Raw genomic sequence first — 278,781 nt, forward strand, 5'->3', positions numbered from 1 at the left:
TCCTCTGCCGTAATAGGCAGTAAGCAGCAACAGCATCAGGGATTCTTGTGATTATAAAGTGCTATTGATGGAGAACTTTGTCCCAAGGCTTCACTTGGGACTTAGTATGAGTTAAGTGGACAACCAAAAGATGAAAGGTGAAACAAGAGTCTCTGAAAGGATGAGGCTGAGTGGAAAAGTGGTGAGGTTATGGAGGTAATTTTAGAGTGTGTTTAATAGTGGCATTCAAAGGTGAAGTCGAGTTTATTGTCATATGCACAAATACATGTATGCACAGGTGCAATGAAAAACTTACTTGAAGGAGCGTCATAGCACACAGCATTGGAGAACAACATTCACAAGGAAAAGAACTTAAACATAAATGATACACATTTCTTACAATAAAGAACACAGTTAAAACAAGAAAAAGGTCCACTTTAGTGCAAAGTGATCAAAGTGACTATACTCAAGTGATTAGGGTTCTGTCAGTTGGTTCAAGAACCAAATGATTGAAGGGGAGTAACTATTCTTGAACTTGGTGGTTTGGGACCCTGGGCATCTATGCCTCTTGTCCACTGGTAGCTGTGAGAAGATGGCATGGCCCAGATGATAGAATTAGTTAAATTCAAAAGGGAACTGGATAAATATCGAAGTGAATATTCTTCAAGGTCACAAAGAAAGAGTAGGTATTTGGCATTAATTGGACAGAACTGAAAAATAGCCTCCTTTGCTTCTATAGCAGAGGTTTCCAAACTTTTTAATACCATTATCAAGGGGTCCATGGACCCCAGGTTGGGAGTCTCTGTTCTATAGGCAGTAGATGGAGATGCCACCAATAGGTGTTTGAGAAGTCACCAAAAGGAACAGTGAGTTGTGAGGTGGGGTGGTCTGGAAGAAATTACTGAAGTCACGAAGAAATGAATATAATGTGCTTTAATATAAGAACCCTAAATTCTCCTCCAGACCTGGACGTGGACTTTTGGACTCTGCAGAACAGTACAGTGTCTAACAACATTATGGTTTCATCAGTCTGTGAAAGTTAACAGAGACACTGTGGAGTTAGTCTCCTTGTCTCTTTTAATATCCACTACCAAGGATCCTGCAGATCACCAGAACTTAGTTGATCATTGATTGCCATCACAATCTGACACAACTGGTGTCTTGTTCCTCGAAATAAAGCTAATTTGATTCTCCCATCAATGGTTACTCAACCCAGGCTGCTTGATAGATCCTGGTGCAGCGAGTTTAGTGCAATTGGGATAAAGGAGGGTCATGTCACTGCGCACAGGAGTTGCACACTCGCGGGTGTATTTTGGGGTGGGCGGGGTGTATATTTGCTCTACAAGAAGTGTAACAAGGCTTCCAGCCAGGTTAACAGTGTCAAAGCTGGAGTAGATTCAAGGAAGTTCTTGGCCTTTATTGTGAATCTGGATGGCATGCAAAATAGGTTTTTCATTACACCTCAGTACATGTGGGAATAATAAACTAACTTATCTATTTAGAATGGCACAGGCCCTTCGACCCATGATGTTGTGCCAACTTTGTAATCTACTCCTACCCTTGCATCCCACATAGCCCTCTATTTTTCTTTCATCCATGTGCCTATCTATCTCTCTAATGTTCCTAATGTATCTGCTCTACTACACCCCGGCAGTTCATTCCACTTTCTATTAAAAAAAACCTACCTCTGATACCTCCCCTAAACTTTCCTTTAGTCACCTTAAAATTGTGTCCTCTCGTTGCCACCCCGAGAAATGAGAAGCACTGACTGTCCACTCTAATCTATCATCTTATACACCTCTATCAAGTCACCTTTCATCCTCTTTTGTTCCAAAGAGAAAAACCCTAACTTCTTCAACCTATTCTCATTAGACATTCTCTCCAATCCAGTCAGAATATCATACACCTTCATAACAACCCAATCAACTTGCACGGCAACTGTTAAAGACCTATGGGTGTGGAGCCTCCAAGATCACTTCTGGTCCTCCACACTGTTAAAAATCCTGCCATTAACACTATTCTGTCTTCAAGTACAACATTCCAAAGTGAATTTATTTAGAACACTTTTCCGATTGAACTCCATCTGCCACTTTCCAGGCCAGCACTGTGTCCTATCAATGGTCCATTGAAACCTTTGACAACTTTCTGTACAATCCACAACACTGTCAACCTTCATGACGTCTACAAGTTTACTAACTCACCCTTCCACTTTGTCATCCAAGTTATTTATAAAAATCACAAAGAGCAGGGGTCCCAGAACAGATCCCTGCAGAACACCAACAGTCAGGGACCTCCAGGCAGAAATAATGTGAACTATTTGTAGTCATAGAGCCTTACAGCAGCAAAACAGGTCCTTTGGCCAACTGATCCACACATTCTCCACTCATACACACAAGCATCCCTCAGATTTTGCCACTCACCTACACACTGAGAGTGACTTAGAGTAGCCAATTAATCTACCAAGTTCTGAGAGTCAGACAGTCTTGTTTGTTTTACTTGTCCTAGTGCATTAGATTTATGTAACAAGAAATGGGCTCTTCAGCCCATTGTATCCATGTTGACCACTAATTTCCCATCTAGTTAATCCCATCTCTCACCAGCTAGTCTACGACCTTCCATGCCTCACCAACTCAGATGCTCGTCCAAATCAGATTCCGATTTAACATCACCGGCATATGTTGTGAAAATTGTTCTCTTTGCAGCAGCAGTTCAATGCAATACATAGTAATAGAAATAAACTGTGAATTACAGTAAATATGTAGATTAAATAGTAAAATAAGAAGCAGTGCAAAAATAGAAATAAGAAAATAGTGAGGTAGTGTTCATAGGTTCAATGTCCATTCAGAAATCAGATAGCAGAGGAGAAGAAGCTGTTCCTCAATCATTGAGTGTGTGCCTTCAGGCTTCTGTACCTCCTTCCTGATGGTAGCAATGAGAAGAGGGCATGACCTAGGTGATGGGCTTTCTTAATGATGGATGCTGCCTTTTTGATTGTCCTGGATACTACAGAGGGTAGTGCCCATGATGGTGCTGACTAAGTTTACAACTCTCTGCAGCTTACTTTGATCCTGTGCAGTAGCAATCCCACAGCCCCCATACCAGACTGTGATCTAGATGTAATTCCCTGGTTAAGATTTCTACCCTTATGCTGTGAAGCTTTTTTATTTCAGCAGTTTTCTGTAAAAGCAGTGTGCCCTGCCAGTAAGAGTGTTTTAGCTTTGCCTAAAGATAAGGAGCCATGTTGTCCAACTTAGGAATGTTGTGTCAGCCAATCAGGATAGTGTGGTGTGAGAGAAGGTTCCAGAGAGCTGTGTGGGAAGAGATTTCTGAAGGACAATAGTCTGGTTTGGGGCTCTTCTGGTGGGAGGTGCGGGGAGAAGAGCACCAGGGAAGACGCCTGGAGGATCCCCTCCGAAGGGGAGACCCGAGTGCAAGGATGTGCTTTGTGAGGTGGAATATTCCAAGAAGGGCAGCACCACCTGTGGTTGGTGATGAGAATTCAGCACTGTGAGTAAAGTGATACACCCAGCTACTACAGAAACGAGCTCCAATGTTTATGTGCACATTTAAACTGGTTTATCTTGAATGGGCCTTTTGATCCTTCTTTTTCTTTCTCTGTTAACTGTTTGATAAAGTTGAAAATTGGTGAACACATTTTCTTTATAATTTTATGCTGGTGTACGATCTGTCATTTCTGGGCTACCAATAACTGCACATGAGCAGTATTTGCACAGCATTCACTCAAATCGAAGTTCCTTTAATTGGTACATTCTGACATTCCTGTTTGGTTGAAGCCCCAAATCATACCAACCCTAGACATATTTTGCTTATGGAAGGCAGCCTTCTCACCACAGGTGTCACGTGGCTGCCAGCAGAGTTGGCTACCCAGCCGTTGGCGTGTGAGCTCCAGCGAGAGGGTTGCATAGATACTTCCTGAATATTGTGAGAGTCTCTGCCCTTACCCCCTCCTCAGGCAGAGTATTCCAGATACCAGCCACTCAAATATTGTCTCAATCCCCTTAGCTCATAACCATGTTCTTTAGTTTTTGACACCTCTGTTACAGGAGAGGTTTCTCTACCTAGCTTATCCAAATTGATGCCAGCCATCAGGTGCACAATTACACTGGTCATATTAGAATCAAATGATTCTTTCTCCCCACGTTCACATCAACTCTCCCCAGTTTCTACTACTCTAATATCTATATAATAATCATTAGGGAAGTTCTCTCTCTCCCTCTTCCCCTCCCCCCTCTCTCCCTCCCTCCCTCCTTCACTGCCCTGTTTCCAATGTGTAATTCTGTGACTACAGTCCCTTTAATTCACACCATGTCCTCCTCTGGATATTTGTGTAGGGGCATAGAGCACAGAAACAGGCCCTTCAGCCTACCAAGTGGATGCTAGCCATCAAGTGCACAGGTACCCCACATTCTACCACTTATCTACATAATAGCAGCAACCACAATTAACTATCCAACCCGTCATCATGGGATGGGAGAAAATTGGTGCACCTGGTGAAAACATGCACAGGGAGAACTTGCAAACTCCACAGAAACAGCACCCAAGTCTGGGATCGAACCTGGGTCAGAGGAGCTGTGAAGCAGCAGCCATACCAGCTGTGCTACTATGCATACCACACAGGAATATTTATGCATGTGCTTGTTCAATCCTTTCTAATGTAGACCAAACACACATTTGACAGGAATCCTAGGGAAAAGTAATGGTAAGATCCGTTCAATTCAATGAATACAGCCCTTTCACAGAATAATCCCCTTCAGAACAAGGGAACTGCCAGACTTCTGATGTTAATGAATCTCATTTCTGGGCATACCTTTTAACTATTCCTCCATTACTTTTAAATCTCCCTTCCTCATCAGAAGCCCTCTTCCCTCTGCAATAAACAAAATCGATTTTGCTGCCATTTGTGACTCAGGGGTCAATTTAATTCTCCTGTACACAGCCAATCAAAGCAGGGAATTTCCAGTCTGTCAGGGAAATGAGGTGCTGTGATTGCTAAAAAGAGACATGGCGGCTTGCTATCAGAGCTTAATTATTTGCAGTTCTTATTTTTGGTTCAGTCAGAAGTGTTTGCTGGATTTTTATTGCCATTTGGCAAGAGATTCACAAACTTTCCATGTCTTTCAATCCCTGTACAGGCAAAGCATTGAGAATTTTCGAACAGCCCTGAGACATGAAATTGCATACTTGTACAATTTCACAGCATTATCACTTCCTTCATTCTTAATGTAAACAGGATACTTGGAGCCACACTACCAAGCACTCTGCCTTTCATCATGGGGAACGGTTGTGTGTGTTTTGTCATTCCTGCAATGCACCGTCGATAACCCTCACAAACCTCTGCCAAATTCTTGCAGTGAAGGTGGAGTTCTCATCAAACAGACCATTTGCTTGCTTCACTTCGGTCCCTCTTTGTACCATTGCCTGAACATCTTTTCATTTTAGTTACGCAGAACTAAAACCTCTCTAACGCAAAAGCTTAGAATGGATCTTTCATCTTACATCTGAAATCCAATTGACAGTAATGAAACAGGTAACAATTCTGCAGATTTTACAGACTAGTTCAGACTTCTGCTCAGACATTAATCTGCTTCATTTGCACACCCAGTAGAGCCACTGCCTCACTGTGCCTGTGACCCATGTCCAATTCTGACTTCGGGTGTGTCTGTGTGGAGCTTGCAGGTTCTCCCTGTGACTCAGTGGGTTCCCCAGACGATACTGTTTCCTCCATCATCCCAAAGATGTAGGTGGATTGGCTGCTGTAAATTGCCCTTGATGTGTAGGTCAGTGGGTCGGTGCCAGATTTTAGGGGGAGTTGATGGGAATGCTAGGAGAATAAAAGGTGGGATAAGTGTAGGATTAATGTAAATGGGTGCCAGATGGTTGACATGGACTCAATAGACGGAAAGATCTATTTCCATGTTGTTTCTCTTTCTGATTGTCAAAAATCCATAAAATTCATATAATCCTGCAGACCTTTGGTTTTTCACCCCATTTCCACAGGCTTTTACTCCTCTAACTTTTCGAAAGCCACCAACTAGTACACACTCAGTTCAAGGGCAAGTAGGGATGGGCAATAAATGCCGATGTTACCAGTGGAGCCAACATCCCCACAAAAGCGTAACAGTAGAGCTTATTCATGATTTGAAACTGAGGTTTCAAAGCGAAGCTTAATACTGACAATATGTGACCACCATACAGACTTTACATTTAAAAGCAAAATGTGAATTCTCTATGGTGGTCACATATTGTCAGTTTCCTTGGTAACAAGGATGTTTTCTCGTTATTTACTATTTAGAATTAAAACAAAATTCAAACCTTTTGGCAATCTATGGGTAACCAAAATCAAAGCCAGATCATGAGCATTTGAAGTAATAATCATCTTTCCAATTATTATTGCAGTTTACAGGAACTGATAATGCAAATAAGTATCAGCTAAAGAAAATTTTCCCAGAGCACTTCATGGGAACATGTGGTCGAGGCGTTTTGGAGGGAGGAAAGATGTGAAAATAGGAGAAAAGGGGAGAGGCAGGAAGAAGAGAGAGTGAGAAGCAGATCGAGAAAGAGAAATGGAATGGTAAGCAGAGGGAGCAATACAGGAAAACACGAGAGCCAGTGGATAGATGGAAGAGAGAATGAGGAGCAGAAAGGCTGGAAGGAAGAAGGGAGAAAAGCAAACAGATAAAATTAACAAAAGAAACAAAACACAGTTTGATGAAAAGGGGCAACATCCCATTGCTAAATGTCAAGGATATAATGACCTCTTTGTTCAAGAGCAAATGGATAACCTGATTCACGCACGAGTGGACAGTAGAGTATTACGCCAGAACAAAAGCAGAATCCTGCAGAAGTGGATAAATTAGAATCAGCTGTGTGAGCTTCAGGTGAGTGATGGACAGCCAACTTCAGAGGCCAGAGCTGTCAGTAACATTACTCTCAAAGGCAGTCTCTTAATGCTCGGACAATTATTCTCGTAGCTATAAACTGGCTCTGACCTGTACAAACAGGGGCCTGGCCCTGGAGCTGGCAAACACAGCCAGTTGCACAGCCTGGTTGAAATTGTGCAGGAGGTGATGTGGGGAAGAAAAATTCAAACCATAACCAATGTTTCTCATAATGGATTAGCTGAATTTCACCTCAGCTCTGTTCAGCATCAAATTATAACACTTTTAACGTTGTACAGCCATCCAATATTCACTGAAGCAATATCAAAGAAAATTTGACTGCCAAACCCAGGAAGGTATCTTCAGACAGGGGACCAGAAGCAGTCAGAATGTTTTTCAGAGGTAGTTCAAATGAGAAGTGATAGCGATGAGAGATTAAGGTGGGGATTACAGAATTTAGGACCACTGCATCGGAACTGAGAGCTCAGGTGCTGGGGGGGTAGTGGTGGGGACACAATGTGGTTGCAAGAATTGTAAATGTTTAAAGAACTTGGGATGGGGGGTGTGGTTATGGGACTGGAAGAGGTAAACCAACAAAAGAACTGTCAGGATTAGGGGAAATATTTCAGTAATACCTGAAATCATCCTTTCAGTAATAACAGCTCCTGACCATAGTGTTTGTGTTGAAAACAATTGCTTCCAAATGTTTCCCTTCATTGTGTTTGCCCTGGTGAAGTGACAATGCAGCTTGGAGATTTGACGCAAGCCCTTGAGCCAGGGGGTAGGACTAATTAGCAGGGATAAATGAGAATAAGGTGAGATGACAAGATAATTGCAGGGAGGGAATGGGTAGAGACAAAGAGTTATGAAGGATAATGTTGGGCAAGCTTTCGTTCTCAAGCTGCTGAAAGGTAATTTAACTCAATGACAAGAGAGGATGTAAACCTGAATTGCATCACTTTAGAATAAGTCTTAAGGAAGCAGAGCTAACAGCTGTCATTCTCACAGGAAGACAAGGGGTAATACACTCTGATTAAGCTGTCATCTATAAGATAATACCTTGTTGAAAAACCACTGTTTATGGAAAGTGCAAAAACCACACCATTTTAAAAGTTTATTTCCCCAAGCAGTTAATCTGATTGACCCTTCTAGTTAGCCACCCTTCCCACTTCCCTGCTCTATCCATTACCCCTGAAACTGCACTAAACTGTAAACATTTCAAACCACTTTTTATAATGCTGCTTACATTGTACATACATGTTGCCATTTATCTATTCGTGCACATTTTATTCCATATCAGTACTTTAACCTCTAACTTTATTTTTATATACTGTCATTCTTTGTTGAATGTTATGTTTGTGCACGTTGCTCCAAAACCCCACAGCGAATTCCCAATACATGTAAATGCACATGGCAAATAAAGTTGTGACGCGAGCAGTACAGAGAGTATAGAACAGTGTAATGGAGGAACAAACCCTTCAGACCACAATGTCTATATCAAACACTCTGCAAAATTAAACTAATTCTCTTCCACATGATCATGATGCACATCCCTCCATCCTTTACATGCTCATGTGCCTATCTAAAAGCCTCTGTCATATCTACTTCTATGACTACCCTTGTTCCAGGCACTACCTGTGTAAAAACCATGCTCTGAACATCTCCATTAAACTCAGTTTAAATGCATGAGGTGTAACACACTCTGATTAAGCTGTGATCTGTAGCCCAGCATTCAGAATCAGATGTAATATCACTGGCATATGTTGTGCAAAAAATAGAAACTAAAACATAGTGAGGTAGTGTTCACAGGTTCAATTGTCTGTTCAGAAATCAGATGGCAGAGGGGAAGAAGCTGTTCCTGAATTACTGAGTGTGTGCCTTCAGGTTCCTGTCCCTCCTTCTTGATGGTAGCAATGAGAAGAGGGCATGTCCTGGGTGCTGGGGGTCCTAAATGATTTGACATTTCTGCCCTGGGAAAAAGATTCTGACTGAAGACATTGTGGGTTGCAGGGTTTGTTGTTGTACTGTGCTGCTCGGTAGCCTACAGCTGTGTTGTTAAAGTAGGGCAGGAGGCAGGGGTCCAAGGTTCAGATTCTTCCTCACGTAATGTCATTGACTTGTAGAAAAGAATCTGGATGAGTGTGGAAAGCACGAAGAATTGGGTTTGCTGTTCAATAGTTCTATTTAATATCAGAGAATGTATACAATATACTACCTGAAATTCTTACTCTTCGCAGACATCTTCAAAACAGAAGAAAAAGCCTCCCAAAGAACGAATGACAGAAAAAAAGACTTAAGGACCCCAAAGCCCCTTGCCCCTCCCACACACAAGCAGCATCAACCCTCCCCCTCCCTCAAATATTCTAGCATAAAGCTTCAGCATTCCCACCACCCACCATACAAACAACAGCAAAGTTTCCAAAGAGAGACCGTGGTCTACAGTCCATCAACAATGATCTGTTCACTCAGCATTTCAACATCTCACAGGCTCGCTCTCTCACTAACAACCAAGAGACAGATATCATTCCTTCTGCACTGAGAGGGGAGACAAAGGTCACTATTTCGATGTGACAGTCCGACTGAAGCATTGTTTTTTTATTTTGAGTTCTCCGACTCGAGAATCAGCAAATCGATTACAGAGTGCAGAGTCCTCCGACAGCCACGCTCGCTGTCTTCGATGTTCCAGCTCCCACTACACTTCAGCTGGTCTAGATAGCTTTCTTCAAAAGCAAAAGCTGGGATTCCTGAGCAACGCACAAAATGCTGGAGAAACTCAGCACCTATGAAGAGGAATGGATAGTTTCATGTCGGGCATTTCCCTCCATTAGATGCTGCATGACCCAATGAGTTCCTCCAGCAGTTTGTGTGTGATGCTTCCACACGTATGGCCAGTTCTGAGGAACAGTAGAACAGAATCTCAGAGCAGACATTACCACAAGGTTTTAAGATGAATATCTTTGTAGAGGACAAATCTTTCAGCAAGATAAAAAAATCGAGCCAATGTTTTTTCTATTTAATAAGACCCTATCTCACTTGAAGCAATGGTATCTGGTTTACATTGCCAGATAGTTGTGGTTCCACTTTATATATATATATATATATATATATATATATACACACACACACACACACACACACACACACACACACACAAACACACACACACACACACACACACACTCACTCACTCACTCACACGCACACACAACACACACACAATTCATAAATAGATCCCAGCTCTGCAACGTCTGGTCAGGGAGCTTGAAATCTCAGCGCAGGTCTGGAATATTCAACAAAGGCCCTGACCTGAATCTTGGTAACATAAACTGAATACAGTAGAAAACAACTTCATTATTTTTAAACTATTAATCTTTAATTACATAAGAAGATTTGATCTCATCTGTCTGCTGATATACTACAACTGTCAATCTGCACCGTCTCGGTCTCATCTTACCCAGTAACTCCAGCTGGTTGTCTCTAAGAAGCTGATTTAAGTATATTGTATAAATAAGTATTGCATAAGTCACCAGTTAGGGCACTGTCTCCTCTATTAAGTGTTTGTCCTCTGTGACTGGTGTATTTCAGTGCCACTTGTCTCCACCAAGTCTCAGCTGATATGATCTCACGTTATAACACGATAAGACATAGGAGCAGAATTAGGCCATTTGCACCATCGAGTCTGCTCCACCATTTCATCATGGCTGTTTTATTATTATCCCTCTCAACCCCCTTCTCCCCGTAACCTTTTACACCCTGACTAAACAAGAACCTATCAACCTCTGCCTTAAATACACCCAATGATTTGACCTCCACAGCCACTGTGGCAATGAATTCCACAAATTTACCACCTTCTGGCTAAAGAAATTTCTCCTCATCTCCATTCTAAATAGACGTTTCTCTATTCTGAGGCTGTGCCCTCTGGTCCAGGACTCTCCCACCATAGGAAACATCTTCTCCATATCCACTCTATCTAGGTCTTCCAACAATTGATAGGTTTGAATGAGGACCCATGCCCCCCCCACTCAGTCTCTTAAATTCCAGCACAGGCCCAGTGCCATCAATTGCTCCTCATACAATAATCTGTAATCATTGTCGTGAACTTCCTCTGAACTCACTCCAATGTCAGCACATGCCTTCTTAAAATATGGGCTCAAAACTACTCGCAATACTCCAAGAGAGGTCTCATCGGTGTCTTATAAACCCTCAGCATTACATCTTTGCTTTTATATTCTAGTCCTCTCAGAATGAATGCTAACACTGTATTTGCCTTCCTCACCACCAACTGAGCTTGCCCAAACTAACATTTATGGAATCATGCACGAGGACTCCCAAATCCCTTTGCACCTTGGATTTATGAATTTTCTCTCCATTTAGAAAATAATCTATGCCTTTATTCTTTCTATCAATGTGCATACCATACACTTCCCAACACTATAATCCATTTGTCATTTCTTTGCCCATTCTCCTAATCTGTCATTAGTCCTTCTGCAGCCTCAGTACTACCTGGTCCTCCACCTATCTTCATATCATCTGCAAACTTGGCCTCAAAGCCATCAATTCCTTCATCCAAATCATTGACATATAATGTCAAAAGTAGCAGTCCCAACACAAACCCCTGTGGGACGCCACTAGTCACCAGCAATCAACCAGAAAAGGCTCCCTTTATTCCCACTCTGCCTCCTGCCAATCAGCCACTGCTCTATCCATGTGGCTGTCTTTCCTGTAATACCATGGCCTCTTATCTCATTAAGCAGCCTCATGGGTAGCACCTTGTTAAAGACCTTCTGAAAATGCAAGTACAAACATCCATCGATTCTTCTTTGTCTATCCTGCTTGTTATTTCTTCAAAGAATTCCAGCAGATTTGTCAGGCAAGATTTTCCCTTGAGGAAACCATGCTGACTTTCACCTATTTTATCACATGACTCCAAGTATCCAGAAACCACATCCTAAACAATCGACTGCAGCATTTTCCCAACCACTGAGGTCAAACTAACTAGCCAATAATTTTCTTTCTTCTGCCTCCCTCCCTTCTTGAAGAGTGGAGTAACATTTGCAATTTTCCAATCATCTAGAACCCTGCCATACTCTACTAATACTTGAAAGTTTGTTACTAATGCCTCCACAATTTCTCCAGCTACCTCTATCAGAACCTTGGGGTGTAGTCCATCTGGTCCAGGTGACTTATCTACCTTCGGACCTATCAGCTTCCCAAGCCCTTTTTTCCCAGTAATAGCAATTGCATTCACTTCTGCCCCCAGCACTCTTGAACTTCTGACATACTGCTAGTGTCTTCCACAGTGAAGACTGAGGTAAAATACTTATTCAGATCGTCCGTCATTTCCCTGTCCCATTACTACCGCTCCAGCATCATTTTCCAGCAGTTCAATATCTACACTCGCCTCTCTTTAACTCTTCATACAGCTGAAAAAAAACTTCTGGTATTCCGTTTGATATTTTTGCCTACCTTACCTTCATATTTAGTCATTTTCCCCCTTATGGCTTTTTAGTTGCCTTCTGTTGGTTTTTAAAAGCTTCCCAATCCTCTAACTTCCCACTAATATTTGCTCTATTATATGCCCTCTCTTTTGCTTTATGTTGACTTTGACTTCCCTTGTCAGCCACGGTGTGTTATCCTTCCTTTAGAATACTTCTTCTTCGGGATGTAACTACCCTGCGCCTTTCAAGTTGCTCCCAGATATTCCAGCCATTGCTGCTCTGCTGTCAACCCTGCTTGTGTCCCCTTCTAATCAATTTGGCCAGTTCCTCTCTCTTGCCTTTGTAATTCCTTTTGTTCCACTGTAATACTGATACATCTGGGCTTTAGCTCCTTCCTCTCAAACTGCAGGGTGAATTCTATCATATTATGATCACTGCCTCCTAAGGGTTCATTTACCCAAGCTCCCAATCAGATCCACTTCATTACACAACACCCAATCCAGAATAGCTAATCCCTACTGGGCTCTACCACAAGCTGTTCTAAAAATCCATCTTGTAGGCATTCTACTAACTCTCTTTTAGGATCCAGCACCAACCTGATTTTCCAGTTCAATGGGGGATCATTGAACACCCCCATGCCTTTTGACATGCTTTTTCTCCCATTGTAATTTGTAGCCCACATCTTGGCTACTGTTCGGATGCCTGTGTCTAACTCCCATCAGGGTCTTTTCACCTTTACAGTTCCTTAACTCTACTCACAAGGATTCTACATCTTCCGATCCTTTGTCACTTCTTTTTAAGGATTTGATTTCATTTTTTTACCAACAGGACCACACCACCCCCTATGCCTACCTGCCTGTCCTTTGATACAATGCATATTCTTGGATGTTAAGCTCCCAACTGTAATCTTCTTTGAGCCCCAACTGAGTGATGCTCCACAACATCATACCTGCCAATCTCTAACTATGCTACAGGATCATGTACCTTATCCCATATATTGCATGTGTTTAGATATAACACCCTCAGCGCTGTATTCATCACCCTTTTCAACTTTGTCCCCCTTTCATACTGCAACTCACCCCATTGCAAATTTTCCCTACCATCTACTTGTCCTTCCTGACAGTCCCACTACACACTGCCTCTGCTGGAAAACCAACAGCCCTTTCACTCCAGTTCCTATACCCCTGCCAGATTAGTTTAAACTCTCTCCAACAGCTCCAGCTAAACTGCCCACAGAGATATTGGCCCCCTTCAGGTTCAGGTGTAACCCAATCCTCCTGTACAGGTCATAACTTCCCCAGAAGAAACCCCAATGATCCAGAAATCCGAACCCCTACCCCCTGCACCAGTTCCTCAGACACACATTCACCTGCCAAATCATCCCCCTCTGACCCTCACTGGCATTCCAGTAACATAATCAGTTATGGTGTCAGTTTAGAACCACCACGGCAGTTTTACCACAGCTTCAGGGGGTTCCAGAGGTATCAAACCCAATTAAAAGGAAGAGGAAATGTTAGCTTCTGAACAAACCTCAGAAAATTAACCAGTCTAACTTAACATAGTTTGGACAACAAATTATTATCAATTATTGTTCTCATGACTGTGCCATATTTCATCAAAAATAATCCAGGGAAATACAGTATCAGCATTGACAATTTAAGGTTCCTGCACTTAAAAGTTGTGAAACTCCCCCCATTGTTGCTCTTCTCCCAGACTCCACTTCATTTCTCCTTGAAACCCAAGTCTTTAACCACATCTCCTGGATTCTCATCTCCATCCCCCTTCTGTCGTTAACCTCTCCCTTAATGCTTAATATATGAGGAGCAGATTATGTCTCTGGACCTGTGCGTAATGGAATTCTGGATACTGAAAGGCCTGGATGGAATAGATGTGGAGATGATATTTCAATTAGCGGGAGAGCCTAGGATCCAAGGGGAAGGCCTCAAAATAAAAGGACACCCCTTTAGGAGTGAGTTGATGAAGAATTTCTTCATCAGAGGGTGAAGAATCTGCGGGACTTGTTGTGACAGAGGGCTATAGAGCCCAAGTCATTGGATCTATTTATGGCAGAGATTGATACGCTTTTTATTGGTTAAGGGGGTGTTAAGGGTTACAGGGAGAAGGCAGAAGGGCAGAGTTGAAAAACGATCTGCCATGTTGGAATGAAGCAGGGTCGATGGGCCGAATTAGCTATTTCTGCTCACATGTCCTTCATGTCAATGGTTCCCATTTTCACCTGCTTTACTTATCAGATTCCAGCACTGGAAACCCTTTACGTTTCTGCTAATCTCATTACATCAGATTCTCAACTTTCACACTCCCCACTCCCCACCACCCCCACATCTCACTCCACCTGCCTTGCATCTTGGTTTTACCTATTTATCTCCCTCCATCTATCATTTACACTTTCAATTCCACATCCTCCTATTCCCTACCTGCCCACTTCCTGCTTAATATTAACCACCTCCGACTCCTGTCTCACCACTCTTATCAGAATCAGATTTACTGTCACCGGCATGTGTTGTGAAATTTATTAACTTAGCAGCAGCAGTTCAATGCAGTGCATAATATAGAAGAAAATAATAATAATAATCAATTACAGTATATGTATATTGAATAGATTTTAAATCGTGCAAAAAGCAGAAATAATATATATTTAAAAAGTGAGGTAGTGTTCATTTAATGTCCATTTAGGAATCGGATGGCCGAGGGGAAGAAGCTGTTCCTGAATCGCTGAGTGTGTGCCTTCAGGCTTCTGTACCTCCTGCCTGATGGTAAAAGTGAAAAAAGGGCATGCCCTGGGTGCTGGGGAACCTTAATAATGGACGCTGCCTTTCTGAGATGCCACTCCTTGAGAATGTCCTGGGTACTTTGTAGGCTAGTGCCCAAGACATAAAAACATAGAAAACCTACAGCAAAATACAGACCCTTCAACCCACAAAGCTGTGCCAAACATGTACTTACTTTAGAAATTACCTAGGGTTACCCATAACCTCTATTTTTCTGAGCTCCATGTACTTGTCCAGGAATCTCTTAAAAGACCCTATCGTATCCCCCTCCACCACCGTCACCAGCAGCCCATTCCACACACTCACTACTCTCTGCGTCAAAAAACTTACCCCTGACATCTCCTCCATACCTACTCCCCAGCACCTTAACATCTTGGCCATTTCCCTCTCAGGGTTTTGTCTCAAAGGTTGACAATTCTTTTCCACCCAGAGATACTGCTCAGCCCACTAGGTTTCTCCAGCAGACTTTGCACTGCTCCGAATTCCAGAATCTCAGTCGCTGTGTCTCTCCTTAGCCATGCCGTCTAAACTGGCTCAGTAATGGGCTTCCTCTGCTAACATTCCTGTTGAATACTTTGGTTACATAAACTCAACAAAATACATTTAAGTGCTGCCTTTAATGATGAAACTCCTTCAACATTGTTCTGAAACTAAAACCTAGAGTCATAATTAGAAAATGTTAGCTAGTTTACCTCAGAGTTTTGCTTAAGCAACAGGTTTTTAAAACACAATTTCGACTTTGATTACTTAGGGTTAATTCGAAACAATCCCTCAAATACTGTATCTCACATCCTCAAAAGGACCGATAAGAGATAAGAAATCACTTTTAGTGTTATCTCACTTTGCAGTAGGAATCCATTGTTAAGAGGACGAATACCCTGGCCAACGAACAAGTTAGTAACTGTTTTCCCACACCCCCTACTGGTTTCAGTGCTTCAAAATTAGGAATTAGAATCCTTGCCATGCGCCCCCCCCCCCAGTCTCCAAAGTTTTGCTGATTAAAATAATGAAAAATAGCTCATGAAGCAGGCTACCCCAGCAGCCATAATCCAATTGAGTGCAGACATTTAGGAAGTGCAGCAAGCTTCCACAAACACCAAAAAGTCCAGGTAGCAAAAAGCAAGCTGCTGGGGGAACTCAGCAGGTTGAGCACCATCTGTAGCAGGAAAAGAATTGTCAACATTGTAGTTTGAAACCCTCTATTTGGACCAACAGATCTGATGCAGGGTTTCAACCAATAATTTGAAAATTCTTTCTCCTAAACTCACTAATGCTGCTCAAGCCACCCTTCCAGCAGATTGTCTGTTGCCCCAAATTCCAACACCTGCATCTCTTGATAATACTACCTCATCAATCTTTTTGTGCATGATTTATTTTGTAACTTATAGTAATTTTATGTCTTTGCACTGTTCCACTCCCATAAAAATTTTACATTTTATACAATTTGGACATATTGGTTGAGAGATAACAAAAGTTTATACACATTGTTGTTCAAGGTAGTAACCTGAGCTTTTATGGTCACCAGAAGGGACAGACATATTTCAGTTTTTTCAGCCAGACAAGAAAGGCAGACTCCATACCATGTTTGGAATGCTTTTTACATTTATCAGTTCAAACAATATTAAACAATATTAGTGCATTTCATTTGAGATACTTATTCTAAAGGGCAGTTAAAATAAAAATAATTCATTTGTGATTCAATGATAGATGACAAACAAAGTTATGAGTCTGGCCCTGTTCCAAAAGACTAGGTACAAACCTTGGCTGGTAGTCTAGTTCATGTGAGTGTTTGTTGATTTTCAGTCAGGGCAGAACGAAAAGCATTATCAAGGATGCATCTCACCCTAACCATTGGCTTTTTACTCTCCTCCCATCCGGTAGTCGCTACAGGAGCCTCTGCTCCCGCACCAGCTGGCACAGGAAGAGCTTCTTCCCTGAGGCTGTGACCCTGCTGAACCTCACACCACAGCGCTAAGTAGTATTACACCCATATTTGACTGTCTCGGTACTTTTATACTTGTGTGCTGTAGCACTTACTTTTTATTCACAATTATTTTGTAAATAATACTATTCTTTTGCACTTCCGGTTAGATGCTAATTGCGTTTCATTGGCTTTGTATCTGTACTCGGCACAATGACAATGAAGTTGAATATAATCTAATCTAATGTTGTATTGCCCAGGATGAAGGTAGCATGACAGATGCACCAGGTCAATTAAGACTTTAGGAAAGGACCAACTGCTCGCAGTGAAATCAGGGTGGCGAGTACCTGCAGGTTTGTCTCCAAATCACAGATCCCAATTTAGAAATACAAAATTGTTTTCTTTTGTTGTGACTGGATCCAAAATCCCAGAACTGCCTTCCCAAAATGACTGCGGGAATACCTCCATCAAAAGGGGATGCAAGCATTTGAGGCACAACTTGTCACTACTAGAGCAACAACTGACAAGGAAGCCCATAGCCTGTAAACAAATAATGTAGTACCATAGAAAATCTGCACTGGGGCCTAGGTATTCATTTCTTATGAAAGTGTTGACTTGGAGGATAAATGCAAATGCTAGTCTAAAGGACCTGAATGTTACGCGGGGTTCGAAGTTTGGCATAGAAGTTAGAAATATGCTTCCCAGTGCATTTAAGGAAACATGGCAGCAACATCCCATGTTACATCAAGTGTATTGGAATTTAAAAATAGTTTTAAGGAAGCTGTTATTCACTCTTTATTTGTTACACAAGGCAGACACAGTTCTGTCTGTTTGGAATGCTAATAACTGGCAGGAAAATTTTAAGCTGTCGATCTCAAATATTGAAAATAAGTCAGGCAGCAACACTTGATAGCATTCGTAAATTGGAACTCATTTCAAAAGTAATTATTTAATATTCCGTACAGGAAAAAGGTAACAGATGAAGCCTTGTAAAAAGTTTCATTTTGCAGTACCATGCTTTGAACGTGAACTACTTTGACCCTAGCAAAATTTACTCCAATGTTTTAATTTACAAAATATTTCAATATGAAATGATTATTAGTAATGAAAATGATTGAAGACCCAGTGGGAAGAATGTGCAGATCATTTCTAAATGGAGGCCTTGTACTTTGCCTCCTCTCCCAAGACAGAATGGCCACAAGGCAGCCAGCACCATTGTGACCTAAAATGATGGAAATAAGGCCAAGAGAATCACTGAAATGGAAACATTCCTATTTCGACTGGCCTCATTAAAACCCTTCCAAATTACCTTTTCCTCAAACCCTCCTAAACAGCGCAGCACTATTTCAAGTCCAAAGATCAACCACCCCCACCCAAACCTCATTATACAAATACATACTGTACTTGTTTTATAGTACTTTGATCTAAATAGATTTGTAAAAACAGCACAATTATATCTAGAGTTTTGAGATGCATTAACTGGTTGCAAGAGCTGGCAACTATTTCAAGGTGCAAACATCATTGAGAAATGTTGGTAGATTGAACATGTTTTTGTTGCTGATGTTTTTCAAATGTTCAGACGGGGCCAAGGACCAAGCTCATCATTTTCCCTTCACATACCTGTGAAACATCCAACACAACACAATTAGATTTATTTACCAATATTTAGTGATAACATGGTCAGCCTGTTCAAACACCTTCAAGCTGTTTCTATACCATTCCATTAGCCAATGAATGCTGTTTGCATACTTCGTTTTCAAAGATGACTACTTTTCCATTTGGCAGTCTGATTGGGAAGTGTGGTAAAGAATTGTGTGACTTGCGTTAACAGAACTACATATTGCTTTATATTGTCAGCATACAGGCTGGAAAATGTTTGGAGGTCCTCGTTGCAGCAATGTTGAGAAATGTTAATGCTTGTTCCAAGTACAAGGGATAATACTCACTTTCTAATGTTCTGTTCAAATCTGCAATGTAGTCTTCCAGTTCCTTTGTATCTCCAAGTTTAGCTGTTACGAAAAAGAGCCAGTTTTAGCTTAATGTTTGGCATCACTCATCTTCCATTTATAAAAACGTGAACACCGATTTATTGTATTATAGAGTAACCATTTTACAGGTCATCTCCACCAACACCTATCCACTTGTCATAATGAAATCATTCAAGTTCCACAATGGACTTGAGTATGGAATTGACTGGCACCTAAGGTAGTTTGAAGTAACTACACAGCATGAATCTATGTACATGAATGCATCAATATCATGTTGATAGCTTCATGTTTTTTGGCTCAGACCAAAGTACATGGCTAGCAGATTTCTGGAGGGCAATTCAGAAAAGCTGTAGAGAAGTACTTGTGTTGCCATGGAGAGAGGGGTGTCACTGGCACTGTATCCCGAGAATTTAGAAATTAAAGTTGACCTCACAATGAGAGCTCATTTTTGTGATTTATTTGCTGTGCACAGTCAATACTGGTGATGTATGTCCCCTAGCAATCCATCAGCCAAGGGTGTTTTAATCTCTTTTGATGAATTTATTAAGTGACTAGTAGATCTTTCTAAGTGTGGGTAAGGATAGTGACCAAAGGAGAGGTACCTGCTCCTTTTGTAGCCTCCCAAAGCAGTTCTGGGACAAGACACCAACTGCAAACAGCTCTGGAGTGTCGGAGAATTACAGTACAGCACTACACTTCATACAAGGGCCTCCTCCCTTGATATCACAGGGCTCCCACCTGTATAGCTTTTCTCCACGTGGCATTTTCTGAGAGAAGATTTGGAGAACCTGCTGCCCTTGGAGACAGCTGGAACCAAGAACAAGTGACCTTCAGTGGTGAAAGCCAGTTCAAACTCCAGCACCAAGCCCCATGATCTGATCCTGCTTGGACTTTGAACGAAGTTAAAAATAACTCTTGCAGGTAAGAAGGTTGTGGGGGTGGGGGTGGAAAATACAACAAGCTCACCGCTCCTAATAGTCACTATTTATATCCACATGGGACACTTCCATTGTGTGAGTCAGTCACTCAGTAAATGTCCAAGAGACAAGATTAATTAAAAAAGTGAAATGACATTTGCAAGGGTAATGACTGTGTACAGCGAATACATTAAATATAGCTGCAATGCTTTTTCCCACTATCTGATAATCCCAAGTTCAGTGATGTACTATGTACAGTGTTAATTTATTATGTGCTGCAGAAGACCAGTGTTATGGCATCTGTACCCTGGTATTATGACAATAAACTTGAACTATTGCATTTTCCTGGCATATACAGGCAACAGGCAAAACTCAAAAGCAGCTAAAACAGAATCAAGCTCTCTGATTAGGGTTAATCAGTCAGGAAACAAGACAAAGCAAAATACCTCTGGAACTGGGAACCGTAGGACTCTTAAGCTTCTCGTCACTGAAGGTGAAACTGTTTCTCTGAAGTGAACCTGGACCTGTCAGTTTAAAAGAAAAACAACTACTGCGCTGGAATCACGGGAGCAATTGATGCAGCGGGTGTGCGGAGGGAAGGCGGGGCCCACTTTGCCACATCAGTGGCTCGAACTTAATCAATAAAAGGGTCATCTTTGCCTTCGAACACGTGCGCCCAGTGTGTAGTGTACCCAGCTGATAGCAAGACAGAAAGGAAGCTGATGATTTTAGCCATGGAGCAAAAGTTAAGGATATTAATACAGCATGGAACCTGGACTCTTTGGCTCCATGTGATTCGACCAACCATCAGTCACCAAAGTTTCTAGGCACTGGTTCGTTGAGGCAGTGTGAAGACTGGCTGTACTGATCTTTGCAGCAAGGCTGGTCTTTGGTAAAGTTAGTGTCCAACCTAGAAAGGCTACCTGGGGAGAATTGTTTTCCCAGGAGGGGTGCAAAGGACAAGGGGCGTATCGGCTCATTTCGGATGTACATCGCAGTATCGGGTAACTATACTTCGGAATATTGCATGAAATGTCCTTCAGAAGCAACGGTGAGGACAAATCCCAAGATAATTGGAGAAACAATGGGTTCTTGCCAGGGAACAGGATGTAACCGTTACAGGGTTTGTTCGGGTCTACCCAATCCAGAATAACTTTGTATTGCCACATTTATCGTCTGAGCTGGGGCGCCACCGAGTTCGAAGTTCAATTCCTGCGCCTTTTGTAAAGAGTTAGTACGTTTACCCGCGACTGCGTGCGTTTGCTCCCGCAAGCCAAAGATGGACCAGTTGGTGGGTTAATTGGTCATTGTAAATTGTCCTGTGATTAGGCTAGTGTTACATCGGTGGGTTGGTGGGCTCATTGGGCTGGAAGGGCCTTGTCCGTGTTATAACTGAAAATAAAATGAAGATAAACCGGACACGTTTAACAGTGTTTGTACTGAATACTCACTGTCCGGATCATTGACACCAGAGTCGCTGACGCTTGTGCTGCTTCGTCTTTTCATGCACCTCAGGTGCTCCTCATACCTAAAGTGTCTCTTGCTGAGCGGGGAAGCGAAGTCTTCGATCACCGCATCAAATTCACACAGCACGGCGCTCAGATCTTCGACCTCGGTCGGCGCTGAAACACATTGGCTATTGGTTTTAATCGCTTCGCCTGCCCCCACCGCGGACACGCGGCTCGGACAACGACAGCTCTTGATTCAGAACGTTAACTGACAACACAGCAAGCCTGAAATAACCGCAAAACTTGATGCAGATGCACAACAGCAAGGAAAAATCGTCGGTAGAACTGATCGACTAGGGGCTGTATGGACTTTCTTCAAGTTTCAGTTTAAAATAAAGTTCAGTCTGAACAGCAACAGTTAGGACGGTATGTAAATAGCAAACTAGAGTCTATAGGTGCCGCATCTGGAGCAACGAACGAACAATCAATCATCTGGGAACTCTGAATCGAGTAGTATCGGGGGGAGTGGGGAAGAGCTGCCATCGTTTCGGGTCAGACCCAAAATGGCAACCCCCCCCCCAAAAAAAACACCCGCTGCCGCTCGACCCACCGAGTTCCTTGGATAATAATTCATACCGGTTCACCCTGCTCCGCCATTAAAATACATCCTTTCCAACAAGCATTCGCCCACCTTTGCATCTATTCGCAGTGCAACTTGACTTGTCTCAGAAGAACAGTACTAGAGAGTCTACACCCCCGTCCTCCCAACTACTCCGCGCTCCGGTAAAGACAGCAACTCCCATCCCGATGCTTACAACTCTCTGCACTTCCACCGTTGTGCGACTTCATTTCGGAGGCTCTCCGGACAGCGGTATGTTATGTGCTGGTTGCAGCTGAAACTCTGCGGCGCGGTCGGCACCTCGGTCCTTTTATAGCGCGGCGTCGGCCTGCTAACCTACGTCAGTCGGGAGATACCCTTGACCTGATAACGCAAGAGGGTATCCTAGCGCTGCGGGTGCTACCGCTCGGCTGCTGAGGCTGGGGGTGGGGGAAACTGGCTTCTGATTACCTCCTGAGTGGGTGCCGCCGCAACATTGCCTACCTGAGAAATAAGGGAATCTGTCATTTCCTATTACAAGTTTAACAACTTGTCGACGCGAGAGACGGCAGAGTTTGGACTCTGAACAACAAACTATCTGCAGGAGGAACTCAGCGGGTCGTGCAGCATCAGTCTGGGATGGGGGGGCGAAGGGAGAAAAAAATTTATTGGGAAATCGACAACCTCCCCCCCCCCCACCACCACAGACGCTAAGTTTATTCAGCAGATTCTATCTTTAAAATAATGGCTGCTGGAACACTGTTACAAACAAAATTAGGAAGGTTTTGAACTACTGTTCAAAATAAATATATTCACTACGGCTGCCAGTTGATTCAATAAGAAATTCATATTAGCTTATTGCTATATACATCAAGGTGCAATAAGATTCCCTGTTGCTAATCAGTGTACCTGGTAATAATAAATTCAACCACGAACGCAAAGTAGCAGCCTGTTGTAGTGTGAACTGGAGTGTTGCAGAAAGACATACAAAGCGACATATATCCTAGAACGGTCGTTAAAATTCTGAGAACACGGCAGCACCATCCGGAAGGGAATATGGAAAGAGGTGACTGGTTCAGAAGTCGGAAAGCAGTGGGGGGAAAACCTGTTCCTTAAGTCTGGGCTTTCAAACTCATCTATCTTCTCTCAGAAGGCAGAATAGAGAAAAGGGAATGGACACTTGGTAGATGTTGTTGACAATTAATCTTCCTGAAATAACGCACTGCGAAGATGACCTGGATGGAAGGAAGCGTTGAGCCCGGGCTGGAACGGGCAGTGTTTACCGCTCTCTGCAGGTTCTGTCAGCCCCGAGCACAGCGGTTGCCTTACCAGCCGCAATACTTTCTAGGGCACATCTGTAAAATCTGTAAAAAGGCATCCAAACTAGACAAAGAGGGCAGAGCCACGGTTTACAAAGCCCAGGTGCGAAGAATCATGGAGTATGCCTGCTTTTCATGGATGAATGCCTCACAGAGTGTCCTCAGCCAGCTTGATTCCATTCAAAGACTCTCAGCATTATAGGTGTAGGTGAAGCCGCAGCTCGTGAGAAGCTAGCCATCAGTAGCTTACACCATAGATGACAGGTTGCTGCAGCTACTGTGCTATACAAAATGCACACCAGCCACAGCCCTGCAGACCATCGCGCCATGCTGCCTTCATCTTATGAGAGATGGCACACCACACGATCAAGTTTATCTATGCCTGCTCATGCTGTTTCTATGCCTGATGCGAGAACCTACACACTGGATAGAAGCTTCCTTCACTGTGCCATCAGAATTTGGAACAGCCTTCCAGATGCTGTGGTTGGAAACATCAGTGACGATGGGGTTCAAGCCTTCCAGGGTCGAGTGCACAAACACCTATCATCTCTGGGAGGGAAGTCACATGCTTCTTCATAAGCTATCATGAAGGGGACCAGGATGGCAATGCTTGGTTGTTGGTAAGTAGGGTTAATACCTGACTTTCAAGAGCACTTGTGAGTTATGTTCCGGCTGGACTTAGTCCTTAAACTGCTGGAGAACAGTGCGGAAAGAGCAGGTACTGTTTTCTCCCGGTAGGGATTAGTTTTTAGTTCCAAGTGCTCCTGCCACGTTATGTCACCCTGCAACCTTGTGAGGCACTCTGTGAGCCACATGGAGAGGATATCAGAGTGCATCACTGATTACATCAACTTCTGTGTGGACAGCAATGTTCCGACAAGAACTGTCCTTTGTTATTCAAATAACAAGCCATGGGTAACAAAGGACATTAAGGACATCCTGAACGCTAAAAAGAGGGCGTTTAGAGATGGAAATAGGGAGGAGCTGAGGGCAATACAGAGGGACCTGAAAGCAAGGATCAGGGAGGCTAAAGACAGGTATAGGAGGAAGCTTGAGTGGAAACTCCAGCAGAACAACATGAGAGAGGTCTGGAGTGGGATGAGGACCATCACTGGGTTCTGGCAAACTAGCAACAGAGGAGCTGAAGGCAGTGTGGACAGGGTCAACGAACTTAACCTGTTCTTAAACAGAATTGACATTGTGGCCCCTGCCCATCCCCCACGAGTCATCTGTGGTCGGCCCCCAACCAATACATATTCCACTCTCCCCTCCTACCCCTCCTCACAGTCCCCCACCCTGCTCTCATGACTATACCCCTTCCCCACATGAAACCACCACGACGGGCTTCACAGCTGAACAGGTGAGAAGACAGCTGAAACGTCTCAACCCAAGCAAGGCTGCAGGACCAGATGGTGTCAGTACCAGGGTGCTCAAAGCCTGTGCCCCTCAGCTATGTGGAGTACTTCGCCATGTCTTCAACCTGAGCCTGAGGCTCCGGAGGGTTCCTGTGCTGTGGAAGACATCCTGCCTCGTCCCTGTGCCGAAGACACCGCGCCCCAGCAGCCTCAATGACTACAGACCGGTGGCATTGACCTCCCACATCATGAAGACCCTAGAAAGACTTGTACTGGAGCTGCTCCGGCCTATGGTTAGGCCACACTTAGATCCCCTCCAGTTCACCTACCAGCCCCGACTAGGAGTTGAGGATGCCATCGTCTACCTGCTGAACCGTGTCTACGCCCACCTGGACAAGCCAGCAAGCACTGTGAGGGTCATGTTTTTTGACTTCTCCAGTGCGTTCAACACCAATCGCCCTACTCTGCTGGGGGAGAAGCTGACAGTGATGCAGGTGGATGCTTTCCTGGTGTCATGGATTCTTGATTACCTGACTGGCAGACCACAGTACATGTGCTTGCAACACTGTGTGTCTGACAGAGTGATCAGCAGCATTGGGGCTCCACAGGGGACTGTCTTGTCTCCCTTTCTCTTCACCATTTACACCTCAGACTTCAACTACTGCAGAGAGTCTTGTCATCTTCAGAAGTTTTCTGATGACTCTGCCATAGTTGGATGCATCAGCAAGGGAGATGAGGCTGAGTACAGGGCTACAGTAGGAAACTTTGTCACATGGTGTGAGCAGAATTATCTGCAGCTTAATGTGAAAGGTACCGGTGACCCCTGTTTCCATCCAGGGGGTCAGTTAGACATGGTGGAGGATTACAAATACCTGGGGATACGAATTGACAATAAACTGGACTGGTCAAAGAACACTGAAGGGTCATAGCCGTATCTATTTCCTGAGGAGACTAAGGTCCTTTAACATCTGCCGGACGGTGCTGAGGATGTTCTATGAGTCTGTGGTGGCCAGTGCTATCATGTCTGCTGTTGTGTGCTGAGGCAGCAGGCTGAGGGTAGCAGACACCAACAGAATCAACAAACTCATTCGTAAGGCCAGTGATGTTGTGGGGATGGAACTGGAATCTCTGATGGTGGTGTCTGAAAAGAGGATGCTGTCCAAGTTGCATGCCTTCTTGGACAATGTCTCCCATCCACTACATAATGAACTGGTTGGGCACAGGAGTACATTCAGCCAGAGACTCATTCCACCGAGATGCAGCACAGAGCGTCATAGGAAGTCATTCCTGCCTGTGGCCATCAAACTTTACAACTCCTCCCTTGGAGGGTCAGACACCCTGAGCCAATAGGCTGGTCCTGGACTTATTTCATAATTTACTGGCATAATTTACATATTACTATTTAATTATGTATGGTTTTATTACTATTTAATTATTTATGGTGCAACTGTAATGAAAATCAATTTCCCTCGGGATTAATAAAGTATGGCTATGACTATGATTTATCCTTCAATCTCTTTGAATTATGGAGGACAGCATGTGTATAAATGTCTCTCTCCAGCAGACTTCATCATGATCATCATGACTCCAGTATTTCTACTATTTTTCAATGTTTATTAATTGTACATATGATTTTTTGTGTTCTATCGCTGAGCAGCAGTGAACCATCTGATTGGCCTATCAGAGTTCTCTTTGGGAACTAGTTGACTTGATCAGCATTTCTGATTTGGCTATTGTTCACGATTGCACTTAATAAAAAAAGACGTCTGAGAAAATCCTTGAATCTTCTCAGATGCCCAAGCAAGCATATATACTATGCTAATGTAATTTCCTGATAATCGCATCAGTATCATAGGACCAGGTGAGGTTGCTGGTGATATGGATGTCTAGTTACTTGAAGCTGTCGACCATCTCTATGGCAACTCCCCACTGATGAGCACAGTGTGGTATTCACACCTACACCCGCACCCCAGGAGTGGCAAACCTTCTTGAGACTGCGTGCCCAAATTGGCAATAGTTTTCTAAAAGAAAACCTCTTGCGTTACGCAGTAATTTTGAGCAGCGATTATCATTGATTAATAAATTAGTAACAATATTTGTGGACATTTTTACGGAAGAAGGATGATTCTGTTTTATTGTTAATAGATATAGAACAAAGACAGATTAAAATAAATGAAGCATTTTAGAAAATCTATTCAAAAATAAAACATTAACAATAATCTTTTTAAAAGACACCTGAAAAATAAAGCAATTTCCAGCGAGTATTATATTGTGACTATTTACTATCCGAATAATGATGTGTACACCAGGTCGACAAGGATTTCAAAGTCACCTGTTCTCACAACCGTCTCGTTGGTGCCACACCTGCGTGATTTATTTCCTGTCAAAACATTTCGCAGCTCTCGGGGTGTAAAAATTAATTCACTGCTTCAGTTGGGCAGTAAAGATAATCATTATAATCTTTTTTATAATGGGTGGGCTTTAAAGAACCGAGGGGCAGAAACCTTTTGAGTCTGCCTTCCTGGCCACGTGCACCATAGGTTCACCGCTCTTGCTAGATCGTCAACTTGTTTTTTTGCGTCAGAAGGTGTATCTCTGCCCATGAATAGCATGAATACTTTTAGATACAGTAACCACATAAAGGAGAAAGTATGAAATACGACGAATGGTACAAATGAAGTACCATGGTAATAGAACAAAAGGAAACGTCATGGATTTATTCAGTCAAGTGATTTGTTTCAGTACTAAAGTTCCGTTTAATCGTACATAAAGCTTTGTTTTTGCTCCAACAGTTACAGCGTTAAAGAAGTTAGGTTACAGGAAAATTCTCAAATGCCATATTTCTGTGGAAGTGTTGGCTAGTGCAAGTACAAACCTAGTGAGTTTAATAAAGCTAAGAAGTAAATAAATAGCCCGGCCAAGATAAATATATCCTACTTTGACTTGCAAGGGAGAAAAAATAGTGCAGGCTCTTACAATGGTCTCCTAATTTTCAAGGACCATAGGCATTAATGGGAAAAGGATAGCCCAAGTATTCACAAAGCTGTCAGGTGCACGGAAATTATTAAAGAAAAAAAAATCTGAGGACAGCTTTGATAGAACAGCAGAGTTCCATATATCAAGAACAGTCAGCGTGGATTTAAGGGAAAGTTCTGTCTGACATACAATCACTCTGTTTAAAGCAGCAGCAATCTCCCATTGGGGTTCGATTCCTACCGCTGTCTGTACGTTCTCCGCATGACCACGGGCTTTCTTCCAGGTGCTCGCACATTCCGAAGATGTACAGGTAAGCACTAGTAAATGGTGGCCCTGTCATATCGGCGCCGGCAGCATGGCCCCCAGCACAATTCGCCGAACTGTGTTGGTCATTGTTGCAAATGACACATTTCACTCTATGTTTCGGTGGGTCGATGTATTTGTGACAAATAAAGCCAATATTTCGTTTTAGGCAGCACAGTGGCATAGGTAACGCCATTTCAGCGCCGGCGACCTGGGTTCAATTCTTGTTGCTGGCGGTGAGGAGTGTCCGCGTCCCTCCCGCAGGGCTGCATGGGTTTACTCTGGCTTCCTCCCATATTCCAGAGGCACACGCGTTAGTGCGTTAATTGATCGCGTGTGTGTGATTGCGTGGTGCAGGCGCGAGCACCAGACAGACCTGTTACCGAGCTGTATCCCTAAATAAAAAAAAATACAATTAATAAAATAAATAATGTCTGCTCTAATTATCTAAACTAATTATCTTTTTTCTGTACGTGATCTACAATCCTCTATTTCCTGCACATTCATGCGTCAATCTAACAGCCTGATAAAGGCCACCGTGGTATCTGCTTCCAGGCACCTATCCAGCAGCCCATTCTAGGCATCTCCCACTCTGTAAAATATTTACCCTGCTTATCTCCTTTAAATTTCCTCCATCTCACCTTAAATACATCTCCGCGAGAATTTGGCATTTCTACCCTGAGAATAAGATTCTAACTACCTTCTTTATCCTTGCCTCTCATTCTAGTTGTCTCCCTTGAACCTCCAAAGCTCCAGAGAAGATAACCTAAGTTTATCCAACCTCTCCCTACAGCTCCTGCTTTCCAGTCTAGTCGGCCTCCTGATAAACCTGGTCTCAAAGTTCAAAGTAAATTTTTAATCAGAGTACATACATGTCACCACATACAACTCTGAGATTCTTTTTCCTGCAGGCATACTTAGCAAATCTATAGAACAGTAACTGTAAACAGGATCAATGAATAATAATCTGTGCAAAAGCAAATATAAATAAATACCAATAAATAAAGAGAGCATGAAATAACAAGATAACGAGTCCTTAAAGTGAGACCATGGGTTGTGGGAACACCAGAAATAGAATGAGTATATTTATGCCCTTTTGTTCAAGAGCCTGAGGGGTAGTAACTGTTCTTGAACATGGTGGTGTGGGTCCTGAGGCTCTTGCACCTTCTACCTGATGGCAGCAGTGAGAAAGGACCATGGTCTGGGTGCTGAGGATCTTTGATGATGGAGGCTGCTTTTCTACAGCAATGTTTCATGTAGATGGACTCAATGGTTGGGAGGGCTTTACCCGTGATGTGCTGAGCTGAATCGACTACCTTTCATAGGATTTTCCACTTAAAGGCATTGGTGTTCCCATACCGGGCCGTAATGCAGCCAGTCAGCACACTTTCCACCACACATCTATAGAAGTTTGCCAAGGTTTTTAAGACATGCTGAACCTCCGCAGACTCCTGAGGAAGTGGAGGCACTGTCATGCTTCCTTGGCAATTATATTGATATGATGGGTCCATGACTGACCCTCTGAGATGGTGACACCCAGGAATTTAAAGTTATTGACCCTCTCCACTTCTGATTCTCCGATGAGTACTGGCTCATGGACCTCTGGTTCCCCTCTCCTGAAGTCTACAACCAGTTCCCTGGCCTTATTGACATTGAGTGAGAGGTTGTTGTTATTACACCACTCAGCCAAATTTTCAGTCTCCCTCCTGTATGCTGATTCATCACTATCTTTGATACGGCCCGCATCTGCAAACTTGTATGTGGCATTGGAGCTGTACTTAGCCACACAGTCATAGCTGTAAAGTGAGTGGAGCGGGGGGCTAAGTACACATCCCTGTAGTGCTCCTGTGCTGATGGAGATTGTGGAGGAGATGCTTTTGCCAATCCAAACTGACTGGGGTCCTGCAAGTGAGGAAATCCAGGATCAATTGCACAAGGGGTTATTGAGACCCAGGACTTGCTGAGGTTACTGATTAGTTTTGAGGGGATGATCGGCATACATCGGTGACTCTCTGCAGGCTGCAGTTCCTCTGCAACCAGCTTTGGACAGCATAGTGCTGATTGTGGATGCCTTCACCAGAGAGTGGAGGTGAGAGCTGGCTTTTAGGGTATATTCAATCAGAGTATATCATTATCAACCTCTTATTTGAAGGTTATATACATTCCATCTAGGGAATCCAATTATATATGTGCCCTATCAAATCTCCTAAGAAGCTATGTATGTTTCAATGAGATCTCATTTTGTATGTTTGTATGTTGCAATAAGAGTACACTGTTTAATTATCATGCTTCAAATCTTTCATATCACAAGGCAATATAGTTAATTTTCATTGCACTCCTTCAATTACAAGCATAACCTTTGTTAGATAGAGGAACTGGACTGGTACAATATTCCAGATGCAGTCCAACAGAATTCTACATAAATGGGTCAAAATGTATCCACTGGCCAATACTTACCATTTATCTTCTTAATTGCTTAGGAAGCTACATTGGCAAAGTGAAGGTAACTGACGGACTGCAGGTGCCCAGGTTGAGGCACAAACTCACATTGTGATATTTCAACTTCCCACCCTTCTTTCAGCCCTGTATCCTCTCTTTTCATGCACCATTTTGAAGAAGATGAGGGGCTTCTCTGTCTGAGTTCCCCTGTTTTCAATGAAGAACTGGCATAAAGTGTTATGTTTTGTTCCTTTAGAAACTAATCGAAAGAAAAACTTAGGAGCCTAGGATATTTGTCTATTTAATTTTTCTTTTAGTGAGGCACTCACATCTGATGTGCTGCCGTAATGACATATGCCATGCACGTACTCTCACTTCTTACATAGAACCCATAGCAAAGTATGTAAGCAAACAATATTAGTCCAATATTATTAGTCAAATGTTACTGAAATATTTAATACTGTACACTACTTAAAGAACATTGCACAAAGCATTTCCTGAAAAGGTTTTTAATTAAATTCATGGCCTTCTAGACAGTAATCCCTGTGACCTAAAGATTTCTGTGTTCATTTCTACATGGATTGAGAACAGCTCCATTTCAATATCCGAAGGGAATGCTCCTCACATTTTGACTACCCTGGTGGAAAGTGACTGGGTAGACGAGTCTGTTCCTGACCCTGGCTGCAATGCACACTTCACAGGACAGGGAGTCCCTGAGGCCCAGAAACTCCCTGTGGTGGGATTATGCTTGAGTGTTTGCACAACCATTGGACACAGCTGAAACAGGAGTGCCCAGATGATCAAGTTTATATTTAAAAGGTGTAATTTATAGTTTATAGGTTACCCAGTTTAAAGAACAGGGTACTTGATACCTTTAAAGCCCTCAGTCAATAACCACTGTACGTATTTAATATTATCTTCTCTTTGGACATTTAATTTCTCATCTTTCATTCTCTCAGAGAACTTCTCTCTAGCTTTTCCCCTTTCCTTCCAATTACCATTTCCTTCCTTCTCTGCCTACTTAAAACTATTACAGCTCTAGCTCTAACTCTTAAAAATTATCAACTTGAAACAATAATTCTGTTTATCTCTCCATAAGCAGATTATCTCATGTTACCAAGACGGTTAATGAAGAATATTCACAATCAAGATCGAGTCAAGGAGGTTAAGTAGAATTGTCACGTGCACACTACAGTGAGGGACTGATACAGTGAAAATCTAGCTTGCAGCAGTATTAGGGGCATGTAGCTTCAGAAAACAAACAAAGCATAAATATCCAAGTCAGTGAAAGGGAAAAGCTGGACTTCAGTGCAAAAAACCCATACAAGCAGTGGTCTGTAGTGCTCCTTTCCTGAGGTAGGCCTAAGGTTGTGCAGTTTGGTTCAGGAACTTGATGGTTGGAGGAAAGTAGTTGTTCCTGACCTGATGGATTTCGTGCTTCAGCACTTTATTCACAAAGTGAACTTATGCAGCAACATGTCTCAGAACAAAAAAAAAAGGATTTGCCATATTAGATTTTGTAACGAATAATGAATCAAATTTAGTTGACAGCCCAATAGTCATCTAATATCGGTTTAGGAAGAGCAGGAAAGTTGAATCAAGACTAAACTTCAGGTAACTCTAACGTTATTGAATGGTGAAGCAAGTCCAAGGTGCTACATAGTTTTCTTCTGGCCCTTTTCCCTTAGCTCTTACGAACTGGCTAGCCTTTCTCTAGCTCTGATCAGCTCTGGAATGTTGAATTCAGAGTTGATCAAAAATAGAAGTGCATCAATCAATCCATTGTTAGCTGCTCAGCTTCGGCTATTAAAGCCCCAAACTTGAGTTCTGTCGCCAACCTCCCTGATATCATTCCTCCTTTAAGATATTCCTTAAAATTGGTCTTTTTTTTGTTCATCTTCTTAATATGTAGGTTTTATTTTACTTAATTGCAATCCTGTGAAGCATTTCTAGTTTTACCACACTCTGTGTTTGAAGTATTGAGGATATTTCGCCTGATGGGTGAGTCTAGAACTAAAAACCACAACCTCAGCATAGGAGGTCAGCTGTTTGATACTGAAATGAGGAGCAACTTCAAGACATGTTGTGAATCTTTGACGTCTCTGAGCATCATTGATGCTGAGCCACACAATATTTTTAAAGGCTGATCCTGACAACATTTTAGGCATGAGCAGAATCATTGGGAGTGGCAGCAAAGAGGACTTAAAGTTAAAGGTATGATCAGCATAATATTACTGAATGGAAGAGAGAGATAAAAGTTCTTATTTTCAAAAAAAAGTCAGGAAACAGTTACCAAGTTCAAATGAATTTGTCTTTCATGAAATGAGATAGAATAACTCAAGGGAAAACCATGTAAATTTGTTCATGAGTAAAATGATAGTTCAAAAAAAATGATACATTAAGAATTTATAATCCTCATGGCAGGAACCATTGATTACTGTTATATAAAGAGCAACACAAAACAGAAGGAAAAGGTGTGTAAAAAGCAGAACTTAGCACAGATGCTGACCTGAAGAAATAAGAATAACAAATAATGAGAAAATATGCTAAAGGCTTCAGCTAAGGGTTACAAATGAAGCTTGCAAAATGTTAAAATCAACATCAAAAATGTTTTTGCAAAAAAAGTCGGTCAAAAGTAATGTGCAACCATTGGAAACTGATAACAAAACTGTAAATGAAGATAAGGAAACCATTGACATGGTGAATGATTACATCTGTACTTACAGTAAAGGGAAAGGACAGCATGGCAGATATCTATGTCAACCAATGGACTGGAGGGTTCAAGAACATCTTCAACCTTTCACTGCTGCAGTCTGAGGTTCCTACTTGCTGCAAAATGGCAGCAATCATACTGCTCAAGAAGTGCAGGGGGAGTTGCCTCAGTGACTATTAACTGTAGCACTCACATCAACTACGATGAAAGGTTTGAAGAAGCTGGTAATGTCTAGAATTAGTTCCTGCCTGATGATGAAGCCTGAGACACTGCAATCTGCCTATTGCCACAACAGGTCTACAACAGACACAGTCTCACTGGATCTTCATTCTGGTTTGGAGAACTTAAACAGCAGCAAAACAAATCTCAGATTTCTGTTTCTCAATTACAGCTCAATACCATTATCTCTTCAGTATTGATCATCGAGCTTCTACACTTCCCACTGCAACGGGATTGTGGAGACCACACCAGTTCCACGTAGACATTCAACACAGGCATACCTCAAGGATGCATGCTTAGCCCACTGCTCTATGCTTCACTGATGACTGTGTGGCCAAGCACAGTTTAATGCCATCCATAAACTTGCAGGTGACACCACTGTTGTTGGCAAAATCTCAGATGGTGACGAGGTGGTGTACAAGGGTGAGATATATTGACCAGTTGAGCAGTGTTGAAACACCAACTTTTCACTCAACTTTAGTAAGACCAAGAAAGTGATTGTGGACTTCAGGAAGGGGAATTTGGAAGAACACGCACCAATCCTCATTGAGTAGTCAGCCGTGGAAAGGGCGAGCAGCTTTTAAGTCTCTGGGTGTCAGCATTTTGGAGGATTTATCCTGGCCAAACGCATTGATGCAATCATGAAGGCATGCCAGTGACACCACTTCATTTGGAGTTTGAGGAGATTTGTTACGTTACCAAAAACTCTTGCAAGTTTCTGTAAGTATACAGTGGAGAGCATACGGATTGGTTGCATCACAGCCTGGTACCGAGATTTCAATGGACAAAAATCATCAGATGACATTGTGGACTCAGACATCTCCATCCCAGGTACAACCCTCTCCACCAAAGATGTCTTCAACAGGTGGCCCCTCAAGAAGGTGGCATCCATTATTAAGGAATGGCTCCACTGGCTCACGCCCTCTTGTTACTATCATCAGGGAGGAGGCACAGGAAGGAGCCTGAAGACCCAGAATCAGAAATTCAGAAACTGCTTCTTCCCCTCTGAGTGGTCCACGAACACTGCCTCATTGCTGTATGTGCACTATATTTAAATACAATTATTTTACATCTTTGCCCTGCACTGCTGGCATAGAACAACAAATTTCATGTCATACAAGATACCAATACCAAACCTGATTGCGATTCTGATATAGGTGCATAGGCAGTTTAAAAAAAAACATCCAGTATGCTTGTCTTCAGTTTGTGGCATTCAATGTAAGAGTTGGGATGTCATGGTGCAGCTATATTGGTTGGACCATACTTGGAGTACTGTGTACAGTTCCAGTCACCACACTACAGAATGTGGTAGCATGAAAGAGTATAGAAGAGATTCACCAGGATGTTGCCAGACATACAGGGCTTTGGTTACAAGAGACTGGACAGGTTAGGTTTTTCTCAGCAGAACATCAGTGGCCAAGGAGTAACCTTACAGAAGATTACAAGATTGAGGGACATACGGTAGATAGGCACACAGTCTCCTTCCAAGAGTAGGGGATTCTAAAAGTGGAGGACGCAAGTTAAGGTGACAGGGATGAAATTTATAGGAGATCTAGGGGGCACTACCACAGCGCCAAAGGTGCCAGACATCAGGAAAAACATGTGGATAAGTGTTCTAGTGTTGGATGATATGGGATCTCGGGTTCGTGTTTAGTGTTATGGGCAATTATTGTAACAATCTTCAGACAGGTGGACACAGGTGCAGCGTAAACTCAGGACCAGATGGCAGAAATTAATGATGAATATTTATTTAGAGAATAACACAAGGAGTAATCGACCTAAGAGCTCGCTTACGCGGGCCTTGAGCACACAGAGCAGTAGTTCACACAGAACTCAGATCCAGTACTCAGCGATGAGAGCCGGTCCAGAATAAACTTAAATAGAACACCAGAATCAAGTTTAATATCGCTGGCATACCTCATGAAATTTGCTGGCTTTGCCGCAGCAGTACAACGCAATACATGAGAGAAAAAGCATGAATTAAAGTATATTAAATTAAATAAGTAGTGCAAAAATAGAAATTACTATGAGGTAGTGTTGACAAGTTCAATGTCCATTCAGAAATCAGATGACAGAGGGAAGAAGCTGTTCTGAATCATTGAGTGTGTGCCTTCATACTTTTGTACTTCCTTCCTGATGGTAGCAATGAGAACAATGGGGTAACGGGGTCCTAAATGATGGACACCTTTGAGGCCTCACTCCTTGAAGATGTCCTGGATGTGACAGAGACTAGTGTTCATGATGGAGCTGACTAAGTTTACTTACTTCAATCGTATGCAGTAGCCACCCCCCACCCAATACCCCAATACCAGAGTGATGCAGCCAGAGAAAATGCTCTCCCTGGTACATCTGTGGAAATTTGAGTGTTTTTGGAGACATACCTAATCTTTTCAAAACCTTTAATGAAATACAACCACTGTCATGCTTTCTTTGTAGCTACATCAATATATTGGCTTCAGGTTAGATCCTCAGACATATTGGCACCCAAGAATTTGAAATTACTCCCCTTTCCACTTCTGATCCCTGTAAGGACTGGTATCTGTTCCCTTGTCTAACCCTTTCTGAAGTCCACAATCAGTTCTTTGGTCTAACTGTGTTGAGTGTAAGGTTGCTGCTACCATACTACTCAACTAGGTGATATATCTCACTCCTACACACCCTCCCATCACTATCTGAAATTCTGCCAACAATTGTGGTATCATCAGCAAATTTATAGATGGCATTTGAGCTATGCCTGGCCACACAATCATCGGTATAGAGAGAGTAGAGCAGGGGCCTAAGCACACATCCTTGAGGTGTGCCAGTGTTGTTTGTCAGCAAGTGGAAGTGGTCTACGCGTTAGGAAGATGAGGACCCAGTTGCAGAGGGAGATACAGAGGCTAAGGTTCTGGAGCTTTTTGACCTGAACTGATGTGTTAAATGTTGAGTATAGTTAATTTAACAGCATTCTGACTTGGGTATTTATTTTGTCCAGGAGATCCAAGGCCGCGTGCAAGGCAATGAGTGTCATAAGGAGGTGGCTGGGAACGGACCCAAGTGCAAGACACAGACACTGAAGTACTAGGGACAGGACTAGGATACAGGGTGAGGGCAAGGACATGGACACGAAAACCGGGAACCTGGAACAGGACTGGACAAGAGAGCTTGGACAAGGACCCGGTACCTGGGTCTTGCCTTTGGCTCGGACCCCAGAACTAGGCAAGGACGAGGCTTGGCTGGCAGGCAGGCTGAGGCTGGAGTCTTGGAGACTAGAGGCGAGGCTTGGCAGGAGGCAAGAGACTTGGCTGGAGACTGGAGGCTCCTCCTGGGCAGGGCGTGGTACCCCTGGGCAGGGCGCGGATCACCACCCGACGGAGGCATGGGACAGGAAGGGACAGAACCAACCGTAGGTAACGGCAATAGGGTCTGGCTTACCCAACAGAGGCAAGGGACAGGAAGGGACAGATCCAACCACAGGGTAATGGCAAGACGGCCTGGCTTACCCAGCGGAGGCAAGGGGCAGGAAGGGAGAAAAGTACAGAGTGGCTCCAGGACAAGACTGCAAGCGAAACGAGGCCAGAGTTACCAGCAAGACAAGGCAAGGCTTCAGGCAATACAAGGCGAAACGAGAATTTCAGGCGAGGTGAGAGTTACCGGCAAGACAAGGCAGGGCTTCAGGCGAGGAAACAGAAGGAAGGGGAAGCAATACAAGGAGTAAGGACAAGAACAATCCAGCAGCCATGCCCTGGTCTCTGAAGGTATTTATGCAGCCAGCCCCAACGAGCATCAGCTGACTCAATTAGAGCTCAACAAGAACAGAAACAAGGTAGACAGGAAAACCTGGAGCAAGGGTCGATGGACTGGACCGTGAACCGGAATACGGACTTTACGGACCAGACCATGACAATGAGATCACCCCTGCTGTGGGCCTATTGTGGCAAATGGTGAATTGCAGTGGGTCTAGGTCCTTGCTGAGACAGGAGTTAATTCTAGCCCTAAGCAACCTTTCAAAGCACTTCATCACCGTAGATGTGAGTGCGACGAGATGATAGTCATTATTGTGTGTTAACACAAAATAAAGGGAACCTGTGTGGGTCGAAATCAAAAACTAATCACTTAAGAATGAGAAGCATGAGGAAACAGTATTCACATAGTGAGCATCAAAAACAAAATGACAGCTTAATGATAGTAGTCATTAAACTCTAAAGCAGCACACAAAATCCAGCCAGGCAGCATCTACAGAAAAGAATAACCAGTTCCTGTTGAGCTGTGACCCTTCTTCGGCATCTGCAGACTTTCCCTGGGTTTATGACCAAGCAACTCGAATGACATTAAGGTGTATCGAGACCTGCTGCTCCTTGGCACGTACCCCGCACCCCCCACCCTGCAGGTCCAAAAGGTTGATAACAGACCCACCCCACGGGCACCCGGCAGCCTAGGACAATCAGGATACCTGATATGAAAGTCCATGGTTAACTGAGGGTCCAGAATATCCTGAGGGGGATCCCAGCATCTTTACTCCAGTAATAGCCCTCTCAGGTTACAAGGTACTATCCTGTAGTCACCTGTGTAAACCTGTTGTCCGTTGACAAAATGAAGAGGGGGAGGAGCCTTGGGAGCAGGGGGCCAAAAGACTGAGAAATATAGGCTTGAGCTGAGAGACAGAAGGTAGGATGGATGCACAAGATGCTGAGTAATTGTAAGCGATATGCCACTCCATTGCTTTTTTGGAGAACCTTTGAAGGGCCAATGTATTTGGGGGGCAATTTTGAGATTCCACCCAGGTGAAAAGCCAAACCTGTTGGTCTGGACAGAACAAAGGACCTGGTTGCCTTTGACTGTTGGTCTTTTGCTGATGTTAAAAGTTGGTCATTAAAGTTGATCTTGCCTTAGATCTTAACCAACTTAAGAGCAGCGGGGACACCCACTCCAGGAATAACAGTAGACTGTAGCTAAACTGACATTAGGAAAAAGGACATCCCAATGGAGTGAAAAATGTTAGTGTGCGAATTTTGCCCAAATAAGATGGTCACTCCATGTAGTCGTATTCCTGAGACCAGTGTCACGTACCCCGTGACGGGTCAAAGAACCAGCAGAGATGGAAAACACCTTGGAGTCTGGTATTGCTGTTAACTAATGGTATTTCTTAGTAACTACTCAATATAGTAATATAAAATCAGATAAATTAAACAGGTTAGCAAAGTTCATGCATATATACAAGAGTGGAAATATAAAAACCAAGCTTCTTCAAGCCTAGGGGTTAAATGGATACAGTCTTACGATAATGGGTAAATGAAATCAGTTCAGTTCGTGGTATTGAGTTGAGTAGTGATGGAGAGAGAGAGTCGTTGTGGTTGTTCGAGTAAGCCGATGCCATCGATTCTTCTCGTTGTCCTCCGAAACTTCCAAGTTTGCCAAACTTGGCCAACTTAAGAGCACCGTCTTCAGGTGATAGTCTAGCAACCCAGGCAAGGGTTGGACGCACTGGTAGACTCCACAGGGTCACTCTTCCACACACTAATAATCACAGATCAATCCCTCAGTATCGATCCTCAGTCCCACACTCGTGGGCACCTGAACAGGATAGTGGTAACTTCACCTCACCTTAGTGCATCTGCATGTCCTGTGAAACAAGCAGTTACGCTGGTTTAAATACTGTCGTGCTGAACACCAGCCATCCATCAAGTAGCTCTTCCCTTCTCTCTCTGTAGGAACTCAGAAGCTGGCAGTGTCTTTGCAGAAATCCCAAACAAACTGTGAGCAGTCTTCTCTCTCTCACACTCTCTCTCTCTCTCTCTCTCTAGCTGTTTGTGCTGTACAGCTGCACACTCACTCTCTTTTTAAAGGTACAGCACAGTCCATAAGGGATAATTCAGGATAATTCCTTGTTGAAGAGGTCAAGGTAGCCAAGGTAAGATCATTCTTGATGCTTCGAGACTCAAAAGACCCTGTCATCAAGAACACCCAGCCGAATGTGAGATCAGGCAGGAAGTGGTCAGCCCATGTAGCAGTTGATGAGGCAGAGTCTAGATTGAAGCACAAGGAGACAGTTGGGACTATCCAGCTAGTCTGCCAGGGACTTGGATGGGCATCCCACAAGTGGTGGTCATCTTCTACAGGTAAGGAGCGCTGTGAGCTTATAACACAGGAAATACGGGAGGTAGAAGAGGAGAAGAGGTTAACTAAAACAGCTGGCCTGGACAAACAAGGGGCTTGGACCCGGTGGGAAAGTGTTGAAGAACGACATCTATCTTGGAATGTTCTGTGGCAGATGGAATCGCTCCGCATTTCTTTTCTATGCAGAGCAGCGTACGATCTGCTCCCAACACCTGCCAACCTAAGCACCTGGTATGAAGATAAGACAGACAGGTGTGCTGCTTGTGGCAAGAAGGGAACACTTCAACATATCTTGAGTGCATGCAGAGTCAATCTTTCCAGCAGCATGTACACTTGGAGACATAACAACGTTCTCAAAGTTGTAACATAAGCAGTTGAGCAGAGAGTACTGCAGCACAACTTATCTCATGCCCCATGCTGCACAGAACATCGCTTATCATTTGTGAAAGAAGGCTCCAAGTCAAGGGTGAACAGCGCAGGCTCACGATCAAGCATACTTTCTTCAGCCAATGATTGGTGTGTGAAGACCAGCCTGGATGGGAAAGGCAGCTTCCCGGAGCAAATAGCTTTCACCACATTGTGTCCAGATATAATCGTACGGTCTGACACCAGCAGAGAAGCGGTTATTGGTGAACTCACAGTCCCCTGGGAAGACAACATCGATGAAGCCCATGAGCGCAAGTTAACCAAGTATACAGAATTAAGATCAGAGTGCAGAGACAGAGGGTGGAGGGTGCTATGCTATCCATTCGAAGTAGGCTGCTATGGCTTTATTGCGTTCACTTTCCAGAAGTGGCTGCGTGACCTTGGCTTCACTAGAAGAGAGATCAAGTCTACCAGCAGGGCTGTAGCTGAGGCAGCAGAGACAGGATCAGCGTGGGTGTGGACCAAGTATGTCCAGAGGGGCAGATAGTCAGACAGTGTATACATATCTTGCAAACCCTTCAGTAGTTGCATAGAACCTGAAGAGTAGATAATCTGTTGGATGGAAGTGACCAACAACTCTGATAGAGGCAGATGCCAAGTTTTTAAGCTCACCAGTGGGAGGTGGTGCTTTAGCACTGCTGGCCCACCACCTCAAGGGAGTTTTGATCATAAGCGGGCCGAAACTCCTGAAGACAGTTGGCAGATCAACTGATGATCCCACTGGTGATAGCACAGGACAGTTAACATCTTAGTCCACGTGTATTTTGTAACTCTAAGGATATCATCACACCAGTCGCCTCGGGATCTCTCCAAATCCTGATTTGTTGTTTGCCTATTAGTTTGCGAGTGGAATCCCGAGTATAAATTAACAGTTGTCTTGATAAAACCGAAGTCCCTCCAGAACTTGGACCACAGCCCGAGACGATATTCCAGGAGAAGCAGTGAACCTGGAAGACATTTTGCAAGATCAGCTTTGCTGTTGCCACCTCTGTGGGTAGTTTGAACAGAGGTACAAGTGACAAACCTTTGAGAATCAACCCACAACCACAGCCTTAACGACAGCATTATCTCAAGACTGAGGAAGGCCAGGATAAATTTCATTGAAATACGTGACCAGGGACAAGTGGGAAGAGGTCGGAGGTATAAAAGCCTTTGGGGGCAGTGTGCAGTTCTTTATTCTGGGCACAAACATTTTGCTGAAACATTGTCTTTGACAACTTTGGTCGTGCCTGGCTATCAGAACCAACTCTTTACAAAGTCCAGAGTACATCAAACTCCCAGGTGACCAACCATGTGGGAAGCCCACCTTCAATTCCACACCTTAGTGCAGACCACCTCAGGGTGGAAGATAAGACCAGGTGGCTTATTGCCAGGATCAGCCTCACATTACTCCTGGGCCCTCTGCATCATGGAATCTATCCCCATCTAATGGGAGTCACCAGCCTTGAATTGGGAGAATGGGCTCCAGGACTCCCTTATCTGGCATTTCAAACTACATAGAAGGAGCATCAGTTTCTGATTCTTGGAACCAGGCCTGTATGTAATGATAAAACTGAATTCATTGAAAAATAATTACCAGCATACCAGCCAAGACTTTGATCTCTTGGCATCCTGAATACAAGCTTGGTTCTTATGACCAGTTCAAAAAAAAGTTTTTCACTCCGCCCAGCCAATGCCTCCATTCTTCAAGTAGCAGCCTGACAGCAAGCAGCTTCCTGTTGTCGGTATCAGTTCAGCTTGGCAGCAGAGAGACATCTGGAGAAGGCATGTGGGTGTAGCTCCTTGTCTGAGATGGTTCACTGAGGCTCCAACTCATGTTTGAGGCTCCAGCCTCCGCTACAAAAGTGAGATCTGGATCAGAGGAAACAAGTACAGGTGCCATGGTAAATATGTTCAAGATGAAATATGCCCAGTAGATCTTTTAGTGATATTGGTAATTGGAGCTGCAATTGCACTGAAATTTCAAATGAAGCACCAGTAGAAACTGGAGAACCCTACGTCAGCTGTTAGACTGATGTAGGTTATGACCAATTTCATACGGCTTGGGTCTTCTTAGCGTCCAACTGCAAATTCCCTTTGGAAATGACAAAACCCACACAAGAAACTTGAGATGTGAAATTTTCTCCAAGTTTAACAAAAAGTTGGTTCTCTCATAGTCATTGAAGAACATTCAGTACATGGTGAACATGTTCCTGAAGAGACTGAGGAAAAAAATATCATCCAAATAAGCAAAGACAAAGGGGTTAAGCATCTCCTGGAGTGCATCATTGATTAAGTTCTGAAAGACTGCTGGAGTATTAACCAAACTGAATGGCATCACCAGGTACTCATATCTGATGGTCATGTTGAAGCAGTCTTCCTTTCATCTTCCTCAGACCCTGATCAAGTTGTAGGAACTCCATTGGTCTTGTTTAAGTGGGGGCTGTGGCTCCTTGTAACAACTCAAATACCATGTTCATTAGAGGAAGTGGGTACCGGTTCATAATTGTAATTCCACTTAGACCTCTGGAATCAACACAGTTTCAGTCCACCATCCTTCTTGGGTACAAAGAACCCTACTCTGGGAGACAAAGTGGATGGTCAGATAAATCCAGATGTCAAAGCTTCCTAAATCTAATTCTCCATAGCTTGCCTCCCAGGAGCAGACAAGACAGCCTTCCCAGGAGAAGACAAGTTCCAGGTAGCAAGTTGATGGGGGCAGTCAAGGGGGAAGCATAGAGACTCTCCTCTTGGTGAACACCTTCAACAAATCCAAATACTCTGAAGGCACTCTAGACACCTCCGCTGCATTAAAGTCCAGTCTTCAGGAGTCAGGAAGCAACTCAACAGATGACATTGTTCACAGCAAGCCTCTCAAAACCTCTGTGAAGGCACTTTACATGGCAAAGGGTCGACCAGCCCTGAATGGTGCCTGAAGACCAGTTAATCCAAGATGTAACCATGGATAACCAAGGATTAGGGGAGTGCCTAAAGAAATAAGATGAAAACCAATCATCTCCATGTGCCTTCCAATAGTCAACTAGAGATCAGTGGAAAGAAAAATTTGTCCAGGTTCCAACAGTCAGGGCCATAGTAGGGATAGGCTGGTTGAGATGTACCTTGGGAATTTAGATTTTCTCTGCCAGTCTGATGTCCAAAATATTTCTGGCAGAACCAGAGTCTACCAAGGCTTTCACAGAACATTGATGTCTCCCAAGATAATAGGCATGATAAAACTATTCTGGGACTTGATGAAACAGGAGAGACTCGAGATTGTTACAGTTCTCCTCTCCTGACAACTCAGGGCAGGTGACTCAGAAGTGGCCAGCCTTACCAATAATATAAGCAATACTTCTACCTCATTCACATGTCCCCCACTCCACTGAGGAGACCCGGTCTTCCAAGTTAGATCACAAGACATAGGAGCAAAATTAAGCCATTTGACCCATCGCGTCTGCTCCGACATTTCATCATGGCTGAGCCAATTTTCCTCTCAGCCTCAATTTTCTGCCTTCTTCCTGTATCCCTTCCAATCAAGAATCTATCAACTTCTGCCTAAAATATTTGTAAAACCTTAGCTTCCACAGCTACAACAAATTCCTCAGATTCACAACTCTCTGGCTAAAAAACAGATCTTCCTCATCTCCATTCTAAAAGGACACTCCTCTATTCCGAGGCCGGGTCCTCTGGTCTTAGACTCTCCCACCATCGGAAGCATTCTTTCGCTGTACATTTCCTTTCCTTTCAGAGTGAAACCTCGACGATATAATGGCACTCTCTATGTCCATTCCAACTATGATTGCTGTACTTGACCCCACCTTCCTTTAATTTCCTCTTACTAATCAATCCCAAAAGCCGATTGGCCGCTGGTCGAAGGTCTGTTACGCTGTCGCGGACTGCTGCTGCCTGTTACCCTCGGGCAGTGGAGCTGTTTGAAGTACCCTCCTCTCCAAACTTCCAATGTCCAGACTGACTGCTGGTCAAACTCGCATGGGTTCTTCCGGAGAAGACTGCGGGGATCTGCTTTGGTTATCGGATTGAGGAACCGGGATAGCTATGCTTTCCTATCCTATGCTTTCTCTAATTCCTCCATGTGGTCCCAAAAACATCTTCAAACTGATCATTCAGTCCCTGGTGAAACAAAATCTCATTGTTTCACCCACTTTCTACCACTAGGACATGGAAACAAAGTCGGCCGCGCTCCCTGGCACACATGGAGGAGTCTACCTCCGAGCCCCAGCGGGATGAAAAAATACCCTCATCATTCTTAGAAATAAATTTATATCATTACACAATGGATAGACAAGGGTGATAGAGTCCGGTGGTTTGAGATGTGTCTATTTTAATGCAATGAATATCATGAATAGAGCAGATGAGCTTAGAGCGTGGATCAGCATTTGGAGTTATGATGTTGTGGCCATTACAGAGACTTGGATGGTTCAGGGGCAGGAATGGCTACTTCAAGTGCCAGGCTTTAGATGTTTCAGAAAGGACAGGGAGGGAGGCAAAAGAGGTGGGGGCATGGCACTGTTGATCAGAGATGGAGTCAAGGCTGCAGAAAAGGAGGAAGTCATGGAGGGGTTGTGTACGGAGTCTCTGTGGGTGGAAGTTAGAAATAGGAAGTGGTCAGTAGCTCTACTGGGTGTTTTTTATAGACCACCCAATAGTAACAGGGACATCGAGGAGCAGATAGAGAAACAGATTCTGGAAAGGAGTAATAATAACAGCATTGTTGTAGTGGGAGATTTTAATTTCCCAAATATTGATTGGCATCTCCTGTCACAGTGGGGATGCTGGTAACAGACCCAAATGCGAGACACAGACACTGAAGTACAAGGAACAGAACTTGACTAGAGTAGGGACGTGACAGGATTCAGACCAGGAGCAGGGACAAGAACGCAGACTAGGGCTAGGGAAAGTGAGACCAGGACTAGGAACCATGGACTAGGAGACAAGGCTTGGACTCCGAGCCCAAGACTGGACAAGGACCCAGAACCTGAGTCTTGCCTCGGGCTCGGACCCAGAACCTGGCAAGGACATGACATGGCTTCAGGACAGGACGTGGCTGGGGTCCAGAGGCCTGAGCTTGAAGACAGGCTGGGGTCTTTGCTCTTGAGGCTTGAGGCTGGGGTCTTGGGTCTTGAGCTCGGCTGCGGGATCCTCGAGGCTGGGGTCTTGGGTCTTGAGCTCGGCTGCGGGATCCTCGAGGCTGGGGTCTTGGGTCTTGAGCTCGGCTGCGGGATCCTCGAGGCTTGGGTTCTTGGGTCTTGAGCTCGGCTGCGGGATCCTCGAGGCTTGGGTTCTTGGAGCTCGGCTGCGGGATCCTCGAGGCTTGGGTTCTTGGAGCTCGGCTGCGGGATCCTCGAGGCTTGGGTTCTTGGAGCTCGGCTGCGGGATCCTCGAGGCTTGGGTTCTTGGAGCTCGGCTGCGGGATCCTCGAGGCTTGGGTTCTTGGAGCTCGGCTGCGGGATCCTCGAGGCTTGGGTTCTTGGAGCTCGGCTGCGGGATCCTCGAGGCTTGGGTTCTTGGAGCTCGGCTGCGGGATCCTCGAGGCTTGGGTTCTTGGAGCTCGGCTGCGGGATCCTCGAGGCTTGGGTTCTTGGAGCTCGGCTGCGGGATCCTCGAGGCTTGGGTTCTTGGAGCTCGGCTGCGGGATCCTCGAGGCTTGGGTTCTTGGAGCTCGGCTGCGGGATCCTCGAGGCTTGGGTTCTTGGAGCTCGGCTGCGGGATCCTCGAGGCTTGGATTCTTGGAGCTTGGCTGCGGGATCTTCATCTTGAAATGCGGAGGCTGATAACCCAGAGGCTGGAGCTCAGAGACCGACAGGGAACTGAACATTAACATAGAGCCAGGACTTGTCCTTCGAAAAGCCAGGAACTCATTGTTAACACGACACCAACATGAGACAGGACAGTACATAGACATAGAGCCAGGACTTATACTTAGACAAGCCAGGACTCAACCTCTCCACACCAAGGTGGGACAGGTCCATCTGTTGGGTAACAGCAGAACAGCCAGCCTTACCCAACAGAGGGAAAGACAAGATAAAGAAATGTCCCCCCGGAGGGCAACAGTAAAACGGCCTGACTTACCCTACTGAGGCAAGGACAAGACAAGACAAGACAGGACCCTCCATAGGGCAACGCCAGAACAGCTTGACTTACCCCACAGAGGCAAGGACAAGACCAGACAGATCTCCCTGCAGGGCAACGGCAAAATGGCCTGGCTTACCCCACGGAGGCAAGGCCAAGAAGAGACAAACACTAAAGAACAACAGACAGTTCCATCTTCGGGGAAGCTCCAAGTCTCAATTCGGCCAGCAACCTCAGCTGGCTATGGAAACAGCCAGATCCCTACATAGCTTGGAGTGGCTGGCAGCCACTCAGCTGGCCCAGGAAACAGCCAAATCCATACCGCAAAGACAGCTCCGACTACTGATAGCAAGGCTCCATGAGGGGATGATTCCCCAATGCAGCCTAAAGATGGCAAGTGGCCACACTAGCCTTCCACCGGCAGGTTGCTCCCAGCGAATCTTGACAAAACAAACCACACTCAACCCCAAGGCTACTTATATTCCAAGCCCCATGATAGGAATCAGGTGCCTATGATTAACTCAATCAAGGGACAGCTGGAAGATCCGGAGTCCTGAGTCCACTGACCGGACCGTGAACTGGAATGCGGACTTCACAGACCGAACCATGACATCTCCCTAGAGTGAGGGGTTTAGATGCAGTGATGTTTGTTAGGTGTGTTCAGGAAGGTTTCTTGACACAATATGTAGATAAGCCTACAAGAGGAGAGGCTGTACTTGATCTGGTATTGGGAAATGAACTTGGTCAGGTGTCAGGTCTACCAGTGGGAGAGCATTTTGGAGATAGTGACGACAATTCTATTTCCTTTACCATAGCATTGGAGAGGGATAGGAACAGACAAGTTTGGGAAATGTTTAATTGGAGTAAGGGGAACTATGAGGCTATCAGGTAGGAACTTGGAAGCATAAATTGGAAACAGATGTTCTCAGGGAAATGTACCGAAGAAATGTGGTAAATATTCAGGGGATATTTGCGTGGGGTTCTGAGTAAGTACGTTCCAATGAGACAGGGAAAGGATGGTAGGGTACAAGGTCCATGGTGCACAAAGGCTGTTGTAAATCTAGTCAAGAAGGAAAAAGGAGCTTACGAAAGGTTCAAAAATCTAGGTAATGATATGAATCTAGAAGATTATAAGGCTAATAGGAAGGAGTTTAAGAATGAAATTAGGAGAGCCAGAAGGGGCCATGAGAAGGCCTTGGCGGACAGGATTAAGGAAAACCCCAAGGCATTCTACAAGTATGTGAAGACCAAGAGAATAGGACCAATCAAGTGTGACAGTGGAAAAGTGTGTATGGAACCGGAGGAGATAGCGGAGGTACTTAATGAATACTTTGCTTCAGTATTCACTATGGAAAAGGATCTTGGTGATTGTAGGGATGACTTGCACTGGACTGAAAAGCTTGAGAATGTAGTTATTAAGAAGGAAGATGTGCTGGAGCTTTTCTGGAGGATTGGAGGGTTGCAGATGTTGTTCCCTTATTCAAGAAAGGGAGTAGGGATAGCCCAGGAAATTGTAGGCCAGTGAGTCTTACTTCAGTGGTTGGTAAGATGATGGAGAAGATGGAGGATTTATGAACATTTGGAGAGGCATAATATGATTATGAATAGTCAGCATGGCTTTGTCAAAGGCAGGTCGTGCCTTGCAAGCCTGATTGAATTTCTTGAGGATGTGACTAGAGTTTTGCAAGATTATTTGTTGAATAAAAATGAAAGAGCATTGTCTGATAACATGTTGTAGACATCTGGCTTAATCCTTTCAAAATAGATCTTCTGCTATGTTGTGTCTAATGTTTTGCAATGTGTCATTGGTGGCATTTGTTCTTTACAAAATACTTGAAGAATTCCAAGTCAGACCGTATCTGTGGAAAATATTAGAAAGTTTTTGACAAGAACTGGTCATTTGGCCCTTCAAGGTTTGCCAAATTCCTATTCACATAGTGCGTTGAAATAACTGAGTTGAGATTTGAAAGTCTCTGAGGTACTACTCTCAACTTCACACCCAAGGTAGTTTGTTCCATTTGTCCACAACTTGCTGTGTAAAGAAATGCTTTCTAATGTTAATCTGAAATCTCCCTTTTAAGCAGTCTCCACCCATGGCCCTATGTTCTTGATGTTGGATTAATTTTTGATTCTCAACCCAAAATGTTGGCCAGATGTGCTGCCTGGCCTGCTGAGTTCCTCCAGCATTTTGTATGTGTTGCTAGAAAGTCATATATAGCTCTGTGATACAGGTAAAGAGAGTGGCAAAGAAGGTACTTGGCACACTTGCCTTCAGTGGCCAGGTTGCTGCGTGTGTGTAGGGTGTTGGTGAAACCAAAACCCCAGTATTGTATTGTGTACTGTTCTGGTCACCCAGTGTAAGGAATGATGTCATTAAGATGAAAAGGGTGCAGAATGTATGCTTCATGATCAACTCCACATGGTGTACTAATGTGTCGGTGATGTCTCAATATTGCTTACAAGACCTGGAATACTTTGCAATTAAGTGCCGGCCATTTTGCTTGCTGTGTGAGATTTTGGTTGTGGTGTACATTCCACCTCAGGTCAGTGTCAAACGGGTTCTAGATTATCTGAGCGATATAATCAACAGGCAGGAAACAGCATATCCTGATGCCTTCCCTGTCATTTTGGGGAATTTTAACCAGGTCAGCTTGAAAGAGTCACCAAATAATTATCATCAACAAACCAACTGTAATACCAGAGGAAACAACACACTGGACCACTGTTACACCACCAACAAGAATGCCCACTGTGCCATTCCACGCTCTCACTTTGGAAAGTCTGATCACCTAGCTGTACTTCCACTCTCTGAGTATAGGCAGAGACTGAAGACTGCAGCACCAGTAGCGAGGACCAAGAAGGTATGGACCAGGGAGGCACAGGAGTTCTTACAGGATTGTTTTGAATCGGTGACCTGGACTGTAGTCAGGGATTCATCTTTGAGTCTGGAAGAGTATGCCTCAGCTGTCACTGACTGCATTAAAACCTGTGTGGATGAGTGTGTGCCTACAAAAACTTGCATTGTACATTCCCAAACCAAAGGCTGTGAATGAACCAGGAGGTCTGTCGTTTGCTGAGGGCTTCAATCAGTGGCATTTAAGTCTGGTGACCCAGGTCCATATAAGAAAACCAGGTCTGACTTGCAGAGGACTATTTCAAGAACTAAGAAACAATTCCGAGTGAGGTCAGAGGTGACATCAGATGCATGTCCATATTACTTCCTACAAAGTGAAACCCAACATTGTGAATGACAATGATGCTTCTCTATCAGATGATCTCAATGCTTTTATGCTTGCTTTGAAAGGGAGAGTAAAGCCACAGCTATGAGGATCCTGTAGCATCCAATAACCCTGTGATCTCTGTCTCGGAGGCCAATGTCAGGCTGCCTTTCAAGATGGTGAACCCTCACATGGTGGCAGAGCCTGGTAGGGCTCTGAAAACCTGTGCCAACAAACTAGTGGGGTTATTCAAAGACATTTTTAATCTTTCATTGCTACAGTCAGAATTTCCCACCTGCTTCAAAAGGGCAACATTACCAGTGCCCAAGAAGAGCAGTCTTAGCTGCCTTAATGACTATCGTCCAGTAACACTTTCATCTACAGTGATGAAATGCTTTGAGTGGTTGGTCATGACTAGGATGAAAACCTGTCTCAGGAAGGACCTGGACCTGCTGCAATTTGCCTTTTCCTTAATAGGTCTACAGGAGATGCAATCTCAGTGGCTCTCTATGCAGCCTTGGAGTACCTGGAGAATGCAGATACCTATGTCAGGATGTTGTTTATTGAATACAGCTCAGCATTTAACACCATCATTCCTACAGTCCTGATTGCAAAGCTGCACAATCTAAGCCTCTGTGCTTCCTTCTGCAACTAGATCTTCAACTTCCTAACCAGAAGACCACAATCTGAGTGGATTGGAAACAACATCTCCACCTCACTGACAAACAACACTGGCTCATCACAGAGAATGACTGTAAAAGCTTTTATAGATATGTAAAAAGGAAAAGACTGGTAAAGACAAATGTAGGTCCCCTACAGACAGAAACAGGTGAATTGATTATGGGGAGCAAGGACATGGCAGACCAATTGAATAATTACTTTGGTTCTGTCTGCACTAAGGAGGACATAAATAATCTTCCAGAAATAGTTGGGGACAGAGGGTCCAGTGAGATGGAGGAACTGGGCGAAATACATGTTAGTAGGGAAGTGGTGTTAGGTAAATTGAAGGGATTGAAGGCAGATAAATCCCCAGGGCCAGATGGTCTGCATCCTGGAGTGCTTAAGGAAGTAGCCCAAGAAATAGTGGATGCATTAGTGATAATTTTTCAAAACTCGTTAGATTCTGGACTAGTTCCTGAGGATTGGAGGGTGGCTAATGTAACCCCACTTTTTAAAAAAAGGAGGGAGAGAGAAACCGGGGAATTATAGACCGGTTAGCCTAACGTCAGTGGTGGGGAAACTGCTGGAGTCAGTTATCAAAGGTGTGATAACAGCACATTTGGAAAGCGGTGAAATCATCGGACAAAGTCAGCATGGATTTGTGAAAGGAAAATCATGTCTGACGAATCTCATAGAATTTTTTGAGGATGTAACTAGTAGAGTGGATAGGGGAGAACCAGTGGATGTGGTATATTTGGATTTTCAAAAGCCTTTTGACAAGGTCCTACACAGGAGATTAGTGTGCAAACTTAAAGCACATGGTATTGGGGGTAAGGTATTGGTGTGGGTGGAGAATTGGTTAGCAGACAGGAAGCAAAGAGTGGGAATAAACGGGACCTTTTCAGAATGGCAGGCGGTGACTAGTGGGGTACCGCTAGGCTCAGTGCTGGGACCCCAGTTGTTTACAATATATATTAATGACTTGGATGAGGGAATTAAATGCAGCATCTCCAAGTTTGCGGATGACACGAAGCTGGGTGGCAGTGTTAGCTGTGAGGAGGATGCTAAGAGGATGCAGAGTGACTTGGATAGGTTGGGTGAGTGGGCAAATTCATGGCAGATGCAATTTAATGTGGATAAATGTGAAGTTATCCACTTTGGTGGCAAAAATAAGAAAACAGATTATTATCTGAATGGTGGCCGATTAGGAAAAGGGGAGGTGCAACGAGACCTGGGTGTCATTATACACCAGTCATTGAAAGTGGGCATGCAGGTACAGCAGGCGGTGAAAAAGGCGAATGGTATGCTGGCATTTATAGCGAGAGGATTCGAGTACAGGAGCAGGGAGGTACTACTGCAGTTGTACAAGGCCTTGGTGAGACCACATCTGGAGTATTGTGTGCAGTTTTGGTCCCCTAATCTGAGGAAAGACATCCTTGCCATAGAGGGAGTACAAAGAAGGTTCACCAAATTGATTCCTGGGTTGGCAGGACTTTCATATGAAGAAAGACTGGATGAACTGGGCTTGTACTCGTTGGAATTTAGAAGATTGAGGGGGGATCTGATTGAAACGTATAAGATCCTAAAGGGATTGGACAGGCTAGATGCAGGAAGATTGTTCCTGATGTTGGGGAAGTCCAGAACAAGGGGTCACAGTTTGAGGATAAAGGGGAAGCCTTTTAGGACCGAGATTAGGAAAAACTTCTTCACACAGAGAGTGGTGAATCTGTGGAATTCTCTGCCACAGGAAACAGTTGAGGCCAGTTCATTGGCTATATTTAAGAGGGAGTTAGATATGGCCCTTGTGGCTACGGGGATCAGGGGGTATGGAGGGAAGGCTGGGGCGAGGTTCTGAGTTGGATGATCAGCCATGATCATAATAAAGGGCGGTGCAGGCTCAAAGGGCCGAATAGCCTACTCCACCTATTTTCTATGTTTCTATGTGTGCTTAGCCCACTGCTCTACTCTCTATACACCCATGACTGTGTGGCTAGGCATAGCTCAAATGCCATCTATAAATTTCTTGAGGATACAACCATTTTAGATGGTGGTGAAAGGGCATACAGGAGCGAGATATACCAGTTAGTTGAGTGGTGTCGCAGCAACAACCTTGCAAAATATTAACAAGATCAAAGTTGATTGTGGACTTTAGAAAGAGTAAGATGAGGGAACACAAACCAATCCTCACAGAGGGATCACAAGTGGAGAGAGTGAACAACTTCAAGTTCCTGGGTGTCAATATCTCTGAGTACCTAACCTGGACACAACATATTGATGAAGGCAATATAGTGGCTATATTTCATTAGGGGTTTGAGGAGATTTGGTTTGTCAGCTAAAACAGTCAAACTTCTACAAATATACCATGGAGAGCATTCTGATTGGCTGCATCACCATCTTGTCTGGTGCTATTGCACAAGATCAAAGTAAGTTGCAGAAACTTGTAAAATTAGTCAGTTCAGTCATTGGTACCAGCCTCTGTAGTGTCCAAGATATCTTCAAGGAGTGTTACCTTTGGAAGGTGGTGTCTATCATTAAGGATCCCCACCACCCAGGACATGCTATCTTCTCATTACCATTGAGAAGGAGGTATAGAACCCTGAAGACACACACTGTGTTTCAGAAACAGCTTCTTTCCAGCTACCAATTGATTTCTAAATGGCCATTGACCCCATTAACAGCACATCACTGCTTTTTATTTCTGCTTTATTTTAACTTAAATATTTAATAGATGTACATATACTTAATGTAACCCAGTTTTTATTCTCTTTGCAAACACGAGGAAATCTGCAGATGCTGGAATTTCAAGCAACACACATCAAAGTTGCTGGTGAACGCAGCAGGCCAGGCAGCATCTCTAGGAAGAGGTACAGTCGACGTTTCAGGCCGAGAGCCTTCGTCAGGATGGTCTCTTTATTTCTCTTTATTTATTTATCATGTTTTTCATTGCACTGATATAAAGTCATGAGTATAGATAAGGTGCAATGTCACATGGTAGGGGAGTTTAAAACTAGAGGCATAAATTTAAGGTGAAAAGGGAAATATTAAAAGGTACATGAAGGAAAACTTTTCATATAGAGGGTGCTCCCCTCTTCCAGTCAGCAGAGGATCCAAATGCCTGAAATCACATACCACCAGGCTGAAGGACACTGTTCACTGTTACAAAACTATAAAATGGTTCTCTAATATAAGATGGACTCTTGATCTCACAACCAAACCTTGTTAAGATCTTGCATCTTATTATTCACTTGCACTGCTCTTTCTCTGCAGCCATTACCTTTCATTCTGCATTCTGTCAGTGCTTTACCTTGTACAACCTCTGTATGTCAAGCTTGTCACTATATCTCAATACATATGACAATAATAAACTAGTTCCAATTCTAACTTGGAATGAACTACTCAATGAAGTCGTAGATGCAGACACTGTAACAATGTTTAAAAGACCTTTAGACAGTTAAATGAATAGAAAAGGCTTTAGGCAAGTATGGGCCAAGCACAGGCAGATGGGAATAGGTTAGACAGAGATCTCAGTTGGCATGAATGAGCTGGGCTGAAGGGCTTGTTTTCTGTGCTGTATAACTATGAATCATCTCACATCTGCTACATGATAATGTGTAAGCTGTGATCTCAGCTCGTTGCCTTTGTCGGAAGCACATAGAATCAAAGAGTCATTATGTCATATCACATAGAATCAGCCCTAGGGACAGAACTCATCTGTGTCGACCAAATTGCCTGACTGAACTAGTGCCATTTGCCCCCCATTTAACCCATATAAGAAGCACTGGTTCCGGCTCAAGATGGCTCCAATCTGTGATGTCCATTGACATAATTGCTCTGAATTAATTGTTTTTGGAGATGGAGGTGGGTGTTATGGGGCTTAAGGGCAAGGATGAAGGGGAGTTAGAGGTCAGGGGCAGTGTGGTTGGAGCACCCTGCAGTTGAAGGTCTGTGACCCCAGGGGTCAGATTGGCAGGCACTGAGGATGAAGACCAGTTCCTGTGGTCAGCAGGCCCTGAAGCTGAAGGCTAGTGACCCCCACCCCCCAACAATCCCCACCAAGTCGGCAAGTCCTGGGATCAAAGGTCAGATAGAGTTGGGAGATTGAGGCCTGAAGTTCAAAGTTCTGTGATTGGTGAGGCTTAGGGTTGATACTGGAGGATGTAGCCAAAGATAGAAGACCAATTTTGGTGAGTCTGTGGAGTGTCCAGAAGTCGGAGTCTTGACCAGGGACTGGAGATTGGAGGCCTGATGTGTATGAGTCTAGGGCCAAAGACTCGAGGCAGCCTGTCCTGGGGGTTGGAGGATTGTCTGCACGAGTGGGTGAGAATGTGAGAAAGGGGTTTGTCCTACAGTTGTTTTGTTTTATTGCTGTTGGTGTTATTGTTGTTTTACCATTGGCGCTGGAATGTGTGGCAATCACTTGCAGGCTGTCCCCAGACACAAATGTTGCATTTTACTGTATGTTTCAATGTATGTACATATGATAAATCTGAATCTTAATATCCCTCTAAGCCTTTCTTATCCATGTTACTGTCCAAATGCCTTTTATATGTCATAATTGTACCCACCTTTACCACTTCTGGCAGTTTGTTCCATATACAGTACTCACCAGCCTCTCTGTGGAAGAAGTTCCCCCTTTTTAAATATTCCCCTCTGACTTTACACCTCTGAGGCATCTGTCAGTTAAAGCTGACCATGGATGTTGTGTCCTGGATGTCTAGATACACAAGCCTGGGCAGTACGATATGGAGAGCCAGCTGTTGCCCACATAGCAAGCTCTCCATTTCCACACATCCAATGAACCTAAAGGAACGGCAGAGACCGACATAGTTTGGTACCAACAGTGTCGCAGGAGTTGCCAGTCAGCATTGAACTCAATGTAGGGCTGTGGCTGGCTCCGGATTTTCCCTCGGGGTTTATTCCCGCAGCCTTCCCTATTAGTGGATACAGCCACAAGGCAGCGGAGGTTTGAGATCAGAGTTTTCCTTCTCCTAGATGAGCTGCCAACCACAGCTGATGAGCCCCATCTGCCCGAAGCGACTGGTTTTAAGGCACCAGTAACGCACCTTTGCTCCTTCTCCTGTCAGTAGAAATGGTTCCACCAAGCTCAGTAGCTAAGCCAGGTGTGAAGGCCAGGAGCTGGACTTGGTTGTCAGAGGCTGTTTGAGGCGCACACCATTGGGAGCATTTAATAGATAGTGGGAACTTTATATCTATACCCTGTAATTTTGGACTTTCCAGCTCTGGGGAAAAGACAATGGCTATTCATCTTGTCTATGCCCCTTATGATATCGTATTGGCTGATAGAAGTTGCGTGGAGGAAGGTTTCTGGGAAACAAAATAAAATTGTTGAATTGAGGATTGCAGTGACTTATCATCCACAGATGAAGGCAGTAGGCAGGATTTAAATACATGAAGGAAGGAAGAGTTTAAGACATTGAGTTTTGAATATGGGCCTGTTTTTGATATCAATGCGATTAGATTAACTAAGGCTTTCAAAAAGCATTAGGAGATATTGTGGGTGCAAGACCTTGAAGAGATGGGACACACTTAGTGTTTTATAAGGATGGTAAGCGATGTGAAAAAGCTTTAAGGTTAAATGCTGTGGGAGGAAGAAAAGTAATACCAGGGAATTATATTAAACGACAGTGGCTTTGGGGCATAACCTCAGGAGTGCCTTTAGATATATTCATGGGCCTAGTTAAAAATAATTTAGTTGGGGAAAAAGTTGTAGACTTCAAACATTTAAAAGGGTTTTGTGGTGGAGTAAGAATAGATAGCTTATTGGTGTTTATTAAATTTGATGGAAAGAAGCTGCCAGACAGGATTAATTAGGTTATAGGAGTTATATGTGCTGCCCTCTCTGAAATGTTTTCAGTGCCCAGAGGTTTGGCTATGTAACAGCTGTGTGTAGGAGTAAAAAGTTTCAATTGTAGAGGGGAACATAGCTCTGCTAATGCAAGGTGCCCTGATGTAAGACAGCTGTGCAAGTGCAGTGTGTTTGGGTAGAAATGAGCAGAGGCTCCTCAGGAAGCAATGAGACCTATTATATCCAGAATACAGATAGATTTAAGTCAGTGTGTAAGGAGCATGATTTTATAACAAAGGATTTGTTGAGTATTGATAAAATAAAATTCGTTACTTTCATATCAGATGTGGTCAGCTGTACAGCGCAAACAAAAAGACAGAAAAAAATAAAATATTAAAAGCTGCAGAAGAAATCTATAGATAAAATAAGTTATTAACGATGCTTTACAAGAATGGGTAAATATTCAGACTTCAAAGAAGTTAATGCCGTTTTCTTTTTACTTTTTTTTACAATTGAATGCTATAAGTTTGTTGGCTAATAGAGAAGGGTTGCTAACATTTCTTTTGACTTTTTAAAACCTTACAATGAAAAGCTAATGGTTAGGGGATCTTTAGCTCGTACTATGTATATGGAGTTTTAGTGACACAACTGTGAAAGTGTCGGTGGGGGAAGACTTTCTGGAAGAAAAGTATTTAGTGTGGGTGAATGATGCTCAGTAGATGGCGGTAATGTACCTTGTGTTGGTCTGCTAACTGCCATTAACAGTACTAGAGCAGGAGAAGAGATTCAGCTGTTGTTCAGACCAAACATCATAATGGAAAGAAATATGATGAGTGTCATTGACCGTGGAATGATTGTTGGTGTCAGACGGGATGAGTATCTCAGAAACTCCTTGAGATCTCCTGAGAGTTTCCAGAGAACGGTGCAAAACAAAACAAAATATAAATCCTGTAGCGGCATTTCTGTGGGCGAAAACACCGTGTTAATGAGCGAGGTCAGATGAGAGTGACCAGGCAGTTTCAAGCTGACAGGAAGGCAACAGTAACTCAAATAACTACTGTACACGTTATAACAGTGGTCTGCAGAAGAACCTCTCTGAATGCACAACACATCTACGCCGTTTGGGCTACAGCAGCAGGAGACAGCGAACATGAGCGGCCACTTTGAGATACTTCGTAAAGTAGCCACTGAGTTTCAGATAGTTAGAGAGGAAACCCATTAGGTGTGCGTAGTTGATGGTGGAGAGACTTTGGTTTGATGTGTAACTATGAAATAGTGAGAGTGGAATGCAGGCAGCGAAATTTTGGACGCGCTGACAATTTGCAGCAAGGGTTTTGACCCCTATTCTCATGCACGGAGCCGAGAGGGTTAAACGGCCTCCTTGTGCCCCGCCTTCCCATGGGGTGAGAGGTTCAGCGCATGCGTGGCACTTGAGTTATGGCGCCTGGGGAGCTTCGGCGTGGTCGCGCCGTCCTTTGTTCGCTTATCGCCGTGGTTCTGGCGCACGGCGTTACTTCGGAAAGCCAGCAGAGCTGCCACCACTACGCCGGGGGCCATGTCTATCCAGGGGAGGCCTTCCGAGTGCCCGGCTCCGACCATTCGCTGCATCTCAGCAAAGCCAAGAGTGAGTGTCGGAGGCGGTGGCGCGCCTCCTGCCGCGGCGGGGCGCGCGCGTGTGCGCGAGGGTTTGAATGTTAACGGTCGGCTGGTGGTCACCCCCACCCTCACCGCTGCTCTGTGGGCTGGTGTGGGATCGCTCCCTGTTGTGGCCGTGCACACGTTAGCTTCATTAGCGGGGACCAGGTATATTTGTTCTTTGGGTAACGGACACGCTGCAGACTTGGCCCGGGGGACGCCCTCTTTCCTTCCATCGTTTCTTTTTCGCAGCGGAGAGTATTTGCCTCTCCAGTTACTGCAATTACATCTTCATTCCCCCCACTACCGGTTACTAGCGCCGACTGCATTCCTTTATTTATTCCTTGTAACACCTCTCTCCACCCCACCCCCCATATCTTCTTTAAAGTTTTGCTACAATCTGCGGTTTATTTTTCAGCAAAATGTGTGCCTCTCGGACCTGCGGTATTCTTGCAAACTGTCCAACTTGATTTTTTTTTCCCGTTCGTTTTCTTGAACAAGTTGTTGGTGCCCACCTTTCCTGTAATTCTCACATTGGAATTAATCCAGTTTCGCTTCCCACCTTATCACAGCTCTGAACTGACTTTTATTAAGTTAAAAGTAAACTTATTATCAAGGCAACACACAAAATGCTGGTGGAACGCAGCAGGCCAGGCAGCATCTGTAGGAAGAAGTACATTCTTGAATTTGCACCATCTGCAGATTTCCCCGTGTTTGCGTTTATTATTGAAGTACCTGTGCGTTGCCACATACTGATAGTCATTTTCTTGCGTGCATGCTCAGTAAATCCAATAACCATAACAGAGGCTATGAAAGACTGCACCAAAAGGGCAGACCACCAAGGTGCAAAAGACAACAAATTGTACAAATACAAAGAAAAATTAAAAGAGTCAATAAGCAATAAATATTGAGAACATGAAATGGAAGAGTCCTTGAAAGTGAGCCCATAGGTGTGGGAACAGTTTAGTGATGGAGCAAGTAAGGTTAGCCTTCTATTTCAAGAGCTTAATAATTGAGGGGTAATAACTTCCTGAGCCTGTTTGGTGTGAGTCCTGAGGCTCCTGTACCACCTTCCTGATGGCAGCGGTGATCAGAGAAGGCCCCTGATGATAGATGCTGCTTTCCAGCGACATGATCTGTGTAGATCTGCTCAGTCGTGAGAGGGTTTTTTATCCATGATGGACTGGGTCTTGTACACTACTTTTTGTAGGATTTTCTGTTCAAAGGCATTTGTGTTTCCATACCATGCTGTGATGCAGCTAGTCAATGTACTCTCCACCATACCTATAGAAATTTATCGAAGTTTTAGATGTGTTGCTGAATCTTCATAAACTTCTAAGGAAGTAGAGGGGCTACCATGCTTTCTTCGTAATTGCACTTACAGGTGACCCAGGGGCAGATCCTTTGAACTGATAACACTGAAGAATTTTAAGTTGCTGATCCTCTCCACCTCTGATTTCCCCAATGAGGACTGGCTCAGGGACCCCTAGTTTCCTCCTGGTTAATAATCAGCTCCTTGGTTTTGCTGTTGTGGCACACTCAGCTAGAATTTCAATCTCCCTCCTATAAGCTGATTGGTCTCCACCTCTAATATGGGGAAAAAGAGGTGATGGGTAGGAGCTACAGGGATGTAGCTACCATAAGTTGTAGGATGCTGGTACCAAGATGACTGTCGGGAGAGGGAAAGGAAATGGGCAGCCAGTGCAGAATATCTCTATTGCTGTTCCCTCAGAATACCACTTTGGATACTGTGAGGGGTGGGGAATGATCTACTGGGGGAAGTTGCAGCAAATGGGTCTCTGGGACTGAGTCAAGCGCTGTGGCTCGGAAGGGAAGGGGGTGGGGAAGAAGAAACTGCTGTGATGGTAACGATTCCATGGTTAGAGGAGCAGACACAGGATTCTGCAGATGCGATAGAGACATCTGGAGTGTATGTTGCCTCACAAGTGCCAGCGTTGGGGACATCTTGGATCAGGTCCATGACATTCTATGGGGGAGAGTGAGCAGTCAGTAGATATTGGTATCAATGACATAGGGAAAAGGAGGAGGTTCTGAAGAGATAATTAAGGGAGCTAGCTAGAAAGCTGAAAAGCAGAACCTTCAGGGTAGTCATCTCTGGATTGCTGCCTGTGCCACGTGCCAATGAGGGTAAGAATAGGATGATTTAGCAGATGAATTTGTGGCTGAGGAACTGGTGCAGGAGGCATAGTTTCAGATTTCTGAATCATTGGGATCTCTTCTGGATAAGGTATGACTTGTACAAAAGGGATGGGTTACACCTGAACCCAAGGGGGACCAATATCCTTGCAGGCAGCTTTGCTAAAACTGTTGGGGAGAGTTTAAGTGCATTTGGCAGGGAGGTGGGAAACTGAGTGATTAGGGCTGAGGATGGGGCAGTAGGTATAAAAGCAGAGGCACTGTGTCGTGAGACTGTCAGTAAGGGACAGGCAGATGATAAGGCAAAATTGCAGTCAGTGGGATGAGTTGCAGTTAATGGTGACAAACTCAAAGGTGTTACATTTGAATGCATGCAGTACACAGAATAAGGTAGATGATCATCACTGAGTTGTGCCCACGTGAAGATTATAGTTCGGAGCTTAACATCCAAGGGTACACATTGTATCATATGGACAGGCAAGTAGGCAGAGGAGGTGATGTGGCTGTATTGGTAAAAAAAATGAAATCAAATCCTTAGAGATGATATAGGATTGGAAGATGTAGGATCCTTGTGGGTAGAGTTAAGGAACTGCAAGGTTAAAAAGACCATGATGTGAGTTATATACAGGCCACTGAAAAGTTAGGATAGTAATGAGTGATTTCAATTCAGTGGGTAGATTGGGAAAATCAGGTTGGTGCTGGTTTTGGATCCCAAGAGAGAATTGGTAGAATGAATATAAGATGGCTTTTTATAGCAGCTTGTGTCTGAGCCCACTAGGGGATCAGCTATTCTAGATTGAGGGTTATGTAATGAACCCAATTTGATTAAGGAGCTTAAGATAAAGAACCCCTTGGGAGGCAGTGATCATAATATGATTAGAATTCACCCTGCAATTTGAGAGGGAGAAGCGAAAGTTAAATGTATCAGTATTACAGTAAATGGAAAGCTTGCCAAAATTGATTGGGAAAAGAGCACTGGCTGGGACAGCAGCAGAATAGCAATGGCTGGAGTTTCTGGGATCAATTTAGAAGGTGCAGGATAGATGCATCCTAAAGAAGTAATAGTATTCTAAAGGGAGGATTATGCAGCTGTGGCTGACAGCAAAAGAGAGGGCACAAATAGAGAAAAAAATAGTGGGAATTAGAAGATTGGGAAGCTTCTTAAAAAGCAACATAAGGCAACTAAAAAAAACATAAGGAGGAAAAAGATGAAATATGAAGATAAGGCAGCTAGTAATATCAAAGGGGATATCAACGGTTTTTTTCCAGATGTATTAAAAGAGAGGCGAGATTATACTACTGCTGGAAAATGACATTGGAAAGGTAGTAATTGGGGAGACAAGGAAATGGTGGATGAACTGAGTAAGTATTTTGTATCCGTCCAAAGTCAGCATGTTTTCCTTGAGTGAAAAGCTTGTCTGACAGATCTGTTGGAATTCTTTGAGGAAATAAGCAGGATAGACAAAGGAGAATCGGTGGATGTTGTGTACTTGGATTTTCAGAAGGTTCTTGATGAGGTGTCACACATGAGACTGCTTAGCAAGACAAGAGCCCATGGTATTACAGGAAAGATACTAGCATGGCTGATTGCAGGAGGCAAAGAGTGGAAACTGAAGGAGCTTTTTCTGATTGGCTGCAAGTGACTAGTGGTATTCCACAAGGATTGGTGTTTGGACTGATTCCTTTTACATGTGGCAATTATTTGGATGACGGAATTGATGGCTTTGTGGCCAAATTTGTGGATGACAGGTAGTGTTGAGGAAGCAGAGAAGCTGCAGAAGGACTTGGACAGATTAGGAGAATGGGCAAAGAAGTAGCAGATAGAATACTGTGTCAGGAAGTGTATGGTCATGCACTTTGGTAGAAGGAACAAAAGCATAGACTAATTTCTAAATTGAGAGAAAGTTCGAACAACCAAGGTGCAAAGGGACTTGGGAGTCCTCGTGCAGGATTCCCTAAAGGTTAATTTGCAGGTTGAGTCAGTGGTGGGGAAGGCAAATGGAATGTTAGCATTCATTTCGAGAGGATCAGAATATAAAAACAAGGATGTAATGCTGAGACTGTATAAGACACTAGTGAGGCCTCACCTGGAGTATTGTGAGCAGTTTTGGGCCCGTTTTTAAGAAAGGATGTGCTAACATTGGAGATTGTTCACAGGAGGTTCAGGGAAATGATTTCAGGAATAAATGGCTTATCATATGAAGAGCATTTGATGATTCTGGGCCTGTACTCACTGAAATTTAGAAAAAAGCGGAGGGGATCACAATGAAACCTATTGAATGTTGAAAGGCCTAGGTAGGGTAGATGTGGAGAGAATATTTCCTATTCTGGGGGATTCTTGGATTAGAGGGCACAACCTCAGAATAGAGGGACGTCCGTTTAGAACAGAGATGAGGAATTTCTTTAGCCAGAGAGTGCTGAATCTGTGGAATTCATTGCCACGGGTGGCTGTGAAGGCCAGGTCATTGGGTGGAGGTTGATGAGATTCTGATTCTTGATAAGTTAGCAAGTGAAAAGTTATGGGCAGAAGGCAGGAGAATGGGGTAGAGAAAGCTGGATCAGCTGTGATCAGATGGCAGGAGCAGACTTGATGGACCAAATGGCTTACTTCTGTCCCTTTTGTCTTAGGCCTTAAGATGTCGTCAGCAAACTTAAATATGGCATTGGGGCCGTGCTTAGCTTCATAGTCATATGTAAAAAGTGAATAGAGCAGGGTACACCTGTGGTGATGGAGATTGTGGAAGAGATGTTGCCAATCCGAACTGACTGGGGTCTGCAGGTGAGGAAATTGAGGATGTTGTTGATTAGTTTTGAGGGGATAATGGTATTTAATGTGGAGCTGTAGTCAATAAAGAGCATCTTGATGCATGCATGTTTGCTGTCCAGATGTTCCAGGTTTGAATGAAGAGCCATTGAGATGGCTTCTGCTGTGGACCTGTGGCACCATTAGGCAAATTGGAGTGGAACCAAGTGTGTGTGTCCCTCTCCCTGTCCTGTCTCATACCGCTCTCAAATTTTCTAAATATATATCCCTCTCAAATTTTTTTTTGTAATTTATTTTTATTGAATTTCATCATCAAACATTTCCCTAAGGTGTATTTCAGATACTGTACGTATATATCATATGATCATATTTGTCACAAATCTCCACATAATGTTTATCTGAGGTATACACTTACAGAAAGGGGAGGAAAGAAAGAACAATCGAAAGAAGAAAACTGTACAGAGTAGGGAGTGATTTTTTTTACAACATATTCATTGACTTGTGAAAATAAGATCAGGCTTTGAGGTGTTATGTAGTTAAACCATTTTTTCTGGTTTGAATAAAATTGTTCCAACTTATGATTAACAGATGCTGTTATCTTCTCCATTTTGTAAATGTCCATTGTAATTTCCATCCATGCATTTAAAGTTGGGCTCTCCTGTGATAACCATTTCCTGGTAAGGGTCTTTTTACCAGTATATTCATTAAATATTTATCTCTTTTCAACCATTCTTGAGGTATATACCCAAAATATATGGTCTTACTCGCTAAGGGTATTTTACATTTAAAGATGTCTTTTTAAGGCATTATGTATCCCACTCCAATAGTCTGATAACGGAGCATTCCCAGAAAATATGAGAATGGTTTGCAGTTTGATTTCCACAACTTCTCCAACAAATGGGGAGTTATTATCATAATGGGATTTCTGAGAGGGTGTAATAAAATATCTTATCAAGTTTTTCCACCCAAACTCCCTCCATTTCTGTGAACTGGTACACTTCCATTGATACCTCCATATTATTGTCTAGTCTTCCTCAGATATTATTATCCCTCCTTCCTTCTCCCATTTTGTTCTAATGTATGAAGTCGAATTTGTTTTAAGATTTGACAAACCCTTATACACGCTTGGAATGATTTTACTACCGTTGTCTGAATTATATGCTTTTCTAAATAGCTCTATCAAACTTTCCTTGGTTACATTTTTAACCCTCCTATTAACATACTGTCGCATCTGTAAATACTGGTAAAAGTCTTGTTTTTCTAATAAGTGTTTCTCTTTGAGCATTTCAAAACTGAACAGTGTTCCTTCTTTCATTATATTGCAAATAGCTGTTATTGTCCAGTCCTTAAATCTAACATCCAGTTTATTTGGCGTAAAATCCGAGTCATATGCACACCATTTAAGAATTGCAATGTCTCGCTCTATATTCTTTTATAATAGCTTTCCATATTTTAAGAGTCCATTTCACCCATGGGTTGTCATATTATTTATGTAACTTTGTAGGTTATTATCAGCCAAATTTGCCTGTATCCTCTCCTCAATGTTTTTCCACTGAGCGTCATATGATGGGTTGCACCAGCTTATCACAGCTCTCAACTGTGCTGCAAAATAATTATCTCTAAGAGAAGGTAGGCCCCATTCTCCCCCCTCCCCCCTTTTCCTTGGCTAATTATTGATTATCGTCTCCTTCCAGCTGGGTGGCATTTGCACCTTTCTTAGGGCCCAGTTCAGTGCGGGGAGTAAAACAGGGATTAACTCACTTCTAAACTCTTTATACCACTTTGCCATATATCCATCTGATCCTGGTGATTTGCTTAATTTAAGCCTACTAATTGCAGTTTTTGGTTCAGCTTCAGTTATATCAGCAATCATCTTTCTATTTTGTTCTTTGCTTAAAGTGGGTAACTCTAGAGAATTCAGGAAGGTGTCAGCTTGGGTTAAGTTTCCCCCTAGAACTTTGGAATATAGAGTTTTGTAAAACATTTCAAAAGCTTCGTGAATTTCACTTAGCTTATTTTTTATTACTTTTGTTCTTGGATCCCTAATTCTATGAATTGGATTTTCTACTTTTTTTTTCAGTTTCCATGCCAGTACTTTCATACATTTAGATCCACTTTCGTAGTGTCTCTGTTTCAGAAACGTTAAGCGTTAAGCGTGTAGGAGAGCTGCGTGCTGCACCTCTCTCTTCCATAGGCTCCGCAGTGGTCCTTTTTTTATCTCCATTCTTTTTCCCCATTCTTGCCTCCCTTATCAATTCAGGTATTTTCAAAAGATCTTATATTTGATGGATTAACTTTAAAAGTGCTGAGAAACTAAACGAGAGGGAGATCAGTGGGGAGGGATGGCGGGAGGGAAAGACGAGGGAGTCGCGTAGGAAGCGATCCCTGTGGAAAGCGGGCGGGGGGGAGGGAAAGATGTGCTGAGTGGTGGGATCCTGTTGGAGGTGGCGGAAGTTACAGAGAATTATATGTTGGACCTGGAGGCTGGTGGGGTGGTAGGTGAGTCGCTCCCTACGCGACTCCCTTGTCCATTCGTTCCCCCCCCCCCCAATCTCCCTCTTGGCACTTATCCTTGTAAGCGGAGCAAGTGCTACACATGCCCTTACACTTCCTCCCTCACTACCATTCAGGGCCCCAGACAGTCCTTCCAGGTGAGGCGACACTTCACCTGTGAGTCGGCTGGGGTGATAAACTGTATATTGGCGAGACCCGACGCAGACTGAGAGACCGTTTTGCTGAACACCTACGCTCTGTCCGCCAGAGAAAGCAGGATCTCCCAGTGTCCACACATTTTAATTCCATATCCCATTCCCATTCTGATATGTCTATCCACGGCCGCCTCTACTGTCAAGATGAAGCCACACTCAGGTTGGAGGAACAACACCTTATATTCCGTCTGGGTAGCCTCCAACCTGATGGCATGAACTTTGACTTCTCAAACTTCTGCTAATGCCCCACCTCCCCCTCGTATCCAATCCGGTATTTATTTATTTATATACACACTTTTTCTCTCTCTCCTTTTTCTCCCTCTGTCCCTCTCACTCTACCCCTTGCCCATCCTCTGAGCTTCCCCCCCCCCTTTTCTTTCTCCCTAGGCCTGCTGTCCCATGATCCTCTCATATCCCTTTTGCCAATCAACTGTCCAGCTCTTGGCTCCATCCCTCCCCCTCCTGTCTTCTCCTATCATTTTGGATCTCCCCCTCCCCCTCCCACTTTCAAATCTCTTACTAGCTCTTCTTTCAGTTAGTCCTGACAAAGGGTCTCGGCCGGAAACGTCGACTGTACCTCTACCTAGAGATGCTGCCTGGCCTGCTGTGTTCACCAGCAACTTTTATGTGTGTTACCTACATTAGTACCTGTTTTCGTTAATGGAAAGAGGATTTTCGCTTTTACGAAACAAGATGCTCACTTTAAACTTGTGTTTACCCTGAGAAAGACTACCATGATCATGAAGCCTTGTGCGGGCAGGTGTTTGTGTATGCGCGACGTGTGATTTCATGTACGTGCGAATGCGTGACATGCACATGCTTGTACATTTTTTTCGACAAATCGATTTTGGCTCAAACTTCCCGATTCTGTTAAGTGAAACTACACTGTATGTACATTATTTCTACTTTATATAGGCTGTGTATTTATCATATCATTCCTGCTTTTACTATATGTTAGTGTTATTTTAGGTTTTATGTGCTATTTGGTAGGTTATTTTTTGGGTCTGGGAACGCTCAAAAATTTTCCCGTATAAATTAATGTTAATTGCTTCTTTGCTTTATGCCATTTCGGTTTACGAACGGTTTCATAGGAATGCTCTACCTTCGGATAGTGGGGGAAACTATACAAAATTATGATGGGTATAGATGGGGTAAATGCTTGAAATGTGCTGTCAGGGGAGGTAATAGAAGCAGATACAATAGTAATGTTTAAGAGGAATATAATGTTCTCAATAGAATATGAATCATGTGCAGGTATATGGGGTTAGGTCAGCAGCATCATGGTTGGTACAGATGTGGGGAGGCTGAGCTCCTGTTTCTGTACTGTACTGTTTGATGTTTTAGGTTATGAACCTTTCAGAGTGTTTACCCATAGAAGTAGTCTGAGTTGCATATACTCAAGGCTGAGGCAGATGTTTTGACTAAGGGGGAGTTAAAGGTTATGAAGAACAAGTGGGGAAAGTGAATCCGAGATCAGATATGATCTTACAGAATGGTGGAGCAGGTTTGATGGGGCACATGACTGACTACTCATAGATTGTACCTTGTTATCTGACTGCAAGATGAGCTTCAAGCTATCTATACATTTTGTCACAATCTCTTAACTTTCATCTCCACTATATCACCCAACATTCCCCTTCCTCAACTTGATTGACGATAGGTCAGCAAGAAATAGTGAATGAATGCGAATGTTGTATTCTTTCAAAGAGCCATGTGTAATAGCTGGTCAGCCCCAGACTTGACAAGTTGTAGAGGTCCAGCCATTGGAACATGATTAACAACTTAACGTTCAAAACTAAATTCTATATGAGCTCATCAGTCAAAGTTAAACTACTCTGGAAAAACTAATTAAATTGCATGTGCTGTAATCTGAAAGAAAAGCAGGAAAGATGGAAGAACCCGACCAATCACTTAGCCAAGCTACTCTGGAATTGGTGGTGAGGTTGGATGGTCACTTAATAACAGCTTTTAAAATCTGCATGATGGGAAGAAACGGAATACTGGAGTTTTTTTTTTAACATTACCACACTTAAATGTATGTTGCTGCAAATATTTAATGTACTTTTCAGCTCTGTAGTTCGTGCTAAAACAAACGTTGAAATGTGATGGCTATATATCCTTTGACTAGAAACTGTGGTAGGTTTCCTCTTAGCTTCATGACAAGCTTATCCATACCAACTAGGAAAATATTAGCTTGGATCAGAACAGAAAATTTACTTTATTTGGGTCAGTGTGAGGGTGTCTGCTTGTTGCTTACAGTGCAACTGTTCTCCCTTCTGATTTGAAGATGGAGAAGACTGATCATTTCTTCTTCTGGTCTGGTTGTGTGTTCAGACAGATTTGAATCCTGTATTACCTATTCAATTCAGGATTTGATTACGTAGCAAAATCTTTTAAACTTTACTGAAACTAGAAGGTAAACAGCGAACCTAAAAAGCCTGGCATATTTGATATTCCTTTAGATTGTTAATAACTAATTGCTGTGAAAGATTTCTTGTTGCTTTGGAGAGAAGACCAAGGTCACAAATAAAACAAACCATGGCAGCAGCAGCAGTTTTCTCAAGGTGTGAGAAAAAGCAAACAGCTCTTTATTTTGCAGTAGCAAAATGTATAGGTGTAGCCATTTTGTTTTGATTCTTAAGAGGCAAAATATAACGTCGTTTAACGAAGGCAGTTGGGGAAAAAAAATCCCTCGGTGTGAGGAAGATAGAATGTACTGTATTGTACAACTACAGAAGTTAGGATGTCATGTTGCATTTGTACAGGACAGTGGTGAGGCCTGGAGTATTGCATAAAGTTTTGGTTACCCATCATGACCCAATGTCAACAGATCTAGCTACTTTGCAGATATGAATACCTGATTGTTCTATGATTCATAGTACCTATGCTCTTAATCAAAAGGACAGGCAGTAAGGCATAGGTGGTGGTGTGGCTCTGTTGGTAAGAGATGGAATTATATGTTTAGAAAGTGATGACTGGGTCAGAGAATGTTGAATCTTTGTAGGTGGAGTTATTAAACTGCAAGGGTAAAAAAAAAAGGGAATCCTATACAGGCCTCCAGATAGTAGCCAATACATGGGGTTGAGATTGCAAAGGGCACATGAGCCTATTCTCTGGTTGGGAAAGTGTTGAAGTCTATTGTTAAGGATGAGGTTTCGGAGTACCTGGAAACTAATGATACAATAAGTCAAAGTCAGCATGGTTTCTGTAAAGGGAAGTCTTGCCTGATAAATCTGTTGGGGTTCTTCAAGAAGTAAACAGCAGGGTGGACAAAGGAGAGGCAGTAGATGTCATTTACTTGGATTTTAGAAGGCAGTTGATTAGGTGCCATAGGTGAGGCTGCTTAACAAGATAAAATCCTATGGTGTTACAGGAAAGATACTGGCATAGATAGAGGAATGGCTGACAGGCGGGTGGCTGACAGGCGGGGGCAGCGAATGGGAATAAAGGGAGCCTTTTAGTGTTGGCTGCCAGTGACTAGTGGTGTTCCTCAGGGGTCAGTATTGGGACCGCTACTTATCACATTGTCAATGATTTGGATAAGGAGTTGATGGCTTTGTGGCAAAGTTTGCAGATGCTACAAAGATAGGTGGAGGGGTAGGTAGTGCTGAGGAAGCAATGCGATTGCAGAAGGTCTTAGACAAATTGGACAAATGGGCAAAAAAGTGGCAGATAGAATACAGTGGTGGGAAATGTATGATAATACATTTTGGTAAAAGGAACAAAAGTGCAGACTATTACCTAAATGGGGAAAAAATTCAAACATCGAGAGGTGCCAAGGGACTTAGGAGTCCTCATGCAAAACTCCCAGAAGGTATATTTACAGACTGAGTCTGAGATGAAGAAGGCAAATGTAATGTTGGCATTCATTTCAAGAAGAATAGAATATAAAAACAAGGAGATGCTGAGGCTTTGTAAGATGCTGGTCAGGTTGCACTTGGAGTCTTGTCAACAGTTTTGGGCCCCATATCTCAGAAAGGATGTGTTGCCATTGAAGAGAGTCCAAATGAGGTTCACAAGGAGGATCCCGGGAAGGAAGGGGTTAACATAGGAGCATTTGGGAGCTTTGGGCCTGTACTCACTTGAATTTAGAAGAATGCAGGGAGATCTTATTGACACCTACCGAATGGTGAAAGGAGTAGATGGGATAGATGTGGAGCAGATGTTTCCTTTGATGAGGGGTGTCCAGAACCAGAGGGCACAGCCTCAAAATTTAGCGGTGACTCTTTAGAACAGGAGTGAGGAGGAATATTTTTAGCCAGAGAGTAGTGAACCTGTGGAATGCTCTACCAGAGTGGAGGCCAAGATGGTGGGTATATTTAAAGTGAAAATTGATAGTTTTCTGATTGGTCAGGGCATCAGATGATATGGCGAGAAGGCAGGTGTATGGGGTTGAGTGAAATTGGGAATCAGCCATGATAGAATGGCAGGGCAGGCTCGATGGGCTGAATGGCCTAACTCTGCTGTTAATGAGAAAGGGCAGAGGAGGATGGCCAGACTGGTTCAAGCTGACAGAAAGGTACCAGTAACTGAAATAACCACATATTACCTCCCATACCAGATAAAGTGGCCACTAAGTACATTTATCACAGCATCCAGATAAAGTTGTTAAGATATTCCGTGTACATTGTATTATAGAACATAGAAATCGACAGCACATTACAGACCCTTTAGCCCACAATGTTGTGCCGACCATGTAACCTACTCTAGAGGCTGCCTAGAATTTCCCTAGCACATAGCCCTCTACTTTTCTAAGCTCCATGTACCTATCTAAGAGGCTCTTAAAAGACCCTATTGTATCCACTTTCACCATTGCTGCTGGCATTGCATTCCACGCACCCACCACTGTGTGTGGAAAAACTTAACCCTAACATCCCCTCGGTACCTATTTCCAAGCCCCTTTAAACTATGCCTCCTCATGTTAGCCATCTCAGCCCTGGGAAAAAGCCTCTAGCTATCCACATGATCAATGCCTCTCATTATCTTGTACACCTCTATCGGGTCACCTCTCATCCTCTGTCGCTGCAAGGAGAAAAGGCCAAGTACTCTCAACCTAGTCTCATACGGTACCCCTTCCAATCCTTGTAAATCTCCTCTGCATTCTCTCTATACTATCCACAAGCTATTGGATATTAGATCCTATAAATTCATGGTTGTGAAACAAAGGGTGCAACATGCTATTTGTTAATTTATTGTGGGGGGTGAGATTTCTACTACAAGACTTAACTAATGTGTGTGTAATTATATGTCTTCAAAATTTTTAGTTTCAAAACCTGCACCAGATTGGGAAGGTACAGCAGTAATAAATGGAGAATTCAAAGAACTTAAACTTGCAGATTTTCGAGGCAAATACCTTGTCTTCTTTTTTTACCCACTTGACTTGTAAGTATCAAACACTTAACATGACTATGACAGCTTTGGTTCTGGGAAATGTACTGTCTGACCACAAGTCATTTTCAGATATGGGCATTGGTTAAGTGCAGCTTAGAATTCGGAGTTCACCCTCTTAACCAAAGGGTATTATCACTTTATCCTTTCCAGTTAGTAATAATCTCCAGTTAGTGTTTGGGTATTTAACTCAAGTTCCCCAGATATACACACAGAAGATTTAAGCCCAGGAACCCTTTGTGCTTGTTGAATTTTTTTTAGAGAGGTTTTCATACCTTAATATCTCAGAACTAGTATGTCTCTAAGGCGGGAGACCTGTTCCTGAATAGGTTTTCTATTTTTTCATAGTTTTAAAATACTAAGGGGGGGGGGGAGCAAAAAATAGCTAGTACTTTATTACAGCGCTTTATGGATTCTTAACTGCCTCTTCACTGGTTTCTATTGGTTTTTTTTTCTGTCATTGCTTCAATAGTCATACTTTATTGATCCCGAGGGAAATTGGGTTTCATTACAGTTGTACCAACCAAGAATAGAGTATAAATATAGCAATTATCACTATAATTCAAAAGTCTTTCTTTGCCCTGGAACCCATCAGTGCTTCGACAAATTACAAGATAGGAAATTAGCTAAGAGTTAAACAACTTTGTTCCTGCACCTGGTTTGCTTTATGCAAGTAGAGGTTTATTTTCCCCTTCTTAAATCTAATTACTTCTCGCTACGTAAATGCTCATGGAAAGGATTGAAGTTTGGCAAACCATGCAGATAGCCTCAGATTTTCTAGTTAACTTTATATTGGAATTAAGTTGTTAATTAAAAGATTTTTGCATGGAACAAATTCTGTTTACTATTGTTAAGTGATAGAGAACATGGTTACCAAAAATTAAGCATGAAAACAGCAATCATTATTGAGTGATCACACAGAACAGTTTTATGTAAACGTTCCATTTTGTTTTTTTTATCCTCCATGATCATATGTGTTAGCCCTGTCTTCATCATTTATCATTTATTTATCATTCACTTCCTTGTATTTGTCCCACAACCTCATACCCATGTATTCTAATTTAAGGAAATATTCCTTTTGCCTCCTGTTCAATATCTTGTATCTGCGTGTGCTTTTTTTTTCTGTAACATTGATATACCCTGTATATAACATCTGTTCTATCCATAATCAGCCTCCATTCTGGAGGTTTTCAGTTTGCTCGTGAATATATTTTTTTCAATGTGGGAAGATTTGTTTGTGAATCTTTACCTAAAGAACCAATCACAGCTAGAGAATATTGCAAGGCCGTTGTCGCTGTTGTACCTGTTGTCAGTAAGAGGTGTAGTTTTGTTTCTACTGAGCTACCAGTGGGGTATCATCTTGTTTGAAACATTTTTTTATTCGCATTCTGTCCCCAAACTAAGAGAAATTCATTTTGCTGGTTTTCAATTTAATCAAAAATAGTGTTTTTCACTTAGCACTTTTCAATGTTTTATTTGTATTTTAAAAAAGATTAGTAGATAGCTGGAAGTATGCTATGAACTGATGTGCTGTTAAGTTCTTACCTGTAACCCTTGACTTTCAGGCATGTTCACTAAATAATATTTTTAACTTATAAATGATCCATTATTTATTATTGTTTTGTTTCCTTAATTTGCAGTACATTTGTTTGTCCCACTGAGATAATAGCCTTCAGTGACAGAATAAATGAGTTCAGATCAATTAATACTGAAGTGGTGGCATGCTCTGTTGATTCTCAATTTACACATTTGGCATGGTAAGTAGGCAAGGTGAGCTTTGTTGGTTTGATATCAACTTCATATTTTTACAATAGTCTTGATTGGTTAACTGTATTGCTATGATAAGCTGTACACTTCATTCAATAATAGATCTCGTTGAGAGTAATTACACTCATTTAATCCAGATAAATATGAGGTAATGCATTTTGGTTTGTCTGACAGGAGATATATATATATAGATCTTAGAAGTGTTGATGTACAGAGGGACCTGAAAACGGTGTCACAGGTGGATAGAGTAGTGAAGGATGTGTTTTGTTTGTTTGTCTTCATATGCAGGGGAATTGAGGTAGTTGCATTTACCTCACAAGACATTAGTCAAGCCACATTTGGAATATTGTGTCACCGTACTACAGAAAGGGCATGGTAATGCTAGAAAGATGCAGAAGAGCCTCAACAGGATGTTGTCTGCAGTGGAGAAATTTAGCTACGAGGAAAGATTTCATAGGTTGGAATTAGACAATAGACATTAGGTGCAGGTGTAGGCCATTTGGCCCTTCGAGCCAGCACTGCCATTCACTGTGATCATGGCTGATCATCCACAATCAGTACCCCATTCCTACCTTCTCCCCATATCCCTTGACTCCGCTATCATTAGGAGCTCTATGTACCTCTTTCTTGAAAGCATCCAGAGAATTGGCCTCCACTGCCTTCTGGGGCAGAGCATTCCACAGATCCACAACTCTCTGGGTGAAGAAGTTTTTCCTTAACTCCGTTCTAAATGGCCTACCCCTTATTCTCAAATTGTGGCGTCTGGTTCTGGACTCCCCCAACATCGGGAACATGTTTCCTGCCTCTAGTGTGTCCAATCCCATAATAATCTTATATGTTTCAATCAGATCCACTCTCATCCTTCTAAATTCCAGTGTATATAAGCCCAGTCGCTCCAATCTTTCAACATATGACAGTCCTGCCATCCCGGGAATTAGCCTCAGGAATCTACACTGCACTCCTTCAAATAGCAAGAATGTTCTTCCTCAAATTTGGAGACCAAAACTATACACAGTACTTCAGGTGTGGTCTCACCAGGGCCCTGTATAACTGCAGAAGGACCTCTTTGTTCCTGTACTCAACTCCCCTTGTTATGAAGGCCAACATGCCATTAGCTTTCTTCACTGCCTGCTGTACCTGCATACTTACTTTCAGTGACTGATGAACAAGGTCACCTAGATCTCGTTGTACTTCCCCTTTTCCTAACTTGACACCATTCAAATAGTAATCTGCCTTCCTGTTCTTGCCAACAAAGTGGATAACCTCACATTTATCCACATTAAACTGCATCTGCCATGCATCTGCCCACTCACCCAACCTGTCCAAGTCATCCTGCATTGTCATGACATCCTCCGCACATTTCACACTGCCACACAGCTTTGTGTTATCTGCAAATTTGTTAATGTTACTTTTAATCCCTTCATCTAAATCATTAATGTATATTGTAAATAGCTGCGGTCCCAGCACTGAACCTTGCGGTACCCCACTAGTCACCACCTGCCATTCTGAAAGGGACCCGTTAATCCCTACTCTTTGTTTCCTGTCTGCCAACCAATTTTCTATCCATGTCAGTACCCTACCCCCAATACCATGTGCTCTAATTTTGCCCAGTAATCTCCTGTGTGGGATCTTATCAAAGGCTTTCTGAAAGTCCAGGTACACTGCATCCACTGACTCTCCCTTGTCCATTTTCATAGTTACATCCTCAAAAAAATTCCAGGAGATTAGTCAAGCATGACTAAATCTATGCTGACTCGGACGGATGCTGTTACTGCTATCCAAATGTGCTGTTATTTCATCCTTTATAATTGACTCCAGCATCTTCCCTACCACTGATGTCAGGCTGACTGATCTATAATTCCCTGTGTTCTCTCTCCCTTTTTTAAAATTTTTTTTTATTTGGATAAGGAATTCACAAGTATCATGAACTTTTTTCACATGTATAACCTTTTTTCCATTTTTTATATATGTATAAAACTATAATTATACAATCCTAAGTACACATTAAGATGATATAAAAAGAAATTAGACACTTAAATAGATAATTATGTGCAGTTGAAATTCTACTCTATTAGGCTAAACAATGATATTAGTTGTTAAGAAAAATAGTAATAATAGTAGATTAATAATAATTTCCATATATCTCTTCTGGACCATTTCTCCTGGTCCAAAATGTATGTAAGCCTATGTAATTACCATTGTAGGTGTTTATATCTTGTTCATGTTTGCTCCTACCCCCAAACATAATTATCCAATCCCTATGTACTTATTTACTTAATTTTATCATTTTTTATCCCTTTCCCAAATCTTTTCCTTTACTTGTGCTAATTCTCCATTTTCCAAAAAAAAGAAAAGAAAACAAAAACAGTAAACATTTAGACCAGGGGTGCTTACGTTAGCAATATTACTGTGTTGATGAGAAGAGCAGTATAAATCATTAGGAGAGTCATCTAAAATCTGCTCGCTTTGTGGTTATATATTCAGTCCATTTATTCCAAATTTGATAAAGTTTTTCTTTTTGAATTCTCAGAGTAAGTCATTTTTTCCATTTTAAATATTTCCAAGATAATTTTGTGCCAATCTTCTAATGTAGGTGGTATTGGATTTAGCCACTTTCTAGTGATTGATTTCTTACTAACCGCTAAAAGGGCCTGCAGCAACTTTATATCTTTCTTCTGTTCAAGAAACAATACATGCCCCAAATAGAGCGTCTCAAAGCTCAGAGGTATCTGGGTCTTAAATACCTTAACTAATGTGCTATGAATACCTTTCCAGTATAAACTTAATTTAGGGCAATCCCAGAAAATATGGAGATGATTTGCCTTCTTGGAGCCGCACCTCCTCCAACACATCACGTTTGTGTCTTTATATTTTTCCTGATATGGGGTCTTGAAGTATCTTATATTTTTCCAACAATGTTCTCTCCTAGTCGAAGACCACTGAAAGCTGCAGATTTTCCCCCAAGCCTCCTCTGAAAGTACCAACCCTGCTTCTTTCTCCCACTTCTCTTTAATATACAATGTATTTATATTTTTAGCATGGGAGAGTGCATTACATAATCAAGAAACTGATTTACTGGGTATTGAACTGTAAGCCGAATTCAGAATCTTGAAAAATTCTAATTCTACTGTTGATAAGTCTGTATATCTACAACTCTGGTTAACATAACGTACTTGAAGGTACCTAAAAAAGCCATTGTGTTCTAGGCCATGTTTGTCCTGCAGGAATTGGAAACTTTGTAATACTCTTTTATGTATAAATGAGAGGTAGGTTGTAAGACCTTTCTTTATCCATAGTTCAAATCTTTTATCTCCTCTGTTGGAAAGGAATTCGGTATCATATGCACACCATCTGAAAAGTTTTAACATGTTATTGATTCTACGTGAATTAACCACCTTCTGCCATACTTTTAATATAAGATTTATCCAGCTGTTTTTAAACTTTTCCAATTGGCCCCATCCATCAATCCTTTGTCTGTTATTGAGGCTTGTAGAGGAAAACTGTCAACCAATCCAAATTCTAGTTCCTTCCATCTAGCCTTATATTCCCTATTACACCAATATAACAGAGGGGTTATCTGTGAAGCATAAAAATAATTTTTCAAGCAAGGAAGTACCATACCTCCTCCTTCCTTCCCTAACTGTAAGGTGTTATATCGAATTCTAGGTTTCTTTCCTTGCCAGATAAAGCGGGAAATCCATTTGTACCATTCCCTGCAACACACATCAAAGTTGCTGGTGAACGCAGCAGGCCAGGCAGCATCTCTAGGAAGAGGTACAGTCGACGTTTCAGGCCGAGACGAAGGGTCTCGGCCTGAAACGTCGACTGTACCTCTTCCTAGAGATGCTGCCTGGCCTGCTGCGTTCACCAGCAACTTTGATGTGTGTTGCCTGTATTTCCAGCATCTGCAGAATTCCTGTTGTCCCATTCCCCGAATTGATTATCATCCACCTCCACAGGTAAAGTCTGGAAAAGATAGAGTAACCGAGGGAGAATATTCCTTTTTATGGTATTTATCCTTGAATTTAAACTTAAAGAGGGGATAAGATTCCATCTATGCATACCTACTTTTATCTCTGAAATTAATGGCCCATAATTTACCTGTGACAGCGTTGAAAGATCCTTCGGCAGGGTTATTCCTAAATATTTTAATGATTTAGCTTCCCACTTAAGATCATATGTATCCTGCAGTTTTTGGATGGTGTATAATTTAGGGACATAACCTCTGTTTTCTTTACATTTATTTTATAACCTGATATTTTCCCAAAGTTATCCAATGGTGTAAACAATCCTCTAAATGATTTTTCTGGTTCACTCAGATAGACTAAAACATCATCTGCGAATAACGCCACTTTCTGTTCAATCCCTGCCACCTTGATACCTTTTACAATTTCGCTCTGTCTTATTAGTTGGGCAAGCGGTTCAATGTATAGCGCAAAAAGTAGAGGAGAAATTGGGCATCCCTGTCTAGGCCTCTCTCTAAAATAGAGTCAGAGAGGTCCCTGTTTATCTTAATTCGAGCTGTAGGGCTGTCATATAAAGTCTGGATTACTTTAATAAACTTTTCTTGAAAGTCAAATATTCCTGACACTCTGTATAGGAATGCCCAACTAACTGAATCAAAAGCTTTCTCAGCATCTAATCCCACTATCATTGTCTCTGTCCAGTTCTTAGTAACCTGTTCTAGTATGTGTAGCGTTCTCCTTATGTTGTCCTGTGTTTGTCTTTGTTGAATAAATCCAGTCTGGTCTAAGTGGATTAGGCCAGGTAAAAGCTTTTCCAATCTGCGCGCTAATATAGATGTAGATAATTTGTAATCGAAATTAAGAACGCTAACTGGCCGATAATTATCACATATACAACAGGATTTCTGCAGATGCTGGAAATTCAAGCAACACACATCAAAGTTGCTGGTGAACGCAGCAGGCCAGGCAGCATCTCTAGGAAGAGGTACAGTCGACGTTTCAGGCCGAGACCCTTTGTTAGGGCTGACGAAGGGTCTCGGCCTGAAACGTCGACTGTACCTCTTCCTAGAGATGCTGCCTGGCCTGCTGCGTTCACCGATAATTACCACATTCTAGTTTATCTTTACCCTCTTTAGGAATAACTGAAATAATCGCTTCTGTCCAGGAAGGTGGAGTTTCTCCTCTCTGCAAGATCCAATTAAAGGTGTTAAGTAGTAATGGGGCTAACTGTGACTTCAGCGATTTGTACCACTCTGAGATAAACCCATCAGAACCTGGAGACTTTCCAGCCTTTAATCTAGAGATGGCCACATTCAGTTCTTTGACAATAGGCATTCATTTTGTAAATCTATAAGCTTGGGTAGATCTAAAGAATTCAATAAAGTGTCTATATAGGGCTCATTGGAAGCCCAGGGTTGGGAGTACAGCTCTCAATAATATGTTTCAAAAGTCTCTTGAATTTTCCCTGTTGTACTCTCCACAAGCTTTGTTTTTGAATTCTTTATTTTATGAATTGTATTGTCTGCTTGTTGTTTTCGTAACTTATATGCTAATAATCTAGCTGATTTACCTCCTCCTTCATAATTCTTTTGTCTCAGGTAAAGAAAATTTCTTTGAGTTTCCAATGTATAAATATCATCGATTTCACTTTGCAATTTCTTAATTTCCTGTTTTAAATTAGAATTACTTTTGTTGCTATCTACAACTTGAAGTTGTTTTAATTTTCCTTGAAGGTCTGCTAATTTTTGTGCGTTGATTTTTTTCATGTGAGTGGTAATGGAAATAATTTTTCCTCTCAGTACAGCTTTCAATGTATCCCATAAGATTAACTGGTGATGTTTCTCCCGTGTCATTAAGGTCTAGGTATTCTTTGATTTCTCCCCTTAATCTCTCCATTACTTTCAGGTTATTGAGTATATGTGAATTTAACCTCCATAGTGTTTTCCTGATTTTCCTTTCCAGGATTAGAGACTGGGCTATGATCCAACAGATCAATTGTTGCAATATTACAGTTTTTTTATCCTGAGTCTATCTGTATTAAAGATAAAGAAATAGTCTATCCTTGAATAGGCTGAATGAGGGAAAGAGTAATGTGTATAATCTTTACTAGTGGGGTGTAATTCCCTCTACACATCTATAATTCCCAACTCCTCCATCAATAAATTCATTTTCTGAGTCAGAGGTTTATTCTGAGTAACTATTCTTGAAGAATCTAATGCAGGATTTAACCTAATATTAAAATTCCCTCCACAGATTACTACCCCTTGAGAACTGACCATTAGGTTAAAAATGTGTTTATAGAATGACCATTCACAACCTGGTGGAGCATAAACATCCAGCAATGTTATTTCTGTACCTTCTATTCTTCCTGTGATTTTTACAAATCGTCCATCTTCGTCTTTAGTCTCTGAAATATGTTCATAATTAAGAGTATTTGATATTAAAGTAGCTACCCCTCTTTTGTGGCTCAGTTTATATGACGAATAAAATACATGCTTAAAGCCCATTCTTTTTAATTTTTCATGTTCGGATTGGCTCATACGTGTTTCTTGGAGGAAAGCTATTTGTGCGCTCTCTTTTTTCAAATTTAGACATAATCTTATTTCTTTTAATTGGATTCAAAACCCCATTAACATTGTAGGAAATTATTTTTACCAGTTCAATTTGCATTTTTCTCTAGTAGAAAAAAAACACTCTCCTTTTCTAACCAAACAGTAAGTAATCCCTTCTCAACAGTAAACCAAAACATATAACCACACCCTAGACATTTTTGAATATATGACATTTGAAAATTTTTCCCGACTTCCAACAGTGAGGCCTGAGTACCAACCCGCCTCAGTTCAGAGGGATAAACTCTATCTTTACCCTGTGTCAGAGGGCCCTCCGCAGTGTGAATAATCATAGAGAATTTTCTTCTATTTATGTTTCGACCATATTGCTATCATTCAAGTTATGCCTTCTAGTTTATTTTCAGTTACCAGCTTTCATTTTACCTTTAAGTCCGATTTACTCTTTTCAGTCATTTCTCTTAATTAATCTGTACTGTCTGTACATTCACGTCTGAATATTTGCAGCTTTTCCTTGTAGTTTGACACTCTGGTTCATGTGGAGCGTCCTCGCTACACTGGCTGCCACGGCTTCTGCCGAATCCTCTCCAGTAGCGACTCTGGTTGGGTGATAACTTTAATAGGTAGTCCCCGGTCTCCAGGTCTGATGTTGCCTCCTCCACCGTAGCGTAAGTTTTTGTCCCTTCGTTGTAAGACTCTTGGCCGAGCTGGATACAGGGTCTGGAATCTGATGTTGTTTTCCTTCAAGACCCTCCGTGTTTCCGCATATTCCTTCCGTCTGGCAAGGATCCCTGGTGCGTATCGTGGTCTAAACTGATTTTACAGTTGCTCCACATGAAACCTTTCTTTTGCCATGCCCGTTTAAGCACCTCTTCCTTCGTTCTGTAACTGAGAAATCTGACTAGAATCGATCTGGGCTGGGCACCTGCCGGAGGCTGTGGTGCCAACACGTGGTGAGTCCTTTCTATCTGTAGGTCCTTTGCGTCCGGTATATCAAGGTTCTCTCTAAGCAGCTTCTCCACGAAGGGAATCATCAATCCGGATTTACCTTCAGTTCCTTTGGGAACTCCGTAGAGCCTCACATTTTCCCTTCTTGAGTGGCCTTCTTGGTCTATTAGCTTCCACTGGAGCTGCTCTTGTAGCTTTAGCATTTCTGCTATCACTTCCTCTGTAGCTTCTCCTCAATTCCTACAATCCTCGCTTTGGCTTCATCTATCCTCGAATTAGTTTTTACTATTTCTCCTTTAATATCTTCCAGCTGTTTGTTGTTATCTTGTCGGAACTCGCGAATCTCTCTGAGAATCAAAGACAGATTCACCGATTCCTCCTCATTATCTCCGTCCTGGCTTGCCGTGGGGGAGCTAGGCCCGTCACTTTGCTGCATCTCTTCGTGTTTATCAGCCTTCTGAGCGGACTTTTTAATCTTGTTCTTAGACATCATCCTTGCCCCTTTTACTAATATAGTTATACAATATTAAGTATTTGTCTAATTTCGATTTTGGGGCAGTTTACCTTTTTTGTCGAAAGACCTTTTCCTTACACCGCCATTCCTTTGATGACCTGGAAGTCCCTCCCTCCTTCCTTAAAAGGTGAGATATCATTAGCTACCCTCCAGTCCTCAGGAACTGATCCTGAATCTATAGAATACTGGAAAATGATTACCAATGCATCCACGATTTCTAGAGCCACCTCCTTAAGAATTGTTCTCATAGTGGTGGGGAGAGACTGATGTTTATAAAATTGGGATATGGAGAAAACACACTTTGGGTGTATGGTCAGAGACTCCTTCCAAGGGCATTGGAGTCTTTCTTTCTTTCTTTTTAAATCTTTTTATTAAATTAGTACACAAAAGGTAAACCATGTAGACACTAATACACTGTTGCAATATAAATTTGCAAGAGATATTAATACACAAAAAAAAGTTAGTACACACAGTGCAGTTTAGATATAAAATAACAAGGTAATATAGTATACTAATTTTCCATACATATCAGTAAAGAGAAGAAAAAACCCACCGTGCAACTAATCTAAAAAGCAAAGCAAAGCAATGGGCTAACTAGGTAACAAGTAGACTTAAACAACTTAAAACAATCATGTCCTCAAACCCGACCTCCATTAAAAACAGTTTTAAAAAAATCAAGAAGGGAATGTAAATATGGGCAAAGAGGAAAAAAAATTACATTAAATGAAAATGTTGAATAAAAGGTCTCCAGGTCTGTTCAAATTTAACTGAAGTATCATAAAGAATACTTCTGATTTTCTTCAAATTTAAACATAGTATCGTCTGAGAAAACCAAAAGAACGTAGTTGGGGCATTAATCTCCTTCCAATGTTGTAAAATACATCTTTTCGCCATTAAAGTAAGAAATGCAATCATTCTACGGGCTGAAGGGGAAAGATTACTGGAAATTTTAGGTAATCCAAAGATAGCAGTAATAGGATGGGGAGAAATATCTATGTTCAATACCTTTGAAATAATATTAAAAATGTCTTTCCAAAAAGTTTCCAAAGTAGGACAGGACCAAAACATATGAGTTAAGGAGGCTATCTCCCCATGACATCAGTCACAAAGAGGGTTAATATGAGAATAAAAACGAGCTAATTTATCTTTAGACATATGTGCTCTGTGAACAACTTTAAATTGAATTAGGGAATGTTTGGAACGAATAGAGGAAGTATTGACTAGTTGTAAAATTTGCACCCAGTCATCCGCCAAAATAATAAAGCCCAATTCCTTTTCCCAATCTGACCTAATCTTATTGAATGGAGCTTTCCTAAGTTTCATGATAGTATTATAAATAATAGCCGTTACACCTTTCTGACATGGTATCTAAAATATATGTAGGAGGTAACGTTGGAAAGGAAGAGAGTATAGTACTTAGATATCTCCAAGTTAGAAATTTCCTAAAAAAAAAATGTATTCTTGGTAAGTTCTGTTTGTTAGATAATTGTTCAAAAGACATAAGGGAGCCATCTAAAAATAAATCCAAAAACCGTGATATACCATTAGTCTTCCAAATTTGAAAGGCACGGTCCGTGGAAGAGGGAGGAAAGAATATGTTGCTTAAAATAGGAATCGCAAGCCCAAATTGATTAAAATCGAAAAATTTTCGGAATTGAAACCAAATACGTAAGGTATATTTAACTATCAGGTTACAAACCTGTTTGTGGCGTTTCAAATCAAAAGGAAGAGAAGAACCTAAAATGGAGCCAAGTGCATAACCTTGAGCAGATTGTAATTCCAATACTACCCATTTAGGAATGGATAGTGTATCTTGGTCAAGTAACCAAAATTTCATGTGTTGAATATTAATTGCCCAATAGTAGAATCTAAAGTTAGGTAATGCCAAACCTCCATCTCTCTTAGCTTTCTGTAGATGTATTCTACCCAATCTCGGGTTTTTATTTTGTCAAATAAATGAAGAAATTTTAGAGTCAACTTTGTCAAAAATGGATTTTGGAACAAAAATCGGTAGTGCCTGAAATACGTATAAAAATTTTGGCAGAATAAACATCTTAACAGCATTAATATGACCAATCAAAGTTAAATAAAGTGGAGACCATTTAAATGAAAGTTGAGTAATGTGATCAATTAAAGGTAGGAAATTAGTCTTAAATAAATCCTTTATGTTTACAGATAATTTTAATCCCAAGATATGAAAAAATGGTTATTAACCAATTTAAACGGGAGGTTCTGATATAAGGGAACTTGCTTATTAATCGGGAAAAGTTCACTCTTACTGAGATTTAACTTATAACCTGAAAAAAGACTAAATTGTGCTAATAAATCTAAAGCAGCAGGAATAGATTTTTGAGGATTAGAAATATATAAAAGTAAGTCATCAGCATAAAGTGATACTTTATGAGACTTTAAACCACCAGTTATGCCAATAATGTTTGGAGATTCTCGAATAGCAATTGCAAGAGGTTCTAATGCAATATCAAATAATAAAGGACTAAGAGGACAACCTTGTCTAGGACCTTGAAAAAGAGGAAAAAAGGTGAGTTTAAAGAGTTAGTATGAACTGAGGCCATAGGAGAATGATATAACAATTTGATCCAGGATATAAATTTCGGGCTGAAATTAAACATCTCAAGCACCTTAAATAAGTAAGGCCATTCGTGGAGTCTTAAAACTTAGGTTTAAGGTGAGAGGGGAAATGATTGTTCCAGTGCTCTTTATGTTGTGGACATCATTGGGTTGTGGCTGAATGTAGGTCATAGTTGGGAGCTTAATATCAAAGGATATACCTTATATTGAAAGGACAGCAGGAAGGTATAGGCAGTGGTGTGGCTCTAGTAAGAGGTAGAATTTCATCTTTAGAAGGAGGTGACATGGGGTCAGAGAATGTTGAATCTTTGTGAGTGGGGTTCAGAAACTGCAAGGGTTAAAAAAAAAAGACATGAGAATCATATATAGGCGTCCAAATAGCTAAGATGTGGGACTGAGATTGCAAGGGGATCTGGAAAGGGCATGTAATAAGGGTAATGACAACTGTAATGGAGAACTTCAGTATGCAAGGGGATTTGGAAAATCAGGTTGGTGTTGGATCGCAAGAGAAGGAATTTGTTGAATGCTTACGAGATGGCTTTTTTGGAGCAGCTTTTACTTGAGCCTACTTGGGGAAAGTCTATCTTAGATTGGGTATTGTGCAATAACCTAGATTTTATTAGGTAGCTTAATGTAAAGGAACCTTTAGAAGGCAGTCATCAGAATATGATTGAATTCATACTGCAATTTGAGAGGGAGAAGCACAAGTCAGATGTATCAATATTACAGTGAAATGAAGGGAATTACAGAGGCACGGGAGAGGAGCTTGCCCAGGTGGATTGGAGGGGGATATTGGCAGAGCAGAGGTGGCTGAAGTTTCTGGGAATACATCAGACGTGCAGGATAGGTGTGGTCCGAAGAAGTTCTCAAATGACAGGTAGGCAAGCTTGGCTGACGAGAAGTTAGGGACTGCATAAAAGCTAAAGATAGGGCGTATAATGTAGCAAAAGTGAGTGGGAAGGTGAATAATTGGTAAGTTTTTAAAATCCAACAAAAGGCAACTAAAATGCCATTAGAAAGGGAAAGATGAAATATGACGGCAAACTAGCCAATATATATAAAATAGGGTACTAAAAGTTTTTCGAATGGTATAAAGAGTGAAAGGGAAGTGAGAGTTAATATCGGACCACTGGAAAATAATGCTGGTAGTAATAGGGGACAGAGAAATGGCGGATGAACTTAATAAGTAATTTGCATCAGTCCCAGAGTCCTGAGAGAGATTGCTGAAGAAACAGTGGATGAATTGATCATGATCTTTCAAGAATCACTTGATTATGGTATAGTCCCGGAGGGCTGGAAGATTGCAAACATCACACCACTCTTTAAGAAGGGAGGAAGGGAAAAGAAAGGAAATCATAAGCTATTTAGCCTAACCTCAGTGATTTGGAAAGTGTTGAAGTCTATTATTAAGGATAAGATTTCGAGGTACTTGGAGACTAATGGTTCCTGTAAAGGAAAATCTTGCCTGACGAATCTGTTGGAGCTCTTCAAGGCAGTAACAAGCTGGGTGGACAAAAGAGAGGTGGTGGATGTCATTTACTTGGATTTTTGGTAGACATTTGATAAGGTGCCACACCTGCAGCTGCTTAAGTTAAATTCCCAAGGCGTTAAAGGAAAGATACTGGCATGGATAGAGGAATGGCTGACATGCAGGGGGCAGTAAATGGAAATAAAGGCAGCCTTTTCTGGTTGGCTGCAAGTGACTAGTGGTATTTTTAATGGTCAGTATTGGGATCGCTACTTTTCACATTGTTTGTCAGTGATTTTGATAATGGAATTGATGGCTTTGTGGAAAAGTTTGCAGATGCTGGTAAGATAGGTGGAGGTGTAGGTAGTTCAAGGACTTGGACAAATTGGATGAATGGGCAAAACAGTGTTGAGAAATGTATGATACATTTTGATAAAAGGAACAAAAGTGCAGACTATTATTTAAATGGGGAGAAAATTCAAACGTCAAAGGTTCCAAGGGACTTGGGAGTCCTTGTGCAAGACTCCCAGAAGTTATATTTACAGGTTGGGTGTGAGGTAAAGAAGGCACAGCCTCAAAATTGAGGGGCGATCCTTTTAGAACAGAGGTAAGGAGGAATTTCTTGAGCTAGAGAGTAGTGAACCTGTGGAATGCTCTGCCACGGACTGCAGTGGAGGCCAAGGCAGTCGGTATATTTAAGGCGAAAATTGTGAGTTTCCTGATTGGTCACTGCATTAAAGGCAGGTGTATGTGGTTGAGTGGGATCAGGGAAAGGCCATGATGGAATGGCAGAGCAGACTCAATGGGCTGAGTGGCCTAATTCCACTCTTATGTTCTTTTAGTCTTCGCAAACATTCTCGGGTGTGTATATATGTATATTATAAAAATATAAATAAACTTTGCTACTTGAAGGAGTGCATACGTGAATCTTTCTTCAGTGGTTGGTAAGTTGATGGAGAAGATCCTGAGATACAGGATTTATGAACATTTTGAGAGGCATGATATGATTAGGAATAGCCAGCATGGCTTTGTCAAAGGTAGGCTGTGCGTTATGAGCCTGATTGAATTTTTTGAGGATGTAGGTAGAGCCGTAAATGTAGTGCATATGGATTTCAGCAAGGCATTTAATAGGTACCCCATGCAAGGCTAATTGAGAAAGTAAGAAGGCATGGGATTCAAGGTGATATTGCTTTGTGGATCCGGAACTGGCTTGCCTACAGAAGGCGAAGAGTAGTTGTAGATGGGTCCCGCATGGAAGGTTAGTTAGGAAAATTCAGTCGCTAGGTATACATGGAGAGGTGGTAAATTGGATTAGATTAGCTCAATGGAAGAAGCCAAAGAGTGGTAGTAGAGAATTGCTTCTCTGAGTGGAGGCCTGTGACTAGTGGTGTGCCACAGGGATCAGTGCTGGGTCCATTGTTATTTGGCATCTATATCAATGATCTGGATGATAATGTGGTAAATTGGCTCAGCAAATTTGCTGATGATACAAAGATTGGAGGTGTAGTAGACAATGAGGAAGGTTTTCAGAGCCTGCAGAGGGACTTGGACCAGCTGGAAAAATGGGCTGAAAAATGGCAGATGAAGTTTAATACAGACAAGTGTGAGGTATTGCACGTTGGAAGGACAAACCAAGGTAGAACATAGAGGGTTAATGGTAAGGCACTGAGGAGTGCAGTGGAACAGAGGGATCTGGGAATACAGATACAAAATTCCCTAAAAGTGGCGTCACAGGTAGATAGGGTCGTAAAGAGAGCTTTTGGTACATTGGCCTTTATTAATCAAAGTATTGAGTATAAGAGCTGGAATGTTATGATGAGGTTGTATAAGGCACTGGTGAGGCCGAATCTGGAGTATTGTGTTCAGTTTTGGTCACCAAATTACAGGAAGGATATAAATAAGGTTGCGAGAAGGTTTACAAGGATGTTGCCAGGACTTGAGAAAGTCAGTTACAGAGAAAGGTTGACTAGGTTAGGACTTTATTCCCTGGAGCATAGAAGAATGAGGGGAGAGTTGATAGAGGTATATAAAATTATGATGGGTATAGATAGAGTAAATGCAAGCAGGCTTTTTCCACTGAGGCAAGGGGAGAAAAAAAAGAGGACATGGGTTAAGGGTGAGGGGGGGAAAAGTTTACAGGGAACATTAGCGGGGGCTTCTTCACACAGAGTGGTGGGAGTGTGGAATGAGCTGCCAGACGAGGTAAATGCGGGTTCTTTTTTAACATTTAAGAATAAATTGGACAGATACATGGATGGGAGGTGTATGGAGGGATATGGTCCGTGTGCAGGTCAGTGAGACTAGGCAGAAAATGGTTTGGCACAGCCAAGAAGGACCAAAAGGCCTGTTTCTGTGCTGTAGTTTTCTATGGGTCATATTCTGCATGGAGGTTGGTGACCAGTGGTGTGCCTCAGGGATCTGTTCTGGGACCCCTACTCTTTGTGATTTTTATAGATGACCTGGATGAGGAAGTGGAGGGATGGGTTAGTAAATGTGCTGATGACACAAAGGTTGGGGGTGTTGTGTATAGTGTGGAGGGCTGTCAGAGGTTACAGCGGGACATTGATAGGATGCAAAACTGGGCTGAGAAGTGGCAGATGGAGTTCAACCCAGAAAAATGTGAGATGGTTCATTTTGCTAGGTCAAATATGATGGCAGAATATAGTATTAATGGTAAGACTCTTGGCAGTGTGGAAGATCAAAGGGATCTTGGGGTCTGGGTCCATAGGTCACTCAAAGCTGCTACACAGGTTGACTCTGTGGTTAAGAAGGCATACGGTGCATTGGCCTTCATCAAATCATGGGATTGAGTTTAGGAGACGAGAGGTAATGTTGCAGCTATATAGGACGCTGGTCAGACCCCACTTGGAGTACTGTGCTCAATTCTGGTCGCCTCACTACAGGAAGGACATGGAAACCATAGAAAGGGTGCAGAGGAGATTTACAAAGATGTTGCCTGGATTGGGGAGCATGGCTTATGAGAATAGGTTGGGTGAACTTGGCCTTTTTTCTTTGGAGCAATGGAAGATGAGGTGTACAATGTAATGAGAGGCATTGATCGTGTGGATAGTCAGAGGCTTTTTCCCAGGGCTGAAATGACTAGCACGAGAGGGCATAGTTTTAAGGTGCTTGGAGGTAGGTACAGAGAAGATGTCAGGGGTTTGTTTTTTTTTTACGCCGAGAGTGGTGAGTGCATGGAATGGCTGCCAGCGGTGGTGGAGGTGGAAATGATAGGATCTTTTAAGAGACTCCTGGATAGGTACATGAAGCTAAAAAAAAAAAAAGGGCTGTGTGCAAGCCTGGGTAGTTCTAGGGTAAGGACATGTTCGGCACGGCTTTGTGGGCCAAAGGGCCTGTATTGTGCTCTAGGTTTTCTATGTTCTCTGTTCTATCCTACAAATAGTGTAAAAATGTCACTTTAGTTCTCCATCCATACTTGAATCTTTCTTTTATTGTCAATACTTATTTAATGAATTGCAAGTAAAAATAGGTTGGGCAGGGTTTTCCAACATGGGGTCCACGGACCCCTCAGTTAATGGTAGGGTCCATGGCATAAAAAAGGTTGGGAACCCCTGTAATAAAGGAACACTTCTTCAGTATGTAACTCGAGGAAATACTTTTGCTGTTTACAGGATAAATACACCAAGAAAACAAGGTGGACTAGGACCAATGAAGATCCCACTCCTCTCCGATCTTACACACCAGATTGCAAAGGATTATGGTGTGTATTTGGAGGACCAAGGGCATACACTTAGGTAATCATTCATAGAGGAATATACTTTTTACCAGTTCATCATAGTGAAATTTGAAAATACAAGTATCTGCAAAGCTTTAAATATTTAATACTTTCATAGTGTAGGTTAATTTGATTGTTTTGCAGTATTTTTTTTATACTTTCAAATCTATAAATTTTAAGTTGGATCAGTATTTTGTGATTTTTTTAAAATTAACATGCCTCAAAAATACCTGTTGGTAATGTGGATAAAATCTTGGTTGGAGAAATTGGTAATGTTATTGAAGGGGTGAAGAAGTTCAAAATTGTTCAGAAAGCGGTTCCAAGAAAGTAGATAATGTATCTAAAAGCTGAACTGGCATCATTGCTGAGATGATTGATTTGGCAGTAATTAGAAGTCAGCATATAGATGACTGGAAGAAGTGGGTTGTGTTAAGATAATGGACTAAAATGGAGAATTTTCGTTAAATGCTTGAGGGTAGGGCACCAGCCTAACTCAGTGTAGGGTGCATTACAGGATATGTGTAGCAGGCTTAAATGAGTTTTTACTTGTGGTAGTAAGTGACAGTTTTGGGCAGTTGAATCTGGTCTTGATCAGGACATGTACAGTATAATTGTGCAATGAGACGAGTGTGACCAGGGAGGGAGGTAGAGAGTCAGTGGTGCGTAAAGTTGTGAAGGAAACCTAACAGTATTAATTTTGAGCTGAGTTCATCTCTAATTTGTCAAACCTCATGTGCTTGACCACCAGGCAGGCAGCTTGATAGCATTCAAAAGGTTAGGAAAGGGAATGAAGAGATGGAAGTCGATATCAGTACTCTTGTGAAACCTAGTCCTTTGCCTGCAAATTATGTCACTGACAGGCAACATTTAGTCAAGAGTTTTGCAAGATTATTTGTTGAATAAAAATGAAAGAGCATTGTCTGATAACTCATGTTGTAGACATCTGGCTTAATCCTTTCAAAATAGATCTTCTGCTATGTTGTGTCTAATGTTTTGCAATGTGTCATTGGTGGCATTTGTTCTTTACAAAATACTTGAAGAATTCCAAGTCAGACCGTATCTGTGGAAAATATTAGAAAGTTTTTGACAAGAACTGGTCATTTGGCCCTTCAAAGTTTGCCAAATTTCTATTCACATAGTGCGTTGAAATAACTGAGTTGAGATTTGAAAGTCTCTAAGGTACTACTCTCAACTTCACACCCAAGGTAGTTTGTTCCATTTGTCCACAACTTGCTGTGTAAAGAAATGCTTCCTAATGTTAATCTGAAATCTCCCTTTTAAGCAGTCTCCACCCATGGCCCGATGTTCTTGATGTTGGATTAATTTTGTAGCAGCTGTATTCCATCTTACTTATACCCTTGATTTTGAATACTGTTTCTCCATTTTACATCTGCTTAAACTAAAAGATTTAATTCTTTCAATCTTTCTTCATAACTCATACCCTGCAGAGCTGAAATGAGTCTAGTCTCCCTTCAGTGGACTCTCTCCAGTGCCTTCACATCCCTCACACAACACGGAGACCACAGTTGTACACGGTATTCAAAGTGTGGCCTTACAAGTGCATTATACAGCTTAAGAAGAACATGCCTTAACTTGAACTGCACTGAGTGTATTACATATTCTGTTAGCCTTCTTGATGCTTCCATGCATGGTTTGGATGTTGATAGTGATGAGTCTACCAGAATGCCCAAATCTTTCTTATACAGTGCATTTTTTAATCCCAAGACCCCCATTGTATATTTAGATCTAATATTTCTACTTCCTCTATGTAATGCTTCACAATTACATCTGCACACATCTAGATTGTTTAGATCTAACTGTATTGATTCTGCTGCCTGAATGTTATCAGCTGCCCCTCCCCCTAATTGTCATCAGCAATCCTTATTTATTTATGTGCTTATCCAAATCATTAATGTAAATAAAAACAGCAGCAGCCCCAAAACCAATCCCTGCAGAGCGCCACTTTTAACATCTTTTATTAGGTGTGAAAATGATCCTCTCACCATAACTTGTTTTCTGTTTTTGAACCAGGGTTGGTGCAGTCACCCTTGTATATTGGGACTACGTTAGCCCATTTCCAGTACCTGAAGAAGGGTCTCAACCCGAAAAGCTGACTATTTATATTCTTTTCCGTAAATGCTGCCTGATGTGCTGAGTTCTTCCAGCATTTGTGTGTGTTGCTTTGAATTTCAGCATCTGCAGATTTTCTTGTGTTTGTACAAAATTATGTTTACATTTCTTACCTTTTCAAGCTTTCAGTTTGAGAAAGGGGTATTTTACTTTGGACTACAAATATATTATGAATTGATATGACAATATCTTCAAGTTCTATTAACTTTTTCCTTCTGTAACTTCAAATATATATTTTAAAATATGCTGTTTTTTGGGGGGGAGGGGGTCACTTCTGTCAAAAAATTCCACAAGTCACAAAATTGTATTTGTTTTCCCTCATACTACTGCAGATTAATTTTCTTCCACACTGACTTTACAAGGATGGATTGTCATAATAATTATAACCTCACACTGCATTATAAGTTGGAGAAAAAGTATAGCTGTTTTCAAACCTAAACATTTGTAGAGGAAAATATTTTGTCGCTTGAATTTTCTGTCTTTCAATGAACTTGTATGAGGATTTGAGATGGGGTGTCTGCAATTGACCTGAGTTGCAATCATTTGGGCAGCAGTAATTTGCCCTTGCAAAATTCATAAATCACAACCCCAAAATTTGCCTTTCTTGAAATGCCAGCATCTGCAGATTTCCTCGTGTTAGCATACAGGGGTTGGTATCTTCAGCATAGGCATTAAAATAGTGACTTGTATGATACCAGAGATGTTTAACCCATATTTGAAATCTTTTGTATCTATTTTTTGGTATTTTGAGAATGCATTCTCCTAAAGCTTGCATATTCTCCACAATGATGTTTTGAGTAATTCTTTTTCTCTGTTTACACATTTTAATGAGTAAACTGAATTTATAGAAGAGGAAGGCAGATAGGTAAATCATTTGTCTTGCTCGACCTCCAACTCATAGGCTGGCATGGTGTTGCCAATAACTACATAGCAGTTTGCCATTGCCTTTTTGCAAATTGATTTTATTATGGAAATTAGCATGAGAATAAAGTTAACCCAATACCTTGTTCCTCTTCCAGAGGCCTTTTTATTATTGATGACAAAGGACTACTGAGGCAAATAACAATGAATGATCTTCCGGTGGGTCGGTCAGTGGATGAAACACTTCGATTAGTTCAAGCATTTCAGTATACTGATACACACGGTGAAGGTATGCAATAATGATTTTGAGCTGAATGCAGGAAATCTATTTAAATGGCATTTCAATTAAATGGTAGAAATAATGTAATAATAAATGTAAATAAGCAAAGAACTGGCTACGGGGCTACCTGAATTAATGCTTTTATGATTGATTTTTTTAGTTTGTCCAGCTGGTTGGAAACCTGGAAGTGATACGGTAAGACTGTCACTTGACCCAATGTTTCTCAACCTTGGTTTTGAAAATAAATATTATGTTAACATTTAGTGCAAACATTGCTACAGGTTAGTATTAACATCCTTTTATTGGTTTTATATCTACAATATAAATGCAGCCACCTTTGAATCATTAAATCCTCAAACTAGATCATGGAAAAATGGTAGCCACAAGAAGAATTGCACAATTATATGTAAATTGCTGCTTACACTGAAATACATTGTGCTGCTCATGTAGCTAATCCTCTTAATCTTTCTATTGTCAGCTCAATTGTTCCTGCACTTTCAGTATTTCTCTCCACACTATAAACTAAGCAGTGCTGCTAATTTAAAATACATTGTTTAGATTGTACATTAAAGCAGGTAGATCCTGCACCATCAGCACTGCAACTGGATCACTGGAACTTCATGTTAAAATTAGGAATGATTTGTATTGGACACATAGAGGCATTAAATTCATAGAAGATGCTTAGAATGCCATGGGAAATCCATTAGAATACTCTTGATATCAGACTTCTGGCAGTTCAGCTAGTGTGACTTATCCAAAGGTCTCTTAAAAGACCATATCATATGTCTCTATGACCACTGCAGGAAGTCCATTCCATGCACTCACCACTCTCTGCGTTTTTTAAAAAAAAACGTACCCCTGACATCTCTGTACCTACTTCCAAGCACCTTAACACTGTGCCCTCTCCTGTTAGCCATTTCAGCCCTGGGGAAAAGCCTCTGACTAGCCACATGATCAATGCCTCTCATTATCTTGTACACCTCGATTAGGTCACCTCTCATCCTCCACCGCTCCAAGGAGAAAAGGCCAAATTCACTCAACCTATTCTCATAAGGCATGCTCTCCAATCCAGGCAACATCCTGTAAATCTTCTCTGCACCCTTTCTATTGGTTTCCACATCCTTCCTGTAGTGAGGTGACCAGAACTGAGCACAGTACTGCAGCTTGGTGAAAAAATTCCTCCTGATCTTTTGTCCTCTTGTTTAGTTCACTTCTGCCATGGAGAAAAGTTTGTTACCCTATATGGTTACTTTCATATTCTTCAATCAAATTCTGCTCATGCCTTCCAAGGAAAATAGACAATTTCATCCATTTTTTTTCTTCTCCCACTCTTTTCCAGTCAACATCTTGGCAGATTTTCTCTGCACCCTCGTGCAGTCACACTTTCCAGTGACCAGAATTACACACACTACTCTAACTGTGCCCAAATCATTATATTATAAAGTTGTTATTGCCTTGCCACACTTGGATTCATTAGTCAGGGCACAGACTAATCAGGAATGCTGTGTCATTGCCACCTTCAGGCATCCATGGATTTCTACAGGAAAAAAATCTCCCTTTTCCAAGATACTTCATGAAACCTTGCCATTCATCATGTCCTGGCCTTACTAGTCTTCATAAAATGTATTTTATTTATCAGAATTAATTCCATCAGTTTTCTCCACCCATTTTACCCACTTATCTTCCTGTCACACTGCCAATTTTTGTACCAGAAAATTTACAAATCATACCTCCTATAATAATGTTGAAATCATTAATTACAGACAAGGTTGTAATTGGGTTGCATTGCATTTTTTTTTGTACCATAAAGCCATGTTATCTGCATGTGTCAGGTAATGTGTTGTTAATTTACTATTTTCCCACCCTCAGATTCAATGAGCATGAAACTCATTCCACATTTCCAAATTTTGGGCAATTATTTATGAATTCTGCAATGGTGAATTGCTGTTATGATTTTTCTTTGGGGGGCGGGGGGAGAGAATCCAATGTGCCATAGGCTTCCAGTCACAAACTAACCCACTGCTGTTATCCATTATGGCTGTGCCCATTTTGGATCCAATTTTCAGCTTTCCCTGGATCACATGGACTCTTAAGCTTTTGAACTAGTCTCATCAATACACTGGTACTACTGTGAATTACACTACCCCCCCCCCCCCCCAAAAGTAAGCAGCTAACCTGAAATAGTCTTAACCAAAAGTAACCACTGAGATTGACCTGCTGTCATGTCCTTTCTCTTTCAGATAATTCCAGATCCAGCCGGAAAACTTAAGTATTTTGAAAGAGAACGTTAAATCTAAACTCGTTTTTAAACAACTGAGCTGAAACAATAAACAAGTCTGTAATCTGCTTGTCTGTAGTTATTATAATGGTTCACAGTAACAGGAAGAAAAAATGTAATATTCCCCATTGCTTTCCACACTGCAGTTGCTTACATTAAACTAGAAGAAACAGACATCTACATTTATTCATTTCTATGGATTCTACCATTGATAATTTCCCAAGTTAAAAGGTAAACATTTGAGTTTAGGAAGTATGCATGTTCTGTTAGTTGACAACTACAAAACACAACAAAGAGGGCTGGGTCCATGGGAAAGGCCAAATCACCCTCACATTTAAATATCCCATTGACCTTCCACAGGTAGAGAAAGGAATCTTCTCTTCTCATTTTGGATAACTTTGGTGTTATGCATTAACCAAGGTTGAATGGGTTCCCAGCTGCATGTAAAAGGAACCAACCAGTGACAATAATTAACTTTACTACAGAGCAATCTTAGGGTACTTAAGCTGTTCAGACTGAATTACTCAATCTAATTAAACTTTGCAACATACAAAATTAAACTAGTGAAAGGTAGATACTATAAGCAATAGTTAACCCTACATACCTTATCAGTATTAAAAATATGCTAATATACCAACCTCAGCCCATGCACATGTGCAAAAAATCTTTTCCCACCACACCAGTACAAAAAACACATGTATATTTGGATATATTGAGATAAAATAATTTCCTATGCATTGTCAGTTTGGCTAAACTTAAACTAAAGTATTTGTTACACACTTTTAATACTTATAAATGGATGGTTAACTTTTCATACATCTTAATGGCAATTAGTGTTATGCTACAGGATTTCTTATACCAAAGAGTAATTCTTGAGTTTTATAGTTACTAGCAGGTCTAGATCATACTATTGCTGAATAACAAATGAATATCTTAAACATTCATACCCACTCCTGGGTTCATGTGTGCATTACATCAGCAAGGGAAAGTCATTAACACAAGGCTGCTTGCTTATGGTGTGTCACAACCTATTAGATACACCTATCAGGAAATGTGCAAAAACATCATATTAAATAAAGGTTGATTGTTAAAGCTAGCAAGTAATTCAGTAATAAATATTTTAGAAAAGTTAAACTACATTACTAAACAAAAGCACAAACCCATATTATATTTAGATAAGGCTTTTCAGAATGACACTTGTCAAATAGTAAATTGATCAATTGCAGTTGTTCAACCTTGCTTTAAAGTGACGTTTTCCATCCAAATATAGCATTGATTCTGTAAGTAAACCCAGAATGAGATTATGAGGTACATTTAAAAAAGCAACTAAACAAAAAAAGTTAGTTACAGGAATCTTTACATTGAGAGCTGAATGCCATTAAAGATAAATACTTTTTCAGATACCCTCTTTGTATTTTTCCATCTGGTGGTAGAGCAGAGTAATTGTGAGTGTGATTGTGTTTGAACACTCTTCTGACATCCATACACAAGCCCAAGATTCTTACTCTGTTCACCTTTATCAACATGGTGAAATTCCCAAGCAACACACGAAATGCTGGAGGAACTCAGCAAGTCGGGCAACATCTACAGAGGGGAATGAATAGTGGCCATTTCGGGCCAAGGACCTTAATCAAGGATAGAAAAGAAGCGGGTAGAAGCTAGAATGGAAAGGGGGACATACACAGACCGGTGAGTGATACATGTCCAGATGTGGGGGAAGGGGTGATAAGTGGAAGAGGTAAAGGGCAGAAGAATGAACCGGATTAAGAGAGAACAGTAGGCTGTGGAATAAAGTGAAGGTAATAGGGAACAGGAGGTGATTGGCAGATCATGAGGGTGCAGGAGGGAAAGAGAAGGGGTGAGAGGACTAAAGAATGTGGGAAGTCAAAAAGGAGTGGTCACCCCATTCCACCACCCCCAGACATAACAGGAATAGGGTTCCTCTTGCCCTCACCTACCACCTCCACAACTTCTGCTAACTCCTACATGATCCTACCACAGTCACATCTTTCCCTCTACTGCACCCCCCCCCCCCATTCACTCGGTTACTCCCTTGTTTACATGACTCCTTCCACAGATATCTCTCCTGGCATTTATCCCTACAACCATGCTATGTGCTTATACCTGCCCTCCACTACCTGCAAGTCTCTTGGGGTCATTCATTGCTCCTGGTGTGGCCTCCTGTACATTAGTGAGACCTGATGCAGATTGGGGGAACCACTTCGTCCAGCATTTTGCTCTATCCATTGCAACAGCCAGGATTTCCCTGGGGTTACCCATTTCACTTCCACACCAACATATCTGGCCAGGCCTCCTCTGCTGCAATGATGAGAATATGTGTAGGAGGATCCACACATATTCTGCTTTGCTCATCTTCAACCTAATGGCATGAACATTGATTTCTCATCTGCAGTAACCACTCAACTCTTTTCCCTCCTAACTTTGTTTTCCCTCATTCTGGTGGCTCTCTCAGTCTGCTTCTTTCTGCCCCCCACCCCCACCCTCATGACCTGCTTGTAGTTCCCCACCTCCTTTATTCCACTGTCTACCGTCTTCGTACATCAGATTCCTCCTTTACCTCTTCCACCTAACATCTCCTGGCTTTTCACATTACTCCCTTTCATTCCCTCTAACATTCCCCTGGTCTCACCTGTCACCTGCTAGTTTGTACTCTTCCCCCACGTCTTTCTTTCCAGTCCTAGTAAAGGGTCTCAGGCTGAAGCATCAACTGTTCATTTCCTTCCAGTGACACTGCCTGATGTGCCAAGTGTCTCTGGCATTTTGTTTGCTTAACATTTCCACAGAACCTCTTCTATCATGGTGAAATTCCTGGTTTGTATACTGCATGGTAATGGCATAATGTCCCCATTTATTCTTCTAAAGCCCTGAGTTATGGAAACACCATACTCTGCCATATAATGGTATGAGCACAATGGTAGATTTTACTCAGCAACCATCAGAAAAATGGTAGAGAATGGCCTCAGTCGAGTCTCAGAACACAAAGGTTGCATCAAACAGCTGCACCACAAGGCTGTGTACTTAGCCCTTGCTCTACGCCTATGACTGTGAGGTTAAGCACAGCTCCAATGCCATATTTAAGTTTGCTGACAACACCTCTATTGTGGGCCAAATCGAAAATGGTGATGAATCAGCATACAGGTGGAAAATTAAAAATATGGCTGAGTGATGTCATAACGACCACCTTTCACTCAATGTCAACTAGTCCAAGGAATTGATGAAAGACTTCAGGAGAGGGAAACCAGAGGTCTATGAGCCAGTCCTTATTGGAGAATCAGAAGTGAAGAGGGTTAGTAATTTTAAATTTTTGGGTGTTACTATTTCAGAGGACATATCCTGGACCCAGCACGTAAGTGCAATTGCAAGAAAGTACAACAGTACCTCTACTTTAAGAATCTGCACAGATTTGGCATGACATCTAAAACTTTGACAAACTTGTACAGATGTGTTGTGGAGAGTATACTGACTGGCTACATCATAGGCTGGTATGGAAAATCCCACAAAAGGTAGTGGATTTGGCCCACCATGGGTATAGAGCTCCCACATGAAACACTGTCATGCATCCATCATCAGAGATCCCCACCACCCAGGTCATGGTCTCTTCTTGCTGTTGCCATCAGGTAGAAAGTACAGGAGCCTCAGGACTTGCACTTCCAGGTTCAAGAACAGTTACTTCCCCTCAACTATCAGTCTCTTGAATAAAAGGGAATAACTACACTCACTTGCCGCATCATTGAAATATTCCTGCAACCAATTATCTCACTTTAAGAACTCTTTAATTTCATTGGCACGAGCGAATAACAATTCTTCAGGCGACATCATCCAGACGGCAAATCTCTCCACTCACTTTTTCTACGCCCTCTGCTTGTTCTTTTTGTCTTGTTTGTGTTACGGAAACTGTTGTGAGCCTGTGACATACAGTTTGGAACTCGATCAAAGGATCCAGTGCTATGCTGGGGTCAGGAGGCTGCCTCCTGGAGATCAGAGACGGGTGGGGGGGGCCCAAAAAGGACTGAGAATATGAGCTGACTCACAGAAAACACCAGAGACGAGGCACAGGGTCATGAATGGCTCCATCTCAAAGCAGCGAGGAAGACTGAAGCATTGAGTTGAATGACTCTTCCAACAAATAGTCAGTAGCTGGATCGGCGGTCGCTCTTCACGGAAGGACTTAATTTATGTGGATGAAAAGATATTTCCAATACTTTGAGATTTATGTGATTATTGGACTGTACTGCATATTGGTTTCCTTCAGTTTTTTGATGTTTTCTGTCTTGTGGCAGATTAGTGGGTGGCTGATCTGTTAATTTTTTTGTGTGGGGGGTTGGGAGTTTGGTGCTACTGCCATTGTTCCTTTCTGTGGGTGAGGGGGTTGGGGATTGTTATTGTTGCTGTTTTTTTCTGTGGGGCAGGGGAGCTTTTGGGGTCTGTGAGTTTTGTTTCTTTCCTTTTTCATGCCGGGGTGGGTGGAGTTGATGTCTTTTCTTTCAACACCTAGGTTCTTTCTGTATTTCATGGCCATCTGGAGAAGGTAAATTTCAGAGCTGTATTGTACATGCATACTTTGACAATAAAATGAACCTTTGATCTCATGTTCTCATTATTTATTAACTCAGACGTGGCATGAACCCCAAGGTCCTGAAGGAGTGTGCTGAGCAGCTGTATGCAGTTCTCCACTGCATTTTCACAGCCTGGAAAGGGTCCCAACTACATCACGTGTGATCTCAGAACCCAAGAAGAGCCAACTGAAAGTCGTGAATGACTATAGTCTAGTGTCCCTGACCTCACACGCCATGAAGACCCTACAGAGGCTGGTCCTGGCTCACCTTCAACCCCTGGACAAAATCAGCCCTCGATCCCCTGCAGTTTACCAACCAGGAGCACATTGGAGTCGATGATACTGTCATTGACCTGCTGAAGAGAGCCTACTCCCATTTGGATAAGCAGGACAGCTCTGTGAGAATCATGTTCTTTGATTTCTCAAGTGCCTTCAATTCCATACAGCCCTCATTGCAGGGGGAGAAGCTCTGTTCAATGCAGGTTGGCACTTCCATTGTATCCTGGACAATGGACTACCTGACTGACAGACCACAGTTGGTGCTGCTTCAGAGCTGTGTGTCAGACATGGCTATAAGCAGCACTGGGGCCCCACAGGGGACTGTACAGGCTCCCTTCCTGTATACCTTTGACTTTAGATACAACACTGAGTCATGTCATCTGCAGAAACTCTCTGATGACTCAGCAATAGCTAGATGTATAAAGGGGGGACGGGAGGATGAATACAGGGCCCTGGTGGAGGACTTTGTCAAATGGTGCAAGCTGAATCATCAGCAGCTCAACATCAGTAAGACAAAGGAGATGGTGATGGACTTTAGAAAGACTAATCCTGTATTGCTCCCTGTTACTATTGATGGTGAGGACGTGAATGTGGTTGGGACCAACAAGTACCTGGGGGTACACCTGGATGACAGACTTGAGTGGAACACCAACACAGAGGCTGTGTACAAGAAGGGCCAGAGTTGCCTCTACTTCCCAAGAAGACTGAGGTCCTTTGGAGTATGCAGGCCTCGTCACATGTTCTACCAGTCTGTTGTCGGCAGCACAATCTTCTATGTGGTAGTGTGTGGGGCAATGGCATCAACACAGGTGATACCAACAGGCTCAATGAACTGATTAGAAAGGCTGGTTCTGTTATAGGAGTCAAACTGGACACACTAGAGGCTGTGGTAAAACAAAGGCCCCTATAGAAAATCCTGGACAATGTTTCTCACCCTCTGCATGGCACCTTGGCTGAACAGAGGAGCCCTTTTAGTAATAGATTAAGACAACTGCACTGCTCCAAAGAGCGCTATAGGAGGTCATTCTTGCCCTTGGCCATGAGTCAAACCTATAGCCGGGGAAGTGATTTCTTTTATTCTTTCTTACTTCTCTTCTAATATTTGTATATCTATGCTCTTGTAATGCTACTAATTTCCTTTGGGAACAGTATCTCTCCATTTGCATTTTGTTGCCTTCTGCACTCCGACTGATCTTTTATTGATCCTGTTAAAGTTACTATTCCATAGATATCCTGAGTATGCCCACAGAAAAATGAATCTCATGGTGACATACATGTACTTTGTAGTAAAATTTAATTTGAACAATATCATTGATGAAATGCTCTCTGAAGTGCCTAAATGCAAAGTTATGAATGGAGAATAAATGAGTTCTTACCAGTTTCATCAATGATCACTGTGTAATTATAATGGTTACACAGTCACTTAGCATCAAATTTGAATAAGATTGCTACAAGTCATTACTCATCCAACTAATTATACTAATCCAACTCATTGAAGGAAAGAAAGCTAACAACATACTCTGCTGCAGATAGCATAATAACATAGTGTACTATTTACTTGTATACAGATCCTACAATTTATAATGTATATCAATCTTAGTAATCTGTTTCTTCAGGTGCTGACTGAAAAATTCAGATAGATAACCAACATTTAATGAATGCAATTCTTACTTAACAGTCTTTGTTATCAACTTAATCACAAAATTAGCAGCAATTTAACTTAAGTGAACAGCTGTGAAACTGCTTCTAGGCCAGATCGAAGCACTCCTCATAAATGTATTACCTCCATAGGTCTTTGGGAAAACCTGCATCACTTCATTCTCTGAGCCAAAGGTGAAGTGGAAGATATTGGTGGTGTGGTGCTCCCGGGAAACTGGATCAACCACTGTGCTGTGGACTCTGACCTGAATGTAGTTGCCTTCAGTGTAACAAACCTGAATAGTGAACAAAGGAAAGCTGTTATGTTAGACAATCTTGCCAGCTCCCCTTGCAGAGATTGAAATTATTTGAACTGCTTATGCAAAAATTACAGTAATAATACATACTCAGTGGCCAGCTAATTAGGTACACATCTAATCAGCTAACCATGTGGCAGTACTCAATAGGGAACAAATGTGATCAAAGTGACTTTTACTATGGAATGATTGTTGGAGCCAAACTGGGGGTGGGGGTTTAAGTATCTCCTGGGATTTTCATGCTTAACAGTCTCTAGAGTTTATAGTGAATGGTGCGGGCAAAAAAAATATCCAATGAGTTGACAGTTCTGTGGACAAAAACACCTTGTTAGTGAGAGAGATCAGAGGAGAATGGGCAATGAACAATCATGATCATGGACGGAGAAAAGAACAAGTACAACAGCGTATAGAGGGTCTTCCCCACAGGCACAGATTGAAAACAGATGGAAGACTATGATCATCTGCCTCACATGACAGAACAAATAATGATGACAATAGATATCATGAATGGCAGTGATGCTTCACTCTTAGGTGAGCTCAATATTTTTTATGCTCGCTTTGAAAAGGAGAATGAAACTACAGCTAGGAGGATCCCCGCGGCATGTGGTGACCCTGCGATCTCTGGCTCAGAGGCCAATATCAGAACATCTTTCAAGAGGGTGAACCCTCCCAAGGCAACAGGCCCCAATGGTGTACCTGGTAGGGCTCCGAAAACCCGTGCCAACCAACTGGCAGGTGTGTTCAAAGACATTTTCAATCTCTCATTGCTACAGTTGGAAGCTCTCACCTGCTTCAAAAGGGAAACAATCATACCCGTGCCCAAGAAGAACAGGGTGAGCAGCCTTAATGACTATTGTCCAGTAGCACTCAGATTTTCGCTGAGGAATACTTTGAGAGGTTGGTTATGGCTAGAATTAACTCCTGCCTTAGTAAGGGCCTGGACCAACTGCAATCGGTCTATTGCCACAATAGTTCTACAGCAGATGCGTCTCATTGGCTCGTCACGTGGCCTTAGGTTACATGGACAATACTAATACTTCTGTCAGGCTGATGTTTATTGACTACAGCATTTAACAATTATTCCTACAGTTCTGATCAAAAAGCCTCAAAACCTGGGTCTCTGTACTGTCCCTCTGCAACTGGATCCTCAACTTCCTAACCGGAAGACCACGATCTGTGTGAATCAGAAATAACATCTCCCCATTGCTGATGATCAACACTGACACACCTTAGGGATGTGGCTTTGCACATTGCTCTACCCTCTCTACACCCATGACTGGCTGGCTAGGCACAGTTAAAATGCCATCTATAAACTTGCTGACGACACCAACTATTGTTGGCAGAATTTCAGATGGTGACGAAAAGGCAATAGGAGTGAAATAAATCTAGTTGAGTGGTGTTGCAGTAACAAACTTGCACCTACTCGATGTCAGTAAGACTAAAAGAATTTGATGATACAAAGGTTGGGGGTGTTGTGGATAGTGTGGAGAGCTGTCAGAGGTTACAGCAGGACATCGATAGGATGTAAAACTGGGCTGAGAAGTGGCAGATGGAGCTCAAGCCAGATAAATGCGAGGTGGTTCATTTTGGTAGGTCAAATATGATGGCAGAATATAATGATGAGACTCTTGGCAGTGTGCAGGATCAGAGGGATCTTGGGATCCGGATCCATAGGGCTTTTAAAGCTGCTGTGCAGGTTGACTCTGTGGTTAAGAAAGCATACGGTGTATTGGCCTTTATCAACCATGGGATTGAGTTCAAGAACCAAGAGGTAATGTTGCAGCTGTATAGGACCCTGGTCAGACCCCACTTGGAGTACTGTGCTCCGTTCTGGTCACCTCACTACAGGAAGGATGTGGAAACTATAGAAAGGGTTCAGAGGAGATTTACAAGGATGTTGTCTGGATTGGGGAGCATGCCTTATGAGAATAGGTTGAGTGAACTCGGCCTTTTCTCCCTGGAGCGACGGAGGATGAGAGGTGACCTGATAAAGGTGTTTAAGGTGATGAGAGGCATTGATGGTGTGGATAGTCAGAGGCTTTTTCCCAGGGCTGAAGTGGCTAACACGAGAGGGCACAGTTTTAAGGTGCTTGGACCTAGGTATAGAGGGGATGTCTTTATTACACAAAAAGTGGTGAGTGCGTGGAATGGGCTGCCGGTGGAGGCAGATACAATAGGGTCTGGTCTTTTAAGAGGCTCCAGGATAGGTAGAAGGAGCTTGGAAAAATAGAGGGCTATGGGTAACCCTAGGTAATTTATTGTCCTAATATAAGCAGCTGCTCCAATTAACCAATGGCCCAATTAACTGGTATTTTTTGTATTATTCTTTTGAAGTCATAAAACATTTGCAATTTAAGTGTATATACTTACAATGTAAGAAATAGTAATCAAACTTTATGTAGTGTGCCACAAATGACAATGAGATAATCAAATAATCGTCAATGCTAAATTATTGCAAAATAGGGTTAAATACTGTTTTACAATAGAAGGAACAACATTCCATTGTTTTGAATGTGAATGATTTAAACTAAATCTAAAGATTTTATTGGAGTAGGGGAAGAGGGAGTGAGTGGTGACAGAATATTTAGTGAGGGACAATTGAGCTCAGAATGCCTAATCTCTGGTTGGACTAACTTAATTTAGCCAAGCTACCATGAATCAAGCAAAGCACAAAAACAAAGTTTCAATTTTGTTAAGCATACATTACCTGTGATGAAAGGTATAGCAGGGAACCAATCTCAACTGGTTTTTGAAACAGAATATCATCTACAGCAACTGGATAAGGTCTTGAACCCCTGAAAACAATGATTTTGGGAAAATTCCATATAAAAATAACAAGAACTTTAACAACAAGATTTTTTTCTTTTTTTTTAACCATGCCCATGGTCTGTTCTTTATCAAATTACGGTATTGCTTTGCACTGTTGTATCTATATGTTATAATTATGTGGTTTTTGTCAGTTTTTTAGTCTTGGTTTGTCTTGTGTTTCTGTGATATCATTCTGGAGGAACATTATATCATTTCTTAATGCATGCATTACTAAATGACAATAAAAGAGGACTGTGCATCCTCATAACCTAATCTAATCTAATATAAAGCATGCTTTGTCACATAACAGCAATCCTCCCATTTTTTTCCTTCTGGTACCTTCAAAACTATATAGAATGGGACAAAACAATTCTCTAAATACACAAACAAAACGCTGGAGGAACTCAGCAGGCCAGGCAGCATCTAGGAAAAGAGTAGTCGGTGGAGACTGCTCCTGTCTGTAAATGGAGTAGCAGGAGCTTTTGTGCTGCTCCCAGTTTTGTTCCTTTCCCCCTAGTTTAAACTTCGAATTTAAAATTTTTATTTGCTGATTCTTGAAGGGGAACAATATGTCTATGTCTATGAGGAGTGGGAAGAACTTGTCTGAACCTAGTGACAAAGGTAATGGGAAAGGAAAGATGCAAAAGGAAAGACCTGATGAAATGCCACCATGGGCTGAAGATATGGTTCGGACACTGAATTCAATTAAAGGTCAGAATGAATCAATTAAAGACCAACTGGAAAAGAATAGTAATGAAATGAAGTCATTTCTGGGAAAACTTAAAGACCTGGAAACTCAAGTTATTACACACGAAGAGGAATTGAAGATAACTAAGCAAAAATTGTTTGAAACTACAACTCATTTGGAAAGATATCAAAATAAGATTATAGACCTGGAAACTAGGTCTCACCGAAGGAATATACGAATTGTTGGGCTGCAAGAAGGAGCCGAAGATGGAGATTTAACTGCTCACTTTGGTAAGCTTTTTCATACCTTATTTCCTATCATATTATCACAGCTGCCTACTATAGAAAGAGCACACAGAGCTGTTGCTTCGAAATTTAAAGATCCAAATAAGCCAAGGTCTGTTTTGGTTTGTTTTCATCACTTTAAAATTAAAGATCAAATAATGCGACAGGCAAGAAAACAGAGTTTTTAGATTTAAGTAATCTGAGCTCCGTTTTCATGGGAATTATCTGAAGGAGGTAATGGAACAAAGATCAAAATTTGCTCTGAAAATGAAACAGGCATATGATAAGAAACTGTTCCCTTCCTTGCGTTACCCAACAAGAATTAAAGTTTTTCCTCCTAATTCTCCTCCTCGTACATTTTTTGATCCTAAAGTTGCACTGGCATTCGTTCAAACTATACCTGCTGCTACTGCCGAGTGAACTGTCTGGAAGGCTGCTTGGTTATCTGTATATTATTGGTATTTCAGAAAGAAGATTACTTGGACATTTCATTGAGAACTATAACAGAAGATAAGGGGATTTTTTCATTATTGCATATCATTGGTTTTTTTGGAAACAATGGCTATGGTTCAGTATGACTGTTTAAATGGTTATTCGGACATTTGACTGAGAAAAAGAAGATAAGGGGACTTGTTCCTTTAACCTAATATATGGTTTGATGTTTTTTTTTGTTTCTTTCTTAATTAATTGGTAGTTTTTCCTACTAATGGGGCTATTTATTTTATATATATATATATGTTCAATTACTTATACAATATTACTAGTTGGTATTTTTGAAAATTTAGTTGGGTTAAATATGCTATCAACTTGTTTTTTGCTTTATTGTAGCGTCTTATAACCGAATTCAAAGCTTTTTTTTAGGGATTTAATGTTAAATTTAAAATGGTGGTGGGTTTTCTTTTTAAGAGATAATATTATTTTGGTTCTTTTTGTTTAAAAAAAAGATTAAATATAAACATGGTAGATGCTGGAATGTAAACACTTTCCTTTGCTGAGACTTTGTTGTTCCTCTTATGAGGTCAGTGGGTTTTGGTTTTTTAACGAGGGGGAGGGAGAGAGAATCTTCTTAATTTTTTTTTTTGTACAAACAGAGCAGTCCCTGGCTTCGTATTCTATCATAGGGTGCCTGTTTTGTTTTTCCAGCTATGGGGGGAGGAGGGTGGGGTTAGAGTTAGGGGTTTTTTCCCATTGGGTGGTTCGTGTTCCCATTGGCATGCGTGTTTTCTATGTGGTTGTATTCTTCATCGCCGCCATTTTTGATCATCCCGTATTGGTATGTGCTCTGCGCATGTGTAAAGTAGAATAAAATTATAGTATGGTATTTAAACGGATTAATGTAATAAGTTGGAATGTACGTGGTTGGAATCATTCTATCAAATGAAAAAAGACTTAAAATCATTAACCGATTCCAACCTGATATAATTTTTGCCCAAGGGACACATATCAGGGCGGGAGATCAAAATAGATTTTTTGGATGGTGGAGGAGTTTGCAATTTCACTCCACTTCTCAGAGTAAAACTAAGGGAGTGTCCATCTTTATTAAATCCAATATATTTACTCAAGAGGATATTAAGTCAGATTCTTATGGTAGATTTTTAATTGTTAAAGGAGTAATCTGTAACAGAAAAGTTGTTTTGGTCAATTTGTACGGTCCCAACTTAGATGATCCCTCTTTTTTTAAAAAAGGTATTTGCCTTACTCCCTGATTTAAATGAATATATGTTGATAATGGGTGGGGATTTTAACTGTTGTTTAAATCCTTTGATTGACAAGAGTACAGTCGACGCTTTGAGCTGAAACCTGCCAAAAGATTTTAACCCAAAATGTTGACTGTACTCTTTTCCTAGATGCTGCCTGGCCTGCTGAGTTCCTTCAGCATTTTGTGTGTGTTGCTCGGATTTCCAGCATCTGCAGATTTTCTCGTTTTCTCTAAATAAACTGGAAAAATACACAAGCTGAGTTCGGGAACATGAATAGCTGAAACATCAGACACCAAGAGGTTCCCCTGACAGCAGCAACAGATCTTCATTTACTACCGAACATTAAATAGGAGCAGAAAGACACTTGGCCCTTGAGATTGCTCCAACATTAAGTATAACCACGGCTGATCTGCCCAAAGCCTCATCTCTTCTGTGGTAGTTCCCTAGAGCCCTCAATTCCCTCATTATTGAAGGCATATACTTGCTTCCTCTTTAATTACCTCCAATGCTCTGGCCTCCATAACCACCCAGGGCGGGGAATTACAATTTATAAACCTTTTGAAACAATTAAGTACATACAGGGGGAAGAATGCTGTCCAGAACATGAAAAACCTGACATGACAGGATCTTGCTTACAGAAGTGGAATCACAGTAAGCACACTGTATCTGTGTTGTGTTAAAACAGCCCATTTAATTACCTGGAGAAAGGAGATCAAATAAAAGTCAAGATACAACACAACGGCAACCTAACTGATGGGATAGGGCATACAATTAAGACTATGAAGTCTAACTGACAGGTACCATTATGTACACACACTATGTGAAATAATTTAAGTTTCTTACCCATAAACACAAGCATTTGCCCATGCCAATTCAAAGGCTTTCCTCATCAGAAATCCACCAAAGATCTTGTTGAAAATATTGCGTTCCTGGTAAAAACAAAAAATAATTTTCCTGGAGTCACGTCATATGGCTTCAGATTATTTTGCATTCAGATTTTGTAGAAGCTGCTGCCACAAAGCTTTGAGGGCTCCTTCACTTTCAATGTAGATTTAGCAGTTCAAGCTTCAGTTACAATATCATCCAATCCCATGGCTTTTCAGCCTAACCAGTTGCATTTGAAGCTTTAATCTGTGGCTTAGGATGTGAGGTTTAAGCATTAGAAAGCTTGAGAGAGAAAGGCAGCAAAAGACAATGTCATCTGAGTGGAGGATCATGACGTGAGTAAATATGATGTCACTGAGGCCCATTAGCGGTGGTGGAGAAAGACATTTCTTAAATGGGGAAGAAGGTGTTATGTTTGTAACTTCAAAAAATCAAACTAATTGAAAGAAAAACACGGCATCAGGGATAACTTGTGTATATTTAGCTTAGAGAAGTACGCACATACGATGTGCTGTGTAATGACGTACGCCATTCACGTAATTTTACATATAACCTTATTGTTTATTTATTTATATATATATATATATATATATATATATATACACACACACACAGAGGATTTGATTCTATTCGATATATACACACACACACACACATATTATTATATATATATATATATATATATACATACACATATACATATACATACACACACACCCAGAGGATTCGATTTGCCTTTTTTTTTGACACTTATCAACAGAAAAAGACTCTTTCATGTCAAAGTGAAAACAAATCTCTACAAAGTGATCTAAATTAATTACAAACATAAAATACAAAATAATTCACTGCACAAGTTTTCATCCCCTTTAATATGACACACCAAATCATCACTGGTGCAACCAACTGGTTTTAGAAGTCACATAACTAGTTAAATGGAAGTCTGTTTTTAGAGACCTGTGTGCAGTCAAGGTGTTTCAATGTTTGTAGTAAAAATACACCTGTATTTGGAAGGTCCAACTGCTGGTGAGTCAGTATCCTGGCAAAAACTATACCAAGAAGACAAAGAAACATGCCAAGTAACTCCACAAAAAGATTATTGAAAAGCACAAGTCAGGAGATGGATACAAGAAAATTACCAAGTCACTGACTATCCCTTGGAGTACAGTTCAGTCAAGCATCAAGAATTGGAAAGAATATGGCACAGCTGTAAATCTGCTTAGAACAGGCTGTCCTCAAAAACTGAGTAACTGTGCAAGAAGGGGACTAGTGAGGGAGGTCACCAAGAGACCTATGATAACTCTGGAGGAGTTACAAGCTTGGGTGGCAGAAACTGCACATATAACAAGCCCGGGTGCTTCACCAATCGCATCTTTATGGGAGAGTGGCAAAGAAAAAGCCACTGTTGAGAAAAAAAACAACTCATGAAATCTTGGCTAGAGTTTGCCAGAAGGCATGTGGGAGACTCTAGCGTCAGCTGGAAGAAGGTTCTAAGGTCTGATGATACCAAAATTGAGCTTTTTGGCCATCAGACTAAATGCTATGTTTGGTGTAAGCCAAACACCACACATTATCAAAAACATACCATTCCTACCGTGAAGTATGACGATGGCTGCATCACGCTGTGGGGATGCTTCACTGCAGCAGGCCCTGGAAGACTTATGAAGGTAGAGGGTAAAATGAATGCAGTAAAATACAGGGAAATCCTGGAGTGAAACCCGATGCAGTCTGCAAGAGAACTGCGACTTGGGAGATTAGTTTTCCAGCAAGACAATGACCCCAAGCATAATGCCAAAGCTACACAGCTTAAAAACCAACTAAGTTCATGTCCTGGAGTGGCGAAGTCAGAGTCCAGACCACAATCCAATTGAGAATTTGTGGCTGGACTTGAAAAGGGCTGTTCATTCACGATCCCAATGCAAACTGTCAACGCTTGATCAGTTCTGTAAAGAAGAATGGGGAAAATTTGCAGTGTCCAGATGTGCAAAGCTGTTAGAGAGCGATCCACAGAGACTCAAGGCTGCCAAAGGTACATCTACTAAATACTGACTTGAAGGGAGTGAATTCTTATGCAATCAATTATTTTGTGTTTAATAACTATAATAGATTTAGACCATTTTGTAGAAATTTTTCACTTTGACACGAGTATTTTCTGTTGATCAGTGTCAAAAAGCCAACTTAAACCCACTATGATTCAATGTTGCAAAACAATAAAACATGAAAACTTCCAAGGGGAGTGAATACTTTTCATAGGCACTGTATATACAGTACATATACTATATATATGTATTATACAACTACTATATAGACATCCACAGCATAGTAAATTGTAAATGGCCCCATTCAGCCCTCAGGATTTAATCGTTTAATATATGTATTATACAACTACTATATAGACATCCACAGCATAGTAAATTGTAAATGGCCCCATTCAGCCCTCAGGATTTAATCGTTTTGGAGGGTTTTTTCTTCTTGTGGGATAATGTTTTTCCTGATCGATGGGAAGGGGGTGGGGTGGTCACTTTGTTTCATACACACAAGTCTCTCCTGCCAAGCAATGTCAAGTTCTGGTGTCTCCTCCGTGGTAGTTGTAAGAGGTGACTCTGGGACCGCAGGAGGTGGTTCTGACAGCTCTGGACAACTTTCTTCTGGATGTGTTGGCATCCCGAACAGTGCATGCCAAGTTGCACGATTCGCTGATCTATCCCAGGCCATCAGACAAAGCTCCTAGCCCACACTTTCATTTTGACCAACCCTATGTGACCGGCATGTCCTCTTTAGCTCTCAGCTTAGATGCTGCAACTCTCAATCCCCACATAAGGCAACCCCCGTCATGGGCAAGTTCATCCAGGTGCCGGTAAAATTGGGGAAACCAGAGTTTCTGCTCAACGTTCCAGCCATTTTGGGTGGCCACGTAGACCTGAGACAGTGTGGGGTCTTTTCTGGTTTCCCTTTGGATCACCTCTGCCGTATAGTAGTCTGCCGTAATAGGAAGACTTTTTATTTGCATTAGAGACAATACATTGAGAAATGTCCTTGTTTATAAATTTTTCAGGTATTTCCTTTGCCAAGGGTAAATGGGACAATCCATCAGCATTTCTATGACTACTTGTCCTCTTGAATTTAACCTTGTAATTGTGTCCTCCAAGGAACAGAGTCCATCTCTGCAATCCTACTGCTGCTGTAGTGGAAGACCCTGTTGTGGACTGAAATTCGACACTAATGGTTGATGATGGTAATGAGGGTAAACTGTCTCCCATACAAGTACTGATTGAAACATATTACACCACAAACTAGTTTCTAGGTCTCATTCTATCAATCTTTGTGTATTTTTTCTCTGCTGCAGTAAAGGCTATGGGCGTTCACTTCCATCACTCATAACATGTGACATGATTACACGTATACCATAAGGCAAGGTGTCACAGGCAAGTTTAACTGGGCAATATGGATCTTAATGTGTGAGTATAAAGTCTGGCATCACCATTTCCTTTGTCTTTTGGAAAGTCACCTCACACTGCTTTGTCCATTGCCATTTCTTCCCGATTTATAGTAATGAGTTCAAGGGGTGTAGCACAGTAGGCAGGTTTAGCAGTAAGCTGTTATAGTAACTGACAAATCCTTAAAAGGACAGCAACTGTGACATATCTTTTGGCCTTGGGGCATTCACCACTGTTTGAATTTTCTCAGCACATTTGTGTAATGATGCTTTGTTTAAAACATTCACATTTGTTGCATCACGCCCTGGGCAACAATTTTTTTTCCCCGAAAGTGTTGCTTCCTCAGAATTTTTTTTTGTTTACAATAGATCATTTGAAGCTGGACACAAATACAATTTCAGACTACTTACATCACGTAGGAATTTGGAGAAACAAGAAATTAACTTTTATTGAATATAATGCATTTAATTGCATAATGGTGCTGATGCTTTGCAATAGTTCAATTAAGCTGAAAATGTTTCGGTGATAATTTTCGTTTGTACTCGGTGTCTGAGGCTTCTTGGTTAAGTGTCCAACAATAGTCAGCCAGCATTGATGGATTCCAGTTGCCCTGATACCATTTCTCCAACACCACAATGCCCTGGTGAAACCTTTCACCATGTTGCACTTCATGGTTATGTATGCTTGAAGCATGTTGTCAGCCAGCTGTATGTAGTTTGGTGCTCTATATTTGCCAAGAAAACTTTCAACATCCTTGAATGCCTTCCATGCAATTTTCTCTAGTCCCACTAGAAGTTCTTTGAATTGCTGGCCATTAATGACCTGTTTGATTTGTGCACCAACAAAAATGCTTTCCTTACTCATGGCATCAGTTATTCTGGGAAACATCTGTCTCAAATATCGAAATCCTTCATAGAAATTTACAGCCTTTCTCGACCCTGTCCTGCCATGCAGCATCCGCCCTGACTAAACATGCCCAGGTATACCTGGACAAGATAGAAAATTTTTCAACTTACATTCTGGGCAACATTTTAATCGACTTGAATTATGAATTTAAATGACAGATAAGGGAATTTTTTTTTTTTAAATGGTGCATTACAGGGACATTTCATGGTGAATTTCATGATCAGCAGCCCAAAATCCATAAAATACACCCAGAAGTATTCAGGAAGCAAAATCTTTGTCCAGTGTAATTTTTTTTTTTAAACAGTCTCTTGAGATTTTGGAGATGTTCCTTGTTATGCTTACTGGTAAAAATGATGTTATTCAGGTAACACTGAATGCCTGGGCAGCTGTGCAGTACTTGGTCCATAGCTTTTTTGCCAGAGTATGGGTGCAAATGCTACTTGAAAAATAAGCCAATTATAGCGATAAGGCCCTTCGTAAGTGTTTATGGTGAGAAACTCTATGGAGTCTTCTTCCTCCCCCACCTGTAGTTAGGTCTCAGCTACAGAGCCTATAGGAAGTATTTACCCCCTTGAAGTTTTCATGTTTTATTGTTTTACAACATTGGATCACAGTGGATTTCATTTGGCTTTTTTAACACTGATCAACAGAAAAGACCTGTGTCAAAGTGAAAACAGATCTCTACAAAATATCTAAATTACAAATATAAAACACAAAATAATTGATTGCAAAAGTATTTACCTCCTTCAAGTCAGTATTTAGTAGATACTCCTTTGGCAGCAATTATAGCCTTGAGTCTGTGTGGATAGGTCTCTATCAGCTTTGCACATCTCGACACTGCAATTTTCCCCCATTCTTCTTTACAAAACTGTTCAAGCTTTGTCAGATTACATGGGGATTGTGAATGAACAGCACTTTTCAAGTCCAGCCACAAATTCTCAATTGGAGTGAGGTCTGGACTCTGACTTGGCCACTCCAGGACATTAACTTTGTTGTTTTTAAGCCATTCCTTTGTAGCACTGGCTTTATGCTTGGGGTCATTGTCTTGCTGGAAAACTAATCTTCTCCCAAATTGCAGTTCTCTTCAACACTGTATCAGGCTTTCCTCTAGGATTTCCCTGTATTCCGCTGCATTCATTTTACCCTCTACCTTCACAAGCCTTCCAGGCTCTGCTGCCGTGCAACTTCCCCAAAGCATGATGCAGCCACCACCATGCGTCATGGTAGGGATTATGGTTTTGGATTATGCGCGGTATTTGGTTTCTGCCAAACACAGTGTTTAGTCTGATGGCCAAAAAGCTCATGGCATGGTCAGGTTGGACCAAAGGGCCCTTTAATTCTACCTTCCTAGAAGCACAATAGTGAATATTCCTTTCTGAAGAAACCTAGAGTTAACACTAGCATTGTGCTTGGAAAGAAACAATTACATTTTCCTATCTGTGGAATGGTATATCCTCCAACCCTTCCTGTCTCTATGTCCCAGCCTTGAGCTGTTATTAAATCGTCAATTTTCAATTATAAATCTTTCTAAGGCCAAGACTCACTGGATTATATCTATACAAAAATTACAAACGTCAACTTGTCTTTTACAGAATCCCACACAGATCTCGAAGACTCCTCAAGCACTTTTTGAGTTTGCTCTAAATGTATCAAGACAGTTCAATATAATAGTAGTGAGAAAAGTACAGGTGAGGAAGGAGGGAAGGTCACTACCTTGGTGTGTTTTATACAGATCCTCATATCACCATCTTGGTCAGTCTTGCTTAAGCAATTTAGCCAAACTGACACTACCAACCTTCCAGTGCACTCCCTTTCACTTGCCACTTCCCAGTCGATTCGGTCTTCAAGCAAGGTGACATCAAAAATCACAGCTCCACACCACAACTTTAGAGCCAGCCCCACTGACTAAGGCTTCGCCTGGTAGCCTTCAGAACCTAATCAACACTAGGGGAGCACTAGACACGTACAGATGACTGCTACAGTACAGGTGCGAAACAGACGGCAGGAGCACTGAACACACCTGCGAGTAGACAACTGTTCTATTCAGCTTCTGTGGCCCAATTTTTAAACCAGTTAACAGCTGCAGGTTTAGGCTTCCCAGAGTTGCATGAACCCAGCTGCTCAAGCTGAACTCTGAGTACAAGATCTTTGTATAATATATGAGGGGTGATAGGCAAGTTTGTGGCCTAAGGTAGGAGGAGTCAATTTTAGAAAACCTAGCACATTTATTTTTCAACATAGTCCCCTCCTACATGTACACACTTAGTCCAGCAGTCGTGGAGCATACGGTTCCCTTCTTTGTAGAAATGGTCCACAGCAGGGGTGATTAATAAGTTCGTGGCCTAAGGTAGAAGGAGATGTGTTATTAACTTCAAACTTTCTGCATTATCACTCAAAGAGTTGAACTGCACGTGCATTTAACGAAGCGTCTTGGACCTCCACGTGGTCCACAGCAGGAGTGATTGATAAGTTTGTGGTCCAAGGTAGAAGGAGATGAGTTATACAGCTCTCGTTACATACACGTGTAGTTCAACTCTTTGAGTGATTATGCAGAAAGTTTAAAGTTTCTCCTCATTGCCTTCTACTTTAGGCCTCGAACTTATCAATCACCTCTGCTGTGGACCACGTTCTGGAGGTTGCTCCATGACCACTGGACTAAGTGTGTGAATGTAGGAAAAATAAATGCTAGGTTTTCTAAAATTAACTCCTTTTACTTTAGGCCATGAATTTATCAATCAGCCCTTGTACCCTGGAGGAGGACAGCTTCCCCATCCTTCTCCTTTACATTAATCCCATTTGCCTGCATTATGATCATTTCCCTTCAAGCAATTTAAGTACCGATCTAATTTCCTCAAGTTTAGTGGCTATATTCTATTCCTCATCACCTCGAGCAACGGATGTATAAAAAGAACCCTGTCCCTCACATCTCCTTTATTCTCTCCTTAAGCCTATGCTTCTTTTCTGTGATATTCCTACCAACAAAGTCAACAGGAATTCAAGGCTACTTGATAAGTTACTTAACATCTAAAATTGTTTACTATAAGGTTGCGTGTAAATTAGTTACACAGAGATGAAGACCATCTCTTATCCCTGGTGGTCAACCTCACACAATCATACAAGCTACGAGCAGCAGCAAAACAAACACCAAATTCTTCCTTTAGAAACATTGCCAAGGTTGAAGCTTTTTTTAAACCAAGGTTGGAGTGTTTTAGCAAAAGAGAATTCAAGACAGAATCCTGGGATAAGCAAAATAGGAAGCTCAGGTAAACTATATTGTTTTAGTTTATTATATAAATTATAAACCCTATAGAATTATAGGATCACACAGCACAGAAAATGGTCCTTCTGGCTGAACTCACCTTCGCCAACTGTGGTGCTTATCTACATTAATTTAACTCGCCTGCTTCCCAAGTAGTTAGTTTCCTAATACTTTTCTGAATGTCTTTCAAACACAGTAATAGTATCTGCCTCCACCACCTCTGACAGCTCATTCCAGAAATTCTGTTTGAAAAACTCACCTCACGGATCTCCTTTAAATTTCTCTCTTCTCATCTTAAATTTGTGCCTCTAGTTTTAGACTCCCTTGCCTTGGGGTAAAAGGTTCTGTCTCCGCCTCTCACACTTTTGTAAACCTCTAAGCTCATCCCTCAGCCTCCTACATTTCAAGCTATCCAATTGCTCCTTGAAACTACAGGCCTTCATTCCAGTCAACATCCTGGTGAACCTCTTCCTTATTCTCTCTATTGCTACCACATCCACCTAGTAGTGTGGTGAAATGCACACAGTAGACTAACTGGTCTAGTCAAAGTTCCTTAAGGTTGTTAAGCCAAGGGTAGTAATGGGGACAAGCTCCCACAGCCTATTAAATGCTCCCAATGGCGTGCGCCTCAAATAGGCTCTGACAACCAAGTCCAGCTCCCGGCTTCACATGTGGCTTAGCTACTGAGCCCGGTGGAACCATTTCTACTGACAGAAGGGGCAACGGCAGGTTACTGGCGTCTTAAAACCAGTCGCTTTGGGCAGGTGGGACTCGTCAGTCATGGCTGGCAGCTCGTCTAGGAGAAGGAAAACTCTGGTCTCAAATCTCTGCTGCCTTGCAGCTATACTCACTCATAGGAAAGGCTTTGGGAGTAAACCCCGAAGGAAAATCCAGAGCAGTCCTACAATGCGTTCAATGCCGAGTGGCAACTCCTGCGGATACTGCTGGTATCAAACTGTATCGGTCTCTGCCGTTCCTTTGGAGAGGGGGAGTTTGCTACATGGACAACAGCTTGCTCTCCATATCGTACTGTCCAGGCTTGCTTATCTAGACAGCTAGGACACAATATCCATGGGTCAACTCTGACCGACGGAGGCCCTCAACTCGATTCAACTAATCGATGCCATGTACAACTACATGAAGTCCTAACTTTTACATTCAATGTCGCGGCCTACTAAACATACTAAATATTTTTCACTACCTTCTCCACCCTATCCACTTCCATGGAGTTATGGATTGTCACCCACAGGTCTTTCTGTACATCACAATACCAAAAACAACCAGAATGGGGGCATTCAACTTATTATTGGGAAAGGTAGATTTACTAAAAGAGCTCTGAAAATTCAGATAATATCCAGGAGGGGCAAAGAAATAAAAGCTATACATTCAAAATCAGATTGGAAATTATCACGGGACAACAGGGATATTGCATTCTCTAGAAAAAAAACACCTAATGGGTAGCCTCCAACCTGATGGCATGAACATTGACTGCTCTAACTTCCGCTAATGCCCCACCTCCCCCTCGTACCCCATCCGTTATTTATTTATATACACATATTTTCTCTCTCTCTCTCTCCTTTTTTTCCCTCTGACTATACCCCTTGCCCATCCTCTGGGTCCCCCTCCCTCCCCCTTTCTTTCTCCCCGGACCTCCTGTCCCATGATCCTCTCATATCCCCTTTGCCAATCACCTGTCTAGCTCTTGGCTCCATCCCTCCCCCTCCTGTCTTCTCCCATCATTTTGGATCTCCCCCTCCCCCCTCCCACTTTCAAATCTCTTACTAACTCTTCCTTCAGTTAGTCCTGACGAAGGGTCTCGGCCTGAAATGTCGACTGACTGTACCTCTTCCTAGAGATGCTGCCTGGCCTGCTGCATTCACCAGCAACTTTGATGTGTGTTGCTTGAATTTCCAGCATCGGCAGAATTCCTGTTGTTTACCTAATGGTTGATACACAGTTTTGCAGAGAGTCAAGTGTCACGTGTATTCCCTCACACCGGACATCAAGTGATATTCTGGACTATTGAAGGATTTAATAGCATTCATTGCATCAGACCACAGATTAACTACTACCCAGTGCTGATTCACCTCAGAACCTACGGCACCAATCACCTTGACATCAACTGAGCAATCACTACTACCATCAAGTAGGAGGTACAGAAGCCTCAAGCCCCACACCACCAGGTCCAGGAACAGCTATGTTCCTCTAATGTTCAGGCTTTGAACCGATTTGCACAATCCTAACCCAACCTCAGGAATGGAGCATGATGGAGGACCTCCTGCATTACCATGGAGATCATATCTCTGATCGTGAGATTTTTATGCAAGATATTAGTGCAGTCTTTTCTTCACTGTTCTGTGTGTTGTCTGAACCTACAAGCCTGTGATGCTACCTGTACCTCATTGTATTTGCACACGACAATAAATTTAACCTGACTTGAGGTCAAAGAATGTTGTTAATTTCGACCAAGATGATGAACTAACTATACTGAGGAATGTTTATATTTCATGGCATTCCAACCTTTAGCCAGGCTCCAGTTACCTTCACCCACTCTGCTTTAACAGACTCTCAATCCAGCCTCTTGGCTTGCCCCAGACTCCTCCCAGTCCTCTCTGCCATGCCCCAACCCACAGCCCCCCCCTTACATTCTCTCAACCTAGAACCTCCACCATTTAATCTGAAACAAGTACTCTCAAGCACTGTACTGCTGCTGCAAAACAAAGATCATACCATTTACGTCATGGTAAAAAGTCTGATTCTGAACATTGCAGTTTAACAAAAATAATTCTCTGTACTGGAGACAGAATGGCATATACAGTAGCTTGTGCATATCCAAGCTGTATTAAGATAATGAGAAGCACCTCCTCTATCATTAGCTCACCTTCAAGTATCTTCCTTAGATACTGAGCCATTGAGACACAGAAGGTACACTGACAATGAAAAGTCAGCTTTGACTGTTGATGCTTATTGGATAAGATTGTTAGGTGGTGTACATCTCCTTATGGTTGATGAAGACTGTATTTAATGATGATGATGGCCCTCTTGTTCATTGCCCACATACATACAAGACAGTAATTAACTGGGTGAAATGAAGGTTTGCTACTCTCCATTAAACTAAAGTGAATAGTTTAGAAGGGGCAGACATACAAGAATATGAGGATATTCACATAGGTTCTATTATAAAAGATCATTTATTTCTCTGCTATGCCTCTTAGGCAGCACTTGATTTAGCATAAGAAATGAGTTTCAACATGTATAAAACAACAGCACCATATGTTCAATTTTCACATACCTGTGGGTGGCATATTTCCAGACTCTTGAGCTTTGAATCCTCCATCCACACTGAATTCTTTGGTAAAACCCGACTGTGGAAACTTACTGTCCTAGAATGAAGAGAAACAACTAAATTTTGCTTATTATAAATTTTGTGATGAATAAGCTCTTCTTGGGCTTCCAACCGGGTATCGGTATTGATCTTAACTGACATTTCGATAACAAACTCTGCCATCTTCATCAGCCATGATGCCTAGGGATGTCTAAACCAGTGGTGTATATATACCCCCATCGTCCATCCCTCCTGGTTGGTTAGTCCTCAGCTAATCAGGTTTCCATTGTCCCACCTTGTTTACAGGCACTCCAACAGTTCCATGACCATCTGAACAGCATACATCCAAACATTCAATCGATGGAGAAGAATGATTGCCTCCTGTTCTTGGCCTTTCTAATATGACTTGGGCATGGTACCTATCAGAAACCTCAACAATAACAGCCACCATCACACCTCCCAATGTACAGCGGTTCTTTCTATTTTGATTAGGTGTGTGAAAACTATTTCAGATCCAGAAAGTTTCCAAGAAGAAGTAAGATGATTACTCACAATGTTCCTACAGAATGCCTACAAGGTGAAGGGAGTCAATTGGGCCCTTAAAAGGGCCTACAGAAAAACCTGGAATTCTAGCAGAAAGAAGCGCATCGCTACCGCCTGTCTGCCCTATATTTCCATGGTTTCTGGAAGGATCGCCAGGATCCTGAAGAAATACTGAATTAATATCATCCACAAACCCATAAGGAAGCTCAAATCGCAGCTTATGCGGGTCGAAAATAACTTGGGACTCAGGAAGGCTGGCGCTTACAGGACTTCCTGTGAAGGTGGAGCAGTGTATATCGGCCAGATGGGATGCATGATGGAAACTCACATCAAGGAGCACAGCAGGTGCCTCTGTTTGGGTTACCTGGAGAAGTCAGTGGTAGCAGAACATTGCATTTGCAATGGCCATAGAATTGACTTTGACAGCACAAAACTACTGTGCCGCGCCGATGGGTTTCAGGACTGCCTGGTGAAAGAAGCCATTGAAATAAAACTAGAGGAAAAGAATTTTAACAAAGATGAAGGTCTTGCTCTAAGTAAGAACTGGAATTCGACTGTAAACAAGGTGGGACAGTGGAAACCTGATTGGATGAGGACTAACCAATCAGGAGGGATGGACAGCAGGAGTATATATACACCACCAGACTACAAATGCCCGGGCATCACCCCTGATGAAGGTGGCAGAGTCTGTCATCGAAACATTGGTTAAAATTGATACCTGTAACCGGCTCGAAGCCTAAGAAGAGCTTCTTCGTCATATACATCGGGAAAGCACTAGATCAGACTTTCTCAACCTTTTTGCCCTGGAGGAACCCTTGAAATGATTTTCAGGTCTCAGGGAACCCTTGTGTAAAAATGTACCTACAGCTCATGGTATGCTAGCGTGATTAGTAAATTGTAGATATAATAATCCAAAAATAATTGTCAATGCTCTTTTTAGTAGAGAATGAATTTTTAGCCAACCTTTTTTGGGGAAAAACAGGCAGTTAAGCTTAGCTTACTTTTCTTGAAATTGAACTCTTTCCCTTTCATAAATTTTAAAAACTCATAAGGCAGACATAATATGCTTCCATTAAATAACTGGCTTAAGCCAAAATGGGATTTAATTTTCCTAAAGGTTGGCTCGGTAGATTTAATTTAAATAATGATTGTATATTGATTTCTGGATAATATGTTCTGTTACTAAATAGACATCAAAGTTGCTGGTGAACGCAGCAGGCCAGGCAGCATCTCTAGGAAGAGGTACAGTCGACGTTTCCGGCCGAGACCCTTCGTCAGGACTAACTGAAGGAAGAGCTAGTAAGAGAATTGCAACTGGGAGGGGGAGGGGGAGATCCAAAATGATGGGAGAAGACAGGAGGGGGAAGGATGGAGGCAAGAGCTGGACAGGTGACTGCTGGGGTGATATACTGTGTCCGGTGCTCCCGATGTGGCCTTCTATATATTGGTGAAACCCGACGCAGACTGGGAGATCATTTTGCTGAACACCTACGCTCTGTACGCCAGAGAAAGCAGGATCTCCCAGTGGCCACACATTTTAATTCCACATTCCATTCCCATTCTGACATGTCTATCCACAGCCTCCTCTACTGTAAAGATGAAGCCACACACAGGCTGGAGGAACAACACCTTATATTCCGTCTGGGTAGCCTCCAACCTGATGGCATGAACATTGACTTCTCTAACTTCCGCTAATGCCCCACCTCCCCCTTATACCCCATCCGTTATTTATTTATATACACATATTCTTTCTCTCTCTCTCTCCTTTTTCTCCCTCTGTCCCTCTGACTATACCCCTTGCCCATCCTCTGGGTTTCCCCCCCTCCTCCTTTTCCTTCTCCCTGGGCCTCCTGTCCCATGATCCTCTCATATCCCTTTTGCCAATCACCTGTCCAGCTCTTGGCTCCATCCCTCCCCCTCCTGTCTTCTCCTATCATTTTGGATCTCCCCCTCCCCCTCCTACTTTCAAATCTCTTACTAGCTCTTCCTTCAGTTAGTTCTGACGAAGGGTCTTGGCCTGAAACATCGACTGCACCTCTTCCTAGAGATGCTGCCTGGCCTGCTGCGTTCACTAGCAACTTTGATGTGTATTGCTTGAATTTCCAGCATCTGCAGAATTCCTCGTGGTTACTGTTACTAAATAACTCACTTCCCGAACCCTTTTACTGACCGTGACTTTATTAACAAAAGCTTTACTCTGTTTGTTTAGAGATTCCAATAGCCATTTAAAATAATCAACACATTTACGTTCCATATGCTAATGACATAGTTAAGCGTCTTCTCAATTTTGCTGGAGCCATTGCTGCATTTGTAAATTGTTTGCCACAAACTAGGCACAATAGAATAGGACAACTTGGATCACCAGTCTATGTAAATTCTATTAATAAGTAGTTTCATTTGAAAGACAGAATTTTTGTGTCTGTTATTGCACTAGTGCACTGAAATAACTCAAAGACTGTACAGTCAGACATGTCTGTAAAACACAGGGATCAATAAAATATAAAAAAGAACGGCATAATAAATAACTAAACAACAAAACCGCAAAAAAATACAAAAACTTCAAAATACAGCTCACTTCTAACCTACACAATCCACTTTTTGCAACATTTACAGCAACCGTTTGGAAGGAAAAATGAAAGAACAGTTTATATTATAAATGGTAAAAAAAGTTGCAGCATACTGCTGTGCAGAGGGACTTGGGAGTGTTTGTGCATGAATCACAAAAGGTTGGTTTGCAGGTGCAGCAGGCTATCAAGAAGGCAAATGGGATGTTGGCCTTCAGTATTAGAGGGATTAAATTTAAGAGCAGGGAGGTTATGCTGCAGCTGTGCAGGGTACTGGTGAGGCCACACCTGGAGTACTGCGAGCAGTTCTGGTCTCCTTACTTGAGGAAGGATATACTGGCTTTGGAGGTGGTGCAGAGGAGGTTCACCAGGTTGATTCTAGAGATGAGGGGTTTAAGACTATGAGAAGAGATTGAGTTGCCTGGGGCTGTACTCACTGGAATTCAGAAGAATGAGGAGATCGTATAGAAACATATAAAATTATGAAAGGGATAGATAAGATAGAGGCAGGTTGTTTCCACGGGTAGGTGAGACTAGAACTTGGAGACATAGCCTCAAAATTCGGGGGAGTAGATTCAGGACGGAGATGAGGAGAAACTGCTTTTTCCAGAGAGTGGTGAATCTGTGGAATTCTCTGCCCAATGAAGCAGTGGAGGTTACCTCAGTAAGTATATTTAAGAAAAGGTTGGATAGATTTTTACATAGAAGGGGAATTAAGGGTTATGGGGAAAAGGCAGATAGGTGGAGATGAGTCTATGGCCAGATCAGCCATGATCTTATTGAATGGTGAAGCAGGTTCGACGGGCCAGATGGCCTACTCCTGCTCCTACTTCTTACGTTCTTAACAGCAAAGCAGCAGGTGAGCAGCTGAGTTGCAGGGCATAAGAATTCCTCCAGAATGAAAATATCCCTCCAATTTTCTAATACACCAGTAGAGTCTGTTCGCTCCCATAAGTCAGTTAGCAGCACATAAAGGGAAGTTAGGGGAGGTAATTTGGGAGGGACAGGCTGACATCACACCCCAAGTTGGGCAAGTCCACTCAAATATCAGAAAACACACTTCACGCTCACCATCAGCCTATTGTCCTCCCCTCCGTGCAATACAGCAGTGGTCCCCAACCACCAAAGCAAAACAAGCAAAGCATGTGCTACTGGGCTGCGAGGAAACGATATGATTTGGCAGTATGAAATGATATGAGTCAGCTGCACCTTTCCTCATTCCCTGTAACACACTGTTGAACTTGAACACAGGGTTGCCAACTGTCCCATATTAGCCAGGACATCCCGTATATTGGGCTAAATTGGTTTGTCCCATACGGGACCACCCTTGTCCTGTATGTCCCCCGTTAAGTTAGAGCGTTCCTATGAAACCTTTCGTGCTGAAATGGCATAAAGCGAAGAAGCAATTACCATTAGTTTATATGGGAAAAATTTGAGCGTTCCCTACCAAATAACACATAAAACCTAAAATAACAGTAACATATAGTAACAGCAGAAATATGATAAATACACAGCCTATATAAAGTAGAAATAATGTATGTACAGTGTAGTTTCACTTAACAGGATCGGGAAGATTAAGCCAAAACCAATTTGTAGAAAAAAAATTGACACGTACACGCATGCGTACGTCACGCATGCGCACACAGGTGCCCGCGCAAGGCTTCATGGTCATGGTAGTCTTTCTTGGGGTAAACACAAGTGTCCTGTATTTGACTGCTGCTTTTGTCCCTTATTTGGGAGTGAGAAAGTTGGCAACCCTACTTGAACACCTGTACCCTCCCCTCCCCCCCCCACGTCGGCCGGTCCGCAAGAATATTGTCAATATTAAACTGGTCCGCGGTGCAAAAAAGGTTGGGGACTCCTGCAATACAGCACTCACCAATTATCAACGGCCACCCCTCTGTGCAATACAGAGCTCACCAATCATCAACGGCTCCCCCAGCTCAAGTCAAAAACAGAATGAACCCAACCAAATAAACACAGTCCTACTGTGCACTGCCATACTTGACTGAGAGGCCTCTAATGAGATTACCAACGGGGCTGCTCAGTCACTACCCACCACTGTGAGCACTAGCGGCATCACACGTTGCACGAAGCTCAAAAAACAATGTTTATTTTTTTAATCACGATCTCTCACAGAACCTCTAGTGAGACCTCTCAAGGAATCTCTGTTGAGAAACCCTGCACGAGATCCTATAAATTCTGTGGCATCCATTATTAAGGACTCTCACCATCTGGGAGGAGGGACAGGAACTTGAAGACTCCACACTCATTGATTTAAGAACAGCTTCTTCCCCTCTGCCATCAGATTTCTGACTGGTCCATGAGAACAGTACCTCACTATCCTATTTCACATTACTTATTTGTAATTTTTATTAAGTTTTATCTTTTGCACTGTATTCCTGTCACAAAATGAATTCTCTGACAAACGTTAGTGATCATAAATCTGACTCTGATTTTGCATCACTTGACCCCTTCAGTCTACTGTGGTGAATTCAGTGGCACTCCAAACTCAGCGGACCATGCTGGGCTATTCTGGCTCGTTTCATTTCAGGAAAGATTTAACTGTCCTAGGAAAGGTACAGGACACTGGAATCTGGAGCAAATACTTCTGGAGGCACTCAGTGGGTCAGGCAGCATCTGTGGAGACAAAGAGCTTGTTTCAGGTCAAGACCCTATATCAGAACTGATAGGAACAGGGGTGTTTAACTGAAAGGTTAGCTGGGTTGATGGATTTTCATTACAGTAAAAGATACATCCGAGCTGAAGTATGTCCTTTCTGGTTTTCATTAAAAACCAATTGTTGTCAATAAGATAATCTGGAAGGGATTTGGCACAATATTTCTTGCCCACTCAGCTGTCAGGATCTAGAAAGCTCTCCTTGAAAGGTGGTGGAACTCAATTCTATAAATAATTTTAAAAGCACTGTGACATGTGTGAAACATGAGAAATTTAACTGGGTTCATTTGTTTGTTATGTGCCATGTCGTATGATGTGGGCGATCATGGTCTTTTCATAATTCCATGACCATGATCAACTGGATTACAAATTTTAAAATTTGAGGATTTGGAACCACTATGGATGTAATGCCTTGTATTACATGGAAATATGACTTAAATCTTGAATGTGTATTGTTGCTAATGGAATACCAAAGGAAGATCATTTATAGAACTGTGGAAAGAGATACACCGAATCAAAAGATCAAAGAATCAAAGTTGTTGGCCAAATCAAAGGTGATGACAAATCACCATATAAGAGGAAGATGAGTGCTGTCACAACAACGAACCCTCTCTCAACATCAGCAAAATTAAAGAGCTGATTATCGTCTACAGGAGATTCGTGAGCCTGTCTTCATTAGAGGAAAGGAGCTGGAGAGGATCTCTGAACTGATTCTAAGATCTACAGTCTCACTTTCAAGGGCTCTTTACAACTCATTCTCAGTTTTATTTTCATTTAAACAGTTTGTCTTCTTTTGCATATTTGTTGCTTGTCAGTCTTTGTCAGTTTATGTACAGTTTTTCATAAAATTCTATTGCATATTTTTTCCTGTAAATGCCTGTAAAAAAATCAATACTAAGGTAGTACAGTGGATTCCGAACAGTTTTGGGTGTGTTGCTCAGAAATGTTTTGCTAATTGTGGTTTCAAGCTTTCAGGCTTGGAGATGCAAGAAACATCCAGGACTAAAAATGAAATGACTTCATTAATACAACATGTTAGGAACTCCAAAGAATTTGAAGGTATCGACAATCATCCTCAATGTTACAATGAAAATGAAGATTTAGAGGATGCAATTGTTGAAAACATCATATGAAGGCAATCCATTATCTACACTAGGTGTTTGTGCTGATTTTGATCATTTATAATCAAAAGAACACGGCAGATGAATTCCTGTCGTTAATTATTAGAAACTTGTATAGTTTTATTGTACTGTAGAAGTATTGATATTGTTCCAATTTGTTCTGTATTCCATTTAAATAGATGATTTGTTATTCAGTTAATAGTAGTTTGTCTTTTTTATACCTTTTTCACTATTTTTCCATGAAACTTCAGATAACTGGGGCAGCCGCTCAATTGGGCCAAAATGTACTGGTCCTAATGTAGTAATCAAAGCATAATCATGTGATGTTCTGTTTCTTCTCTAGTTGAACTGTGTAATTGTTCTTACTCCAAGGCTACAGGCAGAAGTAGCCTTCTAATAGGTAAGGAAATAGTAACCTAATTATACCTTTTTCTGTACTGTGCTAAGACATGATTATTGAGCAAAGGAATTATCTGCTTGCATGCTGTATTTCATAAACATGCTTGGAAGCTTTTGATAACATACACCATGTCTATATAATGAGAAATGTCTGTGTACTCAGGCAGAGTCTTAAGAACTCTGCTTTAAGAGGTTGGGTTCTCCATGATACGTATCATGTTATAATAAAGACTTTCAAAAGGGATCTCCCTTCATGTCCGAGTAATACCTTTTCTGCAACAAAATGATAACATATACGTACTCTGATAATAACTCTGAAATAAGCCACTCAGCCCACTGGGTCCACATCAAGCTTTTCGTCAATGTACAAAGATGCATACAGCCAGATGTTCTTTATTGACTACAGCTCGGTATTCAATAGTATCATCCCTCAACTAATCAATAAGCTTCAAGACCTTAGCCTCAATACCTCCTTGTGCAATTGGATCCTCGATTTCCTCACTTGCAGACCGCGGTCGGTTCAGATTGGCAAAAAACACCTCCTCCACAATCTCCAGCAGCAAAGGTACACCACAAGGCTGTATGCTTAGCCCCCTGCTCTACTCATTTTATACCTAGGACTGTGTGCCTAAGCACAGCTCCAACACCATTTTCAAGTTTGCTGACAACACCACTGTCGTAGGCAAAATTAAAGGAGGTGACAAATCACCAAATGGAAGAGATATTGAAAATCTGGCTGAGTGGTGTCACAACAACAACCTCTTACTCAATGCCAGCAAGACCACGGAGTTGATCCATAAGCCAGTCCGCATGAGAGGATCACAGGTAGAGAGACTCAGCAACTTTAAATTCCTCAGTGTTATCAATTTAGTGGACCTGTCCTAGACCCAGCACATAAGTACAAAGAAAGCACAGCAGCACTTCTACTTCCTTAGGAATTTGCAAAGATTTAAATATGATATTAAAACTTTGACAAACGTCTATAGATGTGTAGCAGAGACTATACTGACTAGCTGCATCACAGCCTGGTACAAAAATATCAATGCCCTTGAGTGGAAAATCCTACAAAGATTAGTGGATATGGCCCAGTCCATCAGAGGTAAAGCTCTCCCCACCATTGAGCACATCTACATGGAGTGTTGTCACAGGAAAGCATCATACATCATCAGGGTCCCACCACCCAGGTTATGCTCTCTACTCACTGCTACCATCAGGACTCACACCACCAGTTTCAGAAACAGTTACTACCCTTCAAACATCACGCTTTTGAACAAAGGGAATAACTTCACTCAACTTCACTTGCCCCATTATTGATATGTCAATAACTCTTCATCTCATGTTCTCAATATTATTTCTCATTTATATTATTGTTTCTTCTTTTTGCATTTGTGCAGTTGCCCGTCTTCTGCACTGCACTCTGGTTGAAAGCCCTAGTTTGGTGGTCGTTCATTAATTCTGTAATAGTTACCATTCTATAGATTTGTTGAGCATCCCACAAAAAAAAAGAGAATCTCAGGATTGTATATGGTGACATATATGTACATTGATAATAAATTTATTCTGAATTTTGACCACTCATTCCATTTGCCTGTACTCAAGTCTGTATATTTTGCCTATCCTTTGCCTGCTTCAGTATCTCCTAAAGTCAGTGCATCTGACCCAAGCATCTCCTCAAGCTGCAAACTCCAGATATCAAAAATACAAAAAGAAATAACCTTGTCTCTCAAGTTCTCTTTGAAACTCCTTAAACTCCTTGATCCATTGTTTTTGATACCCCTACCACGGGAAACAGATGTCCACTCTATCGATGCTCCTTATAATTTTACACACTTCTATCAGGTCACTCTTCCTTCTAGGAAAACAAACCCAGCTCATCCCATCTCTCCTTTCTAACCCATGCAACATCATGATGAATCTTCTCTGCATTCTCTCTAGCAGCACACCCTCCCCCCTACAGTGAGAGCAGAACTAACCAGTATCAGGTTTACCGTCACCGGCATATGTCACAAAATTTGTTGATTTTGCAACAGCAGTACAATGCAATACATCATAACAGAGAAAAAAAATGAATTACAGTAAATATATATATTAAGTAGTTAAATTTAATAAGTACTGCAAAAATGGAAATAAAAAGTACTGAGGTAGAGTTCATGGGTTCAATGTCTATTCAGAAATCGGACTGCAGAGGAGGAAGAAGCTGTTCTTGAATCATTGAGTGTGCCTTCACATTTCCGTACTTCCTTTCTAATGGCAGTAATGATAACAAGGCATGACCTGGGTGATGGTGGTCCTTAATGATGGACGCTGCCTTTTTGAGGCATCACTCCTTGAAGATGTCCTGGATACTACAGAGGCTACTGCTCATGATGGTGTTCACTAAGTCAGAGTTGAACCCCAAGGTCTCACTGTTCACCAGTACTATTAGCACACCATAATTCCCTGTGCATGCCCTACCGCCATTTGACTTCAGATAATGCATCAAATTACACTGCATTTGTGCATTTTCTGAAAGAAAACCCGCGGGTCAAATATTAGGCAAGTAAAACAGAACAAGTCGATAAGCCTTGGTTAGAAGATTTCTTCTCTACCCTCTTCCCCAATGGCAATCACTTCCATTACAAAATCTAAAACACTAACATTCTAAACATAATGACATTGCACAGATGAGAAAGCAAAAAAAAAAAATTGGTATTAAGCCAAAGGAAGAATTACTTCTGAGCCTTTTAACCCTAACTCAAAAAAGCACTTTGATGGCCCTGAGAGGAGAAACAGAAACAACCAATTTTATAAAAAGCCCCAAAGGAAACAGCTGATGATTTTGGTTCTAGTGGTGCAGTGATAAAGTGAGGAAAAATACAAGTTTAAATTCTAATATAGAAGAGGATATGAAAAATATGAGGCTACAGGATGATGGGAAGGTGAAGGGAACATTGTAATGTATCTAACTATAATCTCCACTTACCTGACATCCAGAGTCTCCAGGAACATTTCATGTATAAGTTTCCGCTCATCTTCATTCGGTGCTGTTTTCAGTAAAGAGGCTTCCTTTAGTGCTGTCCTATTCGCTTTGTTCACTAGGATTTTAACAAGAAAGGTTTGTTACAAGTTTATTCCCAATTTCAAAAGGTTTGACCATCAAAACAACCATTTCTATTAAATATCAAGACATCCTCTCAGATGTGGGAGAAAGCTTCCAAATGATAGGAACAGAAGTCAATATAAAAGGAGATATGAGAAAGATCAGAAGCCAGGGTTAATAACAGCTGGAGATGAACAATCCCATTGTTGACAAGTTTGGATCAAGTTCAAAAGCAAAGATGAAATAGATCCATAGAATTATAAAGCAGGGAAACATGCCTTTCAACCCAACTGGTCCACTTTGACCAAAATGCCTATCTAACCTAATCTATTTCCTTGTAACACACATAAAAGTTGCTGGTGAACGCAGCAGGCCAGGCAGCATCTCTAGGAAGAGGTGCAGTCGAGGTTTCAGGCCGAGACCCTTCGTCAGGACTAACTGAAGGAAGAATGAGTAAGGGATTTGAAAGTTGGAGGGGGAGGGGGAGATCCAAAATGATAGGAGAAGACAGGAGGGGGAGGGATGGAGCCAAGAGCTGGACAGGCGATAGACAAAAGGGGATACGAGAGGATCATGGGACAGGAGTTGTTTCTATTTCCTTGTGTTTGGCCCATATACTTTCTTTCCTATCTATGTATCTTTTAGATGTTGTAATATTACCCATCACTACTAGTTGCTCTGACAGTATGTCTCATATACTCTATGTGAAAAAACCTGCCCCTCAGATCTCCTTTAATTAGTTCCCCTCTCACATTAAACCCACTCCGTCTAGTTTTGGACTTCCCTATCCTTGGAAAAATATTGTGACTATCTATATTGATCATAATATTACAAACCTCAGTTCAGTAACCCCTCAGTCACTTCTACTCCTGGGAAAACTATCCTGTCTCTCCTAATAATACAACCTCTCCAGTCCAGGCAATACATTTGTGAATCTTTGCTGCACTCTATCTAGCTTAATCACATCCTTACTATGGTATAGCGACTAGTAATAATCCAGGCATGGTCTAACCAGCATTTTGTACACTTACGACATCCAAACACTTATACCTTTTACTAATGATTATACTGTGTAGTACTGTGCAAAAGTCTCAGGCACACTACATTTTTAATATGGCTTCTGATGGTACGGCCTCCACAGACCCCTGATCTCAACATCATTGAAGCTGTCCTGGAACTAACTGGAGGCAGAAGCAAGTGAGACAGCCAAAGTCTGCAGAAGAACTGTGGCAAGTTCTCCAAGATGCCGGATTTTCTTATAAAACTGCACAGCAGTGTACCAAAGAGGACTGATGCAGTTTTAAAGGCAAAGGATAGCCACATCAGATATTGATTTGATCTTGTTTTATTTAGAAACTTTTTATTATTTTTGAAAGCATCTTCACTTAGCAGATTTTTACATGTACCCAAGTTTTTTGCACAGTACTGTACATCTTGTACTAACTCTTGAACCTTGGCCACAAAAGACAAGCATGTCATCGGCCTTTTTCACTACCCAGATACTGGAGTTGCTACTTTCACGGTACTATGTGTGTTATGTTATGATGAGGTTGTATAAGGCATTGGTGAGGCCGAATCTGGAGTATTGTGTTCAGTTTTGGTCACCAAATTACAGGAAGGATATAAATAAGGTTGAAAGAGTGCAGAGAAGGTTTACAAGGATGTTGCCAGGACTTGAGAAACTCAGTTACAGAGAAAGGTTGAATAGGTTAGGACTTTATTCCCTGGAGCGTAGAAGAATGAGGGGAGATTTGATAGAGGTATACAAAATTATGATGGGTATAGATACAGTGAATGCAAGCAGGCTTTTTCCACTGAGGCAAGGGGAGAAAAAAACCAGAGGACATAGGTTTAGGGTGAGGGGGGAAAAGTTTAAAGGGAACATTAGCGGGGGCTTCTTCACACAGAGAGTGGTGAGAGTGTGGAATGAGCTGGCAGACGAGGTGGTAAATATGGGTTCTTTTTTAACATTTAAGAATAAATTGGACAGATACATGGATGGGAGGTGTATGGAGGAATATGGTCCGTGTGCAGGTCAGTGGGACTAGGCAGAAAATGGTTCGGCACAGCCAAGAAGGGCCAAAAGGCCTGTTTCTGCGCTGTAGTTTTTCTATGGTTTCTATGTACTTTCACTCCAAGGTCTCCATGTTTATCAGCATTTTCCAAGGCTCTGCCATTCACTGTACATATCCTACTCTTGTTCAACTTCCCAAAATACTGTACATCACTTTCTTTGTCTGATTTCCATCTGTCACCTCTTGGCCCAGTTTCCCAGTTGATTAATATCCTGGTGTTATCTCAGATAACCTCTGTCACTGGCCTCTGTAACACTAATTCTGGCATCCTCTGCAAACTTACTAGTCATGCCTCTCACAATCTCATCAAAATCTTTGATATGGGTAGACAGCATATTAAAGTACAATAAAAGGATCAGTTTAAACAAGTTTCATTTGATCTACAAATGATATTTCTTAACATAAGCATGCCAAGTACAAAGGAATACAGAACTGCAGTGCTCAATTCCACAAATTAAACCATCAACTTGACAACCTTGTAAACAATACAAGTAAAATGAAAGGAAATCTAGTTCCATCTGCATCATGCGTTAAATCCCAGGATGTACAACATTCTCCCTCAGGGTTACAAACAACCAAGGGAGCATTTAGACAAATTTTGAGCAAATTCATCCGGTATTGAGTCACGTGTGCTGGAATTTTAATATGTTACAGAAACTATCGCTGCTCCAATTGCTTTCAGCCCATATGCTACTCTAGTGGAGCAGTTGGCATGACACTACTACTCGGGGTGTCGGAGTTTGGAATTCCAATGTCATCTGTAAGGAGTCTGTACATCCACCCCAAGGAATATATAGGTTTCCTCCAGGTCCACTGGTTTCATCCCACAGATTAGGCTAGGGTTAAATCAGGGGCTGCTGGGCGGTGTGACTGGAAGAGCTTTATTCTGCGCTGTATCACAAAGTTCAAAACACATTTATTATCAAAGTATGTATCAATTACACAACCTTGAGATTTGTCTCCTTATCGGCAGCCACAAAAACAAAGAAAGCCAAAAGAACCAACAAACACCCAGCGACCTGGAGCAGGCCCACAGCCTCAGTCTCACTTCAGCGCAGAGCACAGAAAACATCACGGAGCGGTAAGCAGAACCTGCCTGACCCTTGCCTCAGGTCCCGACATCCTGCCTTTTTAATCCACCTAGCACAGCGATTAATTCGTCCAAATATTAGGTCATTCCTTGCTCAAGGACCTTGTTGCATCGATACTCTCTGGGCCTAGATTCCGCCGCCACACTTCAACCCATACTCGACCTTTCCAAATCCGTCCAGTTCAAACCTTTTTCTTTGGCACAGCCTAGAATCTATCCCTCCTCCTGACAGAGCAGACTTTGCTCTGCTCACCTCAACCTCACCTCGAACATGCCTCAACTTCACGTCGCACCCACACATTTCAACCCTCAACTCAACCTTGCCTCTTCATTCTTTGTGGTGATTACTTACCCTAATTTTCACAGAAAAAGTGTTTTGTTAACTGTCAGTAGGTAAGTCACTTGTCTTCAGCAGTGCCATTTTAAACCAGTAGGGGAAGGGGGATATTTATCTCTAAATGAATAAATAAATCTAGTGATTCCAACTTTAAATGGGGATAAATCATGTATAAATTACTAGGCTTGCTATTGTCAACTCCATCTGCTCATTTCATTTTGGTCAATTCATTCTTCCATGAAATACAACTTTGCATTCTACCCTAATGAAAATACTTGCACTAATCAGCTGTCTGCATCCCCCATTTCAAAATTCATAACTACCGACACTAACATTCCTCAGGAAGTATGCAGCACTGGCAAGACCCAAATTTCTTTGCCCATCCCAAATTCTCAGGATAATGGTGAGCTGCTTTCTTGAACTGCTGTTGGGTTGAGATTCAAGGATTTCGACCTAGCAATATACTACTAACCTGGACAGGAATCTGCGGATAGTGGCAGTGTTCCCCTGTGCCTGCTGCCCTTATTTTTCTCACTGGTAGAGGTCAGTCTGGGAGGTGCTGATGTAGTATGGGCAAGAGACTGAAGTGCATTTTGCTGGAGCTGTAGGGAATGACCATTTAGGGAGATTGTTGAGATGCCAATCAAGCAGGTGTTTTGTGTTGATGCAATTAAGCTTCTGAAGCATTGCTACAGTTACACTGATCAGTACAGTACAGGAACTGGCCCCTCGACCCATGATGTTGTGCCAAACTAATTAGGCACTTAACTGAACTTACTACTTCTGCCCACACCAAGTTCATATCTATCCAATCTCTGCACATTCATATGCCTTTTAAATAACTTGATCATACTTGCCATCTGACAGCACAACCTAGGCATCCACCATTGTATGGGGGGGAAAAAAGTGCTCTGCTCATCTCCTCTGAACTTACCCCTTTTGCATGCTGTCGGTTATTCAACACTTCGACCCCAGCAGAAAGATACAGGCTATCTACTCTATGCTTTTTGTAATCATAAGCTTCTCTCAGGTTCCCCCCACCCACCCCAGACTCCGGAACTTCAGAGAAAAAACCCAAGTTTATCCAACCTCTTCTTGAATAACATGCCCCCAATCCAAGTAGCATTCTAGTACACCACTGCACCCTCAAAGCCTCAATTTTCCTATAATGGGATGACCAGAACTAAACGTAAAACTCCAAATGTGGTCTAACCAGAGATTTATAAAGCTGCCACATAATTTCCCAACTGAAAGCATGCCATACGTCTTCTTTACCAATTTACGCAGCCAAGTAGACAGCATCGACCATACTCATGACCTTTACCCTGTAGATGATAGAAAGGTCACGAGCTGGCTCACTCACTTCAGAGAACCCAGCTTCTGATGTGTTGTATTCAGTTCCATTTCTGAACTACAGTGAACCTCAGAATATTGATAATGAGGTACACAGTGACAATAATACTACTGAATTCCAAGGGTAGGCTCTTATGCATTGGAGAAGGTCACTTTTGTGGTGAGAGCAGTAGAGCCAACTCGTCCATGCCAAATGTGTTCCAACTGCCCATGCTTGACCCATAGCCCTCATAACCTCGCTCATCCATGTACTTATCTGGATGGTTTTTAAATGTTTCTAATGTGCTTTCTTCAACCAATATTTCTAGCAGCCCATTCCAAATATGCACCACCCTCTGTGTGAAGTAGTTGCCCCTAATGTTCCTTATAAATCTCTTGGCTCTCATCTTAAAACACATGCCCTTTTGTTGTTAGCATCCTCTCCTTGGGGAAAAAAAAAGTCATACACCATGAACAGGAGTATGCTTTATCCTGTTCATACCCCTCATTCCTCTGTTGGGTTACCCCTCAATCTTCAGGTCAGGTCACTTGTCTGAGTGCTACTGGTACCATGTAACCCAGTACTACCTGTCGCATGGTTGGGTGGTCAGTGACTAAACCAGCTCCTCCACCAGGCTTGCCTGGTGAGGCGAGTGACTAAACACCTTGCAGGACGAAAAACAAGACCTGTCAAAGGGCGGATGAACCCTCTCGTAGGGTCAACGGCCATCTAGCAAACACATGCCATGAAGCACGGAAAAGCCATCCCTTGCATTGAAGCCTGGTCTGGCCATTCACTGCAACAGAACTTTCCCTAGCCGTCTTGGACCCCACCATGCCACTGGATCCGGGAGGGGATGTCGAGAGGGTGGGTCTGGACCTGTGCAAACCCCTACTCACCTAAAATCCATTCACGCACACGCTGTTCCTTTCTGAGTGGGATCATCATCATCCTATGGGATGGACAGCCAGAGAGAGAGAGAGACTCCTCAATCTCCTACATTGTAGGAAATAAAGTCCAAGTCTCCGCAAACTCTCCTTGTAACTTGGGCCTCCAAGTCCAGGCAACATCCTTGTAAATATTTTCTGCACTTTCTAATTTATTAACAGCCTTCCAATAACAGAATGCCCAAAACTGTACACAATACTCCAAGTGTGGCCTCACCAATGACTTGTAAACCTTATACTTTGTTGTCGCCAAACAATTAGTACTGGAACGTACAATCATTACAGCAATATTTGATTCTGCGTTTCCCGCTCCCTGGAGTACAAATCGATAGTAAATATTAAAAAGTTTAAATTATAAATCACAAATAGAAAATGGAAAGTAAGGTAGTGCAAAAAAAACCGAGATGCAGGTCCGGATATTTGGAGGGTACGGCCCAGATCCAGGTCAGGATTCATTCAGCAGTCTTACCACAGTTGGAAAGAAGCTGTTCCCAAATCTGGCCATATGAGTCTTCAAGCTCCTGAGCCTTCTCTCGGAGGGAAGAGGGACGAAAAGTGTGTTGGCTGGGTGGGTCGTGTCCTTGATTATCCTGGCAGCACTGCTCCGACAGCGTGTGGTGTAAAGTGAGTCCATGGACGGAAGGTTGGTTTGTGTGATATGCTGCGCCATGTTCACGATCTTCTGCAGCTTCTTCTGGTCTTAGACAGGACAACTTCCATACCAGGTTGTGATGCACCCTAGAAGAATGCTTTCTACGGTGCATCTATAAAAATTAATGAAGGTTTTAGGGGACAGGCCAAATTTCTTTAGTTTTCTCAGAAAGTAAAGGCGCTGGTGGGCATTCTTGGCAGTGGACTCTGCTTGGTTGGTCCAAGTCAGGTCATTTGTGATATTGCAGACATCTCACCCTGCAAAAACTAATTTCAGGGAGGTAGCACCATCAATTTGCGGGAGACTCCCGGAACTTCTGGGAGAGGTGGGATGTCTGCAATAGAGTAGCTCCTTAGCAGATAGCCAGCTAGCTTAAATAACGTTAGTTATGCTAATGAACGAATGACACCTGTTAAACTCACTTCAGGAAGGCCCTTCTAACGTCCTCCTCGGTAACGATGAATCTCGATGCCACCAGGTCCGGTTCACCCAGAGGGAGTGGGACGCTCCTCTTCTGTTCGAATCTTGCGTAGAATATGTTAAGTTCAGCAGGAAGAGAAGCGCCACAGTTATTGATATTCCCAGCCTTTTCTATGACTGCAACATAGAAGTTACTCCAGCCCCTCCAGCAGGTGGGTGCAAAATAAGAGATGAGTATTGCTTGCCATTCATCAGTCCATGCAAAACTGCAGTCTAGGTCTTGTTGTATTTATGCATAGACTGCTTCATTTACCTCAACAAGTGTCATTCGCAGTACTAACGCTACTTGATTAGCAGCTAGAATTCTACACCACTGATCCAGAGACACAAGTTCAAATCTCACCACACAACCAGAAATTCAACTAATTAAACTTTTTAAATGTTTTTTTGAAACTTTATTTCATTTAAAGACACAGCACGGTAACAGGCCCTTCTAACCCAACAAGCCTGACCCTCCAATTGCATCCAAGTGACCAATTAACCTATTAACTCACACATCTTTGGAATGTTGGAGGAAACGGGAACACTTGGAGGAAACCCACGTGGTCACAGGAAGAACATACAATCTTCTTGCATTGAACCAGGCCTGACGGCACTGTAGTAGTATGACACTAATAGCTATGCTACTGTGCCACCTCCATCTGGAATGGAAAGAGCTGGTCTCAGCAACAATAACCTTAAAACTTCTGGGTTGATCTTAAAACACCACCTATTCAGTAACACTCTTCAGGGAAGGAAATATGCTATCCTTACCAAAGTCTGGCACACATGTATGTTACTCTTGGCTGCCTTCTCAGTTCAGGGGCAAGAAGGGATGGGCATTGCCAGCAGCATTGATTTTTTTCAAGTGTGCATATAAAAGTAGTAATTTCAACGTACTAAGTGTTAAACCAGGAAACACAAGAGACTGCAGATGGTGGAATCTACAACAACAAGCAAGATGCTAGAGGAACTCAGCGAGTCAAGCAAAATCAGTGGAGGGAAATGGACAAAGGGTCTCAACCCAAATATTGACTGTCCATTTCCATCCACAGATGCTGCCTGACCCACTTAGTCCCTGCAGCACAGATTCTTGTTAAAACAGGACAATCTGCTCATCAAATTGATTCAAAAGCTCTCACTGCTTTAATCAAAGTAGGGAACTTTATCAAGCTCCAACAATTAACCGTCAAGCAAAAATAGTCATTTCTATCAAAGTTATCTTTTGAATCTTTGCTGAAGGGCAATTAGGTGTTGTAATTTAAATATAAAACCACTGAAGTATACTTCAGTGCAATGCATATCACCAAATATTTTGCTAAGTCCAGTATGTTGAAAGATGCTGCTTTAAGTGCATTCTCCCCAACTTCTGCCATCTCCAACAGGCTCCCACCACCAAGCACATCCTCCCCCCCCCACACACATTTTTTGCTTTCTGCAGGGATTGCTCCCTATGCGACTCCCTTGTCCATTCGTTCCTCCCCACTGATCTCCCTCCTGGCACTTATCCTTGCAAGCAGAACAAGTGCTACAGCTGCACCTATACCTCCTGCTTCACTACCATTCAGGGCCCCAAACAGTCCTTCCAGGTGAGTCCTTCACCTGTGAGTCTATTGGGGTCATATACTGTGTCCAGTGCTCCCGGTGTGCCCTCCTGTATATTGGTGAGACCCGACATGGATTGAGAGACCACTTTGCTGAGCACCTACACTCCGTCTGCCAGAAAAAGTGGGATTTCCCAGAGGCCATCAATTTTAATTCCACTTTCCAATCCTCCACTATCGTGATGAGGCCACACTTAGGATGGAAGAACAACACCTTATATTCCGGCTGGGTAGCCTCCAACCTGATGGCATGAACAGTGACTTCTCAAACTTCCGGTAATGTCCCCCAACCAACCGCCCCTCCCTTCTCCGTTTCCCCATCACCTTGTCTCCTTGCTTGCCCATTGCCTCCCGCTGGTGTTCCTCCCCCATTTATCAGACCCCCCCCCACCCCTTCTCCAGCCCTGTGTTTCTTCCCAATCAACTTTTCAGCTCTTCATTTCATCCCTCCCCGTTCAGGTTTCTCCCATCAGCTTGTGTTTCTCCCTCCCCACCTTTTAAATCTACTCCTTAGCTTTTTTTCTCCAGTCCCACCGGAGGGTCTCGGCCCAAAATATCGACTGAACTCTTTTCCACAGATGCCGCCTGGCCTGCTGAGTTTCTCCAGCATGTTGTGTGTGTACTGCTTTAAGTGCAGAGTACCTTTTTTCACTGAGATAGGGTGGAGTGGCACATCACAACTTACAGTCTCCTCGTTGAAAGAGTTTCTCCTCTTCTGGACACTCACGCTTCAATGGATTAATTAAAGCTGCACTATGTGAAGAAAGAAAAGGGAAAAAAAAAATCACAATTGTTCCTTCTAGCCAGTTCTTTTAAAGTGCAGAAATGGATTATTTGACATTCAGCCATGTACTACATTGCATTTAAAACATTCCAAGAGTGTATGATAACAAATGGTCATTAATGAATAACATGCCAAGCTCCAGCATTAGATATACCTCTAGTTCAAGCTGCTCCAGTATAGTTAAAACTTTGGTATCTTGCCAGCATCAGGAAACATCAGAAATTCAATTAGACCTTGATTAAACCTGACAAGTCTGGATGCAGCAGTGTCAACAGGACCTGATAATATTTGTTCACTGAAAAAAGCAACAAGGACTTAAGATGGATCAAGAAGTAAATCTTTCACCAGCTGGAGTCATACCTCACATAGTTAAATAGTTGTGGTTGTTGGATGCTCATCACCTCAGCTTGAACTACCTAGTTCCTCCTTTGCACACTCAACTCTTCTCCCCACAGCTCACCCTGTTTCTTTCTCTTCCTCCACCCATTCCATCTATCCATCAGCCAGACACTTCTCCTGCTGGGTTCCCTCTAATGCTCGCATCTGGCCACTCCATCTCCTCAATGTGGTTCCATGCTTCACTTTACTCTCCGAGCAGATTCTACAATCTGTTGCCTCCACTTATCATGTCGCAGACTCTGGTGCTATTTCCACTCACCCCGCCTCTATCTGCCAATCAATCCTCCTCACCTGGATTGACCTATTGCTTGCCACCTCTTGCTCCATCTCTTCCTCTCACTTCTATATACAGGTTTCCCCCGCCATCCGAAGGTAGAGCGTTCCTATGAAATTGTTCATAAGCTGGAAGGTCGTAAATTGAAGAAGCATTACCATTTATTTATACGGGAAAAATTTGTGAGCGTTCGCAGACCCAAAAAAAACCTACCAAATCATGCCAAATAACACATAAAACCTAAAATAACAGTAACATGTAGTAAAAGCAGGAATGATATGATAAATACACAGCCTTTATAGAAATACTTTTCTGCAATCATTGCAGCATTGTCCACCGTAGCAAAAATCTCATGCAGTGCTCTCGGCAGAAACACTCAGCGCAAGTGCTCGCAACAGAAGCACTCTCTCCAGTCGAGGTTCGTCGTCTGCTATGGCTGATGTGGAAGGCTTGAAAAACAACAGTATGTTTGACTGCTTAGCCTTGCACATTTTTCTATTATACAGTTCTTTGTAAGCACTCAAACCATCCTGCAAATATGCCCTAAACCTATGTACCCTTTCAAAATTAAAGTCATACTTTTCTGCAATCATTGCAACGTTGTCAATCGTCGTGAACGAAGTAAGGACAAAGTGAGTTTGACTTGTGGAAGTTGACAAAGATGATGTTGAAGAGGTTTTAGCATCCCATGACCAAGAACTGATAGGTGAAGAGCAGATGCAATTGGAAGAGGAAAGGATAACAATCAAAACCAAATGCAGTAGCGAACGGACCAAAAGTGAAGTTGTCCAGGAACTGAACGTGAAGCAACTGTGTGAGATTTTCACTGCAATGATTGCAGAAAAGTACGACTTTAATTTTGAAAGGGTATGTAGGTTTAGGGCATATTTGCAGGATTGTTTGAGTGCTTACAAAGAACTGTATGACAGAAAAATGTGTGAGGCTAAGCAGTCAAGTATACTGTTGTTTTTCAAGCCTTCCACATCAGCCACAGCAGACGACAAACCTCGACCTTCGACATCGAGGCAAGCAGACATAGAAGATGATCTGCTTCCCCTGATGGAAACAGACGACGATGAGATGACACCCCAGTGTCCCACCACCCCAACCTCCGATGACTCAGCCTAACACACCATCAGTGTTCTCACTGTCCTCCCGATTCCGGTAAGTGATACTACACTGTACATATATTATTTCTACTTTATATAGACTGTGTATTTTTATGTGTTATTTGGTATGATTTGGCAGCTTCATAGTTTAAAGGTTACTGGAGAGAGTGTTTCTGCTGAGAGCACATGCGCCGTGTTTCTGCCGAGAGCACTTGTATGAGATTTTCACTACGGTGGACAGTGCAATGATTGCAGAACAGAATTTCTACTTTGTATAGGCTGTGTATTTATCACATCATTCCTGCTTTTACTATATGTTACTATTATTTTAGGTTTTATGTGTTATTTGGCATGATTTGGTAGGTTATTTTTTGGGTTTGCAAACACTCACAAATTTTTCCCACATAAATAAATGGTAATCGCGCCTTCACTTTACGACGTTCCGGCTTACGAACCGTTTCATAGGAACCTTCCTTCGGATGGCAGGGGAAACCTGTAACCGCCAATGATAAACAAACTTGAAGATTTAGCAAATTGTAAATGATATCAATGAATGACATGATATCCAGGGCTCAATGGGATAACAGTAAAACTCTCTCACTTGAATTACCTACCACTTGCATGTGTCTTCAAAGCTCAAGCCTGATGTTGCTCAGAAAGGGTAGGTGGAAGAATTCTCCACGAGACAGATTAAGGCAAGATGGCGCCAGTGAGCAATGGCAACATCTTGCAGACAGCTTATAAATCTACTGGACACTCTTCTTCTTCGAAATATACTTCTCCTGAACTGGAATTGAACGCAGCCTATAATTTCACTTTTACGAATGTATTTTTGGGCCAAATGAATGATCTGGCACTTCTGCGATCTCCTGGGGGATTCGGTCTGGGATGCAACTATGGTCGCTGCTGGGGGTGACTGTGTCAATTCCTAAAGGCAGAACACAAACCTGTGATCAGCTCCATTACACCATGCCAATTAAGGTGTTGAGCAAGATTAAAATCAACGAAGTGGAACACCCTGGGAAAGGTTTCATTGCTAGTGTAATGGTCTTTCTGTAGAAGCAGAGTTTGGGTTCTGGTTAGAGATAACAAGGGTTTTGGAATAAGAGCTGGGTCCTTTGTTCGGCGGGAGATGAAGAGGGAAAATGCTGGAGAGAACTGGTCATAGGATTCAACCTGGTGGGGGACTGTGATTCGATGGAGCAAGGCGTCGCAGTTGACAAGTTCGGTGAATATGACTTCTGGAAGAATTGAGCTCCAACTTGTACATTTGACTGTTTAATTATAACGGGCCTTTTTTGTTTTTTCTTTCTTTTCTTTACTAACCCTTTAGTTAAGTTAAGATTCATAAATATAATTCCTTTAATCGTATGCAGTGTGCTGTCCGTTATTTCTTGGCACTGAATTGTAAAAAGGTAGCAAATTACACAGAATCCACACACACCCGGGTTTGGGGTGAGAGAGCTATCTCAACCTCACGGGTTTGGCGGGACCGGGGTGCATATTCCCTAGACTTGCACAGCCAAGGAAACCAGTGGGGTTTCAAAAGTTTTTCACTGTACCTCAGTACCACTAAGTGACAATAATAAAACAATTTATCACTGATCAAATAAAAAAACTTGGTGAAATCCACGTCCAACGTTGATTACCTTTTATTTGAAGCATTGCGTGCCACCATCACAAAAGTAGCCTGGAGGACGGAACTGAAGGTGCCATTTTGATACTTCAAAGAAAAAAATCATTAAATTATGTACACATTTAAAATCATACCATTTATTATCTATTTGTGTTGGCACGTGGCCAAGTGCTTAAGGCGTTCATCTAGTGATTTGAAGGTCGCTAGTTTGAGCCTTGGCTGAGGCAGCGTGTTGTGTCCTTGAGCGAGGCACTTAACCACACATTGCTCTGTGATGACACCAGTGCCAAGTTGTATGGGTCCTAATGCCCTTCCCTTGGACAACATCGGTGGCGTGAAGAGGGGAGACTTGCAGCATAGGCAACTGGCTGGTCTTCCATACAACCTTGCCCAAGCCTGTGCCCTGGAAACCTTCCAAGGCGCAAATCTATGGTCTCATGAGACTAACGGATGCCTAAAATAAATATTATCTATTTCATACACAGAAAATGCACAGGTGCTTACAATCCCATTTGAACTTGTCCAAGTCACACAGAAGAGAATAGGCCTGTCAGCCCACCATGTCAATGCTGACAATCAAGTACTTATAGAACAGTACAGCACATTACAGGCCCTTCAGCCCACAATGTTGTGCCGACCCTCAAACTCTGCCTCCCATATAACCCCCACCTTAAATTCCTCCATATACCTGTCTAGTAGTCTTTTAAACTTCACTAGTGTATCTGCCTCCACCACTGACTCAGGCAGTGCATTCCACACACCAACCACTCTCTGAGTAAAAAACCTTCCTCTAATATCCCCCTTGAACTTCCCACCCCTTACCTTAAAACCATGTCCTCTTGTATTGAGCAGTGGTGCCCTGGGGAAGAGGCGCTGGCTGTCCACTCTATCTATTCCTCTTAATATCTTGTACACCTCTATCATGTCTCCTCTCATCCTCCTTCTCTCCAAAGAGTAAAGCCCCAGCTCCCTTAATCTCTGATCATAATATATACTCTCTAAACCAGGCAGCATCCTGGTTAATCTCCTCTCTACCCTTTCCAATGCTTCCACATCCTTCCTATAGTGAGGTGACAAGAACCGGACACAGTACTCCAAGTGTGGCCTAACAAGAGTTTTATAGAGCTGCATCATTACATCGCAACTCTTAAACTCTATCCCTCGACTTATGAAAGCTAACACTCCATAAGCTTTCTGAACTACCCTATCTACCTGTGAGGCAACTTTCAGGGATCTGTGGACACGTAACCCCAGATCCCTCTGCTCCTCCACACTACCAAGTATCCTGCCATTTACTTTGTACCCTGCCTTGGAGTTTGTCCTTCCAAAGTGTACCACCTCACACTTCTCCGGGTTGAACTCCATCTGCCACTTCTCAGCCCACTTCTGCATCCTATCAATGTCTCTGCAATCTTTGACAATCCTCTACCCTATCTACAACACCACCAACCTTTGTGTCGTCTGCAAACTTGCCAACCCACCCTTCTACCCCTACATCCACGTCGTTAATAAAAATCACGAAAAGTAGAGGTCCCACAACAGATCCTTTTGGGACACCACTAGTCACAATCTTCCAATCTGAATGTACTCCCTCCACCACGACACTCTGCCTTCTGCAGGCAAGCTAATTCTGAATCCACCTGGCCAAACTTCCCTGGATCCCATGCCTTCTAACTTTCTGAGTAAGCCTACAATGTGGAACCTTGTCAAATGCCTTACTAAAATCCACATAGATTACACCCACTACACTACCCTCATCTATATGCCTGGTCACCAACTCAAAGAACTCTATCAGGCTTGTGAGACACGATCTGCCCTTCACAAAGCCATGCTAACTGTCCCTGATCAGACCATGATTCTCTAAATGCCCATAGATCCTATCTCCAAGAATCTTTTCCAACAGCTTTCCCACCACAGACGTAAGGCTCACTGGTCTATAATTACCTGGACTAACCCTACTACTTTTTTTGAACAAGGGGACAACATTCGCCTCCCTCCAATCCTCCGGTACCATTCCCGTGGACAACGAAAACATAAAGATCCTAGCCAGAGGCTCAGCAATCTCTTCCCTCGCCTTGTGGAACAGCCTGGGGAATATTCCGTCAGGCCCCGGGGACTTATCTGTCCTAATGTATTTTAGCAACTCCAACACCTCCTCTCCCTTAATATCAACATGCTCCAGAACATCAACCTCACTCATATTGTCCTCACCATCATCAAGTTCCCTCTCATTGGTGAAAACCGAAGAGAAGTATTCATTGAGGACCCCGCTCACTTCCACAGCCTCCAGCCACATCTTCCCACCTTTATCTCTAATCGGTCCTACCTTCACTCCTGTCATCCTTTTTTTTTCTTCACATAATTGAAGAATGCCTTGGGGTTTTCCTTTACCCTACTCGCCAAGGCCTTCTCATGCCCCCTTCTTGCTCTTCTCAGCCCCTTCTTAAGCTCCTTTCTTGCTTCCCTATATTCCTCAATAGACCCATCTGATCCTTGCTTCCAAAACCTCATGTATGCTGCTTTCTTCCACCTGACTAGATTTTCCACCTCACTTGTCACCCATGGTTCCTTCACCCTACCATTCTTTATCTTCCTCACCAGGACAAATTTATCCCTTACATCCTGCAAGAGATCTCTAAACATCGACCACATGTCCGTAGTACATTTCCCTGCAAAAACATCATCACAGTTCACACCCGTAAGTTCTAGCCGTATAGCCTCATAATTTGACCTTCCCTAATTAAAAATTTCCCTGTCCTCTCTGATTCTATCCTTTTCCATGATAATGCTGAAGGCCCGGGAGCGGTGGTCACTGTCCCCCAGATGCTCACCCACTGAGAGATCTGTGACTTGACCCAGTTCATTACCTAGTACTAGACCCAGTATGGCATTCCCCCAGTCGGCCTGTCAACATACTGTGACAGGAATCTGTCCTGGACACACTTAACAAATTCTGCCCCATCTAAACCCTTGGAACTAACCAGGTGCCAATCAATATTAGGGAAGTTAAAGTCACCCATAATAACATCCCTGTTATTTTTGCACCTTTCCAAAATCTGCCTCCCAATCTGCTCCTCTGTATCTCTGCTGCTACTGAGGGGTCTATAGAATACCCCCAATAGAGTAACTGCTCCCTTCCTGTTCCTGACTTCCATCCATACTGACTCAAAAGAGGATCCTGCTACATTACCCACCCTTTCTGTAGCTGTAATAGTATCCCTGACCAGTAATGCCACCCCTCCTCCCCTTTCCACCCCCCTCTCTATCCCTTTTAAAGCACTGAAATCCAGGAATATTGAGAATCCATTCCTGCCCTGGTGCCAGCCAAGTCTCTGTAATGGCCACTACATCATAATTCCATGTATGTATTCAAGCTCTCAGTTCATCACCTTTGTTCCTGATGCTTCTTGCATTAAGGTACACACATTTCAGCCCTTCTACCTTACTACTTTTACACTGTTTATTCTGCTTCTCTTTCCTCAAAGCCTCTCTATGTTAGATCTGGCTTTACTCCATGCACTTCTTTCACTGCTCTATCGCTCTGGGTCCCATTCCCCTTACAAATTAGTTTAAACCCTCCCGAATCATGCTAGCAAACCTACCTGCAATCTAAACTAATCACATTTATCAGCATTTGGTCCTTAGCCTTGTGTGCCTTAGCAATTAAAGTACTATATCCAGATACTATTTAAATATTGTGGAAGTATCAGCCACTACCATTCCATCAGGGAAGCCAATGAATGAGAACCTTCTGGTTGTAGTGTACTGAAAATCCAGTTTTGTTGAGAAGTTTCTCTCATTACCTATCGGTTGATAGAATGTATGAAAATATTAAAATCTGGGTCCACCTTAAGGCCCTGTGGTGAAGTTTTATACGGTTGAACACAACGGAAAATGGAACATGACCATAACACAGTACAACTTAAAATGGATAGGAGACTGACCAGGACACGCTCGAGGTACCTTTTACTTAAAAACAGATGCTCCACAGGATACTTTATCCTTGTATCCAAGCATTAAATGAGATCAACTTTTCCTAATATCCAGTCAAAGTAAGTTATTTTACATTTCAAAACTCAATTGAGGTAGTTGTTGCCCACAATACAGTGGATTCCAGTTAACTGGGACACATCGGGACCTGTACATTTTGGCCCAATTAAGCAGCTGCCCCAATTGGTCGAAGTTTCATGGAAATAATTTTAAAAATAAAAAAAAGACAATCTACTATTTAACTGAGTAACAAATTACGTATTTAAATGAAACACTGAACAAATTAGAGCACTACTACTACAGTACTATAAAACTGTGTATTAGTTTGTAATGGTTACAAACACACACAACTGATGCTATTTTAAAACTGTTCGCTCCAAGCACAGCATAGCGTCTAAAGGCCACACAAGTTCATGCGACTGACACTAGTTAGAAACCATTCAGCAAGTATCCTGTCCCAATTAAAAAGCATAAGAGTCCCAAATAAATGAAGGAAATCCTGGTTATTTTCTTGATTAGTTTTTGTTCTCTAAGGCTACGTCCACACTAGACCGGATAAATCCGTAACCGAAGCTTTTTCCCTTCGTTTGGACCCTCTGTCCACACTGAAACGGTGTTTTCCTCCCCCGAAAATTGAGCTTTTCTAAAACGCTCTCCAGAGTGATTAAAACTGAAAACGTCGGTTGGGCTTTGTAGTGTGTACGGGGTAACTGGATGTTTTAAAAAGAAATCTATCGTCCCTTTCATCGGTGAAGAGACTATGGCTGTAGGAAATGTTTCCAGGGTGACCCCTCTGTGGGAGTGGGGAAGATGTTGGTGGGGCCACCCGGGGGTCTGTGTGTCCGTATGTGTAGCTATTGTATTATATTATATTGTATCATATTCCCCATCACTGCAATCCCTCTGCAACAGAGTTAGTCAGTTTTTCAATGTTCATTGTCAGCTGGGTCATACTGTCCGTGAACTCCCTGTCAGTTGCCTCCATACGCTCCAGTATTTGTTTTTGCAGTTTTAAGTTCTCCTGCGCGAGAGCCAACAGCTGTCCATCGTTTGGCAATTTAAGTTTTTCTGGTCTGTAACTGGACAAACGCGCACCAAGTATACCATTTCCTCTCCACTTGTTTTCAGTAGATGTGTCCTGCGCATGCCCAGTAGGAGGAGATTCGCCCAAATACCCATTTTAATGTGGACGGAGGAATTTTCAAAAAGGCCTGGTGAGGACGCCAATCATTTTTACGCGAAACCGGCGTTTTCAAAATTATCCAGACTAGTGTGGACGCAGCTTAAGAGTTGTCCCACATAAGCAGCTGCCCTGATTAACCAATGTACCAGATAACCAGAATTCACTGTATCGTGATTGTTAAAACATCAGCCCTAACCCAAAAATATTTCAACTTACTTTAACTACATTATTGGTTTGAATATTTACTTTATGGAAAATTTGCATTATATCAAAATAACCGTAACTCTTTGCATTACTAATAAACTAGTCACCAGTCAGTTTCACAAGAGATTCACCAGTAAATGCATCCACTTGTCAGCTGATGTGAAAAATACAACTCATTAATGTGATCAGAAAGCACCTGGGGTCAAGACAACCAGCTGATCCTACACTGAAAGTGGAAGAATCACAGTTGTTGGGTCCAGTCCTCATCCAGTTGTTGGGTTCTAATGTACTTTAATTCCAACAGAGTTGGAGGAAGGGTTTGCCACTTCTGGCACTGTAATGTTTGCCAAATCATGAAGAACATAGAACACAACACTGGAACTTCGGTGTAATACTAAGTTATTAAATATTAATTAACTCTACAAAATTATTTTGTCAACTAAGAAAACTTGACCGACTTGCAAGTGGTAATCTAACCTGAGATACATGCATCTGGACTTCCATAGAACTTCTTCCCACCCAAGTGACGTGACCACTGAACTTTAAGTCACAATCTGGCAGGATAACTTTTTTGACCAGATCTGGAGAGGGAGAGAGAAAAGTATTTTTAGATAGATAGATACTTTATTGATCCCAAAAGAAATTACAGTGTCCCAGTAGCATACAGTGCACAGATATAAATAGTAGAAGAAAAGTAGAAAGAATAAAAAATAAGTTAACATCAAACAGTCTAACGGGGGGGGGGCGGGGGGGGCATCACTTCTCGGCTATCAACTCATTATAGAGCCTAATGGCTGAGGGTAAGAATGACCTCACGTAGCACTCTTTGGAGCAGCAGTTTTTACAAGACTACACAAGATCTTTGACAACTATCAGAGTCCTCCACGTGACCAGCACATTAATATTTTTAACAGTTTATTACCTTAATTTTGAAACAATTCCTTATAGATATGATGCAAACTGTGAGCAAATGGTGAGACTGAGTAAGAAGCCATGTTTTGCATACTTTATTTGAATTGCTTTGAGGTTTATTACATCATATATTGCATAGAGATTTGTAATTATAGCAACACTTCACTGAAAATTTACCCTCAATCAGAACATGAGTGATGGTGTCACAGTGAGAATACATAAATTTTCCTTGAGAAAGTGTGGTTAACCATCTTCTTGATCAATAGCGCTCTTTATGATAAAAAGTACCCTGAAAGCACTGTTGTAAATGGAACTTCGGGATTCAAATTCAGCGACCATGAAGCAGCAATAATGTATTTCCAAGTCAGGATGATGTGTGATGTTGGGGAAATCTGCTCGTTTCCATGCTTCTATCCCAGAGCTGTGGCCTCCATCACACCACTCCCACAGAACAATGACTGAAACTGTGAGCACACACAAGGACTCACATACTTGCACTAACGGCACTTTCTGCATCACTGTGATATTCTGGTGCTGCTGAAACTTATTTCCTGCTACTCATCTATTTAATACTGTTTTTCTATTACTGTCTTGTTTTTATCTACCACTTTATTTAATTGCCTGAGAGGAAGCCAAACAATGTTTCAGTGTACCTATGTATAATGACAATAAAGATCATTCAATGCAATCTATTGCTGGTGCCCTTAGTGGTAGAAATGCTGTTGAAGATTGGTCTGGACAAGTACCTGAAAGGTATTTACAGATGGAGAACACTACAGTCATGGACTACTGACAGTTCAGTACTGAGATGAGTGCAGATCACGTCGGATTTTTGTCTTGAATAACATTACAATTCCACTCGCAAAGGCAAGTGGAGAATGTTTTATCCTCCTCCTCCAGCCTGTGCCTTGTTGATAGTGAAAGGGTTTTGGGGATTCAGGCTATCTATCCCACCTGTGACCCGTACTTGCAGTCAAGGTACTTGCGTGACTTGATAAAGTCTAAGGATGCTGGAGAAGTAAGACATGACTCTTGGACTCTTGTAAATAATGGCTTAACAACTTAAGTGCCACCCGATGTCTGTTAGTGAACAAATTCTGTTGCTTTTGCTGAAGAATATGCCTGCAGTTTGTTTTGGTTAATAGCTTGCTTGATTAATAGCCTGCAGTTGCCTTTTCAAGGTGACATAAGGACTGGAATTACTCAGAGTTCACCAATATAAACTGGATACTTGAGTTACAGAACTTCCTTTTCTGACAAGGTAGACTAGCAGTTGCCTTTAGATTTAAGTGTCACCTCTGGTTCCACTCCAGAGACTTCATTACAATATAATTTATACCTTATCTGCTGGAGGTGCTATTTTTGAAATGGTACATTAAACTGAGACAGTTCTACTCTCAAATGAATGCAACAAACTGAAGAACAATCATCCTTGGCATCTTAGTCACTGTTTATCCTTCAATCAACAACACTAAGGTAGAATATTTGATCACTATCACCAAACTGCTGTCCGTGAAAGCTTGTCTGCATCTTTTCTCACATCACAGAAGTACAACACCTCAAGGTACTTCATTTGCTGCCAGGTACTTAGAGATGTACTGAGGTGGAACCTTAAAATTTTTAACTCCTGTTGGAAATTTATAATACAAGGTCAGAATCCCAGCATAGTTCTTCAATTGGACTAAAACCATTAATCAAACTCTTGCAAAAAATGTAAAACAAGGCAGGATACTATAACACTACAATGATTACTTTTCACATTGCATTTTGATTATTGATTTACAAAGTTGAGAAATGAATGCCATTCACAATACATACTGCAGAAAGTGTTCTGGGATAAAAAGATTATTGTGTACCCCAGATGACTTGCACATTGAGAAAAATGTAAATATACCTATTTCATCAACAAATGCCGTCACAATTGAAAAAGGGCTTCGTGGAGAATCGGTTTTGACATGAGTATAACTAATTAAAACTGCAAAACAAGGAAGAATAAGTTATTTACACCAAACTGATGACTTTTCAATAATTAGTTATATCAAGCTAAACTGATATGATAGCTCATAACAGGACTTAGTTTTTTATCATTTGCAATTGATTTTCTGCAGCTTTCTTTTTTACCTTTCACACTTCCTTCAAAGACCCAGCTCCGCCCCACCTCCAATGTGTTTTCTCATCCCATATCCACACTTCATCTGAATCCATTCTCCCAGGTTTCCCATCTTCCAAACTACAACCCGCAGGAATATATTGTATTTTGCTGAAGCTGCAGGGAGCAGTAGACTCGTTCCAATATGACAGAGGTATGCCCCTGTTCACTATTGGTTGTATCAACAGGAGGCACTGCCTCAAGAAGGCAAGATTTATCTTCAAAGATCCCCACCATCTGGTCTGTGCTAGCTTCTCCCAGCTACCAGGTAGGAAGTGCAGAAGCCTGAAGTCCACACCACCAGGTTCAAGAATAGCTACTTCACTTCATTATTCAGTTCCTCAACCAACCGGCATAACCCTAAATCACTACCTCAGTGTAATAACACTAGGAGCACTTTGAACCCTTTGCACTAAAATTCATGTATTTTTGTTCTAATTGTCCACCTTCTTATAAAAATTGTGTTTAAGTTGTGTTTTGTGAATGCTGTTTATATGAGGTTATGTCTCTGTGATGCTGCTGCACGTTGGTCATTGTACCTGTGCGTTAACGTACTGGTGTTAGAATGTTAGTGAGCCCTGTAGAATTTTCTCTATTTCTGCATATATATGACTTAAAACGTGATCAGATCTTCACGCAAGTCCAAAAACTAGATAAAGAGAACCCAATTAAAACATTATACTTATTCATTTATTTATTGAGAAAAATGATCCAATATTACATGTTTTTGTTGGAAAAAGTATGTGAACTTCTGGACTAATGCCCTCTACAAAAGCTATCTGGAGTCAGATGGTCTAATCAATGAGATGAGATTGGAGGTGTGGGTTGTAGAGGTGTCCTGCACTATAAAAAAGACACACAAAGTCAGGTTACTGACAGAGCCTGCTCCTCTCAAGAAAGATCTGTTTACATGCACCATGCCTTGATCAAAACAATTTCCAGAGAATTTTAGAAGAATTGTAGAGATGCGTGAAGCTGGACAAGGCTACAAAAGCATTTCAAAAATCCCAAGTGTTCATCAGCCCACAGCAAGAGAAACGGCCTACAACTAGAGGAAATTCAGTACTGTTGCAACTCTCCCTAGGAGTGGGTATCCTGCAAAGATCACACCAAGAACACAATGTGCAATGGTGAAGGAGGTGAAAAAGAAACCAAGAGGAACAGCAAAAGACCTGCAAAAATTTCTAGAACTTGCTAAAATCTCTGAAAAAAGACACCGAACAAGACTGGTGCTCATTGAAGGGCAAAGCATTGAAAACTGTTGGTCTCCAAAAAAAAACATTTCTGCATGTCTCAAGTTTGCAAAAGACCACCTGGATGTTCCACAACACTTCTGGCACAATGTTCTGCGCACAGGTGAGACAAAAGTTGAATTTTTTGGCAGGAATGCACACTGTGATGTTTGGAGGAAAAAGGACACTGCACATCAACACTAAAACCTCATTCCAACTGTGAAGCATGGTGGAAGGAGCATCATGGTTTGACGCTGCTTTGCTGCCTCAGGGCCTGGACAGTTGCAATTGTTGAGCAAACAAGGAATTCAAAATTGTATCAAGATATTTTACAGGCAAATGTCAGGATAGCAGTCCATCACCTGAAGCTTAATAGAAGTTGGATAATGCAACAAGACAATGATCCGAAAGACAAGAGTAAATCAGCAACAGAATGGTTTAAAAAGAAGAAAATCAGTGTTTTGAAATTGCCAAGTCAAAGCCCTAACCTTAATCCTATAGAAAAGTTGTGGAAGGACCAGAAGCAAGCAGTTCATGCAAGGAAGCCCACCAGCATCCCAGAATTAAAGTAGTTTTGTAAGGAGAAATGGCCTAAAGTTCCTCCAAGCTGATGCGCAGGTCTATCAATGGCTACTGGAAATGTTTGGTTGAAGTGATTGCTGTACAACAGGGTCACACTACTGAAAGCAAAGGTTCACATACTTTTTCCAACAAATACATGCAATATTCTATAATTTTTCTCAATAAATAAATAAACAAGTATAATGTTTTCAAGCAACACACATCAAAGTTGCTGGTGAACACAGCAGACCAGGCAGCATCTCTAGGAAGAGGTACAGTCGACATTTCAGGCCGAGACCCTTCGTCAGGACCCTTTCAGGCCGACGTTTTTCTGTTATTTATTTAATTGAGTTCTCTTTATTTAGATTTAGGACTGACGTGAAGATCTGATCACATTTTAGGTCATATTTATGCAGAAATCAAGAAAATTCTACAGGGTTCACAAACTTTCTAGCACCACTGTATATTCTATAACAGGATACAATCTGATAGCTCTCCAACAAATAACACATTTACTCGTAGCTCTTCTCCCCCTCTCAAAAATTCAACTATCAGTATTTTTCCCTTCTGTACTACTACTTATGGAATGATCTGTCTGGACAGCGTGCAAACAAAAAGCTTTTTGCTACATCTCATTATCAAAGATCATAAGATATAGGAGCAGAATTAGGCCATTTGGCCCATCGAGTCTGCTCCGCATGTGACGATAATAAACCAATTAACAGGACCAAGTGATCAAGGCTAACCTTCAAAATATTGTTTGCTCTTTTCTACTCAATTCTCCCCTCGGATCACAAAACTTCCTTCATCGTTTCTCTCCTTCCATGACAATCCCAGACTGTCATTACTCAGCCATTGGTTCATCCCAGAATTGGCACCTTTACATGTCTATAATGACCAAATTGTGGTGCTTATTCCAAACTAGCATCCCCTAACACATTGCTCAGTCCACTTCTAAGCTTAAGAATTTTAAAAATGACTACAATGGACAGGAAAGCAAGCTTATAATAGCACTGTGGCATATGAAGACAGAAATTCATGTACAGTTCAGCACAGTTCCCCCCACCCCCCATCGCTTTATATTTATGACCTAGTGGCTAAGTATAGCTCCAATGCCGTTAATTAGCAATCTTGTCGTGAGAGGCCCCTTGGGTAAGAGTGACCATAATATGGTGGAATTCTTCATTAAGATGGAGAGTGACATAGTTAATTCAGAAACAAAGGTTCTGAACTTAAAGAGGGGTAACTTTGAAGGTATGAGACGTGAATTAGCTAAGATAGACTGGCAAATGACACTTAAAGGATTGACGGTGGATATGCAATGGCAAGCATTTAAAGGTTGCATGGATGAACTGCAACAAATGTTCATCCCTGTTTGGCAAAAGAATAAATCAAGGAAGGTAGTGCACCCGTGGCTGACAAGAGAAATTACGGATAGTATCAATTCCAAAGAAGCAGCATACAAATTAGCCAGAGAAAGTGGCTCACCTGAGGACTGGGAGAAATTCAGAGTTCAGCAGAGGAGGACAAAGGGCTTAATTAGGAAGGGGAAAAAAGATTATGAGAGAAAACTGGCAGGGAACATAAAAACGGACTGTAAAAGCTTTTATAGATATGTAAAAAGGAAAAGACTGGTAAAGACAAATGTAGGTCCCCTGCAGGCAGAAACAGGTGAGTTGATTATGGGGAGCAAGGACATGGCAGACCAATTGAATAACTACTTTGGTTCTGTCTTCACTAAGGAGGACATAAATAATCTTCCAGAAATAGTAGGGGACAGAGGGTCCAGTGAGATGGAGGAACTGAGCGAAATACATGTTAGTAGGGAAGTGGTGTTAGGTAAATTGAAGGGATTGAAGGCAGATAAATCCCCAGGGCCAGATGGTCTGCATCCCAGGGTGCTTAAGGAAGTAGCCCAAGAAATAGTGGATGCATTAGTGATAATTTTTCAAAACTCGTTAGATTCTGGACTAGTTCCTGAGGATTGGAGGGTGGCTAATGTAACTCCACTTTTTAAAAAAGGAGGGAGAGAGAAACCGGGGAATTATAGACCGGTTAGCCTAACGTCGGTGGTGGGGAAACTGCTGGAGTCAGTTATCAAGGATGTGATAACAGCACATTTGGAAAGTGGTGAAATGATCGGACAAAGTCAGCATGGATTTGTGAAAGGAAAATCATGTCTGACAAATCTCATAGAATTTTTTGAGGATGTAACTAGTAGAGTGGATAGGGGAGAACCAGTGGATGTGGTATATTTGGATTTTCAGAAGGCTTTTGACAAGGTCCCACACAGGAGATTAGTGTGCAAACTTAAAGCACACGGTATTGGGGGTAAGGTATTGGTGTGGGTGGAGAGTTGGTTAGCAGACAGGAAGCAAAGAGTGGGAATAAACAGGACCTTTTCAGAATGGCAGGCGGTGACTAGTGGGGTACCGCAAGGCTCAGTGCTGGGACCCCAGTTGTTTACAATATATATTAATGACTTGGATGAGGGAATTAAATGCAGCATCTCCAAGTTTGCGGATGACACCAAGCTGGGTGGCAGTGTTAGCTGTGAGGAGGATGCTAAGAGGATGCAGGGTGACTTGGATAGGTTGGGTGAGTGGGCAAATTCATGGCAGATGCAATTTAATGTGGATAAATGTGAAGTTATCCACTTTGGTGGCAAAAATAGGAAAACAGATTATTATCTGAATGGTGGCCGATTAGGAAAAGGGGAGGTGCAACGAGACCTGGGTGTCATTATACACCAGTCATTGAAAGTGGGCATGCAGGTACAACAGGCGGTGAAAAAGGCGAATGGTATGCTGGCATTTATAGCGAGAGGATTTGAGTACAGGAGCAGGGAGGTACTACTGCAGTTGTACAAGGCCTTGGTGAGACCACACCTGGAGTATTGTGTGCAGTTTTGGTCCCCTAATCTGAGGAAAGACATCCTTGCCATAGAGGGAGTACAGAGAAGGTTCACCAGATTGATTCCTGGGATGGCAGGACTTTCATATGAAGAAAGAATGGATGAACTGGGCTTGTACTTGTTGGAATTTAGAAGATTGAGGGGGGATCTGATTGAAACATATAAGATCCTAAAGGGATTGGACAGGCTAGATGCAGGAAGATTGTTCCCGATGTTGGGGAAGTCCAGAACGAGGGGTCACAGTTTGAGGATAGAGGGGAAGCCTTTTAGGACTGAGATTAGGAAAAACTTCTTCACACAGAGAGTGGTGAATCTGTGGAATTCTCTGCCACAGGAAACAGTTGAGGCCAGTTCATTGGCTATATTTAAGAGGGAGTTAGATATGGCCCTTGTGGCTACGGGGGTCAGGGGGTATGGAGGGAAGGCTGGGGCGGTGTTCTGAGTTGGATGATCAGCCATGATCATAATAAATGGTGGTGCAGGCTCGAAGGGCCGAATGGCCTACTCCTGCACCTATTTTCTATGTTTCTATAACTCTCTTAGAAGTTTGTGCAGATTCAGCATGCGTTCTAAAACTTTAACAAACTTCTATAGATGCACAGTGCAGAGTATCCTGATTGGTTGTACCATGATCTGCTATGAAAATACCAATGCCCAGTAACAGAAAAGCCAACAAAAAGTGGTGAACATAGCCCAGTCCATTGAGCACATCTACAAAGTGTACTGCCACAAAAAGGCAGGTCCATGATCAAGGACCCCAACCATGCAGGCCATGCTCTCTTCTAGCTGCTGCCAACATGGAGCCTCAAGTCCCACATCACCAGGTTCAGGAATCATTAGTACACTACAACCATCAGACTCCCGAACCAGCGTGATAACTTATCTCACCTCAACTCTGAACTGATTCAATAATCTATGGGTTCACTTTCAAGGACTCTACAACACGTTTTCAGTAGTATTCATTTATTTTAATTTTACTCTGCACAGTCTGATTTCTTTTGCACATTGATTATTTGTCAGTCTCCATAAGTAATTTTACATTGATTCTATTGTATTTCTCCATTCTATCATAAATGCCTGAAAGAAAATGAATCTCAAGGTAGTATTTGGAGATATATGTGTACTTTGATAATAAATTTACTTCGATCTATGTTATCTTCATTATACATCTCAGTACTTGCTTGAAAATGCCATCAGTTTCATGCTCTGTATTTCCAAGCAAATTCATGACCAATGAGATATTGCATATTGTTCATTCAAGCTCTGATGATGATTTTCCAACTGCACTCTAATATCAGGTTCCTCATGGAGTCTAGCAGCAATCCAACAATCAGCAGCAATGCTACCTTTTCATCTGTTTGGGTCAGAAAGTACGACTTCATTTACATTGCTCTGAGGGGTTGGTTTTGAGTTTTCAAGTGTCCAAGTGACTTCTTTTAATTAAAACAAATTTATAATTGTTTTATTTATTTCTAAAGTTCTTTGAATATTTTTAACCATTTCTGAATGGCAGTGACATTAAATATTCTATACCCTTTGCATCTCTCAAAGCTTTGGGTGGCTGGGGAAGGGAGGTTCTTAGCTAACTGTTAATTACTTTATCCAGCGGTTTTATGACTGAAGCATGTTTTAGATTTACATTATGCAAGGACCTTGCCATTTTGCATCCAGATAGTTCAACATACGTAATGCCTCTACTTGAATGCACATCACTGGTAAACTTGATCTACTTGTCCTGCCCCATCAACTTCACCACACTTAGACATTTCACTCGAATCTTTTCAGTTCACCACTTGGTTAAGCAAAACAAAGCTTGATCTTATAAAGTTATCAAAAGTCTGAGCTTTACCTCCAAATGAATCAAGGTCCTCAAGGATCCTGCCAAATCTATTGAGGAAAAATTAACTATGTAATTTGTCAAGTTTGATCTCAGTATTGAAAGGCAAATATAAAGTAAAGGTATTATTAGTGGATTGCTGTACCTTACTAAGTTATGTACATTTAAGTACTGTTCTCTTAAGACAGGACGGCTTCCCAATGGTAGGTAAGCCTCCAGATAACTGTCCTTCATGCGGCGACATGGTAAGCTGTCCTGGCTTTCAACTAGTAAAGAATTTAATGAAGCTCTTTCCTTTGCTGACTTGAGATGATCACTGGAAGAGAAAAGTAGAACTGTGAACTGTAAACAGGGTAATGTAGCTGCAAGAACAGCGCAAGAATCCAGACATCATAGAACACAGAAAAGCACATGAACCGATCCTCTAGCCCACTAAGTCTGGCCGACCATGATGTCAACCCATCGAATCCCATCTGCCTGAACACAGCCCATATCCTTTGACTCCCTGCCTGTTCAGTTGCATGCCTAAATACCCCTTAAATATTGCACTCATTCCAGGCACCTACTATCCTCTGTGTAAAAACAAAAGTGAAACTTGCCATGCACATCTCCTTTAAATTTTCCACTTCTTACCTTAATATTGCCTCTAATTTGACATTTCCAGCCTGGGAAAAAGACCATCTGCCCTGCCTATACCTCTCATATTATATACACTTCTGTCAGGTTGCTCCTTAGCCACCACTGCTCCAGAGAAGAGTCCAAGCTTATCCAATTCTCCTTACAATATCCTGGCATACCTTTCTTTCACCCTCTCCAGAAGCTCCCACTCCTTCCTCTATTGTGACAACCAGAACTAGACCGTTTTCCACCAGTAAATGCAAAGAAAAATAATTAAAATGAGTCAAGGGAGGATGGAAGAAGCATAGCTATTGAGATATGATAGGGAGGTGAGGATGAAGTCCCAGAAGGGTGGAAAAAAGAGACAAGGCAGGCAGTGGGGTTAAATAAATATGGGTGGCTTCTAAGAGGGGGATGGCAGCACAAGCAACAAGCAAGATGGAACTGGAGATTTAGAGTTCTGAGGCAAATTTCAGGGATAAAGAAAAGAAACTATTCAAGCTGTACTGCCTTTCATTTCTGCCCTTTTAAGTATTACCCACCAAATTTTCAAAACTGCAAACTGAATTACAATCCTGATCACTTCTTCACCTCCAATTTTAAAAAAATGAAGCATGACACAAGGACGATAAAATAAAGGAGCAGAAGTGTGCCATTTGGCCCATCACCTATATCATCATGGCTGATGCAATCTTCCTCTAAACTCCAATCTCACTCCACTCTCTCCCTGTATCTCTTCATTTCCTGACCAATCAAGAATCTATCAACCTTTGCCATAAAGACTTGGCTTTGCAGCTGCCTGAGGCAACAAATTCCACAAATTCACCACTCTCTGGCTAAAGAAAGTCCTTTTCATTTGTTATAAAAGGATGTCCCTCTATTTTGAGGCTGTATCCTCTGGTCCTAGACTCTCCCACCACAGGAAAAATCCTCTCCATATGCAGTCTTATCAAAGCCTTTCACCATTTGATAGGTTTCAATGAGATCACCCCTCATTCTTCTGAATTCTAGTGAATACAGGCCCAGAGCCATTAAACGGTCTTCATATGACAAGTATTTCAAAGATAAGGGACCCAAAACTGCTCACAATGCTCTAAGTGAAGCCTAACCAGTGCTTTATAAAGCCTCAACCTTACATCCTTGCCTTCATATTCTAGTCCTCTTAAAATTAATGCTATCATCGCTTTTGCCCTCCTCACCACAGACTCGACCTGCAAATTAACCTTTATGAGTCCTTGTGTAGGATTCCCTAAGTCCCTTTCCGCAACAGATTTTTGAATTTTCTCTCCATTTAGAAAATAGTCTACCCTTTTATTTCTTCTGCCAAAGTGCATGACCTTACACTTCCTGACACTGTATTCCATCTGCCACTTCTGTCCATTCTCCTATTGTGTCTTTCCACAGCCTCGCTACTTGCTCAAAAGCCCCTCCACCTATCTTTGTATTGTCTGCAAACTCTACAACAAAGCTATCAAATCTGTCAAAGTCACTGACATGTAACGTAAAAAGAATCAGTCCCAATACAGACCACTATGGAACACCACTAGTTAACAGCAGCCAACACTTTATTCCCGCTCTTTGCCTCCTGCCAATCAGCTATTGCTTTATCCATGTTAGTAGCTTCCCTGTAATACCACGGGCTTGTAACTTGTTAAGCGATGTATGGCATTTTGTCAAGGCCTTCTGAAAATCCACATACACAATATCAACCAATTATCCTTTGTCGAACCTAAATGTTATTTCTTCAAAGAATTCCAACAGAATTGTCAGACAAGATTTTCCCTTGAGTAAGCCATGCTCTTTGCAGCCTACTTTATCACGTGCTTTCAAGTGCCCCAAAACCATATCCTTAACAATTGACTCCATTATCTTACCAACACTGAAGTCAGACTAACTGGCCTATAGTTTCCTTTCTTATGCCTCTCTCCCTTGTTGAAGGGTGGAGTGATATTTGCAATTGTCCACTCTTCTGGAACCATTCCAGAATCTAGTGATTCTTCAAAGATAAGTACTAACGCCTCCACAACCTCTTTCAGAAACCTGGGGTGTACACCAACTGGTCCAGGTCACCTTCAGACCATTTTAGTTTCCTAAGAACCTTCTCCCCAGTAGTGGCAATTTCACACACTTCTGACCCCTGACACTCTGGAATTTCCACCATACTGCTAGTGTCTTCCACAGTGAAGACTGATGCAAAATATTTAATCAGTTCATCTGCCATTTCTTTGTCCCCATTACTACCTCTCCAGCATTGTTCTCCACCTGTCCGATATGTACTCTCGCCTCTCTTTTATACTTTATGTATCTGAAGAACCTTTGAGTATCTCTTTAATATTATTGGCTAGCTTACTTTCGTATTCAATCTTCACCTTCTTAATGATTTATTTGGTTCCCTTCTGTTGGTTTTTAAAAGTTTCCCAATCCACTAACTTCCCACTAAATTTTGGTGGGTGAGGTCCATGCTGGTTCAGGAGCCTGATGGTTGAAGGGTATTTGTTCCTGATCCTAGTGGTATGGAACTTGATTCTCTTGTACCTCTTTCCCGATGTCAGCACCTAGAAAGTGTCTGTGTACATCCAGTTCATAAACAAAGGATGAATCCAGTAGCAATAGAATGAATCTCTGAAAGAACATTCACCAGGAGGATGCAACCGTTCAAGAAGGTAGTTACTTGAATAACTACTGATGGACAGTCAATGCTGGCAGTGGTATTCATTCCACAAAAAAAAATCGATAAAAATCCTCCTGAGTAGAAGTGAGGAGTTGAAAAAAGTTGCACCCACTTGAACCCAAAGTACATTAACATCTGCTTCCCCAATACAGATATTTGACATTTCGAATGAGGTCCTGCTAGGAACAGTTGCTTGTTCATCCACAGGCAAAAAGTTAATACTGGTTTGCATTTAGTTTTCAGCTGAAGTATGACTTGATCAAACATAACAAGCCCATTAAATAAACTGCCAATGGCTGGCGGTCAGAAATGATCTAGTTTCTTAGATCGGGTCTCAGAAGTTTTACTGGGGAAGTGAGGAGGGACAGACAGGTCATGTGTTTGGTTGGCTTTTCAGAAAAAGTGCACACTTCACAGATTACTTTGAAGATGTCCCTCATTGGCACGTTCAGTTCTGAACTGACTTTCCCCTGGAGAGCAGCATGAAAAATTTGCAAGCCAATTATGAGGCGGCAAGGTAGCTTTAGTGTAATGCTGTCACATCGTCAGCGACCTGGGTTCAATTTCTCCGCTGTCTGTAGGCAATTTGTCTGTTCTCCCCGTGACTGTGTGGGCTTCCGCTGGGTGCCCCAGTTTCCTCTCACATTTCAAATGCCTACGAGTTAGTAGGGTTGTTGGCCAGATGGGTATGATTGGGCTGCACGGTCTCATTGGGCCAGAAGGGCCTGCTACTGTGCTGTATCTCTAAATAAAAAATAAAACAAATTCGCTCTATTTCATGCCCTCTCTTTGCTTTTATGTTGGCTTTGACTTCTCTTGTTAGTCATGGTTGTGTCATCTTTCCATTAGAATAATTCCTCCTCTTTGGGATGTATATACCCTGTGCTTTCCAAACTGCTTCCAGAAATTCCAGTCATCACTGCTCTGCCGTCATCCCTGCCAGTGGTCTTTTCCAATCAATTTTGGTCAACTCCTCTCTCATGCCTCTGTAGTTCCCTTTACTCCACTGTAAACAGATACTTCTGACTTTAGCTTCTCCTTCACAAATTTCAGGGTAAATTCAATCACATTATGATCGTTTTCCCCAAAGGGTTCTTTTACCTTAATCAATTCTGGTTCATTGCACAATACCCAATCCAGGATAGTTGATTCCCCTAGTGGGCTCAACCACAAGCTGCTCTAAAAAGCTATCTCATCGACATTCTAGAAATTTCCCCTCTTGGGATCCAGCATCAACCTGATTTTCCCAATCTCCTGCATACTGAAATCATCCATGACTACTGCAACATTTTCTATTTCCTGTTGTAATTTGCAGTCCACATTCTTTCTACTGCTTGGGGGTCTGTATACAACTCTCATCAGGGTCTTTTTACCCTTGCAGATCCTTAGCTCTACCCACAATGATTCAACACCTTCCAACCTTACATCACCTCTAATGATTTAATTTGATGTTTTTTAACCAACAGAACCACACATCCTCCTCTGCCTACCTGCCTGTCCTTTTGATACAATGTGTATCCCTGGACATTAAGCTCCCATCTATAATCTTCTTTCAGCCATGATTCAGTGATGCCAACATCACACATGATAATCCAATATCCACTTGACAAGCACCAACCCCCCCCCCCCAAAATAACTGAGATGTACCTCCAGTTTTTGGATGCACCAACAATATTTTGCAGTTCCTTGCGTACTGAAACAAGAGAAGATAATTAATAACAAAATATATTTTCATTTCTATTGTGAAATTACTCTTGAAAGATACATTTTGCTATTGCTAAACAGATAATTGAAAAAATGGGTACAATAGCCAAACTCATGACACAAATCCAGAATATCAAAAATTACGTCAAATCTTGAAAATGTATGTGATCAGAGAATTCAAAAATACTTAAGGTCAATTCAGAAATTCAAACACGCTTTTCGCTATTACACAATTGAATATATTTATACAAAGACACACACAAAATGAAACATAACACCATCCATTTTTGACTTTTTAAAAATAATGATACAATTGTAATGGAGGACTTTAGTATGCAAGGGGATTGGGAAAATCAGATTGGTGTCAGATTGCAAGAGAGGGAATTTGTTGAATGCCTACAAGATGGCATGTAAGAGCACCTTGTGCTTGAGACTGGGGAAAGGCAGTCTTAGATTGGGTGTTGTGTAACAACTCAGATCTTATTAGGGAGCTTAATGCAAAGGAAGCTTTAGGAGGAAGTGATCATAATATCATTGAATTCAGACTACAATTTGAGAGGGAGAAGCACAAGTCACATATATGGGCATCACAATGGAATAAAGGGAATTACAGAGGCATGAAAGAGGAGCTTGCCCAGGTGGATTGGAGGAGGATACTGGCAGGGATGATGGCAGAACAGATAGGGCTGAAGTTTCTAGAAATAGTTCACAAAGCTAAGGATAGATATGTCCCATAGAAGAAGTTGTCTCAAATGGCAGGGGTAGGTAACTGTGGCTGAGAAAGGAAGTTAAGTCTGCATAAAAGCCAAGGAAAGGGCATGAAAGGTAGCAAAAGTGAGTGGGAAGTTGGATGATTGGGAAGTTTTTAAAATCAAACAAAAGGCAACTAAAAAACCCTTTAGAAGGGAAAAGATGAAATTTGAGGGCAAACTAGCCAATAATTTAAAGCATGATGCCAAAAGTTTTTTCAGTTACATAAAGAGTAAAAGGGAGGTGAGAGTTGATTTTGAACCACTGGAAAATGATGCTGGTGAAGTAGTAATGGGAAACAAAGGAATGGCACATGAACCTAATGGGTACTTTACATCTGTCTTCACTGTGGAAGACACTAGCAGTGTGCAAGAGTTCCATGAGTGTCAGGGAGCAGGAGTGAGTGCCATTGCTTTTACAAAGGAAAAGGTGTTAGGCAAACTCAAAGGCCTTAAGGTCGATAAGTCACCTGGACCGGATGGACTACATCCCAGAGTCCTGAGAGAGGTTGCTGAAGAGATAACGGATGCATTGGTCATGATCTTTCAAGAATCACTTTTCTTGCATGGTCCCAGAGGACTAGAAGATTGCAAAGGTCACCCCACTCTTTAAGAAGAGAGGAAGGCAAAACAAAATAAATTATAGGCCAGTTAGCCTAACCTCAGGGGTTGGGAAAGTGTTGGAGTCTATTATTAAGGATGATGTTTTGAGGTATTTGGAGACCAATGACAAACTAAGTCAGCATGGTTTCTATAAAGGGAAACCTTGCCTGACAAATCTGTTAAGAGATCTTTGAGGAAGTAACAAGCAGGGTTGACAAAGGACAGGTAATGGATGTCATTTATTTGAATTTTCAGAAGGCATTTGATATGGTGCCACACGAGGCTGTTTAACAAGATAAAATCCTATGGCATAACAAGAAAGATACTGGCATGGATAGAGGAATGGCTGACAGGCAGGAGGCAGCGAGTGGGAATAAAAGGGACCTTTTCTGGTTGGCTGCCAGTAACTAGTGGTGCTCCTCAGTTGTCAGTATTGGCATCGCTACTTTTCACATTGTTTGTCAATGGTTTGGATAATGGAATTGATGGCTTTGTGGAAAAGTTTGAGGATGATACAAAGATAAATGGAGGGGTAGGTATTGCTGAGGAAGCAATACGATTGCAGAAGGACTTAGACAAATTGGAAGAATGGGCAAAGAAATGGCAGATGGAATACAGTGTTGGGAAATGTATGATAATGCATTTTGGTAAAAGGAACAATAGTGTGGCCTATTATCTAAATGGGGAGAAGGTTCAAACGTCAGGGGGTGCAAAGGGACTTAGGAATCCTCGTGCAAAGTTCCCATAAGGTTAACTTACAGATCAAGTCTGTGGTAAAGAAAGTAAATGCAATGTGGCATTTATTTCAAGAGGAATAGAATACAAAAGCAAGAAGATAATGCTGAGACTTTATAAGGCACTAGTCGGGCTGTACTTCGAGTATTGTCAACAGTTTTGGGCCCCATATCTTAAAACCGATGCGTTGTCATTGGAAAGGGTCCAGAGGAAGTTCACGAGGATTACTCCAGGAATGACAGGGTTAACATATGAAGGGTGTCTGGCAGCTTTGGGCCTTTACTCACCGGAATTTAGAAGAATGCATTGGGATCTTATTGAAACCTACCGATTGTTGAAAGGACTAGATAGGGTGGATTGTGGAGAGGATGTTTCCTATGGCACAGCCTCACAGTTGAGGGGCGACCTTCGAGGTAAGGAAGAATTTTTTTTAGCTAGAAATTGATGAAGCTGTGGAATGCTCTGCCACAGACTGCAGTGGAGGCCAAGTCTGTGGGTATATTGTCATGTGTGACGCCAAGCAGAGCTACCGGACAGATGACGCTAATGAGAGAGATAACGGAAGACAATGGAGAAAGATTCAAAATGCTAATAAGAGAGATTAACGAGAAAGAAACACAATTCAGATATTGACAGACCGTTTGCTTTGAACCTGAACTGTTTGAAGTTTGATGGCCAGGTGATACCCCAGCAGGGGGATAAAAAGCAACATACATCAAAGTTGCTGGTGAACGCAGCAGGCCAGGCAGCATCTCTAGGAAGAGGTACAGTCAACGTTTCAGGTCGAGACCCTTCGACAGGACTAACTGAAGGAAGAGTTAGTAAGAGATTTGAAAGTGGGAGGGAGAGGGGGAGATCCAAAATAATAGGAGAAGACAAGAGGGGGAGGGATGGAGTCAAGAGCTGGACAGGTGATTGGCAAAGGGGATATGAGAGGATCATGGGACAGGAGGTCCGGGGAGAAAGACGGGGGGTGGGGGGGGGGGGAATAAGGCACGACACGCCACGAGACCCTGGAAAGAGCAGTGTGCCCTCACAAGTTGGTGGGAGTTTGGAGGACTGGTTCGCGGGAATTGGTCAGAGGCTCACAAGGTGTAAAGGTACGATCGGTGGGAACCTGGGGTGTGTGTCCACCCTTGCCTGGGTGCCGGGTTCACCGCGGAAGAACGAACATATCCGGAACGGAGGGGTCACAGTCGGTGACCACAGTGGGATCAGAAGACATCAAAAGGTCTGCACGAAACCAACTGCATCTCTCACTCTCTCTCCCCACCCCCCCCCCAACGGTACAACAACAGCAATTACTTCGAACTGCACTAAACTGAACTGAACTTGCTTCACATAAGACTGATTGTTTTACCCCTAGACTGCGATAGAGCTTGGTTGATTCCTATACCCATTTCTGTGTATATGTGTGTATTATCATTGCTAACCTGTTACATTTATATCCTTGCGATTAGTGCACTATATTATTTCTTTAATAAAACTTTATTTAGTTCCTAGTAATCACAGACTCCAACAAGCATTCCATTTCTGCTGGTTTGGCAAACCAGTTACGGGGTACGTAACAATATTTAATACAGAAGTTAATCATTTCCTAATCGGTCAGGGCCTCAGAGGATATGGGGAGAAGGCAGGTAAATGGGGTTGAATGGAATCCAGGATCAGACATGGTGGAATGGCACAGCAACCTTGATGGGCTGAATGACCTACTTCTGCCCCTATGTTTTATGGTCTTATTCTGGAAATTCAACTGGCCAATTTTACATCAATGTTCAATGCTCTTTTTGGAGCACTGAAGACAAGCTTGGACCACAATGTCCTAGGGACAATCAGTATATCTGGATTGAAGCTGCTACAAGGCAAGGTACTCACTTTTAATCATTTTGGACCCTTTCTTCCAACTCCATGACGAATGCACCCCCCCAAACATCCCAAAGAGTTACTGATAACTCTTCTTTCAGACCACCCTCTGATCCCAACAGCTGACCAAACCTCCAAGATACAAGTCCTAATCCTTCAAACCAAGTCTTATGCCTAGACCAAATACTTCGAAGGCCTCCTTGATAGCCAAGCAACCACCTTTACCTTTTATATTGTTGCCTGGCCAATCATTGGTCCAATCCTGGCCTCTCCCTTTTCCTCATCGCCAGTTTGAGCTCCTCCCCAAACCCTGGTAGTAATCCAGAGCTTAACAGCAAGGTACAGGGCCAACCTACAGCTCTAATCCATGACTCACTGGCCTGATCCATATTATTTAACAAATTCCCCATGAGATGCAGGTCTGATATCTTTCCCCACCAAACCATTGACTCAGTATTCCTCACAGCACAATCACTTATACTGCATCTCATTCAAAAGATGCAGTTCTCCACCTCTTTCTTCCCCAACCCAGCCATAATGCTGGACTCTCCAGGTTTTCAGCCACAAAATATAAAGAGCTGCCTTCAGTTTACAATTTAACATCCTCCAAAGATCCCCACCATCTGAGGTCTGCCATCTTCTCCCAGCTATCACTGGGCAAGAGGTACAGAATCCCAAAGTCCCACATCACCAGGTTCAAGAACAGATACTTCCCTTCAACCATTCAGTTCTTGAACCAACCTGCACAACCCTTATCACTACCTCAGTAGTAGTAACACTATGATCACTTTGCACCACAGTGGGCTGTTTTTAATCTAATTGTATTTTTTCTTGTGAAATTGTGTATTATGTTTATGCTTTCTGTGAATGTTTTTATGATGCTGTTTGTGCATGTAATGCTCCTGCACCTGTGCCTACAATAGTAAGTTCTATGTTAACTTTGGAAACTGGCCTGATACCCAGGTAGTATATTTTCAATCCCATGAACAATTCTCCAATGCAGCGGAGGTTTGTAATACTGACTCTGAGAGAATTACTCTTTTGCATCCTGCTGCAATACCTAACAGCCTTTGGGGAGCTCTGGAATTTTTAAGAACAGGGTGTTCTTGTTAATGGACGGTGATCAATCATGCGTAATCAATCCAAAACATTTATAACACTCACAACACGCAGGAGGAACTCAGCACGTCAGGCAACATCCGTGGAAAAGATCGGTCGACGTTTTGGGCCGGAACCCTTCGTCAGGACTGTAGAGGAAAGGGGCAGAGGCCCTATAAAGAAGGTGGGGGGGGAGGGTGGGAAGGAGAAGGCTGGTAGGTTCCAGGTGAAAAACCAGTAAGGGGAAAGATAAAGGTTTGGGGAAGGGGAGGCAGGAAAGGTGAAGAAAGAATACCTGGAAAACACAATGGGCAGTAGAAGGAGGCGGAACCATGAGGGAGGTGATAGGCAGCTGGGGGAGGGGCAGAGTGATATAGGGATAGGGGAAGGGGGGGGGGGAGAATTACCAGAAGTTGGAGAATTCTATGTTCATACCAAGGGGCTGGAGACTACCTAGCTCTGCATCCTCTCCAGCTCTGTCACTCCCTCCCTGTAATGTGGTGGGGACCAGAACTGCACACACCACTCCAGCCTGCGGATGAACCAGTGTGTTATGAAGTTGTAATCATAACCCTGCTGTGACAGCTTCTCTCTCTCTCATATGCTGCAAAGTTTGAAGAGTATTTTTCTGTTTCTTACTTCTAAACAGCTCATAGGTCAAATGGATTTAGTTATAATATAAATTAGTGTTCAGAATGAGCCTTATACTAATATAATGCCTTTGGTAATTTAAAATAATTGCATTTTATTTATCTGTAAGCTGTAATACTCACCATCATTCATTAACAGTTTGGTTTCTCCTATGGAGATAAAGTACAAGAATTTAGTCACAGAGCAAGATTTTCATCGTCTCAAGTCTGCGAAGGTAGCAACACAATTGATGTAGTATTCATACTTTAATACTAAAAATATGCTAATGGCTGATAGCAAATGTTGGTATTCAGAGGGATTTGGGAACATGCAAATTAACCACATAAAGCAAGTGGGCTGTAGAAATACTAGTCTTCTTTGCAAGAAAATGGGACAGAAAACTAAGGAAGTGCTACAAATACAAGAGTTTTCTGAGACTACACCTGCAGTGCTAAGTACAGTTTTGGTCTCCTTACCAAGTTTATACCTCTCTAAAAAGGAGCAAACGAGTACTGCCTGGAAGCATTCCAAGGTGCTTCTGTAATACAAATGAAAGATCGAGAATATGCCCAAGTTCCCTGGGATTTAAGAGAATAAACATTCATCTGTTTAAGGCTGTATGCAGGCCTGAAGACTGGGTGGTGAGCTATTGTTTTTTTTCTGATTGAACAACCTCAGGCTGAGGATTTAAATTCAGTAAAAAGAATTGGTCATATTAAGACTAAGTCATGAAGAAACTTCTTCACTCTGAGGGTAGTAAGTAGTTGGAATTTTCTTCCCCAGACAGCCACAGATGTTAGTCAAATCATATATTCATGGAAATGCTGCACTGAGGAAACTTAAGGATTATGTGGAAAAGGCTGATTTTACTGAATGCATGAACAGGCATGATGGGATTCACAATTTTATATTCTATTAGGCAGCAATCTCATATGCAGATAAATACAACTCAGATGTTCTTGTAACCTGAAACGGATCTTGAATGAAGTCATTTGTGGGGAAAAAATTCTGATGTGCAAGGAGTCATCAATAGCAGGATTTCTCAACATTTTAAGGGCAGAAGGTGACAAAGTCATGACCTGCAAGAGATTCAATACTTTCAATGCAAAATTGTACAATTTCTTAAAGCAATGAGGTCAAGGGAAAAACTACATAACTAAATGGAACACTTTCTACAATAGCCTGCAGAAGCAAGGACATAAAAGAGGTTCTAAGTAACGATGCTATATGACTATAACTAAATCTTGCGTGATCACTCATGATACAAGATAAAGCCTTATGGCTGAGGATGGATTATTTTAACTAAAATAATGTTTCTGCATTCTATTTCCAGGTTCAATGTTAACATAAATTCAAAATATGCCATCCTTATTTCAATTTTACCTTTCAGTCTTTCATTACCAGGATTGTCTATAGATCTAGAACAATCAAAATAAAATCAGGTTGGTCAATTCTTTGGCGGTAACCCGCAATATAGACTTCTTACATTTTGTCATCACAAGTCTATATTTATGATAGATACAAATCAACTATTTCAATACCTTCATTCAGCTCTGGACAACATCCCTCCGTATGTAAACGAGCATATAAAGGATTATGTGGCTTGTTGAGAACAGAAGAAATATTTTGAAGCAGCCAAACCCTTTTAAAAAAAAGAGGTATTTTACTTAGGCTTAAAACTCTCCCTCCTCCTCAACATGCTTCTTAAATGCACCACTTGTAGTTGCTCATTGCTTCCTCCTTCAGTCTTATTGTATTTCTTTGAGGCTCCTTAAAGTAGATTGAACAGTCCAACATTAAATGTGCAATTCCCTTCCTTGTCTTCAAAGATCAATAATATTAAAATACCCTTACTTCTGTTGCAACTTTCACAATCCTGAAAAAGCAATTGTAGCTTACCCAATCAAGTCCTTCTGAATAACACACATAAAAGTTGCTGGTGAACGCAGCAGGCCAGGCAGCATCTCTAGGAAGAGGTGCAGTCGACGTTTCAGGCCGAGACCCGACGAAGGGTCCTGGCCTGAAACGTCCACTGTACCTCTTCCTAGAGATGCTGCCTGGCCTGCTGCTTTCACCAGCAACTCTGATGTGTGTTGCTTGAATTTCCAGCATCTGCAGAATTCCTGTTGTTGTTTTTTTTTTCAAGTCCTTCTGAAGTCACTTTAATTAGAATACACGAAATATCGTAGGAATTTAATTACATCAAGTATCCTTGCACTGCAATGAGATAAACTACCAGATCATTCACTTTATTAAAAATGTCATTAGTGAAGAAACAAAGTTCAAAGTTGAAAGTAAATTTATTATCAAAGTACTTATATGTCACAACCTGAGGTTCATTTTCCTACAGGCATTCACTGTAGACCGAAGAAATACAATAGAATCAATAAAAACTAAGAAAGATGGACAACCAATGTGCAAAAGAACACAAACTATGCAAATACAAAAAGAAAACAAATAATAATAGAAGTAAATAATACTGAAAACATTGACTAATTATTGACTAGATCAACAAGACAACTTCTTAGCGGGGGGGGGGTCACCGCAGGCTTTGGGGAGCTTGGAAGAAAGTCAAAAATCACAGAACACCAACTCTGATCTTTGTTCTGACAACTATCAGGGTGCCACAGTAGTGTAGTGGTTAGTGTGACACTATTACAGTTGCAGTTGGGAGTTCATCTCCGGCGTCATCCTCCCTGTGAGCTTTCCTCCCATAGTCCAAAGACATACCAGTCAGGAGGTCAATTGGTCATTGTAAATTGTCCTGTGATTAGGCTAGGGTTAAATATGCGGGTAGCTGGAACTCACTGAGCCTGTTCCACACTGTATCTCTAAATAAATAAATCCATAAATAGACAGGTAGATAGATAGATAGATGGACAAATAAATGTGAGTGTTTTCTTTTCCACAAGATGGGTTTGGTTACTATTTTCACATTTATCTCAATATATTCTCTCATCTACTGTTACTACTGCTGCAACAGAGTAAAGACATTATAAAATTAGTTGTGTATTGTGCTGCACAAAGAAAATGTCTATGCATCCTTGCATGTAAAACCATGCTTTTCAGCCCAGAGTCCGTGTTGACCACCCATTTATACCAACCTCACTTTAATTGTTCAGTTTCTCACCGACTCCCCCCAGATTCTACTGTCTACCTACACGTTAGAGGTCATTTACACCAAACACGTCTAGTTTCTGGATCGGGTATCGAGAGAGATGTTTGGTATTAGAAGCAATCAGCTGGAAGAACTTAGCAGGCCGAGCACCATCTGAGGAAGAATCCTCTTCCTTCAACAGTTCCTCCAGCAGTTTGCTGCTTCCGATTCCAGCATCTGCAATCTTTTGCACTTTCAAGCATTTGCTATGCTCAACTTCATAGATTACGGCAATACGAGATGGGCTATCACAGGGATGGCCAACCTATGGTGCATGCACCAAAAGTGGCACATTGGATGATTAGAAGTGGTGCATTGCACCCCAGTGATAACAACAAGCCTACTCATGTAAAAAGTATTAATTAAAAAACGATTTGTAGAAAAAAATCTGTAACAGGAATTCAAGTAGCTTAGAGCTAGAAATGGGTTTTACTGAGAATAAATCTAAAACTTAGCAATTATTTTTAGCTATTTTATTATTTCGTGCACATCTTTTGGCGAATGTTATCTCCTTTCACGTTAATGCGTTTTCAATTTTTTTAAAATGTTCAGTGGGTCAAACTATGAAAGGAGGACTTTTGTTCTGCAGTCGCTCCATAACTGTTCAATACACGTTTGATACTTGTTTGATCCTGAGGTGCCAGACGTCTGCACCAGCGGTGCGTCGCAGGTTTTTGCCAGTCAGTTTACAATTGACACTCATGCGCTACGGAGTCGTGCTTTGTTCGTCCTTTGTGAACATTTGCAGTTTTGTACTTGATCAAAAATTAAGCCTTGTTTTTACATTCAGTTACCCATCACAGTGCAAAAGAAAATGAGCAAAAGAAAAGCAGAAAGTGATAGTAAGCGTGAATTCAATGAACAGTGGGAAAATGAGTTCTTATTTATAGCAGGTCCGTCAGGAAAACCGTTGTGGATTGTTTGTGAAAACACTTTCTCACATAATAGAAGACATGATCTTAATAGACACTATAAAACACAACATCAGAGTGAAATAGAAGGAAAACTGAAGCTAGTGTTTGGGTCTGAGTTACAGAAAGAATATGTGATTAAGGAAAAGGAAGAAATCAAAAGACGACAAAATATATTAAAAGTCTCATTAAGGTAAGTAATGTTTATCTTGTTTTATATTAAATCAACATATCATGTAAAAATGCTAACTATGTCTATATTAACATATTTTTACAAGAATTGAATGGGGGTACAAGAGTTGTATGGCACATCTGAACTCATGCGTGAAAAAATTGACACATGGAATACAAAAGGTTGGCCACCCCTGGAATATCATATTGCAGCTATACAAAATGTTGGTTAGACAGCATCTAGAAAATTGTGTATAGTTCTGGTTGCCACATTGAACATAAGAACATAAGAAAATAGGAGCAGGAGTAGGCCATCCGGCTCATCAAGCCTGCCCTGCCATTCAATAAGATCATGGCTGATCTGTCCATAAACTCAGCTCCATCTACCTGCCTTTTCCCCATAACCCTTAATTCCCTTACTGTGTAAAAACCTATCTAACTGTTTCTTAAATATATTTAGTGAAGAAGCCTCAACTGCTTCACTGGGCAGAGAATTCCACAGATTCACCACTCTCTGGGAAAAACAGTTTCTCCTCATCTCCATCCTAAACCTTCTCCCCTGAATCTTGAGGCAATGTCCCCTAGTTCTAGTCTCACCTACCAATGGAAACAACTTTCCTACTTCTATCTTATCTATCCCTTTCAAAATTTTGTATGTTTCTATAAGATCCCCTCTCATTCTTCTGAACTCCAGAGAGTGTAGTCCCAGGCAGCTCAACCTCTCCTCACAGGTTAACCCCTTCATCCCTGGAATAAACCAGGTGAACCTCCTCTGCATTGCCTCCAAAGCCAGTATATCCTTCCTCAAGTATGGAGACGAGATCTGCACACAGTACTCCAGGTGCGGCCTCACCAGTACTCTGTATAGTTGCTGCAGGACCCCCCCTGCTCTTGAATTTAATCCCTCTAGCAATGAAGGCCAACATTCCATTTGCCTTCTTAAGAACCTGTTGTACCTGCAAGCCAACTTTTTGCGATTCATGAACAAGCACTCCCAAGTCCCTCTTCACAACAGCACGATGCAATCTTTCACCATTTAAATAATAATCTGTTCTTCTATTATTCCTTCCAAAGTGCATGATCTTGCATTTTCCAATGTTGTATTCCATCTGCCAGACCTTGGCCCACTGACTTAACCTATCTATATCCCTCTGCAGACTCTCCACATCCTCTGTACAATTTGCTTTTCCACTCAGTTTAGTGTCATCAGCAAATTTTGCTACGCTACACTCAACCCCCTCTTCCAAATCATCAATGTAAATGGTAAACAGCTGCTGGCTCAGCACTGACCCCTGCGGCACCCCACTCACCACTGCCTGCCAACCGGAGAAACACCCATTTATACCAACTCTCTGCGTTCTATCGGTTAACCAATCCACTATCCATGCCAACATACTTCCTCCAACTCGATGCATCCGTATCTTATTTCTAAGTCACTTGTGCGGCACCTTATCGAACGCTTTCTGGAAATCCAAGTATATGACATCCACCTGTTCTCCTCTATCCACTGCACTCATTATGTCCTGAAAGAACTCCAGTAATTTTGTCAAACAGGACCTGCAATTTCTGAATTCATGCTGCGTCTGTCTAATGGAACCACTCCTTTCTAAATGTTTCGCTATTTCTTCCTTAATGACAGCTTCAAGCATTTTCCCCAACTAGAGATGTTAAGCTAACTGGCCTATAGTTGCCTGTCTTTTGCCTACGTCCTTTTTTAACTTTAACCGAGGGGCACTTGTGTTGAGGGTCAAGGGGGGGGAGGTGAGGGAACCTATTCTTACCATTTGCCAGTTGAATTGAGGACTGCAGTGATTGGATTGGAGAGAGATTGGATAGGTTATATTAATACTTATAGAAATGTAGGAAGCTCAGGGGTGACCTTAGAGATTTACAAAATTATGAGGAGCATAGTCAGTCAGTCTTTTGGACAAAACTGGTGGGCATTGATTTAAGGTGAGAAGGGAGAAATTTAAAGGAGATCTGAGGGATATGTTTTTGCCACAAGTTGGTGGTGAATAATTGAATCGAGCTGCCAGAGCAATTGGTGAAGATACCTCTGGGTAGAGAAATCCAAAGGTTTTACTGCATGAGTGAGGAATCCCCTCATCTCAGTCTTGACCTACGTCTCATTCCCATGGTAAGAAACAACTGAATTTTATTTTAATGGTTTAGTTTTACATTTCCCTTTTATTTTTCTACTCCCCATCACTCCACCAAATTCAAACTTTCTGCTTAACTTCCTATACTCAATTTGACATTGATTATCAATTCATGATCTTCATATTTCAATTTTTAACATTAAAGGCCATTTTGGCACGTCAAGTCTATGCTGGTACAATAACACTATTCTTCCTACACTCTCATTAATCTGTCCACCAAATTTCACCACTCAGGGCAATTTACAGTGGCCAATTAAACTACCAAACCTCACATCTTTGGGACAGGAGAAGTCAGAGGTCACAGGGAAAACATGCACACTCCACACAGACAGCACCCGAGGGTCAGGTGTGAATCTCATACTTGGAACAGAGTAGCTCCACCTGCCGATATTGCTCCTTTCTGAATGGTGTGCATTCATAAGATCTGAGCACAAAAATCTGGGCCCTGGCATCAAAGGGAAGAGGTGCTGCACTGCTGTATGCCACCTGAAGCATTAAGAGCTTGTCTGCCGGCCTCTCACATAGACGAGAAAGATTCCTTGGGAGTTTCTTAGAATAGGGAATAATCCCTCACAACTGGCTACTTTTTAAATTAGTCAGCTTTGCTAGGAAAACCAATCACATTGCCATCTGTGTGAGCCTGCAGTTTGCAAACTGGCTGCTGCTATATCGTACAGTTCTAATTGGTTCTGGCTGCAGGTGGTTTTCGGACTCAAGCCACTATTTAAAGACTAGTCTTTCTCTCCTTAATTCCTTCTGGGTTTTTTTGCCCAAACCATATAAAAATAGCTTGGTTATAAGGACATATACCAAGGGTTCTATTGATCATAGGAACTCTGCCCTGCCATCATAGAGGAGAGCCATTTATACTGTTGAGTGCAACAAAGCAATCATTTCAAACCCATCATATGTCTCCTTACTTCTGAGTAGCACCACAACTAAGTTGCTTTCTCATGTCCAACAACTCCCCATTGATTCTTCTAGCACTGGATTATTAAACTAACAACTGTGCCGGGATCCTGAATTATCCCTTATGAAGTAAGTGTGTGTGTGGGGGGGGGGGGGGGGGGAGAGAAAGAGGGAGGGACTGTATCCATTTACCGCCAGGCTTAAAGACGCTTGTTTTTTATATTTCCACACTTTTTTTATTTATATAATATATACATAATCATTGCTAACCTGTTTGATTTATCTGATTTTATATTACTGTATTGTGTAGTTACTAATAAATACCATAACAGCAATACCAGACTCCAAGGTGTTTTCCATTTCTGCTGGTTCTTTAACCCGTTACGGGGTACGTGACACAACGCAAACACGAGAAAATCTGCAGATGCTGGAAATTCAAGCAACACACACAAAACGCTGATGAACACAGCAGGCCAGGCAACATGTATAGGAAGAAGTACAGTCGATGTTTCAGGTCGAGACACTTTGTCAGGACTAACGGAAAAAAGAGATAGTAAGAGATATTAAGTGGGAGGGAGAGGGAAAGACCTGAAATGATCGGAGAAGACAAGAGGGGGAGGGATGAAGCTAAGAGCTGGGAAGTTAATTGGCAAAAGGGATATAAGGCTGTCTTCTCCTATCATTTCGGGTCTCCCCCTCCCCCTCTCAAATCTCTTACTATCTCTTTTTACCGTCAGTCCTGACGAAGGGTCTTGACCCAAAACGTTGACTGTACCTCTTCCTATAGATGCTGCCTGGCCTGCTGCGTTCCACCAGCATTTTGTGTGTGTTGCTTTATTAAACTAACAACAATTTTTTTGTTGGAAGCCCAAACGGTCAGAGAGAAAGGTGCATCAAATTCCACTCTAGATGAAGGATCTTGACCTGAAAGATCAACTATCCATTTCCATCTATAGATGCTGCCCAAACCACTTGAGTTTTCCCAGCATCACTTGTATTGCTCAAATTGGGTTGAATGGTTTGATCTATCCTGAGAAAATTAAATCACTCTTCAATTTCTATAGAAGCTCAGAACTTGAATGAAAATGAAGCAAAGTTTCTGCATCTTGGTATCAAATATTACACCTAGCTGGATCTTCTAAACCTATTTTTACCTCCTCCCTCACTCTTATTCTATTCACAAGGTTACCCAAAGCTCTGCTCCTCCCAGTAAGCACCATTTACCTATGCCAGCTATTTGCAGAAGCAGAATGAGTAAATTAAGTACCACATTGATTTTAAAACTCTCCTCCTCTAAATCCCTCTGTGGGCTCCCCTTTCTCATCTTTACCCTACAGAAGGGAATAAACAGTTGACTTTTCAAGTGGAGACATTTCGTCAGGTCTGGAAAGGAAGGAGGCAGAAGTCAGAATAAGAAGTGGGGGAGGGGAAGGAGTACAAGCTGGCAAGTGATAAGTGAGACCAGGCGAGGGGGAAGGTAGGTAGGGTGGAGAAGTGGGATGAAGCAAGAAGCTGGAAGGGGATGTGGAAGAGATAAAGGACTGAAGAAGGAATCTGATAGGAGAGGATGGCGTACCATGGAAGGAAGGGGGTGGGGAACCAGACAGAGGGTGATGGGCAGGTGAAAACAGAATGGGTGAAAGGGTAACCAGAATAAGGAGTGGAAAAAGAGAAAGAGGGAGAGTTGAAGTAGCTGGAAAAATTGATTATGTCATCAGGCAGGAGACCATCTAGATGGAATATGCTGTGTTGCTCCTCCAAAATGCCTCATCATGACAGTACAGGCAGTCATTGACAAAAACCTCAGTGAGGGAGTGGTAAAATGAATTGAAATGAGTAGCTACTGGAAGATCCTGCCTTCTGCAGTGGACAGAGCGAAGGTGCTCAACAAAGCAGTGTCCTAATCTGAACAGGGTCTCGTCAACGTAGAATGCAGTGTCCTAATCTGAACAGGGTCTCATCAATGTAGAATGCAGTGTCCTAATCCGAACAGGGTCTCGTCAAGGTAGAATGCAGTGTCCTAATCTGAACAGGGTCTCGTCAATGTAGAAAGCAGTGTCCTAATCCGAACAGGGTCTCGTCAATGTAGAATGCAGTGTCCTAATCTGAACAGGGTCTCGTCAATGTAGAATGCAGTGTCCTAATCTGAACAGGGTCTCGTCAATGTAGAAAGCAGTGTCCTAATCTGAACAGGGTCTCGTCAATGTAGAATGCAGTGTCCTAATCTGAACAGGGTCTCGTCAATGTAGAATGCAGTGTCCTAATCTGAACAGGGTCTCGTCAATGTAGAAAGCAGTGTCCTAATCTGAACAGGGTCTCGTCAACGTAGAATGCAGTGTCCTAATCTGAACAGGGTCTCATCAATGTAGAATGCAGTGTCCTAATCTGAACAGGGTCTCGTCAATGTAGAAAGCAGTGTCCTAATCTGAACAGGGTCTCGTCAATGTAGAATGCAGTGTCCTAATCTGAACAGGTTCTCGTCAATGTAGAATGCAGTGTCCTAATCTGAATAGGGTCTCGTCAATGTAGAATGCAATGTCCTAATCTGAACAGGGTCTCATCAATGTAGAATGCAGTGTCCTAATCCGAACAGGGTCTCGTCAAGGTAGAATGCAGTGTCCTAATCCGAACAGGTTCTCGTCAATGTAGAATGCAGTGTCCTAATCTGAACAGGGTCTCGTCAATGTAGAATGCAGTGTCCTAATCCGAACAGGGTCTCGTCAAGGTAGAATGCAGTGTCCTAATCTGAACAGGGTCTCGTCAGGGTAGAATGCAGTGTCCTAATCCAAACAGGGTCTCGTCAATGTAGAATGCAGTGTCCTAATCCAAACAGGGTCTCGTCAATGTAGAATGCAGTGTCCTAATCTGAACAGGGTCTCGTCAGGGTAGAATGCAGTGTCCTAATCCGAACAGGGTCTCGTCAATGTAGAATGCAGTGTCCTAATCCGAACAGGGTCTCGTCAATGTAGAATGCAGTGTCCTAATCTGAACAGGGTCTTGTCAATGTAGAATGCAGTGTCCTAATCTGAACAGGGTCTCGTCAAGGTAGAATGCAGTGTCCTAATCTGAACAGGGTCTCGTCAATGTAGAAAGCAGTGTCCTAATCTGAACAGGGTCTCGTCAATGTAGAAAGCAGTGTCCTAATCTGAACAGGGTCTTGTCAATGTAGAATACAGTGTCCTAATCTGAACAGGGTCTCGTCAAGGTAGAAAGCAGTGTCCTAATCTGAACAGGGTCTCGTCAAGGTAGAATGCAGTGTCCTAATCTGAACAGGGTCTCGTCAATGTAGAAAGCAGTGTCCTAATCTGAACAGGGTCTCGTCAAGGTAGAATGCAGTGTCCTAATCTGAACAGGGTCTCGTCAATGTAGAAAGCAGTGCCCTAATCTGAACAGGGTCTCGTCAATGTAGAATGCAGTGTCCTAATCTGAACAGGGTCTCATCAATGTAGAATACAGTGTCCTAATCCGAACAGGGTCTCGTCAATGTAGAATGCAGTGTCCTAATCTGAACAGGGTCTCGTCAGGGTAGAATGCAGTGTCCTAATCTGAACAGGGTCTCGTCAAGGTAGAAAGCAGTGTCCTAATCTGAACAGGGTCTCGTCAATGTAGAAAGCAGTGTCCTAATCTGAACAGGGTCTTGTCAATGTAGAATACAGTGTCCTAATCTGAACAGGGTCTCGTCAAGGTAGAATGCAGTGTCCTAATCTGAACAGGGTCTCGTCAATGTAGAATGCAGTGTCCTAATCCGAACAGGGTCTCGTCAAGGTAGAATGCAGTGTCCTAATCTGAACAGGGTCTCGTCAATGTAGAAAGCAGTGTCCTAATCTGAACAGGGTCTCGTCAAGGTAGAATGCAGTGTCCTAATCTGAACAGGGTCTCGTCAATGTAGAAAGCAGTGCCCTAATCTGAACAGGGTCTCGTCAATGTAGAATGCAGTGTCCTAATCTGAACAGGGTCTCATCAATGTAGAATGCAGTGTCCTAATCCGAACAGGGTCTCGTCAATGTAGAATGCAGTGTCCTAATCTGAACAGGGTCTCGTCAGGGTAGAATGCAGTGTCCTAATCTGAACAGGGTCTCGTCAAGGTAGAAAGCAGTGTCCTAATCTGAACAGGGTCTCGTCAATGTAGAAAGCAGTGTCCTAATCTGAACAGGGTCTCGTCAATGTAGAAAGCAGTGTCCTAATCTGAACAGGGTCTTGTCAATGTAGAATACAGTGTCCTAATCTGAACAGGGTCTCGTCAAGGTAGAATGCAGTGTCCTAATCTGAACAGGGTCTCGTCAATGTAGAATGCAGTGTCCTAATCCGAACAGGGTCTCGTCAAGGTAGAATGCAGTGTCCTAATCGAACAGGGTCTTGTCAATGTAGAATACAGTGTCCTAATCTGAACAGGATCTCGTCAATGTAGAAAGCAGTGTCCTAATCTGAACAGGGTCTCGTCAAGGTAGAGGAGGGGCAGTGGAAACAGGTGACCACGACAGGCTCACGGGTGAAGTGTCACCTTACAAGGAAAGACTGTTCCCTAAACCTGTTATAATGGCGAGAGGATGGGGTGAGGCTGATGCATGTGAAATGGTGACATGGATGACAGCATTAGGATTGGTGTTGGAAGGAAACCCTGTTCTTTGAAAAAGGACATCTCAGATGCTCCGGAATGGAAAGCCGCATATTGAGAACAGATGCAGCAGAGACAGAAGAACTGAGAGAAAAGAATAGCATTTTTAGAACTGACATAGTGGGAAGAGGTATAGTCAAGATAATTGTGAAAGATACCAGTATAGTATCTTTTATCAGATATATCTCTGATTCCAGAGATGGAGACAGAGAAGTCAAGAAAGGGGAGAGAGGCATCAGAGATGGACCAAGCGACTCTAAGGGAAGGTTAAAAGTTGAACACGAAGTTGATAAAATTGAGTAGTTCAGCATTGGGTGTAGGAAATAGCACCAATATCGTCACATGGCCAACGAAAAGGCGGGCATAGTTAGGGCTCATGTGAATGCCTGTGGTTACACCTTCACTGTGGAGAAACCAAAGAGAAATTGTTGAGGGCAAGGACCAGTTCCACCAGACGGACGAGTGCAGTGTTAGAGGGGACTGGTTAGCTCTGTTACCAAGAAAGCATAGTTTAATGGTTTCCTGCTGGGGTATGGAAGTGATTGTACGCTCATAATGAAAGTCAGTCAATCCAGGCCAGCTCACTGAAAGTTATTGATGCGAAGTACCACAGATGTAGGTAAGAAGTGATTGAACTAAGGGGGACAAAATGGAGTCAAGGTATACACACACAAATTCAGTGGGGTAGGAGCAGGCAGAAACCTGTAGGGACCGATAGGTTTGTGGATCTTCAGTAACAGGTAGAAACAAGCAGCGCAGGGTTTGGATAGGAGGTAGAAACGAGTAGTGCAAGCTATCCATAGCCTCCTCTACTGTCATGATGACGCAAAACTCAGTCTGGAGAAGCACCACCTCATATTCCGTCAGGATTGCCTCCCACCTGATGGCATGGACTTCAGTTTCGCCAGCTGTCCGGTATTCCCCACCCCTCCCCCCATTTTTCAATCTGGGTACCCTCTCACCCCTTCTGTACTCATCTGCCCATCACTTCCCTCGTCCTTCCGTCTTCTATGGTGCATTAATCTTTCCTACCTGATTCCTTCCTATCCCGACCGGCTTCCCTCACCCACCTCCCCCGCACCAGCATCTACTGCCCCCTTCCTTTCCAGTCTTAATGAAGGTTTATTCCCCACCACAGATGCTGCCTAACCTGCTGAGTTCCTCCAGAATCTTCTAATAATTGCACGTTTTCAATATTCTATGTCTAGGCTTACAGACTTTTACAGGTCGAACACACACAGACGAAGGATATGCCACCACACCTAGTTATCAGCATGACGGGGCTGCCTGGCCGGTTAATGATGCACAACAGCCACTTGGCGAGCTGAGAGGTGACCATCCATCAACTCATCTCACCTCAAGACCCCATTTTCCTCCCCTTTTCACATACTCCCCATTAGCTAGCGACGAACTCTCCTTTTCCATTCCCAGAGACACACCCAGGCTCAGAACCCCCCAGTGCGGAACAGCTCAGTCTGCGGCCCACGGAACCCCCGGCCACCCTCAGAACGCAGCGGCATTCCACCCACCTAGCCCTCAAATACATGGTCCTCCTGGTGTCGGCCCGGACGCTTCCACTCAGTCCTCCCGCTTTCCACGACAATAGTAACACTCCCGCCTTGCGTACGTCACCTACTCGGGCGGTGACTATTTCCGGAGACGTCACCGCGTAGCAAGACGTACACAGCTGTCAATCACTCCAGTAAGCTGACAGACAGGCAGCCAGGTTGAATTTAGACGGACGTATGTGTCGCTTTCTGTATATAGTAAACAGTGCTAGTTGCATTAAAGAAGGTTTATTGGCTGAATTTCATATCTATATTTGGACTTTTCATTCTCTCACTTAATTATACAGTACTCTTTAAAATTTTAGTTGTATTTTTGAGAGTGAAGGCAACTAAGTGTATTTAAACAATATGTGGATTTTGTCGCAAGAACATAAACAAAACAAATTGAGATTAAACCAGGTCAGATGCAGATGAGTTTGTAAAAGATAAATCTTGGAACAAGCCTGGGGAAATGAACTCCTGAGAAGGGCCAAGGCAGAAAGACTAAATTCAGATTCTCAAAAGACCCAAATTGGAGCAGGTATCCAAGAAAAAAGACTGGAAAAGATTACTGAGATCGGGATAGGATTTTTTTGAAAACATTATGATTATTTTAATATTCTAGTGTTGATAAACTGTGAGTTGGTGTCAGTCAAGGGATGTGTTTTAGGTGAATAGGATTTACTAAGCTGTTAGAACACAGGCAGCAAAATGGTGACAGGGTAAGTCTATGTGAGATTTTTTAACTATATCGGGTGTCCAACCAAACGAAGATGGTGAAATTGGACAGGAAAAGTATCAAGGAGGATGGTGTAATCAATTGTAAGTCAAAAACATCATAAGTTACATTGCAGATAGTCTAAAACAAAAGATTGGAATCCATTTCAGATGAATGGATTTGGAAAGTTTTATTTCAAATAATTATTTCTGTCTGGTATTTTTAGGTAAAATCCAAAATCTAACAACTTTAGTAAAATGAAGTTATAATGATATATACAAACCCCATTTCCAGAAAAGTTGGGATGTTTTCCAAAATGCAATAAAAACAAAAATCTGTGATATGTTAATTCACGTGAACCTTTATTTAACTGACAAAAGTACAAAGAAAAGATTTTCAATAGTTTTACTGACCAACTTAATTGTATTTTGTAAACATACACAAATTTAGAATTTGATGGCAACAACACACTCAACAAAAGTTGGGACAGAGGCATGTTTACCATTGTATTACATCACCTTTCCTTTTAATAACACTTTTTAATCATTTTGGAACTGAGGATACTAATTGTAGTAGATTTGCAATTGGAAATTTTGTCCATTCTTGCTTGATATAAGACTTCAGTTGCTCTACAGTCCGTGGTCTCTGTTGTCTGATTCTCCTCGTCATGATGCGCCATACATTTTCAATAGGAGATAGATCTGGACTGGCAGCAGGCCAGTCAAGCACACGCACTCTGTGTCTACAAAGCCACGCTGGTGTAGCCGGTGCAGAATGTGGTCTGGCATTGTCCTGCTGAAATAAGCATGGTCGTCCCGGGAAGAGACGTTGCCTTGATGGCAACATATGTCTCTCTAAGATCCTAATATACACCTCAGAGTCAATGGTACCTTCACATACATGCAACTCACCCATGCCGTGGGCACTGATGCACCCCCATACCATCACAGATGCTGGCTTTTGCACCTTTCGCTGATAACAATCTGGATCGTTTTCATCTTTGGCATGGAGAAGTCGACGCCCGTTTTTTCTGAAAACTAGCTGAAATGTGGACTCATTTGACCACAGCACACGGTTCCACAGTCTTTCGGTCCATCTGAGATGAGCTCGGGCCCAGAGAACTCGCCGGCGTTTCTGCATAGAGTTGATGTATGGCTTCCTCCTTGCGTAATACAGTTTCAAGTTGCATTTCTGGATACAGCAACGGACTGTGTTCAGTGACAATGGTTTTCTGAAGTACTTCCGAGCCCAGGTGGCTATAATTGTTACAGTAGCATGACAGTTTCTTAGTCAGTGCCACCTGAGGGCTCGAAGATCACGCCCTTTACACACTGAGATGTCTCTGATTTCTCTGAATCTTTTCACAATATTATGTACTGTAGATGTTGAAAGACCTAAATTCTCTGCAATGTGGAGTCTTCCAAACCGGTGTTACTTGAATATTCTGTGCACTTTTCAATCTTATTTTAACTCTGTCCTAACTTTTGTTGAGTGTGTTGCAGCCATCAAATTCTAAATTTGTGTATATTTACAAAATACAATTAAGTTGGTCAGTAAAACTATTGAAAATCTTTTCTTTGCACTTTTGTCAGTTAAATAAAGGTTCACGTGAATTAACATATCACAGATTTTTGTTTTCATTGCATTTTGGAAAATATCCCAACTTTTCTGGAAATGGGGTTTGTAACAATGTTTCTCAACATTGACGTCATTTTTTTCAGCGAGGAGGAGAATCTGAACTACAAATTTATTTGTTTCCATAATTGGTGAATACCTCAATCTTATCGTTAGGAAGGCCACATATCCAACATATTTGACTATGGAATATGGAGAGGTAAGAATTCAGTTAAAAATTAAAAGTAATGAGGTTTAGAGGTGGCTACAAGGAGAGCAGTTTGTGATGATTTTAAGTCACGATGACCCGTGGGTTCATGGAATTATGGCATATTTTGTAAGTTTTCATTATTGGTCTAGACAATAGTGATGGGCCAGTGGGTAGAATGCTGAAATATAACTGTTAATCAGAAGTGCAAACAATGATTAATTCTTGAGGCAAATCTTTATGCATTATATTTAGCTTGGAAAGTAAACCACAGGTGTCACGTTTTAGAAGCCACAGCCAAGAAATCTCACCAATGCCACTACTTCCTCAGGAGGCTAAAGAAATTTCACACACCCCTGTTGATTCTTACCGATTATTAATGCAACGTAGAAACTATCCTATCTCTTTTCTGAAGATAAAAATAAAGATGACCTTTATTTGTCACATGGACATCGAAACATTGAAGCATACAGTGAGATACTTCGATTTACATGAATAACCAACACAGTCCAGGGATGTGCTGGGTGCAACCCACAAGTGTTGCCGTGCTTCTGGCACCAACGGACCATGGCCCCAGCCTCACTAACCCTAACCAATATGGGAGGGAACTGGAGCAGCCAAACGGAACCCATGGTGACAGGGAGAACTTACAGGCAGCGGCAGGAATCGAGCCCTGATCGGCGATCGCTGGTGCAGTAAAGCCAACCCTGGATGCATCATGCCTTCGTGTAGAAACTGCCCTGTCCCATGTCGGCAAGAGACTGCAGCGTTGCAGATACATCGCAGGAGCCAGCCTCCCCTCCACGGACTCTGTCTACACTTCCCATCACTTCAGTAAAGCAGTCAGTGTAATCAAAACCCCACCCACCTCAGACATTTTCTCTTCTCCCCTCTCCCATTAGGCAGGAGGTAGAAAAGTCTGAAAACAGCACAATAAAGATGGCTTCTACCGCATTGAATGTTCCCAAATATGATACAATGGACTTTTGACCTCACAATGTACCTCCCTATGATCTTGTATCTTATTATCTACCTGCACTCCATTTTATATGTAGCTGTTAACCTCATTCTGCATTCTGTTATTGTTTTACCTTGTTTTCCCTCACTGCACCGTGCAATGAATTGATCTGTATGAACAATGTGCAAGATAAGCTTTTCACTGTATCTTGATGCATATCACAATAATGAACCAATAAAACTGTGGAACAGGCATTACTAGGAAGGGAAACGGACTATTAAAGTTATTGACATAAAAATAAAAAATGCTGGAAATACTTATCAGGGTACACAGTGTCAGTGCAGAAAAAAAACAAAGTCAACATTTTAGGATGCTGATGCAGTATTTCGAAAGAAATAGGTCATTTGACCTTCACAGTCGCTACCTGACTTGAGTATTTCCAGCACTTTCTTTTGTCGTTTCAGATGTCCAGCTACAACAGACTTTCAGCCCCTTTGATTACTGTTCAAGTTACTAGTTTAGCAATAGCTTATTTTAAAATGTTTCCTAAGTTTTAAAAGTGCTTAATGTTCCATTCAGTTTTACCTAATTATTTTACAGTATAAAATAAAACCATTGCTTCCTAAATTGTTTGGAGAAATTGCTATTTTCTTAATACTCAGCTTTTTTTTCTGTCACAAGATCAATGTTCGAGTACATACTGCGTCCATTAAAGTAAGGAGAACTGCCAAGTGTGCTGGTTAGAACCAGCTTACATTCTGCAGTTCTGACATGCAAATACATGGAATTAAAGAGACATCAACCTCCCAGAAGATCTGACCTGGGCCCAATGTATTGATTTAATCACAGAGGAGGCACACTAACAACTCTACTTCATTAGGGGCACAAGGAGATTTGGTATGTTCAAAGACTCTTGTAACTTTCTATAAATGTACAGTGGAGAGCAATCTGACTGATTGCATCACAGCCGGGTATGGAGCCGCCAATGTACAGGAAGCTGTCGCAAGAGACTGTAGATCATGGACAGAACCCTCCTCATCATCAAGATCATCTTCAAGGTCATCTTCAAGAAGCAGGGCCTCAATGAGGTGATGTCCATCAATAAAGACCCTCACTATACTGGACATGCCCTCCTCATGCTTCCACATTTGAGGAGGAAGTACAGGACCCACGCTAAAAGTTTTAAGAACAGCTTTTTCCCTTCCACTATCAGTTTTCTGAATGGTCCACGAACTCATTGCACATTATTACTTTTTACAACTGTTTATTTATAGTAATGTTACGCATTGCACTGTACTGCTGCCACAGAACACACACTGTGTGACAAACATCAGTGATAATGTACCTGGTTCTGCTTCACTTTCAGAATTACATTAGCACGAGGGCATAGTGCTGTGAAAGTATAAGTTTGACCAAATTAAGTGTTTCGTAAGCCTTTAACATCTCTAATTTGCATGGGAAATGTTGCCCAATATCCATTTTCGTAATAAAGAGCACATAGAGACCCAGAACAATCCAGCATGGATATGTGTCTAACCAGTCCATGACAACTATGTTGTCCACCCAGCTAGCCCCAACTTCCTGCATTCAACCTGTGTGCCTGAGCAAGTACTTAAGTGACACTATTTTATTTACCTCAACCACATCTCCTGGTGGTTCATTCCATATACACACCACCCTCTATGTGAAAATGTTGCTCCTCTGGTCCTTTTTGAATCTTTCTCCACTCACCTTAAACCTACTGTATGCCGCATTTAATTTTGAACTGATTTTAAAAATGCAGCTGGCACTAGGTAAAGTGAGCATTCTGTGCAATTTGCGGTCCATTATGAAGAGCTGACATCTCTAAATTACATTGAGCACAGAGTCCTTATCCAAACTCAAACTAGTGTATGAACTAATTCTTAAGTTGTGAAATATGAGTAAAAGAGAGTAAATCTCTGAAAAGAAGATACGAACAACAAAGAAGTCTATGCTCCAAACTCTTTTTGATCACACAGTTACCTGATTAAAATGGCATTTGATAAGAGCAAGAACTTGCAAGAATAAACTGACAAGAACTTGAAAGGGTGATCAAGCTGGGGCTTTTCTCTCATGGCTAATACCAGAGGAAATAATTTTAAGGTGATTGTAAGAAAGTATTGGTGGGATGTCGGAGGTAGATGTTTTACACAGAGAGTGGTGTGTGTGTGGAATGTTTTGCTAAGGATGGTGGTAAAGGCAGATACAATGTTCAAAGTTCAGAGTAAGTTTATTAATAAAGTACATATATGGCACCATATACCACCTGGAGATTCATTTGGGCATACTCAATCAATGCATAATAGAATAACCACCATAACAGAATCAACAAAATGCCACTCCAATTTGGGTGTTCAAACAGTGTGCAAAAGACAACAAACTGCAAATACAGAAATTAATAAATGAACAATAACTATAGAGAACATGAGCTGAGGAGCTCCTGAACATGACTCCATCTGTTACAGGAACACTTCCAAGATGGGGCAAGTGAAGCAGAGTGAGGTTATCCCCTTTGGTTCCAGAACTTGGTGGTGCGAGTCCTGAGTCTCCTGTACCTTCTTCCTAATGGCAGAGGTGAGAAGAGTGGGTCCCTGATGATGGATGCTGCTTTTCCATGACAACGTTTCATATAGATGTGCTCAAAGACTGGAAGGGCTTTACCCATGATGGACTGGGCTGTATCCATTACCTTTTGTAGGATATTCTGTTCAAGGCATTGGTATTTCCATACTAGGCTGTGATGTAGCCAGTCCATATACTCTCCACCCCACATAGAAACATAGGAAACCCACAGCACAATACAGGCCCTTCGGCCCACAAAGCTGTGCTGAACATGTCCTTACCTTAGAAATTACCTAGGGTTACCCTTAGCCCTCTATTTTTCTAAGTTCCATGTACCTATCCAGGAGTCTCTTAAAAGACCCTATCGTATCCACCTCCACCACCGTCGCCGGCAGCCCATTCCACGCACTCACCACTCTCTGCGTAAAAAACATACCCCTGACATCTCCTCTGTACCTACTTCCAAGCACCTTAAAACTGTGCCCTCTTATGCTAGCCATTTCAGCCCTGGGGAAAAGCCTCTGACTATCCACACGATCAATGCCTATAAAAGTTTATCAAAGTTTTAGATGTGATGCTGAATCTTCGCAAATTTCTAAGTAGAGATGCTGCAGTGCTTTCCTCATAATTGCACTCAGCTGGGCCCAGGACAGGTCTTCCAAAATAACAACACCGAGGAATTTAAATGTGCTGACCCACTCCACCTCTGATCCTCCGATAAGGACTGGCTCACAGACCTTTGTTTTCCTCATCCTGAAGTCAATATTGATGTCAACCAGATTTTCAATTTCCTTCCTGTAGGCTGATTCATCACCACCTTTGACTCGGCCAATGAACATGGCATTGGAGCTGTGCTTAGCCACACAGTCATAAGTGTAAAGCGAATAGAACAGGGGGCCAAGACACAGACTTGTGGTGTGAAAGTGAAAATATTGAAATATATTAGGGGCATTAAGTAGGAACATGGATGAAAGAGAAATGAAAGGCTATGCAGGAGGGAAGCATTAAATTATCTGGGCGTAGGTTAAAAAGGTTGGCACAACACCATGGGCCAAAGGGCTGACACAGTGCAGAACTCTTTTCTGTGTTCTAATGAAGCTATTCTTTCACCTTGGAGATAAGGCTCAAAAGCAAAAACTACAATGTGGGATCAACCATTACACATGCCAGTGCTCATGTGATGTACATTGCGTTTTCTACGGAAAGAGACAAAACTAAAGCATGTCTTTGCCTTGTAATTCAGTGGCATCACCATCACTGAATCGCCTACTACCAACATCCTCGGGGTTACCATTGACAGGAAACTGAACTGGTCTAGCCATATAAACACTTTGGCTACCAGAGCAGGTCAAAGGCTAGGAATCTTGTGGCATGTAACTCACCTCCTGACTCTCCAAAGCCTGTCCACCGTCTACAGGTCAGGAGTGTAATGGAATACTCGTCACTTGCCTGGATAAGTGCAGCCCCATCAACACTCAAGAAGCTTGACATCATCCAGTGCAAGACAGCCACTTGATTGGTACCCTTTCCACAAACATCCAATCCCTCCACCATTGATGCACAGTTGCAGCAGTTGCATCTACTTACAGGATGCACTGCAACAACACACCAAGGTTCCGAAAGCAGCACCTTCCAGATCCACGACCTCTACCATCTAGAAGGACGAGAACAGCAGATACTTGGGAATAGCACCACTTGGAAATTCCCTTCCAAGTCACTCACCATCCTGACTCAGAAACATAGCGCCATTCCTTTATTGTTGCTGGGTCAAAATTATGGAAATCCCTCCCTAACAGCACTGTGGGTGTACCTACACTTCAGGGACTGCAGTGGTTCAAGAAGATACCCCCTCTTCAAGGGCAACTAGGGATGGGCAATAGATGCTGGCTCAGCTGGTGATGCCAAAATCCCATAAATGAATAAATAAAAAAGAATAATTAATGACTTTGTTCAAAACATTAACTTTGATACATGCCATCTCAGTTTAAGGTAAAATGACTCCTGAGCTCTGCTAACCGTTACTTTGATCCTTATAACAACAGTTATAAGGAAGAGGATGGCGGCAGTGATTGGGGACTCTATAGTTAGGGGGTCAGACAGGCGATGCTGTGGACACAGGAAAGAAACATGGATGGTAGTTTGCCTCCCAGGTGTCAGAGTCCGGTGTGTTTTTGATCATGTCCACGATATCTTGAGGTGGGAAGGAGAACAACCAGAGGTTGTGGTACATATTGGTACCAACGATATAGGTAGGAAAAGGGAGAAGTCCTGAAAACAGACTACAAGAAGTTAGGAAGGAAGTTGAGAACTAAGACTTCAAAGGTAGTAATCTCGGGATTACTGCCTGTGCCACGCAACAGTGAGTATAGGAATAGAATGCGGTGGAGGATGAATGCGTGGCTGAGAGATTGGAGCAGAGGGCAGGGATTCAGACTTCTGGATCATCGGGACCTCTTTCGGGGCAGGCGTGACTTGTACAAAAAGGACGAGTTGCACTTGAATCCCAGGAGGACCAATATTCTGGCAGGGAGGTTTGCAAAGGCTATTGGGGAGAGTTTAAACTAGAATTGCTGGAGGGGGGTGGTGGGAACCGAACTGAAGTGACGGAGGAAGGGGCGGTTGGCTCCCAAGTAGAGAAAGCTTGGAGACAGTGTGAGAGGGAGGATAGACAGGTGATAGAGAAGGGACACACTCAGACCGATGGTTTGAGATGTGTCTATTTTAATGCAAGGAGTATTATGAACAAAACGGATGAGTTTAGAGCGTGGATCAGTACTTTGAGCTATGAGAGGACCGCCCCTGTCTGCCAATGGAGTAGCAGTATTTTTCTGCTGCTCTTAGTTTTCTTTCTTTCCCCCTAGTTTAAGCTTTGAATTTAAAATTTTTACTTGTTGATTCTTGAGGGTGATCAATATGTCTATGTCTACAAGAAGTGGGAAGAATTTACCTGAACCTAGTGACAAAGGTAATAGGAAAGGAAAGATGCAGAAGGAAAGATCTGATGAAATGCCATCGTGGGCTGAAGATATTGTTCGGACACTGAATTCAATTAAGGATCAGAATGGATCAATTTAAGACCAACTGGAAAAGAATAGTAATGAAATGAAGTCATTTCTGGGAAAACTTAAAGACCTGGAAACTCAAGTTATTTCACACGAAGAGGAATTGAAGATAACTAAGCAAAAGCTGTCTGAAGCGACATCTCGTTTGGAAAGATATCAAATTAAGATTATAGACCTGGAAACTAGGTCTCGACGAAGGAATATAAGAATTCTTGGGCTGCAGGAAGGAGCTGAAGATGGAGATCTAACGGCTTACTTTGGTAAACTTTTCCACAGTTTATTTCCTACCATTCTATCAAAGCCGCCTGCTATAGAAAGGGCACACAGGGCGTTTATCTCGAAATCGGAGGACTCTAGTAAACCAAGATCTGTTCTGGTTTGCTTTCATCACTTTAAAATTAAAGATCAAATAATGCGACAGGCAAGAAAACAGAGAGTTTTTAGATTTATGGAATCTGAGCTCCGCTTCTACCAAGATTATCCAAGAGAGATAATGGAACAAAGATCAAAATTTGTCCTGGTAATGAAAAAAGCATGTGATAAGAATCTTTTCCCGTCTCTGAGGTATCCGACAAAACTTAAAAATTTCCCTCCTAATTTTCCTCCTCGTACTTTTTTTGATCAAAATGCTGCACTGGATTTTGTTCAGGCTTTGCCTGCCGCTGTCACCGACATCGCTGTTGAATGATCCATCTGAAAGACTGGTTGGCTATTTCACTTGTATATTTCATCGAGAGACTAATTAAAGAACATGGGAAGTCGTTCTTTATTGCATATTATTGGTTTTCCTTTGGAAAGATTTATGGTTTAATTATCTCTGCTCAAATGATCTCTGGACATTTTATGACTGAGGGAAGAAGATGAGGCGATTTGTTCCTTTAATTTAATACTTCGTAGCTAATTGGTAGTGTTTCCTACTAATAGGGCTTTTTATATGTTTTTCTGTTCTATTATAACATTTTATAATTGAATTTAAAGCTTTTTTAGGGAATTAATATTAAACTTAAACATGGCGCTGGTTTTTCTCTCTAAGAGATAACATTGTTTTGGTTCTTTCTTGTTTATCAGTCGATGGAATGTAAATACCTTTTTTTCCTGAAACTTTATTGTCTTTTTCACAAGATCACTCTAGTTGTTTTACTAACTGGGGGGAGGGAAAGAAAACACAGACAGAGCAGTCGGCAGCTTTGAATTCTATCGCAGATCGCTTGCCTTTTTCGGGTTTCCGGGTGTGGGTGGGTGGATTTAGAGTTAGTTTTTTCCCATTGGGTGGTTCCCGAGCATGCGTGTTTTTTATTTGGTTGTATTCTTCATCACCGCCATCTTTGATCATCCTGCATTGGTATGTGCTTTGTGCATGTATAAAGTAGAATGAAATTATAGCATGCTGTTCAAACGGATTAATATAATAAGTTGGAATGTACGTGGTTGGAATCATCCTATTAAACGAAAGAAGACTTTTAAAATTATTAACCAATTCCAACCTGATATAATTTTTGCTCAAGAGACACATATCAGGGCAGGAGATCTAAATAGATTTTTTAGATGGTGGAATGGTTTGCAATTCCACTCTACTTCTCAGAGTAAAACAAAAGGCGTGTCTATTTTCATTAAACCTTATATATTTATTCAGGAGGATATTGAATCAGATTCTAATGGTAGATGTTTAATTGTTAAAGGAACAATCTGTAATAGAAAAGTTGTTTTGGTTAATTTGTATGGTCCTAACTTAGATGATCCTTCTTTTTTTTAAAAAGTATTCGCTTTACTGCCTGACTTAAATGAATATATGCTCATAATGGATGGGGATTTTAATTGTTGTTTAAATCCTATGATTGATAAGTACTTGGAGCTATAATGTTGTGGCCATTACAGAGACTTGGATGGCTTAGGGACAGGAATGGTTACTTCAAGTGCCAGGCTTTAGATGTTTCAGAAAGGACAGGGAGGGAGGCAGAAGAGGTGGGGGCGTGGTACTGTTGATCAGAGATATTGTCACGGCTTCAGAAAAGGTGGAAGACAGGGAGGGATTGTCTACGGAGTCTCTGTGGGTGGAAGTTAGGAACAGGAAGGGATCAATAACTCAACTGGGTGTTTTTTATAGACCACCCAATAGTAACAGGGACATTGAAGAGCAGCTAGGGAGACAGATTCTGGAAAGGTGTAATAATAACAGGGTTGTTGTGGTGGAGATTTTAATTTCCCAAATATCAATTGGCATCTCCCTAGAGCAAGGAGTTTAGATGGGGTGGAGTTTGTTTGGTGTGTTCAGGAAGGTTTCTTGACACAGTATGTACGTAAGCCAATAAGAGGAGAGGCTGTACTTGATCTGGTATTGGGAAATGAACTTGGTCAGGTGTCAGATCTCTCAGTAGGAGAGCATCTTGGAGATAGTGATCACAATTCTATCTCCTTTACCATAGCATTGGAGAGGGAAAGGAACAGACAAGTTAGGGAAGTGTTTAATTGGAGAAAGAGGAAATATAAAGCTATCAGGCAGGAACTTGGAAGCATAAATTGGAAACAGATGTTCTCAGGGAAACGTACAGAAGAAATATGGCAAATGTTCAGGAGATATTTGCATGGAGTTCTGCATGGGTACGTTCCAATAAGACAGGGAAAGGATGGCACAGGAGCTATGGTACAGGAACCTTGGTGTACAGAAGCTGTTGTAAATTTAGTCAAGAAGAAAAGAAGAGCTTACGAAAGGTTCAAAAAACTAGGTAATGATAGAGATCTAGAAGATTATAAGGCTAACAGGAAGGAGTTTAAGAATGAAATTAGGAGAGCCAGAAGGGCCATGAGAAAGCCTTGGCAGACAGGATTAAGGAAAACCCCAAGGCATTTTACAAACATGTGAAGAGCAAGAGGATAAGACGTGAGAATAGGACCAATCAAGTGTGTCAGTGGAAAAGTGTGTATGGAACTGGCAGAGAGAGCAGAGGTACTTAATGAATACTTTGCTTCAGTATTCACTACAGAAAAGGATCTTGGCGATTGTCGGGATGATTTACAGCTGACTGAAAAGCTTGAGCATGTAGATATTAAGAAAGTGGATGTGCTGGAGCTTTTGGAAAACAACAAGTTGGATAAGTCACCGGGACCAGACGTGATGTACCCCAGGCTACTGTGGGAGACAAGGGAGGAGATTGCTGAGCCTCTGGTGATGATCTTTGCATCATCAATTGGGACGGGACAGGTTCTGGAGGATTGGAGGGTTGCGGATGTTGTTCTCTTAGTCAAGAAAGGGAGTAGAGATAGCCCAGGAAATTATAGACCAGTGAGTCTTACTTCAGTGGTTGGTAAGTTGATGGAGAAGATACTGAAAGGCAGGATTTATGAACATTTGGAGAGGCATAATATGATTAGGAGTTGTCAGCATGGCTTTGTCAAAGGCAGGTTGTTCCTTACGAGCCTGATTGAATTTTTTGAGCATGTGACTAAACACATTGATGAAGGTAGAGCAGTAAATGTAGTGTATATGGATTTTAGCAAGGCATTTGATAAGGTACCCCATGCAAGGCTTATTGAGAAAGTAAGGAGGCATGGGATCCATGGAAACGTTGCTTTGTGGATCCAGAACTGGCTTGCCCACAGAAGGCAAAGGGTGGTTGTAGATGGGTCATATTCTGCATGGAGGTCGGTGACCAGTGGTGTGCCTCAGGGATCTGTTCTGGGACTCCTACTCTTCGTGATTTTTATAAGTGACCTGGATGAGGAAGTGGAGGGATGGGTTAGTAAATTTGCTGATGACACAAAGGTTGAGGGTGTTGTGGACAGTGTGGGGGGGTGCTGTCAGAGGTCACAGCAGGACATTGATAGAATGAAAAACTGGGCTGAGAAGTGGCAGATGGAGTTCAACCCAGATAAGTGTGAGGTGGTTCCTTTTGGTAGGTCAAATATGAGGACAGAATATAGTATTAATGGTAAGACTCTTGGCAGTGTGGACAATCAGAGGGATCTTGGGGTCCAAGTCCATAGGACATTCAAAGCAGCTGCGCAGGTTGACTCTGAAGGCATATGGTGTATTGGCCTTCATCAATTGTGTGATTGAGTTTAAGAGCCGAGAGGTAATGTTACAGCTATAAAGGACCCTGGTCAGACCCCACTTGGGAGTACTGTGCTCAGTTCTGGTCACCTCACTACAGGAAGGACGTGGAAACCATGGAAAGGTTGCAGAGGAGATTTACAAGGATATTTCCTGGATTGTGGAGCATGCCTTATGAGTATAGGTTGAGTGAACTTGGCCTTTTCTCCTTGGAGTGACGGAGGATGAGAGGTGACTTTGATAGAGGTGTTTAAGATGATGGGAGGCATTGATCATGTGGATAGTCAGAGGCTTTTTCCCCAGGGCTAAAATGACTAGCACGAGAGGGTACAGTTTTAAGGTGCTTGTAATTAGGTACAGAGGAGATGTCAGGGGTAAGTTTTTTTTACGCAGAGAGTGGTGAGTGCGTGGAATGGGCTGCCGGTGACAGTGGTGGAGGCAGACACAATAGGGTCTTTTGAGAGACTCCTGGACAGGTACGTGGAGTTCAGAAAAACAGAGGGCTATGGGTAACCCTAGGTAATTTCCAAGGTAAGGACATGTTCAGCACAGCTTTGCGAGCCTAAGGGCCTGTAAGTTTGTAGATTGTTGTGTACAGTTCTGGTCACCAACCTACAGGAAAGCTTGAAAGAGTGCAGAGAAAATTTACAAAGATGTTGTAGGGCCTTGAGGACCTGAGTTATAGGGCAAGGTTGAATAAGTTAGGACTCAGTTCTACAGGTCATGAAAGTGTACAAATGAAGGCTACAGAGCAGGGGTTTCCAAACATTTCCTGCCATGGATCCCTAGCATTAACCAAAGGATCTGTGGACCCTAGGTTGAGAACCCGTACTATAGAGAGATGCAGTTTGGGAAACCATTGGTAACTCCATGGTAGATGACAGAATTCATTTGATTAAAGGTTGCTATATATTATCCAGACTTTTTGACGGAAGACTATGCCCATGAGGATGGTGCATAGGAATTACTAGATGAGGAAAGACCAAGGTCCATCTAGTTCTCCTTGTACCACCCTGCTGGTTGCATAAACGACGGTAATGGCATTTTGACTAAATATGGCAATTACTCTGTCTATAAATGAGGTAAGGAAGACACAAGTGTAAAATTTAGCAGACTAAGTCATCTGGTAGCTAGATGTGACATTCTGATAACTATTCCCTCCATTAAGAAGGGAATTCTGTCTCCAAAGGGAGCATGCTGCTTAGAATTTGGACTTGCTCAGTGGCATGAGTTTCTGCTGATTTGCTTTGGTGGTAAGCTCCGTATGCTAGTTCTGCCTGCTTGTTGTTGTCTATTTTGTCATTTTCAATTTGAAAGGTGCTATCATAACATCATCAGGACATCTTTTCCAGAGAGCATGCCACACTATTTGTTTTTCAGGATTGTTCAAAGTTTATTCTTCATTTTGTACTATTTGTATTATTGAAAGTTTATCATTTGCTTATTAGATCTACTTTGACCACCAAACCCTGTTAGCCATGCACTTCAGATTGCCTTGGGCACTTTGAATCACATGTCATCTTTGCACACTTTGAGTGTCAATTGATGGATGTCCCCTCCCTGGGAGACACCCATACTAGGTTCTGAAGAAGGGTCTTGGCCCGAAACGTCGACTGTTTATTCATTTTCATCAATGCTCCCTGACCTGTTGTGTTCCAACACCAGGTGAGGTTATATCATTGGAATTAGATGGATAGGACTCCAATTATTCCTTGCAATCATGATGACTGTTACCTATCTATTTGGGAACACAAATGCATCCAGTATGGATGAAGTGGAGAATGTGAAGATAGCCCCAGTGTTCCCACATACTAACAAAAGCAACAGGATAACCACTAATTGTTAATTGTTCTCCAAGTGTCTACAATCATTATTAAACACAAGCAGGAACAATTATTCTGAAGCTCCTGCTTGAAGTATTCCCAGAAATATCTCATACAAAGAAAGGATGGAATAGAGGAAAGGAAAACAGAAAAGAGTAGGGAAAGCACTAGATAGGGAGAATGAGGGAAGGGGTAAAATGGAGAAGTGTTGTAAGATGAAGAAAGGGAGTCTAAAAGTGAGGAAGGAAGCAGATGGTGAAGCAGAGTCACAGCTCAGAAACAGGTCCGTCTGGTCCAAGCCAGACTGGTCTTCTGCCTAGTCCCACTTACCTGCACCTGGACCATACAGCTCCATACCTCTCTCATCCATGTACCTATCCAAACCTCATAAATGTTATGATTGAACTCGCTTCTATCACTTCCGCTGGCAGCTTGTTCCACATTCTCACCACCCTCTGAGTGAAGAGGTTCCTTCAGATTCCCCTTAAATATTTCACCTTTCACCCTTAACCTGTAATTTCTAGTTCAAGTCTCACCCAACCTGAGGAGGAAAATCCTACAAGCATTCACCCTATCTACATTCCTCATAATTTTGCACAGCTCTGGGAGATCTCATTCTCCTGTGCTCCAGTGAACTAAGTCCTAACTTATTCAACCTTGCCCTATGTCGCAGGTCCTCAAGGCCCTGCAACATCTTTGTACGTTTTCTCTGCACTCTTTCAAGCTTTCCTGTAGGTTGGTGACCAGAACTGTACACAATAATCTACATTCGGTCTCAATAACATTTTAAGCAACTTATACATGACATCCCAACTCCTATACTCAGTACCCTGATTTATGAAGACCCATGTGCCAAAAGCTCTCTTTACAACCCTATCTACCTATGATGCCACTTTCAAGGAATTATGGTTCTGTATTCCCACGTCCCTTTGTTCTACTGCACAGGTTAGCGCCCTACCATTCACTGTATAAGTCTCACCCTGGTTCGTCCTCCCAAAGTGCAATAAGTCACACTTGACTGCATCAAATTCCATCTGCCATTTTCAGTTCAATTTCCCAAATGGTCTAGATAATCTTGCAAGCTTTGATAGCCTTCCACGCTGTCCACTCTGCCCCCAATCTTGGTGTCAGCTAAAAATTTGCTGATTCAGTTTTCCACGTTATCATCTAAATCAGTAACATAGTCGATTAAAAAACTGACCCAAGCATCAATCCCCGCAGGACACCACTGGTCACAGGCTTCCAGTCAGATTTCGTCATGGTCCGGTCCATAAAGTTTGTATTCCAGTTCACGGTCCGGTCCACCTGGACCCTTGCTCCAGGTTTTCCTGTCTACCCTGTTTCTGTTCTTGTTGAGCTCTAATTGAAGCAGCTGATGCTCGTTTGGGCTGGCTGCATAAATACCTTCAGAGACGAGGGCATGGTGGCTGGATTGTTCTTGTCTTTACTCCTTGTATCCCTTCCTCGCCTTGCCTGCAGTCTTGCCATGGAGCCACCCCATAACTAGCTCCCTTCCTGTCCCTTGCCTCTGCTGGGTAAGTCAGGCTGTCTTGCCGTTACCCTTCGGTTGGTTCTGTCCTTTCCTGTCCCTTGCCTCTGCTGGGTAAGTCAGGCTGTCTTGCCATTACCCTTCAGTTGGTTCTGTCCTTTCCTGTCCCTTGCCTCTGCTGGGTAAGTCAGGCTGTCTTGCCGTTACCCTTCGGTTGGTTCTGTCCTTTCCTGTCCCTTGCCTCTGCTGGGTAAGTCAGGCTGTCTTGCCGTTACCCTTCAGTTGGTTCTGTCCCTTCCTGTCCCTTGCCTCCGTTGGGTAAGCCAGGCCGTCTTGCCATTATCTACGGTTGGTTCTGTCCCTTCCTGTCCCTTGCCTCTGTCAGGTGGTGATCTGCGCCCTGCCCAGGAGTACCGCGCCCTGCCCAGGAGGAGCCTCTAGCCTCTGGCCTCCAGCCAAGCCTCCAGCCTCCTGCCAAGCCTCGCCTCTAGTCTCTAGCCTCAAGCCTGAAGACTCCAGCCTCGTCCCGCCTGCCAGTCAAGCCTCGTCCTTGCCTTGTTCTGGGGTCCGAGCCAGAGGCAAGACCCAGGTACTGGGTCCTTGTCCAGTCTCTGGCTCGGAGTCCAAGCCCGGGCTCCTAGTTCTCTTGTCCAGTCCTGTTCCTGGTTTTCGTGTCCATGTCCTAAGTGTCTGTGTCTTGCATTTGGGTCCGTTCCCAGCCACCTCCATATGACAGATTTGCAGATAATTTGAGAATGAAGCAGGGAAGACAAAGGGGGTAAGGGGTTTGAGAAGTGATAAGTGAAGGGAGTGGAAGGAAGAGAAAGGGAAGGAACAAGAGAGGTGGGAGAGTGAATATTACAGTTCTGGTCACTGAATTATAGGAAAGATGTCAACAAAATTGAGAGAGTACAGAGAAGATTTATGAGAATGTTGCCTGGGTTTCAACTCCTAAATTACAGAGAAAGGTTGAACAAGTTGGGTCTTTATTCTTTGGAGTGAAGAAAGTTGATGGGTGGACTTGATAGAGGTATTTAAAATTATGAGGGGGATAGATAGAGTTGACGTGGATAGGCTTTTTCCATTGAGAGTGGGGGAGATTCAAACAAGAGACATGAGTTGAGAGTTAAAGGGCAAAAGTTTAGGGGTAACATGAGGGGGAACAACTTTACTCAGAGAGTGGTAGCTGTGCGGAACGAGCTTCCAGCAGAAGTGGTTGAGGCAGGTTCAATGTTATCATTTAAAGTTAAATTGGATAGATATATGGACAGGAAAGGAATGGAGGGTTAAGGGCTGAGTGCAGGTCCGTGGGACTAGGTGAGAGTAAGAATTCGGCACGGACTAGAAGGGCAGAGATGGCCTGTTTCCGTGCTGTAATTGTTATATGGAAGGGGCAGAAAAAAGGATGAAAGGATTTAGGGAAAGAGGCTGGAGGGGAATGACAGAGGTATGGAAAAGGGGAGAGTGAGAAAAAAGGGCAAGCAAATGGGTGCCAGGAAAAATAGTCGGGGAAAAAAGTGGGGAGTGTGAGGTAAGCACTTAAAAACAGACGGCCCAGAGAGCCCAGTTCAGTCCTACCTAACCCTGGGTAAGGAGCTTGCATTTTTCTCTTTGATGCCCCAGTTTCCACCGACATTCCAAAAGCATGCAGGTTGGTAGGTCCGTTTGCTGCTATAAACTTCCCCTAGCGCGTAGGTGAGTGGTAGAATCTACGAGAATGTGGGGAGAATAATTTAGGATTAACGTCGGATTTTAGTGTCATTAATGTTGATGAAGGAGCAGGAGAGGGTGGTGTGTGCATGAGGTTGGGGTGAAAAGAGCAGCGTGCAGGAGGCCGGGCGAGTCTGGAGGCGTGAGAGGAAGAGGAGGGCTGGGGTGTGGGTTTGGGCTTGGTTCGCAGCGGACGGTAGATTGCGGCTTTCGGCCAAAACTGGCTGTTTAGAGGCGGCGGTTCGGATGAAGAAAAGCTTCAACCTGTTCCTGCAGTACCAAGGACTCAGGAGGCGATCGAAGAGCAAACGGCGGAAATGGCTAGCTTCATCGTGCGGACGGCGACTGCCCGTGACTGCACCGACATCCTCCGCCTGATCAAGGTGCGACTCGGACCGCTGGGCCTCTTCCCCCCCGGACACCCCGACCCACTCTCGGCCTCTTTCCCCCCGTACACCCCGACCCACTCTCGGCCTCTTTTTCCCCCCCCCGTACACCCCGACCCACTCTCGGCCTCTTCCCCCCCCGTACACCCCGACCCACTCTCGGCCTCTTCCCCCACCGTGCGCCCCGACCCACTCTCGGCCTCTTCCCCCCCCGTACACCCCGACCCACTCTCGGCCTCTTCCCCCCCCGTACACCCCGACCCACTCTCGGCCTCTCCCCCCCCCCCGCGTACACCCCGTCCCACTCTCGGCCTCTCCCCCCCCCCCCCGTACACCCCGACCCACTCTCGGCCTCTCCCCCCCCCCCCGTACACCCCGACCCACTCTCGGCCTCTTCCCCCCCCCCCGTACACCCCGACCCACTCTCGGCCTCTTCCCCCCCCCCCCGTACACCCCGACCCACTCTCGGCCTCTTCCCCCCCCCCCGTACACCCCGACCCACTCTCGGCCTCTTCCCCCCCCGTACACCCCGACCCACTCTCGGCCTCTCCCCCCCCCCCCCGTACACCCCGACCCACTCTCGGCCTCTTCCCCCCCCCCCGTACACCCCGACCCACTCTCGGCCTCTCCCCCCCCCCGCGTACACCCCGTCCCACTCTCGGCCTCTTCCCCCCCCCCCGTACACCCCGACTCACTCTCGGCCTCTTCCCCCCCCCCCCGTACACCCCGACCCACTCTCGGCCGCTTCCCCCCCCCCCCGTACACCCCGACCCACTCTCGGCCTCTTCCCCCCCCCCCCGTACACCCCGACCCACTCTCGGCCTCTTCCCCCCCCCCCGTACACCCCGACCCACTCTCGGCCTCTTCCCCCCCCGTACACCCCGACCCACTCTCGGCCTCTTCCCCCCCCCGTACACCCCGACCCACTCTCGGCCTCTTCCCCCCCCGTACACCCCGACCCACTCTCGGCCTCTTCCCCCCCCCCCCCGTACACCCCGTCCCACTCTCGGCCTCTTCCCCCCCCGTACACCCCGACCCACTCTCGGCCTCTTCCCCCCCCGTACACCCCGTCCCACTCTCGGCCTCTTCCCCCCCCGTACACCCCGACCCACTCTCGGCCTCTTCCCCCCCCGTACACCCCGACCCACTCTCGGCCTCTTCCCCCCCCCCCCGTACACCCCGACCCACTCTCGGCCTCTCCCCCCCCCCCCCGTACACCCCGACCCACTCTCGGCCTCTTCCCCCCCCGTACACCCCGACCCACTCTCGGCCTCTTCCCCCCCCGTACACCCCGACCCACTCTCGGCCTCTTCCCCCCCCGTACACCCCGACCCACTCTCGGCCTCTTCCCCCCCCGTACACCCCGACCCACTCTCGGCCTCTTCCCCCCCCGTACACCCCGACCCACTCTCGGCCTCTTCCCCCCCCCCCCGTACACCCCGTCCCACTCTCGGCCTCTCCCCCCCCCCCCCGTACACCCCGTCCCACTCTCGGCCTCTTCCCCCCCCCCCGTACACCCCGACTCACTCTCGGCCTCTTCCCCCCCCCCCGTACACCCCGACCCACTCTCGGCCGCTTCCCCCCCCCCCCGTACACCCCGACCCACTCTCGGCCTCTTCCCCCCCCCCCCGTACACCCCGACCCACTCTCGGCCTCTCCCCCCCCCCCGCGTACACCCCGTCCCACTCTCGGCCTCTTCCCCCCCCCCCCCCGTACACCCCGACCCACTCTCGGCCTCTTCCCCCCCCCGTGCGCCCCGACCCACTCTCGGCCTCTCCCCCCGTGCGCCCCGACCCACTCTCGGCCTCTTTCCCCCCGTGCGCCCCGACCCACTCTCGGCCTCTTCCCCCACCGTGCGCCCCGACCCACTCTCGGCCTCTTCCCCCCCCCGTACACCCCGACCCACTCTCGGCCTCTTTCCCCCCCCGTACACCCCGACCCACTCTCGGCCTCTTCCCCCCCCCCCCGTACACCCCGACCCACTCTCGGCCTCTTCCCCCCCCGTACACCCCGACCCACTCTCGGCCTCTTCCCCCCCCGTACACCCCGACCCACTCTCGGCCTCTTCCCCCCCCGTACACCCCGACCCACTCTCGGCCTCTTCCCCCCCCGTACACCCCGACCCACTCTCGGCCTCTTCCCCCCCCGTACACCCCGACCCACTCTCGGCCTCTCCCCCCCCCCCCGTACACCCCGACCCACTCTCGGCCTCTTCCCCCCCCGTACACCCCGACCCACTCTCGGCCTCTTCCCCCCCCCCCCGTACACCCCGACCCACTCTCGGCCTCTTCCCCCCCCCCCCCGTACACCCCGACCCACTCTCGGCCTCTTCCCCCCCCCCCGTACACCCCGACCCACTCTCGGCCTCTTCCCCCCCCGTACACCCCGACCCACTCTCGGCCTCTTCCCCCCCCCGTACACCCCGACCCACTCTCGGCCTCTTCCCCCCCCGTACACCCCGACCCACTCTCGGCCTCTTCCCCCCCCCCCCCCGTACACCCCGTCCCACTCTCGGCCTCTTCCCCCCCCGTACACCCCGACCCACTCTCGGCCTCTTCCCCCCCCGTACACCCCGTCCCACTCTCGGCCTCTTCCCCCCCCGTACACCCCGACCCACTCTCGGCCTCTTCCCCCCCCGTACACCCCGACCCACTCTCGGCCTCTTCCCCCCCCCCCCGTACACCCCGACCCACTCTCGGCCTCTCCCCCCCCCCCCCGTACACCCCGACCCACTCTCGGCCTCTTCCCCCCCCGTACACCCCGACCCACTCTCGGCCTCTTCCCCCCCCCCCGTACACCCCGACCCACTCTCGGCCTCTCTCCCCCCCCCCCCGTACACCCCGACCCACTCTCGGCCTCTTCCCCCCCCCCCCCGTACACCCCGACCCACTCTCGGCCTCTCCCCCCCCCCCCGTACACCCCGTCCCACTCTCGGCCTCTCCCCCCCCCCCGTACACCCCGACCCACTCTCGGCCTCTTCCCCCCCCGTACACCCCGTCCCACTCTCGGCCTCTTCCCCCCCCCCCCCGTACACCCCGACCCACTCTCGGCCTCTTCCCCCCCCCCCGTACACCCCGACCCACTCTCGGCCTCTTCCCCCCCCGTACACCCCGACCCACTCTCGGCCTCTTCCCCCCCCCCCGTACACCCCAACCCACTCTCGGCCTCTCCCCCCCCCCCGCGTACACCCCGTCCCACTCTCGGCCTCTTCCCCCCCCCCCCGTACACCCCGACCCACTCTCGGCCTCTCCCCCCCCCCCCCGTACACCCCGACCCACTCTCGGCCTCTTCCCCCCCCCCCCGTACACCCCGACCCACTCTCGGCCTCTCCCCCCCCCCGCGTACACCCCGTCCCACTCTCGGCCTCTTCCCCCCCCCCCGTACACCCCGACTCACTCTCGGCCTCTTCCCCCCCCCCCGTACACCCCGACCCACTCTCGGCCGCTTCCCCCCCCCCCCCCGTACACCCCGACCCACTCTCGGCCTCTTCCCCCCCCCCCCGTACACCCCGACCCACTCTCGGCCTCTTCCCCCCCCCCCGTACACCCCGACTCACTCTCGGCCTCTTCCCCCCCCCCCGTACACCCCGACCCACTCTCGGCCGCTTCCCCCCCCCCCCGTACACCCCGACCCACTCTCGGCCTCTTCCCCCCCCCCCCGTACACCCCGACCCACTCTCGGCCTCTCCCCCCCCCCCGCGTACACCCCGTCCCACTCTCGGCCTCTTCCCCCCCCCCCCCGTACACCCCGACCCACTCTCGGCCTCTTCCCCCCCCCGTGCGCCCCGACCCACTCTCGGCCTCTTTCCCCCCGTGCGCCCCGACCCACTCTCGGCCTCTTTCCCCCCGTGCGCCCCGACCCACTCTCGGCCTCTTCCCCCACCGTGCGCCCCGACCCACTCTCGGCCTCTTCCCCCCCCCGTACACCCCGACCCACTCTCGGCCTCTTTCCCCCCCCGTACACCCCGACCCACTCTCGGCCTCTTCCCCCCCCCCCCGTACACCCCGACCCACTCTCGGCCTCTTCCCCCCCCGTACACCCCGACCCACTCTCGGCCTCTTCCCCCCCCCGTACACCCCGACCCACTCTCGGCCTCTTCCCCCCCCGTACACCCCGACCCACTCTCGGCCTCTTCCCCCCCCGTACACCCCGACCCACTCTCGGCCTCTTCCCCCCCCGTACACCCCGACCCACTCTCGGCCTCTCCCCCCCCCCCCGTACACCCCGACCCACTCTCGGCCTCTTCCCCCCCCGTACACCCCGACCCACTCTCGGCCTCTTCCCCCCCCCCCCCGTACACCCCGACCCACTCTCGGCCTCTTCCCCCCCCCCCCGTACACCCCGACCCACTCTCGGCCTCTTCCCCCCCCCCGTACACCCCGACCCACTCTCGGCCTCTTCCCCCCCCGTACACCCCGACCCACTCTCGGCCTCTTCCCCCCCCCGTACACCCCGACCCACTCTCGGCCTCTTCCCCCCCCGTACACCCCGACCCACTCTCGGCCTCTTCCCCCCCCCCCCGTACACCCCGTCCCACTCTCGGCCTCTTCCCCCCCCCGTACACCCCGACCCACTCTCGGCCTCTTCCCCCCCCGTACACCCCGTCCCACTCTCGGCCTCTTCCCCCCCCGTACACCCCGACCCACTCTCGGCCTCTTCCCCCCCCGTACACCCCGACCCACTCTCGGCCTCTTCCCCCCCCCCCGTACACCCCGACCCACTCTCGGCCTCTCCCCCCCCCCCCGTACACCCCGACCCACTCTCGGCCTCTTCCCCCCCCGTACACCCCGACCCACTCTCGGCCTCTTCCCCCCCCCCCGTACACCCCGACCCACTCTCGGCCTCTCTCCCCCCCCCCCCGTACACCCCGACCCACTCTCGGCCTCTTCCCCCCCCCCCCCGTACACCCCGACCCACTCTCGGCCTCTCCCCCCCCCCCCGTACACCCCGTCCCACTCTCGGCCTCTCCCCCCCCCCGTACACCCCGACCCACTCTCGGCCTCTTCCCCCCCCGTACACCCCGTCCCACTCTCGGCCTCTTCCCCCCCCCCCCCGTACACCCCGACCCACTCTCGGCCTCTTCCCCCCCCCCCGTACACCCCGACCCACTCTCGGCCTCTTCCCCCCCCGTACACCCCGACCCACTCTCGGCCTCTTCCCCCCCCCCGTACACCCCAACCCACTCTCGGCCTCTCCCCCCCCCCCCGTACACCCCGACCCACTCTCGGCCTCTCCCCCCCCCCCCGTACACCCCGACCCACTCTCGGCCTCTTCCCCCCCCCGTACACCCCGTCCCACTCTCGGCCTCTCCCCCCCCCCCCCGTACACCCCGACCCACTCTCGGCCTCTTCCCCCCCCCGTACACCCCGACCCACTCTCGGCCTCTTCCCCCCCCCCCGTACACCCCGTCCCACTCTCGGCCTCTTCCCCCCCCGTACACCCCGACCCACTCTCGGCCTCTTCCCCCCCCCGTACACCCCGTCCCACTCTCGGCCTCTTCCCCCCCCGTACACCCCGACCCACTCTCGGCCTCTTCCCCCCCCCCCGTACACCCCGACCCACTCTCGGCCTCTCCCCCCCCCCCCGTACACCCCGACCCACTCTCGGCCTCTCCCCCCCCCCCCCGTACACCCCGACCCACTCTCGGCCTCTCCCCCCCCCCCGTACACCCCGTCCCACTCTCGGCCTCTTCCCCCCCCGTACACCCCGACCCACTCTCGGCCTCTTCCCCCCCCCCCCGTACACCCCGACCCACTCTCGGCCTCTCCCCCCCCCCCCCGTACACCCCGACCCACTCTCGGCCTCTTCCCCCCCCCGTACACCCCGTCCCACTCTCGGCCTCTCCCCCCCCCCGTACACCCCGACCCACTCTCGGCCTCTTCCCCCCCCGTACACCCCGACCCACTCTCGGCCTCTTTCCCCCCCCCCCGTACACCCCGACCCACTCTCGGCCTCTTCCCCCCCCGTACACCCCGACCCACTCTCGGCCTCTCCCCCCCCCCGTACACCCCGACCCACTCTCGGCCTCTTCCCCCCCCCCCGTACACCCCGACTCACTCTCGGCCTCTTCCCCCCCCCCCGTACACCCCGACCCACTCTCGGCCGCTTCCCCCCCCCCCGTACACCCCGACCCACTCTCGGCCTCTTCCCCCCCCCCCCGTACACCCCGACCCACTCTCGGCCTCTTCCCCCCCCCCCGTACACCCCGACTCACTCTCGGCCTCTTCCCCCCCCCCCGTACACCCCGACCCACTCTCGGCCGCTTCCCCCCCCCCCCGTACACCCCGACCCACTCTCGGCCTCTTCCCCCCCCCCCCGTACACCCCGACCCACTCTCGGCCTCTCCCCCCCCCCCGCGTACACCCCGTCCCACTCTCGGCCTCTTCCCCCCCCCCCCCCGTACACCCCGACCCACTCTCGGCCTCTTCCCCCCCCCGTGCGCCCCGACCCACTCTCGGCCTCTTTCCCCCCGTGCGCCCCGACCCACTCTCGGCCTCTTTCCCCCCGTGCGCCCCGACCCACTCTCGGCCTCTTCCCCCACCGTGCGCCCCGACCCACTCTCGGCCTCTTCCCCCCCCCGTACACCCCGACCCACTCTCGGCCTCTTTCCCCCCCCGTACACCCCGACCCACTCTCGGCCTCTTCCCCCCCCCCCCGTACACCCCGACCCACTCTCGGCCTCTTCCCCCCCCGTACACCCCGACCCACTCTCGGCCTCTTCCCCCCCCGTACACCCCGACCCACTCTCGGCCTCTTCCCCCCCCGTACACCCCGACCCACTCTCGGCCTCTTCCCCCCCCGTACACCCCGACCCACTCTCGGCCTCTTCCCCCCCCGTACACCCCGACCCACTCTCGGCCTCTCCCCCCCCCCCGGTACACCCCGACCCACTCTCGGCCTCTTCCCCCCCCGTACACCCCGACCCACTCTCGGCCTCTTCCCCCCCCCCCCCGTACACCCCGACCCACTCTCGGCCTCTTCCCCCCCCCCCCCGTACACCCCGACCCACTCTCGGCCTCTTCCCCCCCCCCCGTACACCCCGACCCACTCTCGGCCTCTTCCCCCCCCGTACACCCCGACCCACTCTCGGCCTCTTCCCCCCCCCGTACACCCCGACCCACTCTCGGCCTCTTCCCCCCCCGTACACCCCGACCCACTCTCGGCCTCTTCCCCCCCCCCCCCGTACACCCCGTCCCACTCTCGGCCTCTTCCCCCCCCGTACACCCCGACCCACTCTCGGCCTCTTCCCCCCCCGTACACCCCGTCCCACTCTCGGCCTCTTCCCCCCCCGTACACCCCGACCCACTCTCGGCCTCTTCCCCCCCCGTACACCCCGACCCACTCTCGGCCTCTTCCCCCCCCCCCGTACACCCCGACCCACTCTCGGCCTCTCCCCCCCCCCCCCCGTACACCCCGACCCACTCTCGGCCTCTTCCCCCCCCGTACACCCCGACCCACTCTCGGCCTCTTCCCCCCCCCCCGTACACCCCGACCCACTCTCGGCCTCTCTCCCCCCCCCCCGTACACCCCGACCCACTCTCGGCCTCTTCCCCCCCCCCCCGTACACCCCGACCCACTCTCGGCCTCTCCCCCCCCCCCCGTACACCCCGTCCCACTCTCGGCCTCTCCCCCCCCCCCGTACACCCCGACCCACTCTCGGCCTCTTCCCCCCCCGTACACCCCGTCCCACTCTCGGCCTCTTCCCCCCCCCCCCCCGTACACCCCGACCCACTCTCGGCCTCTTCCCCCCCCCCCGTACACCCCGACCCACTCTCGGCCTCTTCCCCCCCCGTACACCCCGACCCACTCTCGGCCTCTTCCCCCCCCCCCGTACACCCCAACCCACTCTCGGCCTCTCCCCCCCCCCCCGTACACCCCGACCCACTCTCGGCCTCTCCCCCCCCCCCGTACACCCCGACCCACTCTCGGCCTCTTCCCCCCCCCGTACACCCCGTCCCACTCTCGGCCTCTCCCCCCCCCCCCGTACACCCCGACCCACTCTCGGCCTCTTCCCCCCCCCGTACACCCCGACCCACTCTCGGCCTCTTCCCCCCCCCCCGTACACCCCGTCCCACTCTCGGCCTCTTCCCCCCCCGTACACCCCGACCCACTCTCGGCCTCTTCCCCCCCCCGTACACCCCGTCCCACTCTCGGCCTCTTCCCCCCCCGTACACCCCGACCCACTCTCGGCCTCTTCCCCCCCCCCCGTACACCCCGACCCACTCTCGGCCTCTCCCCCCCCCCCCGTACACCCCGACCCACTCTCGGCCTCTCCCCCCCCCCCCCGTACACCCCGACCCACTCTCGGCCTCTCCCCCCCCCCCGTACACCCCGTCCCACTCTCGGCCTCTTCCCCCCCCGTACACCCCGACCCACTCTCGGCCTCTCCCCCCCCCCCCCGTACACCCCGACCCACTCTCGGCCTCTCCCCCCCCCCCCGTACACCCCGACCCACTCTCGGCCTCTTCCCCCCCCCGTACACCCCGTCCCACTCTCGGCCTCTCCCCCCCCCCGTACACCCCGACCCACTCTCGGCCTCTTCCCCCCCCGTACACCCCGACCCACTCTCGGCCTCTTTCCCCCCCCCCCGTACACCCCGACCCACTCTCGGCCTCTTCCCCCCCCGTACACCCCGACCCACTCTCGGCCTCTCCCCCCCCCCGTACACCCCGACCCACTCTCGGCCTCTTCCCCCCCCCCCCCGTACACCCCGACCCACTCTCGGCCTCTTCCCCCCCCCCCCGTACACCCCGACCCACTCTCGGCCTCTTCCCCCCCCGTACACCCCGTCCCACTCTCGGCCTCTTCCCCCCCCCCCCCCGTACACCCCGTCCCACTCTCGGCCTCTTCCCCCCCCCCCCCGTACACCCCGACCCACTCTCGGCCTCTTCCCCCCCCCGTACACCCCGACCCACTCTCGGCCTCTCCCCCCCCCCCCGTACACCCCGACCCACTCTCGGCCTCTTCCCCCCCCGTACACCCCGTCCCACTCTCGGCCGCTTCCCCCCCCCCGTACACCCCGACCCACTCTCGGCCTCTTCCCCCCCCGTACACCCCGACCCACTCTCGGCCTCTTCCCCCCCCCCCGTACACCCCGACCCACTCTCGGCCTCTTCCCCCCCCCCCGTACACCCCGACCCACTCTCGGCCTCTTCCCCCCCCCCCCGTACACCCCGACCCACTCTCGGCCTCTTCCCCCCCCGTACACCCCGACCCACTCTCGGCCTCTTCCCCCCCCGTACACCCCGACCCACTCTCGGCCTCTTCCCCCCCCCGTACACCCCGACCCACTCTCGGCCTCTTCCCCCACCGTGCGCCCCGACCCACTCTCGGCCTCTTCCCCCACCGTGCGCCCCGACCCACTCTCGGCCTCTTCCCCCACCGTGCGCCCCGACCCACTCTCGGCCTCTTCCCCCACCGTGCGCCCCGACCCACTCTCGGCCTCTTCCCCCACCGTGCGCCCCGACCCACTCTCGGCCTCTTCCCCCACCGTGCGCCCCGACCCACTCTCGGCCTCTTCCCCCACCGTGCGCCCCGACCCACTCTCGGCCTCTTCCCCCACCGTGCGCCCCGACCCACTCTCGGCCTCTTCCCCCACCGTGCGCCCCGACCCACTCTCGGCCTCTTCCCCCACCGTGCGCCCCGACCCACTCTCGGCCTCTTCCCCCACCGTGCGCCCCGACCCACTCTCGGCCTCTTCCCCCCCCCGTACACCCCGACCCACTCCCCCCCCCGGTACACCCCGACCTACTCTCGTCCCTCTCCCCCGACCCTTCTCGCCTTCTTCCCTTCCCCGCTCGTCCTCTTGGCCTCCTTTCCCGATCTCCCCCCCCCCCCCGACTCTCGACCTCATCTCCTCTCCCCCCCCCCCCCGATGCTGCCACCCTCGGCCTCATCTCCTCTCCCTCCCCCCCCCCCCGATGCTGCCACCCTCGGCCTCATCTCCTCTCCCCCCCCCCCCCCCAATGCTGCCACCCTCGGCCTCATCTCCTCTCCCCCCCCCCCCCCGATGCTGCCACCCTCGGCCTCATCTCCTCCTCCCCCCCCCCCCGATGCTGCCACCCTCGGCCTCATCTCCTCCCCCCCCCCCCCCCCGATGCTGCCACCCTGGGCTTCATCTCCTCCTCCTCCCCCCCCCCCCCCCCGATGCTGCCACCCTCGGCTTCATCTCCTCCTCCTCCCCCCCCCCCCCGGATGCTGCCACCCTCGGCTTCATCTCCTCCCCCCCCCCGATGCTGCCACCCTCGGCTTCCCTTTTTCCCCCCCCCCCCCCCGATGCTGCCACCTTCGGCTTCCCTTCCCCCCCCCCCCCCCGCTGCTGCCACCCTCGGCTTCCCCTCCCCCATCCAGTCACCTTAGGCTCCCCCATCACCCCCCGAAATCGCCACCCCCAGCTCCCCCTCCTCCCCGATCCTGCCACCCTCGGCTTTTTCCCAGGACCCCCAAACTTGCCCCCCCCATTTCGGTTTCCTCTCTCTAGCCCGGTAGAGCAGCGACTTGGGAAATGGGGTCCCACATCTATCTGTTGGTTCAGAGCGACATGTGTTGTATTTGTTTTTAAAAGACGTTTGCCTGTCACCTTTTGGCATCTGGCAGGCACTGGTTTGATTCGTTATGTTGTTGCGAAACTTGTGAAATTGTTTTGGTAAATCCCCTCTGTGGTTTGATACTGCCTTTTCAGAGGTGTAGAATCATGTCTATATTTACGTCTATATCGATGTTGGTGTTGATTGTGTCTAGATATAGTGATTGGGGCCAGTTGAACCGATGGCAGAGAAGTTATGTGTTGTCATCTCATGGCTCCTGTGACCCTTGATCCTGGCCTCGGGACTTGTTTTTTCTGAACATTTTCCCCACAACCGTGTAGGCTTCTTTCGATGTTCCAGTTTCATCCCGCATTTCAAATACAGTGGATTCTGGTTTATTGGGACACATCGGGATCAATTAAGCATCTGCCCCAATTATCCAAAGTTTCATGGAAATAGTTAAAAATGTATTTTTAAAAAAAGGCAAACTACCGTTTAACTGAGTAACAAATTGTAATTTAACTGAAATACAGAATTAATTAGAATACTATCAATATTACTACATTACTACAAAAATGTGTATTAGTGTGTATATATGCTGGCTGGCATTTTCTTTTGATTATATATTGACAAAATCAGTGCAGGTAATAGACTGACTTCATTGCTTTTCTGCATGAATTAGTGTCATAATCCAACAATAAATTCCCTGTGTAGTCACTAGCTCAGGTGCAGTTGTGTCATTTTTATCCATTTCCTTGTCTTCACATTCCCTGCCTTGGTGTTTTGATATAATGCTTTCTACAATTGCAACCTCCAAATCTTCATGTTAATTGTAACATTCAAAGTTATTGTCAATACTTCAAATTTTGTGTAATACTTACTGAATTAGTGAAATTGTTTAAATTTTACTCCCTCCCTGTTTCTGGCATCTCCAAGCCTGAATACTTGAAACCGCAGTGAGCAAAGCAGTTCTGAATTGTCTTACTGCTTATTTCTCACCAACTATCACTGACAAACTGTGAAAGGTTAACTAACCCTTGCACTCACTGTTGAAAATGGTGTCAGTCAGTTTTTCTTCAGTTGTTTCAAGAATGTGGTTCACCAACTTCCTGCAATACAATGTCTTTAAATTTTTTGATTCCCTTCTCCATTGGCTTCACCAAGGATATTGTATTGGCAGGAAGAAGTTCCAGCTGGATGTCTCTCAAACATTCTACATCAGGGTGTGCTGCACAATTGTCAACAAGATGAAGAATTTTGCTTGATTTCTGCTGTACCTCCATATCCTAACCCTAAGTCATCCGTGCATTTTTATTAGCATAGTATTCAATTGGTAAACTGTTCATTCTTAGCCCTTAAAAGCGTTGAGGTTTAATGCTTTTCCCAATAATCAATAATTTTTTTTTAATCAGTTCCTGATGTATTTGAACAACACAACAGTTATGCGATCCATTGCTTTTTTTGAACCTGATAGTGTGTTTGTAGCAAAGGGAACAGTCTGGTGTGGCACAATTTTAAAAAAAAAAAGGCCTGCTTCATCAGCATTGTGCATCTGCACAAGATTTTTGAAGCACATCGGGGAGTTTTGTAGAATTCCATGTTTCTGCACTTACAGCATTAGCAATATCTTTCTTGCCATGTATTTTCTTGACTTTAATCTGCCCACATTTCCAACCAAGACAACCCATTGCTTTAAAATCTTCGCGATTCAGCTTCTTAACCATTTCTTCTGACTTGTTTTTTAACATTGGTCCACTGACATGCACACCTCATCCAGTCACAATGGTAAACTGAGGGCCTCTTCAACATCTGGGTTCTTACCTTCAGGCTTTTATCTTTGGGATGTCCCCTGATGTCCCTCGCGTAATGCCCATTCTTCTCCCAGTTTATCTTGCAGGTGTATCTAGGCATACAATTGTAGATTTTGGCACTCCCAGATGACAATGAGTGGTGTTAGGTGGATGACTTTTAACTTGTTATAGTAGGGAAGTTTTGTTGGCTAATGTCAAATCTCTTCATAGCATCTGGATAACGGTCTTAAAAGATTTTTAAAAGTCAAAATTTAAAAAATATCAAAAATCAGCCGAAATGGATAGCATAGTACAAGCACATGCAACTGTTCGCCACAAGCACAGCATCGTGTCTAATGACCTCAAGTCCACGTGACTGACCATCACCAGCCTCAATTAAGCGGCACAGTGTCTCAAATAAGCAAAGGGAATCCTGGCTATTTTCTCAATTAGTTTTTGTTCTTTAGGAATTGTTCTACATAAGCGGCCGCCCTGATTAACTGATAGTCCAGTTAACTGGAATCCACTGTATTACTGTACTCTGGCAAAGGAATCAAAGTGGAGTTCATGGCCTTGGTGAGAGAAAAGGTTTTGAAATGGAGAAAAAAAGGTTGTGCTATGAGATTGCTGTGCTCAGAGTAGGCGTGAACTGATGGGCCAAATGGAAGCCTCTGGGAGTAACTCTACCCATGCTATTTTTCCTCAAGATTTGATTTTTGAACTTGCTTTTGGGAAGGATATGGACAATGTAAATTTAATCTTGGATATAGTTCCTTGCTAATTCCATTCTCCTTGTACCCCTGCCACCACACCTGAACCAGTCCATGCTGCTGCTTCCACTTCTGAGTGTTATTTTATTTTGTCATTAACTAAAAATTACATAGATTAAATTACATGTTTTTCTCTTTGTTGGCTCCTGGTTTCCTCCCACATATCAAAGGCCTGCAGGTTGATGGGTTAATTGCCTGCTATTAATTGCCCCTAGTGTGCAGGTGAATATAGAATCTGAGCAGAGTTGATGAGAATAGTGGGATTAATATAAATGGGTAGTTAGTAGTCTGTGTGGAGTCTGCAGCTTGAAGAGCCCATTTCTGTGCTATGTGTCTCTTTGGAGACACAAGCCAGTCAAACGCTTAAATGCAGAGCAACCACAAACATGAGCATCTGCAGATGCTGGAAATTCAAAGCAACACACACAAAATGCTGGAGGAACTCAGCAGGCCAGGCAGCATCTATGGAAAAGAGCAAACAGTTGACTTTTCGGGCCGAGACCCTTCATTGAAATTGCATCTATAATCTGCTTTAACTCTCAAGGCACTTGTTAAAAGTGCTGCTAAGTCAGTAGTAGCCTGTTTCATGGGCAAGTGCGGTGGGCATTTTGAGCAGTGATTCCATTGGCTGTGCCGTTAATGACTTGACTCCACTCTGAATGTTGTTCTGGGGTTTTGGTGCTCATTTGCATGTACCCACTGGGCATCTCTGGCAGTGAGATGTGTTCTTTGGTAAATGTGGTTCGTGCAAGATGAGGAAACCACAATACTACAATTACAATGATGCACTTGTTGAGGGTGGGGGTGGATTTGATATAACCTTCAAAAAGTTACATCAAGGGCTGTGAATCAGACAGCTCTTGGAAGAGCTAGCACAGAAACACTGGGCTCAAAATTCTGCATGTATCCTTTAGTCCTGGTGCTTGGGCTAGATAATGGCCTGGATATTGCAGAAGGAATAATTGTGATGATTAGAATATGTTTTCTTTTTATAGAATAGATTGGACTTCAGCTTTCAGTAGAGTTAAACATATTAGGATGTTTCCTGATGGGCTTTGAGGTAACATCGCATCCAAAGATATTAAATATTGTCATTTTTAGACATAATTATTACCAAACAACTTTCTTGGCCCAAAGAAGTCTTATATTGTACATTTCATGAGATACTTCTGTCCACCCATGCATCTCTTTTCGCTCTTGCTTTTGCATTGAGTTAACATGCTCTTGCTAGTTGAAGCCCTCTGCTCCACTGCACAGTTTTCAGACTGTGAGAACATCCTGTTGCTAGCAGGAACGTGATTTACCATAAACTGCTACATAGGCCACATGGTTACAGACCACCAATTACAAAATCTGGGGCTCTCTATGCAAAAAGAGCAACATGGTGACAGAAGAAATTCAAAACATAACTGAAAACTGGAAGGAAGTCTGAAAATGAGAAATAATCTTAGTGTTTACTTTGGGAGTTTTACTGAATATCACTGTTGAGCAATTATTAATCATCGTGTGCCAAGTCATATGACGCTGGCAATCATGGTCTTAACCACGTCCATGATTATTCTTGGCAAATTTTTCTACAGAAGTGAATTGCTATTGCCTTCTGGGCAGTGTGTTTACAAGATGGCGACTCCAGCCATCAATACTCTTCAGAGGTTGTCTGCCTGAGGTCAGTGGTTGCATAATCAGGATTTGTGGTAAGCACCAGCTGCTCGTATGACTGTCCACCACCTGTTCCCATGGCTTCACGTGACCCTGGTCGGGGGGCCACACCTTGCCCAAGGGTGAATAGCGAAGGGGAGAAGCACTTTGCACCTCCTTTGGAAAAGATGTATCTCCACCCAGCCACCTATTAAGTGTTCACTTTTATCTGTTTATCAATTATCAATCATGAGGCAGTAACCTGTACTATGTTGCAGTTCTGAAATGTTTTCACTATCAGTATGGACGCATGAGCAAGACATCACATAGTGTCAATTGTGCACTTTGGCTCACTGCTATCCAATTGTTTCTGCTTGCAGAGAAAAAAAGTTTGCATAGAACTTTTTTTCTTGTAGTACAACATGAAAGCTGCCAGAAGATGTTGGCATAATATTCATTGAACCATCTTGGAAATTAACATCCTGCTTTTCAATTTGCCATTAATGTTGGAAAAATAACTCCAAAAAACACTGGAAAAGGTGTTTAAAAAATCAAAGCCAAAAGCATGACACATTCCATGGAAAGTGTGTTGTCGGAAGAAGAGTGGGAATGGCTTGTTCATGCTGGCAAAAAAACAAACTCCTGGAGGAACTCAGTGTAAAACCATATGGCATATGAAACCCATCTGCAAGACCAACAGGCAATCCTGAAAGGAATTGAAAATGCTTTAAACGGAGGACAGAGTGGACATTTGCTGTGCTTTTTTTCCCTTAATCACTTGCAAGTTATTCCGTAAAATTGAGATACTGAATATAATTTCAATGTTTAGAATTTTGAAATAGAATAACTGCGATATTTGGAGTTAAATGTTGAATGTTTCTTTTGTGGTTGCTATCCAGGAACTTGCAAGATATGAAGAGATGGAACATCGTGTGAAATTAACTGAAAAAGGTACTGTCTGTAACCTTGCATAAACTATCTTGCCATTTTTCCTCCATGAAATCATTGCATCTTAGTAAATATTGCCAACAATTCATGCTGCAGACCTACTTGAAGATGGCTTTGGAGAACATCCATATTATCACTGCCTTGTTGCGGAAGTGCCAGCAGAACATGCAACTTGTGAAGGTAAAATTTATTTTTCAGCTGAAAGTATTTTGAAGTTTACTGAATTTGACATGCTATATATTTGTTAATTTATCTAAGTAAATGCATTGAGATGTTTAAATACACTTTAATAAAACTGCATATGGAGATTCGTTTTGTTAAGTTTGTTTTTCCTGAACACAGTAAAACACCCTGCAAAAGTTTTTATTATAACAAAGATGTTCAAGTGATTTGTTCAGAAATTTATGTAGGCTTCCTTTGTGAAAAAAACATTTGGCATTATAATGGAAATTGTCTGCAAGGTACCAAACAAATGCCAGTGATAGAAATCTGAAATAAAATTAGCAAATGCTGGAGATAATCAGAGCTCAGACAGTGTCTGTGGAGAGAAAAACTTTTCATCTGAATTGAAATGGGGGCCATCGAGTGTTGCAGTTTGGAGTTCAGTTCCGACGTCATCTGTAAGGAATCTGTACGCCCTCCCCCTGGAATGCATGGGTTTCCTCCCACTGTTCAAAGATGTACTGGTTAGTAAGTTAATTGGTCATTGTAAAGTTTCCCATTATTAGGTTAGGGCTAAATTGGTGAGGGTTGCTGGCAGTGTGCTCGAGAGGCCAGAATGGACTAAATAAATAGATAAATTGATTATTTGCTAGTAGATGGGCTGCTGATATTTTGTAGCATTAGTTAAACCGGACAAGATGAATGGTGTATTGTATTCTGCTTGTTATAGTAACTGGTGTTAATGTTACATTGTGAACATGTTGGGGCTTCTGATACTTGTCTTCTGTCACTTTTGGATCCTGGTTCCAAAGCAGCCTTGAAGATCTAGTCTGAGATGGGTCTGCTAGTCTGCTATTGTATGAAAGGACCCAGATTTAATACTATATATCCAGAGTGCTGGCTTCCAACTCTAGATTGCGGTAGCAGCAGAAGATCTATTTGGAGGTCTGAGAGCTTGCCATGTAAGTAATTAAAAGTGTTATGGAGACACAACTGATAGAGCCATTGTTTCACTGCTCCAGCGACCCAGTTTCAATTCTAATTCTGGTGCTCTGTGTGGAGTTTGCATGTTCTCCCTATGACTGCATGGGTTTCCCCAATACTTGGATTTCCTCCTCGTCCCAAAAACATGTAGGTTGTTGGTAAGTTAATTGCCCATTTTAATTTATTGTAACTGTTGTACCAGTGAGTGGCAAAATTTGCTGGGGGGAGGGAGATGTTGATGGGTACAGTGGGATTAGTGTAGATAATTTCTTCATGGTCAACACAGACTCAGTGGGCCAAAAGGCCTATTTCTGTCCTGTATGACTATATGTTTGAAATGAAATTACTTAACTGTGACATTTTTACCTTTTTTGAATATCTGGTACGTGTTTTCAATAATGTTGAATGTATTCTCTCAATTTATCCCCAATCTTCAGGTTACAGTCTGTAGCTTCGCCATGTACATGGTCCTAGACGTGTACATGGGTGGGCGGGCTGGTAACTGAAAGATCCATTAACATTAGATGATCTTGATAAGAGGTAAGGCCAAAAGGGATGTGCTCTTGCAATATTTCTTGAAAGAGAGAAGAGGAAAGGCAGTGACAGCATTGTAGATCAGAAGTACTGGATGGATTGACCGTCTTGGACTCCAGTTTTTAAAAAGTTAGCAATAATTACCATTGTGGTGGCTTTTTGGAAATTTAAGCCAAAGTGACTGGCTTAGTGCGTGACAGGCTCTGCAAATTTGGAACTGATTGGGGTTTGACTTGAGGTTATCCTTCTGATCTGCTATGTTAAAACCAAAACACTAAACACTAGTTCAAGCGCAGTTGAATACTGGACTAATTTAATCTGTGGCTCAATATCAGCAATTCTTATACCACTATTTTAATATAATAAAACACTCAAGATGCTTCAAAGACAAACAATATATGACAATAAAATAATCAAAGAAGTTGGCCAAAAGGTGCAGGAATTTAAGGAAATGGGTGCGTCCAGAGACTGGGTTTCAATCCTGACTTCTGCTGCTCTCAGTGGGGAGGTTGCATGTTCTGTTTGTGACTGTTCGGGTTTTGCCTGAGTGTTGGTTGGTAAGTTCTTTGACTGCTAGAAATGATCTCTAATGTAGATGGGTGGGAGGAGGAGAGAAAATCACAGAAGGGGTGTGGAGTTGATGAGTATATGGGGAGAGAAAATTAAAGTGGGTAGTTGTATTAACTGGAGCTCTCTGAGAACTGACACAGGCATAGATTTGATGGCTGAATAGCCTCCTTGGCATAAGGAATGATAAAAGCATGGGGAACACAAGACATAGAGATTTGTGAGGAAATTCTAGATTTTGAGGTATTAGAAGATGAAGGTATGGGTTCTAGATGTGGGGGTGGGGTGGGGATAAACTGAGCAATGATGATGCATCCAGAGGTGGAAGATGGTAGCACTGGAGAAGGGTGCAGAGCTGGGTGGTTATAATTGACTGAAAGCCCAGACTTTGCATGAAATAAGGCATAGAAAGTGAGTCTATAGATGTTAGAGTGAGTAAGACATTTCAAAATGATTTGATATAGGCAAGTTAGGGAAAGTGGTGATGAGCATGTCGGAAGGTGCACCAAGTTAATACTGAGGAAGAGATTAATGACGCAGGGATTTTTGGTCCAAAGGTCATTACAGGATTATATATGGTGGCAAAACAGTAAATGTTTTGGTTCAGTTTCAGTGGAGTTAATGGTGAAAGCACAAAATTTGTAAAGGCTGCTGAAGAAAGTGATCTCTGTCCGCCCAATACTTAATAGAAAAAAAATTCCCATATGTTGGATCAAAAAGATGATTGGTTGAATGAGCTTGTGAAAGTGCTCAAGAGATTCTAAATGCCTTGTATTTCAACTCTATCCATGCCTTTCCTCAACATTTTAGTCAATGACTCTGCTTTTTATACTGCATGTCTGTGAAGCTGCTTGGGGTTTTTTTAAAATGTGCTTAAAGTGCTACGTAAATGAAGTTATCATTGACAATTAACCATGGTTACTGCTTCAGATTGTTGTGCTTTGCTTTGTTTAGTTGCTAAAGTTTTACTGAAGTGATGAAAGTATATAGTTGGCATTTGTGTACATGTAAAATATTGAAGAGGACTTGTAACCAATGCTAAGTCCTGCAGTGGTAAAGTTTGTTAAATCAGTGTGCAGGGTCATTGGCAAGAATGCAGCTTCATTGGAATAAGCAAATGGATTAAACCCCTGACTCTGTGGAAGAATTTTTTTCCCCAAGCTGCCAGTCTATTTCCAGTCTATTTGGCATTTTGACACCTCGTGGATTGGCATTTCAGTGGATTACTGAGGGATTGCTGCACTGAATCTGTTGAATGGGCAATCTGCAGTATTTCTGGTGTCTTAGTTAACTTTCAGTACTTGATCAATACTGGTAAAATAAACTGTTTATCATTTGCTGCTTATGAGAATTGTATGTTTGTATTTTGTCTACACTACATTAGTGACTATGTTTCAAAACTTAAGGAGTGGTGATACTATGAGCTTTTATATTTCTGAAGTTCTGCACTCACTTGCCTAGTATTTGCAAAGGTTGTGTAATGCATTGTCTGTGTTTTGAGAAAGCCTGAAACTTGTGAATCTTGTGTTCCCTTTTAGGACATAGTATAGTAGGATATGTTATGTACTACTACACATATGATGCTTGGATTGGAAAAATACTATATCTGGAAGATTTCTATGTCATGGAAAAATTCAGAGGTAATTAAAGTTATATCACTTAATTGAAAGATTTCCTAGGGGTAACACGTGATTGCAGCTGAAAATATTTAATCAGTATTTATCATTTACATTGTTTTATTTTGCAACTAAATCATTGATTAATATCAGTAGTATTTTATTTTAGAATAAAGTGAAAGTTCTTGTCTTTTCTCTAGTTCTAGTTCAGGGTGGCCTGTTTGGCTGCTCTTTTACTTGAGAGACAATGCTGGGATTAGGTTCTGCTTCAGAACACCAGCATGTAATCTGAAGAACTGTGACACTCACAGATGTCTTCTTTCAGATATGGTGCCAGATAATGGTACTGTTAGATTAACTGCTCACTAAGGTTGTCCTGTTTATATTGACAGACAGTACACGTGGTGGTTGCAGTTTGTCCTAAGTAATGCTGGCTCTCATGATATGTTAATCCTTTGAGGATCAGCTTGTGTAGGTCATGTTTAGGTGCAATTGAAAAGAATAAATTGTTTTTCTTCATTTTCATTTTAAAATCTTTTTTATTATTGAAAATCAACAAAAAATACATTAAAGTAATCAAGTCAACATGTCAATATGTACAATAAGAATTATCAAATAACTGATTAACAAAGCTAAACAATATATCAATAATAAGAAAAAAAATGTTAAAACATTTTTTGAAAAAAAGAAAGAAGGAAAAAAGAACCCCTACTAACTAAAACAAAAAAAACCCCTACTAACAAAAAAAAAATCGGGGGGGAGAAAAACCATTGGGAGCACAACCCTGGAGCTATACGCCATAGAAGTTTCCATAAAAGAAAAACATCAATCCGCCAACCAAATCCATTTAAACAAGAATCAGAAGGGAACCATCTTAATTAACTCAAATTAAATGATAGTAGCGGGCAAAAGAACCCCACTTTTTCTCAAAGTCAAATCGAGGATCAAAAGTTTGACTTCTGATTTTCTCCAAACTGAGACATAGCATCACCTGAGAGAACCATTGTATCAAAGTGGGAACAGACATTCTTCCATTTCAATAAAATAGCCCTTCTGGCCAGTTTTTCTTTTTAATTTTGTTGTGGTTTCTGAATCTTGGAATTTGGAAGTTTGAAAGAGTGCCTTTTTGTTAAACTTTGGCATTGGAAAGTTGACTAAGTTCAAAAAGTAAGGTTTACACAGGACCTTATTATGCTCGGTGAATGTTGTTTGGATACTGAACAGCTTCTAATATTGCGGATTCTCTTGCAGGGATTGGAATTGGCTCGGAAATAATGAAGAAGATCAGTCAGGTAAAAAAAAAATCATTGGGGAAGATACCAGGATAATCTGCACTTTTTCTTCAATGTACTTTCAGCTTGTATTTTGTATAATTTATAGCATAAACTGCAGATGCTGGAAGCCTAAATTTAAAAAAAAAAAGTTGTAAATACTCAGCAGATGAGGCTGCATCTGTGGGAAGAGAAACAGCGTTAAAGTTTCAGTTCAGAGATGTTCAGAGGACACTTGACCTGGCTAGTCCACATATAATACAAGCTTCCTCGCATTATGCTTCATCACTATTTATTATCTTACAATTCCTTTCTCTCTTTTTAGGTTCTGTTTCAAAACATGTACTACTCTGTAAGCAATAATCCTTATCATTAGCTAAGATAACCAGTTAGGTTTGAAGACCTAATGTGGACCAACTAGACACATTTGACTTAGACACAAGTGATTCTGCAGATACTGGAAATCCAGGGCAACACACACACACACACACACACACACACATACACACACACACACACACACACACACACACACACACACACACACACACACACACACAATGCTGTAGGAATTCAGCAGTTCAGGCAGAGTCTATGAAAATGAATAAACAGTTGACGCTTTGGGCTGAGACACTTCTTCAGGACTGGAAAGGAAGGAGGAAGATGCCAGAATTAATAGATAGCGGTAGGGGAAGGAGGACTAACTAGAAGATGATAGATGAAGACAGGTGGCTGAGAAAGGTAAAGGGCTGGAGGAGGAAGGAATCTGATAGAAGGAGAGTGGACTGAGAGAAAGGGAAGAAGGAAGGACACTAGGGGGAGGTGATAGGTGAGGAGAAGAGATGAGAGGCCAGAGTGGGGAATAGAAGAAGATGGAAGGGGGAGGGGAAACATTTACCAGAAGGAGAAATCGATATTCATGCCATCAGGTTGGAGGCTACCCACATGGAATATGAGGTGTTGCTCCTCCACCATGAAAGTGGCCTCATCGTGGCAAAAGAGGAGCCTTTGGACTGACATGTTGGAAAGGGAAAGGTGATAGGAATTAAAATGGTTGAGCACCAGGAAATTCCACTGCATTTTCCTCAATGTTTCAATCTTCCCTGTTGCTTTAATCGACGAATAAGGGAAGCTTTGATCAGCAAAATGGAGTCAATCAATGGTTCGTGCCCTGTCTTGTAGTTTCTTTGCCTCAGGGCTAAGGCTTGCCTCCTGGAATCTTCTCAGAGACAGCGAAGTGCTGGATCACTCAATCAATCTCCAAACTCAATCACAGGCTCAAACAGTACCAGGAATACATTTGAGATGAAAAATGTACATAAAAGAAGTGAAATAAACAGTCTCATAGTCTATCCAGAAGGTGTCAACCAAGGGAACATTGTACACAGGTGCCATCTTGACCGGAAAAGTGTAATGTCCAAAAGAAGACACATTATGCATAATATATAATATACAGTCAGTGGTTACTTAATAGCAGGCTGAGGGTAGCAGACACCAACAGAATCAACAAACTCATTCATAAGGCCAGTGATGTTGTGGTTATGGAACTGGACTCTCTGACGGTGGTGTCTGAAAAGAGGATGCTGTCCAAGTTGCATGCCGTCTTGGTCAATGTCTCTCATCCACTACATAATGTACTGGTTGGGCACAGGAGTACATTCAGCCAGAGACTCATTCCACCGAGATGCAACACAGAGCATCATAGGAAGTCATTCCTACCTGTGGCTATCAAACTTTACAACTCCTCCCTTGGAGGGTCAGACACCCTGAGCCAATAGGCTGGTCCGGGACTTATTTCCTGGCACAATTTACATATTACTATTTAACTATTTATGGTTTTATAATTATTTATGGTGCAACTGTAACGAAAACCAATTTCCCCCGGGATCAATAAAGTATGACTATAGGTACAGGAGTGGAACCTTGTGTGGCCTTCTACTGCTGTGACCAATCCAGTTCAAAGTTTGGCATGTTGTGCATTCAGAAATGCCCTTCTGTATGCACTGTTGTAACTTGTGGTTATTTGAGTTACTGTCACCTTCCTGCCGGCTTAGACCAGGCTGGCCGTTCTTCTCTGAGCTCTCTTATTAACAAGGAGTTTTCATCCACAGAACTGCTCTTCACTGTTTTTCACACCATTCTCTGTAAACTCTAGAGACTGATGTGCTTGAAAATCCCAGAAAATCAGTTTCTGAGATACCCAAACCACCCATCTGGCACCAACAATCATTCCACGGTTAAAGTCACCAAAATCACGTTTCTTCCCCATTCTAATGTTTGGTCTGAACAACAACTGATCCTCTTGGTCATCTCTCCATGCTCTTGTGCACAGAGTTGCTGCCACATGATAGGCTGATTAGATATTTACATTAACAAGAAGGTGTATAAATTTACCTAATAAAGTGGCCACAGGGTGTATATGTGTATATATGGCTGTAGAAATAGAGTTGTGATGAATGAAGCTATCCATGCCTGATGGTTGTAGGGAAATTAATAACTGTTCCTGAATCAGCTAGAGTGGGACCTAAAGCTTCTGTACCTCCTGCCTGATGGCAGTAGCAGGAAGGGAGCATGACCTGGATGGTGGGGGTCCTTGATGGATGCTGCTTTCTTGGGGCAGCACCCCTTGTAAATGTTGCCCATGTGCTTGCCTCAACCACTGTTTCTGCAACTCATTCCAAATATGCACCATTCTTTGAAGAAGTTGCCCCTGTTCCCCTTTTTAAATCATTCACCTGTGATATTTGGTCTGTGCTCTCTTGTTTTTAGTACCTCCTTCATCCTGTCTATGTCCCTCTTGTTCTTGTATACCTCCATTGGGTCACCCTTCATCTCCTACATTCCAGCGATAAGGTCCTAGTCTACACAACCTTTCCTTGTAAAGCTCAGACCAAAATTCTAGGCAACATTCTGGTATATCTTTTCTACACCCTTTCTATTTAATAATATCTATAACAGTGCAACCAACACTGTACACAATACTCCAAGTATGGCCTCACCAATATCTTGTATAACTGCAACAGAACTTCTCAACTTCTATGCTCAAGGTGTACTTAAAACTCTGTGCACATAAACTCTCAAACTTCTTCCACTCTGTCTTGAAGTATTTTTGTATATTTTGCCTCTCTTCATCCTCCTCACTGTTGTTATTATCTTGCTCACCATCCACTCCCCTAAACCAGGTGATTTTTGTTTGAAAGGTTAAGTGATGAGTCCTGCATGAAGGCCAGTGTGCCTGACGTTGCTTTCATCACACTCTCAACCTGTCATGCTGTTTTCAGTAAAATGCACTTGCACTCATAGGTCCCTCTGTTCCACAACATTCTCCAGGGCCCTACCTAGATGTGTGTTGTGGATGTCCTGCCCTGGTTTGATCTACTAAAGTGCAATACCTCACATTTATCAGGATTGAAAGCCAGACTTCCATTCACAAAGCTGGCTGATAAATTTACTCTTTTTTTAGAACTGATAATTGCTGCAACACTACCTATTTTAGTATAATCTACAGGCTTACTAAACATGCCTTGCAGATTGTTTATATAGAGTTCCCAGCACAGACCCCCTGTGGCACACCACTGGACACAGGCCTCCAGTCTGAGAAACATCCCTTGACCATGACCCTCTGCTTCCTACCTCCTGAGCCAATTGTGAATCTAATCCACTGCCTCCCCATGAATCCTGTGTAATCTAACCTTAAAACTATAAGACCATAAGACATACTTTAGCAGCAAAGTCAGGCCATTCAGCCCATCAGGTTTGCTTCACCATTCCATCATGGCTGATTTCCCTTTCAAGCCCATTTTCCTTCCCTATCCCTTGAGGCACTTAGTAATCAAGAACCTATCAGCCCCTGTTTAAATATACCCAATGATTTAGCTTCTGCAGCTGAATGTGGCAGTGAATTCCACAGTTTACCTACTCTCTAGCTGAGAAAATTCCTCCTTATTTCTGCAAAGGGATGTCCTATTCTGAGATTGAACTCTTCCACTATTGGAAACATGGACTCCACGTCCACTCTATTTCACTTTTTAATATTGGATAGGTTTCAAAAAGATCCCACTTTCTTTCTTCTAAACTCCAGACCTAGAACCATCAAACGCTCATAATGTTAACCCTTTCATTCCCAGGATCATTCTCGAAAACCTCCTCTGGATCCTCTCTAGTACCATCGCATCCTTTCTTAGACATGGTGTCCAAAACCACTCACAATACTGCAAATGCGGTCTGACTAATGCCTTATAAAGCCTCAGCAAAACATCCTAGCTTTTATATTCTAGTTCTTTTAAAACAAATGCTAACATTATAATTGACTTCCGACTGACTCAATCTGCAAGTTAATCCTGCATTAGGTCTTCGAAGTCCCTTTGCACCTCAGATCTCTGAATTTGCTCTCTGTTTAAACAAATAGTCTGCACCTTTATTCTGCTAATCAAGTACATTAGCATACAGTTCACTACACTATATTCCATCTGCCACTTTGCCCATTCTCCTTCTCTGTCCAAGTCCTCCTACAAACTCCCTGCTTCTTCAACATTACCTGTCCTCCCACCCATCTTTGTATTACCCACAAACTTGGCCACAAAGCCATCAATTCCATCAACTGGATCATTAACATATAATATGAAAAGTAGTGGACACCATACAGACTCCTATGGAAACACCACAAGACATTGGCAGCCAACAACCTTTATTTTGCCTCCTGCCTGCCAGTCAGCCAATCTTCAATCCATGCTAGTATATTTCTTGTAGTCCTCATAGACCTTTAGCAGCATAATGTGTGGCATATTGTCAAAGATATTCTGAGCCTTCCTGAACAGCCTGCCCTGAGTAACCTTGTCAAAGGCCTTTCTGAAATCCAGATAGACAACATTCACTGCCCAACCCAACCTTGATTACCTCCTTGAGGAACTCCAAGAGATTTGGCAGGCATGACTAGCGACACACAAAGCATTGATTGCCCCAATTCAGACCGTTTCCCGAAATGTTGGTAGAACCTGTCCCTCAGAATCCCCTCCAGCAATTTACCCACAGTCTGCTGTGTCCTGGCTTGTTTTCCCACCCTTTTTAAACAGTGGCACCACATTATTCACTCTCCAGTCCTCTGGAGCCTCACCTGGGGCCAGGTATAAAGAAAAAATCTCTGCAATTTCTTTTCTAGCTTCCCACGGGGCCCGAGACTGCCCCAGGTCAGGCCCTTGAGATTTATCCACCTTAATGCACATTAAGATCTCCAATAATTCCCCCTTGCTAATTTTGTGGTCCAAGACAACACCACTCAATTGTTTCCATTTTCTTTAGCTTCCATTATTTACTCCATAGAAAAACTGAAGAGAAACATTCATTAAAAATGTCATCCTTTTCCTTTGGTTCTACATATAGACAGTCATGTTGATCTCTAAAGGGGAGTTACTCTGTCCATTTTACTCTCAATATACCCATAGAATCTTCTGTGATCTTTTTTTTTGCTTCACCTTGCCTGCCAGATCCCTTTCCTATCCTTATTTTACCCTCCTAACTTCTGTGAGTGCACTCTTGACACTTCTTGTAGTTATCTTTGTGTCGCATGAGTGCCAGGCAATGACAATAACCAATAAGAGAAAACCCAGTTATGATGTTATCATCACTGAAGGCCCTAGTATCAATATCCTGGGGGATTACCATTGACCAGGATCTGAACTGGACTTGTTCACACAGTGTGGCTACAAGAGCAGGTCAGACACTCACCTCCCAATCCGTTAAAGACTGTCTACCATCTATGAGGCTTAGGTCAGGAGTGTGATTGAATATTCTCCACTTTATCTTCAACAATACTCAAGAAGTTTGACATCATACAGGGTATCCCATCCAAAATCATTCACTCACTCTCTCACCAATGCACAGTAACACCAGTTTGTACCATCCACAAAATATACTGCAGCAATTTGCCAAGTCTACTTAGGCAGCACCTTCCAAACCTACAGATGGAAGGAGAAGAGCAGCAAAAGTATACGAACACCACCAAATGGAAGTTTCCCTCCAAGTCACTGACCTTGAAATATATCACTGTTCCTTCACCATCGTTGGGTCAAAATCCTGGAGCTCCCTCCCATAACAGCATTGTAGGTATATCCCCATCTCAAGGACTGCAGCAGTTTGAGATAGCTCAACGCAATCTTCTTGTGGGTCACTTGGAATGGGTATTTACATTCCCTTGGAAAAAGTATTCAGCCTCTCCAACTATTTTCACATTTTGCTATCTGTTTCTCAATTTAAAATATGGAGTTTTGAGCTAATCCACAAAACATTGAGCATGTTTTGAGCATTATGTTAAATCAAAATAAAAATTCCAAAACCTTTCAACGATTAATGAAAAATTAAAAACCAAAATTGTGTGGCTGAGAAAGTATTCATCCTCTCTTGTAATTACTACACTGACTTCCTTAGGTGCGGTACTGTGTATTACCTTACTGCAATTTGTTGATGTAGTAAATTGGAGGATCACCTTTTTTCAATGAATTCATAAGAATAAACACCCCTTTCTCTGTAAGGTCCAACAGTATGATAGATTTTCAACAGACCAAACCAAACTGAAGACAAAAGAGCATTCAAGACAAGTTGGGGAAAGGTACAAGACCATCTTAAAGGCACTGAACATATTGCGGAGCTCAGTGCAGTCTATTGTGAAAAAGAGGAAAAAATATGAAATTACAGCCACACTGCCAAGGTCAGGCTGCCCCTCTTAACTTAGTTGCTGGAGAGGAATGGCTCTTGCAAGAGACTACTTTCATACCAATAGTCACTCTGAGTGAGCTGCCAAAATCAGTGGCTGAAACTGGAGATGAAGTTCATGGCTCCACAATCTCTAAGGCCTTGCACAAAAAGAGGTCTTTATGGAAGAGTGGCAAGGAAGAACACCTAGCTAAAAAAAATCCTTGCCTGTAAAGACTTTTGCAAAGTATCTCTTCAAAGATACTGTAAAGATGTGAAAGAAGGTCTAGTGGTTGGTTAAGATTAAAGTGGAACTTTTTTGGCCTCAACACTAAGCAGTACGTGTAGCATAAATCTAATACTACACATCAGCCAGTAACACCATCTCTACTGTATGATGGAGGTAACATCATGCTATGGGAGCAACACACATCAAAGTTGCTGGTGAATGCAGCAGGCCAGGCAGCATCTCTAGGAAGAGGTACAGTCGACGTTTCAGGCTGAGTCCCTTCGTCAGGACTAACTGAAGGAAGAGTTAGTAAGAGATTTGAAAGTGGGAGGGGGAGGGGGAGGGGGAGATCCAAAATGATGGGAGAAGACAGGAGGGGGAAGGATGGAGCCAAGAACTGGACAGGTGATTGGCAAAAGGGATACGAGAGGATCATGGGACAGGAGGTCCGGGAAGAAAGACCAAGGGGGGGGAGGGGAGAACCCAGAGGATGGGCAAGGGGTATATTCAGAGGGACAGAGGGAGAAAAAGGAGAGTGAGAGAAAGAATGTGTGTATAAAAATAAATAACAGATGGGGTACGAGGGGGAGGTGGGGCATTAGAGGAAGTTAGAGGAGTCAATGTTCATGCCATCAGGTTGGAGGCTACCCAGACGGAATATAAGGTGCTGTTCCTCCAACCTGAGTGTGGCTTCATCTTTACAGTAGAGGAGGCTTTGGACAGACATGTCAGAATGGGATGTGGAATTAAAATGTGTGGCCACTGGGAGATCCTGCTTTCTCTGGCGGACAGAGTGTAGATGTTCAGCAAAGCGGTCTCCTAGTCTGCGTCAGGTCTTGCCAATATATAGAAGGCCACATCAGGAGCACCGGACGCAGTATATCACCCCAGCCAACTCTCAGGTGAAGTGTCGCCTCACCTGGAAGGACTGTTTGGGGCCCTGAATGGTGGTAAGGGAGGAAGTGTAAGGGCTTACAAGGATAAGTGCCAGGAGGAAGATCAGTGGGGAGGGATGGGGGGGGGGGATGAATGGACAAGGGAGTTGCGTAGGGAGTGATCCCTGCAGAAAGCAGAGAGAGCGGGGGAGGGATAGATGAGCTTAGTGGTGGGATCCCATTGGAGGTGGCGGAAGTTACGGAGAATAATATGTTGGATCCGGAGGCTGGTGGGGTGGTAGGTGAGGACCAGGGGAACCCTATTCCTCGTGGGGTGGCAGGAGGATGGAGTGAGAGCAGATGTACGTGAAATGGGGGAGATGCGTTTGATAGCAGAGTTGATAGTGGAGGAAGGGAAGCCCCTTTCTTTAAAAAAGGAGGACATCTCCCTTGTCCTAGAATGAAAAGCTTCATCCTGAGAGCAGATGCGGCGGAGACGGAGGAATTGTGAGAAGGGGATGGCGTTTTTGCAAGAAACAGGGTGAGAAGAGGAATAGTCCAGATAGCTGTGAGAGTCAGTAGGCTTATAGTAAACATCAGTGGATAAGCTGTCTCCAGAGATAGAGACAGAAAGATCTAGAAAGGGGAGGGAGGTGTCGGAAATGGACCAGGTAAACTTGAGGGCAGGGTGAAAGTTGGAGGCAAAATTAATAAAGTCAACGAGCTCAGCATGCGTGCAGGAAGCAGCGCCACACTCAGGTTGGAGGAAAAACACCTTATATTCCGTCTGGGTAGCCTCCAACCTGATGGCATGAACATCGACTTCTCTAACTTCCGCTAATGCCCCACCTCCCCCTTGTACCCCATCTGTTACTTACTTATATACACACATTCTTTCTCTCACTCTCCTTTTTCTCCCTCTGTCCCTCTGAATATACCCCTTGCCCATCCTCTGGGTTCTCCCCACCCCCCTTTTCCTTCTCCCTGGGCCTCCTGTCCCATGATCCTCTCATATCCCCTTTGCCAATCACCTGTCCAGCTCTTGGCTCCATCCCTCCCCCTCCTGTCTTCTCCTATCATTTTGGATCTCCCCCTACCCCTCCCACTTTCAACTCTCTTACTCACTCTTCCTTCAGTTAGTCCTGACGAAGGGTCTCGGCCTGAAACGTCGACTGTACCTCTTCCTAGAGATGCTGCCTGGCCTGCTGCATTCACCAGCAACTTTGATGTGTGTTGCTTGAATTTCCAGCATCTGCAGAATTCCTGTTGTTTGCATCATGCTATGGGGATGCTTTTCAGCAGCAAGGACTGGAAATCTGGTCAGGATTGATGGGAAGATGAATGGTGCTAAATACACAGAGTTCCTGGATTAAAAACTTGCGAGACTCTCCCAGCAAGTTTAAACTAGGAAGGAAGTTCTTTTGACAGGACAACGACTCAAAGCACACTACCAGAGCAACTGTGGTGTGGCTTCAAATGAAGAAAACTGATGTCCTTGAGTGGCCCAGTCAGAGTCCTGACCTTAACCCGATCAAACATCTCTGGCAAGACCTCAGGGTTGCTGCCTGCAACAGCTCGAGCAATTTTGTACGGAAGAATGAGCAAATTTTTCTCCATCATGTTGTGCAAAGCTATTAGAGACTTATCCAGAAAGACTATTGACTGTAATAGCTGCGAGAGGTGGTTCAGCTAAGTACTGAGCAATGGGGAATGAATACTTCGAACTGCTGACATTTCTGTTTTTGAGGTTTTACTACTTCATGCTTTACAATTTTCTGTTTTTGGGCTCTACTGTGAAAAATGGAGCATGTGATTCACAAGTAAAAATTCCCAGTTAAATTGATCAAAATCCCAAGTTGTAATACTCATTTATGTGAACAAAGAGTTGGGGGCTGAATACTTTTAAAAGGCACTGTAAATTGTTTGCTCAGCTTGTGAAGCGCACATCCCTTGATTGAAAATCACTGTGATTTGGAATGCAGTTCCTGAAAGCGTGGGGAGGGGGGAGATGGTCATTACCTTCAGGTGAAATTATATGATAATAGGAAAGAGATGAGGAGGTGGTAGGAGTTGCAATCAAATTGAACAGCTCCTTCCATGAGTTGACAAAGGATCGACAAGCAGAATAATTTCATGCTCTGATTCCATGAAATGCTTCTAAACCGATTTCAGTGAAGCCATTGATTAACTGGTTACATGATTCTGCTTCTGTGAGAAGGCTAACAGTTACTTTGCTTTGATTTCAGACTGCTGTTCAGGACCGCTGTGGCAGTATGCACTTTGTTGTAGCGGATTGGAACCAGAAATCAATAGACTTCTACAAGAAGCACGGTGCCGCAGATCTGTCCAAAAAGGAGGGATGGAGTCTGTTTGAAATTCAAAAGAAGCACCTGATTAAAATTGCTAATGAGGAATAAAATCTGGGCCAAAGCATGGATTTCAAATTTATTCTCAGATTACATAAATCAGAAGCTTTCTTTTATCTTTGTAGATTTTAAGCCTCAAATTTAATTGCTAGGTAGAGACAGTTGAACAAATTTTAGCAATATTATCTTCTCAATTATTCAGATATTAGTCTGATCTGATGCATTGTTAATAGATCCTGTAATGATAATTGTCCAGTGGGTTAATTCTGCTTAAACCAGCCAAATGTTTTGCTGTCTACACTATTAGGGAATGGCCTACTACAATTTTGGCCTCGTTTTATTGTATGTATTGCTTTATTTGGATACAGCATCAGTGTGGAGCATTGCTGTCTATTTCTGTGTACATAAATAAAATTATAGCTTTATTTGACCAACCAGATATGTACCATAGTTGTCTTTGTTTCAAGGCTCCTCAGACTCCCATTATCTTCAATAATAATTAAATTCTTTCCAAGAAAATTTAAATACATTTACACTAAGTCCCTGTTATATGCAAGTGATAGGAACACCAGGTTTGTGGACAACAAAATAGCAGGTTCCACCAAGTCCATGGTATAGACACTAATGGGTGCAAAGACATACAGTAGCCAAACTCATGGATATAACTTCTATGGGGTTTTAGTTTAAATTTGTATGCTTGTTTATTTCAAGGTGTTTATAAACCTACCTTCCTTCCTGACCCTGAGTATTACCTCACTCTGATCCCATCTCTGGCTCCAGCTACCTACCTGCTTCATTCTCCAGAACTTTGCTCCGGCCACAAACCTCCTGTGGTGTTGACTCCCAACGCTCCTGACCGTGAACTTGTGAGTATGGAATGAATGGATAACTAGGCGTTCGTGCACTTAATTTTTGCAACACTAAGGCTTCTAAAGAAAAATCAGTGTAAAATTTCAGCATTTCAATTGCATTCATGACTAACTCAGGTAGATGTGTTAAACACCAGATTTAAGTACGAAGTTCAAACTCTCATATGTTGCTGGTGAAAAAAGCAATTAAAAAGCAGTTCTTTCCAAAGGTTTTTACAGTGAACAATAAAGTGTAACTCACGGTTCGGCTAGCTGCTTAATATTTGGATGGTAATATAGGGGATGATATCCCCCGGCCTGGCCAAACTTAAGAAATCTCATTTGTGTGGATGCTGCGCGATATGTCCCTGTTACAAATCAGTACCACGAAATAACAAACAGTACACAATATGCGATTAAACGATTGAGCTTTATAATTCTTAATTTGACTATATGGTTAATAAAGAAAACAAAAAAAAAGAAAAAGGGTCCACTCTTATGAAACAGTCTAATGAACTGGAACTCACTGATAAGCCATTCATCCACCATCGACCACCTCCAATCGACTGCCTCCGATCGTCGCTGACCTTCGGACCCTCGCTCCAAGTCAACTCCGTCTGGTGGTCTACCAACTCTCTCTATGCGTGTCTTCTCTCCTCATCTCTCCCCGGCAAAAGACCGTGAATTCCCAGCTCCCAGACACACAAGAAAGAACAACATCCCGCTCATTGGCTGACATCCCCCGTTATCTCCAGTCACAACCCAAACATTGCTGCTACAGAGAAGCCATTACATTAGCGGTGGAACATTACAGAGAAGCCATTACATTAGCCGTGAAACCTTACAGCATGTTACACTCTCCCCCCACCAAATTTAGTAACGTCCTCATGACGTTGAGATAATTCGCCAACCTTTCCTGCAAAACACAAAGCCCAATCCAGGTGTAAAAGGCAGTGACATAGCTCCCCAAAATAGTAGGAGTCACATTCTGTTCCCCTGGTGCTACATAGGCCAGCCTATCCAATGGTCTCCTAATTCTCTGACACCTCCACACACCTTCATCTAACTCTTCAGGTTCAGGCACTACTGGGGATACTTCCAGTCTAGCTGGCAAGGCCTCCTCCAACCTATCACTTGTGCCCACCTGAAACTCAGAGCCCTCTGTCCCATGGCCACACCCTGCTTCCTCCCACTGCAACCCAGGCTGCCCACAGATAGCCCCCACTCCTCCCTGCCCCACATTACCTGACTCAACGGGAGAAGGGCCGGGAGTCTCTTCCTCAATCAAAAGGGAGTTAGTGAAAGGCTGCATATACTGCACATCCAGGTCCTCATCCTCCAAATCAGTATCCCTCTCAGGGGTGGGGGCTGGCCTAACCTCTCCCATTGTGGGCGCTGAAGTCGCCCCGTGTTTCCACAGAGTCTTCTTACTAGGCGTAGGCTCCAAGTTGGGCTCTGGGTCTACCTGCACCTCTTGTCCCGGGGGCAGCAGGTGATTCCGATGGAGAATCTTGACAAGCCCATTCCCATCCTCTGGTTTCACCCGGAAAACTGGTAGGTTTGGCATCTGACTCTACACCACATAGGGTGTGGCTGCCCAGTGGTCAGCCAACTAACTTATGCTTCCCATGTAGCCCCAAATTCCTTATGAGGACTCGGTATCCTGGCAAGAGTTGGGAGAACCTCACCTTTTGATCATACCTCCTCTTCTTTCCCTGATTCTGCTTGGCAGCCGCGACCCCAGCTAATTCATAAGCCCTTTTCAGCTCTCTTCTCATATCAGATACATACCTCATATTAAGTCTTTGGGGGTAAGTCACCCTCATCAGTCCCAAAACAAAGGTCAATGGGCAACCTCGCCTCATGCCCAAACATCAGATAGTATGGTGAGTACCCAGTAGCTTCATTTCGTGTACAGTTGTAACTGTGAACCAGATGCCCAATATGCTGACTCCACTTGCTCTTCTTGCTGATCTTCAGGGTCCCGAGCATGTCTAGCAAGGTCCGATTAAAAACCTCTCGGGCTGGGGATCACCCTGCGGGTGATAGGGCGTGGTCCTTGACTTCTCAACTCCGAGCATGCTCAGTAACTCATGAGTGAGACTACTCTCGAAATCCCGTCCCTGATCACAATGTATCTGCCTGGGAAGTCCATGATAGATTAAATACTTTTCCCATAACACTTTTGCCACCATGGACACCCTTTGGTCCTTGGGAGGAAAAGTCTGAGCATATCTGATGTAGTGGTCCGTGATGACTAAGACATTAGCCACAGTGCTGGTATTAGGTTCTATTGACAGGAAATCCATACACACCAGGTCCAGGGGCCCGGCACTCTACAAGAGGGACAAGGGAACTGCCCGCTTGGACAGTGTCTTCTGCTGTATGCATCAAATGCACGACTTACAGTATTCTTCGACCTCCGATTTCATCTAGGGCCAGTAAAACCAATCTCTGAGCAATCCATAGGTCTTTTCAACCCCCAAATGTCCAGAATCATCATGAAGTGACTTCAACGCAATCCTCCGATACTTCTCGGGCAGAACCAGCTGGCAATGCTGACGTCAGTCTGGGGGTTACGTGACCCGGTATAGGATCTGGTTCTTCAACTCCAACCGAGGCCATTCTTGTAGTAATGGAGGCACCGACGCATGTTTCATCTTCTCTGCCTGTGCCATGTCTCCCTTTTTGACCGCTGCCCAAATGGTACCAATGCCCGGATCATCTCGCTGAGCAGCTGCCACTTCCCCAGAGCTCAATTCCGGCAGCTGATTTGTCTTCAGAGCAGTCAGGTTACAGTAAACTTGGGGAATGGCGTCATCAGAAGCTCCCAAGTGATCCACCGCTCGATCCTGCCCCTCCTTTCCCTCTCCCTTCATGGTGATGACAAACTGACACATGGCCTTCACCCCTGGGGCAGGAACGCTCTCCCACTCCTCATGCGCCCGTCGGGACAAAGCATCGACATCAGGGTTCCTGCTTCCTGGCCGGTACTTCAGGCTGAAATCATAGACAACGCTGCCAACCACCGATGGCCTGTTGCATCCAGTTTCTCCGAGGTCAGGATATAAGTTAAGGGGTTGTTGTCTGTCCTCACCTCAAACTTGGCCCCATAGAGATAGTCACTCAGCTTATCCACCACCGCCCATTTCAATGCCAGGAATTCCAACTTGTGCGTGGGATAGTTTTTCTCGGAGGGCAACAGACTCTGGCTGACAAACGCAACAGGCCTCAACCCGTTGCCCTGATCCTGATACAGGATGCCCTCTAAACCCTCTCGGCTGGCATCCGTGTGCAGTACATATGGCAATCGGGGATCTGCAAAAGCCAGCACTAGTGCCTGGGTCCACAGTTCCTTCAGTGACTGAAAGGCCTCCTCACATTTTGCATCCCACCTTGGTCCAAAGGACTCCGATGGGCTAAGATACTCTCCACCCTCCTGTCCTTCCCCCCCCACTTTCATCCCCAAGGGAGGGTAACGGCACAGAAGCTGATCCAAAGGGTGACTGACATTCGCGTAACCTTTCACGAACCTCCAATAGTAACCACAGAACCCAAGGAACGAGCACAGAATGTTCACAGTCTGGGGTCTTGGCCAAGTGGTAACTGCCTCTGTTTTAGCTGGATCTGTAACTACTCCATCCCATGTGACTAGGTGTCCAACATAGCTAACAGACGTTTGGCAGAACTGGCACTTGTCCAGGGAAAGTTTTAACCCTTCAGCTTTCAGGGGGCCCAGCACCTTCAGTAGCCTCTCTTCATGTTCTTCCAAGGTGGATCCAAATACTATGATATACTAATACCTCAAACAAGTTCATATCCCCCACTGTGTTCTCCATGACCCGCTGCAAGGTTGCAAGAGCTCCCGTGATGCCCTGGAGCATCCTTTCGAACTGGAAAAATCCCAGAGGACAAATAAATGCCGTTTTCTCTTTGTCAGCCTCACTCATGGAGATCTGGTAATATCCACACCTCAAATCCAGCACACCGAACCACTTCGCACCACTCAGGCAGGCCAGCACGTCTTCAATCCTCGGGACAGTATACTGATCGGGGACGGTGCGCCTGTTCAGAGTCCTATAGGCCACACACATCCGTATCTTCCCATTCTTCTTTCAGGCCACTGCTATTGGGGATGCATAGGGGCTTTGGGATTTGCTGATGATCCCAGCTTCCAACTTACACAAATGCTGCGAATGCCCTCCATCTCTGTAGGGGCCAGTCTCCATGACCTCTCTCTACACATGGTATCCTCTGTCACCCGGATACTGTGACACGTGCTCTTGGAACAACCCACATCAAACTCGTCAGTGGAAAAGACACCCTCCAGCTTCAACATCTTCTCTACCAACCTCCTCTCCCAACCCTCAGTAACCAGGGGGACCTCTCAGTTGTTAGATGAGTGGCGTTGCTCTAATGATGTAAAACAACAGAGATTGGTTGAAAGTTTGATTGGGCGGGCCACTGATATTGCGAGAGCTGTCATGTTAAAATATCCCGGACGAGGCCCACAATTGTAACTCTTGGTTCAGCTAGCGGCCTAGTATAGGGGGTGATAGCCCCCAGCCTGGTCAAGCTTAAGAATTCTCGTTTGGGTGGATGCTGTGTGATGTGTCCCTGTTACAAATCAGTACCACGAAATAACAAACTACACAATATGCAATTAAATTATTGAGCTTTATAATTCTTAATTTGACTATATGGTTAGTAAAGAAAACAAAAAAATGAAAAAGGGTCCATTCTTATGAAACAGTCTAATGCACTGGAACTCACTGATAAGCCATTCATCCACCATCGACCACCTCCAATCGACTGCCTCCGATTGTCGCTGACCTTCGGACCCTCGCTCCAAGTCGACTCCGTCCAGTGGTCTACCAACTCTCTCTATGCGTGTCTTCTCTCCTCATCTCTCCCCGGCAAAAGACCATGAATTCCCAGCTCCCAGACACACATGAAAGAACAACATCCCGCTCATTGGCTGACAACCCCCGTTATCTCCAGTCACAACCCAAACATTGCTGCTACAGAGAAGCCATTACATTAGCCGTGAAACCTTACAGCGTGTTACAAAAGCAAGTCAAACAGTACACATAACCAATCAAACCTTTTGACACTAATTCTAGAGCAACAATACCATCTGAACAAAGTATGCAATTACCCCACAAGGTTCAACAATTGACAGATTGTTTAATTGTTGGTTCTTACACCAACCACAAAGAACTGCCCACAAACACTCTGTTATGTTTTCTACACCTCCTTTAGTCAGGGTATAGATTAGGGATTAATGTACGTTACCAGCCCACTGATTTCTACAACTATCTTCACTACATCTCATCCTTTGCAGCTTCTGCAGGAAGGATTCCATTTTCCCAGGTTCTGGGATCAGAAACTCTGATGTACCATTGCATCTGTTCTGATAATGAGATTTACTACACCAGTGGCTCTGAAATGTTTTCCTTCTGCCTTAATTTCTCCTCCTGTTAACACTGTTGGGGTCTGAACCCAATCTCTATTTCCAACACTTGTGTTCTATGCCTCTTCCCCCAACCAGAGCACAGCTGAGGCACCAATTAGCCTCACCTCGCACCCCACCAGCTTCAGCATTCAATGATCACCCTCTGCCTCCAAATTCCACCATATTCAATAAGATTTCTCCATCACATTAATCTTTTTCTTCCTCTTTTAGCATTCAGAAGGGACTGTGAGTTAATAGGTTATTCTTCCACCTTCACCAACCACTCCCCTATCCATGGCACTTTTCCATGCTTGGACTTCAAAATCTATCCATTTGTCTTTTCCCTGCCTGGGACCCAAAAAATCCTCCCAAAAAAGCAGCACTTCAATTGCCATTTTTCTCAATCTAAAACACTGCACACAGCACTGGCAGTATGGTCTTCAAGCATTGAAGACTGCAAATATTCATTCAGTGGCCACTTATTAGGTACAGGAGTGGAACCCGGTGTGATCTTCTGCTGTTGTAGCCCATCCACTTCAAGCCTCGATAGGTTATGTGTTCAGAGACGCACTTCCACACACCACTGTTGTAACGTGTGATTATTTGAGTTACTGTTTCCTTCCTGTCAGCCTGAACCAGTCTGGCCATTCTCCTCTGATATCGCTCAATAACAAGGCATATTCACCCACACAACTGCAGATCACTGGACTTTTTTTTGTTTTGGGTTTTTGCACCTATCTCTGTAAACTCTAGAGGTTGTTGTATATGAAAATCCCAGGAGATCGGCAGTTTCTAAGATACTCAAACCATCCCATTTGGCACCATTCCATGGTCAAATTTACTTAGGTCACATTTCTTCCCCATTCTGATGTTAGGTCTGTCTGTCTGTCTGTGTCTTGTTTTATGGCGGTTGGCACCCAGCTTAACGGTGCATTACCACCACCTTCTGCTCCGGAGTGTGTAGTAGACTTACATTCTAAATCCCTTCATCCAATCACACACACACACACACATACCTTAACCTATATTTTATCCTCCCATCTTTGGCCATCCTAGTACCCTATTCCTGTTTATCCGTCATATCCTGTAAAAAACACCTATACCCCTTAAGAAAGCTAAAAATACCCTAACCTGTGCTCTCTCACCCATGCCAAGCAACCCTTGTAATGTGAATTCCTGCACCCCCAATTCCCTTAGTTTAATTCTCATCATCTCTCTCTGTATCCCATACTTCCTGCAACTCAGAACTACATGTTCTACTGACTCCTCTTCCTGACATTCCTCACACAATCCTGTCTGGTGTTTCCCTATCATTTTCAATGTTTTGTTTAATGTACAGTACCCCAGCCTTAACCTAGTCCACACAGTTTTCTCTCTTCTGTATCCACTACCTACCCTAGTACCTGCAACACTCTTTTGTATTTGATATAAATGCCTCCCTTTCCCCTCCCTGTCCCATCTTTCTTGCCACATTTGGTTGATTTTTTTCCCAGATTACACACTTAACCTCTGCTTTACTGATACTAATGTGCATTTCTATATTTTCTTTCTTTAACGCCCTCTTTGCCAACTCATCCACCCTCTCATTCCTCTTCACCCTGACATGTGCTGGAACCCATAGAAATTTTACCTGACCTCCCTGATTTGCAATTCTTGCAACTAACTGAAGGACTTCATAAAGTACATCTTGCCGACTGTTTGTGTGAAAAGACCTTAAACTTACTAGAACTGAGGATGAATCTGAACATATCAATGCTTTGGCTTGCCTGGCTTTCTGCACCTATTGCAACGCAACCAACACTGCCAGCATCTCCACTGTAAACACCCCTAACTTATTAGATGTTCTTCAGCTGATTCTAACCTTATCACTGAGTCCATGGAATTCCTTCCCTTTCTAAAACCACTCTGATAACTTGCCAGCATTCCCCTTTTCTCAAGCTCATACGACAACCTTTCTGTTATCATCCTTTCCATTATCTTATATTTGATGTTAATGCAATTGGTCTGTAGCTAGTGGGTTTTGACGGATCCTTGCCAGGTTTCCTTATTGGAATTACTACTGCTTCTTTCCATGCACTTGGTAATCTTCCCTCCTCCCACACTCTGTTATAAAAATGCAGCAACTTCAAGAGCGCTCCTTCTCCTAGATTTTTTAGCATCACAGAGCATATCAGATCTTTCCCTGGGGAGGTTGGTCTCGATCTCTTTATTGCTCTCACCATTTCTGCTAACATAAATGGATCATCAATTATATCATCTGTTCCTTCTCTCCTGTTTAACACACCTGGGTGTTGACTCATTGTTCTTTCCCTTCTCCTTCTGCCTTCTTCAGACAAATTTTCTGAACTGTGTATCTGTACAAATGACTTGGCCATGATCTCAGCCTTATCCCTACTGGAGACTGCTGTTTCCTCCTCAGATATCATTACTGGATATTCCCATTCCCTTCTATTTCCCCCCATCCTCTTAATCATTCCCCATACCTCTCCCACAGGTGTTGTTCTTCCTATTTTGTTGCAAAAACTCCTCCAACTTGCCCTTTTAGCTTGACGTATAGTTCTTCTCACCACTGCCTGTGCTTTCTTATATTGAACCAAATGCTGCATATTATGGGTTCTTTTAACTAGCCTGAATGCTCCATTTCTGTTTTTTACAGCCTGACAACATTCCTCTGTCCACCATGGTACCAGTTTTCTATTCATCCTATTTTTACTCCTGGGGATAGATCCTTCTGCTGCCATAATAATTGCTGAAGTCACCTGACTGTTTAATTCATCTATATTTCCAGAAATGTCAATCTTTGTCAACCCTTCTTCACTCAACTTCTGGAACTTACCCCAATCTGCTTTTCCAAACACCCACTTTGGGATTCCGCCACCTGGTCTTACTTCAACTCTTTCACCCACTGAACACAAAACTGGTTAGTGATCACTGCCTACTGTTGAAGCAGTCCAAACTCCCCAGTTACTAACACCAGCCAAGGTATTAGACACTAACGTAATATCTAACACTGACTCAGTTCCTGTTGTTATATCTATCCTTGTGCCGCTACCATCATTCATACACACCAAATCCCTTTCTTCCATCAAATCTTCAATTACCTTTCCATTTGGATCTGTAATCTGATCCCCCCACCCCATATTGTGCTATGAGCATTGAAATCTGCACACCACACTACTTTATGTCTGTTTTGTCCTTGTATCTTTAATAGGCTGTCCAAATCCAACCTTTTACATGGATTGTAGTAGTTAATTATAACCACTCCCTCCCCTCTCTCCCACACTTCCACCACTATGTATTCCTGATCATCTCCTTTTTCCAGTACCCTATATGGTATACCTTGCTTGATTAACATAGCACAACCCCCTCCTCCCCCTAGATTTTTACATTTCCTTATCATTGTATACCCATATACCACAAAGTCTAAAGTTGGTTTCAACCAAGTTTCCTGAATACACACTACATCCGGTTTTACAACCATTTCTTTAATAAAGTGCTTGAATTCCTGGCTACTGGCCAGTAAGCTCCTTGCATTCCATTGTAAAAGAATCACCATAATTAGTATTAACCAACTCATGACACTTCCTGGCTTGACTGATTAGTGAGGTTCTCCCTCACTTCCTCCCATGTCAGTCCTACTAACCCTAAATGGTTTACTGCTGCTTTTACCACCAGCTGAATTTTGTCACTTTTTGACTTTACCTCAGCCGTACTATTAATCACTCCTGCAATGAATGTTACTAGAGCCTTTTTGTCTACATAAATCCTATCATTTGTTCTTTGTTGCATCTCTCGTATCCCTATTGCTCCCTGTTCATTAGGAGCATTATTCTGTTCTCTTGACATTCTTACAGCTTCTGCATAAGTGATCTTTCTTTTCACTCTTATTTCTTGAATTTTATTCTCCCTTCTCATAACCTCACATCCACTATATGCAACATTATGAGCTCCTCCACAATTGCAGCATTTTGGTTGAACTCCTGTTCCGCACTTTCCATATTCATGATCACCCCCACATCTAGCACATCTCCTCTGCCTTTTACAGTTTTTAGCTATGTGTCCAAACCTTTGACAATTATAGCACCTCAGCGGCTTTGGCACATACACCCTTACTGGGTAACTCATGAAACCCAGGAACACCTTCCTTGGCACTCTTTCTTCTTCAAATTCAATCAATACTGATTCACTTTCCTTTTTCACTCCCTCCTTTGTTGTTTTCAGTCTTTGAACATTCATTACTTTCCCTCCTTTGATATTCCTCTTTAACTCCTCCATATTTATACTCATGGGTACCCCTGTGATCACTCCTTTACAACCACTATTTTGTGCTCCCACCCTCCCAATGTATTCCACCTTGCATTTTCCTATCTCTTTTAGCTTGAGTGCTTTCTCAAGTTGTTCCTCATTCGCACATCTTACCAATAAGTTGTCATCATTAAGGACTTTTGCAAATACTATTTCCCCTATCTTATTTGCCAGAGTTGTTGTTAGCACAAACGGGTTAATTTTCTTCATATGTCCCTGAGCCTTCTCATTAAACCTAATTATGACAACACCTCCTCTCTGAGCTTGTTCATCTTCCTCACTTTCAGAGCTTTCTCCACTATCATTTCCTATTCTTTTATTCCCTTTGTCTTGGTTTTTATTCATCCGACCCCTCACTACCTCCTCATTCCCTTTATTTCTCCCTTCACAATAATCCACCTCTCCCCAGCTGCCTACCTCTGATCCCAAGTCCCTATCCCTCTCCTTCTCCACTTTCTTTCCCTCAACCCCCCCTTATCTTGTCCACCATTACCAGACCCACACGACCCCCTCGCAGCAATTCCTGTTCCTTTCCCACTCTCTTTCCCTCAACAAGTTCCAAACCACATTCATGCATCAAGACCCAGCAGTTCAGCCAACCAGCCCTCCAGCCCAGCACTGTTGTTAGCTCTGAACAACAGCTGAACCTCAACATGCTGCATGCTTTGATGCATTTAGTTGCAGCCATGTGATTGGCTGATATTTGTACTAATAAGCAAGTGTACAGATGTATCTAATAAAGAGGCCACTGAGTGTAATGGGTGATGATTTCAGAAGGCATTTGTTTAGACCGAGCTTCAGTCACCTGTCACTTTAATTACCCATTCCACTCCCACTCTGCTCTTTCTGTCTTCCACTGTTCTGTAGATCATTCCCTGCTTTTTTCTTCAGATTTGGCCTCATCTAATGTAAGGTCATCCACCTTTAGCATTAACCGAAGTATTTTCTCCCCATAGATACTGCCTTGGTCTGCTGGGTAATTCAATAATCTCCACAAATGTTGCCTGACCTGCTGAGGTTTTCAGCATTTTCTATTTTTATTTCAAATTTCCAGCATCTACAGTTCTCTGACTTGCAATCTTTAATGAATATTAATTGAGGGGAAAATGCCAACAAAACCACCAAGGAAGAACATCCCTCCACAGCTTCTCTAATGGTGTCAAAGGATATTTTGCAAGCATCCAAAAGGGCAGATGAGATCTCTGTTTACCATTTTATTAGGAGCCTCCATTACTGAAAGAGCCCTACTACCTTGCATGGAAATGTTAGCCAAAAATATGTGCCTGTTTCCAAATGGGCTTGCAAGCCATGATCTTATTCAGATAAGAGAATGACACCCCACTTCCCAGCTTTCCATTGTGTTGTTTTGTTTATATTTCTGCTGGGGAATTGTGCGTGGTACATATGCATTGATGTTGAAGATCTCTTGTCTGGTATTGAGGGTATATGAGGATTATATGTGTAACCCTCTCACTCTGACTCATAATAAGCCAGGCTCATTAGCGAACTCTGGCTAACAGCCACGGGACTCAGCATTGCATGGGTATCGGTGAGAAGGCCACTTTCAATAAGCCACGCATGTCTAGCGTTGGTGTGATTCGGGTCCAACCGAACAGGAAAGGTGGAATGTTCCAGTGAGGGAACAGAAGTTATGGTGAAGGCTGTATAAATACTGCCCCATACAAGTTTATTGTTGGCCAGGAAATAATGGACCTTACACCTGGATAACATTAAAGTGGAAGTATATTTACGGATATTTCAACTTTAACAAACAGTTAATAATAAATAAAAGGGCCCATTAAAGTTAAACAAGTCTAAATGTGCACATAGACGTTGGAGCTCACCACTGCTTCACTGTAATTACTCACATGCTGAACCCACGTTCTGGGCGAAAGACACCAGCCAACAGTTCGAACTTCCCTCGAGGACCATTATGAATGAACTGGCCAACTTGAAAGTATTGGCACTTCCTCCTTAGAACCATTCGTCTGCACAAAGCACTTCTTACAACAGGGTCTCTCCTTCAGGTGGGGTTCTGCCAACATCTTCCCTTGTGCTCTTCTCCACAGCTCCTTTTTCTTCCAACCGCTGCCAACAACAAGCTCAAAACCATCCTACTGTCCCTTAGAAATCCGATGCCACCCAGCTCTCTCGAATGTCCCATGGTATCCCATTGGACAGAATGTTATCAAGACAAATCTGATCGGCTGACACAATGTTCCTAAGCTGAGCAAATGGATCCTTATCTCAGCTGAAGCCAAAGTACTAGACCATGAGGCTTAATTAACAGAACACACTGCGTTTTGCAGATAAGCTGCAGAAATAAAATACCTAACAGTAAATATGTTCTTAACCAGGGCATTAGATATGTTTACAGATAAGATGCTGTAACCATTGCTTCAGTCAGTGATCCTTGAAGGATCCGTCTATTTAAGGCTGAGATTTGGCAACACAGACAACATCGTCCAAATTCACACTTCTACCAGCTAGAAGGACAAGAATAGCAAAAACATCACTTCAAAGCTGCCTTCCAAGCCACACACCATCCTCACTTGGAAATAATATGTCACTGTGCCTTCACCATCAGGTTCAAGTTTAATCGTCATTCAATCATACATGTGAATACTGCTAAATGAAACAGCGTTCCTATGGGGCCAAGGTGCATAACACAGTACATACAGTCACACAGAGTACCCAGCACATACAGTAACAATTACACATACAGTCACACAGAGTACCCAGCACATACAGTTACAATTACACATACAGTCACAATTAGCATAAGTCCCTGAGTGCCATAGCCTGAAGATTGATGGTGCATGGGATGTTGTCCTGGGGCCACGTTTCTGCTAGAACAGTTCCTCCTCCCACACTGGGTTGGCTGCAGACAACAGCAATCCAACTTGTCTTCCAGAGAACAAACACAGGAGAAGCATCACCGTTGGGACAGTTGCCCGGCAGGGGTCAGCCTCCAAGCCAGCACTGATTCCAGTGCACCCTCTGCTTCTTTGTTCTCTCGCACACCACCTTCAGCAGCTCCTTTTCTAGGTGGCTGTAACAGGCAATGCCATGGCATAAGGGCCTGGTCCACACAACAACCGAGGCCAAGCTGATCCCCCCCATCATCGGTCTCACCAATGAACCAATGAACCAATGGACTTGGAATCCTGAAACTCTCTTCTGAACACCAAGGATTGCAGTGGTTGAAGAAAACAACTCATCACCACCTTCTTGAGGTCAGCTAAGGATGGGCAACTAAACGTTGGTTCTGCCTGTGAAGCCCACGTCTCCTGAATGTATACAAAAAATATGTGCTTTTTCACAGAGTCACATCTCTTTATAAATCTTGTTCTCAAAGGAAAATGGAAGCATAATAACCTCAAGGCAGAGACATACATGTTCTTGATAAGCAAGGAGGTGAAAGATTGCTGGAGTTAGCTGAGAATGTGGAATCAAGGTTACAGTCCTAAAATGACTGAGCAGTCTCAAGATTATCTGGATTGTGGAAAGATTGCCTGTTTGCATTCGGCCTTGCCTGAGAAATTGGACTGTCAAGTCAACTGACTCCGAAGGTAAGCGGTATTTGTTTTATATTTAGTTGTTCTCTTCAGCCGCAGTGTAGGCTTCATTTCCATTTGGGAGTTTTAGTTAATGGCCCTGTTTGGCCTAGTTTTTATTGTTTTCTTTTCCCTTCAACACTGTTCACCTTAAAGTCCGTGAACTATCAACCCTCTTCAGTGCCTCTCACTCCACACTTGGGCCATATTCGAATTGGGTGACAGCAAGTTTCCAGTTTCTTGTCTCGACTGGATGATTTTCTTGGCAGGTATCCGATTTCCCTACACCTCTAGGCAACATTAGGATGGCCTGAGTTTCCTTCATCTCTTCTTGGGTTAAGGGTGCAATTAGTCTCTTTCCACCAACACTATCCCTCCAACAGCTAAATGTTTTCACCTTCAACAACCTCTCCATTAGCCACACTCCCCATTGAACTAGAAGAAATTGCAGTAGAACCTGTATGGATTTAAACTGTACCTGTCACTCTGTGGGAGACATACAGCATACTTAGTTCAGTCCCAATTGGACTCCCCCCCCCCCATATCCTGTTCACATTTTTTCTGGGATGTTGGAGGATGTTTAGGTCCCACCTGTTGTTCTTCCTGAACGGGATGTCTCAGCAACATTCCTGCCAATATCTACCTGCTCTCAACTTCACAGAGTAGATCTTCAATTTTTCTCATTCTCACTCTCTCTGGTTCTATTTTGGTGAGAGGCTAGTATTTCGAACTCTATACAAGCCCAGTGACTCCTAACACTAACATCTACATTTTTTTTTACCTTGCTTCCTGCTCCATCCCCCTATTTTCTCAATATCTTTCATACACATTGTGACCCTTTAGGCTCGGCCAGCACATGTTCATCTAGGGCAAGACAACTTCTGGCCCCGCCAAGCTGAGAAACCTCATTTGTGTGGATGCTGCATGATGTGTTGCCCGGTTACTAATCTGTGCCGTGAAATATCAGACAGTACACCATATGCAATTAAATGATTGAACTTTATAAATTTTTATCTAAATATAGGGTTAGTAAAGAAAATAAAAAAGAAAAAGGGCCCATTTGAAGAGTAAAGTCAAAAGTGCACATTGGAGCTCACAAATACGCTATTCATCAACCATCGAACTCCTCCGAGTGTTGCCGACCTTTGGACCCTTGCTCCCGGTCCACTCCATCCGGTGGTCTCCCAGCTCTTTCCACACACAGCTTCCTTCTCCTCTCGCCGACCAAAAGCCCCGTGAATCTCTCTTCCAGACTCACAAGAAACAACAACATTTGTCTCATTGGATAGGACCCCCGCAGTCTAAGCCCTGTTATCGCCAGTCATGACCCAAACATTGCTGCTACAGAGAAACCATTACATTAGCAGTGAAACCTTATAGTGCATTACAATGTTTATTCTATGCATCGAATGTGTCTTCCCTGCCCCTTTACAGTTCTTGACAGAGCCCTCAACCACGTCCATTCCAAAGCCTGCTATTCTTGTTGATTGAGAAACAGGATCAGGTAACTCCTGTCCTTGGCTTCCACCTTGCCACTCTCTACATGCAACAGGATCCAGTAATGGTATGCCACTATCAGACACCTACAACTTCTCACTCCATTTTAATTAACCATCTGTTCTCCCGGTACAATCTGGATACTCTTCCGAAAACTTGCCAACATTCATTCTGCTTCCCATGGCATCTTAATGTGCAACAAAAGAGCTGTTATTCATGCCATTTTAACTCACCCTCCACCAACCTTCCATGTATTGCAAGCCATGATTCACTTTCATTTCTTCCAAATTAGTGCCCAGAATATGGCATTCACTATACCTGGGAAATTAAATGCAAACTGGGCAACCGTTTTGCCAAGAATAACTCAGATTCCTATTTTCTCGAATTCTCCATTATACTTCCACTCTGACCTTGGGCTCCCATACTGTTGTAATAAACCTTGAACAACACCTTATCTTCTGACTGGGCACATTATAGCCTTCCAGACTGAAGAGTGAGTGCAACATTTTCAAGCAATGAAACATTTCTAGGAATGCAGATTTTATCTTACGATAATTTTGAATGAATATTGTGGTTGTGACATCTCCTGAACATCAGTCTATGCTTTTAGTTAGAAATAATCTGCTGAAGGAACTAGTAGCATCTATTGGTGGGGCGGGGAGGTGGGAAGGAATTGTCAACATTTCTCTTTTATTGCTCCAGATTACTGTATCTGCAGTCTCTGGTATTTCCTTATGTTTTCAGCAAATCATTCACCACCCTCTTTCATTTTGCACTGTCACCCCTCCAGCCCTTCCTCCTATCATAGATCTTGTTGCATGTTTTCTCCTTCCTTTACCTTTTCTTAGTAACTCAGTCTATCGACAGAAGCTGCCTGACCTGCCAACTATATCCACTACTTTCTATTTTTATCCCAGGAGGGTTTTATTAGAACCGGAAACCTTTGTTAAAATTGTGAACAAAATTAACTATACCTCCAAATTATTCAGAACAGATTGTCTAATCAGGCTGAACAAATTATTAAGTCAGCTTTGAAGATAATACAGCATTACCTTTTGACAAGTATTACCGACTGATGCTGTTCAATTTGTTGTTAGAGAAACGCTACCTCATGATTTTATGGTCTGATTATTGTTTTGTAACTTTGGTAAGTTTTTTATTCATTCACTGAAGAACTTGTATGTACCAAAAAAAGGAATCAGAAATGTTATGTTCATGTAATTCGGACCAGTTGAAGTAATTCAATTTCGGAAAATACCAATTTCCAATAAATTGGCACCTACTCAGAAAATGTTTCTGAGACAATTCTTTGATGAACAAGGATTCATATGGTATGCTTCATCAATATTTAACAAAGTTAATGTAACAGCATCTTGACTGTGGTAACAATTCCTGAGGGGAAAAATTTATATTAGATTAGATGATTAGATTAGATTAGATTATGAGGACACGCAGTCCTCTTTTATGTCATTTAGTAATGCATACATTAAGAAATGATACAATTTGTTCCTCCAGAATAATATCACAGAAACACAAAACAAACCACGACTAAAAAAAACTGACAAAAACCACATAATTATAACATATAATAGCAACAGTGCAAGCAATACCGTAATTTGATAGAAGAACAGACCATGGGCACGGTAAAATGTCTCAAAGTCTCTAGAAAGTCCCATCACCTCACGCAGACAGTTGAAGGAAGAAAACTCTTCCTGCCATAAGCTTTCAGCGCCGCAAACTTGCCGATGCAGCATCCTGGAAGCACCTGACAACAGTCCGACTCTGAGTCCGTCCGAAAACTTCGAGCCTCCGACCAGCTCTTCGACCCCGGCCCCAGCAACAGGCAATAGGCAAAGCCAAGGATTTGGGGCCTTCCTCTCCGGAGATTCTCGATCGCACAGTAGCAGTGGCAGCGAAGTGGACATTTCAGAGGTTTCTCCAGATGTTCCTCCGTGCTTCTCATGGCTGTCTCCATCAAATCAGGATTGTGCACGGCATCCTACTTCACAAATACGATATCAATTCGGAGTGGCCGCGCACGCTGCGTTGCGCTGCCATCTTCTCTTCCCTTGGTAAAATTTTTTGGTAATTCTCTTCTGGTAAAATAAAGGGAATTTAGTATGGGTAGCCAACAGCTTGGTCAAAGGGACCTTTCTTCCATGGTCCACTGTTCTCTGCTAATAGATTCCTTTTACTTCAGCCCATTACCTCTTCCACCTATCGCCTCCCAGCTTCTAGTATCATCCCCCTCCTCCCCCAAACACAGCTTTCTCCTCACTTGTTCCCACCTATCACCTACCAGTTTGTACTCCTTACCTTCCCCCCACCTCCTTATTCTGGCTTCTATCCCCTTCCTTTCCAGTCTTAATAAAGATTCTCAGCCTGAAACGTTGACAGTTTATTCCCTTCCGTAAATGCTGCCTGACTTGCTGAGTTCCTCCAGCATTTTATGCATGTAGCTCAGTCAAAAAGGTAGGTTTTACAGTATGAGTGAGTGGGGAAATAAGATGTGGAGACTCTGGCAGGTTTTGGGGACAAAACTCCAGAGAGAGTCCTGACAAAGTTATTAATTGTGGGCAAAGGGAATGAATGTTGCACAAGAGAAGAGCTATCACTACAACTACTCTAATAGGAATGACTGAGGCCACAGAGTAATTTGAGCATTCTCATCTACTTTCAAACTGAAATCTTGTCAGACCAGGGATCAAAGAAGTAAGCACAAGGATCTGGTTGGTGTGAGCAACATTGGAATAGTCTGTTTTAGCAACAAGAGTATTACTGTCATGCAGCAATCTGCTATAGATTTTCACCATTGTTCCTTCCCCACCACTGAAATTGTTATTATTCATTTATCGAGATACAGTGCAGAATAGACCCTTCCAGCCCTTCGAGTCACAACACCCAGCAACCCCCAATTTAATCCTAGCCTAATCACGGGACAATTTACAATGACCAATTAACCTACCAACTGATACACCTTTGGACCGTGGGAGGAAAGCGGGGAACCCAGAGGAAACCCACATGGTCACGGGGAGAACGTACAAACTTCTTACAGTCAGTGGCGGGAATTGAACCCATGTTGCTGGTACTGTGTAGCGTTGTGCTAACCACTATGCCACTGTGCTGCCCCAATTCTTGACAAAACTATATGCTGGCAGCAGTTTCACTGCAGAGACTGTATTGGTTCCAGGAAACAACAGGAATTCTGCAGATGCTGAAAATTCAAGCAACATACATCAAAGTTGCTGGTGAACGCAGCAGGCCAGGCAGCATCTGTAGGAAGAGGTGCAGTCGACGTTTCAGGCCGAGACCCTTCGTCAGGACGATTGGTTCCAGGAGATGGATCTGCCCCCTCTTCCCAATCTTCCTATTTGCACATTCTCAGGGCAACCAGGGATTTAATGGCAATGTACTTAATCCATGAGATTTCTGTCTGACTCTCGTATCTTGTTAACCTTCAATGATGTCTCTTTCCCTTCTTGTCTTTGGAGTGGGTACGAACCCACTCCCACAGCCACACCCTTTTCCTTAGCAAGAAGCCAACAGGATTTAATCCAGACCACATTGTAAGAGGGAGTACATTGCCTGTGCAGTGCTGGAGTTTGCCAATGGTCAATTTCTTTTTCATTAGTAAAGAAAATACTTCATTAAAATGTGAAAAGTTTAAGCTTCTTCTTTTGGTTGGGGCTTAGAGTTAAAGCAACTGTCTAACAGATGGAATGGTGTCAATTTAAGCTTGTTCCATTGCACCTGGTAGAATAGCAGTTAGCGCGATTGCTCCACAGCATCAGCAATCACTGATCAGGGTGTGATTCCTACCACTATCTGTAAGGAGTTTGTATGTTTTCCACGTGTTTCTTCCAGGTGCTCTGATTTCCTCACATGTTCCAAAGACGTACATGTCAGTGAGTTGTGGGCATGCTATGTTGATGCTGGAAGCCTGGTGATACCTGGGGACTGCCCCCAGCACAATCCTCGGACTGTGGTGGTGGTTGATGCAAAATGATGCATTTCACTGTATGTTTTGATGTTTTAGTATACACATGACAAATAAAGCTAATCTTTATGAAAACGGCAATCCTTGGCATCCACATGTAGCTTCTTACACTGAGAGCCTCGGATACGCTCTTGCTGTTGTGTAAGGCTTGACCGCTTGTGGCTTCTTGCACTGAGTTTAACTGCCATTCTGGTTCCTAGAACACTTGGTATGTAATTAAGCCCTTGGCACAGACTTAAATGTGCCTAAATCTCCCTGTGATTTGGGATTGAGCAAAATTAGGGGATGCAGGAAGGGAGTGGATGTTTGATTGGGAAGGAGGAAATGGAATTGAAAATCTGGAAGAAACTTCCAAACTTTTATCCTGAATGCATACTATATCCCTTCTTTGTGATGCCATCTTACAGAGAACTATGAACTTGCATCCCAATATCCCACTATATATTAATACTTATAAGGGTCCTGCCATTTACTATATAATTTCTTCCTGCATTTGACTTCCCAAAATGAAAAGTCTCACACTCATCTGGTTTAAACTCTATCTGCCATTTTCCACCCAAACTTCCAATTGATCTGTAACTTGTATCCTTTGACCATCTTCCTCACTGTTGACCAATTTTTGTGTCACCTGAAAACTTCAAAATTGGACCAACTACATTTTCATCTATATTTTCTCATTAATCCTTTTTTTTGCACTATTTGCTTCTGTAATTTATGGTTAATTTCATGCCTGTACTGTTTGGTTGCTGAAGAACAACACATTTCTCCTTATCCATATTAGTGATAATAATTCTGATTGTTATCATGTGTGTGTGTATATCAGAGACAAGAGAGGTGGCAGCACCAATCCTTGTGAAACACCACGGGTTATCGAACTACATTCAGAACAGCACTCTCCACCACTGCCTTCAGACTTCTATTGCCAAAACAATTTTGTATCCCATGATCCTATGTGACTTCAACTTTCACTACTTAAAATTCACTATTTCATGGTGAATTCTATGCCATTTAAACTTTTGGACCAGTCTAGCATAAAAGACCTTGAATTAAAGTCCATGTAGACAACATCAATTGCTCTATCGTTAAAACTTTTTTGTTACTTCTTTCAAAAACTGTCAAATTAGTGAGCCAGGACCTCTCCCGCATGCTGACTAGTCCTATTAAGTCCACGTTCTTCCAAATACAAGTGAATCCTGTCTTAAGAATCTTCTCTAGTAATTTCCTATCATTGATGTAAACCATAATTGTCTGGAGTTTGTCCCTGTTACCCTACTTGAACAAAGAAACACTGGCAATTCTCTAGTCTTCTATTACCCTTGCCTGCATTTAAACAAATCTCACTTAAGGTCACAGCCTGGGGATCTATCCCTCTCAATATTTTCCAAGAGATCTAGTTCCACCTCCTCTTTAATATTGACATGACCTACAATATCACCATCATCAGATACAAACTTCTCATTTAGTACCAGACTCTCTTCCTCCAGCTTTAGGCAAAAATTCCTTCCTTTGTCCTTAAACTGTTTCCAGAGCTACTTTCTTATTTTTAATAAATGTATAAAATTCATTGGCACTCTCCTTAATTCTACTTGCCAAAGACTTTTCATGGCCCCTTTAAGCCCTAATTCATTGTTTAAGTTGAAAAGGATCTAGTGCTTTCCCAGTGTATATAGGACCATAAAATACAGGAGCAGAAGTAGGCCAATCGGCCCATCAAGTGCACTCTGCCATTCAATCATGCGCTGATCCAATTCTTCCAGTCATCCTCATTCCCCTGCCTTCTTCCAGTACCCTTTGATGCCCTGGATAATCAAGGACCTAACTATCTCTGCCTTAAATGCACCCAATGACTTGGCCTTCACAACTGCTTGTGGCAACAAATTCCACAGATTTACCACCCTCTGACTAAAGTAATTTCTCCTGCATCTCTGTCTAAATGGAGTTTCGGCCCGCTTATGATCAAGACTCCCTCGAGGTGGTGGGCCAGCAGTGCTAAAGCACCACCTCCCACTGGTGAGCTTAAAAACTTGGCATCTGCCTCTATCAGAGTTGTTGGTCACTTCCATCCAACAGATAGACTACTCTTCAGGTGTCTATGCAACTACTGAAGGGTTTGCAAAAGATGTATACACTGTCCAACTATCTGCCCCTCTGGACATACTGGTCTACACCCATACTGATCCTGTCTCTGCTGCCTCAGCTACAGCCCTGTTGGTTGACTTGATCTCTCTTCTAGTGAAGTCAAGGTCACGCAGCCACTTCCGGAAAGTGAACGCAATAAAGCCATAGCAGCCTACTTCGAATGGATAGCATGAGACCTTCCACCCTCTGTCTCTGCACTCTGATCTTAATTCTGCATACTTGGTTAACTTGTGTTCATGGGCTTCATCGATGTTGTCTTCCCAGGGGACTGTGAGTTCACCAATAACCACTTCTCTACTGGTGTCAGACCGTACGATTATATCTGGACGCAATGTGGTGAAAGCTATTTGCTCCGGGAAACTGCCTTTCCCATCCAGGCTGGTCTTCACACACCAATCATTGGCTGAAGAAAGTATGCTTGATTGTGAGCCTGCGCTGTTCACCCCTGACTTGGAGCCTTCTTTCACAAATGATAAGCGATGTTCTGTGCAGCATGGGGCATGAGATAAGTTGTGCTGCAGTACTCTCTGCTCAACCGCTTCTGTTACAACTTTGAGAACGTTGTTATGTCTCCAAGTGTACATGCCGCTGGAAAGATTGACTCTGCATGCACTCAAGATATGTTGAAGTGTTCCCTTCTTGCCACAAGCAGCACACCTGTCTGTCTTATCTTCATACCAGGTGCTTAGGTTGGCAGGTGTTGGGAGCAGATCGTATGTTGCTCTGCATAGAAAAGAAATGCGGAGCGATTCCATCTGCCACAGAACATTCCAAGATAGATGTCGTTGTTCACACTTTCCCACCGGGTCCAAGCCCCTTGTTTGTCCAGGCCAGCTGTTTTAGTTAACCTCTTCTCCTCTTCTACCTCCCGTATTTCCTGTGTTATAAGCTCACAGCGCTCCTTACCTGTAGAAGATGACCATCACTTGTGGGATGCCCATCCAAGTCCCTGGCGGCCTAGCTGGATAGCCCCAACTGTCTCCTTGTGCTTCAATCCAGACTCTGCCTCATCAACTGCTACATGGGCTGACCACTTCCTGCCTGATCTCAGATCCGGCTGGGTGTTCTTGATGACAGGGTCTTTTGAGTCTCGAAGCATCAAGAATGATCTTACCTTGGCTACCTTGACCTCTTCAACAAGGGATTGCACTGGGATGGTAGGTTTTGTTTGGCTACTGTGGGTTACAACATTGATGAGGCTGCTCAGTACTCCAAGCCACTTCTTCACATACTTGTTGATCTTCTGTTCCATTGCCACAACATGGGACATTGCCACTTCATAGACAGTTAGCGGCCACATTATCCGAGGCACCAGTCCATACTGCATGCACCACGACTTCAACTTGCCAGGCAAGTCACACTTGTGGACAGACATCAGACCTCTGCTGATTTGTTCTCCTGTCTCTTGAACCCTCTTGGTGTCTCTCAGCTCCTCTGTGTACCATCGCCCGAGGCCCTTAACTGGTTCGTCCTGAATGGATGGAATCTCCTCTCCAGAAAGGGTGAGATCAAAGTCAACCAGCTTTCCTCTCCTAAGAACAAGGCTCCTTGACTTCTTGGTTTTGAACTTCATTCTTCCCCAATCCATTAGCTCCTCGAGTCTGGATAGTACACTTTCCACTGCCTCCGTGCTGGGACCCAAAAGGGTAAGATCGTCCATGAACGCTCGTATTGGTGGTAACTCCTCTCCGCCATCAAGTGCGGCACCTGGTCCCACTGATTCTGCAGCCCTCACAATGACCTCCATGGCTAACACAAAAAGGATGGGTGAAATTGCACATCCCATTGGGATTCCAACATCCAAGCTTTGCCACCTAGTTGTAAACTGCTGAGTGGAAAACCTCATCCAGAAATCGTTGTAGTACTGCATAACAAAGTTCCTCACCTTAGCAGGAATCCATAGGAATTCCATCGCAAACTCAATCAGGACATGGGGAACAGAACCATATGCATTTGCCAGATCAAGCCAAACTACAGCCAGATTTCTTCTCAACCTTTTCGACTCCTGGATGGTACGCCATATCATACTAGAATGTTCAAGGCATCCTGCGAAGCCTGGTACTCCTGCCTTCTGCACAGATGTATTTACTAATCCATTCTCTATCACAAGTGAAGATATTCTTTCTGCCAGAATGCCAAACATAATCTTCCCCTCTACATTCAGGAGTGAAATTGGTCAGAACTGATTCAATGTAGTAAAATTCACTTCCTACGGGGTGCATACTCCTTCAGCCTCACTCCATGACAAAGGAACAACACCTTGTCTCCACACCACCTTTAACAATCTCCACAAGTATTTCCTCAGCTGTTCAAACTTCTCGAACACCTTATACGGCACTCCGTTAGGTCCTGGCGCTGAGCCTGACCTTGCCTGTCTGATGAATCGTTCGACTTCTGCCAGTTTGGTTCTGACAGATCGAACTTCACTCCGGGCTTGGTAGGCTTCACAAGCCCTGAAATATCGAGCAAAGGAGCCTCCCGCTGTTCGTTAGAGTAAGTGCTTGCCAGGTGATCCTCAAGTTCTTGAGAGATGTTAAGCTGCCTGCTCTTACTTTGTTCAAACAATTTCTTTGTGAACTCGTGAGGGTTCTCAAAGAACGACTTTCTTGCCTTCTCTCTCTTCTTTCTCTTTTTACATTGTGACTGCACGACGGAGTGATGCTAACTTTGTTTGAAAATGCTCTTGGAGATCAGCAAGCCCTGGCTTGTCACCCTCACTTGCTACCTTCCACCTCTGTCTCAATGATCTAAGCTCTCTCCTCAACCTATTAATCTCCTTCTGGTGCCTGCTTGGTTGCTGTGTAGGCTTTGCTTTCTTCAACTCAACCAAACCAAACCTGTACTTTCCAACATCGTAAATCATATCGCCCATCACTTCCAACTTTCTCGTTGATGTTCCCCTGAGCGTGTTCTCCAACATCATACTGATATCCTCACCAAATACACGCCAAGCCTTCTCATCTGCCATTGCTGGCCACTTGACCTTCCTCTTCTTCTCTACCTCCTCACCAACACCATCATGTGAAGGATCTACCTGGGTACTGTGGCCTGAAACCTGACCTGGGTTATCTCTCGTCTGACCTGGAGTATGATGACTCTCTCCAGAGCCAATCGCTGTGGCTTGTGAATCAGTGGTTGAAAATACCACATCATCTGCGCTTGGTGAAGTAATTTCATCTTCATCCACTGGGATGGAATAGCACTTCAACTTTGCTTGGTGACTCGCAAACCTTTAATGCTGGAAAACGCTCTCCCACACCAACACACTGGACACTCAAAGCCTCTTATCGTAGCTCTTGGTCATAGTCGTTCCCTGTAATTAACTGTATCCATCCGATATATATATATACACTCAACTCTCATTGTCTGTCCCTCTTGATATTTAGTCCTCAACTAATCAGGTTTTCACTGTCCCACTGTTTAAAATCATATTCCAGTTCTTACTTAGAGCGAGACCTTCAACTTTGTTAAAATTGTTATTCTCTAGTCTTATTCCAATGGCTTCTTTCACCAGGTGACCCAAAAGCCATTGGTGCGGCATAGCAGTTTTGTGCCGTTGAAGTCAATCCTGTAGTCATTCGTATGCAATGTTCTGCTACCGCTGATTTCTCTGGGTAACCCAAACAGATACACCTCCTATGCTCCTTGTTGCAGGTTTCCACTGTGTCCCCCATTTGGCTGATATACGGTGCTCTGTACATGCTAGCTGTGGTGAGTCCCAGGTCATCTTTGACCCACATAAACTGTGATCTGAGCTTCCTTACGGGTTTGAGAATGGTATTAATCTGGTATTTCTTCAGGATCCTAGTGATTCTTTGGGATCCTAGTGACCCTTCAGGAGGACCGATCTAGTCATTTTGTCAACACACATCAAGGTTGCTGGTGGACGCAGCAGGCCAGGCAGCATCTCTAGGAAGAGGTACAGTCGGCGTTTCAGGCCGAGACCCTTCGTCAGTCCTGCGTTCACCAGCAACTTTGATGTGTGTTGCTTGAATTTCCAGCATCTGCAGTATTCCTGTTGTTTAGTCATTTTGTCAATGCTTTGCCCTTTTTGTTTTGTGACAATCCTTTCTGGATCCACTAGTGGGATGGCTGCACATTGTTGGGATAGCTTGTTGTATTTTCTGCCCTGCCTTGCAGTGTTCCTTCATGTAACTAGTTCACCTTGGGCAGCGGTGGACCTGTCGATGTACTCCCAATCACGAGGAGAGAAGAGGGCTGACAATTCCAGGTGAAGAGACAGTACTCTGTTCGTGTTGATGTCCGGAGTGGATTTAATGTAATGGATACATTCCCTAATCAATGCTTGGCTAGCTCATCATTGAATGTGGCTAGCTGCCTGATGAACCACCGCAGGGCATCATAAACTTAGGGATGATGTCCTTGTCCTGGCATCTCAGAGCCCACTCGCATAAACTTATACCTCAACAATAACAGACACCTTCATGCCTCCCAACGTAGAGCGGTTCTTTCTCCTTCGATTTACCGTGCAAACTATTTCAGACCCGGAGAGCCTCCACGAAGAAATAAGACAATTATGCACAAGGTTCCTACAGAATGGCTACAAGACAAAGGAAATCAATCAGGTTCTTAAAAGTCCCGACAGAAAATCCAGGAACCTGTCACTGCCACCTGCCTTCTTTACATTTTCACAGTTTCTGGAAGGATAGCTAGGATCCTGAAGAAATACCGGATTTATACTATCCATAAACCTGGAGGAAGCTCAAATCCCAGTTAGGTGGGTCAAAGATGAGTTGGGGCTCACACAGCTAGCATTTACAGGGTTGTCTGTGAATGTGGAGCAGCATGTATCAGCCAGATGGGGCACATGGTGGAAACCCACATCAAAGAGCACAGGAGTTGTATCCGTTTGGGTTACCCGGAGAAATCAGCGGTGGCAGAACATTGCATACGAATGACTACAGGATTGACTTTGGTGGCAAAAACCACTGGGTCTTTGCCAAAGACGTTGACGATACTCATTTCCATAGATGCTGCCTGGCCTGCTGAGTTCCTCCAGCATTTTGGGACAACGTGGTGAAGGAAGCCATTGAAATAAGACTAAAGAGTTGAGTATGTATACCACCGGACTTGATGTGTCTAAGCATCATCCCTGATGAAGATGGTGAAATTTGTCATCAAATCGGTTAAAATTAACGCCTGTACCTGGCTGGAAGCCCAAGAAGAGTTTATTGTTTAAATTCTTTCCTGCTTCCTTTATGTTTTTTAAGGGGCTTGCCCAATTTCAACTTTTCTTACTGACTAAACTTACTAAACTTAAATATCTCTTGTTATTCAAGATCCGAAACCTTGCCTCACAAGAACATACCAATCCTAAATTCCAGTAAACTGACCTTGAAAGAACTTCCACATGTCAAGCTACTTACAATTGACTCTCCTCATTTTCTGTCTAATCCTGTTGTGACTAACTTTCTCTCAGTTTACCAATTCCTCCAAGGATCAGTGTTATCCTTATCCATAACTATCTTAAAACTTATATAGAAACAAAGAAAACCTACAGCACAATACAGGCCCTTCGGCCCGCAATACTGTGCCAAACATGTACTTACTTTAGAAATTACCTCGGGTTATCCATAGCCCTCTGTTTTTCTAAGCTCCATGTACCTATCCAGGAGTCTCTTAAAAGACCCTATTGTATTCACTGTCCCATAAAGCTTCCCCCCTGAAACTTTGCTCATCTGGTTAGGCTTATTTCACAGTACAAGATTTGGTATTGCCTCTTCCTTTTTTTCCAAGATTCACTCCTGAATGCACTTAACAAATTCTGCCCAGTCTATTATCCTGACACGAAGGAAGTGTCAGACAATAGTAGAGAAGTTAATAAAATCCACTAAAATAACATTGTTCTCTTTGCATCTTTGCATGATCTGCCTGCATATGTGTTCCTCCATTTCCCTCTGGATATTAGGAGTCTTTTAGCATAATCCCATTATAGTGGTTGCACCTTTCTTATTTCTGAGTGCACCCACAGTGGTGGATGAGCCCACTGGTAAAGATGTGACATTCTCCCTAATCAACTCCCCCACCACCGCCATGACTGAAACATGTAAAACGTGGGCCAGTCCTGCTCTTCCCTCAGCCAAATCTACACCATTGCAGTTCCATGTATTCATTCACACCCTGAACTCTTACCTTACCCTTTACACTTTTTGCACTAATATAAATTCAAAATTCCAGATTGTTTAATGTCATTTCCTGTGTACAAGTGTAAAGGAGAAATAATTGTTACCCCAGATCCAATGCAGCTCAAAAAATGACAAAAGTTAAAGAACACAATAACAATAAAAAAAGACAATAAATATAAGTACATAATATAGCTTAGGTACATAGATTAATTGTATGTCCATAATGTGGTGCTGGCTGTATATAAGGTGATGGACAGGAAATAGTAAAGTAGTGGCGGAGGTGTTGATGAGCCTTGCTGTTTGGGGAAAGTCATCTGCGGGTCCTGGTGTGGATGCTACGTTCCTTCTCCCAGATGGGAGTGGGACTAACAGTCCATCAGTGGGGGGGGGTGGCACCTTTCATAAAATATGTTCTTGATAGAGCGTAGGCTGGTGATGCATTGGGCAGTTTTGAGTAGCCATTGCAGAGCCTTGCTGTCTGCCACACTGCAGCTTCTGTACCAAGCAGCCATCGTCAGGATGGTCTCTTTGGCACATCAGTTGAATGACGTGAGTGTGGGTGTGCAAAGCCCACCTCTTTTGAGCCTCCTCAGAAAGCAGAGGCACTGGTGAGCTTTTCTGGCTGTGTAAGATGTGTTCTGAGACCATGAGAGGTTGAAATTAACTTCAGACTATCAGTCCCACCGTGTCCATTAACCTAGCCCTATGTGTTCTTCTCATTAGATTTATATGAGTTAACTACCTTCTCCGTAACCTTCCCACATGATGACCGACTGTTCGGGTTGCTACCCCTGCAGTTCAGTATAAATCTTTCTGAGCAGCATTGGGAAACACCTTCCAAGTATATTGCTGACCCCTCCAGGTTCAGGGCAACTTGTCATTCTTGCACAGACTCACCTGCACTGGGATAGAACCCAGTAATCCAGTGGTCACCAACCTTTTTAAGCCCAAGATCCCCTACCTCGACCTCAGTGAAAGGCAAGATCTACCTACTAAATCGTTTAGAGAAAAAACAGCTCAGATTGTACTTCCAGTTTGAGGCCTTTTATTTGGGTGAATTGTATTTAAATTACACAAAATACTTTTGTCAAACTTTCAAATTAATTCAAACAAGAAAACACTGTAACTAGCATATCAAACAGGCCATAGCTGTCTTTCTTTAAGAATATGACAATACTTCACACCTTTAATTCTGTTTCATTATTTAATTTTATTTCAACATGAAAAATAAATGAATAAAAATTGACTGTTGCACTCAGTGTGATGACTGGGGCTGAATACTTTCTGCCAGTTCCCTGAAATTTGGCTCATAACTAGACAGCCAGTCTGAGACAGTCTGTGAGGTGTAGGGTTGCCAACTGTCCCATATTTCCCCCGCTAAGGTACAGCATTCCTGTGAAACCTTTCGTGCCGAAGTGTGTTACGCCGAAGAAGCAATTACCATTAATTTATATGGAAAAAAATTTTGAGCATTCTCAGACCCAAAAAAAATAACCTCCCAAATCATACCGAATAACACATAAAACCTAAAATAACACTAATATATAGTAAAAGCAGGAATGATATGATAAATACACAGCCTATATAAAGTAGAAATAATTAAAATTAAGCCAAAATCGATTGGTAGGGTAAAGAGAAGAAATCAACACGTATGCGCACGCGCACACAGGTGCCCGCGCAAAGCTTCATGGTCAATGTAGTCTTTCCTGGGGTAAACACAGATATCCCGGGATTTGACTGCTACTTTTGTCCGTTATTTGAGAGTGAGAAAGTCGGCAAACCGAGTGAGGTGTCTGTCAGTAAATCAGATCCTGTACTTAGATTTAATAATTTTCATCTGTGAAAATGCAATTTCGCATAGATAAGTTGACCCGAGTAGGCACTGACTTTTAGTGGTATAAAACCAACGTGCACACCGCGCATTGCTCGGCCCATCAGTAGTAATTGCCACCAGTTTATGAATGGGGATGTCATTTTCACCGACATATTTTTTTAAAACTCATTGTAAATATCCTCACCTCTCGTTCTTTCCTTTAATTGCAAAAGAGTGAGGAAGTCCTCCCTTGTTGTAAAATCCTGAAAAGCCATTCTGACAAATACAACAAGCTGAGCTATTTGCATTACATCCAGGGATTCATCGAACTGTAGTGAAAAATACTCACATCCTCTGACAATGACTCTACCCTCCTTGTCACTGTTGCAGGGCCAAGCAGAATATTACATCTTGTGGTTGTGATGCCATTTTTGTTTTTAAAGTCATTAAAAACAACCTCTGTAATAATGACCATTGCTTCCTTGAATAAATCACCATCTGTAAAAGGCTTCTTGTGTTCAGCCAAAAGGTGACTTACACGAAATGATGCTTCAATAGCAGCCTTATTTTGAGCAGCATGTTTTGTGAAAAACAATTGCTGGGCCTTCAACCCCGATTTCAGCTCAACTTTCCAGGCATGAATTGCGCTCTTTGGGGGGTGGGTGTCTTTAAATTCCTGGTGGTTGGTGTTGCGGTGCTGCTCCAGATTCCCTCCTTTAGTCAGTACTTGTGTTTGGTGGCACAACATACATACACACGTGTCTTTCACCAAGGTAAACAGAAATTCCTCTTCCCATTCTGGATGGAATTTGTACGTTTTTGCCTTCTTTCGTGGAGTCTCCGCTATGCTATCAGGATATCACAAGCGATTGTCGATTGTGTTGCCTCTGATCTGAGCCGACATTTACGTGCCGGGCAGCACCTAATTAATTAGCTTGTTTATTTTGGCCTTTTTTCTTAAAAATGTGCTGTGTGCATCCTGACTACCACTGCACCCCTGCATGCTTCACAGCCCGGAGGTTGGGGACCACTGCCGTATATAGATGTTTGTGACAGTCTGTACTCTTATCTTGCCTGATTGGTCACTTTGATGCAGCACAGGCTACGCTGAATATGCGGTGCATGGCGGGGGAACTACACACATGCGCACTGGGCAGAAAGAACGGAACTAAACCCCCGCAGCCCAGAAACAATCTCTCTTTACAAACAGCTTTTTAGTGAAAATATTGCTATATTACCATTATCCTAATTAGTATTACTTACTTTTATAATGCTCAAATTACAACAGTATTCATGTATTTATTTTTGATTTTTCTTCGGGATCTACTGGGAAAGTCTGAAAAATCGACGGGTCGATCGCGATCGACAGGTTGGTGACCCCTACAGTAATCAATGCTGGTGTCCCCTCCGGCACCAGTACCTGGGTCTTGCATTCAACTGTAGTATCATCCCATTTTTGTCCCACTTAGCACATGGCATAGGGTGTAATCCCAAAATTACCACCTGAAAGTCAGAGAGTTATACAGGTAGAAGAAAATGTGAGCATGAACTGTCAGAAATGTGGGCTTGTGTAGAGTTCGAGATACTGACCTCTCACCACACAAATGAGGTTTCTCAGCTTGGCGGGGCCAGAAGTTGTCTTGCCCTAGATGAACATGTGCTGGCCGAGCCTAAAGGGTCACAATGTGTATGAAAGATATTGAGAAAATAGGGGGATGGAGGAAGCAAGGTAAAGAAAATGTAGATGTTAGTGTTAGGAGTCGCTGGGCTTATATAGAGTTCGAAATACTAGCCTCTCACCAAAATAGAACCAGAGAGAGTGAGAATGAGAAAAATTGAAGATCTACTCTGTGAAGTTGAGAGCAGGTAGATATTGGCAGGAATGTTGCTGAGACATCCCGTTCAGGAAGAACAACAGGTGGGACCTAAACATCCTCCAACATCCCAGAAAAAATGTGAACAGGATATGGGGGGGGGGGGGGAGTCCAATTGGGACTGAACTAAGTATGCTGTATGTCTCTCACAGAGTGACAGGTACAGTTTAAATCCATACAGGTTCTACTGCAATTCCTTCTAGTTCAATGGGGAGTGTGGCTAATGGAGAGGTTGTTGAAGGTGAAAACATTTAGCTGTTAGAGGGATAGTGTTGGTGGAAAGAGACTAATTGCACCCTTAACCCAAGAAGTGATGAAGGAAGCTCAGGCCATCCTAATGTGGCCTAGAGGTGCAGAGACATTGGTTACCTGCCATGAAAATCATCCAGTGGAGACAAGAAACTGGAAGCTTATAGGATATCAGAAGATTTGTGGGTATAGGTAGGAAGCTACAGGGCAAGGAGAGGAAGAATAAAGTCAAGAAGGAATTGATTCTGCAGGGAAACAACAGGTTAAGACAATGTAAATAGCAGGATAGTACTCTGTTGCAATCTTGAGTCAGACTTTGTTTTGTCTTGTTGCTCCTAGATGTTTCAGTCTGCTTCTGAGATGACAATGATAATTGTTTTCCTTCATTCTTTTTGTTCTTGCCTGTTTACTCTAGGGCTCAATTCTGTTCTTGGGAACATAGCACAATGACGGTGAGCAACATTCCAAGGCACATCCCAGCAGTGCAGTGCAGTCCAACACAATTTAACCTGCAACTAATATTTGCTCTAAAGGCCAAAAAGTGCTGGAAATTCTTGGCGTGTTTGGTAACATCTGTGGTAATTGCTTCCAGAAGTAGATTTCATTGCAGATGATTGAACGCTTGGTTAAAAAGGTTGTAGGTTTTAAGAACTGTCTTTAAAAGAAGAGGAAACCAGAGAGCTGCAAAGAATTAGTGAGAAATTTCCAGAGTTTAGGAACAGCACAGATGTAGACATGTAAACAAGAGATTGCAGGCGCTGGAATCTGGAGCAAAAAAAAATGACTGGTGGAACTCAACAGGGCAGGCAACATATGTGGAGGGAAATGGACAGTCATCATTTCAGGTCAAGATGCTTCACCTGCAGATGAAGGCATTGTTGACAATGATGGAACAATTACAATTAGTAATAGGGTAACAGCCCGAATCAGAGACTATCTCACATGCAAATATATATAATCTATTAGCCCCAAAGTGTTTTAATTTCCTCTGTTCTTCCCAAGTTGTTGTCTTGTCTGCTCAAATGCAATGACACAGGGCAATGGACACTAAAAGAAATGTAAATCAAGTTGGTTAAAACAGCTTTTTCTCATCCATTCTAGGAAAACTTGGATGTTTCTGAATGTGAACTAAGTACTAGCTGTGAAAGAAATGGATAGGGGCATTTATGCATTTGCACATCATCGGAATAGAATACAGTACAGAAAACTTGGAGAAACAGGATGAAACATAGAACACAGGGCAAGACCACACAAAGGACAATGGGATAATTTCATCATGTAATGTCAGGACATTCAAACTTCCTGCCTAGATGTGCACAATTCAGTTGTCCTAACCCTCCTGAGATGCTGTCCTACTGACCAGGCTCCGATGATGAACCTAGCCTCAGAGTATCTGTGGTGGAGCAATAGCTATACTGGGAAATCTGACAAGAGAATATGTGCCAGGTTAGACCTGGCACAAGCTGGGTTTGCTAACTCTGCTTAATGCTCTGTAGATCCTGCTTGACCTGACACTATTTGAGCCATTTTCTGTTTCTTCTTTACACCTGGCACCAGTTCAACATGATGCATTTCTTTGGATTAATATACACGTACGCAGCAACATTCACTTTTGATATCAGGTCCAATCCGGGATTATGGCTCAGTAATCAAAGCATTTCTGAGTGGGCAGTGATTAGAGGGCACTGCACTCAGGGCCTCACAGGTCAGGGAGCAGCTTTTTCGGGGAAGATTTTGCTCAACATACAGCAGGTTTGATATGTAAGCCAGCATAGAGTGTTGTCAGCAAATATTTTAGTGATCTTCGTATAGATGTGCAGTATATGCATGAACACCAGAGATAACTTCTCTGCTCTTAATTTTAAAAAAATGCGATGTACATCAACCGAAGCAGATAAACAGGGTATGGACACAAGAAAGCAGGAATAGGGCATTCAGCCCCCACCCCCCCATGTCTGCCCCATCATTCAATATGATAGTAGCCAATCTGCCTCAGGCTTTACCTCTTCTGTGCCAGTTCGCTACAGTCCTCAATCTCCAAATCTTTCAAAAATACTGTACATTGACCTACACCTTAATTACCCTGAATGACCTAGCGACTTCATCCTCAGGGCAGAAAATTACAGAGATTCACCACTCTTTTCAAGAAGAAATTTCCCTCCAAACTTCATTTTAAATAACTATCCCTTGTCATGAAACTATGTCCCTTTGTTCGAGATACTCCCACCTGTGTAAACATCCTGTCACTCTCCCTTAGGATACAATATGTAAGTCACAGCAACATTCTTTTAAACTCCAAAGAATACCAACCCAATCCTCTCATCCCAGGAAATAGTCTGGTGAATCTGCCTGCAATGCTATTATATGTTTTCTTAGAAAAGGGAACCAAAACTATGCACAGTATTCCTCGGGTGACCTCACCAACATTCTGTATAATTACCTCAATTGAACATTTAATCAGAGAGATCTCCTTGGCTAAGGAGCTTCAGTTCATTAAGCAAGTGGGATGACCCATGAGCACCGATTCATCTTCTCACACTTCGCCCATAGCCTTCTATCAGTTCAAGTACTCATCTCCGCACCTCTTCAAAGCTCAAACAACAGGAGTTCTGCAGATGCTGGAAATTCAAGCAACACACATCAAAGTTGCTGGTGAACGCAGCAGGCCAGGCAGCATCTCTAGGAAGAGGTACAGTCAGTCAACATTTCAGGCTGAGACCCTTCGTCAGGACTGATGTCAGCTCTTCAAAGCTGTCAGGACTCCAATTCCACCAATCTCTCCTGCGGTTTATTCCAAGTACTTGTCAGCATCTGAGTGAAAATCCCGTCTAAATTTCTTACCCCTCACCTTAAATCCATGTCCTCTAGCTTCATTCACAAGGGAAAAAAATTCCAACAGTCTACCCTATCTATACCCTCCACAATTATATATACCTTAATCGTATCTCCTTTTAATCTCCTCTGCTAAATTCTTCACTGCCCACCTGAAGATTTCAACTGCACCTCAGAAATCAATATTGGTGTATTTTTAAATGGAAGTACGGGAGAAATGGGAAGGGTAATTGGATTGAAGGGATTGCTCTGCTAGGAGACAGCAGGATGACATGGGCTGAATGGCCTTCACATAGTAATAAGCAGCATCTTTGATAGCACTGCCAGAGTAGCAAAGCACCTTTTTTATGGTGCCAAATACTTGTTTTCTTCCTGTCAGTGATTAACTTTCCCTGATGCCCAAGGTTTGTCTGCACCATTTGGATGGTACTGTATCTTGCATTGCCTCTTATAAGACAGCATGAGTTAAACTTTGTCATCTGACCAGTAATCCAATTCAAAGCCATGCTGTTGTAGTACCATTTGACATAGTCTGTCTGATGGCAGCTCTTAGCTGTGGTAATTCAAGAATAATCTGCCAGCCCTGTTCTCATCTAAGAGGCAAATCAGTTCCAGTTCTTCAAATCTTAATCATTTTTTTTAAGTTCCGGACTTCCTGCTGTAACCTGGGGCAAAGCATTCCATGACTCAGCAATTTCTCTTCCAATACCCTGGCCTGGGCTAATAGGTGGCAATAACACGACAACGTAGTGGTTGGAATAATGCTTTGCAGCACCAGCAATCCACCACTGCCTGTTCGTTCTCTCTGTGACCGCATGGGTTTCCTCTAGGTGCTCTGGTGTCCTCCCACAGTCCAAAGAATGGGTCGTTGTAAATTGTCCCATGGTAAGGCTAGGGTTAAATTGGGGGGTTGCTGGGTGGAGCAGCTCGAAGGGCCAGAGGGCTTACTCTGTGCTGCATCTCAATAAGTAAATAATAAACAGACACGAACACAAATGCCAGGTTATGACAGTTATCCAACAAGAGAAAATCCGATGATTACTCCCTGACATTCAGTGATATTCCATATAACCATATAACAATTACAGCACGGAAACAGGCCATCTCGGCCCTTCTAGTCCGTGCCGAACTCTTACTCTCACCTAGTCCCACCGACCCGCACTCAGCCGATAACCCTCCACTCCTTTCCTGTCCATGTATCTATCCAATTTAACTTTAAACGACAACATTGAACCTGCCTCAACCACTTCTGCTGGAAGCTCATTCCACACAGCTACCACTCTCTGAGTAAAGAAGTTCCCCCTCATGTTACCCCTAAACTTTTGTCCTTTAACTCTCAACTCATGTCCTCTTGTTTGAATCTTCCCCACTCTCAATGGAAAAAGCCTATCCACGTCAACTCTATCTATCCCCCTCATAATTTTAAACACCTCTATCAAGTCCCCCCTCAACCTTCTACGCTCCAAAGGATAAAGACCTAACTTGTTCAACCTTTCTCTGTAACTTAGGAGATGAAACCCAGACAACATTTTAGTGTATCTCCTCTGTACTCTCTCAATTTTATTGACATCTTTCCTATAATTCGGTGACCAGAACTGTACACAATGCTCCAAATTTGGCCTTATCAATGCCTTCCACAATTTCAACATTACATCCCAACTCCTATACTCAATGCTCTGATTTATAAAGGCCAGCATACCAAAAGCTTTCTTCACCACCCTATCCACATGAGATTCCACCTTCAGGGAACTATGCACCATTATTCCTAGATCCCTCTGTTCTACAGCATTCTTCAATGCCCTACCATTTACCATGTATGTCCTATTTTGATTAGTCCTACCAAAATGTAGCACCTCACATTTTTCAGCATTAAACTCCATCTGCCATCTTTCAGCCCACTCTTTTAACTGCCCTAAATCTCTCTGCAAGCTTTGAAAACCTACCTCATCATCCACAACACCATCACTGAATACCTACTATCAACATTCTGAGGTTTACTAATGACCAGACACTGAACTGGAGCTGCCATATACTTAATGTGGCTCCAAGATCAGGTCAGAAGCTAACTCCCCAAAGCCTGCCTGTCATTTACAAGGCTCAAGTCAAGAGTGTGGTAGAATACTTTGCACTTGCCTGGGTGAGTGCAACTTCAACAGCTCAAGAAGTTCGATACCATACAGCAGTGGTCCCCAACCTCCGGGTCACGGACCGATACCGGGCCGCAAAGCGTGCAGGGGTGCAGCGGTAGCTGGAGCGCACCCGGCACCCGATACCGGGCCGCAAAGCGTGCAGGGGTGCAGCGGTAGCTGGAGCGCACCCGGCACCCGATACCGGGCCGCAAAGCGCGCAGGGGTGCAGCGGTAGCTGGAGCGCACCCGGCACCCGATACCGGGCCGCAAAGCGCGCAGGGGTGCAGCGGTAGCTGGAGCGCACCCGGCACCCGATACCGGGCCGCAAAGCGCGCAGGGGTGCAGCGGTAGCTGGAGCGCACCCGGCACATCTTTAAGAAAAAAGCCAAAATAAACAAGCTAATTGATTAGGTGCCGCCCAGAAGCCAGTCTTCATTAGAGGAACTGAGGTGGAGAGGGTCAATAACTTTAAATTCTTTGACATTAAGGATCGACGTTTCTCTCCCTGAAAAGTGTCAAAGGATCTGTCCTGGGACTATTGGAAAACATTTTAACTCTGTTTTCTAAGTGTTTATTTTAAGTGTTTTTATCGCGTATTAGGTGTTTATTCAGATGTTGACCATGCCTTTACTATGTATTAAGTGTATGTTACTGAGTGCGTGGGATTACTGTGGTATTTGGGATGTAACCATTGAATGAAACCTGTGTACTTTTAACCCCTCGAGAAAAACGAATGTAGCCAAGTAAGAGAGATAAGAGTGATTGATTTATTAGTTAGAGTAAAAAACTTACAGAGGTATGCTAACCCAGAAGGGCTATAAAGAATGCTGTGTGAAAACGACAAAGGGGCAGTCAGTGACAGACCTACACAGCCTGGTCCACTGTCTGTCTCAGCTTTACTTTGCAAATTAAAGTTTAAACATTTCTTGAAGAATCTTCGGCGCTTCCTTGTCATTTGTGAAGCCACGACAAAACTGGCGTAGTTGGGCAGGATCGGGAAGAGACCCGTGGAAGAAGGAAACGGCAAATTGAGGGCACTTCCCGGTCCCTGGGGAACCTCCACAGAGCTAACAGAATTCAGGGTGCACCCAGACAAAGGTAAGCGCTTTTTAGTGACAACTTGGACTAAGAATTCTGTTGGTTTTTGGGGAGATCTCGGGGACTCAGGAGTGTGAAACAACTGCCGAAGGGTCTTTCCGATTCAAAGAATCCAGCAGAATTGAGGGTTAAAAGGAGACTCAGATGATTAATCAAGAACACTGTAGTGGGGTGGGGTGAGTATGAATAAAGTAATAAGAAGTTAAGTGAGAAAAATTCCACGTGGTGTTGGTAAGTCCCTGTGGATACCGCTTCGTACGAGATGAAGGGCTGAACGGACAGGGAAAGAAAGAAAAGACAAAATCCTCGTGAATACCGCCTTAGAAAAAGTTAAGGCTCTGAATAGACGAGGTGCAAAAAGAAGGTTCTGCGGATACCGCCCGAGAAAGGGGTCTGCACGGGCAGAACAGAATAGAAGATAAGGATAGCTTAAGTAGATAATTTGGACGCGGGTGAGAAGAAACCATAAGGCTAGATAGAAAATAGATTACAGAAAATAGTATTACTTTGGTGTGAGATGCCAAGAATATCTTAAAAGGGGGAAGAACAATATGGCAGGGAAAGGAACAGCAGTAGAAATATTGAATAGAATATTCCCAGTGTGTCAAGGTAAGATCGCGGAAATTTCAGAAAAATGGGAAAAAAGAACCAAAAATCTGGTCACGAAGTGGCCGAAGGAAGGAACATTTGATGTAAGTTTATGTGAGGAAATGGAGGCGCTGATTAAAAATTATAAACCAAGAGATAAATCTAAAAAAAAGGGAGAAAAAAAGAAAATAGGAGATAAAAGTGTTAAAACTCTTTAGGATGGAGGGACAAAGATTGAGAAAGAAAGGACGAATATCAGTAGCAAGTAAAGAAGACACTGAGAAACAAGAAAAGCAGTTTGGTAAATCACAGGAGAAACCGAATAAAGAGCCGACTCTATACCCAGACCTGAGAAATGTAGAAACCCCTCCCCCTTATTACGAGAAGGAGACTCTTAAACAGTGCCCTGTATTAACAGGAGAACTAGAACTGGAGGGAAAGTTTAAAGTCTGGGAGAACGAGGAGGAAAGAAGGAAATACGAGGAGGAGAGAGGGGCACTGTGGAAGGAGATGCAGGAAGATAAGAAAAAAGTAAAACGAGACAGTAAGTTAATAAGAGAACGTATCAAAGAGTTGCAGGAATTGAGGCTGAGGAAAAATCAGGAGAAATTCCTGTTACAGGAACACGGCACTGAACAGGCTGAAAAAGAAGATGATTTATCAGAACAGCAAGAGTCAAATAATGATTATGAGGGTATAAGAGAGTGTAGACAGGGGATAGAAGAGGAGTTCCTTGAAGGGGAAAAAGAGAGAGTGGAAAGGGAGATAAGAGAAGCGGAGAAAGAGTATAGGAGATTACAGCGGAAATTGGGTTTCCCACTGGGTTTCCAACAACAGTTTGAGGAATTCGTGAGGACCCGAGCAAATGCTAGCCTGAATCAGAAAGAGGGGACTCTAAGGAGAAGGCAAGAGAAAATAGGAAAACAAGGGAGAGCAAACCCCGGGGAGATTTGTGTGGCAGCCAGTAAGAACGAGGTCAGAAGGGGATGAGGAATCAGGTGAGGAGGAAAATCAGAATACGGGGAGAGAAGGAAAAAAGTGATGCCGTTGTTAGTAAAAGGGTCAGGACAAGTACAGTATGTTCCTTGGGGCTCCCAGGACCTGGAAGGGCTGAAAAACACCCTGCCTAGCTTACACGAAGGAGCAGGGAAGTGGATTAGAGCTTTTGAAGAAGAAACTACGGGACGGTTATTGGCTATGGGAGATTTGAAGGCACTGCTGATAAGGTTGATGGGAACCTTCAAATTAAAAGAGTTGATGGAAACGGCTGGACTACTAAATGCGTTCAGCCCGATGAATGACGGGACCAGCTTTGACCAAGTGAGGCAGAGGGTATGGCAGGCCCTCAGGAAGCTTTACCCACCTAAAGTGGACCCCAAAGCTTTGAAAGGGGATCCGCTGGGGGACACTGAGAATCCAGCAGCCTATGTAGAGAATCAGTTGAAAAGGTGGAGACTGCAGACTGAGCAAGAAGTGGAAGGCAACCCGTTTATGACCTCGCCGTTCCAAACCACCGTTTTGGACGCAATGCCTCCGCAAGTTAAATCTAAATTGGAGGAAGTGGTCGGACTGATGTCAATGAACTCACAAGAATTTAGAGACCACGTAATTCATGCGGTTGAGAAATATCGGAAAGACAAACAGAAGCTGATTGAGCAGCAGGAAGAGGTGCACAGAAAGCTAACGCAAATGCAGCTTGAAGAACTCAAAAAGATGCTGCCAGTAGCACCCGATTTGAGTGCAACTGTTGAAATGAATGAAACATCACTGTGTGGAGGAACCGGTGGCGCTGTCAGACAGGGGCCAGAAAACCCCACGCCAATAATAAATGGAGGAGCATTCCCACGAATGCCGTATCAGGAACAGAGTAAATTTAAACAGCAGCCCAGACAAGACTGGAAACCCCAAGGAGGGGGACAGAGAGGTTATGGACAAAGAGGGCCAGTGAGGAGACAAGGGGAGAGAGAGATAGAGAGACTGTGTTGGGGGTGTAACCAGCCAGGACATATGAGAAGAGACTGTCCACTCAGGTTATGGCCCGTCACATACCAACAGGGGCCGATGAGAAGGGAACCGCAGGTTAGCCAAGGACCAGCCCCCACAGGCTCAAGCGGACCCGTGAACCCCTATGCAAGATGCTAGGGGTGCCCAGAGAACCCAGGTGGGAAGGGACATTACCCAGTGATAACAAAGGAGGCGGAAGAGGAACCCATTGTTCAGGTTATGTTAGAAGGGCAATTGACACCCATGATGATAGACACTGGAGCCACGTATACCTGTGTACAGCCACAGTATGCCCTTCACCTTCCCATGTCAGGAAAATTTATTAAGACTGTAGGGTTCTTGGGGAAAACACAGTTAACACAATATACAGCTCCAGTATGGTTGGGGATGGGCAGTAAAAGAATAGTTCTGCCAGTATTAGTGTCCAAAGGAACCCCGATTAATTTGCTAGGCAGAGATTAAAACTAGAATTAAAATTAGAATGCACTAGAAATGGGTTGAGTGTGGAAAGAGCGAATACTCAGTTACTAGTGCGGGAAATCAAGAAAGCTAATGCTTTCTGGAGAGGAGACATAGAAGATCAGATCTGGGAAACCTGGGGAAAATGGAAAAAGGGCGCGCAGGCCATACTGCCCAAGGCGGAAGCGCCCAAGTCTGAGTTACATTGCACAGTAATTTTTGACGAGACTCAGAGTAAGGAGTTAGAGGAGAGATGGCACGAGGGGACATGTACCCGACAGCACCTAACAGGAGAGGCTATAATAATTGGAAAGCAAGGGACAGCCCTACAAGTCAGGTGGAATGCCTTCTTGGAGAAATGGTATAGAATAGCGGAGGCTGTGCCCCACATAACGTTGCTGGTGAATGAAGGATACCAGTCTAGAGACCTAGGACCCTTAGTAAAACGCGCTGGAACCGTAATGGTTTGGAGGAAAATCACGCCGGAGGTATGGGCATCGGGAGACAACATCAAAATAATGGTAGATATAGATATGACAGGAACTATAAAGGAAGTCGAAGTAATTCCTCAGCTGCACATGTCACTATTGGAAAAGGAGAAAGGTCAGGGAAAAGATAACAGGCTGATAGGTTACCATCTATTCTGTGGTCGCAACATGACACGGACGTAGGGAGAATGAAAACAGCAAGTCCGGTAGAAATAAAACTGAAAAAGGGAGCAGTTCCACCTTGGAGACCACAATACCCTCTAAGACCAGAAGCAGAGGAGGGAATAGCGCCCACAATACAGGGGTTGCTCGAAGCAGGCGTACTTAAGAGGATAGGTAGTCCGTGTAATACTCCGCTGTGGTCCGTTTTAAAAGCGGACAAATCAAAATGGAGACTGGTACATGATTTACGAGCGGTAAATGAGGTAGTGGAGGACGTAGTCAACAACCCACACACGCTTTTGACTAACCTTCCGCCGGAATCAAGCTATTTTTCAGTGATTGATTTGTGTTCAGCTTTCTTCAGCATTCCCCTGGCCGATCAGTGTCAGTATCTATTCGCATTTACATAAGAGGTAACCAGTATACCTATACAAGAATGCTGCAAGGATTTAAGCACTCACCGCACATTTTTAATCAAGTATTAAAGGCAGACTTAGAGGGTATTCAATTGGAAAGTACTTTGATACAGTATGTGGATGATTTGTTAATTTGCTCCGAAAGTGAGGAGCAGTGTGAACAGGATACTGTAACACTTTTAGAAAGACTGGCGTATGGAGGACATAAGGTATCCAGAAAGAAGTTGCAATTCTGTAAGCAACAGGTAGAATACCTAGGTAGGGTAATCTCCAAGGGAATGAAGGCGATAGCGCCGAGTCAAATTGAGGTAATAACTAAAGCTCCTAAACCCCAGACAGTAAAGCAGGTGATGACGTTTTTAGGATTAACAAGATACAGTACAGATTGGTTTGGGGAATATGCTGAAATCGTAATGCCATTAAGGAAAATAATGAAGGAGGCAGGACATACAAGTTTGAAAAGTGGCTTACAGTGGAACGAGGAGGCAGAAATAGCATTTAATACTATTAAACAGGAATTTCAGTCAGCCCCAGCGTTAGCTTTGCCTGACTATGAAAAGGACTTTCATTTGTATGTAACCAACCGACAGGAAGGCTATGTCGCAGCGGTTCTAACACAAGAAACAGGCACAGGAAAAGCAAAACAACCAATAGCATACTATAGTGCGAAATTGGATGAAGTGGCTCAGGTGCACCCACCCTGTTATCAGGGATTAGCAGCATTATACTATGCCTATGAAAAGGCATCATCCGTGACCATGGGCTACCCTGTGATCCTGTACACACACCACAAGGTAACAGAATTACTGGAAAGAGGTAAATTTGTGTTGACACCAGCCAGAATAACAGCATGTCAGATGGTATTGACATTTCCAGATATAACTATACAGAGATGTACTACCAGTAATATAGCTGATTACGTCCCCTTGGGTCATGAAGGAGAACCCCATGACTGTGTAAGGGAGACAATGGTATTTGCCAAATTAAGAGCAGATTTATGATCCGAACCGCTAGAAGAGGAAGATAAAAAGGTTTTGTTTGTAGATGGCTCCTGTTATAGGGATTATGGTGGAAATCATGCAGGTTTCTCAGTAATGCAGCAGGATCAGACAAGCTTTAAGACTATTAGAATGGAAGCTTGCCCCCAACCGTGTTCTGCCCAATTAGCGGAAATCAAAGCCCTGACAGCAGCGTGCGAAATGATGGAAGGTGAGAACGTAGACATTTATACTGATTCGGCATATGTGCATGGAGTGTGTCATTTGTTTGGGGCAGTGTGGAAACAGAGAGGCTTTAAGAAGAGTAATGGAGATCCCATACAGCACTGTCAGCAAATTTTAGATTTATAACAGCGATGATGAAACCTAAAGCGCTGGCTATAGTGAAGTGTCAGGCACATAAAAAAGGAAACGATGTAATAACTAAGGGAAATCAAGCTGCAGACGAAGCAGCCCGGAAAGCATCTGGATGTACGTCGGCCTTCATTGCGCCCCAGGTAAGCTTGGAGCCGGAACCTATGGTAGAGGACCTGATTGAAATACAAGGTAAGGCAACTTTGGCAGAGCAGACAATGTGGAAACGAAAGGGGGCCAAGCAGAGCCCAGACGGCCTGTGGAGCACAGAGGACGGTTTATTGCTAGCACCCACCCCGTTGTTGACTATCCTGATTTCAGAAGCGCATGGGATGGATCATTGTGCAAGGGGGAAAGTAATAAGGAAAATAAAAAAAGGACGGGTTTTGGTCACCTTATTTGCAGGCTTCAGTAGACCATGTGCTGTTGCAGTGCGAGGTATGTGCACAGAATAACGTTCGGAAAGGAATTACAACCCCAATAGGTCATATACCCGTGCCTGAAGGGCCATTTAAACATTTAGTGATTGACTACGTAGATATGATAAGGACAGTAAGAGGGAAAAGATACATGTTAGTAGTAATTGATAGATTCAGTAGATGGGTAGAAGCAGTACCCTCGAAAGATCAAGGGGCAGGAACAGTGGTAAAATTTCTGACAAACGAAGTGATCCCAAGATTCGGAATACCTACAGAAGTCAGCTCAGACAATGGTTCACCGTTTATCCAAAAAGTGGTCAAATTAGTATTGCAAGCACTAAGAATAAAGCAGAGGTTTGGATGCGTGTATCACCCTCAGTCGCAGGGCATGGTGGAAAGAATTAACAGGACTGTAAAAACCAAACTGAATAAAATTTGTGCGGGTACTAAACTCAATTGGATTGACGCGCTGCCGTTAGCGTTAATGAGTTATCGCATGCAAACTAATTGAGTGACGTGTCTAACACCGCATGAATTGCTAACCGGAAGGCCCATGCCGGTGCCCCAGTGGAGAGGACCATATAAAGGGCCTAGCTTGGAACAACTGGAAGCAGAACTAAAACAACACATGCAGCAACTAACCATGATACATTAGTCTATCTGTGCACAGGAAAAACGGAAAGAGCCAGAGATTGTGCAAAGGGAAGGACCGATCAAGCCAGGAGATCAGGTCTATGTGCGACCTTTTCGAAGAAAGTGGAATGAACCAAGAAGGGAAGGGCCTTTTACGGTAACCAAGGCGTCACCCACCGCAGTTCAGGTAGAGGGACGTTCCACCTGGTACCATCTCAATCACTGCACCAGAGCAGTCCCGCAGGTACAGTCAGGTGTGGAGTCCGAGGTAAGTGGTGAAGAGGAACGGATAGCAGGGGATAGACAAGAAGAACAAGAAGCTGATACTGAACCGTAGGAACTTGACCAAGTAATAAGGGAAATTTTTGGTCCTGAGGACAGGCCCGAAGTCCCTAAGGATGGGGTTATGGGTGGTAGTACTTTTTCAGATAATGGAGACGACTTGGGGGCGACCAGTCTCGCCCCTCGGGATGATACACTCAGATACTCTTGTGCAGATTTGGAGACCATTAATTTGGCAGATGTGGCATAGGAATGTAGGATCCCACAAAACCTGAGAGAAAGGAGTGAGAGGAGCACAACAGTTACCTCCGTACCATGGTACCAGAGCACGTGGTACCAATGGGCAAACTATACAGCAGGGATGATGAAGAGACAGAATTGTTATCTATGCTCAAGGGCAAGCCCAGCACAGTATGTAGTCTCCATGCCATACAACTCCTCCACTTGTGCGCAATAGCGAGGGGAGCATAGGGAACGGTGTGAACGGCAGTGCCCGTGTGCGGCCAATGCTTGTTCCATGAGGGTTTGTATTAAGGTAAACCCCTGTTATCAGAAGTGTGTGGCCAACACACCAATGTGCCCTTATTGATGTATGTTATACCAGGCTTCCTCGCAGTTTGATCAAAACAAGCTTGCCTCTAACTGTAATTACAGCAGGCCATGGGCTATAAATAAAAGAAGCCAGACACCCACAATGGGAAACCTTAAAGTGCAGGAACATTTGAGTTATGAATGCTTCACGCGGACGGGTGATCTCTCGGTTGGGCATTTCAGCGGCAACTGTGTTAAGACTTGGGATGTAACCCTAGGCCGAAGATACAAGACAGGTACCCCTCCGCCCGATGGTGCACTGGATGCCCAGACCATTCCGTTAGCAGATACCTGGTGGCTGTGTGGACAGGAGGGAGGTCTGAGATCCACGCTCCCCCTCGGCTGGACAGGTACATGTACACGGGTTATGCTGATTCAAGAAGTTGTAGTATCCCCTGAAGTACAATTTGACGCTCCAAAGCAGCAGACACTGCGGCGGAAGAGGCGAAAATGTGAACCTGATCCAACGATCCAAATCGACAGTATAGGACAGCCGAGAGGTATACCTAACGAGTTTAAGGCAAGAAATGAGATTGCTGCGGGCTGGGAAGCACTTATACCCGTGATAGGGGTTAGCAAAAATGTTGAGTGGATAAATTATATATATTATAATCAACAGAGATTCATTAATTACACCGATGATGCGCTGGAGGCACTAGGATAACAGCTGGATGCAACTAGTAGAGTGGCGTGGCAGAATAGACAGGTGTTAGACTGGCTGTTGGCAGAAAAAGGAGGAGTTTGTGTAATGTTTGGAGAACAGTGCTGTACTTTTATACCAAATAACACTAGTCTGGAGGGATCATTTACCAGAGCAACGAACAAATTGAAAAGTCTGAGAAGAGAAGTTAGACAGAATGCAGGGTTCGGACATCAGCTATTTGACTGGTTAGATAGCAAACCAGGGGGATGGGGAACATGGCTAACCAAGATAGCGATAACTGTAGGTATTGTATTGGTAAACTGTGCGATTGTTTTGTGCTGTTTTCTTCCGTGTCTCAAGTCTCTTATAGTGCAGGCCACAACAAAACGCTTTCCGATGCTCCTGGAAATTGCTGAATCGAGCCCAGTGGAAGGAGAAACACCGATGATGTACTGTTACAGCTTACATGACATGCAAGATGTACAGGAGCGAAATGATAATGTGGCAGTAGACTGTAAGGGCTCCTGAGTCTTTTTTCCTGCCTCAGGCACGAAGGGACAGGTTTTTGGCTCAGTGGCCTAGGAAGGTAGGGAGAGAACATTTCGAGTTCTAAGCACAAGAAATTGTAGTTTGACCCAGATTTGGGAGTAAATTCTATTTGAGCTTCTGTGTGTGTACTCGGAGTTTCCCCTCTCTATGTGAGACTTTGTCAGTCTCAAAAACTTGAATCCCTCCCCCCTGCTCCAATCCCTCAGCCACGCATTTTTCCTCCACCTCATCGCATTCCTACTCTCACTGTCGCGTGGCACAGGCAGTAATCCCGAGATTACTACCTTTGCAGTCCTTTTTCTCAACTCCCTTCCTAACTTCCTATATTCTTCTTTCAGGACCTCTTCCCTTTTCCTACCTATGTCATTGGTACCTATATGTACCACGACCTCTGGCTCCTCACCCTCCCACTTCAGGATATCTTGGACACGATCAGAAATATCCCGGACCCTGGCACCAGGGAGGCAAACTACCATCCGGGTCTCTGGACTGCGTCCACAGAATCGCCTATCTGACCCCCTTACTATCGAGTCCCTATTACAACTGCCATCCTCTTAATTTCCCTACTCTTCTGAGCTACAGGGCCGGACTCTGTGCTGGAGGCACGGCCACTGTCGCTTCCCCCGGGTAAGCTGTCCCCCCCAACAGTACTCAAACAGGAGTACCTATTGTCAAGGGGCACAGCCACCGGGGTACTCTCTATTACCTGACTCTTCCCCTTCCCCCTCCTAACTGTGACCCACTTGTCTGCCTCCTGTGGCCCCAGTGTGACCACCTGCCTGTAACTCCTCTCTATCAACTCCTCACTCTCCCTGACCAGACGAAGGTCATCGAGCTGCAGCTCCAGTTCCCTAACGCGGTCCCTTAGGAGCTGCATCTCGGCGCACCTGATGCAGATGTGGACGTCCGGGAGGCTTGGAGATTCCAGGACCTCCCACATCCGACACCAAGAACTACAAGCTGCCCTCACACTCATACTTCCCCCTTTCCTCAAATAACAACAAAAAATGAATACCAAACCTTCCTCACCTCACCCGTTTGTGCCTAAGCCCGTTGAGCCAAAGCCCTTAAGCCTTCACTCTGCTCTCAGCTCACTCCACAGTCTGCAAACGACGCTGCCCGCTGTATAAGGCTCTCTTCCTTTTAAATCTTCGGCGCTTCACTGCCCGATGTCACACGCCTGCGCAGTCCCGCCTCTCTGAATGCCGATGGAAAAAAACCCCGAAAAATTCAAAAATGGCTTCCTCCGCACTCCCACTCCGATTGTCAGACTTCCTTCTTCGAATCACTGGCCTTACGAATGAGTTTGTTGATTCTGTTGGTGTCTGCTACCCTCAGCCTGCTGCCCCAATCTGGGCCGATATTTACGTGCTGGGCGGCACCTAATTAATTAGCTTGTTTATTTCGGCTTTTTTTCTTAAAGATGTGCTGGGTGCACTCTGGCTACCGCTGCACCCCTGCATGCTTCACGGCCCAGTATCGGTCCGCGGCCGAGTGGTTGGGGACCACTGTCCTACAGGACATAGCAGCCCACCCACCACCATTCACTCACTCCACCACTGATGCACAATTATGGCAGTCTGTATCACCTACAGGATGCGCTGCTGCAACTTCAACTGCAGTTTCCAGACTCTGTCAGCTGGGAGAATAAGGGCAGCAAAAGCATGGAATCACCACTGCCTGGAAGTTGTCTTCCGAGCCACACACCATGCTGAGTTGGAAATATATGACTGTTCCTTCACCGTCACTGGGTCAAAATCCTGGAATTCTTTCCCGAACAGTGTTGAGAATATACCCACTCCTCTCAGACTGCAGAGATTCAGGAAGGCAGTTCACCACCACGTACACAAGGTTAACTAGGGATGGGCAGTTAAATGCTGGTTCGGTCTGCAAAGTCCACGTCTCTTGAATTAATAGAATAAAATTATAATCCAACTTTTTCCAGGTTTTCCATGAAACTTCAACCAACTTTACAAGGGACAAGTGGAAAAACAATTCCACACATCAACTCTCTTCTCTGAGGAATCCAATCAAATAGATTCTATTGCACTTTTCCATCCTTTTCCAGAATCTTGGCACACATCCTCTTGTTCTTTCCTCCCTGTACTATGGGACAAGATCTGAAATTTGTTCCTGGATAAAAGGACAGGATCCTTATCTTACACTGAGGAGAACTTCCTCCCTTCCACCACCCCACCAATCTGTAACCTCTTGACTTGGGTACCAATCCCCTTTTTTTCAATGATAAAAGTAGTTGAAAGGAACCCAAAATTATAGGGCCTGTAGTGTGACAGTTAAGTGTGGCTAAATAAGGGGTGGCCTAATAACTCCTAATTATTCCTTAATATGATAATTTTCATGGATAATATAGGAAAGCAGCATTGGGGCAAGGATGATCTGCAGCAAAAATTATACTTGCAGGCAGAATGTACCACACACGGCTTACACGTACACCTAAACAAAGAAGCAACGGCCAGTAATCCCACAATCACTACTCCAGTCTCCCTGATTTGTGAATGACATTGCACAGTTCAACAATGAAAGGTGGGAAAAGACTTCATAGAGTCACACAGTCATGGAGCAATACAGCACAGATATGGGCCCTTCAGTGTAACGTGTCTATGCCAACTACGGTGCCCACCCAAATCATGGCAATTTCCTGTGTTGGGCCCATCTGCTTCTAAACCCTATTCCCTCTGTGTACCTTAAATGATACCATCATACTTGCCTCAACCACTTCCTCTGGCAGCTCATTCCATACACCCAACCCACTCCAGATGAAAAAGTTGCCCGTTAGGACTCTTTTAAATCTTTCCCCTGTCACTCTAAATCTATGCCCTTAGTTCTGGTCTCCTCTACCCTGGGGAAAAGACTGTTAACATCCACCATATCTAGGCCTCTCATAATTTTAAATATTTCTCTAAGGTTGTCCTTCAGTCTCTTATGTTCCAAGGAATAAAGACCTATCCTGGCCAACCTCACCCTATAGCTCAGGTCTTCTAGTCCTGCCACATCCTTGTAAATCTTTTCTGTACCATTTCCAGTGTAACTACAGTAC

At 43.6% G+C, this 278,781-nt stretch overlaps 4 protein-coding genes and 1 long non-coding RNA gene across 9 annotated transcripts; 2 read left to right on the forward strand and 3 right to left on the reverse strand.

The window, feature by feature from the left end:
- Nucleotides 1-17,955: 17,955 nt before the first annotated feature.
- rgcc (regulator of cell cycle) lies at nucleotides 17,956-22,293 on the reverse strand. The gene is made up of 5 exons (XM_072260840.1): nucleotides 22,195-22,293; nucleotides 21,383-21,553; nucleotides 20,378-20,455; nucleotides 18,973-19,035; nucleotides 17,956-18,646 (listed from the first exon to the last, which is right to left on the reverse strand). The coding sequence occupies exons 1-5, from the start codon at nucleotides 22,226-22,228 to the stop codon at nucleotides 18,639-18,641; spliced, it is 354 nt and encodes a 117-aa protein (XP_072116941.1). The 5' UTR covers nucleotides 22,229-22,293; the 3' UTR covers nucleotides 17,956-18,638.
- A 5,090-nt stretch (nucleotides 22,294-27,383) lies between these two features.
- LOC140199194 (uncharacterized) lies at nucleotides 27,384-54,512 on the reverse strand. Its single transcript, XR_011886370.1, has 2 exons — nucleotides 54,377-54,512; nucleotides 27,384-28,325 (listed from the first exon to the last, which is right to left on the reverse strand). It is a non-coding gene; the product is annotated as an uncharacterized lncRNA (long non-coding RNA).
- A 2,475-nt stretch (nucleotides 54,513-56,987) lies between these two features.
- On the forward strand, nucleotides 56,988-93,399 carry prdx4 (peroxiredoxin 4). The gene is made up of 7 exons (XM_072260847.1): nucleotides 56,988-57,200; nucleotides 70,105-70,222; nucleotides 71,869-71,985; nucleotides 87,679-87,801; nucleotides 90,932-91,062; nucleotides 91,214-91,248; nucleotides 93,294-93,399. Exons 1-7 carry the CDS (start codon nucleotides 57,014-57,016, stop codon nucleotides 93,342-93,344), a joined length of 762 nt encoding a protein of 253 aa, XP_072116948.1. The 5' UTR covers nucleotides 56,988-57,013; the 3' UTR covers nucleotides 93,345-93,399.
- LOC140199192 (acyl-coenzyme A thioesterase 9, mitochondrial-like) lies at nucleotides 80,385-179,718 on the reverse strand. Of its 5 annotated transcripts, none has more exons than XM_072260843.1 (16): nucleotides 179,619-179,718; nucleotides 167,551-167,585; nucleotides 166,311-166,337; nucleotides 160,433-160,478; nucleotides 155,642-155,812; nucleotides 155,509-155,546; nucleotides 148,698-148,778; nucleotides 146,369-146,472; nucleotides 140,528-140,601; nucleotides 136,998-137,065; nucleotides 127,699-127,810; nucleotides 117,398-117,488; nucleotides 106,465-106,550; nucleotides 102,849-102,936; nucleotides 99,970-100,120; nucleotides 80,385-94,609 (listed from the first exon to the last, which is right to left on the reverse strand). In XM_072260843.1, the coding sequence occupies exons 1-16, from the start codon at nucleotides 179,633-179,635 to the stop codon at nucleotides 94,548-94,550; spliced, it is 1,251 nt and encodes a 416-aa protein (XP_072116944.1). In that variant the 5' UTR covers nucleotides 179,636-179,718; the 3' UTR covers nucleotides 80,385-94,547. The 5 variants fall into 5 exon arrangements, with proteins under 5 accessions (XP_072116944.1, XP_072116943.1, XP_072116945.1 ...); XM_072260842.1 differs by lacking the exon at nucleotides 167,551-167,585 and adding an exon at nucleotides 167,709-167,809; XM_072260844.1 differs by lacking the exon at nucleotides 179,619-179,718 and adding an exon at nucleotides 167,709-167,791.
- Nucleotides 179,719-197,996: 18,278 nt separating this feature from the next.
- On the forward strand, nucleotides 197,997-229,635 carry LOC140199195 (diamine acetyltransferase 1-like). Its single transcript, XM_072260848.1, has 6 exons — nucleotides 197,997-198,232; nucleotides 213,859-213,910; nucleotides 214,004-214,087; nucleotides 217,693-217,794; nucleotides 219,022-219,062; nucleotides 229,079-229,635. Exons 1-6 carry the CDS (start codon nucleotides 198,167-198,169, stop codon nucleotides 229,247-229,249), a joined length of 516 nt encoding a protein of 171 aa, XP_072116949.1. The 5' UTR covers nucleotides 197,997-198,166; the 3' UTR covers nucleotides 229,250-229,635.
- The last annotated feature ends 49,146 nt before the right edge of the window (nucleotides 229,636-278,781 follow it).

The sequence above is a fragment of the Mobula birostris genome, chromosome 6, assembly GCF_030028105.1.
Source record: "Mobula birostris isolate sMobBir1 chromosome 6, sMobBir1.hap1, whole genome shotgun sequence".
Lineage (NCBI taxonomy): Eukaryota > Metazoa > Chordata > Chondrichthyes > Myliobatiformes > Myliobatidae > Mobula > Mobula birostris.

Coding starts and splice junctions, on each gene's coding strand:
- rgcc (XM_072260840.1), bottom strand. CDS start 22,228: ATGAAGTCGCACAACGGTGGAAGTGCAGAGAGTT. Junction 20,456..21,382: donor TGGTGTCAATGATCCGGACA/GTGAGTATTCAG, acceptor TTAAACTGACAG/GTCCAGGTTCACTTCAGAGA. Junction 19,036..20,377: donor TACGGTTCCCAGTTCCAGAG/GTATTTTGCTTT, acceptor TTTTCGTAACAG/CTAAACTTGGAGATACAAAG.
- prdx4 (XM_072260847.1), top strand. CDS start 57,014: ATGGCGCCTGGGGAGCTTCGGCGTGGTCGCGCCGTCCTTTGTTCGCTT. Junction 57,201..70,104: donor GCATCTCAGCAAAGCCAAGA/GTGAGTGTCGGA, acceptor CAAAATTTTTAG/TTTCAAAACCTGCACCAGAT. Junction 91,063..91,213: donor TACTGATACACACGGTGAAG/GTATGCAATAAT, acceptor TGATTTTTTTAG/TTTGTCCAGCTGGTTGGAAA.
- LOC140199192 (XM_072260842.1), bottom strand. Junction 166,338..167,708: donor TTGTCCAGAGCTGAATGAAG/GTATTGAAATAG, acceptor TTATCTCCATAG/GAGAAACCAAACTGTTAATG. Junction 155,547..155,641: donor AATGTACATAACTTAGTAAG/GTACAGCAATCC, acceptor TTTCCTCAATAG/ATTTGGCAGGATCCTTGAGG.
- LOC140199195 (XM_072260848.1), top strand. CDS start 198,167: ATGGCTAGCTTCATCGTGCGGACGGCGACTGCCCGTGACTGCACCGAC. Junction 198,233..213,858: donor ACATCCTCCGCCTGATCAAG/GTGCGACTCGGA, acceptor GTTGCTATCCAG/GAACTTGCAAGATATGAAGA. Junction 219,063..229,078: donor TAATGAAGAAGATCAGTCAG/GTAAAAAAAAAA, acceptor CTTTGATTTCAG/ACTGCTGTTCAGGACCGCTG.